This window comes from Schistocerca serialis, chromosome 3, assembly GCF_023864345.2.
Source record: "Schistocerca serialis cubense isolate TAMUIC-IGC-003099 chromosome 3, iqSchSeri2.2, whole genome shotgun sequence".
NCBI classification, from domain to species: domain Eukaryota; kingdom Metazoa; phylum Arthropoda; class Insecta; order Orthoptera; family Acrididae; genus Schistocerca; species Schistocerca serialis.
In genome coordinates, this window is record NC_064640.1 from 440,102,472 (window position 1) to 440,390,829 (window position 288,358).

General features: G+C 41.5%; 1 protein-coding gene across 1 annotated transcript; it reads left to right on the forward strand.

Moving 5' to 3' along the window:
* The first annotated feature begins 56,173 nt into the window (after positions 1–56,173).
* Positions 56,174–219,114, forward strand: LOC126470332 (inactive hydroxysteroid dehydrogenase-like protein 1). Its single transcript, XM_050098118.1, has 6 exons — positions 56,174–56,290; positions 185,593–185,715; positions 188,072–188,182; positions 200,740–200,960; positions 217,071–217,298; positions 217,399–219,114. Exons 1-6 carry the CDS (start codon positions 56,227–56,229, stop codon positions 217,519–217,521), a joined length of 870 nt encoding a protein of 289 aa, XP_049954075.1. The 5' UTR covers positions 56,174–56,226; the 3' UTR covers positions 217,522–219,114.
* The last annotated feature ends 69,244 nt before the right edge of the window (positions 219,115–288,358 follow it).

Below are 288,358 nucleotides of genomic sequence, written 5' to 3' on the forward strand. Positions count from 1 at the left end.
TAGGGTTAATGAGTCTTACTTGATCTAAAATAACACCCCAGTACTGGCGTACTACGAAAGTGCAGCCATGAGATGGTCCACAATACCCTTCAATATCCATAGGATCTGCACTAAATGTGGCAGTCGTGACACAAGGTGAACGTTGGTGTACGTTACACGTTGGGCCTTGTCGAGGACTCTCAACGAGTTGTTGCATATGGGCAATCAAACATTCTGAAGCAGCCAATAACTCGTCGCCGTTGACCACCGCAAAGAACGAGTAAATGTGATAACCACTGTAGCGTCTCAGACGTCTGAAATTGTCCTGCCACATCTTCCAGACCTCGTCCAATGTGTAGTATTCTGGACATCGTCATGTTAGTGATACTACTCACTACCATCCTATATGTGTTGAGATGCCTGATGCACTTCATGTCCTGAGTGGTCTGAGGAGCATCACATCGTCTGCATAGGCACGATAAATGAACGATATCTCATGTAGCATTATTCCAGTGAGAGAGCGTCATGTAACATTCATCAGTGACTTGAGTGCTATCGCATAAAGCATTACTGAAAGCGGACACCCTTGTTGGATCTCGTTGTTAATGTGAATTGAGTCTGCTTCTGGATCGTTTGCTGTCGCCTTTGATGAAGCTCTGCAGACCAGTCTCGAAACTATGGAGATGAAGACCGGTGGAACCGCCATTTGGCTCATACCTGATGATAAAAAATCAAGGTTTACCCTGTCGAATGCATGATCAAAGTCCACCAATATTAGGGCTGCTCGCATTCGACACGTTTCTGGAAGGGCCATGATGTCACGTTATTCATTGAAAGATCAGTGGATGTTGCCTCACACTCCTAGACATGCCTAATCAGGGGAAATAGTTCTCGATATCACCTGTTTAAGACGAGACACTAACAGTCGTGCAAAGATTTCTTAGTCGTTATTTAGCATGGTGAGCGGCCGACATTGATTCGCACTGTAACTTCTCTTTGACTTTGGAATGGGACGAATCAAACCCCTCAAAAAATCCGGTGACACATGCATGTCAGAGTGCAGCAACTCACTGTACATCGACACCCATTGTGGCATCATCACTGTCGAGAATCTCCGATAAAATTCTAACGTTATCCCATCTGATCCCGGAGATTTACGCACCGCTTCTTCTTGAGTGGCCCCATTATTTCGTCTTCTCTGAGTGGCTCCATTAGTGCAGCCTTATCCATTGCAGTCAGTCGCATTGTCAACTGTCGCAATATGTCCTCCCTCACCCGATGGTTCGTCGGTGTGCCTGCAAAGAAGTGGTGGGAATGTTCCAAAAATTCACCCGCAATGTCGATTTGTTCAAAATGGTTCAAATGGCTCTGAGCACTATGGGACTCAACTGCTGAGGTCATTAGTCCCCTAGAACTTAGAACTAGTTAAACCTAACTAACCTAAGGACATCACACACATCCATGCCCGAGGCAGGATTCGAACCTGCGACCGTAGCAGCCTCGCGGTTCCAGACTGCAGCGCCAGAACCGCGCGGCCACTTCGGCCGGCTGTCGTTTTGTGTCATCAGTTGACGACACTCTGAATCATGGAAAACTGTGAGTAATGACTGGCAGTAAAGTTTGTGTTCTCGTGACACATGATGGATCAAGGTGCATTCCCCAGCGATGTTGTCTAGACACCTTGCCCAAATCATGATGGCTCCCAGTCAATGTCGCGTGATCGTCAGGATGCGTCAGGATCCTTGACATGATGAACTTCTGTGTGATGTTCTGGAGAAAGATGCCGAAGTGACAACTCATGAAGCATCCTGTAATAATAATCAGGAGTGTGTCTTATCTGTCTCATCTTATCCTGGCCGTCTTGTATAAGAGCTCTTCGTACCATCCATTTAGCATGTACTAACCACCTGTGAAGCACTGAGGGGCAAGCTGGAATGCGATGTTGACATGTCGCCCTTTCATCCTCGACCTGCTGACGACATTTGGGGTCTGCCTACATTGACGAATTTAGCCTCCAAGCGTCGCAGCTGCTCCACAGCTGCTCCACACATTCTTATCTTATTGGCCAACAGAAACATAAATCCAATCAAGTCGGTTTGCCGAGCGACTAGTAAAAAAAGTATATCCCTCGGGATTTCCAAGGATTCTGTCCCATGTGTCAGAGAAGTGAATTTCCCAGTGTATCGCTTGTAGTTCACTACAGGTATTGTAATGTGGAGTTTGATCCTTTGGGGTTCATGCACAAATGAAGACTACCCATCAGTAAATAATCGAATCCGCCTGTCGTTGATCGACTTCAGAGTTGTGTGGGAGACGTCGCCATGTACTTCCTGGAATGCAGTAGTACAGATTTCGTGCACCATCAGTATAAGCACATCTGAAGCATACAGCATGTTCAGGAATGGTTGTTGTTTCACAGGCGATCTAATAGTGTTTATTAACTGTCTGTATTTTGCATGTCCGGGTTTGAGTATCCAACACCTTCGCACAATGCTGAACTGGCAAAAATGTACAAAATCGTTGGTCTCATCACATGTCCTCAGAAGGCTGCCTGTCCCACATCTTCCTGTGGCATTAATTTCCCACAGTTGTGGAAGAGGGATGCAAGTCTCCACCAATGAAGGGAGTCACCTCGGTGATGTCTTCATCCTGCTCAGCCCAATCGGTACCAGTGAAGGTCTCTACTACGTCAGAGGCTGTACTGGTATGTAGTGGCCATGAACTTTCTGTAGCACCATCCTTTCCTGCTGAAAGGTCGATGGACACGTGAGGGGACAGATCGTCGAAAAGAGATGACATCATTTTGTTATCCGAATGCACTTTTTCAGCGACATCCAGTAGCTGTTGGTCCGTATCTGACAGGTCCATATTCCCAGAGTTATCAGGCGTCTTAGTATAATGCTGGGTCGAAACTCCAGAGTCGAGGTAGCGCTTCTTGCAACACTTTGGGGAGCGTTGTTTATGCGCCCTTATTTCATCCTCCAGTGCTGTTGAATCCTGTAGATCCTGTTGCATCACTGTTGCAACAGTGTCCGTGGACTCCTCCCCCCCCCCCCCATATAACCACCCTTTCAATTGATATGTCTTTTGTTGTGTGGTCGTCCTCGTGATCCACCACCTGCGATGTATGACTCTGGAATGGAGTAAGAACCATGTCAGCAGCATTGTGGCCTGATGGCCCCTCCGTTATCTGCAGTATTGGTTTGGATATGCGCTCCAAACTCGGCGTCACCTCCTCACAGAATGCTGATGTGTATGTCAGAGATAGTGATGTGGACGTGGCCTGCGTCAATAAGTCTCTGCTGGGAAGTTGCACAAGTCTCCTCATCATCCATTCAGATCGAAGGTGTCCTTTACCAGCACATCCAGGGCAGATCAAATGTTGGCCATCATAGATGACAATGACCTTACAACTTCATTCCGGTGAATCAAGGAAGACGAGTGATTGTAAAAAATGGACGAAAAAGAATTTCGTGTGCTGAATAAACATTACTTTATGAAAGGTAAAACGCCTCCAGAGACTAAAGAGAAGCTCGATAAACATTATGGTGAATCTGCACCTTTCATTAGAACAGTTTCAAAATTTTCAGATTGACCGTATGGGCACAAGCGATGCTGAACGTTCTGGACGCCATGTGGAGGTTACAACTCCAGAAATCATTGATAAAATCCTTGATATGGTGATGGATGACAGAAGAGTAAAGGTGCGTGAAATTGCTAGTGCTGTGGGCATCTCGAATGAATCACTACATAATATTTTGCATAAACATTTGGACATGAGAAAGCAAGACGGGTTTCGCGATTGCACACACTTGACCCAAAACGGAATCATGTGAAGTGTTGCAAGGATGGTTTGCAGCTGCTCAGGAAGAATCCAAAGGACTTTAAGCATCGTTTCGTCACTGTGGATGAAAGATCGGTACATTACTATACTCCTGAGGCCAAAGAAGAATCTAAACATTGGGATAGCAAGGGAGACTCTGCACCAAAAAAGGCGAAGACCATTCCTTCGGCCGCAAAAGTTATGGCAACTGTCTTTCGGAATTCGCAAGGGTTAATCCTCATCGACTATCTGGAAGAGGGTAAAACTATACAGGTACATATTATTCATCGTTATTCGGCGGCTTGAAAACCTAGCTGCAAGAAAATCGCCGGCGATTGAACCGCTAAAAAGTCCTTTTCCATCACGACAGTGCACCAGCTCACACTTCAGCAGATGTGGTCGCAAAATTAATTGAAATAGGATTCCAACTCGTTTCACATCCTCACTATTCTCCAGACTTGGCTCCCTCGGACTACTATTTGTTCACCAATTTGAAGAAATGGCTGGCAGGATAAAGATTTTATTTAAACATGGAGGTGATTGCAGCAACTAATAGCTATTTTGCAGTCTTGGACAATTCCTGTTATTCGGAAGGGATCAACACATTAGAACAGCGTTGGACGCAGTTTATAAGTCTAAAAGGAGACTATGTCGAAAAATAAAAAATTTTTACCCAAAACACCTAACTACATTTTATTTTTGCACAGACTTTTCAAACGCCCCTCGTAGCAGCACAGTAAGTGTCCAGAGGACAGCTTGGGTGATACTCGGCGGTCAACTGCTGCTTGATGTACGATTTTGCACGACGGAGTTCATCCCATTCCACCTCTGTAAACTGCACTTTAACAATTTTAGCTGCATTCTCGATCTCTTACACAATACACCACTCTCTGTCTGTGGGTGCTGCTATATCCATATGTAAACGTTTCGAAGCACTAGCGGTTAAATTATACACTGAGGAGAAGAGTAGTGGTGGACAGGGCTTAACTAGTATCTTCTCACCCACTACATCCTCACTTCGTTCATGCAGTATCATTGGAATATTCTGCGACGGTGGAGGCTAGTACTGACGTGCGTCATGCTGATTAGGACTCTGAGTGCACTTGAGCAAGTCAGGGGGTGGCTGGGTGTCTTCAACCAACAATAACAGCTGATTGTTCTGCTCCATCAATGTGACCAGCCGCGCAACAGGCTCCCACGATGCTGTCACTACTGTGCCTCCTGATGGTCTGTGACACGTGACTATTGAAGACCCTCACAGGCTGGAGGACGTCGAATCCGCTGATGAACAAAGAAGAAAAACCGTTACAAGCGATGGTAGACACAAAGACCCTCACATGGCAGTAAACATAGACATTAAGCAAGGGGCACTTATTCTTCTGCTGCTTCTTCCTATTCTGCCACTGCTGCTGCTGCTGTGGCTGGGGGGTGGTGGACGATCTTGACTGGCTCTTCATGCTGAGTGACTGACTGACTAACTGCAACTAAGGCTGCAGAACTGTTGGGCCTGCCCTATACATCCATTGTGTTTGGATGCTGCGTTCCTATTGGCTACTGCCGATTTCCAGTGACTCTGGTGGTCTAATGGTCAACTAGAGCAGTTGTTTGATCCTCTGGATGAGAGGCAGATGTCTCTTGTGATGTAGATAACTGACTGTTAATTTCAAAAACGGCTGGCAGTTATAAAAACAGCATTGATCTGCCTGACTTACAGAAGGCATCTTGATAACACTCTGCTACACAGCCATAATCTGATGGACAGTATTCCTCCTCTTCTTCAGGCACTCACCCAATATATCTCCTTTCCATTCGACATGTAGGAAGTTATGGGTACACTCCATGACTGTATACTTACAGGCACCATGGCTGTTAAACTCCTCTCGCTCAAACACCAACAACTCTTAGATAGAACACATTCCATACAGACGCGAGAATGGGTAGGTCGAGGGGGAACTGGATGGGAATGAGCACTTGAAGCTCTTCAATGGTATATGTTATGTATACGAATATGCTTCCACTGAAGTGAATTAGCATCAACTGCCCACTCTTCTGTTTCGGAACAGTGTGTAAGTTTTCACATATGCATGAGCATGTATTGGTTACAACATGCCTCTCTGCATTGTCACAATCAGCTGAACTGAAATCTTCTCCTTCTTTCTCCTACACTCTTTCATTCTCATTGTCTTCCATTCCCCACATGGTGAACTGTGGCTACACTCCCCATTCGACTTTGTACATGTAATGCAGCTGTCTCTATCCTTCACATTCATCTCATTGATTGAACACATCATGATGCTTCCATAGCGACCTCTCAGCACACACAGAATGTATCACACCAATTTAGGTCACGTGTGTGGAGAAGAAATAATTCCCACCCAAATTTGTATTATCGACCAGTTGGGAGGGGGTTGGGGTGGGACGTCAGCACAGCCCTGGGACAAAGAAATTTCCACCAAAATTCGAAATTCCCACCAAAATTTGAAATTTCAGCCAACAGTGTCAGGGGGGGGGGGAGGGTCTCTGGCGCCCACGTGCAGGCTGAGAAAAACATATGACGTCATCTGGGGGTGGGGGTGGGCGTGGTGGTGGTGGGGAGATTAATTAATCAGTTTGATTAATTTGCATGTCAATTTGATATTAAAAGTGTCCTCACGCCGCCACTACCCTACTACTAGTGTTCTCAGACTTCTCTTTCAGATGTATCATATTAAAACAACTCACAATTCTCCAAGTTATTCTTTCAATTTCACTTTGCCCGTATTATCATTATACAGTCTGGCTGAGGACTGGAAATTTGTTATCTGCATGCATAGGTTCTGTCTTGTGTGCTCAGTTCCAGTGAGCAGAGGAGAATGCCAATGATGCAGTATGACGCTGACATTTGGAACTAGAAAAAATTGTTTAGTCTGTCGGTATGAACTGAAAGATACTTACTGGTTTCCAGACAAATTACAACATTAGGTCTCTCTGTACATACTGCTGGGATGGTTCCTTTGAAAGGGCACGGCCGACTTCCTTCCCCATCCTTCTCTAATCCGATGAGACTGATGACCTCGCAGTTTGGTCTCTTCCCCCAAATCAACCAACCAACATACAGATGTGTATGGATTGTACCATTGTGTATCTAATTTGTGCAATCTGCCTTCTTGTACTCTATATGATCGTGCAACATAACATTCTTCCCACAATAGAGCTGTTTTAGATTCTGTGTTCTGCTATAATATCCTGATTCCTTATTTTACGCTATGCATTCTGTTCTATCTCATATCGGTGCATTCCTTACATGTGCTCTTTTAACTCTGCCACATAATCGTTAAATTATACCTCAGTGAGCCAGATATTTTTGTAGCATCACACTGTTTGCTCTCTGTTTACATAGCGGTGCAATATCTCGGTTGATTTTCGATGTGTCCTCTCTAATGCTGCATTTGTTGGAGGGTGGTAGCTGGTAGTCTGTATGTTCTCAATACGCAGCAGTTTACATACTGTTTTCATGGTATCACTTATGAAATTACTTCCCATGTCACTCAACAATACTGACAGTATTCTGCACCTCAGTGTGATTTTCTCAACTATGCCCTTGCTATTACGTTGCCATCTTCCTGTTCAATGGGTTCAGCAACCGTGAAATTGTCACCATGTACTGAAATGTAAGGATACACATGTTTGCTTAGTCGGTTCAATGGACCTGCCATACAAATATCACACCTTTCAAAAACCTGTTCCGGCATTGTCCTGATGTCGAAAAGTATTTCTCCTACTGAATTTAGTGTTTTGACAACCTCCTCATTTATAAATATATTCTTCTATATATTTCATCATAGCATTCTATGAGCAAGGTGTATGAGACAGGTGAAATACCCGCAGACTTCAAGAAGAATATAATAATTCCAATTCCAAAGAAAGCAGGCGCTGACAGGTGTGAAAATTACCGAACTATCAGTTTAATAACTCATGGTTGCCAAATACAAATGCGAATTCTTTACAGACGAATGGAAAAACTGGTAGAAGTCGACCTCACGGAAGATCAGTTTTGATTCTGTAGAAATGTAGGAACACGCCAGGCAATACTACAACGTATCTTAGAAGATAGGTCAAGGAAAGGCAAACTTACGTTTAGAGTATTTGTAGACTTAGAGGAAGCTTTTGAAAATGTTGACTGGAATACTCTCTTTCAAATTCTGAAGATTGCAGGGATAAAATACAGGGTCGAAAGGCTATTTACAATTTGTACAGAAACCAGAGGGCGTTTAAAAGAATTGAGGGGCGCGAAAGGGAAGCAGTGTTTGAGAAGGGAGTGAGACAGGGTTGTAGCCTACCCCCGATGTTATTCAATCTGCACATTGAGCAGGCAGTATGGGAAATAAAAGAAAAATTTAGAGAAGGACTTAAAATCTAGGGAGAAGAAATGAAAACCTTGAGGTTTGCCGATGACATTGTAATGCTGTCAGAGACAGCGAAGGACCTGGAAGACCAGTTGAATGGAATGGACAGTGTCTCGAAAGGAGGATATAAGATGGACATCAACAAAAGTAAAACAAGGATAATGGAATGTTAAATTGGGTGATGCTGAGGGAATTAGATTAGTATATGAAACACTGAAAGTAGTAGATGAGTTTTGCTATTTGGGCAGCAAAACAAGTGATGATGGTCTAGGTAGAGAAGATATAAGATGTAGACTAGCAATGAAAGGAAAGCGTTTCCCAAGAAGAGAAATCTGTTAACATTGAGTATAGATTAAGAGTGAGGAAGTCTTTTCTGAGAGTATCTGTATTTAGTGTAGCCATGTATGGAAGTGAAACATGGGCGATAAGCAGTTCAGATAGGAAGAAACTAGAAGCTTTTGAAATGTGGTGCTACAGAAGAATGCTGAAGATTAGATTGGTGGATCACATAACTAATGAGGAGGTACTGAACAGAATTGGGAAAAGAGGAATTTGTGGCAGAACTTGCCTAGAAGAAGTGATCGGTTTGTAGGACGCGGTCTGAGGTATCAAGAATCACCAATTTAGTACTGGAGGGGAGTGTGAGTACTGGGGCAAGGAGCATACGAGCCCATTCTGCATTGTTTCCAGATGTATCCAAGATGGCTGTGATGACATCATCCAAGATGGCGGATTTTGGGGCGAGGTTAAAATTTTGGTGGGAAGATAGGTCAATTGGGCTTCCTCCACTAACCTGACCCCCTGCCCTCCCCCAGAAAATGGCACGATGTTCATATTCCATCAGGATAATGCAGCTTCTACTAACCCAAGAAAATGGCGGGAAAGGAAGGGCAGTTGGGCTGCCACCACTAACCCAAGTCACCTGACTGCCATCTCTTCCTAGGGATTGGTGGGGAGGGGACTCGACCTGTGCTTGACATAAGTTCTTATTACTGTGTATATACTGTTCTATTTAAACAATTAGAGGCACTACCACCATCCAGTGTGATCACCAAGGGGTCCAGACTCCATCTGACCTAGTACACAGAACCACCACCAGAGCATGCTGTCATCCCTCCTGTAGCGTAATACGAGATAGTGGGGGAAAATGACGTGAAACAGTGTGGTCGCCTCGGGGTCCAGACTCCAACTGACCTAGTACACAGTACCACCACCAGAGGGCACTCTCATCCATGACATAATCCAAGATGGCCACCATGATATCAGCTGATTACACAAGTACTGTTATGCAAGATGGCGTGAAACAGTGCGTTCGCCATGAGGTCCAAGTGGTCTAGTAGACAGTACCACTACCAGAGAGCAATGGCGTCCATTACATGACATAAGCCAAGATAGCGGTCTGGGGTGGGGGAAAATGGCTGGAAAAGGACTCTACCTGTGCAGGACGTAAGTCTTTATTTTGCAGGTAGTGTCTCTGCCACCAGATCTAGAGTCCAACTGACCTAGTATACAGTACTTCCACCAGAGGGTGCCATTGTCCGTCTTGTGACGTAATACAAGAAGGTGATCTGGATGGGGAAAATGGTGTGAAAGTGACTCAGCCTACGCTGGGATGCTGGAGAGAGTAAGGAAGGAGTATACTTTATTTATTTTGGAACAATTTATTTAGGGATAGATTTGAGATAGTATATTTATCACACTGATATAAAACACTCACCCTGATGTGCTGGGGCTCACACTACACAGCCTACAGACCTGTAATCTACTCCTAAATAACGCTCTGCAGACATGAGAATAACTCCTAATTTACCAAACTAATTTCAGTACAGACATGCAAACTCCTCCTAAATAATGCAGTACACTGATGTGCATACACGAAATCAACTCGTAAAGTGTCCAAATAATGCATATCAGAGCCTACAGACATGCTAGCAAATTATTGCAACAGTTAGGCAATCAATGTGCACAAGCACCACCCGCCGCCCTCTGTCCTCTAGACCACACAGGAGGCTACCGGCAGCCCCCATGAAGTGACACAGCCATCAGCTGTCAAACCATGCACAGGTGCCATGAAGCTTGAGGTGATAACTTACTGTTCATATTTGGCATCTGAGAAATTCCTCTCGAAAATACATGATCACATAAGCACTGCTGCTGACGTGGCCAGATGGGAGCGTGAAGATCTATCTGCAGAGCGCTTTGACACCAGATGAAAGCCAGTGTGAGCCATTGCTTTCACGTCGCTGATGCCTGCAGCAAGCAGGTGAAAGCTGCTTCTATTTTTGGGTATATAGTTAGAGTTCTTCGAATATTATACTGACATCACAGAACTGCTACACGCCCTCATGCCGTTCCCATATGTGAGTCACCTCTGGGCAGCACATGACTTTTAACATTCCTGATGCGATACCTGGGGATACTGATGTCACCGTGTAGCACAGCGTGCATTGTTCCTAGTGTGACATGCGAGACACGTCTAACTGTGCTTAACTGCCCAGCGTGATTGATGCAGCGCCGCGAAATGCGTGTGCGTTGCTACAAACCATTGATAGCGTATCTAGCAATGTTCTCAATGTTATACTCAAACCACACCACTAAAACAAGAACCAAGTCGAACTCTCAGAAATTGTATAGTACCTGAAAAATACTTAATGTCCACTTTCTTGATGTCTCAGCTTGTCTGCATGGAAATTCTTGTCCTAACAGAACCTGTTTACGAAAATAGCGCATAAGAACGTCGAATGTATGCTTCCTCATGGTCCTAACATGGCAGCCCGTCCATCAAGTGTTACCCTTCCTGCTCTCAACATACTCAAACGATCTCACCGCTATGTAGAGACTTCTATATCACAGCAAGAAGGATGTCTTGTGAATGAATCGAGCATTATAATTGGCTCTTATCGAACTTACCCTCCGAATTACTGATGCCGCTGGTGTAGAAGCACTGTCCACCTTTTCTTTCTTTCCGCAGATGGGACTTTCAGATCCAAAAAACTATTTTACACAGATCGCCATATCGCATCGACAACTAATCCCCGCGAAGTGCCAATACATAGCGTCAAATATGGAAAGACTCTTACTCAATTACACTGCTCTCCCACTGAGGACAGGAGCCTGAATAATACAGTGTGAAACCGATCTCCAACCCAGTAATATATCATCGCCTACTGTCTCGATGTAGTAAACATGCAATTCTTACCCTGCGCCATATAAAATCATCCCTTTTACATCACTCGTACATATACCACGAATACAGACAACGCCGTATATACCTCTCACAGCACTAGATATTTCCCTGCGGGGTAGGTGGTCATCCACGCCCAACAGGTGACCAGAGCGCCCTCAGCAGACTGAAGTAACCCTCAGAACAGTTCTACAAATTCGGGCTCGCTTCCCCTTGGCACAAACGTGTTACTGTTTCTGGTCCAGACTTGATTGCTTGCTTGCTTTTCTACACTCATCTCTGGACTCTGGTATTACAAGAACAGATGTATTTTCACATTGTTTGCGACAATATTATACCATTTTCACGGCACTTCTCGATATCAAGCACATGGCAGCATCCTACTGATCGCTCATGCAACATAATTTCCAAGATATAGACTGGAAATTATTTCTCTACAAACCCCAAACTTTAGTGAGGTGGAGTGTGCTCTAGACCACATAGTAACTAGAAATTTATCTCGTGTGAGGACCTTATGTGAAAAGAACTCAGCAAGAGAAAAACTGATATTTCCACTCGCTTATACTGATGTCAGCCACGTAACAGATTCCAAATCATCTCTATAATTTACAAAGTCAAATAACGTGTTTCTCATGTCTAGAGAACCAGCAAACGTGTCTTTGACCCACTAGATACACACACCACAATCCATGTTCCCTCAGCTAAATAAAGGAGCGAAATGTGCAGAAGCAATGAATGAACAGTTTACATGGGCGGGAATAATGGCCCAGTGCAAACATACGCCCAAATTGATTCATCTCAAATTTCCAGGCGATCATGAAAGCTATCGAACACATACTGAGTATTAATTCGTTATTCTGCCGTCTAGAAGACGACTAACTTAACTCATCTACATTCCTACGATCAAACAGACCTCTCCATTCAGACAGATCCTACTGTTAATGGGAAACGTGAATCAGGCCCACCACAGACGACGAATAGGCAGAATCATCCTAGGAAGCCCATCGCATATATGTTTTATCACTGTACTTACAATTAAATGTTAGAATTGCAGTCTCAATCGAATGAAATTCGACAATGGGCGTAGTATTGGAAATACACCCTGCTGACGACTGTGGCTCTGGAAATAGAAATATCAGTACCATTCTTATGACTTGATATACTCTTCCCATGCTATCACAGTATCCCATGTCAAATCCATACCTTCCTTACGACTGGACATGGTCATTTCCTTTGCACATGTCGGAACACAAACACATACTTTATAAGCCTGATACTCAAGGTGAACCTATAATGCATCCCCTACTACTACTAATAAGTATAATACTTGACCAATAAATGATTCCACACGATACAAAATAATACTAACAAGGGGATGGTCAGACTTGTCATGCCGAAACATGTATTGCTTTTTTTAGCACTGTTATTTAACTGTGCAAAAGGTCCGTGTGCAGAATTGTAGTTGCTGACATGAACTGGAAGTCACCTAAAAAAAAAATCACGAACATGGCTGTGTTTTCTGCTTGGCGCTTGCAGTGACGGCTGGCCACCCCTGGAAATGGCGAGTCGCGAGCGTTGTGCGCATGGTCGGGAAGTGCGGCCGTCTTATCGCGGCGTTCACTAAAGAGGAATACCGCTACACGGTTTTGGTGGAAAGGGGAAACGAATATTCGTTTCTGTGGCATGCACGTCCTTTTAATTTCTGGTACGTATTTCGAAACATACCGTCCGGAAACTGGTTAGAGATGTGAAAGATGTTCTGTACATGTTCATCTATACTCCGCAAGCCACTTTACGGTGAACATTCAATCTCCCCTCACAGGTGATGGCGAACCCTGTAAATGTTTTGCTGCTTGCGATGGAGATATACCATAGACGCCAAATGAAGCAATCAACAGAAAACACGCGGAAGACTATGTGTTGTGCGACATGGTTGTTAAACTTCTAGACGAGCATGTAAATGGCGCAGACATGTGGCTAGAAACAACTGAAACACTCGATATTGCAGACTGTGAATCTACAGAAGGCAAAGACACCGACGAAAGGTGCACTCATGAAGACTCTTCGAGTGATAGTGCCACGTACCATCATCAATTATCTCCGAAAGTAACACCAGCAACTACGGTTACCTTATCAGACAAAGAAAAAGCGGTGACGTATTGGTTGAACAGAAGTGGTAAGAAACGCCTACGTGTCAGTACTGTTCAAAATAAGTATCGCTTTGTCAGTTCTGAACGTGAATTGTATAGATGGAAAAAGGAAGTCGCTGGACGACGTAAGAGTTGACTGGAAATTGCTACGGAGATAAATGCGCGACTTTTTGAGCTATTTACCGATGCCAGACAACAGTCATTTAGTGTCAGCGATAGAACTTTGCGTGATTGGGCGTTAGAGATTGCCAACGCGATAGGCGCCAAAGAATTTACAGCTTCTCAAAGTTGGATTAGTCGCTTCAAAAGATCACATAAAATTGTGGCAAGAAAAGTAACAAAATTTGTATCGAGAAACAGGTCGGAAAATGAAGTGACACAAATCGAAATGATAGAAGCTTTTCTTACGAATGCAAAAAATAAGATCGCTAGTTTTAGTGAATCGTACGTGTACAATGCAGATCAGTCAGGTTTTCAAAAAGAAATGCGTGCGAAAAGAACACTGTCATTCAAAGGGGAAAAACATATTGAGGTGATTGCGCAGTCCACGACTGCACTCACCCATTCATACACTATAATGCCCATAATTAGTCTGGATGGTTCATTGCTGCCTAAACTATATGTGTGTCTTCAAGAACCAACTGGACGTTTTGGACCACGTGTCAAAAGAACAGTGTTCTGCGCAAACAATCTTGTGGTAGACGCATCGAAGTCTTGAAAAATGGGAAATTAAAACGTTACACTTCTCATGCGTCATGCTTTTCTTCCGTTCTGCGGGAACAAATCTCTTCTCCTTCTAGATTCGTGGTCAGATCATAAAAGGTCTGAATCATTAAAAGCTGTATTTCGAGCCCACCCTGACAAAGAAGTAGAGATATTTCAGATTCCACTCGGCACGACGAACGTAATTCAACCTTTAGACAGAGAATTTTTCCGTCAGTGGAAGGCCTTTTACAGAAAACTAACAGAGAAAATTATTGTGTGCCCATCACTGCAATTTCCTGTCTATCACTGTGACAATATTCTCAAGCGGCAATCAGTAGTACATTATCAATTTTCCTCCCCACGGTTTCAGAATTTGATTAAATATGCGTGGCACTCCTCGAAATATACTGATACTAGGTCTGGTTCATTCCTAACACCAGCCCAGTTTTGTCTACGGACATCTAACAACGTCTGTGATCTGTGATTCGCAGGGCTGCCATATGTCGTCTTCTCTTGTATGTTCTTGGTGCACAAAAAACCTATGTTTTGAACATTGTATCCATATTTCGCATTTTTGCGGTGATTACAAGAAATAAAATTTGGACGTGTTCTAAACCGTATATTTATTTGTGTCTATTTCACAGCTATTTGGAAAGAATGTTGTAGATAACATATCAGCCATATTTTCCAACGAATGTTTAATTATCATACGATCGCTTTCACTGGGGGAATCAGCTCTCTCACTGCTGTGGCAAGAGAGCGGCGCGTAGCTAACGCCACCTTGTCCATAGATGGCGTTGGTATAACGTAGCGAGAGGTCAGGGTTGTACAAGAGGCAGTTATAAGCGCGGAAACCATGCGACAATAATGTCTTACTCCATAAAATTGTTTACAGACTTCCACGTCATGTCAGCAGCTAAAATTCTGCATACAGACTTCTTGCAATGTTAAATCACAGTGGTAAAAAAAGCAACACAGGTTTCGACATGACAAGTCTGGCCATTCCCTTGTAAGAGAAAATCAGCGATAGGTGGACATGTCGCATAAGTTTTTCTTGCGAGTGTTACCACTGTGTCTTAGAAAGAGAGGCGTAATCGGCCAGATGTTAAAAAAACCGAACGCAACAACTACTGTATGTTACTCTCACAAGCGGTCATGGTTCTACAGGTGTGCACAAGTATCCATGTTGAAAGCTATACTGGCTTTATAAATCGAGGTATGGCATTACCTACAAATCACGAATTTTTCCGGACAAATACCAAGAAGGTGATCGTAGGAGTGTATATCATCAGACCAGCAGTCAGGTTGCACATAACCCACGATGCAACCTCGTCATAAAATCGCTTAATTTTGAAAGTGTTTCGGCTAAGGAACGTGGTATGAAACTGCGATCTGCAACTTCCTCATGCCGCTAGATATTTCTCCAGTATGTGTAACGTATTGTGTCTCGATAACATGTCAGACGTTCTGCGCTATATCCACTGAGTTATAGGCGATGACCGGTTGAGAAGGATCACAAACAGTAGTAGATGGAGTGCTGATTGAGTTTGTAAGAAATGTACACAAGCTTTTCAGATCTCTAGTGTTACGCTACCTGCTAGAAATGATGTCTATGATTTGGAATCATGTTTCTCCATTCAACCACATACCTGTGTTGGATCCTATGGAGAAGTCCTCTAATTATTACAGTCACTAGTGAATCATATTTCTGGCACTCTCATATCTCGAAACGAGACACCTTTCTCGAACTTGTCTGCTACGTAAAATTCCAACATGGTTTTAGTCAGTCCCTACACATCATGCAACTGCCTCCATTTCTGCAGCTTTGCGCATGTGATCATTCCAATTTAAGTCCGAACTGACCAGAAGTTGGAGAAAGCCATATTCAGTACCTTCTGCAACCTCTGTAGAAACAGAACGAAATAAGCTAGTGCAACAGGTCAGTGATTTGACCATTCGGTGAAAATGCGCGCATGTGGAGCGTCTCCAAACTAGATACAGATACTACAATCCAAAGCAGATCGACGTCTATTCACATCTATCTCCCTAGCATGCTATCACTAATCTGTACCATCCAACAAGGAAAATTACGAACTATGAAAGCTCCACTAACTTCATCCGATATAGAGCTCACCTATGCGCCATTGCTGGCACGATGACGCATAGCTGAGACTTGGGTCCGCGCAGAGAGAGTTTTTGCGATGCTTCCCAGAATAGCATTCCTAACAGGACACCGCGTCATGTCGCATCGCATCGGGTTGCGACGGGTTGTATCGGGTCGGGCTGCGCTGGGTCGGGTGTTGTCAGGTGTGTTCTGACTGACAATTCGCAGTTTTTCACAGAAACAACTTTTATAGTTGTAAGTTCACAAGGCTGATGACTGAACATACAAATGAAAGGTAACAATAACGATGCCAGTAAAAGTCTCCTAACTGAGGCAAACAAAAGTTCACTTCTAATTTTCTGCAAAGCTTCGTGGTAACACACTCACACACTAGTAACAGTCCAATTCCGAGACGAAGACGGAATCTTCAATTGTCGCAGTACACGAGATCGACATCTGGCGTGAACTGAACTTCGGAGCTGGTTCTAGCCCCTATATAGCTGTCTCCAGCCAATCAGGTTTTGGCATAGTGATACTTACTGCAGACTGTAGCTCAAGCCCCCCCCCCCCCCCCCCCCCCTGCAGGAAGTAGTGCTCGGAATATCTGTTTCCATTATCTTGTATGTAAATAGCTGGTGTTTACCATGGTGTATTTGGTACACTTTGGAAAAAGACAACCTTGTCCTCTGTGGTGTAATATGGGTTGCCGGCCCTCAGGGGCTACCTTGGCTCTGGTATAACACCCCTCCCCCCTTGGAAAAGCTGATGCAGCACGGGCAACCGTGGGGGAGAGAGTACCAATATAGCCTAGCGACGTAGGCTGATCTGCAGCTAAGTCCTCCTGAAGGAGGCAGTGGAAACCAGCCGCCAGAGAGTAGGGCGCCGCCTTCTGGACGAGGCGGCTGGAATTCCGCAGCAGTGATGGTTGCGAGTGGACATCAGGCTGGGCAAGTGGCATGGGGATGTCCACGTCATTCATCCAAGGTGGCGCCGAAGAGGGGCTGGGAATTGGGTTCAGGGTAAGGTCCTGGAGCTGTAATGGGTCTGGAGTATGCAGCGGCGTAGAACTGGCAGCTGGCGTCAAGTGGCTATCTCCATGAAGATCATCCACCAACTGAGGATAGGGCATCAACATAGGACCTAAGGAAGGGGCTGGCGATGGGAGAGAGAGAGGAGCTGGCGTTTGGGGCTGCAGCTGCTCGAGGAAACGAGAATGCAGTTGGTTGTGTTGACACAAAACCACCCTGTCATCCAGGTGTCTGTTGAACAGCTGTCGACCATGGTGCCGGATGACAACCCCCAGAAGCCAGCTGGGCCAGGGCCTGAACCTGTGAGCTTATACCTTGGAGCCAGATGAATATTGGGAAACACCTGGCAGTGCGCAAGGTCCAACCTGCGGCAGGAGGAGATGGAGTAGGGTCCAAGGCTGGCGACCATGGAGGAGTTTAGCTGGACTCTTGTCACCCACCGGCATAGCCCTGTAGGTACTGAGAAATAACGTAAGAGCTTTTTCTGGGGAACAGTCCTCTGTGTACTACTTCATCTGAGTTTTAAAAGTGCAAACAAGGAGCTCCGCCCCTCAATTGGATTGCGGATGGAAAAGAGGGGTAAAGACCTGGTGGATACCATTATTGTGACAGAATTTGGCGAACTCTTGACTGCGAAATTTCGGGCCATTGTCTGATACCTAATTGATGGGAAGGCCTTCAATGGAAAGTATTTTTGACACGGCCATGATGGTATTCTCTGTGGTGATAGAGAAGCATTGGATAATGAAAGGGAAGTGGGAGTAGTCATCCGTGACAAGTAACCAGTAAGCGCCGAGCAATGGTCCCTCAAAATCAACATGGATGTGTTCCCATGGGAGGGAAGCGGTCGGCCAGGATTGGAAGGACCAGAGCAGTGCAGAAAGGGCCTGGGTACACTGCTGACTACCCCAAACCATGCGCTCCACGTCCACTGTCATGCCTACCCAGAAGACATGGCGGTGTGTGTAGGTTTTCGTCCAGGCAATACCCCAGTAACCTTGATGTGAGACGTGGAGAACCAGGGACCACAAGGAAGTTGGTATGATGACTCATGGAGTGGCGTCATTTACCGCATGGAGGAGCACCCCATTGACAGCCACCAGTTGATGATGGATGGAGAAGAAGAATCGGAGGTCAGCCTTGGTGCAAGGTGGAGGAAGCGTTGGCTAGCCAAAGAGAACATAGCGGCGCACCAGTTGGAGGACCAGATCGGCGGTCGTCGCTGTGGCCACCCTCTCAGCTGTGACTGGGAATGCAGTATCCTGTATGTCATCACTGACCTGAAAAATTAGGAGGTCCGACGAATCGAATGCAGAATCCTGGCCGGAGGGGAGCCAAGACAAGGCATCGGCGTTGGCATGCTGGGAAATGGGCCGGAAATGGATGGTGTACCTAAAACGTGAAAGGAAAAGGGCCCATCGCTGCAGGCGGTGGGAAGTCTTCGTAGGTAACTGGGCTGATGGAGAAAATAAGGCTCTGAGCGGCTTATGGTCAGTGATTAAGTGAAAAGACCTACCATAAAGGTATGGGAGGAATTTGGTACAGGCAAATGCGATGGCTAGGACCTCCTTCTCAATTTGAGAATATTTGCATTGGGCCTCTGTAAGAGATTTAGATGTGTATGCCACTGGGCGTTGTGATCCAACGGGTAGACAGTGCGAAAGGATAACTCCAACACCATAGTCTGAGGCGTCCGTAGCCAAGAGGAGAGGAAGAAAGGGGTTATATGGCATGAGACAATTCCGCAGAGTGCAACCTCTGCTTTATGGGTTGGAAAGCCAAATCACAACCCGTTCTTTTGGCATAGGTGATGGGGGGGCGCTACAATGTGGGCGGCAGAGGGAATGAACTTTTGATAGTAAGCAATTTTACCCAGGAAAGACCGCAATTGGTGGACGTCGCGCGGACAAGGAAGGACCATTATAGCGACGATGTGGGGGGAGGTAGGCGATATGCCATCGCGGAATATGGTGTGACCCAGGTAGGAGATAGTAGGTTGAAAAAAGGAGCATTTAGCAAGGTTGCATTTTAGGCCTACAGTCCGCAGGTGCAGGAACAATTGTCGCAGGTGACTGAGATGTTCATCTGCGGTTAGGTCAATGACGATGATGTCGTAGAGGTAATTTAGACAACCTGGCACATCCCGCAAGAGCTGTTCCAAGTAATGCTGTAAGATGGCCGGTGCACTAGCGATGCCATACATGAGCAGGTTCAACTGGAACATCCCAAACTGTGTGTTGACATCAGCCAAGTGAGTAGAATGCTCATATAAAGGTATTTGGAGGTAGGCCCCGGCAAGATCGATCTTCGAAAAAAATTGTCCCCCTGCGAGCTTGGAGAACAGGTCATTGAGACACAAGAAGGGATAGTCTTCAACCTGGGTCAAGCATAGCCTCGAAGTAGCCACAAATGCTTGAGGACGACCAAGGGTGTCTCCCACAATCTCTAAAAGACCGGAGTGATGGCTCCCTCCATGGTGAGACAGTCCATTTCTTGTTGAAGAGACTGGTGGAGGGCGTGGGGAACCTGCCAGGCTCGGAAGTACTTCAGGCGGGCAGACGGTTTCAACTCGAGCGACGTATGAAAATCATGAGCACAGCCAACGCCCGGCGAGAAGAGGTCCTGGAATACTGTGCACAAGGCATCAACTGCTGGGAATGGAACCTGGCAAGACACCAAATGAAAATTGTCATCAATGGCGAAGCCAAAGGCCCAAAAGGCATCCAACCCAAAGAGATCTACCGTGGCTGCATTGTTGATCACATGGAAGGTAACTTCCTGGCGAACCGATTTGTACATGACGGAAGCCGTGAACTGACCCAAGAGGGCGATTGCTTGCTCATTATAAGTAAGGAGGCGCTGAGGTGTGGGCGTCAGGTGGGGGGGGGGGGGGGTGCCCCAATCTTCGCATAAGGGGAATAGTTCATCAATAGACCACTGCTCCGGCATCCACCTGCATCTGCAGCGGCCAATCATTGACCTGAACGTCGATCATGAGCTTGGAAGATCCCGAAGACTGCACCTGGTTGACAACCATGGGTATAGGGCCCCGACGGTCAATTGCCGGATGAGGAGGGGGCTGCCAATATCGGCAGACCAAACTGACATGTCCATTATGGGTACACACTGCACAATACACCCACCTGTCAGGGCAGTCTTGCATGGTTCTTAAAGCATCCTGGGCAGGACAGCAGCTGGAGGGGCTGGTGGCGAGGACGTGGGGTCCTCTGTGTACTGACGATCTGCGCCGGACCCATGGAGCCGTCCGCCGGCGCAAATTCCTGGACAGGGCGGCTGCCCTGTCGACGCTGTGCAGAACAGGATGGCGGCGCCGGTTATCGGAATGGACGGCGGCAACGTCTTCGACCTCTGTCAGCGATGCGATGGGCTCCGAGGCGTCGTGGCCACGGAGGGCCGCCACTTCTGCCCAGGATTCCAAACGCTTGTCGGCCGCCATAGAGACTTCGTACTTGAATGCTAGATCAATGATGTGGTCCAGAGCAGGATCGTCGAGTCTGAGGGCGTCGCGCCGGAAAGCCGCATCAGGGGCGGCCTTGATGAGGTGGTTGCGGACCATCTCATCCACGTAGGATTCTTTGGAGACTCGTGTGTTGAAGTGTCATTTCCGGCTGAGACCTTGCAGTTCTGCTGCCCACTGGCGATAGGGTTGGCAGTAGTAAGCCGCGAGAACCTCACAAATCTGGGAGAAAGTCAAAGAATCTGGAGGTCGAAGTTGGAGTTTTGTCAAGAGAACATACACTTTGGACTGGTTGCAGGACAAAAAGTAGGAACGACGAGCAGCCTCCTGGACAACCTGGTGGATTTGTAAATGCTGCTGGAGCCGCTTCTCGTATGTTTCCCAGCCTTCAGTATCCTCCTTGAAAGCGGGAAACGGCGGGGGCGGCGGAACCTGGCGGTTTTGCAAGAGTTCCATAAATAAACGTTCCTGTGTATCCTGAGAGACCTTGCAAAACTGTTGAAAACCTTGTAGTAAGTCATGCACACTTTGGACTAGCTGCTGAAGGATAACTTTCGCCATGAGGAAGAACACACGCAGGCACCAACTCGTCGCTCTTGTGTTGTGACTGACAATTCGCTATTTTTCACAAACACAGCTTTTATTGATGTAAGTTCACGAGGTTGATGACTGAACATACAAACGAAAGATAGCAATAACGATGCCAGTAAAAGTCTCCTAACTGAGGCAAACGAAAGTTCACTTCTAATTTTCTACAAAGATTTGTGGTAACACACTCACACATTAATAACAGTCCAATTCCGAGACGAAGACATAATCTTCAATTGTCGCAGCACACGCGGTCGGCATCCGGCGTGAACTGAACTTCAGGGCTGGTTCTAGCCCCTATAAAGCTGTCTCCAGCCAATCAGGTTTTGGCGTAGTGATACTTACTGCAGACTGTAGCTCAAGCCCCCCCCTGCAGGAAGTAGTGCCCGGAATATCTGTTTCCATTATCTTGTATGTAAATAGCTGGTGTTTACCATGGTGCTTTTGGTACGCTTTGGACAAAGACAACCTTGTCCTCTGTGGTGTAATATGGGGCTACCTTTTCTCTGGTATAACAGGGTGTGGTCAGGTCACGTTGGGTCGGGTTGGGTCGGGTCGGGTCGGGTCGGGCTGGCTCGGGTCGGGTCGGGTCCGGTCCGGTCCAGTCCGGTCCAGTCCGATCAGGTCCGGTCAGGTCATCTGTCATAGTCATGGAATGGCTGATGACTCTACATTCCATTTCGACTGATTCATCATACTGCAGTCATGTATGCAATCATTGTTTTGGTGGTATCCACGCCAGAAGGTGTTGTCCAGCCACCAAAACTCTTTCTCCAGCTCAAACAAGCGATGTCAGTCAATTATTATGTGGTAACCAACAGCGTGCCAGTGGATAGATGGGGTGGAAAAAAGACCATCGATGTGCTCTAATAAGAATCATAGTTGATAGTGCGAACAATGTTAGCAATTTTAGAGTAATTTCAACACAAACCAATGATGTGACAGCATGTTTCCCAATTTCAGTATCACAGCTAAATCACCCCTTCTCCACTTTGCGAGTATCATTGCGAACCTGGATAGCGTCTGTGCAGTACATCCATTCATTGTTAATTCTCGAACACATACACCATCAAAGTATATCAGACAGTGCTCTACATATTTCTAATACCTCGAGCATAGTGCTTAATTTACGATCTCTCTCTCTCTCTCTGTGTGTGTATGGGAGACACAGAGCATTCTCGCTGTCGTAGGGTAAAATTAGAGAGTGAAAGCCCCTCCTCACACTGCCACTGACCAAACTGCACTGCAGCACCATTACCGATTTAGTCTGCGACTGACCAGAAGTAGGCCGCTACACTCCATGTCTCGTGAATGAATGGAACATGCCGGGTCCTCACCCATCGAAGTGCACAAGATTTCTTGAGATCCGCCCATGTCGAGGAGGTTAGCACTCCTTATCGATGTATAGTAGCAGAACTCAAAGTGGCTTGATGTAATACCAGATGGTTAAGAAGAAGAAGAAACGGATGATTTTTATGCCCAATGGAGCTTCAGACAGATGGAGTTCGACGTATTTTTATGTAAATCAACCAAGCTATCAACTCTAAAGTATTGTTCCAGAGTCTAGAATCAGTACCTGGAAGGTACTGGTAAGAGAGAACATAAACATATGCACTCCTAAGGCTACAACGTTCTACACTTAAAACGAACTATAATGTTAGATTACTTGCGTTTCCGATCAGTCATATGGAATCTGGCGCTGTTAACATTCCAATGTAAGAAATATATTTCAAGTCGATGACATACATCCTTCTTCCAGGTTTCTGTTCTCGAACTGTAAAACGAAAAAACTACTTCCTTAAAACATTGGCTCTGTGTGATACGAGTACAATATAGCTTTCCGGAGATGTATAGCACCCACTGTTCACATCTGATCACAGTTCGGAAATTATACTATGTCTGTATCAGCCCTATATAAAATGATCGTTAGTAACGGCGGATACCTCTTACATGGAAACAGATGAACGCGAAGCAGCAGCGTCCGACATGTGAAAATTACAAATCATTCCGCCACTAACTCTGTAAACAGCGCATGTATCAGGCAAATGTATACTCAGGGATTGCAACGCCTCACAAGCATCTATCGCTAACTTAGTTATGAAGCTGAAGTCTCGATTTTACATGCAAGATGCGATGGGGTGATGGAGTACATTGCATAAATCAAAGTTCATTTAGAGGAATGTGTCACGTTTCATCACACATGAGATGGAAGTCCTCTGATGACCGACAGGTTTACCGTTAACGATCGGAAGTAGACGGTGCTTTAAATCACATACAGAACACATGGCTGTATACAAGTCGAATGCATGCTATGTAATGTGATTGATGCATCCTGACAGAACAATAGAAAAATTGACCTGCAGCAACTTCCCCCTCTCTAGGATTCACCATCAGCCCACCACTAAGTCATACCTCATTACAACTCCATCTCAATCGATCACCCCGTCCACTCTCTGTTATCCTTTAACACTGTTGCAAGTAAGTTTAGAGGTGGATGGCTCTCTGTCTTCCTGAAAAGCATCAAATACAGTAGTCAACTTCCATGTATCACTGTTACCTCAACATACATACAGTATAATGCTACCTAGACAGAAAAAAATTGACTGCTTCCTGATTCCATTTGCTTCCATGTTGGTGTTTTCTCGGATTCCTCGTGCTGCTGCATACTTGTTCCATGTACAAATTGTTCTGCATGAACCAGAAGATATGCAAGTACTTCCACAGTTTCCCCACGTTTCAGTGTATATTGAGCCATTTATATCTATTCCCCATAATTTTTCGCAGTTCTATCGATTTTATGTCAGTTATATCCATGTGGTCGTGACATAACCCCTCATTCGGTGTTCTAAAATTGCTTGTAAATGTAGCACAGCTGCCAACACCTAGCCCAAATGCACTGATCGCAGGGTGTAGTATAGCACTGTACTCGATTGTATCCAGTCACCCCCACATTTGGAGAGTGTTTCCTCAGTTTTCTGTATGTCTATGTGTATACATGTGTCACGGAAGGCTCCCAGGACCCAGTCTCCCTGCTGGTGGACCAAACTTCGAACATAGAGCACGTGTTCGTACGTAGTGTGTGATTGAACCACCTGCGACTCATATCCCAGATGCAACGTGTGGTGGATCCGCCTCCGAATATCGCTCTGGATTTATATAGTACACAGCAGATCCACACTCGAATGCTAACTCATACGTGGTAAACTGTGGATGTGCATCCCAACACCACATCATACATTATGCATGGCGGATCCATCTTCAAACCCTATCCCGTGTGTGGCATATTGTGGATCCACATCCTAACATTGCTCTGGATATAAAGTGCGGCAGATCTCCACTCAAATACTAACTCTGGTCTACTGCGGGTCCTGGGAGCCGCCATCTTGGATGACGTCATGCGCTGTTGCCAAGTCTACACACCGACATCTTGGATGACGTCATCGCCGCCATCTTGGATACACCTGGAAACAATGCAGAGTGAGCTCGTACTCTCCTTGCCCCAATACTCACACTCCCCTCGAGTACTAAATTGGTGATCTCTTGATATCTCACAATGTGTCCTACAAACCGATCACTTCTTCTAGTCAAGTTCTGCCACAAATTCCTCTTTCCCCAATTCTGTTCAGTACCTCCACATTAGTTATGTGATCCACCAATCTAATCTTCAGCATTCTTCTGCAGCACCACATTTCAAAAGTTTCTATTTTCTTCCTATCTAAACTGCTTACCACCCATGTTTCACTTCCATACATAGCTACACTAAATACAAATACTTTCAGAAAACACTTCCTGACTCTTAATCTATACTCAATGTTAACAGATTTCTCTTCTTGGGAAACGCTTTCCTTGTCATTGCTAGTCTACATTTTATATCTTCTCCACCTAGACCATATCACTTGTTTTGCTGCCCAAATAGCAAAACTCATCTACTACTTTCAGTGTCTCATATCCTAATCTAATTCCCTCAGCATCACCCAATTTAACATTCCATTATCCTTGTTTTACTTTTGTTGATGTCCATCTTATATCCTCCTTTCGAGACACTGTCCATTCCATTCAACTGGTCTTCCAGATCCTTTGCTGTCTCTGACAGAATTACAGTGTCATCGACAAACCTCAAGGTTTTCGTTTCTTCTCCGTATATTTTAAGTCCTACTCTAAATTTTTCTTTTATTTTCCTTACTGCTTGCTCAATATGCAGATTGAATAACATCGTAGGTAAACTACAACCCTTTCTCGCTCCCTTCTAAACCACTGCTTCCCTTTCGTGCCCCTCAATTCTTATAAACGCCATCTGGTTTCTGTACAAATTGTAAATAGCCTTTCGACCCTGTATATTATCCCTGCAATCTTCAGAATTTGAAAGAGAGTATTCCAGTCAACATTGTCAAAAGCTTCCTCTAAGTCTACAAATACTCTAAACCTAAGTTTGCCTTTCCTTGACCTATCTTCTAAGATAGGTTGTAGTATTGCCTGGCATGTTCCTACATTTCTACAGAATCAAAACTGATCTTCCCTGAGGTCGACTTCTACCAGTTTTTCCATTCGTCTGTAAAGAATTCACATTTGTATTTGGCAACCGTGAGTTATTAAACTGATAGTTCGCTAATTTTCACACCTGTCAGCACCTGCTTTCTTTGGAATTGGAATTATTATATTCTTCTTGATGTCTGGGGGTATTTCGCCTCTCATGCATCTTGCTCATAGAATGTTATGATGAAATATATAGAAGAATATATTTACAAATGATGAGGTTGTCACAACACTAAATTCAGTAGGAGACATGTATAGATACTTTTAGATATCACGACAATGCCAGAACAGGTTTTTGAAAGGAGTGACATTTGTATGGCAGGTCCATTGAACCAACCAAGCAAACATATGTACCCTTATATATCAGTACGTGCTGACAATTTCACGGTAGCTGAACCCATTGAACAGCAAGATGGCAACACAATAGCAAGGGCATATTTGAGAAAATTACACTGAGGTGCAGAATACTGTCAGTATTGTTGAGTGTCACGGGAAGTAATTTCATAAGTGATACCACGAAAACAGTATGTAAACTGCTGCGTATTGAGAACATACAGACTACCAGCTACCACCCTCCAACAAATGGAGCATTAGAGAGGACACATCGAAAATTAACCGAGATATTGCGTTGCTATGTAAACAAAGCGCAAACAGACTGTGACAGTTGGGTTCCATTTGCAATGTTTGTCTATACTACTGCACCACACAGTGCGACATGATATACACCATATAAACTGTCCTTTGGAAGAGCATGTACATTTCAGGGATGCTACAAAAATATCTGGCTCACTGAGGTATAATTTAACGATTATGTGGCAGAGTTAAAAGAGCACATGTAAGAAATGCACCGATATGAGATAGAACAGAATGCATAGCTTAAAATAAGGAATCAGGATATTATAGCAGAACACAGAATCTAAAACAGCTCCATTGTGGGAAGAATGTTATGTTGCACGATCATAGAGTACAAGAAGGCAGATTGCACAAATTAGATACACAATGGTACAATCCATACACAGCTGTATGTTGGTTGGTTGATTTGGGGGAAGAGACCAAACTGCGAGGTCATCAGTCTCATCGGATTAGGGAAGGATGGGGAAGGAAGTCGGCTGTGGCCTTTCAAAGGAACCATCCCAGCAGTATGTACAGAGAGACCTAATGTTGTAATTTGTCTGGAAAGAAATAAGTATCTTGCAGTTCATGCCGACAGACTAAACAATTTTTTCTAGTTCCAAATGTCAGCGTCATACTGCATCATTGGTGTTCTCCTCTGCTCACTGGAACTGAGCACACAAGACAGAACCTGTGCATGCAGATAACAAAATTCAAGTCCTCAGCCAGACTGTATAATGATAATACGGGCAAAGTGAAATTGAAAGAATAACTTGGAGAATTATGAGTTTTTTTAATATGATACATCTGAAAGAGAAGTTTGAGAACACTAGTAGTAGGGTAGTGGCGGCGTGAGGTCACTTTTCATATCAAATTGATATGCAAATTAATCAAACTGATCAATTAATTCCCCCCTCCCCAACGACCACAACCACCCCCACAATGACGTCATATGTTTTTCTGTCTGCACATGGGTGCCAGACACCCTTCCCGCCCCCCTGACGCTGTTGGATGGAATTTAGAATTTTGGCGGCAATTTCGAATTTTGGTGGAAATTTCTTTGTCCCAGGGCTGTGCTGACATCCCACCCCAACCCCCTCCCACAGAAACTGACGGGAATACAAATTTAGGTGGGAATTATTTCTTCTCCACACACGTGACTAAAATTGGTGTGATACATTCAGTCTGTGCTGATATGTCGCTGTGGAAGCACCATGATGTGTTCAATCAATGACATGAATGTGAAGGATAGAGGAGCTTTCAGTAGCTGTATTACATGTACAGATGTACATGTACAGTTCAGATGATTCTGACGATGCAGAGATGTATGTCCTAACCAATACATGCTTACGCACATGCAAAAACTTACACATGAAGCGTTCACTGTTCCAATATGGAAGAGGTGGGCAATTGATGCTAATTCGCTTCATTGGAAGCATATTCATATACATGATATCTACCATTGAAGAGGCACAACTGCTCATCCCTATCCAGTTCCCTCCCCCCCCCCTCCAACCCACCCTCACAGCTGTATGGAATGTGTTCTATCGAAAAGCTGTTGTTGTAAGTATAAAGTCAAGGACTGTACCCATAGCTTCCTACATGTAGAATGGAAAGGAGTTATACTGGATGAGTGCCTGAAGAAGAAGAGGACTACTGTCCATCAGATAATGGCTATTTAGCAGAATGTTATCAAGATGCCTTCTATAAGTCAGGCAGATCAACGCTGTTTTTATAACTGCCAGCCATTTTTGAAATCAACAGTCAGTTATCCACCTGACAAAAGACATCTGACTCTCATCCAGAGGACCAAACAACTGCTCTAGTTCATCTTTAGACCACCAGACTCACTGGAAATAGGCAGTAGCCAACAGGAACGCAGCATCCAATCACAATGGGTGTATAGGGCAGGCCCAACAGTTCTGCAGCCTTAGTTGCAGTCAGTCAGTCAGTCACTCAGCATGAAGAGCCAGTCAAGATCGTCCACCACCCCCCAGCCACAGCTGCAGCAGCAGCAGCAGAAAAGGAAGAAGTAGCAGAAGAATAAGTGCCCCTTGCTTAATGTCTATGTTTACTGCCATGTGAGGGTCTGTGTGTTTCTATCATCGCTGGTAACGGTTTTTCTTCTTTGTTCATCAGCGGATTCGACGTCCTCCAGCCTGTGAGGTTCTTCAACAGTCATGTGTCACAGACCATCAGGAGGCACAGTAGTGACAGCATCCTGGGGGCCTGTTGCGCGGCTGGTCACCTTGATGGAGCAGCACAATCAGCTTTATTGTTGGTAGAAGACACCCAGCTACCCCCTGAATTGCTCAAGTGCACTCAGAGTCCTAATCAGCCTGACGCACGTCAGTACTAGCCTCCGCCGTCGCAGAATATTCCAATGATACTGCATGAACGAAGTGAGGATGTAGTGGGTGAGAAGATACTAGTTAAGCCCTGTGCACCACTACTCTTCTCCTCAGTGTATAATTTAACCGCTAGTGCTTCGAAACGTTTACACATGGATATAGCAGCACCCACAGACAGAGAGTGGTGTATTGTGATAGAGATTGAGAATGCAGCTAAAATTGTTAAAGTGCAGTTTACGGAGGTGGAATGGGATGAACTCTGTCGTGCAAAAGCGTACATCAAGCAGCAGTTGACCGCCGAGTATCACCCAAGCTGTCCTCTGGACACTTACTGTGCTGCTACGAGGGGCGTTTGAAAAGTCTGTGCAAAAATAAAATGTAGTTAGGCGTTTGGGGGTAAACATTTTTTATTTTTCGACATAGTCTCCTTTTAGACTTATAAACTGCGTCCAACGCTGTTCTAATGTGTTGATCCCTTCCGGATAACAGGAATTGTCCAAGTCTGCAAAATAGCTATTAGTTGCTGCAATCACCTCCTCGTTTGAATAAAATCTATGTCCCGTCAGCCATTTCTTCAAATTGTGAATAAATAGTAGTCCGAGGGAGCCAAGTCTGGAGAATAGGGGGGATGCGAAACGAGTTGGAATCCTATTTCCATTAGTTTTGCGATCACAACTTCGAGGTGTGTACTGGTGCATTCTCGTGATGGAAAAGGACTTTTTAGCGGTTCAATCGCCGGCGTTTTTCTTGCAGCTCGGTTTTCAAATGGTACAATATCGATGAATAATATGCACCTGTAATAGATTTACTCTTTTCCAGATAGTCGATGAGAATTCTCCCTTGTGTATCCCGAAAGAGAGTCGCCATAACCTTTCTGGCCGAAGCAATGGTCTTCGCCTGTTCGGATGCATCCATGTTTCATCCACAGTGACGAAACGACGCTTAAAACCTGCGGATTCTTCCTGAACAGCTGCAAACCATCCTTGCAACACTTCACATGATTCCGTTTTTGGTCAAGCGTGAGCAGTTTCGAAACCCATCTTGCGGATAGTTTTGTCATGTCCAAATGTTTATGCAAAATATTATGTACCCATTCATTCGAGATGTTCACATCACTATCAATCTCACGCACCTTAACTCCTCTGTCATCCATCACCATATCATGGATTTCATCAATGGTTTCTGGAGTTGTAACTTCCACAGGGCGTCCAGAAAGCTCAGCATCACTTGTGCCCATATAGCCACTCCAAAAATTTTGAAAACTGTTCTAATCGAAGGTGCAGAGTTATCGTGAAGTTTATCAAACTTCTCTTTAGTCTCCTGAGGCTTTTTGCCTTTCATAAAGTAACGTTTAATCATCACACGAAATTCTTTTTCCGTCCATTTTTGACAATCACTCGACTTCCATGATACACACGAATGACAAACAAGGAAATAGACCAATATGGCTGCAACTTGGTGTGCGTTCTTTGCAAATATGCTACTACCTTGTATCTAGTACTTGAACTCACAGGCAAAGTTTTCACAGGTCAATTACTAAATAATGTTCATTTTAACATTCAGCTGTCTATATTTTAAATGTTAAGTAGCCTACTCATATTTACGGCTACCAGATGGCACTCTTGGTGTCATGTTCACCTGCCCACACTTGTTAACGTGGGCGCCTCAGTCCGTTGCTACCTGTGGCTTTACAGATATGAACAACCATAGTGGCTCAGCTTCATGCATTATTTAAAAAAAAATATTTTGTGACTAAAGCGCTTCTGGCCTGTTATTTATTTTATGCGTGACATGTAAGTACTGTTTCTGGCTTGTATTGTTAGTCAGTACTTACACTTTTATATACAAAATTTTCTTTTCCCATAAATTTGTAATTATATTATAGGCCACTTTAAACATTTAAATTTTGATGAAGGCACTCTTAGAAGTGCTGAAACCTGGTTAACAAGTCTATAAATTGTGACCGAGGGCTCATTTGTTTCAGCTTCAGTTTGATAGGATGAGTGTGCATAGACAAAACATTTGCTTGTACATGGACGCGAAAATTCAAACTCTCGAACATAACGTTGGAGGCGTACGTAAGGAACTAGAGAAGTGTTGTCAAACCCTTCTGAGACTGAACAATACACTGAATGATCGGGTTAATGCAGTCGAGAAGAAATTAAACGGCTTAACTAAAGGGAGAATAGCTGTTATTGAGAACGGGACATTGTACGAACGGGTTAACGCAATTGGAAAGAAAATAGGCGACTTAACTGAAGGGAAAATAGCTGTTACCGAGAAGGGGGAGCAGTCTAAGAAGAAGAAGAGCGGATTTATAAAACCTCACGCTGCACAGAAATCCGATTAGTGAAAACTGAGATGTCGACTAAGCTTAAAGTCATCGAGGCACGGAAGGCCGTTCACGAGAAGTTACGGTTGCTGATGTTAGGGCATTTGAAGCGGGAGCAGACTGCGCGAAACCTTTAAACCAATCTCTCGATGAACTCTCAGCGAAATTCCGCAACGACGACGATGACGCTATTACCGATTTCATTAACCGTCACAGCGACGCTACGATAGACATAACATTCGGTGTCACTGGTGAGAAACCATACATGTTGGGCACAAAGCTTAAACTTTAAATGAAAAAAATAGAGATCGGCGATAAACTGTTTCAAAGAACACCCGGTCTTCTGAACGTTAGTTTCCCAAGCCCCACGAAAACTGTAAATTATTGGCCTAAAGATCTGGAAATGTATCATGAAATAACGCTTTTGACAGATTTGCATAAGAATGCAAAAAGTCGAAGCAATGTGAAATACAAATCCATTATAAAACGTATATTGGATTGTGAAAAAAATAGCAGTGGTGATGCTATTGACATTCTGCATAAAACAGTGAACAATCGACTTCCGCAGTATGTACTGTATATTACGACGACCGCAATGAGCTAATAGACCGGCTACGACTGATCATGGCATCAGCTGCCGCTGGTAATACAGTTCATTCGAATGAAGTTGTTTCAGTAATTTCTGAGCTTAGATAGAGAGACATCATCGAATAAGTATGGAAACTGTAGTTCGAGAACTACACAAACCAGCACGCAAAACATACCCTCGAAGATATGTTATGGTTAAAGATTTGGACGACCTGTGGCAGGCTGATCTTGTTGACATGAGGGAATATTCACGTGCGAATAACGGATTCAAATATATTTTAATGGTCGTTGATACTAACTCTAAATATGACTGGGCATCACCCGAAAGCGAAAGCAGGGAAGGAAGTCGCGCATGTGTTTGATGGATTGCTGCAAACGGGGACGAATCGAAGCCCAGACAGCCTTCAAACAGATCACGACGGCGAGTTTTACAATATATATTTCAAGACTGTGATGGAGTGGTATGGAATACATCACTGCTCGACGTTCACCCACCTGAAGGCGATTATTGTGGAGCGTCTGTATAGAACAGTGAAAACACAGAAGTGGATGCAATTCAGTCTTCGTGACTCACACAGATGGGTCGATATCCTCCCACAAATTCACCAAACATCTCACAATAAAAATGAGACCAATCGATGTTCGTGATAATAGACTTCTAGATACAGTATACAATCGTATTAAATTGTTAGACCCCCGCAAACAGCTATTTGATGTATGTATGTAGTTTGTAGGTATTTCAAAACACAAGACAACATTTGTTTGTTTATTTACACGTCAAGTTCCGTAGGACCAAATTGAGGATTAAATCTCCAAGGTCATGGAATGTGTCAGCACATAAAATTACAACCTAAAAGTAATAACAGATAACAATAAAATGTTTATGAATCCGAAAACAGTCAAGCCATAAGTTCAGGTAACGGAATAAACAGTAAATCAAGAATCAGCTTGATCTTTCAAGGAACTCCGTGACAGAATAGAATAGAATTAGGAAACTCTTCAGTTTCGATTTGACACCTCTTGGATTACTGATAAGATTTGAGAATTCTAGTGGTAGCTTATTGAAAATGGGTGCAGCAGTATACTGAACATCTTTCTGTACAAGAGTTATGGAAGAAAGTCCAATCCAAATGCAGGCTTGATTTCTGCCGAGTATTAACTGAGTGAAAACGGCTTATTCTTGGGAATAAGCTAATATTGTTTACAAGAAATGACAGTAAGGAATACATATATTGAGAGGCCAATGTCAAAATATCCATACCTATGAACAGGGATCGACAAGAGATTCGTGGACTTACACAACTTATTGCTCAAACCGCCCGTTTCTGAACCAAAAATATCCTTTTAGAATGGGAAGAGTTACCCCAAAATATAATACCATACGACATAAGCGAATGAAATTAAGCAAAGTAGACTAATTTTTGTGTCGAACGATCACTAACTTCAGATACCATTCAAATAGTAAAAATTGCAGCATTAAGTCTTTGAACAAGATCCTGAACGTGGGATTTCCACGACAGTTTACTATCTGAACACCTAGAAATTTGAACTGTTCAGTTTCACTAATCATATGCCCATTCTGTGAAATTAAATCATCAGGTTTTGTTGAATTGTGTGTTAGAAACTGTAAAAACTGAATCTTACTGTGATTTAGCGTTAGTTTGTTTTCTACAACCCAAGAACTTACGTCATAAATGGCACTATTTGAAACCAAGCCAATGTTGCACACAACATCCTTTACTACCAAGCTAATGTCATCAACAAACAGAAATATTTTAGAGTTACCGTAACACTAGAGGGCATATCATTTATATAAATAAGGAACAGGAGTGAGTGGCCCAAACACTGATCCCTGGGGCACCCCCCCCCCCCACACTTGACCGTACCTGACTCAGACCCCACATCACAGCCATTCTTAACAGTGTGAATAATGACCTTTTGCTGTCTGTTGCTAAAATAAGAGGTGAACCAATTGTGCACTACACCTCGTATTCTGTAATGGTCCAACTTCTGGAGCAATATTTTGCAATCAACACAATCAAACGTCTTAGTTAAATCAAAAATATGACTATCGTTCGCAACCTTTTGTTTAACCCATCCAGTACCTCCCAGAGAAATGAGAATATAGCATTTTCAGTGGTTAAACGACTTCTAAAGCTGAACTGCACCTTTTGTAGCAAATTATGTGATATAAAATGATCAATTATCATTACGTATACAGCCTTTAACTTTAGCAAACACTGATGAAATAGAAGTAGGTCTAAAACTGTCTACATTTTCGATTTCCCCCTTTTTATAAAGTGGCTTTGCTACTGAGTACTTTAATCATTCAGGAAACTGACCATTCCTAAAGGAAAAATTGCAAATATGGCTAAATACAGAGCTAACATGTGCAGCACAGCACTTTAATATTCTGCTAGGCACTCCATCATATCCATGGGAGTCCTTGGTCTTGAGTGATTTAATTATTGACTCAGTCTCCTCCTTGTCTGTATCACAGAGGAGTATTTCAGACATCAATCTCAGAAAGGCATTTGCTATGAGTGTTATATGATTCCCTGTAGAAGCTAAATTTTTATTTAATTCACCAGCAAGGCTTAAAAAATTATTGTTAAATACTGTACATATATCTGATTTATCAGTAACGTAAATATTTTTAATACGAACTGACTTTGTATTGTCGACCTTGTACTGCTGACCAGACACTTCCTTCACAACTGACCATATAGCTTTAATTTTGTCCTGTGAATTAGCTATTCTATTAGAGCATGAGGAATATGTTAAGGAAAGCACTATATTTGTCATTTTTTATTGGCACTATATACATCCTGCCACTCTTGTTCCTTGACGAGGTTTAAAAAGCTCTCTATTGCTGTTGGATTAACTTTTCTACATAGTTTGTAATTATATGTGGCATTTGTTTGAGCAAAAAAGCCCTGTAGTGTTAAAATTTGTGCATCATGGTCTGAACGGTCATTCACCCTTTTATTGACAGATAGCCCATCTAGTAATGAAAATGAATAGAAATATTGTCTATGGCTGTGCTACTATTCCCCTGCACTCTATTTGGAAAAAAACAAAGTGTGCATCAGATCATATGAATTAGGAGTTCTACCAACACCCTTTTTCTTGCACCATCATATTCAAAATTTATATTGAAGTCACCACATATAACTAATTTCTGGTTCTTCCTACAAAGTGAATCAAGAACCCTCTCTAGCTTGAGCAGAAATGCTATGAAGTCAGAGTTAGGGGACCTATAAACAACTACAATTACAAGTTTAGTTACACTAGATGCAACTGCCCCTGCACAAGATTCAAATATCTGTTCAGTGCAGTGCTGTGATACATCTATGGGCTCAAATGGAATACAAATTTTTACGTACATGGCCATTCACCCACCTCACAAGGAACGCCTTGAAAAACAACCAGCTAATATGTATCCTTGTAAAGGAAGCCTCTGAATTATCAAATTATTTAAGTGATGCTCTGCCATACCAATAAATTCAGAGTCAACATCTATAAGCAGTTCACTAACTTTAACCCTAATACGTCTGATATTTTGATAAAATATGCTAATTCCTTCCCTACTTGGAAACATGACATCCTCTGTAAATGAGCCCATAATTAGAGGGACTTCCTTTCAGCAGGTATACCTATCAGCTGACTTCAGTTTAAAAAAGGTGCACTTCTGACACCAACAACTACAGGAATTTTTCCATGAGTGATCCCACCACCACCTACTACACTGTTACCTATAAGCTTTGCCAGCATCGCCTTCCCATACCTATTGAGGTGCAGGCCATGCCTGATAAAACCCGATTTACTGATAGACCCAACTGGCACCACTGAAATGTGCCACCAGTTTGAGTAGCTGTCTTTACCAGGTCACCACCTACATCGTATTCCCAATCCCTATCTGTTGTAACGGCGACCGGAACGATCGCGGGGATTTCAAGTGACGGGAAGCGAGGCGGTGCACGAACCACAACACAACGGGAGAGGATCGACATGACCAACGAAGGACAGAACAAACAACAACAAGATCGATACAACGGAGTCACAAGGAAACCTAACAACCACGTCCACTCGTACACAGAACAAGAAAGTCAATAAGCTGTCTAACGCGAGGCGATGTGTCCAGAGACGTATGCAAGATTAGACTCACTGGCTGAGTGAGAGGCAGGCGCTTAAATACTCTATCGGCGGCGCCGCTATTGGCAGCTGGAACCACGTGTTCCACTGTGGTGCCCTCACACTAGCTGCGCGCCACCACAGCTTACGGCGCGATGGTGCAGAGACCTCTAGGGATCTTCGACGTCCATGACGTCTGGCGGGGTTCAAATTCTGCGGCGTCCGGTACCAGACCCCTCCCCCCTGAAACTTGCGCGTAGGGGCGGAAACGCCCCGGACGGTGCCAAGGTGGGCGGCTGTGGGAAGAGGAGCCGGGCCACGGCCGCCTGTATTAAGAGGCCGGAGGACTGATATGTGGCAACGTTACGTTAAGGCCTACCGCATGGCTGTTGCTATAAGGTAGCGAACGGAAGCGGTTGTTTACGTACTTTCGCGGTGTCTGTTTTATCCGACATTACGGTGTAATTATGCTATACTGGACTCTGCAAAAATTATAGCAAGTAGTCGTGACTACAGTCGAAGATATAACACAACGTAAATATACAATTCTGTGAAGTTTGTAGTGTTTTTACATGTATATGTGCAAGTGTGCTACGTGAACGACTTTCGTCTACAGAATTGCAACAAAAGTTCTACTATATTCTAGATACAATTCGAAAATCAAGTTTTGAATTCATAAGTTTAGTATCAGAATCTTCTCCTAAGTGATTTTGTGTTAATATTATGAATATTTCTACACATTTGATTCTATTTGCAGACTTGTGTTTCGTGATGTCCAAGCAGTGGAAAAAACCAGTCCACTCAAATTCTCATTTACTATTTTTACATAATAGTATTTTGATTTAAGATGTTAGCAATTAATGCATCATTCTATTTGCAGATGCCAGAAAAATGTTGTGTTCCTGGTTGCAACAGCAACTACAAATCCAGCAAGGAAGAGGGTTACATCTCAGTGTTTAGATTCCCTACTGAAGAGGAAAACAGAAAACGATGGACAAGAAATATCCCCAGAAAGGACTGGACTCCATCAAATAGAAGTGTTGTTTGCATTAAACATTTTGAAGAATGTGATGTATCAAGAGTGGAGATTTACAAGGGCTCTGATGGAAACTGTCACGAATTTCCTCGTCAAAGGCCATTGCTTTTACCAGAAGCTGTGCCAAAAATATTCCCTGGGTTACCATCGTATTTAAGTAAGGTTCAGCCTCCAAAAAGGTGTGATCCAGAAATAAGAAGGAAGTGTGCACGCCATGAAGAGGAGAAGAATGAAGCCATGCTAAATGAGGACATTATTGCAAATTTTCAGTGTTTGTGTGCTGAGTACCAGGATAGAATAAACAGTGTAGGAAAGTGGAGTGTTAGTGTTAAAGATATTCTTTTATACTATAGATTTTTCTGAAATTCCTCAGGTCAAAGTGAGTATGGAAATTAATGACAAACTCATTTCAAGTGTGTGTGTGTGTGTGTGTGTGTGTGTGTGTGTGTGTGTGTGTGTGTGTGTGTGTATGTGTGTGTGTGTGTGTGTGTGAATGGTTTCATTCTGTCACATGAGCAGCTCATTTGGATTTTACCTTCCTCACTTAGGACCAGATGGTCACAAATAGAAAATATTTTGAGTAGAGATATCAACTGTGATAGCTACACACCCGCTTTTAGTTCTCTTTTAAATGAATTAAAGAATATTGTAAAGAAACTTACTCTGCATCCAGAAGCTAATCCAAATTGCTGTGCCACACTCTTGTTTCTGTTGGAACAGACAGATTTGTTGGCAATGACAAGCGGACATATTCGGTTGATATGATGATGCATGCATTTATCATCTACAACCAATCTCCAACATGCTATACAGCACTCTGGTCAAGTGGATTACTTACTGTACCACATGTTCAAATGGCTCTGAGCACTATGGGACTTAACATCTGTGGTCATCAGTCCCCTAGAACTTAGAACTACTTAAACCTAACTAACCTAAGGACATCACACACATCCATGCCCGAGGCAGGATTCGAACCTGCGACCGTAGCAGTCGCGCCGTTCCGGACTGAGCGCCTAGAACCGTACCACATGTGAAACACTTTCAGCAGCTTTCATCTTCACTGAAGATTTGTCCAGCCAATAAATCACAAAATGCCTATTTTCTTAAAATTGTTGTGGATAAATTAGATGAGAGGGAAAAATTTGTAATTCTGCAAGTGGATGAAATTTATATTAAGCCATGTATTCAGTTTAAAGGGGGGAAGCTCCATGGATATGCAGAAAATAATGCGCCATATGAGGCAAGAACAGTGCTTGTCTTTCTCACATCATCTTTATATGGCAGTTTCAAAGAGGTTGTTCATTTGATTCCTGTCAAACAGTTGTCAGGCTCAGATCGCCATAAATTAACACTTAATGTGTTGCAGTTTCTTTCCTCGTGTGGTCTGACTGTTGTTGTAATTATATCTGATAACAACAGAATTAATAGGAATATGTTTTCACTATTGGTAAAAAATTCCAGCAGTCCATATTCCTTTCTGTCATGTGGTTCCCCTGTATTTGTAATGTTTGACACTGTTCATTTGTTAAAAAGTATTAGGAACAACTGGTTGAACCAGAGGGACAGTGACAGAACATTTAAATATCCCCATTTTGACTCAACATCCAATGATCTGCTAATGGCAAAATTTTCAGATATTGAGAACCTATACAAAAAGGAACTCAACCAGCTTTTGAAATTAGCTCCTCAGTTGACTCACAAATCAGTTTATCCCAGTAGCTTAGAAAGACAAAATGTCAATCTTGTCTGCAATGTTTTTAATGAGACGACACTTGCAGGCTTAAAAGCTAAATATGGTGAAAATTCAGGAACTGTACACTTTCTTGAAATCAGTCTATGTTGGTGGAATGTTATTAATGTTAAGAACTGTACAAAGGGAATTCACAAACAAAATGAATTGTGTCTATCTTTCACTAGTGCTTCTGATGACAGGCTTGAATTTCTTGACAAATTTTTGGCTTGGTTAGAGAGATGGAGGTCTTTGGACACTACCAGTTGTCTGAGCACAGACACACATCAGGCATTGTATCAGAGTACTTCTGTTATTTCAGAAGTTGTTGAATATTCTTTCAGTGGTGTAGGTGTGCAGTATCTTCTGACGGGAAAACTACAAACTGATAATTTGGAATCACAGTTTAGTAGGTATCGTCAATTATCGGGTGGAAACTACAATGTTTCTGTAACCCAGGTATTTGAATCTGAAAAGAAGTTGCATATAACGAGTGTTTTGGGAATAAAGTCTGCGAAATGTGTTCCAGTAAAATTTTCTCCAGAAATAATGAATGACGTAAGCATCTCAGATGTAATATCTATGGATGTTGACGTGAGTCCGTTTGTAAGTGTTTTGAACAACGTAGGCAATGAAAATCTTAATGTACACCAATCTGTGCTTCTGTATGTTTGTGGTTATGCAGCACACAAAACAACACAATTGCCCAATTGTACAACATGTACTAATTTTGTTTTAGGCACACACACCACAGATAAACATTTTTATGACCTTGTCCGAAGTGGATTGACTGTGCCATCAGATATTGTTGTGGAACTTGGCACTTTTGTATATACGTTTATGCAGCTTTTAATATCTGAAGAGTATGAAACAAAATTCCTCACTTGTCAAAATCAAAAGCAGTTGTTACTCAATCTGGTTGGCCAAGGAATTGAATCACATGTTTCTCTGCAAATATTTGTAACAGATTCATGCCTCTGTGGAAGGCCACTTACTGATATCTACAAAAAACTGGTTTCCTTTATGTGTAATATATTGTTAAATAATTGTACCAAACTCCAAAATGACCATTTAATATGTTCCAAGAAGGAGGGAGTTAATAGAAAATTAAAAACATTACATAACTTTTGACACAAAATTATGAAACTTCTTTCTTACCCATAACTTCAGTCCTTAAATGCTCTGATTAGTACTGGCAAGGAGGAGGTGGCCACTATGAAATAAGCTTTAATGCAGTGATAAATTTCAGTCATGCTTCTTATGCAAATCCTACAGCAAGGTCCCCAGTTCATTCTGACTCAGAAAGATGTGTGAAAGTATTTAAATAGATTGTGTATGACCTGTGATTTAAAAAAAATCTAACATAGTAATGAACAATACACAAAAAACGTTCGTTAAAAATTATTATTACTATTATGCCACCCTCATATATAAAGGTGTGAAAATATGTTGCAGCTGTCAGAAACTTTTATATTAGTTTGTCATTTATATAGGAAGGAACATGATAATACATTTCAAATAACAGACTGAAATAATTGCAAGTCTGCAAATAATATTAGTAGGCACCTCACAAAATTGTTTGCTGAACTTGTATCTCCAAACCTCGGGTAAGCAACGTCATAATATACTGGTATGAAGCACATGTGAGTTATTGAAAAGTTCATCGTTGCAAGGAAACGAGAATAAAATGCGTGATTCCGACATAAAGTCGGCGTAATACTGCGAGAAATTAGCTTTTCTAGGTTACTGTGTTATTTATAGGGACCAAATCTACAAAAAAGAAAGTGATTGCGTATTTATATCTGACAAGTCGTCTGCATTCGACGAAATCTAAATTTCAGTCTCGGCCTAGCTGGTCAAGCTAGTCGGCCTACTGACGTCACAGGCTACGACGTTGTCAGCTTGACGACTCCGGCCTCTAATCCAGGCGGCCGTGGCCGGGCTCATCAACCGCTATTGGCGGGGAGGAAGGAACGCCAGTGGGATCCACGACAGCCGATCCAGAGTCCAGGGCGGGGGAGGGAGCCGCCAAACCACTCGGGGGCCGAGAGGGCCGGCGGCAGGCCCGTGGGGAGACGGCAACCGGGGGCAGGGATGGTGACTCGAGGACCACAAGGCATGCATTAATGTCCAAAATAAAAAGGATCAGGCTTGTTTTGCATGGAAAATCCTGGCCAATCGAATTATAAGGAACATTCAGAACGTTCATCTCGATATGGCATAGGTATTGACATTCGTGTGTTATAATTTTGAAATTTTGACAGTATCGAGTTCCCCATCAAGATCCAGGTCATACCTAAATTTGAGATGCAGAATACTGGAATATCAGTTCTTGTTCATGACCTGGAGAAAGGAAGTCAGATGAGCAGAACAAGCATATAGTCGTCGGCCCCCTCCATTTCTCAAAATTTGCTGGTGAGCATAAGATGCTCTTTTTCTCCAATAAGAAAAATAGGGAGAAAGCTAATTACCACTATGTTTGGATCGAAGACATGTTCCAACTCCTTTCCTCCCAATAGTCAACAGATTGTCGTGTAAAGCGTATTTACTTAAGATGTCTGAAATACTGTATTTTTCCTCAGAGATGTTATTAGCAAATCATGTTGTAGGTTGCACTTCCAAGGACCTGATACGTGTTATTATGCCTTCCGAGGAAAACAAATTCGTAAAGTTTAAAAATACTCACCATCAGGAACGATGCCTGTTTGTAGTGTACACCAACTTTGAATGGCTCGTCACTCATGTTACCTTCTGTGAAGGTAATCCCACAACCGCACATACTGTCTTTACAGAATAACACGTACCATATGCAGCAGTGTACCATATTCTATTGTCCTATGGTTCAAGTCTTGACCACTACAAATCTTAGGTCGGGAATAACCATGCAGTTTGACTCCTCACAGAGCTTGAGAAACTTTCATGGGAGGTTGATAAGCTTTACAGTGGAAAGTTTCCCATGACCAAATCTAAGAACAATGAAGATCTGTACAACAATGGGGCTGTCATATTTGTTCGCTGCCTTTAGATAGAAAAGTGGAAACTAGTCATAGGTACCACTATCATCTGACGGGGAAGTTCCATGGCATACAATCTGAAGTACCAGTTCCCAAGCCACATACCCATTTCCTTTCATAATTTAAGCGGGTATGACGCTCACTTTGTTGTTGAGCACTTGGCTGATTTTGTTTTGGAGAAAGATCAGATCAGTGTTCTACCTGAGAGCACTGAGAAATATATTTCATTCTCGAAACGAGTGACGCCAAGGATTACACTCCGATCCCTTGAGTCGCTACGTTTTATGCAGGCACCACTGGAGAAACTCGTTGAAACTCTACCTCAGGGGGGTATGCACGTCAGTAGAACTGCATTTTGAGATGAGGAAGAGTTTCAGCTTGTGACTAGGAAGGGAGTTTTCCATACACATATCTGCATAGTTTGGCAAAACTCAATGAAACCAGGCAACCCAACGTAACCGCATTCTCCAGCAGCCTTACAGGCGATTCCATAACGGATGCGGAGCAGGAGCGTGCCATGAATGTCTGGTAGGAATTCAATGTCTCTGCTTTAGGGGAGTACACATGGCTTTACAAAGACACAGACGTGTACTTGCTTGCGAACATTTTCGAGAAATTTCGGAGACTATACATGATCACATATGGTGCAATGTTCAAGAGAACGGAGTGCAGCATTGAATTATTGACCAATGCTGGCATACTTCTTTCCTTTGAGCAAGGAATCCATGGGGGACGTTGCCAATGTGTCCATAAGCACACCAAGGCAAGTAACCCGTGGATGGGAGACAGGTTCAACACTTCCCTTGATTTGAGTTACATCATTTACCTGGTTATGACAAACTTATACAGGCACACCATGCAACAATCACTGCTGTTGGTGAGTTTCGATGGGTACCCAAAGATAAATGCTAGGGATTAGGTGGAAAAATCAAGGGGGGTATCGTGGCTAATTCTGATGTAGGATATGTGGTGGAGGCAGAACCCACATACCCTATTAGCTTGTATGATGCACAGGTCGATTTGCCGCTGTGTCCAGAGCAACTAGTTCCACTAGGTGGCCCCACTCCAAAACTTATAACAACGCTGGGGAATAAGTGGAGAAACAGTATTCATTATCATAACCTCCAGTAGTGTCTAAGCTTGGGGATGGAGATTGTTAGAATCACCCAGGCTATCTCCTTCAAGCAATTTCCCAGGTTGAATGAGTATATTGATCTGAATACAGAGAGCTTCCATGACATGTGACTTTGAGAGAGATTTTTATGAATTAGTTTATTATATTTTCGGCAAAACAATAGAGAATCTGAGGGAACGACGTGAAATTTTGATTATAACCGAATGGGATCGGCGTTATTGCACAAGAAAACGCATCGCCAGTCCAAGTTTTAAACAGGTCACCATATTCAACAGGAACTTTGTTGCTGTGAAGATGGTGAAGACAGCAGTAGAGTTTATGAAACCTATTTATGTGGGAATGTGAATACTAGACCTATACAAACTATATATTACTGCTTTCATTATGAGCTTGCAAAAACACATTTCACACATCCTAAATTACTTTATATGGATACAGATAGCTTCATCCGTTGAGTGAAGAACCGTGATCCATATCAAGTAACGAGGTACCCCAATAATGAATTCGCCACATCGTCATACATGGCCGATAATCCTTATGGTACTGTTCCACAGAGCAAGAGGGTTATCGCTCTTATGAAAGACGAGGTGAAGACACTGCCGATTGTGGAGTTTGTAGGTCTTCGCCACATCCCCATACATGGCCGATAATCCTTATGGTGCTGTTCCACAGAGCAAGAGGGTTATCGCTCTTATGAAAGACGAGGTGAAGACACTGCCGATTGTGGAGTTTGTAGGTCTGTGATAAAAATGTATACGTATCACATATTGGAAGGTCACACCTAGAAGTGGTCTAAGGATGTGTGTCAGATGACATCAAGAGCCCTCTCCATAGAAGACCATTTTCAGTGCGTGTGCAGCAGTGTTCACGGTGCTACACTGCAGTTGCCGCTTATGATATAGCAAACCAGTATTTGATCCAGAGGACACAAGGCATACTCTGTGCTGCAGTCTAAACTCTGCCTGTCGCCTCAAGATGATAAAATGGTCATTTGTGATGACAGGATTGAAACTCTCTTGTACACACATATTTCACTTACAGCAGGAGAATTGGTTGGGTATTTAGTGAGACAGAGAGTGAGAGAAAAAGCAGAAAGAAGAAATATATATATACTCATGCACACTATGTGTTTGAAAAACAGTAAAAAACTTAAAAATGTAAGCAAATACATAAACAAACAAAAATATATGTATATTTATGTATTCCTACACACCTTGTGAGTACTGTGTAAATATAGATAGCTATGCTCCATATGCATCATGAGTTTTTAAGTTTCACCTACCGCTAGCTGTGAAGTGTGATTAGTGTTTAAGTGCATATGTATATAAATCCACCCATATCATTGTAAATTATTTGGGTGGAATTTCTTTAGTATCAGTATTAAGAGAAAAAAGTACTTTTGCATTAGTTACAGTCCTTTGTAACTGTGACGAGATCCAAAATATTTCAAACAGTACCGCATTGAATGTGTGATGTGAGTGAAAACATTTCAATCAATGATACTCTGAATCTGTGATGTGTACCAAAATAACTCTGTCTGTAAAACATTTCAGGCAGCTGTGATCTGAATCAAAAATCTGTCTGGAAAATATTTCAGACATTGCTATCTTTAATCTGTGATGTGAATCAAAATATTTCAATCAGTGATACTTTGAATCTATAATGTGTACCAGAAGATCTATGTCTGTTAAATATACATACAACTGTGGTGTGAACCAATAGACCTCTGTAAAATATTTCACATAAGATATATATTTCTGAATAAAAATGTATTCTTTATCATACATCTTTTGTTGCTATTCCACAAATACCTACCCTCACAAATGTATATAAAAGCTGTGCAAGACTCAAACAATATTAGTTGGAAGCATGAAGGAGGTGATGTTCAAGATGGAGAAAAACAAAATACATGAAATTGTGACATGGGACTTTGCCTATCACGCAACACGAATTGTGTTAAGGGATCTGCTAGCACATAATTGTGTCGGTTTCCAAAGATATACAGTAAACATGCCTAAAATTATATCGCCAGTACTTGAGGAAAATCACAGGCGTACTATCTGGGTTGAGCTACATGGATCAGGGTGAAATCAGTAAAAAAAAAAAAAAAAAAAAAAAAAAAAAAAAAAAAAAAAAAAAAGGAACGCAAATTGTGAGGAAAAAATTCATTTATTTCTCATCCAACGTCTAAGTAATTTTACCTTTTCATAAGCAGACACAGCAGAACCATTTTCACACAACTTAACTTCTTCTTCAGTCGATGGAGAGCAGGACACGCATAGAATTCCAGGTCTTGAATAGCAGAAAACTCGAAGATTCTACATATCCATGTGCTCTTGTTCTTCCCCTTCATGTAGATGGTGGTATCTGTGTGGTCGAGTAATTGTGATTGAATAATCGAAATGACGTCTCCATATATTTACAGGGTATGCCAGGGTCATCCCAGTGTATTCTGTGTTAGAATTGTGTTAATGACTTTGCTCTCTTCCGTGTATTAGCACATTTCACATCCTAGAAAGACCTCGATGATACCATGTTTGCTGAAAATGTCTCTATTATTCTGGCATCTTCGGCGCACGCTACGAATGCAACATCTTTAAATATGAACTGTTTACACTCATCATCATAGAAACCCTGAGCGTCCGCAATGATGTTCACACTTTGAGATACCATTGCAGAGTGCTATGGGTATGTAGAACTAGAGCTTACAGTACAGTGTGTTCCAGGAAATTTGCAGAAGATTCAAATTCAGTTCATATATATGTATGTCCAGGTTTAATTATCTCATTGTGTTTTGAGCAGTCTATTACTATGATTGGCGCCAGCTCCTTGAATTTCCATGGACTGAGTACCCAACCTTCTTCTTCATGGTATGAAGCATGGTATCCCACATACATTTCATATGCTAGACTATATACATTTTCATTCCACTGCAGAATTAAATTAGCATACAGTAGAATTCAGAGTACAGGTAGATTCTGGCATTAGTTGACTTGCAATTATCAAATCTGGTGGAATAATTTGTAAAATTCCCAATTCTGTTGGTCTGAAACGCAAGTATGATGAACGTGGGCATCTCCAGCTAAGCAGACGTTTTAACAGACCACGTTTGTCTACCTGCAGTCGGTAGCACTGGGGTCTCGAAAACCTCCCATGAATGGAAAGATAACAGTAGAAATACACTGGCATTCAGAACTTTTAAAAGCTTCAAACGCAGGTCATCCGAAATTGTGATGTGTGGCATTTCCCATATTATTTTATTGAAGGTGATCTCGTTCTCCTCTTGAGCTCCTTGAATGTATGAGTTGTTATCCATTGCATTCCGTACCAGAACAAGTTCCTGTTTAGCATTCAGACCAATTCTTCGTGTGCTCTTAAAGTATCCCTTAAGCAGTTTTAAAGATATACACACTCAAATGTCTTGTACTCTTTCAATGTTCTATCCACTGGCTCGTCAATGAACCACCCAGCATTTTCTTAATCATTCAAATCCGAGAAAAAAGGAGAGGCACACGTTTGAAGAATTGATGTTATGCCTACATTACACGTCCGGTCAGCCTCGATCACATTTAGTTCATATCGTATCTCATGAAACAGGAACGCTAAAGTTTTATATGTAAGGTTCGATGTCACTGTAGACGTACCATCCCATTTTATAAATGATCCATCAAGATATATGAATCTTATTCATGGGTAGTTTAAAGCCTCTTGCTGTTAGATGACAATCCTAGTGTCGTCATTGTTGTTAATTGTGACTGATGCATAAGGTTTATGCGCGATGTATTCCTAGCGTATAATACACTCGTCATATTCCGTGGCTTCAGACACGCCGATTTAAGAAACTCGTAGTTTGCACATGTTATCACCTTGCTGTTGTGTTGTGAAGCGCCACACTGTGTGTTGTGCACTTTGGTTTTATACTTTGCGCCCATCTGGTCCTCATTGACAATACGGGGTCACTACAATCCCTTACTGGTTGAAGCTCGCCACCGACGCTTCCGGTCTACCAAGTTAAAGGTCGTCGATTCTGCTCCAACAAGTCCCACTACTTGTAGGTCACCACAGCTTCTGGATCTCTGCACATTCAAGATTCTGCTTTAGATGCAGCTGATTCTGCTTTAGATGTAGCTGGTTCTGATTGTGATGTAGCTGTATAATGATTTCCTCACCACGAAACTCGACAAGCTGATTATCCCAGACCACAATACGCAGCTCCAGATAGTCCAAAGCATCAACTGTTACTGGGAGATAAATTGTGTTGGTAGGGGCCTCAACGAACTTATACCCCATTCACAATGATGGGAATAATCAGTAAACTGTTTGAATCAAGCTGTTTTTGAGATAAGAGCTTGTTGCAACGTTACACTCGACACAGATTTACAGAAAAGGAATATATCCACAGACTGGTCGAATCTGTAAAATTGATTGGGATCCTTCTTCTAACCTGCCCTTTTGTGAAATCCAGTAGCTGTTGTATTGATCCTTTCTGGTTTAAGTCGATCGTCGCACTCGTTCTCTTTATTTCAGAATTAAGTGTATTGCTGTTTCCGCGTAGCGGAATCCTTTTTCCAGAGCGTTTTAAAACTTCATTTAAACCATCAATATCGTTGCACCACGTTCAATTTTTGAAATTTGTTTTCCACCACTAATTTTCGGATGAAGTTTATTGTTAGCCTCTGGGCTATTCGGAATACTGCTGTAAGTCATCAGTCCGGTCAGCGCAATACTCCACTCCAAGGCTGTGCAAGATGCACAAAATATTAGTTTAAAGCATGAGGGAGGTCTTGTTTAAGATGGAGGAAACAAAATATATGTAATGATTGCACGGGATTTCGACTGTCGTGCTGCACATATAGGTTTCTGGGAACAGGCGGCGCGTGATTGTGTCTGCTTCCAAAGACATATAGCAAACATGGCTGAAATTATATCTACTGTGCTTGAACAAAGCCACAGATATAGGATCTGGGCAAAGCTACATACTGTCTTAGTAGGAGCTCGGTAGAAAGAAAGGAAAACACAGAATGTGAGGTAAAAAAATCATTTATTTTCATTAATTCAACTTCAAAGTAATTTTACATTTTCAAAAGCAGAAACAACACTATTTTCACGCTTCTTCTTCTTCTTGACCTTATGAACAGCAGGACATCCATAGAATTCCAGGTCTTGAATAGAGGCAAACTTGAAGATTCGCTGCATCCATGTAATCTTCTCCTCGCCTCTGATGTCGATGATGCTCTCAGGATGATCTAATATTCGAATTGACGTCATCATTTTTTTATAAGATGTACCAGGATCGGCCCAATGGAGCCCATGAAAGAAACATATTAGCCACTTTGCACTCCTCCGTGTTTTAGCACAGTTCACATCCTTGAAAGGCCTCGGTGACGCAATTATTGCTGAGAATGTCTCTATTATACCAGCATCTTCTGTATATGCTATGAGTGCAACATCTTTAAATATGAATTGTCTACACTCATCATCATAAAAACCTTGAATGTCGGCAACGACGTTCACACTGCAAGTTGTCATCGTGAAATGCCCTGGGCATGGCACAGCACTTGGTCATTCATACAGCACACTACACAACACCAACCAGTAAGTGGCCAGTCGTTAATCACAGGATCATGCAGAACTAGAGCATACGCTGCAGTGGGTTCTGGGAAATCTGATGAAGATTCAGATTCGATTCGCACACCTGTTGGTTTTGAATCAATTATCTCATTCTGCTCAGAACAGTCTGTTACGATGATTGGTGCCAGCTCCTTGAATTTCCGTGGACTGAGTACGCATCCTTCCTCTTCCACACCTTCATAGTAAGAACCACAGAATCTTGCATACATGTCAAATGATAGACTGTATACATTCTGATCCCACTGTAGCAGTAAGTTGTCATACGGATAGAAAACGGAATTCAATTAGACTTTGGCATTAGTTAAGCTACAGTTGTCAAATATGGTGGAATCATTTGCTAAATTCCCCCTTCTATTGGTCTGGAATGCAAGTATGATGAATCTTGGTGTTACCAGCTGCACTGAGGTTTTAATAGTCCATGTCTGTCTACTCTCTGTCAGTATGACTGGGTACTCAAAAACCTCCCATGAGTGGAAAGTTAATGACAAATATGCACCGGTATTCAGAACTTTTAAAATCTTCTAACGCTCCTTGTCTGCCACTGTAATGTGCGTCATTTTCCGTATAATTATCTTGGTGATGATCTGATTCTCCTGTTGAGCTCCTTGAATGTATGAGTTGCTATACATTGCACTCTGTACCAGAATAAGCTCTTGTTTTGCATTCATAATAATTCGCTGCATGTACTCAAAGTACCCCATAAGAATTTTAGAGGTATGCATGTAGTAAATAGGCGACACTCTTCCGCTGTTCTGACAACACACCCATCTATGAAACATCCTGCATTTTCTAATCCTTATGTTTTAAGGGTTGATGCTTTGCCAGCATTACATGTACGATCAGTCTCTACTCCATTAAGTTCATAAAGTATTTCCTGGAACACGAATGCCAAAGCATTATGTGTAAGCCTTGATCCCACTGTATGACTACCATCCTTCTCCTTAAAGGATCCATCCAAATACAGTATAACCCCGATTTTACGTGACCTCGATTTTTTTTCTTTATTGTGATTTCATTCTCGTGCCACAGATGGGCAGGGGAGGGCTGTCAGCAGCACAGTCCGCCGCTCTTCAGCCGAGTGATATGACAACTAAAACAAGAATAAAATGCTACATATATAAGGCGATAAAAAAGGGGAACATAAAACAGAGTAAGGGGAGATAATGGAGGTAAAAATACACTGAGAGGGAGACGTTCATGGGGGGACAGTTAAAAAAGTCACCATAAGGTTAAAAAACACAGTTGGCGATCTTAAATCACAAAGAAGACGCTGAATGCACATGCACAGGTTAAAAGTCGGCCACAGTATTAAAAACACTCCAGAATAACACACTTAAAACCCACTTGGAGCACACCCGGTGAAGTAAAAAACTGCCAGGTGGGACCTGCCGAGGGAGAGGTTGGAGAGGATGGAAAAGGATGGGAGAGCAAGGGGCAGTAGGGGAGGCGGCGGGATGAAGAGAGTAGGAGCGTCAGCAGGTACACGAAGAGGCAGGAGACTGGTGGGGCAGGAGATGAAGAGGGAAGACAAGGCAGGAGGGAGTGCAGAGACACTGAAAGGGAGCACAAGAGGGGGGGGGGGGAGTAGGAGGGAAAGCCGCTCTGGAGAAGGGAGGGGTAGGAGAGGGAGCCCTGAGGAGGAGGCAGGTAGATGGGGTTAGAGTTGGTAGGAAGGGTAGATTTCAGGGCGAAGCTCATCATCTGGGATGAGTAGATGGTAGAAGTTGCGTTGGGAAAGAAGGCGGAGGATGTGGAGATGGAGAGAGGTTGGAACACAGTGGTAAAGGTGCGGCAATGGGTTGGGGGTGGAGAGGTAGGCAGACACCAGTGGATGAGGAGGATCAAGGCGGCGGACAATACATAATATGTAGATGTGTTCAAGGGAAAGGAGAACGTGGGGGAAGGGGATCAGGTCGTAGAGGATGCACGCTGGGGACAGAAGGCGGATGCAGAAGGCGAGGCAGAGTGCATGGCGTTCGAGGATTTGGAGGGCTTTATAGAACCAGGGAGGGGTGGAAATCCAAGCTACACTGGCATAACGAAACCACTTTGCGATTGATGTGTATAGTTTTATCACGCCGTTTTCCCCCTCCCCAAAGATAGAGAAGACTTGTGTCTTCAATGCCAAAGGCAACTTTGGGTTGGCTGGGGAGCTGCGACAGTTCAGAGCACAGCACTGTGCCACATTTAATGGTGGTATAATGTGGAACGTTGACTAACTTGAGGAGCTACGTTTCCATGACAGGAAGGCACGCTCTTAGAAACCCAACAGGGGCATGATGTCCTCCTGCCGGATTCTCAATCCCTGTGAACGAGATTCGCTCCCCAAATGCGTCTGTAATCACAGAGTATTCTAACTGTGGTATGGTGCCACTGATTCGATGTCCTTCACCAAAATATTTTTTGTGAAAGGGATGTCTCCAGGTACATACCTATATGTATTATGTGAAAAGTTTAGATAGTTCTAAAGATTTTGTGATGTTTAAAGGTACCCTCTCCCAACTACTATGTCCGCCGAACTGTTTCCCTTCAGTCTCTCTCTACAGAACCTCCCTGACTTGTGCCCAGTAGAAATTTCAGTTAACACTTTCCGGCAGATTTGACCATCTTATCTGTCACTGTAGGAGGAGTGATTAATGGAGATTCATATTTTAGCGAGGGTACCATGCATTTTCGTGGAAATCCTTGCTACGTGAGAGAGAAGCGCCCGGTGCGTCTGACAAACAGGTTTCAGGTGCTGTCTCTGGCTGAGCCAGATGCAGCAGCCTGCCCTGTTTCAGAGGATGATTCTCAGCCTTCAAGGTTCGGGCAATCGCAGAGGGTGGGCTTGTTGGTAGTTGGGAGCTCCAATGTTTGCCGCGTAATGGGGCCCCTTAGGGATATGGCGGCTAAGGTGGGGAAGAAATCCAGTGTGCACTCCGTGTGCATTCCGGGTGGAGTCATTCCTGATGTGGAAACGGTCCTTCCGGATTGCATGAAGAGCACAGGGTGCAGCCAGCTGCAGGTGGTGGCACATGTCGGCACTAATGACGTGTGTCGCTTTGGATCTGAGGAAATTCTCTCTGGATTCCAGCGGCTATCTGATTTGGTGAAGGTTGCCGGTCTTGCTTACGAGATGAAGGCAGAGCTCACCATCTGCAGCATCGTTGACTAAACCGACTACGGACCTTTGGTGCAGAGCCGGGAGGAGGGTCTGAATCAGAGGCTCAGACGGTTTTGCGACCGTGTTGGCTGCAGATTCCTTGACTTGCGCCATAGGGTGGTGGGGTTTCGGGTTCCGCTGAATAGGTCAGGAGTTCACTACACTCAGCTGGCGGCTACACGGGTAGCGGAGGCTGTGTGGTGTCGACTGGGCGGTTTTTTAGGTTAGAAGGTCTCGGGAAAGTACGGGGTGGGCTGCAATCTCAAGGGGTGCATGGCAAATACAGGACGTGCTTGGATCAAGGAACAGTCGGAATTGTAGTTGTAAATTGTTGTAGTTGTGCTGGGAAAGCCCCTGAGCTTCAAGCGCTAATAGAAAGCACAGAAGCTGAAATCGTTATAGGTACAGAAAGCTGGCTAAAGCCTGAAATAAGTTCTGCAGAAATTTTTACGAAGTCTCAGACGGTGTTCAGGAAAGATAGATTAGGCAGAATTGGTGGTGGAGTGTTTGTGTCTGTCAGTAGTGGTTTATCTTGTAGTGAAGTCGAAGTAGATACTCCGTGCGAATTGGTATGGGTGGAGGTTATACTTAACAGCCGAACTAAGTTAATAATTGGCTCCTTCTACCGACCCCCAGACTCCGATGATATAGTTGCTGAACAGTTCAGAGAAAATTTGAGTCTCGTAACAAATAAATACCCCTCTCATACGGTTATAGTTGGTGGGGACTTCAACCTTCCCTCGATATGTTGGCAAAAATACTTGTTCAAAACCGGTGGTAGGCAGAAACATCTGCCGAGATTGTCTTAAACGCTTTCTCCGAAAATTATTTCGAGCAGTTAGTCCACGAACCCACGCGAATTGTAAATGGTTGCGAAAAAAATGGCTCTGAGCACCATGGGACTTAACTTATGAGGTCATCAGTCCCCTAGACCTTAGAACTACTTAAACCTAACTAACCTAAGGACATCACACACATCCATGCCCGAGGCAGAGTTCGAACCTGCGACCGTAGCGGTTACGCGGTTCCAGACTGAAGCGCCTAGAACCGCACGGTCACACCGGCCGGCATTTTGCGAAAACACACTTGACCTCTTAGCCACAAACAATCCAGAGCTAATAGGGAGCATCATGATTGATAGAGGGATTAGTGATCACAATGTCGCTGTAGCTAGGCTCAATACCGTTTCTTCAAATCCACCAGAAACAAACGCAAAATAATTTTATTTAAAAAAGCGGATAAAGTGTCACTAGAAGCCTTCCTAAGAGACAATCTCCATTCCTTCCGAACTGACTATGCAAATGTAGACGAGATGTGGCTCAAATTCAGAGATATAGTAGCAACAGCAATTGAGAGATTCATACCTCATAAATTGGTAAGAGATGGAACTGATCCCCCATGGTACACAAAACAGGTCCGAACCCTGTTGCAGAGGCAACGGAAAAAGCATGCGAAGTTCAGAAGAACGCGAAATCCCGAAGATTGGCTAAAATTTACAGGCGCGCGAAATTTGTCACGGACTTCAATGCGAGATGCCTTTAATAGGTTCCACAACGAAACATTGTCTCGAAATTTGGTAGAAAATCCGAAGAAATTCTGGTCGTATGTAAAGTACACAAGCGGCAAGACGCAGTCAATACCTTCGCTGCGCAGTGCCGATGGTACTGTTACCGACGACTGTGCCGCTAAAGCGGAGTTATTGAACGCAGTTTTCCGAAATTCCTTCACCAGGGAAGACGAATGGAATATTCCAGAATTTGAAACACGAACAGCTGCTAGCATGAGTTTCTTAGAAGTGGATACCTTAGGGGTTGCGAAGCAACTCAAATCGCTTGATACGGGCAAGTCTTCAGGTCCAGATTGTATACCGATTAGGTTCCTTTCAGATTATGCTGATACAATAGCTCCCTAATTAGCAATCATATACAACCGCTCGCTCACCGATAGATCTGTACCTGCAGATTGGAAAATTGCGCAGATCACACCAGTGTTTAAGAAGGGTAGTAGGAGTAATCCATCGAACTATAGACCTGTATCATTGACGTCGGTTTGCAGTAGGGTTTTGGTGCATATACTGTATTCAAACATTATGAATCACCTCGAAGGGAACGATCTATTGATACGTAATCAGCATGGTTTCAGAAAACATCGTTCTTGTGCAACGCAGCTAGCTCTTTATTCGCACGAAATAATGGCCGCTATCGACAGGGGATCTGAAGTTGATTCCGTATTTCTAGATTTCCGGAAAGCTTTTGACACCGTTCCTCACAAGCGACTTCTAATCAAGCTGCGGGCCTATGGGGTATCGTCTCAGTTGTGCGACTGGATTCGTGATTTCCTGTCAGGAAGGTCGCAGTTCGTAGTAATAGACGGCAAATCATCGAGTAGAACTGAATTGATATCAGGTGTTCCCCAGGGAAGCGTCCTGGGACCTCTGCTGTTCCTGATCTATATAAATGACCTGGGTGACAATCTGAGCAGTTCTCTTAGGTTGTTCGCAGATGATGCTGTAATTTACCGTCTAGTAAGGTCATCCGAAGACCAATATCAGTTGCAAAGCGATTTAGAAAAGATTGCTGTATGGTGTGGCAGGTGGCAGTTGACGCTAAATAACGAAAAGTGTCAGGTGATCCACATGAGTTCCAAAAGAAATCCGTTGGAATTCGATTACTCGATAAATAGTACAATTCTCATGGCTGTCAATTCAACTAAGCACCTGGGTGTAAAAATTACGAACAACTTCAGTTGGAAAGACCACATAGACAATAATTGTGGGGAAGGCGAGCCAAAGGTTGCGTTTCATTGGCAGGACACTTAGAATATGCAACAAGTCCACTAAAGAGACAGCTTACACTACACTCGTTCGTCCTCTGTTAGAATATTGCTGCGCGGTGTGGGATCCTTACCTGGTGGGATTGACGGAGGACATCGAAAGGGTGCAAAAAAGGGCAGCTCGTTTTGTATTATCACGTAATAGGGGAGAGAGTGTGGCAGATATGATACGAGAGTTGGGATGGAAGTCATTAAAGCAAAGACGTTTTTCGTCGCGGCGAGACCTATTTACGAAATTTCTTCCTCTTCCGAATGCGAAAATATTTTGTTGAGCCCAACCTACATAGGTAGGAATGATCATCAAGATAAAATAAGAGAATTCAGTGCTCGAACAGAAAGGTTTAGGTGTTCGTTTTTCCCGCGCGCTATTCGGGAGTGGAATGGTAGGGACATAGTATGATTGTGGTTCGATGAACCCTCTGCCAGGCCCTTAAATGTGAATTGCAGAGTAATCATGTAGATGTAGATGTGGAAAGTTTGTCAATGTCACCCACGCTTATCTCTTCTTTGCCGTCGGTACACGCCACCAGTTGTGCTTTAAAATGGTTCAAATGGCTCTGAGCACTATGGGACTTAACTGCTGAGGTCATCAGTCCCCTAGAACTTAGAACTACTTAAACCTAACTAACCTAAGGATATCACAGACATCCATGCCCGAGGCAGGATTCGAACCTGCGACCGTAGTGGTCGCGTGGTTCCAGACTGTAGCGCCTTGAACCGCTCGGCCACTCTGGCCGGCTTGAGCTTTAGAAAACAGTTTCTTCAAGATGTGTACGTGTGTTGAGCCGAGTGCTGAAAGTACCCTCTCACCCCTCTCGCCATCCATCTGGCCTTGCGCCTACCCTCCCGCAAAACGTGGGTTACATCACCTACTACAGAGAAGCGCCATTAAAGTATGTCGACGTCACATATGCTTATCTCTCCTTCCCCGCCAGACAAGCCACGTGCTTTTCTCCCGCCAGTCGGAAGTTTGTTTACAAATAGTGCGTGCGTTCCTGTCGCGCCAGAACCACATTCTAGCTGTGAATATTTTCGTATTTTATGAACTGATTATAAACTCAGTGCATTCTGTATCTTTCTTTATGTGAATTTTATGAATAGGACGAGGACATTGATAGCTGTTTTGTCACTTTGGACACACATTTTAATTATCTCTTCTAGAGTTTTGCCTGTGTGTTTCTCCATGTCTACAAGTTTGTTTTACAAACTTATTTTATACCACATGTCAGTCCCCAGATAATCTGCAAACAGTAAACTCTAAGAACAGTTGACAGAACAGATATTTTTCTTTAACTTTACTGTTTTAGAGGAAAAAGTTAAGTTGTAACCGATCCTCATTTTCTATTGACAATCAAACGAGTGCCGTTTGGTCCTGTCCTTCAGTTTTTCTAGTTGTAACTGTCGTTATAGAGAATAGTTTGTTAATAATTTCTGTAACAGGCTTGTAAAACATTGTGGTTTAGTGATACTACTGGGAAAAATATTAAGTCTGTGTGATGACTGGGACGTTCTTAACCATTCAGACCACAACTTGGTCACATTTCATCCTTTTTAATGTTCATTTCCCTCTCTTTTAACTAATTAATTTACATGACAAATTAAGTGATGTGCATACGGACTATTACACCATGAGGTAATTTAAAATATTTTTTTAAGTGAATGGGTAATTCTTTTCTTTAGGTTTCCTGAGATTTTCAGCACAATTTGGCCTTATTGGTCATTTCCAATGATGTATGCAAATTGAGACAGTGATGGTTTATCAGATGCTCTGGCTACTTTATACCACAATTTTTCCAGGTGAGACAACTGAGTAACTTTGATCTGTGTGTAATATTTCACTGTCTTTGCCATTTACTCCTCAGTATTTCAATATGCCATAATTTGAAGGACTGTTACTCTACGAGGTGGTATAAGGTATTTTAAACTGAGTAGAGAGAATGTTGATATTAGAAATGCATGAGTTTTGATGTGTAGCCTTTGCTATCTCCTGATTTCATCCGTATTCCCAGTATTTTGTCGGTATAAGAAAAGGTTTTGTACCTTTTATTCTAACATGAGTTAATGTGGTTAAAGATTTTTATGTGCTTTATGGTACTCCATCTCTTGGAGTTTGTAGGTGAATCCACCATTTTACTGAAATGTGTTAATGTTTCGTAACCTGCGGAATTTGTGCAGCTACTACGTGCAAAAATAGTCAGACGGCGTAGCAAGATTTTACTTCGGTTATTACTCTTTTTCGAATGTACGTAATCTGGCATGATTATCTTCGTTTATTTTAAGACTTGATTATATGGGCAGTGATGATCTCAATTATTACAGGAGTTATTGTATTTGTGCGCAAAATTTGAACAGCTAATATTTTACTATTTTCTTATCACACGAAATTTGATAAACTTGACTACATGTAAGTCCCCTCCCACTTACATTAAATGAAATATTGTAACAGATTCTTCCCACAGTATTAAGGCACACCGTCTTTCTGGGGAGTGACTGACGTCCTTTTGTAAACATCGTGAGTCAGCACTCCTCTGGAAGGGGGAAGGAATGCACAGGGTGGCAGCCAATCAAGGAATATTACAGGGAATTGGTTTAAAAAAATATTCCTAAGGCTCAGTCAAATCTTAACAAGTTTACCCCCAGAGCAACTTACAGTGTGAATATGTGACACAAGTTGCCTGTCTTTCAGAACCGAGGCAGTTCTGTGCAGTTAAAGCTGCTGACAAGAGACGCCCTGAGACCTCTGCTGAACTGCTAGCGGATTCACGTCATTGGTTTTAGCCAATAGGCCGGCCGGTGTGGCCGTGAGGTTTTAGGCGCTTCAGTCTGGAACCGCGTGACCGCTACGGTCGCAGGTTCGAATCTTGCCTCGTGCATGGATGTGTGTGATGTCCTTGGGTTAGTTAGGTTTAAGTAGTTCTAAGTTCTAGGGGACTGATGACCACAGATGTTAAGTCCCATAGTGCTCAGAGCCATTTTTTAGCCAATAACGCGCGTGGGATACGGGTCACGTGTGTGGACGCTGGAGTGTTCCGCAGTGTAGAACACAGTTCCCTCCCTCGAAGTGGCCGTGCGGTTAAAGGCGCTGCAGTCTGGAACCGCAAGACCGCTACGGTCGCAGGTTCGAATCCTGCCTCGGGCATGGATGTTTGTGATGTCCTTAGGTTAGTTAGGTTTAACTAGTTCTAAGTTCTAGGGGACTAATGACCTCAGCAGTTGAGTCCCATAGTGCTCAGAGCCATTTGAACCATTTGAACCATCCCTCCCTCTCTTGTGATCCAGACCTCGAGCAGACCAGACGTCTTTCTTGGGAGGCAGAGCCTCTGGCTCTGTGTTCCATGACCGGTCACCAACGTAAGTTAACATGAATCGCCTCCCATCCGTTGTCCACTTATTTAGCTGTTCGACTTCCAAGACTGGCCTAAACCTGGTAACTTCCGACCCAAGGCGCGCCCCTTGTACACCGTACATTGAGATGTATTCTCTTTATTTTTCTTATTTCCTGTTTGTCATTTAACGGCGGCCCTGGATGCCCACTTACAAGTCCTGACCGCTCGACCTCTCGTACATTTCGTCGCGAGCCGGATCCAACTACCTTCTTCCCCCTTCCCTGCCCATGTACACACTATATGTTACCGTGTGTCCACGTCCTGCTCTCGCACAATCGCTGACATTTCCGCACAGGAAGAGACTTACTTGTTTTTGTCACGACCTTTGCCTAGGCGTGTAAATACTATTTGCAGTGTCTGTGTTTAGCCATTTACTATGCAATGTCCGTCAGATATGCGTGTATCACAACAACTGTATGAGTACAGGACATGGACACACGGTGGAGGCTTAGGTCAGTCCTGAAAGAGTGCTCAGACAGCCAAAGTCATTAGGGCGAACACCCGCGTAAAGCGAGAAATCCGAGGATCGGGTTCCAGGCAGGCATAAATTTTCATTTGAGGTCAATAAATTGTACAGGTGGAATCTCATCGTATTCGCAATTACGAATACATTTCTTGCAAACTGGCAACGTTTATTTCGCTTGGAGCCTCCACACATGGATACATCCATCGTGATGGTGTACACAAAACTGGGACTCCCTTGAAAAGACGAAGTGGTGCCACTCCTGTGTCTATCGTTGTTATTGGCTGCACCATTGTCGGCGCGCCTCTCTTTCTGCTGCTACGTCAAGGGAAGCCGCAACGATAGAAATATTAAACTTCCTGGCAGATTAAAACTGTGTGCCCGACCGAGACTCGAACTCGGGACTTTTGCCTTTCGCGGACAAGTGCTCTACCATCTGAGCTACCGAACCACGAGTCACGCCCGCTCCTCACAGCTTTACTTCTGCCAGTATCTCGTCTCCTACCTTTCAAACTTTACTGGCAGAAGTAAAGCTGTGAGGAAACGGCGTAAGTCGTGCTTCGGTGGCTCAGATGGTAGAGCACTTGCCCGCGAAAGGCAAGGTCCCGAGTTCATTCTGGAAACATCCCCCTGGCTGTGCGCGTGAGTCGTGCTTCGGTAGCTCAGATGGTAGAGCACTTGCCCGCGAAAGGCAAAGGTCCAGAGTTCGAGTCTCGGTCGGACACACAGTTTTAATCTGCCAGGAAGTTTCATATCAGCGCACACTCCGCTGCAAAGTGAAAATCTCATTCTGGAAACATCTCCCAGGCTGTGGGTAAGCCATGTCTCCGCAGTATCTTTTCTTTCAGGAGTGCTAGTTCTGCAAGGTTCGCAGGAGAGCTTCTGTAAAGTTTGGAAGGTAGGAGACGAGATACTGGCAGAAGTAAAGTTGTGAGGACCGGGCGTGAGTCGTGCTTCGGTAGCTCAGATGGTAGAGCACTTGCTCGCGAAAGGCAAAGGTCCCGAGTTCGAGTCTCGGTCGGGCACACAGTTTTAATCTGCCAGGAAGTTTCATATCAGCGCACACTCCGCCGCAGAGCGAAAATCTCATTGTGGAAATAATAATATTGTCCTCATGCTGACGTTCCGTAGTGCTCCAGGCGTCATTGCGCTGCTCAAAAATGGTTCAAATGGCTCTGAGCACTATGGAACTTAACATCTGAGGTCATCAGTCCCCTAGAACTTAGAACTACTTAAACCTAACTAACCTACGTACATCACACACATCCATGCCCGAGGCAGGATTCGAACCTGCGACCGTAGCGGTCGCGCGGTTCCAGACTGAAGCGCCTAGAACCGCTCGGCCACACCGGCCGGCGTTGCGCTGCTCGTGTGGATTCTTGTCTTACTGAAAACATGATTGTTTCCTAACTCTTCTCCTTCTTCTTCTTCTTCTTCTTCTTCTTCTTGAATTCCCTTACGCTTTCGAGCTTGGGGATAGCCTCGCTCTGTTTCTTCTATTCCACACTATTCTTGCATAATGTCTTCATTTGCACGATTCTTTTTCCACGCCTTTGTCCCAGTATCTCGAACCTGCCCTCCCATGTGACGCAGGGCCTTCGTCGTCCGGTCCCTCCTCTACACGTATTACAAAAAGTTGTTTAGCTTTTCTTTTCTCTCTCATTCTCTTGACGAGCCCGTACCATTTCAACTGACGATTCTCAACTACCATACTCATTGCTTTCTTCTGCCCAGTGTCTTATCGAATTCTTTCATTTCTAACTCTCTCTCTCTTCTAATCTTTCCTACAACTGTCCTCACGAACTTCATTTTCTGGCAGTAATCTTGCTTAGGTGTTTTTCTTGTAGTAGGAAACTCTCCACACCATACGCTGTAATTAGTCGCTCAATTGCGTTCTAAATTTGCATTTTAGTTTTCATACTTATATGATTCTTCACCATTATTATGTTGTTCACCTGATAGTACTCTGAGATTGCTTTCTTAGTTCTGGATGTTGATAACAATGCACCAAAGTGTAAAAGAGGTTGTTCCTACTCATTACCTTGCAAATGGCAACACAATAATTGGTGAATACTATTCTTCCATCACTACTTAGTGTGATGTCAAGATATTCAAAAGTTTACTTGCACATCTGGATGAACAGATATTGTTGACAACATACTTTATACTTCGAAATAAATTCGCAGTATGCAAAGAACTTGGCTTCAGCTGTATTAGATGTAGATGCCCTACTTATTGGTGATATACGAAAATCTGTGCCGGACCAGGACCCGAACCGGGATTTGCCACTTTTCGCGAGTGGGAATTCTGGGTTCGGGTCCCGGCCCAGCAAAAATTTCCATATGTTACCAACACGTAGAACATCTATATCTAATACAGCTGAACCCATGTTATTTATTTCGAAATAATTTTCAAAAGTGCCTTCTTTTACAAGAGGCTTTCCTTTATACAGAACACTGAGTTCTTCTTCCTGTCTGTTCTGTTTTGAAACCCACAATACTTTGCTTTTATCTGCATTCAGTATTATCCCCTCCCGCTTCAGTTCTTCATACCATTCCACTAGAGCCTGGTGTCAGCCACAAATACTACATCATCTGCATAGAGCAGGGGTGGCCAAGAATTCGGCTCAACTGGCAATTTCCCCCACCACGACGCTACGCTCTCTGACCGCGGTGGGGGGAGAGGGAGAAACTGCGAACCCGGCGCAGTTGAAAAGCAGTGCAGTCGCACTGCGTATGAGTTGTATCTACATTTCACATTTCGCAACAACATAGATCACAAGCAAAACAAATTTTCAGTATTATTTAATTATATTTGGTAGGCTGGTACAAACTGTGGGCATATGGATAGAAGCAGACAATTTCACAGATTTTTGGATTCAGGTTGCAATGTAACCGTGACTTATTTAGTTTCACAATCGAAAAAACGCCTTTCACACACATATGTTGATCGAAATATTGTAAACTTTTGCAACCTCATTATGTAAACGTGGAAACTCCACCTGAGGAAAGCAAAGTAGACGTCCTACACTGTTTTAACGTTAAAAGCATTTGGCTTCAAAACAGGAATTACTTTGCGAGTCAGTCAGTTACGTCGGCACATGCACGGGGGCACTTTCAACTGAAGAGGCAACAGGTCTCGAAAACAACTTGAAAACAGCTGTAAGATTGGCAGCGTCCAAAACGTTTAGGAAACTATCCATGTAATTCTAGTAAGGCCACAATGCATCCTTCAAACCTAACGTTTTCTTTAACGCCAGTCAGCTTAGGGCACTGGACTGTCTTGGTCAGAGCGTGTCCCTTCTACAACGCGGTTTTCTTTTTAATTGCATCCCCATCACACAGAAAGAAGTTAACTTGTAGTTTCTTACAGTGGTCAGCGTGCAGTCAAGCCAATTAAAATCCGAAGTCTGCAATCCACTCCGAATGTTCTAATTTTCGTTACTGCAGTCTTTTTCCCTCAATAATTCAGCAATAGCCGGTTTTAAGTCGAAAATCGTTCCAGGCATGCTCCTTGACTTAACCAACGTACTTCATAGTAATTTATAAAGTCTCCAGACTCTTCGTTCAGTTCGAATGAAAACTCTTACAACTGAGTATGGAATACGCGTGCGATTTCAGAAATTTTGCTATTCATACCATCAATTTCTTCATGCTCTCCATGCTTGGAAATTTAGCACAAAGTGCTTCTTGATGTACGGAACAATGAATACCGTCTGCTTTTGGTTGTAATTTTTTGCTACGCGTGGAGGTTGGCACGCCGTGACTTGCCCCGGCATAGAGCTATGTTCTATAGGTTCGCCTCTTGTTTTTGTTACTTCATCTAGGAAGACGTTAAAGAGTTTTGCACTGGGCAATGAGGTCGCCACATTCTTGCGCCTTACATTTTCTAACTCAAGATACGTAAAATGACTGTACGATCCTGAACAGGTGAGCGAACAATGTTGGCTCCTCATGTGCCAATCCAATGGGACACAACGTTGAATCTGGAGCTCCTTAATCTACGGATTCCTGATTCGCTTGACGGTCGTGGCATCCGGACCAACGCAAGCAAATTTCTGGAGTTGGCAGTAAACAAATGAAAACAGAAACAAAATGCACACCGGTTGTTCAGTCAACCGATTTCAGTTGAAGGTTTGTGTGAGTACAATGTACGCCACAGAAGAGAGGGTAGAGATGGTACTCATGACTAATTGACCGTTGTGCATTTTCCTTCTGTTTACATTTGTTTACTATCACCTTCAGTAAGTGGACGAACTAATGTTACCCGGGTGCCGGCACTGTGTGCTAGTATGGAAAACTTGAAGTCAGTTTTGCGCTACGTTTTTTATCATGTCATGTTGATTTGAATGGTACGCTGTGATATATTTTTGAACAGTTCTTAAGGAGAGAAACTGGATTACGGTATAAAAACTGTAGGGTACTATTTGAAAAAAGACGCACTGCTGTTTATGTATTCGTAATGAACAAAGTTACAAGACCGGCAATTATGTTAATGTACCCCTGGTAACTAAACAATATTTGCTCAACACTCTTCTTTAGTTTGTTTCTGGATGGAAAGTTATTTGGTGTGAGTGGGATACGAGGTATGTTTTTTAAGTAAATACCTCTTTGAAATAAAAATAAAACAAGTAAGCTTTTCTTAGCAATTTTATTATTACGCGAAAGCCTGTTCGTTAACAAGTTTGCTTGGTGGCCATCCTCCGCAGCAAGTACAGAAATACTTGTTTTGTAAATAACCGCCTTTTCCTGCTGCCACAGCAGCAGGAAAAGGCGGTTTTATGCACAAAACATGTATTACTGTTCTTTAATCGACTTTTCCACATATTCCACCAATATCAAGGCACTTACCATATCACACAATCAGCTTTAAATACCATTCTCGTAGAAATCTTCCGCCTGAGCATAACTTTCGAGAATTTAAAAGTTCTGTAACAATTGCATAAATCATTCTCCTTGGCACTTGAGGTAACTCTTCACATAACGTCTAAATCGTAAAGCGTCTGTTCTCTCTCACTTTTTCATCTACTTTCTGCGCAAAATCGTCAGTAGTGAATGGAAGTCTCCCACATCGTTCCTCATCACTCACATTCATAAAGCCACCTTTAAGAGCTCTCACCCATTTCCATACAATACAATCGTTCATGCTGTCAAGAAGTATGCCTTATGCAGTTGTTACAGAACGTTTAAATTATCAAAAGTTATGCTTAGGAAGCAGATTCCTACGAGGATGGTATTCAAAGCTCATTGTACGATACAATTAGTGCCTTAATATTGGCGGGAATTATGTAGAAAAGTAGATTAAAGTACAGCCTTTCATGTAAAAATACAATTGCTAGGAAAAGTCTTCTTGTTTGATTTTTATTTCCAAACAGTGCTTACTTAAAAACGCTCCTCATAAATGGGACATAATGTATGCAGAAGATATGAACGCTTTTAATTAAATGTTGTTTATTATCAAAGGTACCATTGTTTGGAGTATCAAGCGAAATTGCTGACTGGATTGTGGACTTCTTGGTAGGGAAGACACAACAAGCTATCTTGCATGGAAATTCATCCACAGATGACAGTGTGTGCCCCAGGGAAGGGCGTTGGGACCCTTGATGTTCATTTTACATGTTAATAAACTTGCGGACAATATTAACAATATAAAATTGTGCACTTCACAAAACGGAAAAACGTAGTATGCTATGACTATGATACTAACGAGTTACAGTTGGAATCGGTCAATTCCTACAAATAACTGGGTGTAACAATTTGTGGGAGTGTGAAATGGAACGATCACATAGGCCCAACGGTTAGACATCGGTCCACTTGTAAAAAACTAGAGAAGTGAAATCAGTCTACAAAAGAGACTGCATACAAAACACTCGTGCGACCCATCCTAGAATATCGATCAAATGTATGGGATCCGTACCGAACAGAACTAAAGGGGGATAGTGAACAGATATAAAAAAAAAGGTCAGCACGAATGGTTCAAATGTGTGTGAAATCTTATGGGACTTAACTGCTAAGGTCATCAGTCCCTGAGCTTACATACTACTTAACCTAAATTATCCTAAGGACAAACACACACACCCATGCCTGAGGGAGGACTCGAGCGTCCGCCGGGAGCAGCCGCACAGTCCATGACTGCAGCGCCTAGACCGCTCGGCTAATCCCGCGTGGCGAATGGTCAAAGGTTTTTTAGTACCGTGGGAGAGTGACACGAAGACGCTGGAAGAACTGAACTGGCGCTCGCTTGAAGATATACGCAAACTATCCCGTGAAAATCTACTTAGAAGGCTTGTAGAACCAATTTTAGGTGATGAATTTTGGAGTATATTACAACCCCCAATGTACTGCTCTCATAGGTGTCACGAAGACAAGATTAAACTGATTACAGCGCACTAAGGTACTTAAGCAATTATTCTTCTAGCGCTCCATACGTGAATGGAGCGGGAAAAGGCCCTAATAAGATGCACAATGGGACGTACCCTTTGGCATGCACTTTACTGTGGTTTTCAGAGTATGAATGTGGATGTAGAGGGTTCATGACCCCTATGGCGCTCCCCGCTCCCTCTTTTAGATCCCCACCCAGATAACATTTGTACTTACCTACATGATAAATGAAATTGAGTGCAACTGAGAAAGAATGGCTGCAGATGTTTGCAGTACAAATTACATTGTTAACAACGCCGAAGTTTTAAATTTCGCGTTTGAGGAATCGTTCACGCAGGACAATCGTACTAATATACCGTCGTCTGACCAGCGGACAGACCCCCGTGTGGACGACATAGTAATGAGCATCCCTGGCGTGGAGAAACAACTGAAAGAGTTGAAAACAAATTAGTCGCCAGGTCCGTATGGAATCCCAGTTCGGTTTTACAAAGAGTACTCTACGGCACTTGTAAGGTGTCAGGCAAATCCAACACCTTCCATGAAAACCCTGACATGATAAGCAAATCCAGTAGTATGTCACATAGCTCCAAATAAATCGTGACATTAAATTAACCAAAGTAATACGAGTAACGAGTCAGCAAATGGAATACCACAGACTAACACAAGAAAGCCTAAATGCATGTCATACCTTCCCACCGTGAGACAGACCCAGTTCCGAGGGGAGAAACGAGAACAGAAGCCGAGAGCAGAACCGTGTTATGCTAGAAGGCCCTACGATAAGGGACGGACACCCACGTCGCCAGCTAACCACCAGGACCCCCCCCCCCCCAGCCCATGTTAAAAGCTAGAGCCCTCCAGAAGAACAGTATAGATCTTACGATAACCCTAAAAGGGCCACACCAGCCGCAAATTTTAGCGTGAGACTTTTTCGCGTCTCTGTTACGGTGCAAACGTTAAAAACATTGCCCCACCACGAAAAGTAACCACCAGGACCACCCCCCAGCCCATGTTAAAAGCTAGAGCCCTCCAGAAGAACAGTATAGATCTTACGATAACACAAAAAGGGCCACACCAGTCGCAAGTTTTAGCGTGAGACTTTTTCGCGTCTCTGTTACGTTGCAAACGTTAAAAACATTGCCCCACCACGAAAAGTAACCGCCAGGACTACCCCCCAGCCCATATTAAAAGATAGAGCCCTCCAGAAGAACAGTATAGATCTTACGATAACACTAAAAGGGCCACACCAGCCGCACGTTTTGGCGTGAGATTTTGTCGCGTCTCTGTTACGTTGCAAACTTTAAAAACATTGCCCCACCACGTAAAGTATAACGTTTCTCATTGGATAGACAGAATTTTTGTAGGCGGGGCTTACGGTTAACATTGAGACCCTGATTGGTCAGATGAAAACACAGCCAGATAGTTTTTTTTTTAAACCAACTTCGGTAAATTGTAGTAAGGAGAAGTTAAGACAGAGTGGCTTCCGAGACGGCGATATGCGTGGAGCTGTGCCGACCGCCGCTCCCTGACGCTGACTAACCACCGACAAGGTAATGAACGCACGCGATGCCGCATAAGCGCGCATAAAGCTTCACTCAGAACTGCAGAAGTCTCATCTGTTACATCCCCTTTTTACGTAATACTAGTGTCGATCGTCAATTAAATCTCATGGTGTTCACATTTGCCACTTGAAGTAAAAATCTGAAAAGCGATGATTTTTCTGTTATATAATTATTAAGAAGCCACATCAGCCACTGTAATTTACGACAAGACAGATAGGTAATTATAGATAATTGAGGGTCACTTTAGACCATTTTGATAGTTTTCTCTTTTGTGAAACTTAATTTAAACCTAGATTATAGATGTGATATAGCATAGGTCATCCTTCGATCCATTGTAGAACTTGGAAACCCACTCAGGGAATATTCGTTCACATTTTTGTTGAACGCAGTTGCTTTTTATCATCCAGTATTAAAATATTTCCTTTTATCAATTGTGCAATTTATAAACAATGTTTTGTGAGTAGAATAAAATTTCCAATGGTAAACTTAACTGCTTTTTCGACGTTATTTTACCAGCTAACTAAAAATAGGAAAGCCTTGAACCCCTTCCACTAAATTTGGTTAGTATTAAGATTCTTTTACAGGGAGTGCAGTGGAGCTGGCGCTGAAATCATTAAGTATTTGGTTATATCATCGCTAGTCTCACTGAACTCTTGTGAACTCTACATGTCATGTGTGGTCTGGCGTCTCCTTACTAGCAACAGGTCCCTGGTTCAAACTAATCAATTCCCTAAAAAACACGCTCAGAGCGTCGTTGCGCGAAAGTGGTAGGGAGACACGACATAGAACAACAGACACCACGCAGAATGTTAGACACTGGCCCCTTACCTAGCTTGCGTTTATTGCGAATCTCGCGCCCAGTGCAAAGTCCCAAGTGACTGGATAAAAGCACAGGTGACTCCTGTGTATAAGAAAGGCAAAAGAACGGACCGGGAAAATTACACACCAATATCCCTGACATCGGTTTGCTGCAGAATCTATGAACATATTCTCAGTTCGAATGTAATAAACTTCCTTGAGACCGAGAGGCTTATGTCCACGAAACAGCACCGTTAGATGGCATCGCTCGTGCAAAACTCAGCTTGCCCTTTTCTCACATGATATACTGTCGACCATTGATGAAGGGCGACAAGCAAATTCCATATTTCTAAATTTCTGAAAAGCATTTGACACGGTGCCCTATTGCACACTGTTAGCGAAGGTACGAGCATATGGAATAGGTTCCCAGATATATGAGTGGCTCGAATATTTCTTAAGTAATAGAATGCAGTATGTTGACCTCGACGGGCAGTGTTAATCAGAGACAAGTTTATCGCGAGGAGTGACCCAGGGAAGTGTGATAGGACTGCTATTATTTTTTGTTACATGAATGATCTGTTGGACACGATGGGCAGCAATGTGCGGTTGTTTATTGATGACGCTGTGGTGTACGGGAAGGTGTCAAAATTGAGTGGCTGTAGGAGGATGCAAAAAAGCGACTCAAAAGCTTTCTTACGAAATCTAAACCTCTCTTTGGAAACGTGCCGCTACACAACGCAAACTGGTCTCTTTTTCTCTCCATTAAAACCCTCATTTGTGGGATATCTACCAATTTCTCCATCCCCATATATTCTTTGCACTCCAGTTAGTGCACAGAATTCGCTACTTAACCCTCAGAAACCGAAGAACACGCCTTACTCTCAAACTTTACTCCTACTATTGCTTAGGAGTAAATTTTGGTCTTATTTCCTCCTTAATTTACTTAAGTAGTAGCGTACTCTCTGAATGTGCTCTCTGCCAATCATGGAGTAAATAAATTTACTTTAGGAGCAAATGAATAATTTACTCCTGTAGAAATTTGCTCCTTTAGCTCTGTACCCTCAACTGGACGTTACCAATTTTCTTCTCTCTTAGTAACTTACTACTTTAGTTTCACGTGCGCTTTGTTGGTTCTCATCACCCTCAGACAAAATTTCTAGTTAATGTGATGAATGGCAGCTAGTTCTGGATGTAGAAAAAAAGAAGTGTGTGAATTCCTAAGGGACTAAACTGCTGAGGTCATCGGTCCCTATACTTACACACTACTTCAACTAACTTAAACTAACTTATTCTAAGAACAGCACACACACCCATGCCCGAGGTAGGACTCGAACCTCCGGCGGGAGGGGCTGCGTAATCCGTGACATGACGCCACAAACCGCGTGGCCACTCCGCGTGGCTCTAGATGTAGAAAAAATGTAGGTTAATGCGGATGAGGAGGGAAAACAAAGCCGTAATATTCAGATACAGCATTAGTAGTGTCGTGCCTGACACAGTCACGTCATTCAAATATCTCGACGTAGCGTTGCAAATCGATATGAAATGGAACGAGCACGTGAGGACTGTGGTAGGGAAGATGAATGGTCAACTTCCATTTATTGGGAGAATTTTGGAGTTTTGTGGTTCACCACTAAAGTAGACCGCATATAGGACTCTAGTGAGACATATTCTTCAGTACTGTTCCGGTGTTTGGGATCCGCTCCTGTTAGGATAAATGGATGACATCGAAGCAATTCAGAGGCGGGCTGCTAGATTTGTTACCAGTATGCTCGAACAACACGCACGTGTTATGGAGATGCTTCGGGAACTCAAATCGAATTCCCTGGAGGTAAGGCGAAGTCGTTTTCGAGTAATAGTGTTGAGAAAATTTTGAGATCCGGTATTTGAAGCTGACTGCAGAATGGTTCTATTGCTGCCAACATACACTGAAGATCCAGAGAGACTGGTACACCTGGCTAATATCGTGTAGGGCCCCCGCGAGCACCCAGCAGTGCCGCATCACGACGTGGCATGGACTCGACTAATGTCTGAAGCAGTGATGGAGGGAACTGACACCATGAATGCTGCAGGGCTGTCCATAAATCCGTAAGAGTACGAGGAGGTGGAGATCTCTTCTGAACAGCACGTCACAAGACTTCCCAGGTATGTTGAATAATGTTCATGTCCGGGGAGTATGGTGGGCAGTGGAAGAGTTTAAACTCAGAAGAGTGTTCCTGGAGCTACTCTGTAGCAATTCTGGACGTGTGGGGAGTCGCTTTGTCCTGCTCCAATTACCCAACTCCGTCGGAATGCACAATGGACACGAATGGATACAGGTGATCAGACAGCACGCTTACGTTGTGTCACCTGTCAGAGTCATATATAGACGTATTAGGGGTCCCATATCACTCCATCTGCAAACGCCCTGTACCGTTGCAGAGTCTCCACCAGCTTGGAAAGTCCCTTGCTGACATGCAGGGTCGTAAATTCCTGAGGTTGTCTCCATACCCGTACACGTCCATACGCTAGATATAATTCGAAACGAGACTCTTCCGGCCAGGCAACATGTTTCCAGTCATCAATAGTCCAATGTCTGTGTCGACGGGCCCAGGCGAGGCGTAAAGCTTTGTGTCGTTACGGCAAGAAAAGAAGAATGGTTCAAATGGCTCTGATCACTAAGGGACTTAACATCTGAGGTCATCAGTCCCCTAGAACTTAGAACTACTTAAACCTAACTAACCTAAGGACATCACACGCATCCATGCCCGAGGCAGGATTCGAACCTCCGACCTTAGCGGTCGTGCGGTTCCAGACTGAAGCGCCTAGAACCGCTCGGCCACACCGTTCGGCAAGGAAGAACGAATTGATTGTTGGTGTTAATAACGATCAACCTCCTTTACCTCCTCTGCATTACTGCAGATGACGTGTCACTGAGCACATTTGTTCTGTGCAAGCAGTACACGTGAGGCGCCTAGTTGTTTCCACTGCACTGTGTCGAATACGAAGGTTCTGTTATAGTTCACTAACCTGCTGCCTTCAAGTTAACGTCCCCAGCGCAGAAAACAGCACGTAGGTCGTAGGTTCTGTATCTTGAGGCTGAAACTGATTTTAGCGAGGTTCTGTTCTGAAATAATGTATCACTTCTTTGGGATGCCACTCGCGTATTTTAATATAGCCACACGAGAAGACTACATGACCTTAATACAACACCTTCTGATACAGCAAAGTACATGATCAAACACAATGTTTACGAAAATGTATCTTTACACTATTTGTGGCACGTGTCTGTGCCTCATGACTACCGGGATGAATCTTTTAATACTGAATACTGGCAAACACATCCTGCCACAGACAACATGACTGTACATCTCGACTGCCTAATCTAGAGTGACGAACAGGAACTTAAATAAAAATTGGAAACTCATCCTACGACAGACAACATGTCTGTTCTTCTCGACTGCCTAATCCAGAGTGACGAACAGCCCGAAACACTTCGCGGGCCGTACCAAGAAAGGCGTGACACGAACGATTCCGAAGTGCTTCGTCTGTAATTTCGTCAGTCTTTTGTTTTTGATTTAAATTGTTTTTAATAATTCTAAAATGACTGACTGATAGTCAGCTGTTGAGAGATACTTATATTAAAAAGTGAAGTCATTCCATTGAGTAGTTTAACTGATAATACACTCCTGGAAATGGAAAAAAGAACACATTGACACCGGTGTGTCAGACCCACCATACTTGCTCCGGACACTGCGAGAGGGCTGTACAAGCAATGATCACACGCACGGCACAGCGGACACACCAGGAACCGCGGTGTTGGCCGTCGAATGGCGCTAGCTGCGCAGCATTTGTGCACCGCCACCGTCAGTGTCAGCCAGTTTGCCGTGGCATACGGAGCTCCATCGCAGTCTTTAACACTGGTAGCATGTCGCGACAGCGTGGACGTGAACCGGATGTGCAGTTGACGGACTTTGAGCGAGGGCGTATTGTGGGCATGCGGGAGGCCAGGTGGACGTACCGCCGAATTGCTCAACACGTGGGGCGTGAGGTCTCCACAGTACATCGATGTTGTCGCCAGTGGTCGGCGGAAGGTGCACGTGCCCGTCGACCTGGGACCGGACCGCAGCGACGCACGGATGCACGCCAAGACCGTAGGATCCTACGCAGTGCCGTAGGGGACCGCACCGCCACTTCCCAGCAAATTAGGGACACTGTTGCTCCTGGGGTATCGGCGAGGACCATTCGCAACCGTCTCCATGAAGCTGGGCTACGGTCCCGCACACCGTTAGGCCGTCTTCCGCTCACGCCCCAACATCGTGCAGCCCGCCTCCAGTGGTGTCGCGACAGGCGTGAATGGAGGGACGAATGGAGACGTGTCGTCTTCAGCGATGAGAGTCGCTTCTGCCTTGGTGCCAATGATGGTCGTATGCGTGTTTGGCGCCGTGCAGGTGAGCGCCACAATCAGGACTGCATACGACCGAGGCACACAGGGCCAACACCCGGCATCATGGTGTGGGGAGCGATCTCCTACACTGGCCGTACACCACTGGTGATCGTCGAGGGGACACTGAATAGTGCACGGTACATCCAAACCGTCATCGAACCCATCGTTCTACCATTCCTAGACCGGCAAGGGAACTTGCTGTTGCAACAGGACAGTACACGTCCGCATGTATCCCGTGCCACCCACCGTGCTCTAGAAGGTGTAAGTCAACTACCCTGGCCAGCAAGATCTCCGGATCTGTCCCCCATTGAGCATGTTTGGGACTGGATGAAGCGTCGTCTCACGCGGTCTGCACGTCCAGCACGAACGCTGGTCCAACTGAGGCGCCAGGTGGAAATGGCATGGCAAGCCGTTCCACAGGACTACATCCAGCATCTCTACGATCGTCTCCATGGGAGAATAGCAGCCTGCATTGCTGCGAAAGGTGGATATACACTGTACTAGTGCCGACATTGTGCATGCTCTGTTGCCTGTGTCTATGTGCCTGTGGTTCTGTCAGTGTGATCATGTGATGTATCTGACCCCAGGAATGTGTCAATAAAGTTTCCCCTTCCTGGGACAATGAATTCACGGTGTTCTTATTTCAATTTCCAGGAGTGTAATAACTATACTTTAACGTTTTGACGCCCTTGTTCCGATCACAGCAGCCAATCACAGAGCAGTAGCATTATGCAGGCGGTCTTTCTCACGGGAATGGTACCGAATATAACATCTGTCACAGGTACCTCACACCACATTTCGTCATCTATATACTTCTTGCATCTCCACTGCTCTGGGATCAGCTTCTTGGAGCCTAATATGATGGCTGACTAAGCCAGAAATATTACATCGTGCACTCATCAAGGGTACACGAGTGGGCCTTCGGCTCTGAAACCACATATCGGTAATGTTTCGCTGAATGGTTCGCACTCTGACACTTGTTGATGGCCCAGCAGTGAAATCTGCAGCATTTTTGCGGAATTGTTGCACTTCTGTCACGTTGAACGATCCTCTTCAGTCGTCGTTGGTCCCATTCTTGCAGGATCCTTTTCCGGCCGCAGCGATGTCGGAGATTTTATGTTTTACCGGATTCCTGATATTTACAGTACACTCGTGAAATGGTCGTACGGGAAAATTCCCACTACATCGACACCTCGTAGATGCTGTGTCCCATCACTCGTGCGTCGACTGTAACACCATGTTCAAACTCACTTAAATCTTGATAACCTGCCATTGTAGCAGCAGTAACCGATGTGACAACTGCGCCAGACACTTGTTGTCTTATATAGGCGTTGCCAACCGCAGCGCCGTGCTCTTCCTGTTTACATGTCTCTGTATTTGAATAAGCATGCCTATGAACTGTAGATTAAAACTGAAGAAACTGCAAAAAGGTGGAAATTTAAGGAGATGAGGCCTGGATAAACTGAAAGAACCAGAGGTTGTACAGAGTTTCAGGGAGAGCATAAGGGAACAATTGACAGGAATGGGGGAAAGAAATACAGTAGAAGAAGAATGGCCGGCCGCGGTGGTCTAGCGGTTAAGGCGCTCAGTCCGGAACCGCGCGACTACTACGGTCCCAGGTTCGAATCCTGCCTCAGGCATGGATGTTTGTGATGTCCTTAGGTTAGTTAGGTTTAAGTAGTTCTAAGTTCTAGGGGACTGATGACCACAGATGTTAAGTCCCATAGTGCTCAGAGCCATTTGAACCATTTTTAGAAGAAGAATGGGTAGCTTTGGGGGATGAAATAGTGAAGGCAGCAGAGGATCAAATAGGTAAAAAGACGAGGGCTAGTAGAAACCCTTGGGTAACAGAAGAAATTTTGAATTTAATTGATGAAAGGAGAAAATATAAAAATGCAGTAAATGAAGCAGGCAAAAAGGAATACAAACGTCTCAAAAATGATATCGACAGGAAGTGCAAAATGGCTAAGCACGGATGGCTAGAGGACGAATGTAAGTATGTAGAAGCTTATCTCACTAGGGGTAAGATAGATACTGCCTACAGGAAAATTAAAGAGATCTTTGGAGAAAGGAGAACCACTTGCACGAATATCAAGAGCTCAGATGGAAACCCAGTTCTAAGCAAAGAAGGGAAAGCAGAAAGGTGGAAGGAGTATATAGAGGGTCTATACAAGGGCGATGTACTTGAGGACAATATTATGGAAATGGAAGAGGAGGTAGATGAAGTCAATGGGAGATACGATACTGCGTGAAGAGTTTGACAGAGCACTGAAAGACCTGAGTCGAAACAAGGCCCCTGGAGTAGACAACATTCCATCAGAACTACTGACAGCCTTGGGAGAGCCAGTCCTGACAAAACTCTACCATCTGGTGAGCAATATGTATGAGAAAGGCGAAATACCCTCAGACTTCAAGAAGAATATAATAATTCCAATCCCAAAGAAAGCAGGTGTTGACAGATGTGAAAATTACCGAACTATCAGTTTAATAAGTCACAGCTGCAAAATACTAACGCGAATTCTTTACAGACGAATGGAAAAACTGGTAGAAGCCGACCTCGGTGAAGATCAGTTTGGATTCCGCAGAAATGTTGGAACACGTGAAGCAATACTGACCCTACGACTTATCTTAGAAAATAGATTAAGGAAAGGCAAACCTACATTTCTAGCATTTGTGGACTTAGAGAAAGCTTTTGACAATGTTGACTGGAATACTCTCTTCCAAATTCTAAAGGTGGCAGGGGCAAAATACAGGGAGCGAAAAGCTATTTACAATTTGTACAGAAACCAGATGGCAGTTATAAGAGTTGAGGGGTATGAAAGGGAAGCAGTGGTTGGGAAGGGAGTGAGATAGGTTTGTAGCCTATCCCCAATGTTATTCAATCTGTATACTGAGCAACAAAAAAAGAAACAAAAGAAAAGTTCGGAGTAGGTATTAAAATCCATGGAGAAGAAATAAAAACTTTGAGGTTCGCCGATGACATTGTAATTCTGTCAGATACAGCAAAGGACATGGAAGAGCAGCTGAACGGAATGGACAGTGTCTTGAAAGGAGGGTATAAGATGAACATCAACAAAAGCAAAACGAGGATAATGAAATGTTGTTGAATTAAGTCGGGTGATGCTGAGGGAGTTAGATTAGGAAATGAGACACTTAAAGTAGTAAAGGAGTTTTGCTATTTGGGGAGCAAAATGACTGATGATGATCGAAGTAGAGAGGATATAAAATGTAGACTGGCAATGGCAAGGAAAGCGTTTCTGAAGAAGAGAAATTTGTTAACATTGAGTATTGATTTAAGTGTCAGGAAGTCGTTTCTGAAAGTATTTGTATGGAGTGTAGCCATGTATGGAAGTGAAACTTGGACGATAAATAGTTTAGACAAGAAGAGAATAGAAGCTTTCGAAATGTGGTGCTACAGAAGAATGCTGAAGATTACATGGGTAGATCACATAACTAATGAGGAGGTATTGAACAGAATTGGGGAGGAGTTTGTGGCACAACTTGACTAGAAGAAGGGATCGGTTGGTAGGACATGTTCTGAGGCATCAAGGGATCACCAATTCAGTACTGGAGGGCAGCGTGGAGGATAAAAATCGTAGAGGGAGACCAAGAGATGAATACACTAAGCAGATTCAGAAGGATGTAGGCTGCAGTAGGTACTGGTAGATGAAGAAGCTTGCACAGGATAGAGTAGCATGGAGAGCTGCATCAAACCAGTCTCAGGACTGAAGACCACAACAACAACAACATGCCTATACCAGTTTCTTTGGCGCTTCAGTGTATATTTCGCGTAAGATAAAAAATGAGAAATTAGGACTCATACGGAGGCATATAGTCAGTCGTTTTTCCATTGCTCTATTTGTGAGTGGAACAGGAAAGGAAATGACTCGGAGTTGTACAGGGTGCCCTCCGCCGCGCACCGCACGGTGGCTGCGGAGTATGTACGTAGATGTAGATGCAGATCTCTACGCAAAGGCCGAGAACTTTTCAGGTAGCCTAGGTATCTAACATGCAGCAACGTGATGTGAGAGCCGATGGCGCCCCCCCCCCCCCCCTGGGCCCCCACTTTTAGACGGCTGGCCAGGAAAGCGGTCGCGGCGGGCGCGCGCCTCAGTCGCCATGGAGACGCTGCTGTGGCTGCTGGCTGGCCTGGGCTGCGTGCTGCTGGCCTGGGTGGTGGCCGCGCTGTCCTGCACCGCTCTGCCCGCCCTCTGGCTGTGGCTGCGCCCCGACTCCGTGGACCTCGTCCGCAAGTTCGGCCAGTGGGCTGGTGAGTCACTGGTGCACTGCATCCATTTATACCGGTGCATTTCCACACTCAAAGAGCACTAAGTGGCAGGTGTGGATCTAACAGGGGATCCCAAAACCAAAAGATCTGCTCTAACCGTGATGTAAAAAAATATTACCATTATATCGAACACTTTAAGTATTATATTGTTAGTATTATTAAACTCACAGTCACCTGTGGCACGTTATGTATGGAGGCTACGGCAAATTACGTTTAGTTGGAGAGGAGAGAAGCGGTGAAAAACTAATACCGAACCCTGGATCCGCGCCTGTAGCTAGGGCAACGGAGATAGTTCCTAGAACAGCCCACGGGGAGAAACCTCGAACCTTAAGGTGGGGTTCTGTCATATATCTGCTGAGACACGAACTCATGTAATAATAGTAATCCGAGGTATATTATTTTAAAACAACAATCGAGAACGCACAGTTTTAAAATAAATATTACCAGTGTCGAGATAAGAGTGGTTGCTTTGTTACAGATGCCCTCCGATATGCAAATTACGAGTTTCTATGCTCTGATGAAGAACATTATACTTTATGTGCTTGGCATCAGACTGCCGTAAGAAAGTATTTCTTAACATGGCTTTATTATTGAAGTTGAACATGGTAATATTTTGTAAAGATTTTTTATATACATTATTATACCAGGACGCTGCTATTTTTTGAACTTTATTCACGAGTTGTAGTGTTAGACGATAAGCTTATTTCCGCTGCATGCCATTTCCAAGCAATTTCCATATCTTATCGTTGACGCTGTAGATGTCAAATTTTCTGCCGATTGTATTTGTGGTGCCGATTAAGTTGCTTTAGTTTATTTTTTTTTTCTCAAGTGTAGATGTCTTTGAGTAATTTTGTTGAAATTTTCCTATTCTATCAATTTGACAGCTTTACTTATGTCAAGTTGAGAAAAAAGTAAATATAGGCAAAAACAGCTCAATCTGCGCTACAAATAGAATACACAGAAATATTTGACAGCTACAACGTCAACAATGAGATATGGAAATCGCTTGAAAATGACAATGCAGCCGAAGTAAGCTTATCGCCTAACTGTACAACTCTTAAATAAAATTTCAAAAAATAGCAGCATCTTCGTTTAATAATATATATAAAATGTCGATATCCCTTGCGCTGCAGGCCCTGAGGCATATTTATTTGAAAAAAAAAAATGGCTCTCAGCACTATGGGACTTAACATCTGAAGTCATCAGTCCCCTAGAACTTAGAACTACTTAAACCTAACCAACCTAAGGACATCGCACAGGATTCGAACCTGCCACCGTAGCGGTCACGTGGTTCCATACTGAAGCGCCTAGAACCGCTCGGCCACACCGGCCGGCATTTATTTGAAGGTTGTGCTGTTTGGAGCGCACTTTGCAATAGAATACCTTACGAATTTCAGTCAATAAATTGTTCCACAAATATTCTATCTGTAATTATCAAATAAAAAATAACTTTCTTTAGTATGTGTCGTAGATGGTCATGCCAGAACGGTCCTCTGAAAGCGCAACTTCGTGATTATGAACTTGTTGTGGATTTAAATAACAATATGCGACTTTTAGTCTACGACGAGTACTTCTGTTTGCCTCAGAAAGACGGCCGGAGGTTTCAAATGGGCGCTTGATTTGCCCAAAAAAGAAAAACAAGGACGTATATAAGAAACTAAATTAATAAATACATATATTTTTTAAGTCTGGCTTATTTTTTACTTGCTACAAATCTTATCTACATCTATATATACACGACGAGTTACCTAAAAATTGTACGCCTTTAATTTCGTGAGCCGTTCAGAATATGAAACGAGGTTCTCTGCATCTGACAGACAGTACACAAAGGGGCACATAATTTTGTTGCACGTTTAATCTAATTATCTCTTGTATCGACCGAGGTATTGACGCGAATTTGTTTTTTAATGTGTACTATTTTATTTTCACGTCTCTGTTAGAAATTCTTAACATTATCACTAGTTTCGGTCACACTGGAACATCTTCAGATGTATGTACGTTCCTAAGTAACCCATCGTGTCTGCATCGGAAACAGACATAAGAATACTGTCTGATGTGTAGTTCCAATACAGATACGAAGGGGTGTTTACTTATTTACATAGATCTGATGATGAGCGAGTGTGATCTACTTATACCGTAAAAAATATGCAGTTTTGACGGGAAAATAGCCGGTACGTAATTTTTTTAAAATATTAACACAGTTGCTGAATTCTCTCGCGACGAGTATGGCAGGCATAGCGCAAATTTATTTATTTTAATGGAAATATATACTTTCTAACGGCACTCTATAGCTCTTTATACATCCAAGGTACTAAAGTAGCTTACTGGTCGAGCCGATTCACCGATGGGGCATGCCAGCTCCAGTAGGGTCGTGTCTAGTAAAGCGCGGTGATGGTTAAACCAGTCTTCGCGTTTAGAAGCACTTACTGCTGTATGCATTCGACCGTAAATTTATATCAGTTTAGATTAGCTTTATATGAGGTCGCAACCACCACTCATTCCACCCATCTATGTGAAACATCAAAACTGCCTCGGGATAATGTTTTTGTTATGATCTGAGAAAACAAGGCGATTTTTATTGTGAGAACGACTATAATGAATTCACTAAATGTAACAGAGACCGTATTGTATTTTTGTGGTAAAGATCTATGCACGAAATCGCACTCACAAACTACGAGGTCGTACTGAAGTGTAACGCCTCCGATAGTTTTACGTAAAAAACTGTTGAAGCTTTTTAAATGAAACAAACGTTATTAACATTCTACATCTTCATTTTCATATCTACGTATTTATTCCTCAACAGAGTCACCCTAGCGACGAACACATTTCTTTCAACGAGAGACCAGTTTTTTGATACCGTCGCTGTAGAATGTTTGACTTTGTTGACGGAGGCACAGCCTCACCTCTGGTTGCACCGCTTCAGCACTACCTAAGTGAAGTCCTCGAAGGTGTTCTTTAAGTCTGGGAAACATGAAAATTGGACAGGGCCGACTCGGGACTCCATGGAGGATGATCGAAGACAGTGAACCCAAGGCGTCGGATTGTTGCAGATATGGCAACGCTCGCGTGTGCTCTGACTTTGTCGTTCTGAAGCTGGAGTACTTCATGGGTGGGAGAACTCTCCGAATTCGAAACTCGATTACAGCACGCTGCTTCCCACGCAACGTTCCACACCCCCATGTCCCACGATACAGTTCGGAGCCATCTAGCAGCAGAGAGCTGAAAATATGTTGACATGAAGAATCAAGATGTAAAACGTTGATAACGTTTGTTCTGTTTAAAAAGCGTTAGGAGTTTTCATACAAAAAAATTGAAGGCATTACCTTTCAGCACGCCCTAATATTTGCTGCCAAATTGTATCTATTGATGCCATGATATCATAAATGAAAATTATGCCACGGTTTTAAATTTTGGTTGTATGCGTAATGCAGCTTATGTGATTGAGGATGGACAGGAAAGGACAACAGTAGATTACTGCAGCGGAAAGAATGCAAACCCAATTTGCATTGAATGTCGCTTCGTAAAGCCAAGAATTCGTCAGAGACAAGCCGTTACTCAGTGGGAGTGTCATAGAAGTTCTGATTAAATAATAATCGAGTAACTTGTCGTACAGATCGATGATTTTGCTGTTTCTGCTTTACCCTAGGGAAGGCTTTTTTCTGCACTTTCCTTAACGGCTAGTATAGAGAAATGCCATCACTTGATCAAGCAATGGTTGTTTCTGAATTCAGCTATCCTATTATACGACCTACACGTTGAACCACTTGCTGAGTTGCAAAGAGAAGTTGGAATCTTTTCCTTTTTCACATAGCCTACCGTACTCAGAATTAATTTTTATTCTGCAACGCAATGTACGCTGATTTCAAACCTCCTGACAAATAAAAACTGCGTTCCGGATCCTGATTTGAACCTAGGACCTTTGACTTTCACCAGCAAGTGTTGTCGTGCTTGTATAGCTCAGTCGGTAGAGCAAGAGTCCGCTAAATGCAAAGGTTCCAGTTTGGATTCCCGGTCTGCCATACTATTTCAATCTCTCAGGAAGTTTCAACCCACATCATAGTTGGAAAAAAGAACCTTACCCAAATTAGAGGTTCTCCAGGCCACTGTGAACCTACTTAAACTATAAATAGATTGGTTCAAATGGCTCTGAGCACTATGGGACTTAACATCTGAGGTCATCCGTCCCCTAGAACTTAGAACTACTTAAGCCTAACTAACTTAAGGACACCACACACATCCAAGCCCGAGGCAGGATTCGAACCTGCGAACGTAGAGGTCGCGCGGTTCCAGACTGAAGCGCCTAGAACCGCTCGGCCACAACGGCCGGCCTATAAATAGATTGCCTGTTTAGAGAACGAACTGACGAAGACAGTCATATAAATAAATAGACACAGAATAAGTATGTAAGAAAACCAGTTGTGCCAACTTAAATGCTGGAGAAACGGAAACGAATTCTCGGACATTTCGTTCAGTCCATTCAGGGTAGTATTACTGAAAGTTAGTACAGTTGGACAACGCTTTTAGATGGGATTAATCTGATTTCCTTTAACCACGAAACCGATTATACCGCGTCAAACAAATTAGTTTTCTCGAACAAGCAGCAAAAAAGAAAAAAAAAACTGTAGCACCGCTTTTAAATATATACTCAGCAAATCAACAGTGCGTACAAGAAATTACTTATATAATAACAGTGTGCTGGTGGCACTTAAGTATAGAACATGGGAACAGTGTGTGCAGAGATTTGTAGGAGGCTGAAAAACGATCCAAGCTAACTATGCGAAAAACTATGACATTTTATAATTAAACTTTTCGCAATAATCAGCACCTTCGTTCAGACGTTTCCATCCACGACTGTTAAATGTTCCTGTAAATGCCAAGTTTCTTCACTCCAGTGACCTCCTGCGCTGCCCTCCTTTGTATGCAAGTGCATTCCCAGCGATGATGTCCCCCTCCTCCAAAAAGAATTTGTGGTCTCCGATAAACGAACTCACATCCCACCGCGCTACGTAGACATACACGTTATTTCAGTACAAGTTTCATGAACGCTAGGGTATGTAGTGATTATTGACTCGTAGCAAGTTTACCCGAGGTCATTTGTCGATGTTCTCGCTGCAAGTGAAAATCCCAGATGATTCTGAGTTCTATAAGCTTCGAGTAACATTGTGTCTTCAATTTGTGATGTTTTTCTCGTGTTATCAGACATTGTTAAAAACTACTAAAATGTGAATGTGGAAAGAAAAGAAAGAGTCGTGTGGCATCGTTAGCTGGGAGACCCTGAGGGGTGTTCAACCGCCTAATGGGTAACGATTTCCTTCCTCCATACAGTGGCCCTTTTCACACGGTATGTGAGACTGGTGTGTAAAATACATCAATTCAGTATAGGCGACTGCAATAGGTGTGTGGATCGTCTGATGTTTTGTTCGGTTGTATGATAATAGAAGGAAGCCTGCTTTTATCGGGTAGCACCAAGAGCTCCGCCGGGCTTAATGGCGCCATCCGACGGACGGATCATTATTCATCGACAGTGTCACACGCTCTCACTTCATGGGACACTGCAGAGCACTTTTGAATTTAATCCAGAACACTGGTGCAAAATCCGGTGATCAAAAAGTTGATGACGACACCACACCACCTCCATCCCCTTGAAGGCCAAACACTATTGCCGAAAATTACTTCCGCTACCAGGATTCGAACTGGCTGTATCCGAATCGAGTACTACCGTACAGGCGTTAGTTATGGACCTCTATTACGTAGGCGGGTTACATTCTAAGTAGTAGCCCAGACCACGCGATACTCTTCTTACGTGATCTGAGGTAGTAGAAACCTACGAGAGATAGATGTAAAGTTTTTTACCTCAAAAAAATAAAGTTTCCTAAATTTTTTGCCTGGTTACGGATACATTTATGAAACCTCGTACACACCGAAATCCCGCTGCCACAGTTCCGTAGTACGTCGCTAGAGGACCCAAGCAACCCACTGATACGAGGGACAGTCATAGTTTTGATTATCATTTGCTGAATTTTCCAACGGTGCTTGGCAGAACAGGATAATAAATAAGAAGGCCTTTCTTAATGTTCTGCAAAATTTCATTCACTTTGTCACGAACCGACGTTCGGCTTCTTAGGCCATCCTCAAGTGACAACTGTATTGCAAACACAGATAAAAACGATGTGCGACTTATACAGATATTGTTTATACAGAAGGAACGAAAATGGCGTACAGTGTTTACATAGGAAAACATTACATTATTTTGTCACACAGTAACAATTAAATTAACTAAAAAGAGTAGAAAACAAATTTTTTAAAACACTTTACGTCATTTTTTATCCTCTGTCCAAATAATATCTGTGTAAGTCGCACATAATGTTTATCTGTGTTTGCAACATTCCGTTGTCACCTGAAGATGGCCTTAGAAGCCTAAAGCCGGTTCGTGACCAAAAATATATAATTTTTCAGAATATTAGTAAGTGTTTTCTTATTTTATATTATTTGGTATCTGTTAACCATAGCTAAGTGCGACACTTTTATCCAATACCACCTTCAGCTAAGTAATGGCCCCACGCACTGCTCTGAAGACCTTTTTCTACCTAAGAAGTCCGCGCTAACTAATCCGCAACAGTCGCCGAGAAAAACAGGAAATTGCCGAAGCAGAATTCGACGCCCGCGCGCAGGAATGCTTTGTAGGCCTTCCCTGCCGGAAAAGTAACCTCGTTGATCACGAAGGATCACTGACTCCAGACTTTCAGAACAATAACCACTTTAAAAGACAAACTTCAGCCCAGATTGGCCAATACTTGCCACCTTAATCCCACGAGGGTCGACGGGCGACTCCTCGATTTCACTAGCTCGCAAAACGCTTCACGATGTTATTACCGCTTAGGCATTCCAGCCAGTCAGAAGTATGTAGGAATTCTAGTTGGCCATTTCCTTCTGCTGCTTCCAGCGCTTCTGTAAGGTGCTGCTCTCTGACAGGGCTTCAACAACTTTTTCTGCAAACACCGACCTTCATGGGGAAAATTACTACCCCTTAAAGTCAACCTAATCGACTCCAACCACCACCCTTTAGGAGGATTAGAGAAAGCCAAGCCCGTCAACTGCAGAACTGCAGGCCGAACTAAAACGTCCTTCCCCCCCCCCCCCCCCCCCCCCCCCCCGCAAGCGGAAACTAACCGATCTCAGTGCAATAGCGAACAAGCCTAGTACGCACGTATGGCCAGGAAATGAGATGTTAACGGTATTCCTTTACCCAAGCAGGTAGCCAGTTGCTGGCGTGGCATCCATACGAGTATCTGCTTGACACACGCTATTCTGAAGCAAACTGAACAGCATATACAACAGCTAAGGAAGCAGCAGTTGTCTTTTGTTTACATGGCGCCAGTGAACCCGAAATATTTAACGCAATGAATGACTGTCATCTACATCTACATCTACATTTATACTCCGCAAGCCACCCAACGATGTGTGGCGGAGGGCACTTTACGTGCCTCTGTCATTACCTCCCTTTCTTGTTCCAGTCGCGTATGGTTCGCGGGAAGAACGACTGCCGGAAAGCCTCCGTGCGCTCTCGAATCTCTCTGATTTTACATTCGTGATCTCCTCGGGAGGTATAAGTAGGGGGAAGCAATATATTCGATACCTCATCCAGAAACGCACCCTCTTGAAACCTGGACAAGCTACACCGCGATGCAGAGCGCCTCTCTTGCAGAGTCTGCCACTTGAGTTTACTATACATCTCCGTAACGCTATCACGCTTACCAAATAACCCTGTGACGAAACGCGCCGCTCTTCTTTGGATCTTCTCTATCTCCTCCGTCAACCCGATCTGGTACAGATCCCACACTGATGAGCAATACTCAAGTATGGGTCAAACGAGTGTTTTGTAAGCCACCTCCTTTGTTGATGGACATTTTCTAAGGACTCTCCCAATGAATATCAACCTGGCACCCGCCTAACCAACAATTAATTTTATAAGATCATTCCACTTCAAATCGTTCTGTACGCATACTCCCAGATATTTTACAGAAGTAACTGCTACCAGTGTTTGTTCCGCTATCATATAATCATACAATAAATGATTCTTCATTCTATGTATTCGCAATACATTACATTTGTCTATGTTAAGGGTCAGTTGCCACTCCCTGCACCAAATGCCTATCCGCTGCAGATCTTCCTGCATTTCGCTGCAATATTCTAATACTGCAACTTCTCTGTATACTACAGCATCATCCGCGAAAAGCAGCATGGAACTTCCGACACTATCTACTAGGTCATTTATATACATTGTGAAAAGCAATGGTTCCATAACACTCCCCTGTGGCACGCCAGAGGTCACTTTAACGTCTGTAGACGTCTCTCCATTGAGAACAACACGCTGTGTTCTGTTTGCTAAAAACTCTTCAATCCAGCCACACAGCTGGTCTGATATTCCGTAGGCTCTTACTGTCGCAGTATGGTCCTACACACGTAGAAGACAGAGACCGTCTCAACACACTTCCCTCAAAATAAAGCCAGGAGAAGAGAAGTATGGCAAGCGAATATATGTATTGTGATGGTGCAGTTAAAATTCTCAACTTCTTGAACAGGTACCTACATGACGACCGCGAGTAAACATATTATTCTTACTGCTCGTTTTTGTGCAATCAAACTTCCTTGCTAAATGATAAGTTACTCCAGAAATTTTTGCGTAAGTCATTGCTGAGTGTAAATATGTAAAACATGTCCGGAGGTTGATTCATTTGTTTCCAAGACTAGAAATTGTACAAAGCGCGAAGGTAGCTGAACTTAATTGTTTGAGAAACTCGGTAAGAAGCTTCTTTCAGTTCAAGTGTTCATCAACATGTACACACCAAAATTTGGACCATTCTGCCATATTTACTGACTCTTGTTCATATGGCTACATCAGTTGTTGGTATGATTCTATTTGTTGCATAGAACTGAATACAGTGTGTTTTCTCAAAATATGAGCAGAATCCATTTTCAGACAGCAACTTAACAATTCTTTGGATGGAATTTATTATAACACTAGTATCGTCAGCAAAAGTGCCAATTCTCCGTGTTGAATGTTGAGTAGAAGGTCATTCACTTATATTAGGATCAGTAGTGGGCTCAACTCTTTGTGATTCCTTCCCAGTAATTAAAATTTTCTACCTTTCCAACATTGAATTATTGACCACAACTTTTTGCATTCTGTTTGTTAAGTATGAGCCAAACTAGTTGTTTGTAAAGCCATCAATTCCATAAAACTTTAGTTTTTCTAACAAGAAGAGGGTATCATGGTCTGTGTAATCAAACGCCTTGGAAAGACCACAGAAAATACCAACTGGCTATATTTTAATATTTGAGGCTTGTGATATTTCGTGGATGGATGTGTAAATAGCATTCTCAGTTGAGTAACCCTTCTGGAATCCAAACTGTGATATGCTAAATAATTTTTTCTACTTAAACATGAGACTACTCTTGAGTACATTAGTACAAAATCTCCCAACAATTGAAAATATTAGTTATCATGATTTGCACTGATGTTTAGGGGAGCAGTAGCCAAATTTTTATTCGTATCTGCTATGATATTTTGATTGTTCCTCCTGACAGCTGCCGATACTGGAAATGAGACGGCACCGCCAGCCCTGTTTGAGTCGGAAGAGGCTGGGCCCGCCAATCAAGGCCTGGAAACGAATACGTATTCACTCAGGGCACAGGGCACTTGTTCGGGTTACTTTATGTTTAGCCAGCCATGGATTAGGGAAGCGCTGATGCTTGACAGTGTTGGCGAGATGTTTCAGTCAACTGCTAGCCCTCATTTCAGGAGTGGGCTGATAGCTGAAAACATCAGAATTACTACCAGATTTAAAGTCGCGGGATCAGTCTTGCTTGATAAGATACTACAAGTCATACTACAGTCGTTCAGGGGAGAATTTCGGTGAATGTAAAGCTGGTGGTCGGCAACTAGGACTACGACACTGGCGCAGAAGTATAGCGACAAAAAGTTTCACAGCATAATAAAGATGTACGTATTTATACGATGGGTAGTCACGAAGTTTTAATTACCACCTTGAAAAAAATCAAACTCCCTCTAGGAAACTTGGCAATGGTGTAATCCTCTCTACACATTCAACATTCAATGCGAAACATTTCTCCCAACGTTGGATGACTTGGCAGAGACCTTGGTTGAACAAGCCTACATTTTGGCTGTTTAGGAAACTTACCTATTCGAAAATCACCTCGCTGTCATTCTCGAAATGCCTGCCACGCAATATCTACATCTAAATCTGCAACATACTCCGCAAGCCACCAAACGGTGTGCGACGGAGGGTTCTCCTGGTGCCACTAAGTGATCCACATTTCCTGTTCCACTCACGAATGGCGCTTGGAAGGAATGATTGTTGGTAAGTCTCTGTATAGCTCCAATTTCTCGAATTTTGTCATCGTGGCCATTCGGTGCGATATGTGTGGTAAGAACTAATGTGTTGTCCCACTCTTTCCGGAAAGTGCTCACTCGAAAGTTCAATAGTAAACCTCTCTGTCATGCACAACAAAATGGTTCAAATGGCTCTGAGCACTATGGGACTTAACTGCTAAGGTCATCAGTCCCCTAGAACTTAGAACTACTTAAACCTAACTAACCTAAGGACATCACACACATCCATGCCCGAAGCAGGATTCGAACCTGCGACCGTAGCGGTTACGCGGTTCCAGACTGTAGCGCCTTTAACCGCTTGGCCACCCCGGCCGGCCATGTACAACACCTCTCTTGTAACGTCTGCCACTGATGTTTTGAGCATCTCTGTATCGCTCTCGCGCCGACTAAACGATTCAGTGACGAAACGTGCCGCTCGCCGTTGGATCTTCTTTACCTCTTCCATCAGTCCTACCTGGTAAGTGTCCCAGACTGATGAACAGTACTGAAGAATCTGTCGAGCAAGCGCCTTGTAAGCCATTTCTTTCGTGGATGAGATTCACTTCCTTAAAATTCTTCCTATGAATCTCACTCTAGGGTCTGCTTTTCCTACTATTTGTTTTATGTGATCGTTCCATTTAAGGTCGCTCTGGATAGTTACTCCTAGGTATTTTACAGTATACACTGTTTCCATCAATTTGTCATCAATAGTGTAGTTGTACAGTAGTGGAGTTCTTTTGATATGTATTGCAATATGTTAGATTTACTTATACTCAGAAACAACTGTCAGAACCTGCACAATTTATCAAACCTCTGCAGGTCATTTTGCAAATCGGTACTGTCTTCTGGCGTTGCTACTTTCTTGTGGATAACCACATCATCTGCGAACAGTCTTAAAGAGCTTCCAACGCTTGCTACTAGATCATTTATGAACATTGCAAACAGCAACCGTCCTATCAAGTTCCATGGTGTACTCCGGAAATTACCTTTACGCGCGTAGATTTTGTTTCGTTAAGAGCGACGTGTTAAGTTCTGTCTGCAATAAAATCTTGAATCCAATCGCAAATATAGTCCGATACTCTGTAAGCCCGTATTTTGTTCACTAAACGACAGTGTGGGACAGTATCAAATGCCTTATTGAAGTCGATGAACACGCCATGTACAGGGGATAGGCAAAAAATGTGAAAACCTGTACTTACATGGGAATGGTTTATTAATAAGAGGCTAGACCCCCATTTTACCGTAATACAGCTACGATTCTTTTTGAAATACTGGGATATAATGATTGTGTAGTCTCCAGTGGCACGTTATGCCACTCTTCGATCAGAACCTCTTCCGACTCCTGTAGTGACGAGGGAGGCGGAAATCTGCTCCGGAGTCTGCGCTGCAATACCGCCCACAAGGGCTCGATAATGTTCAAGTCCGGGGACTGTGCTGGCCAGGGAAGATACTGAAGTTCAGTTACATGCTCCTCATACCACAATTGTACTGTCCTGGCTGTGTGAATGGCTGCATTATCGCCCTGAAATATGGCATCATTGTTGGGGAACAACATTTGAATGATGGATGCACCTGATCATCTAAAATGTTCACATAATCGTTGGCTGTAACATGACCACACCATCACAATTCCACCCCCATGATTAACTGTTGGAATCAAGCAATCAGAAATGATGGCTTCTTCTGGCGTTCTCCAGACGTAAACTGGGCCGATGTTCGGAATAACAAAAACGTTGACTCGTCGGACCATAGGACGTGCTCTACTGATCAGCCATCCGGGTTTTATGCTCCAGACACCATGTTTACACTTCTTTGCGTTGGTTGTCGTCACTAATGGTTTCGGTATAGTAGCTCGTCCATTAATATTCGCTTTATGGAGTTCTCGGCGGACAGTTTTGATAGATATGGGGTCTCGAGGATAGCTATTGAGCTCTGCAGTCACATTAGCCGGCGTAGTTTCGTGTTGTTTTGACACAATTCGTGTTAGCGTACGACGATCTCAGTCATTTGGTTTTGATTTGCGCCACGTTTACAAGATGATGTCTTTCCCTGTTTTGTGCAGGCTGTCTCGACTGTTGAAACAGTTGCTCTTGAGACATTCTATAAGTTGGCTGTCATGGTTGCTGATGCTCCAGCTAATCGGGCCCCCCACAACCTGTCCCGTTTGGAACTCTGTTAGGTCTTTCATTGCACGTCGACCTCGGCCTCAGAATGCAAATACGAAGTGTGCACTACAAGTAAACAACCTGCGCTGTTGCCTAGTCCGTATTGAATACGCACAGTCCAGCGCGACACGTGCCTCACCTGCGCTGTTGACCGTCAAACACAACCATCCCATTACTACCGCTGTTCACATTATTTTGCCTATCCTCTGTATCTGAGTGCCGTTGTCCTCGGCGCTATGGATCTCATGGAGGAACAGAGCGCGCCGAGTTTCGCAATATCTGTTCTTGCGGAATCCATGTTGATTTTAATAGAGAAGATTTTCGTCCCCCCAAAACGTCATAATTCTTGAGCAAAAAACTGACGTCAGCGATATAGTCTTATAATTATGTACATTTGTCCTACGACACTTCTTGAGAACGGGAATGTGGAATGTCCTGTGCTTTTCTCAGGTGTGCCAGTTTGGTCGCTGGCCGCCTACTGATTTTATGTAAGACCAAAACCTCTTAGAGTTTTTACCCAGATCGGTCGACAAAATTTTACTGACAAAATCATCGAACGCTTCTCTCACTGCTATTCTTACGTCATAGTTTCTTCATCCGAGGAAAGAGGAAGAAGTCACTCGATGGCATGTCAGAATAATATTTCGAAGAAGCAAAATACGATAGTCCAAAGAAGCAGTGTCCAGTGCAGATTTCGCTGTGGCGTTGTCGTGGAGCAGAAATATCCTCTTGGATAGCTTCTTGCGACGCTTCGTCTTGACAGCCTCACTCAAAGGGGGACGTTCATGAAATTGACCGAAAAGGTCGGTTTTCAATTTATTTTTTATTTACTAGTAGAGCTCATGGACAATAAATTTCCAAAGTTTCAACGATGAAAGCGCATCCGAAGTACCTGAAAAATAATTAAATGTGTGACGCGACCTTCCCGCCACGCGCATTTTTTGAAGCGACCCTTCATTGTCTACAGGCTCAGAGGGATAACAACCACTACATCACTTCCAAATCGTCAAGCCCAATTACAGGTTCATGGCCGATCCCGAACTTCTAAAAATGAATGTTCATGGCAAAACCCAGAATCCAAATGAGTCTCTAAATTCACTCGTACGGAAATGGTGCCGTAAGGCCAGATTTTCGTCTCCTACAGTTGTCAGAACTGCAACGTATGATGCAGTGCTTGTTTTTAATGATGGGACCGTTGGGAGGATGAAGGTATGGGAGAGAATGGGATTTTAGGTACGAAATTTCACTCAAGACATTTCGACAAAAATAGATTTACAGCGCCTTTCTGCAGTCACATGTCAGTTGAAGACTTGGTCAAGGAAGGGAGGCAGAAAACAAGAAACCAGAATAGAAGACTTGACGGGAAAGAGGACCCTGAGTACAAATCTGGGGCCGTCTGAAGAACTGACATAAGAAAAAACATTAGGTTGAACTTTAAATTGCATTTCCCGATAATTATGTTTTTTGAAGTTTATATACCTTTTTCTCAGCATCTACACTACTGACCGTTAAAATTGCTACACGACGAAAACGTCGCGGAATATGGTGTAACGAGTACAGCTGTGCATCGATGCTGGTGGAGTAAACTTCCAACATTTGCTGGTAGTACTTTGTATGTGTGTATGTAGTCTCCCTATTGTGTATTATCACCTCCGAAAATTGCAGATGTGTCCTATGACTCATTAAAGTAACTGGGGTTTATATGGACCGCACTGAGTAGCACTGGATTTGAGGAAACGACAGAATAATTTAGAAGAGAAAAATGGTTCGAATGGCTCTGAGCACTATGGGACTTAACATCTGAGGCCATCAGTTCCCTAGAACTTAGAACTACTTAAACCTAACTAACCTAAGGACATCACACACAACCATGCCTGAGGCAGGATTCGAACCTGCGACCGTAGCGCTCGCGCGGTTCCAGACTGAAGCGCCTAGAACCGCTCGGCCACAACGGCCGGCCTTAGAAGAGAATGTGAATATTATTTTATTTCGTTTACGGAGTTAGCTACTGTTTCCGAGTTTCCCTCCTTTCATAAGTAATGCAGGGAGGAGACATTCCACCAGGCTAGAAAGAACGATATTAAAAAATCGTTTTTTTTCGATCAAAATGCTAAAGAATTTTTCTTCAGTGATGTTCGAGAAGTTTCGTTGCTGTGTATACACTACTGCGAAAGATTAATGCTGTTATGGTTAGAAATTAATGTGGACTAATTATTATTACTGCGAAAGATTAATGCGGTTATCGTTAGAAATTAATGTGGACTAATTATTATTTTCAACTACAAATGGTGAGTTCCCGTACATATAGAATATACTGTGCTGCCAGGATAATTTTCACTATTTCCATCGTCCAATTTACACTACTGGCCATTAAAATTGCTACACCATGAAGATGACGTGCTACAGACGCGAAATTTAACCGACAGGAAGAAGATGCTGTGATATGCAAATGATTAACTTTTCAGAGCATTCATACAAGGTTGGCGCCGGTGGCGACACCTACAACGTGCTGACATGAGGACAGTTTCCAACCGATTTCTCATACACAAACAGCAGTTGACCGGCGTTGCCTGGTGAAACGTTGTTGTGATGCCTCGTGTAAGGAGGAGAAATGCGTACCATCACATTTCCGACTCTGATAAAGGTCGAATTGTAGCCTATCGCGATTGCGGTTTATCGTATCGCGACATTTCTGCTCGCGTAGGTCGAGATCAAATGACTGTTAGCAGAATATGGAATCGGTGGGTTCAGGAGGGTAATACGCAACGCCGTGCTGGATCCCAACGGCCTCGTACCACTAGCAGTCGAGATGACAGGCATCTTATCAGCATGGCTGTAACGGATCGTGCAGCCACGTCTCGATGCCTGAGTCAACAGATGGCGACGTTTGCAAGACAACAACCATCTTCACGAACAGTTTGACGACATTTACAGCAGCATGGACTATCAGCTCGGAGACCGTGGCTGCGGTTACCCTTGACGCTCCATCACAGACTGGAGCACCTGCGATGGTGTACTCAACGACGAACCTGGGTGCACGAATGGCAAAACGTCATTTTTTCAGATGAATCCAGGTTCTGTTTACAGCATCATGATGGTCACATCCGTGTTTGGCGACATCGCGGTGAACGCACACTGGAAGCGTGTATTTGTCATCGTCATACTGGCGTATCACTTGGCGTGATGGTTTGAACAGTGGACGTTAGATTTCAGATATGTTACGACCCGTGGCTCTACCCTTCGATCCCTGCGAAATCCTACATTTCAGCAGGATAATGCACGACCGCATGTTGCAGGTCTTGTACGGGCCTTGCAGGATACAGAAAATGTTCGACTGCTGCCCTGGCCAGCACATTCTCCAAATCTCTCACCAATTGAAAACGTCTGGTCAATGGTGGTCGAGCAACTGGCTCGTCACAATACGCCAGTCACTACTCTTGATGAACTGTGGTATCGTGTTGAAGCTGCATGGGCAGCTGTACCTGTACACGCCATCCAAGCTCTGTTTGACTCAATGCCCAGGCGTATTAAGGCCATTATTACGGCCAGAGGTGGTTGTTCTGGGTACTGATTTCTCAGGATCTATGCACCCAAATTGCGTGAAATGGTTCAAATGGCTCTGAGCACTTTGGGACTTAACATCTCAGGTCATCAGTCCCCTAGAACTTAGAACTACTTAAACATAACTAACCTAAGGACATCACACACATCCATGCCCGAGGCAGGATTCGAACCTGCGACCGTAGCGGTCACGCGGTTCCAGACTGAAGCGCCTAGAACCGCTCGGCCACCAACGGCCGGCCAATTGCGTGAAAATGCAATGACATGTCAGTTCTAGTATAATATATTTGTCCAATGAATACCCGCTTATCATCTGAATTTATTCTTGGTGTAGCAATTTTAATGGCCAGTAGTGTATGAAGATTAGAATTATGAAATTTTGTACACTTAGTTCTATAAATCTAACGAATGTTGTCTCAAAATAAATTTTGAAATTCTGAGCTTAAGCTGAGACATGGGGCAAAGCGCTTGAGATTTTGGATAAATTTTATATTATTCTTAACTGAATTATAATTTGAAAAATATTAAAATTCTTCTATTCGATATATTCAAAAACACTCATGAGGGAAGCTTACGATATGCAGACAGATTAAACAGTGAAAATTTTGTAAAAATCTCTTGAATAGTTTCTGAGAAAAAGGTACATATGTTAGTTTTTGAAACTAAAATTTTTAAATTCCGTAAAAAAAGTTAAATATACGAGTTGCATTCAAGTTCTAAGGCCTCCGATTTTTTTCTAATTAACTACTCACCCGAAATCGATGAAACTGGCGTTACTTCTCGACGTAATCGCCCTGCAGACGTACACATTTTTCACAACGCTGACGCCATGATTCCATGGCAGCGGCGAAGTCTTCTTTAGGAGTCTGTTTTGACCACTGGAAAATCGCTGAGGCAATAGCAGCACGGCTGGTGAATGTGCGGCCACGGAGAGTGTCTTTCATTGTTGGAAAATGCCAAAAGTCACTAGGAGCCAGGTCAGGTGAGTAGGGAGCATGAGGAATCACTTCAAAGTTGTTATCACGAAGAAACTGTTGCGTAACGTTAGCTCGATTTGCGGGTGCGTTGTCTTGGTGAAACAGCACATGCGCAGCCCTTCCTGGACGTTTTTGTTGCAGTGAAGGAAGGAATTTGTTCTTCAAAACATTTTCATAGGATGCACCTGTTACCGTAGTGCCCTTTGGAACGCAATGGGTAATGATTACGCCCTCGCTGTCCCAGAACATGGACACCATCATTCTTTCAGCACTGGCGGTTACCCGAAATTTTTTTGGTTGCGGTGAATCTGTGTGCTTCCATTGAGCTGAATGGCGCTTTGTTTCTGGATTGAAAAATGGCATCCACGTCTCATGATTGTCACAACCGACGAAAAGAATGTCCCATTCATGCTGTCGTTGCGCGTCAACATTGCTTGGCAACATGCCACACGGGCAGCCATGTGGTCGTCCGTCAGCATTCGTGGTATCCACCTGGATGACACTTTTCGCATTTTCAGGCTGTCATGCAGGATTGTGTGCACAGAACCCACAGAAATGCCAACTCTGGAGGCGATCTGTTCAACAGTCATTTGGCGATCCCCCAAAACAATTCTCTCCACTTTCTCGATAATGTCGTCAGACCGGCTTGTGCGAGCCCGAGGTTGTTTAGGTTTGTTGTCACACGATGTTCTGCCTTCATTAAACTGTCGCACCCACGAACGCACTTTCGACACATCCATAACTCCATCACCACATGTCTCCTTCAACTGTCGATGAATTTCAATTGGTTTCACACCACGCAAATTCAGAAAACGGATGATTGCACGCTGTTCAAGTAAGGAAAACGTCGCCATTTTAAGTATTTAAAACAGTTCTCATTCTCGCCGCTGGCGGTAAAATTCCATCTGTCGTACGGTGCTGCCATCTCTGGGACGTATTGACAATGAACGCGGCCTCATTTTAAAACAATGCGCATGTTTCTATCTCTTTCCAGTCCGGAGAAAAAAAATCGGAGGCCTTAGAACTTGAATGCACCTCGTATATAACCCAAGCAACTTCATGGCAAATGTGTTAGTGTCATGTAAAGCATGGTACAAAATTTCATTGCCGTATCTTCGAAATTGTGGATTTGGTGCATCTTTTAAATGTGAATGTTTTTCGCGAACGTCGCCCCTTAACCGCGTCAGTAGTTTTCGGTAGTATTTTCTGTGATGGTTTGCCCCTTACGAGCATAATCCGTTAGTACAACACCATCGCAGTCCCGAAAATGTTACTCAGCATCGCTTTGCCCTACGACGGTTCGGCCTTCGCCTTGTTCGGCGGTGATGAATTCATCTGTTGCCACTGCTCGCTTTTGTACTTCGTCTCGAGGTCACATTGATACACCCAGCACTCACCCGTGGCGATTAGATGGCTAAAGAGGTCATGTGGACCGGCCTGTCGTAGTTGAAACATTTGCGGTTCTGCCTCGATTCTCTGGCTTTTTCAGTCGGTGTGAGCAATCGCAGAACCCAGTAGGCGGCAATCTTTTCGCGTTCAAAATGTGATGCGAGATGCTGAAAACTGGTCCTTGACTAATCATCACTGTTTCTGTCATCCATTGTGACATGGCGGTCTTCGAACACCTAGGCCTCCCCTTCTCTCGCGATTCCCGGTTCTTCAAAGAGAGACGGGCTACCACTTCGTTCCTCGTCACTCATACTTGTTTGCCCACAGTGGAAGCATCTATTCCACCTCTCCACTGCGTCATTTAATGGTGCACTGTTGCCGTACGCTTTCATCTACTCGGTGTGGATTGTTGCGAGATTATTCCGGTTCGAATGTAGAAAACGAACTATCACATGTCACTCGACTTTATCAGTGGGCTGCGCCATTTTGTTCAGACTCCTGTAGCAGTGTAGGACGGTATTGTGATATGGGGAATTCAATGTGTACCAGGACTGCAGGCAAACGTAAAACTAATTTCGTAACTTTATTATTTTGGGGTGTTACTTAAAACTCTATGACTAGCCGTCGTAGACTTATCACTTAAGTGAAAGCTTACACGTCCTAGTTGCAATGAAGCCCAAGGGCGTTGCCGCAGTGATAACACCGGTTCCCGTCATATCACGCAAGTCTTGGCTAGCACTTGGATTAGTGACTGTCCCGGTCTATCGAGCGCTGTTGGCAAGCCGGGGGCACTCAGCCCTTGTGAGGCCAACTAAGATGCTACTTGATACAGCAGTGGCGGTTCCTGTCACAAAAACTGACAACGACCGGGAGAGCGGTGTGCTGACCACATGCTCCCCCATATCCGCATCCAGTGACTCCTATTGCCTGAGGATGACTCGGCGGTTGGTCGATACCGTTGGGCCTCCCTAGGCCTGTTCGGACGGAGTTTAGTTTTAGTTGTCGTGTAGTGAAAGTGAAAGATATTTTGGTTTTCAGCCATAGGATGGAAATGGGGTACGCACTATCGATAGCCAACAAGGTCATTGATAGACTTAAAATATCGATATATCGACAGCACTGTCGGCTTTAGCCAAGCACTATCTACTTTAGCCAAAATTAACTACTGTATATTGTTGGCCTTACTTGAGCTCAGTTGCTGTTTTGTTGATCAAAAAAAAGTTCAAATGTGTGTGAAATCTTATGGGACTTAATTGCTAAGGTCATCAGTCCCTAAGCTTACACACTACTTAACCTAAATTATCCGAAGGACACACACACACACCCATGCCCGGGGGAGGACTCGAACCTCGTCCGGGACCAGCCGCACAGTCCAAGACTGCAGCGCCTGAGACCGCTCGGCTAACCCGCGCAGCTTTTGTTGATCGGTTCTTACTTGGAGCTGAATTTAATGTAAGTACTGCCGTTTATTGTTTTTATGCTATGTGCTGTAAGAGGAAAACCGATTTTGATACGCCCACTAGCTTTACGGTAAGTTGAAAATATACACGCACTACAATAATAGCCTAATTACTTACATATGGCGGTTTAATGTTTTCACTGGAGTCGTTATACGGAGGCAGGCAAAACTTTGAGGTTGCAATATTTCGGTATTTCACAAGGCAGCGGAATGGTAAAGAACATGAAATTAAAATCAGTGTATAAAAATATTGTGTGTGGCCCAAAACTCGCAATTGTCGACCAAAAATCACCAAAAAGGCGATGGTTGCATTTGTTTAAGAAATTTGCTAAAATTCTATCACTGGTAGCCCAAATGGCAAAGTATCGCCTAATGTGGTCACCCGTACGGTGCTCAGTTATCGAAACCAGTTCCGATACGGGACGATGAGGAGGAGTTTGTGGAGAGAGGAAGGGGGATGTGATGACGGCACATTCTCTAGTTCGTTCGCTTCTAAAAGATTTTTTCAGCGGGCTGCTTTAATTCGTCCGAGACGCCTGCACCTGTCCCCCCCCCTCCCCACCCTCGGCATCAACCTTTCGTCCAAAATCTCGAGCTCTTGTAATACTATAATAACTGAAACCAAGAATTCCGTACAAAATTAAATCTTAAATATGAATAAAATCACGCACTACCAAATGACCAATCATGCATATGTAGAGGAAAAACAAGAATATTATGTGTATAAAATTAAAGTAAATAAAATTGTTTTCAGAATAAATGAAAAATATGACGTCCCTTTGTTTAAGGAACCAGTGTACATGTACACTCATGAGCAACTGATTTAGAGACAGCTGCTACATTGGAGAGAAAACACTATTGTCACAACGATGAATTGAATAGTTCGATGTGCCTAGTGGATGGGATGTCAGGTCTTGTACGTGCTGTCGGCGTGATAGTCGAGCCCTAGATGGGCACGTAGTGCAGTATCATCGTATTTGACTGCGGCCAGATCGTAGTTTTTCGAGGCACGGGACTTTTCATCACCATGATTCGTGCAGCTACTGGGCTTTCGACATGACACTGTGACAAGGGTGTACCGTGAATACCTCGATGCGGGGCAAATCACCACCTCCAGAGTCAACTGCTGTGAGCAGCAACGTGTTGATAAAAGACATAGTCGTCGGCTATAACGGAATGTAACAGCTCAAAAATGGTTCAAATGGCTCTGAGCACTATGGGACTTAACATCTGTGGTCATCAGTCCCCTAGAACTGAGAACTACTTAAACCTAACTAACCTAAGGACATCACACACATCCATGCCTGAGGCAGGATTCGAACCTGCGACCGTAGCAGTCGCGCGGTTCCGGACTGAGCGCCTTAACCGCGAGACCACCGCGGCCGGCAATGTAACAGCTGATAGACGGGCTACAGTGTAGCAGGTACTTGCCAACTGGTGAACAATCATATTCTCCCCAAGCATCTCCTCGATATATGGTGTGGTACCTACGCTCTATTCATGCGCGTCTGCTCAGCGCACGTCACGGGTTACAAAGATCACTTTGCATCGAGGAACTCCGCTACGGTCGCACGTTCGAATCCTGCCTCGGGCATGGATGTGTGTGATATCCTTAGGTTAGTTAGGTTTAAGTAGTTCTAAGTTCTAGGGGACTGATGACCTCAGCAGTTAAGTCCCATAGTGCTCAGAGCCCAACTCCGCTACTGGACACTCGACACGTAGGTAAAGGTCACCTTCACTGGTCAATCGTGGCAGACGTTGGCTTACGCCGATGGCTGGGTTCATACTGTCGAAAACCACATGCGACGATGCATCCCCTTTATCAATAGGGCACTGTTCGAGCCAGTCGGGAGAATACCAATTCTTGTGATTCTCGTGTGGAAGGTGTTCACGAAGGATATACTGGACCCCTTGACACACCTACGATCGTCTCTCACCGGCAAACGATACAGGAACCTAATGTCGGATCATATGCATCTGTTTGCTCGTCTCCAGGACCCTGGAAGTAACCTAATATTTCAACAAGACAATGCACTACTCCATCCCTCTCAGACAGTGTCACGGTGGCTGAGGAGCACTTCATGGACATGGGATGCTTGTGTGAACCATTAGGTACCTTGACCTCAACTTACTGAGAATACTGGCACACCACAGATCTAGAATCACGCCGATGGGCAGAGGTTGCCCAGGAGCAAGAGGCTCATTGCCTTTCTGAGGCCCGGCCATCCTGATTTAGGTTTTCCGTGTTTTCCCTAAATCGTTTCAGGCAAATGCCGGGATGGTTCCTTTGAAAGGGCACGGCAGATTTCCTTCCCAATCCTTCCCTAACCCGAGCTTGCGCTCCATCTCTAATGACCTCGTTGTCGACGGGACGTTAAAACACTAACCACCACCACCGCCTTTCTGAGGCGCTCCCTCCTGGACAGCATTGATGGCGGTGTTCTATAAATCTGAACTTGTTCATTTTAAGTTTCTCCGTATCCTTATTAATTTTAAGCTTACAATTTTTTAAAGCTGCAAGATTGCTATACTTCGTTAAAAATGAAGAAATCATATACTGAATATGTTCAATTTAATATTTTGAAAACATGACCTGTCTTAGTAACTAGGTGACAGATCATTTTTGTAAATGACAGCAACCAAAATGAAACAAAATAAACACCACTGAACGATATGTTTACTGTTGGGATTCAACACCAACCAATCTTCCTGAGTATGTACGTCAGCTGAGCGGTTCTGGATCAGGTGACTCAAAAACTCTCTCGGCGTCTCCTAGAATCCACATCGCGACGTCTTGCTGCTCTTGTCAGGATGAAGGGGGTGACAATCTTTAGTGTCTCTAATTCAGTTGCTCATGAGTGTTCTTCAAGTTATAAGATCCACCATGAGAGTCGGCTGATTGCTAGTCACAGTAAGTTACGCTCATGTGATTCATTTCTTGAGGAGATGTGACCTTAATCTGAAAAGGTTCGCCGGCCGGAGTGGCCGAGCGGTTCTAGGCGCTACAGTCTGGAACCGCGCGACCACTACGGTCGCAGGTTCGAATCCTGCCTCGGGCATGGGTGTGTGATGTCCTTAGGTTAGTTAGGTTTAAGTAGTTCTAGGTTCTAGGGGACTGATGACCTCAGCAGTTAAGTCCCGTGGTGCTCAGAGCCATTTGAACCATTTGAAAAGGCTCAAAATTTCGTTAAAGTTCATTTTGTAATTTTCTGATATGATTTACAGGGGATAGGCAAAATAATGTGAACAGTAGTAATGAGATGTTTGTGTTTGACGGTCAACAGCGCAGGTAAGGCACGTGTCGCGCTGGACTGTGCGTATTCAGTAAGGTCTAGACACCAGTGTAGGTTGTTTACGAGTAGTGCACACTTCGCATTCGCAGTCAGACGACGAGGTCGAAGTGCAATGTAAGACTTAACAGAGTTCCATAAATGGCAGATTGTGGAGGCCCGATTGGCTAGAGCATCAGTAACCAAGACAGCCAACTTATCGAATGTTACAAGAGCAACTGTTTGAACAGTCGAGACAGCCTGCACAAAACAAGGAAAGACATCATCTTGTAAACGTGGCGCAAATCAAAACTAAATGACAGAGATCGTCGTATGCTAACACGAATTGTGTCAAAACAACACGAAACTACTGAGACTAAAGTGACTGCAGAGCTCAATAGCCATGTTCGAGACCCCATATCTATCGAAACTGTCCGCCGAGAACTCCATAAAGCGAATATTTTTTCTCTTCGCAGGTATTAGCCTGCTTCGTCACTTTAGCATCAACCTCGGACACTAAAGCCTTTAAAGTTTCCACCTTCTGTTGATCCTCTTTTTCCACTAATTGAATTTGTTCCGTCACCTTGTTCTCGATGATCGGAGCAACTGCTTCTCCTACACTTTTCTCGATTCTGCTAATTTCGGAATTAAAACGAGTATTTATGCTCGCAATTTCCGCCTGAACGTCTATCATTTCCTGTTTAAAATTACCGATTTCGGTATTAATCACAACAATATCTTCTTTGATTTTATCAAGTTTTGTGTTAACAACTCCAACATTGTTGTTAACAACATTAATAGCTTTGTTCTGATTGTCTAGCTTTCGTTCAATTTTTTCAGACTGAGCTTCTTGCTTGGCAGCCTGAGCTTTAATTTCTGCCGATTGATTCTTGATTTCGTTAATCAAAACATTCAATAAATCAGTTAAATTCCCGGAAACTACCGGTTTTACTTCCGTAGCGGCTTCCTTTTTAATTGTCCCCCCGTATTCGTAATCAAGGGGTTCAGATTTCATTTTCACTTCCGATTCCGAAACATTTTCTAAAGTTTGGAATTCCATTTCTGCTCTTTGTTGCGTTTCGGCGGTCGAATCTTTCATGCTAGCCGCCTGCCCCTGACCAATGGGTACCGCGGTGCGCGTTTCCCACAGTTCGACCGATTGTTCCTTATCGAAGTCTACCAAATTTTGGTAATTGTTGCCTTCACTCATTTTAATAATTTTCAATATAAATGCCAAATCTCAAATCTAATTAGGATTCCTCACACTAATATTCTCGCTGACGTATCGACCATTTCGTAACCAGTACTTTGTTACGAGATTTGCACAATGCAAAATTCGTGTCCAGAACAACCTCAGATTTGAAGATTGTCCTGTCACCAGGTCGCCACGTGTAACCTCCTCCTCACTTATCGACCTTAATGACAGTGAAAAATTAAACCGCGTGTACCTAATGGAAATTTGGGAAAAGCAATCGTCACCGAAGTTAATCTGTCGGTAAAGAGGGAGGAAAGGGTTACATCTAAATGAAAGGAAAAATGCTAATGAAACAGGTGGAAATTAATTTTGAAAAGGGGTAAAGTTAATAAAGAAAGTAAATGTGCGGCGGTTACATTAACAATTAACTAGCGGTAATTAGATATTTGAGATTTGGGGGAAATTACGGTCGCCAGTCCTAAGGACAATTACTATAGTAACTGAAAAAGAAAGGTTATTACACATATAATTAGCACTAGAAGCGTGGAAACTGAAGGTTGATACGTGCAGTGTGAAAACTGAAAGTTTGTCAGAAGTAATAAATTTCGCTACACTCTGACTTAATTTAGCAAAAGAATTAATAAAATAGAAAAATCGAAAGTTAATTTAGTGACTGAAGTTAATAGTGAGCTTTCTTTCTGAAGCACATCGAAACTCAGTAAAATACGGTTAGTCTTGGACTACCTCAACAATGATTTAAAAAGCTACTTGAATCTACGCAATTTAGAAATAAGGGATTTAACTTTGAACTTGAATTAAATGATTCTGAACAATTAACAGTAGTAAAATTTAGTACGTACAAAGCTGAGCTGCAGTCACAGGTAAGCTAAAATACGGTAACAAAACTCGCACTCTTAATTTGTGCTCGTGTAATCTGAATATTGTAGCCAGCTATGAATACCTTAACTGAACTTTGAAATTAAAGCAGTGAAATCGAATGATGCTGGCGTTTGAATTTCAACGACACTCGGGTTCATTCCGGAAAAGGAAGGGACCCTGCTTGGTAATGCAATTGGGACAATGAGTAACAAACGTTCATGCTAAGTTGCTGTAATTTTGTGATGCAACAATTTTAAAAGTTTGAAAAGCTGAGGTCTGCCATACAGTTCTAAAACTTTACGTGCTTCCAGTCTTCCTTGTTGGCTGATTGAAGGTTTGAAGCCGTCGATCGAGGAGGTGGCGACAGTCATTCATTGTCGGCCGTCGCTGTTGCTGAAGCTGGATGTTGGCGCGCCTTCCTCTCGACACGGTCACCAGACGAAACGGGCTCTTGATGTGCGCCAGCTAATGCTTCCCGTCCGCGACACCATGTCAGAAACTATCATCGCAAGTCGAGCGCAATTACATTCTGCCAAACCCCGAAAGCGCGGCAACTCGCGGGAGCTTCACACAACACACCTGCTCCACTGCACCACCCCAGCCAGACTCCTTCTGCTCAGCACGCGCTCCACGCGGCAGAGTTAACACTACCAAAGATCCTAAACACTTTCGTTCTCCACACGACCTATCGATGTATTCGTTCGATAGTATAGTTTTCCCTAGGCCAGACCCAGCGTATAAATACAAATAATATTCACAAAACAAACCAATTGCACATCGACATAAATGCATATATATACAAATAGTAAAACAATTACAATATACAAAGACACAGAAATGTTATATCTTCAGGTAACAAAATAAGGAAAAAAATTTGCAGTGCAATAGATGGAAATAGGAGGATATGCATTTCCGGCGTTACAGGCTGATCAGTGGAAACACGTCCTTTGGTCCGACGAGTCACCTTTTTTGCTATTCCAAACATCGGCTCGGTTAACGTCTGGAGAACGCCACAAGAAGCCTGCAATCCTGATTACGTGATTTCAGCGGTTAAGTATGAAGGTGGAAATGTGATGGTGAGGGCAGTCATATCATGGTATTCTTTCGGTCCCATCATTACTCTCAAAGGCCGTGTTACAGCCAGCGATTATGTGAACATTTTATGTGATCAGGTGCACCCCATGATTCAAATGTTGTTCCTCAACAAAGTCGCCATTTTTCAGGACGATAATACAGCCATCCACACAGCCAGGACAGTAAAATCGTGGCATGAGCAGCATACAACTGGCCAGCACAGTCCCCAGACTTGAACGTTATCGAACCCTTCTGGGTGGTATTGGAGCCCAGACTCCGTAGCAGATTTCTGCCTGCCTCATCACTACAGGAGTTAGAAGAGATTCTGATCGAAGAGTGGCATAACATTCCACTGGAGACTATACAATCATTACATGCCAGTATTCCAAGAAGAATCGCAGCTGTATTACGGTAAAATTGGGGTCCAACCCCTTATTAATAAATCATTCCCTAGTAATTACAGATGTTCATATTATTTTGTCTGTCCCCTGTAACAGGTTAAAATGCATAAAATACTCTAAATATGCTACAGAATGGTATTACCATGTATATTACAGTCCGTAAAATCGCACCCCTGGAGAACTTTGAATTACCTTCCACAGTAAAATATATTCAGCTCATCAGGTGCTTCAGCGGATTATAAATGGTGGATCATCCACTCCTTCCAATATCTATCTAGTCAACACAAAGCTCGTGGTACCGTTTTGACAAATATCGGTACATCGAACAAATAGATAACAACTTAATGATTTGGATGATTTTTTGGTCTAGATAAGAGCAGGGATCACTAGCGTCCCTATATTGGTAACTGTATGAATCCATTAAATGACCACAGGTATGAATAACATGTACGTTACTACCGATGATGCCTACGCAGACCAAGAACAAGTACAGTATACTCTGGAAATACCCCGTTCGAAAACCATATTTTCTGGCCTTGCCGTTAGTGAAACTGGGTACAATCGGCGTTGAGAAGTGGACATGAGATCTTTAGACAAATTGAGTTCCTGAATCTGTTTTCATTGTCAAATTTAACGTATTCCTGCGTTGACCATCTATAGTGAGCTTAGACAAAACGCATCTGGAGTTGGAGAGGTTAACGGCTGAATCGTGAACGTTATCCGGATAGACCAGAAACATTTGGTGTATGTAGTGTGTGGAATGATGTCTGCATCAAACTGTGGCACTGGCAGACACGGCTTGGTAGTTATCATACAGAGAAATAAGGTCACAACCAGGAGGCTATATTGGCCTCTGTATGGCGTAGTCCTCTCACCAACATATAATAAAGACAAACAGGAGTCTGTTATGCAGATACTGCACGCTCTTACGTTTTCCCTTTATCTCCTGCAACGACACATGGAGGTGTAATTTCATGATTTTGAAGTACGATCACAAATTTGTGGACGTATCTTACACGAAATGAATAATAACATTACCTTTATAACACATATCCCGTTTTCGCATGAATCGCGGTTTCATGACAATCGAATCATTAATCGCCGCCTCAAGCACTGTTCAAATGGTTCAAATGGCTCTGAGCACTATGGGACTCAACATCTTAGGTCATAAGTCCCCTAGAACTTAGAACTACTTTTACGTAACTAACCTAAGGACATCACACACACCCATGCCCGAGGCAGGATTCGAACCTGCGACCGTAGCAGTCCCGCGGTTCCGGACTGCAGCGCCAGAACCGCACGGCCACCTCGGCCGGCAAGCACGGTTGGAGTGCAAATAATCTCCACCAGGAGTGGAGAGTGTATGTTCGACAATGCGAGCCATTCATACTTGCGAAACGTCAGAAAAATGAATAAAAGTCGTCCGAAGATCCCGAGACGAAACCGACAGGCAATACATCAGTACCCACTGGTCTATCGAACACCTTTTCGGGGATAATAGGGTGTGAAATTATTGTGTCTAACCGAAGATTGTTTGTTTGTTCCTCATCTCTTTGACGTCATCTGCATGCAGAACACTATCTGCGTTTTCCATAAGGAATCATAAACTTTGCAGGTGAACGTATCGCTGATGTACAGGGGTTGGACAAAAATATGGAAACTAAACGAAGTACCAGCGCCCCGTGGAATGCGTACCATTTTATACACCGAATTTTCGGCTGAGTTAGCCCCACTTGTAACCATATTCTGCCGCATTTCCCTCGAACAAAAGAATAATAAAGAAGCCTAATAGATGGAAGAAAGCACAGGTCACACTCGTATACAAGAAGGATAGCAGAAATGATCCACAAAACTATCGTCCAAAATCCATGACATCCATTTGTTGTAGAATCTTAGAAGATCTTGAGCTCATACATAATGAGGTACCTCTAACAGAATAGGCTCCTACATTCCCATCAGCATGCTTTCCAAAAACATTGATCATGTGAAACCCAACTCTCACTTTTCTGACTTGACATCCTGGAAGCCACGGATCCAGATAATCAGATAAATGCACTGTTTATCGATTGCCGAAAAGCATGTGACTGACTACCGCACCTACACTTATTATTGAAGGTGTGATCGTATGGAGTACCAAGCGAAATGTGGGACTGGAGTAAGAATTTCTTGGCAGGGAGAAAGCAGGATGTTGTCTTTGAAGATGAGTCAGTAACAACCGTAGAAGTAGGGAAGCTTGTAGGGAATTTGCTGTTAACGTTGCATATTAACGACCTTGCAGACAATATTGGTAATAACTGAAGACTTTTCGCAGATGATGCAGTTATCTATAGTGAAGTGCTGTTCTGTCCGAAAAAATCTGCACAAATATTCAGTCAGACCTTGATAAAACTTGAAAGTGGTGCAAAAATTAGCAACTTGCTTTAAATGATGAGGAAACGTAGTATCCTGTGATTACAGTCTCAACGAGTCACAACTTTAAGCAGCCAACTCGTACAAATACCTGGGTGTCACACTTTGAAGGGATATGAAACAGAACGATGATATTAGCTCAGTCATAGGTAAAGCAGGTGGCTGACATCGGTTCATTGGTAGAATACTAAGTAAATCTGTTTCCAAAGGAGATTGCTTAGAAATCACTCGTACGACCCGTCCTTGAATATTGCTCGAGTTTGTGAGATCCGTACCAAATTGGACTATTGGAGGATATTGAACGAATGCGGAGAAGGGCAGCACGAATGGTCACAGGTTGGTCTGTCTCAGAGGGGGAGGGGAGGGGGGAGGCACCTCATAGAGATGCAGAAGAAGCTGAAGTGGCGGACACTTGAAGATAGACGCAAATTATCCCGATATAGCCTAATTACAAAGTTACAAGAACCAGCATTAAATGATGAGTCTAAGAATATACTAAAACCCACTACGATATCTCCTGTAGTGATCACGAGGACAAGATTAGATTGATTACTGCGTGCACAGAGGCATTTAAACAGCCATCCTTCCCACGCTAATTACGTGAATGGGTCGGAAGCAGCTACAGTAACAGATACAATGTGAAGTACCCACTGCCACGCACTTAAACAGTGGTTTGCAGAATATGGATGCAGATGTCATCATCAGCCTTCCACAGCCTCAATTACATTATACGATATTGGAGTGCCTGCGTTTTTAAGAAGAGCGATACAATGTTTCTTAGGACATACACGCATTTCCGAAGGAACAGACACTGCGGCAGCTACAGCCGTAATGAAATGAAACTTATTCGCAGTTGCGAATACGAACAACCATCAGATAATAAGGAAATGAAAATTTGTGCCGGACTGGGACTCGAACCCGGATTTCCCGCATTATGCGAGCGGTCGTCTTAACCGCTTTGGCTATCCGCGCACGACTCACTGCCAGGCCCATACTTCCATATGACCTCATTATTGTGTCAAAACCTGTACTTGCACACACATTAGGTGGTTACCGTAGAGGGGAGGACATTTTAATTGAAGTCGCCGCCTGGTATCGGCGGATAAGTACGTTACTGCGGTGCTTGTGTCCTTCGGACATGCATGCTGTAGTCGCTGCAGTGCCTATTCCTTCGAACATGCATGAATGTCGGAAGGAACATTGCAGATTCTTCTTAACAACACAGGCACCGCAATATCGTACTTATCCGCCGATACCGGGCAGGCAGTACAATTAAAATTTGCTCCCCTGTACGGGAATTACATTATGTGTGATTAAGAACAGATTGTGACGCAGGAATGACGACATATGGAAGTTTGGGTCCGTGAGCTGTGCACGAATAGCCGATGCGTCGAAGGCGGCCGCTCGCCTAAAGCGGGAAATCCGGTTTGAGTCCCGATCCGGCACAAATTTTCAGTGTCGTCATTCCCTTATACAGCTGATGGTTGCTCGCATTCGCACTTGATAATTAATTTGATGTATATCAATTTCGTCACGTTCTTTCCTACTTACAGCACGTGCCAGGTTGCTGCTCAAGTTTCCGGACAAACAAGCACAACAACGGAGGGTGACAAACCAATGAATAGAGTGACAGATCATGTGAAAATATTTAAACAAAAGCGCTGGAGCCAACTGTTTGCCATCGCCCGTGATTCTGTGCTTTAGACGTAGATATTGAACTATATGGTTATCCTATAAGTGAATATAAATTGGACGATGTAAATAGAGAAAACTATCCTGGCAGCACGGTATGTTCTATATATACGGGAACTCACCATTTGTAGTTGAAAATAATAATTAGTCCACATTAATTTCTAGCCATAACAGCATTAATCTTTCGTAGTAGTGTATACACAGCAACGAAACTTCTCGAACAGCACTGAAGAAAAATCCTTTAGCATTCTGACTGAAAAAAACGATTTTTTAATATCGTTATTTCTAGCCTGGTGGAATGTCGCCTCCCTGCATTTACTTAAGAATGGAGGGAAACTTAGAAACAGTAGCTAACTCCGTAAACGAAGTAAAATAATATTCAAATTCTCTTCTAAGGCTGGCCGTTGTGGCCGAACGGTTCTAGGCGCTTCAGTCTGAAACCGCAGCGAGCGCTACGGTCGCAGGTTCGAATCCTACCTCGGGCATGAATGTGAGTGATGTCCTTATGTTAGTTAGGTTTAAGTAGTTCTAAGTTCTAGGGAACTGGTGACCTCAGCTGTTAAGTCCCATGGTGCTCAGAGCCATTTGAACCATTTTTCTCTTCTAAATTGTACTTTCGTTTCCTCAAATCCAGTGCTACTCAGTGCGGTCCATAGAAACCTCAACTACATTAATGAGTCATAGGACACATCTGCAATTTTCGGAGGTGATAATACACAATAGGGAGATTACATACACATATACAAAGTACTCCCAGCAAATGCTGGAAGTTTACTCCACCAGCATCGATGCACAGCTGTACTCGTTACACCATATTCCGCGACGTTTTGTGACGTGTATGCTCGCCAATGTTTCTTATTTCGTGTATAATGGCCTCATGGAGTTCTGCAGTTGTTCGTGGTCCATTCTTGTACGCTCGGCTTTTAAGATACCTCACAAGAAAAAGATCCGGGTTTGGGAGGGGGGCGGGGGGTGACGGGGGTGGTGGTGGGGGTGGGGGCGGGGGGGGGGGAGAGGCACAAATTGTGTGAGATTATTCGGTCATCATAGAAACTGGTTACAAGTTGTATGGAAGCGTTAGACGTGTCAGCGTTGCTCCATCTTGTTGGAAATAACTTCCGTAAACGCAACGCCATCCAGCTGCTCCACAAATGTATCGAAGATGCTCGCATAAACTGTAGTGCCTAAGATCATACCAAAGAAAATGAGGCCAACAATACCAGAAGCTGACTCTGCACACCAAACCTTTTCATCATGCAGTGGTGTTTCAATAATATGGTAGTTTATACCCACCGACCGGCAACGGCCTTGCCGCCGTGGATACACCGCTTCCCGTGAGATCACCGAAGTTAAGCGCTGTCGGGCGTGGGTGGCACTTGGATGGGTGACCATCCAGCCGCCATGCGCTGTTGCCATTTTTCGGGGTGCACTCAGCCTCGTGATGCCAAATGAGGAGCTATTAGTCCGAATAGTAGTGGTTCCGGTCAAAGAAAACCATCATAACGAGCGGGAGAGCGGTGTGCTGACCACGTGCCCTTCCTATCCGCATCCTCAACTGAGGATGACACGACGGTCGGATGGTCCCGATGGGCCACTTGTGGCCTGAAGACGGAGTGCTATACATAACCCACCGAGTACCTGTTGTTTTGTGTGTTGATGTAACCTGAAAGATGGAATCATGTCTCAGCTGTAAACCAAGTTATGGAGAGAATGACTGGACTTTGAATCAGGAGCCCCTGAAACCGTCGACAGTAACTCATTCTTTCCTCATGATATGTTCCTGCAATGTTTGCGTAATGTGGCACTCTGTATGGTCGTAATGTCGATTTTTTCGAAACCCTCTGACATGTGCCATATGAAATGCCTGTCTCCTGGCTCAATCTATGCAACGAATTCCTTGGAGTGTTCTCCAAGCATCATCGAACATTATCAATGACGTCTGCAATCAGTGATGGTCTGTGTTTACGATTGTCACTGTTTAGTACACCAGTTGTATCCAACTTCCTTACAATCGGTAGAATTGTTGCTTTTGTTGGAACATAGCGCACATTGAATTCTATCCGGAATGTCCGTTGTGTTGTAACCGTTGAGTCTGTCTTCCAATATATTTTCACTATAAAAACCCGCTCTCGAAGTGAGTACAGCATGTATATGCCTGTGAAAGACTGCTAACGAATCACTAATTTGCTCGTTATTGTCACGTGGCCAGAACTGCTCGCTCACAGACTTCAGAAACCGCAACCGTGGAGGCTACGAACGAACTAACACGAGCCGAGCAAGCTGGACATTATACCGGACAAAGAACCTCATGCGCAGAAACAACGATCGACTTACTAATAACTGGCGGTTCCTCTGATTCTCCCAGAGGTACTGAGATAATGAAAACAGCCACCCCTTTCTGTGAGCTTTCAGAGGGAAATTATGACCCACTGAAGTAGTTCGGGTCTATATGGATAGCCCTGTATTTTAAACGCCATAGTATGTGTCTTTGTCAAGTAACAGGGGAATGAAACTGGCAGTCAGATCTGACTTGTGGACCCCAATGCGCCACACGCACTGCAGTGCTACCAGCTACGGCAAAGGAATCCGTTATCACAGAAGCCGGCACTGCGTGAGACACCGCAGTGCACTGGGAGAGAGAGTGCAAAGTGAAACTGCACCAGCACTTTGGCGGTTCGCCGCTGGAGACTTCTTACACGAGTGACGGGACGCAGTGCAGCGATAGACCCGTGCTATTTCTTCTTGTATTCCCTCCGCAATAACTGAGCTCTAACGTACTTTTTATTTCCAGGTTATGTTATATAACCATAAAACCTTCAATAGCCCGTGCAGCTATGCACATCCGAACTGTCCTGCCTACTGTTGCTTCGGTATCTGTTCCGGTGTGTGATTGGAACTGAAACTCAAAGGGGTTATAACAGACTATAACAGACTGAATGGCGATAACTTCATTATTTAGACCTGCCATCTAATCTAAGTCTGTTAAACATCAACTCAAATATGTTTTGAAGGATTCAAGGAATTTTACTTTCGTTATCATCATTTCTCCTCTTTTATTTTCTCTTGGAGTGCGTTCCAAATAGAAGTTGGAAACCCTTTCTTGATGAACATTCATTCGTCGTTAGTTTGATCTTAGTTTCTGATTCCAAACAGCAGTATTGCCACCAGCGGAATTTATCTTAAATTATACAAGTATGTCAGGTATCTGTGACTCTTATTTGTTTTCGCGTTTACAATGTTCTCCACTGCCTATTGAAGCCAAAAATGGGGACCCATAATCCGTATCTTTTTAATTTAAACAACTCCACCTGACGGAGATACAGCTCTTCGCAACCTGCAGTGAGGAGATCCATAAAACTGACTGGTTACAGTTATTTGTGTATTTAAATTGATATTCGAAAGTCGCGGTTAGGCCTTTAAATGTTCGAATTTAAAGACCAGCGACCTTTAAACCACCATATAGGCTCGACTAGGTTCTCGAACACTTCTCACAAACAAGCCCTTACTGCTGTGCAGTGCCCTACGAACAGATGCGTCAATAAGGGAAAAAGTTTTACTTCAAGGCTAATAAATATGTTCAAATGGCTCTGAGCACTATGGGACTTAACATCTGTGGTCATCAGTCCCCTAGAACTTAGAACTACTTAAACCTAACTAACCTAAGGACATCACACACATCCATGCCCGAGGCAGGATTCGAACCTGCGACCGTAGCAGTCGCGCGGTTCCAGACTGAGCGCCTAGAACCGCTAGACCACCGCGGCCGGCTCTAATAAATATGTATTGTAAGTGCATGTAGTAAGCGGTACTGACAATCTGTTTTTGTACCTGTTCATTGCCAGAAAATTTCGTCACGCGAAACCTTTGTCCCAAGGTTTGTAAACTGAAACGACGAAGCATCAGGTACATAGATCTGACAGTCTCGGCCATACTTGTACCACCCCAATGTTGATGAAAATTCGAATACGAAAGCACTTCGCGTCGTTCAAAAAAATTTGGTCATGTTTGATTCATTCTTGGATTAACACAGAGTTCTACGATCGTTGAAATTCGTCGACTGTAGCCTTTTTGAAAGGCTATAGCCGATGAATTTCACAGTTTTTTAAAAATATACCCCTCCTCCATTTATAAGGGTATAATATCAACGATACCTAAAATGCTGTTAAGGGAACATATTATGAAAAGTAAATATAAATTGTATTTAGTTCTCTATAGCCTATACTTTAAACTAGAAAATAAAAGTCAGTGGAAATATTCTTGGCCCGTACCGCTATTGCCATAATTATTGGCCGGCCGAAGTGGCCGTGCGGTTAAAGGCGCTGCAGTCTGGAACCGCAAGACCGCTACGGTCGCAGGTTCGAATCCTGCGTCGGGCATGGATGTTTGTGATGTCCTTAGGTTAGTTAGGTTTAACTAGTTCTAAGTTCTAGGGGACTAATGACCTCAGCAGTTGAGTCCCATAGTGCTCAGAGCCATTTATGTTCACTCCATTTCAAATTTTTCACAGTTTGCGTAAGCGTTAGTTTCAGCCCAGTCACGGTTGTTTGTCAGATATACTTAAATATTGAGACTGAGTTCCACTTATTCGCTTAACGTAGGGTATTAAGTATTACGTGTTGTATGGATGTCTGTAGCAAACGCCGCGAGTTGTGGCCTCGCGGTTTGAGGCGCCATGTCACGGATTGCGCGACCCCTCTCGCCGGAACTTCGAGTCCTCCCTCGGGTATTGGTGTGTGTGTGTTGTTCTTAGGATAAGTTAGTTTAAGTAGTGTGTGAGTCTAGGGACCGATGACCTCAGCAGTTTGGTCCCTTAGGAATTCACACTCATTTGAACATTTTGCAGTAAACGCTTATGTATTGCAGTCTCGTGTTTTTGATGTTTTGAACGATTATGACGTTGTAAGAAATGGGTAGAGAGTGTGACCTGATGTAGATACATAACTTATTCTTCTGTAGCCCTCATTACGAGAGACAGTGCGAACAGGTTTGAGATTTCACAGAGGAGAATTATGCTCAGCCGGGTGACCAAGAACTACACACCACAACCTCTACTCCACTTGCTTGCCAAATGTAGGAGATGAAAAGTTCTCTCAGCATCTGGAATCGAAGCTGATACCTTCGGGGTTTACCAGACTACGAGTAACGTGCATAGGCGACCACGTCCACCGATGCGAGTTTTCAGTGAATTAAATACATATTTTTGTTAAGTGTTGCTGTTGTGGTCTTCAGTCCCGAGACTGGTTCGATGCAGCTCTCCATGCTACTCTATCCTGTGCAAGCTTCTTCATCTCCCAGTACCTACTGCAACCTACATCCTTCTGAATCTACTTAGTGTATTCATCTCTTGGTCTCCCTCTACAATTTTTACCCTCCACGCTGCCCTTCAGTACTAAATTGGTGATCCCTTGATGCCTCAGAACACGTCCCACCGATCCCTTCTTCTAGTCAAGTTGTGCCACAAACTTCTCTTCTCCCCAATCCTATTCAATACTTCCTCATTAGTTATGTGATCTACCCACCTAATCTTCAGCATTCTTCTGTAGCACCACATTTCGAAATCTTCTATTCTATTTTTGTCCAAACTATTTAGCGTCCATGTTTCACTTCCATATATGGCTACACTCCATACAAATACTTTCAGAAACGACTTCCTGACACTTAAATCTATACTCGATGTTAACGAATTTCTCTTCTTCAGAAATGCTTTCCTTGCCATTGCAAGTCTACATTTTATATCCTCTCTACTTCGACCATCATCAGTTATTTTGCTCCCCAAATAGCAAAACTCCTTTACTACTTTAAGTGTCTCATTTACTAATCTAATTCCCTCAGCATCATCCGACTTAATTCGACTACATTCTATTATCATCGTTTTGCTTTTGTTGATGTTCATCTTGTATCCTCCTTTCAAGACATTATCCATTCCGTTCAACTGCTCTTCCAAGTCCTTTGCTGTCTCTGACAGAATTACAATGTCATCGGCGAACCTCAAAGTTTTTATTTCTTCTCCATGGATTTTATTACCTACTCCGAATTTTCCAGAGCGTTTAAAATCAGTAAAAAATAAAAGAATAAAAATAAACAAGTGTATCCTAAAACAAGTTTGAAACTATAGCACTTACACCAGCAACGATTTCCTGCCATTCTTATGCTAGCCTGCTTTTACGACAACTGGTAACTTTTTTAAACACGTTAATCTTGAGATTGCTATAAAAATACAGGAAAATACGTTTCCATACATTAATAAAATCGTGAAACATGCTCCGCCTAACGATGCATAGTAGACTGGAGATCAACTAGTGCTTACATTAACTGCTACCCCGCGCGGGACTTCGAAATAATAAGCGTAACTATTTAATTTCTGACATTAGCAACCGGATTTCTCTCCTGTTCCCAGGTTACTTATCTACTCAAATGGATACCGAAATGAGCGAAAGAAAGAAATTAAATAAACATTACTTTGTTTTTCCCTTATTTGTGGCTCGAGGCCAACTATTATATAATCCCTAACAACACTGATGGTATCTCATTTCCTACTATAAAGTTGTACACGCTAGAGAGTGATAAAAATTTGCCTGGAGAAGTTGCCATTGTAAAACCCCTCCTCAAGAGACCGCGTATCATCAAAAAGTAATGCGTCCCTCTGGGTCTGCTAAAATTTCAAAAGTATCTTCCCAAAGGGCTCAGTGATGGCACCTCATGTGCGATTTCTCTGAAACTCTCACCTAATCGTAGCTGAGTGAAGAAATTCTGGCAGGCATCTCTTATTTAATGAGCCGACCTTTAACAATTGCGAACCATATTTTAACGGATCTTAGCTGAATGATTAAAATGGAGCTGTCTCAGACGTCTCCAGTAACCGCCCCCGTTTCTCTCCTTCTCCTCTTATCTTACAACACCCCTTCTTTTGACGACTTTCCCTTTTCTTTCTCTGTTCACGATCTAGTGGTAATTCTTTTGGTGCCACGGCTACTTTCAGTACCCCGTTGTTAATTGAAGCAATTACTGAACCATAAGAAATATAGTTGGTTATGTTAATAGGACTGCCTTTGCCATAGATGCCATTATTTGAAGTATAATGATTGTTATTGGTAGAGTAACTTTAAAACACGTGCTGACAGGTGTGAATGTTACCGAACTATCAGTCATGATCGCAAAATACTAACAAAAATTTTGCACAGAAAGGAGGAAAAGCTGGTAGAAGCCGAACTCGGGTAAGATCAGTTTAGATTCCGGAGAGATGTTGGAACACACGAGGGAATTTTGACCCTACGAATTATTTTAGAAGACAGGCTAAGGAAAGGCAAACCTACTTTATAGCATTTGTAGACCTAGAGAAAGCTTTTGACAGTATTGACTTGGGCTTTCTCTTTGAAGATATGAAGGTAATATAGGTAAAATACAGGGAATAAAAGGTTGTTTACAACTTATACACAAACCAGACGGCAGTTATAAGAGTCGAGGGGCATGAAAGGGAACTAGTGGTTGGGAAAGGAGTGAGGCAAGATTGTAGCCTATTGCCGATGTTATTCATTCTGTTGATTGAGCAAGCAGTAAAGGAAACCAAAGAAAAATTTGGAGTAGGAATTAAAAGTCAGGGAGAATAAATAAGAACTTTGAGGCTTGCCGATGACATTGTAATTCTATCAGAGACAGAAAAGGACTTGGAAGAGCATTTGAACAGAATTGACAGCACCTTCAAAGGAGGATCAAAAAAGCAAAACAAGAATAGTGGAATTTAGTAAAATGAAATCAAATTACGCTGAGGAAATTAGGTAATGAAACGAAACACTAGAAGAGACTAAAGAGAAGGCGAGAGATCGGGCATAACGTGCCAACACTGCGAACGGTGTTATAGTTAATTCGGCGCTAATAATCCATACACATGTTTCACTACATAAAATGCAGCTATTGAACAGGGCGAGAATGCTGTTTTGAACGAAGTAAGCAACATGGCACAGGAAAAGAACTGTAGGTATCAGTTATTACGCAAACGTGAAACGCGTGGAGGAAGTGCACTCATTACTAACGTAGAACTCAAATCATTCTTAGCTGAATTCCAGAACTTCGCACACGTGTCCGCTGACGCTTTTCGCTGGCTTCGCGTTGCAATTGAGGTGGAAATTTAGAAAAATGACACTACTTACGGACGAGCAACACAACCTGAAGAAAGACTAATAATTACACTCTGGCTCTTAGCAACTGAAACAGCTGCTGTTGCATCTCAAGTTGTTTCACGCATGCAAAGCGCTCAACAACTTTACTGTAGCTCGTACAAGAACGAAAATGTCAGTATTGTACGATTAATGTGATGAAATATAAAACATACATACGACCTGCCTGCAGGCTACGTGATAAAATATGCTACGGGGTTTGTTGGTGGGAGACAAAGTGATTGAGGGGGAAAAAGCTTTTATTTATTCGATTAGTGCATTAAAAGCTCCTCAAGTACAGATAAGTTACAAGTGATTACAGATACTTTTAACGTAAGTCCTGAAAATGAAAAGGTCTTTCGTTTATTTTAATTTTAAATTAATCAGCGTAACAGCTATATATTCACATTTGTTATCTTTCAAAGAAATTTAGTATCTTCTTCCTTTTTAATAAGAAAATACAAGACGCTGTGCCTCTTCACTTCATCCCTGTCTGATGAAAGCGCGTAAGGAATTTATGGTTTTTCTCTCGTCCCCAGTAGGGTTTCTGAGTGCTTAGGCAGTTTTCTACAAAGCTTATTTATTTTTATCATTATCAACGGTGTATTTTGGTGTCAGGTAGTCAGGGGCCGTCTTCTTCTCCTTCTTCCTTCAGTTTCCGATTCCAGCATAAATACTGATCGAAATACACGGAGGAACATCTTGCAGAGACAGTGATGAATACTTGAGAGCTACTATGTTAAAATTTCTAAACTATTGTTAGGTTGGAGAATAAGCTCTGTATTGAGGAAATCTCGACCGATAATAGTATTTCTTTGTCTCCGGCACTTTGGTCCTGTAGGTACCTATGATATCTGCAATCTTTATTAGTAACATTACATTCTCTTCTAACAACCCCATCGTTCACGCAACTCAAGGGGCAGTTTGATAATGTCACACTATCCCCCCCCCCTTCAACATCTCCCCTCCCCCGCCCCCCTAACATACATTACTTGCCTCTCCTTGAGCTCTTGAGAAGACCCTTAAATACAAATCTAAATCGAAAAATCGTGGAAACGAGGATTTTTTTTCATTTAAGTAAATACTTGATAGACAATCCTTTGCAACAGAAGTAAATTTCTGAGTATTATTGCAGTGCTAAATATTACAAGAAGAAGCAGTTTCCATTTAAGGTAGTTCCTGAGATCTTTAAAAGCTTCCAGCAGAAGCAGAAAAAATTAGATTTATTTGTTGTTAAAGCTTCAATAAAATGTGCTATCTATTGAACATAGTGGAAAGAACGAAAATACAAAATCTTTATTCTTTTTAATTTAATAAATTAACGTTTTTCTATGCTTTACAAATAATTTTATTTTCCATGGGAGAAAGTGGAACAGAAATACAAAAAATATCATCTAGTGTTTTATTTACGTGTTAAACGTAAAATAGTGTTCAGCTGCGTTAATTCTACGTTACTTGTGAAGAAAACTCGCCAGTAAGTAGTTAAATTTCAGAAAATTTTCCATTAAAGTAGTTGAAAATTGATAAACATGGTCAAAATTGTTAGGTATGAAACTGAAAAGTAAAACACATATTCGAGTATGATACGAAACAGAAATATTCTGTTAAAAATGTCACGTGAGGACGACACGTGGGAACACAAATTGTAACACGTTTTGTGTTGAAATAGTGAAATATTTCTTGTTAAGGTAGGCCTTGGTTGTAATTTCAGCCCAATTAGGTGGGAACGTAATCGAAAAGTCTACATTCTAAATACATTTATACTTACTAGGAAGATAATTGGAATTGAATCAGTGGTGGCTCATAGCGACATATTAGAAAATATCTCGCAAACGGCTCGTTGTCCGCTCCATGCATACTGGAACGTTTTTGCTTCTGTTATCATATGCTTTCGCCCGTGCCAGGTTTCGCTCTCCGCCCCCTCTCAGCTTCACGTGCCAAGAGCAAGCTTGTGTCGTTTGGGCCTTAAGCCGGCCCTGCGCAACTCACATTTTGTAACAAAAGTAGTTCGTCCGCAAAAGTGCACACGAATGCTCTTTGTGTCGCGAGTGCCGAAGCGGAGAGACATTCTCCAAAAGACCAACAACCAACGCAACGCAACCCAGTACCTACGAATTAAACCGACCCACTCTCAGAATCTGTTCGTTCGCGCTCGGCTACCATTTACAAAAGAGAGAATGCTCGCTGGGCGTAAACCAAGTTAAGCGTTACCAAAACAACACTTCAGCCTACGTGTTCTGAGTAGTGGTATTAGGAAAGAGAAATCGAAGACGGATACGTAGCAGATGTACTTAGACCAAATTTGGGGCGAGCGAGGTGGCGCACTGGTTAGCATACTGGACTCGCATTCGGGAGGACGACGGTTCAAATCCGCGTCCGGCCATCCTGCTTTAGGTTTTCCGTGATTTCTCGAAATCGCTTCAGGCAAATGCCGTGGCAGTTCCTTTGAAAGGGCACTGCCGACTTTCCTCCCCTTCCTTTCCCTAATCCGATGGGACCGATGACCTCGCTGTTTGGTCCCCTCCCCCGAGTCAACCAACCAACCACATTTGGGGGCGGTTTACTCATACCAAAGCGATCAAAAACGTCGCGCAGACTTACGATGACTCGTCTATGAGTTAGTATTAAAAGAAATTGTTATGGGGTGTGAATATTCAGCTTCGCCAGGCGTATTGAATGTTCATAGAACTTCAGGGAATGCAGCTGGGGTAACGTTATGGAAAACCACCGATATTTCTACAGATCACTAACCCCATCATATTCAAGGCACAAATGAAAAGAGAGATCGGTATGAGTGGAAATTTAAACTCTCGTTGAACGGGACGCGCCAACCAGAAAACCACAATTCCGTGTACGCAGAAAGACAAAACACACCTTAAAACACACAGCGCCACCACCCAACCAACCAAAGATGTCCAAACTTTATCGATAGTGAAATATTAACAAGCAGCGGGTGAGGAAGTGGTGCCAACTCTGTACCTTTGTTATGGTATTACTGTTGAAACTCAACCCGTTAATTAACTGTTCGAGATCTTCTACAGTATGTGTTCCAGCCAATATTGTATGTGTGTGACGGGCTCCGGAAAATATCAGTCACTTGACTCAAAAGACAGTAATGTCTATCATGATAGATAGACTAGGACCTATTAAGTGACGTTTGCGTTCGGTTGGCCTCAGTGATTTGAATGTTTACCTACGGGAGCACCTTAAGGACTTAGTTTATGGGGAGGACATTTTGCGTGCAGAAATGTTTCATCATTGTCATGGAAATCTGTGAAACGTTTAGGCGCTATATTGGGGTCCCGGGAAGGGTGTGGCACTCCATTACCCGACGAGTTTGTGCGCGTGTGGAAGTCAGAGAAGAACTTTGAGTTTCCACGAGTTGATGATATTTTGATTAATCCCTGCGAGCTGACAGCTCCGAGCCAATAATGTGCCTTTCTACAATAAATTGTTCACGTGCCCATTTGCAGACTGCAGTGCGTAAGTACTTCACCTATACGCCAATGTGGCTGTCAACCTTGGCACAGTATGACCTTTCCGCAAACTGTGGTTAATATAGCTAGCTACATTTTTGTTAAATATAGACTTCTTGAAATTACGGTAATTTTCAGCTACCAGGCTATTACTGTTATGTAGAGGTAATATCGCGACATTCATGACACTGTAAAAAGCCTTGCAATTGTTTTTCCCTGGGAAGCACTTTTCCGCTCAATGTGCAGTGTTGAGGTAAAGCTTCTTCTTTAACAAAAGTTACTATATAGAGGAAGCATCATGAGGAATAGTAAATATTTCTTTCCCATAGTGAATACATGATTATAGTTTGTTGCAATTGCTCTTAATGATTTCTGGACGGAAACACTGTTGGTTTTCGTGAAGAGTACCATAAGCTTAAAACCGTAGGCTACTGCGTTACGGACCGTTTAATCTTGCTTCCAAAGAACTTTGTGAGATGCAGATGGAATGCAGCAAGAAGCAAGTCATATTGTTGAATCTGCTGATTGTAGTCCTGCAACTTAAAGGGCACCTGGATGTGAAAGCCACAAAGAAAGGTGAACGTTGCGTCAGAATGGTTAGTATGCATTTAATCAACAGCTGTAACATTGTCAAAAAGAAGGGAGGAGCTCATAGACGTTTCAGCCGTAGGTGCCACGTCACCAAAATTAAAAAAAATTTGAAAGGTGAATATCGACCTTGAAGCCAGGCTTAGCCGTGCAAGAAGGGATGCAAATCGAAGTGTCTAGAGGATGAAAAAATACACGAGATGAACTGGCAAGAACTATCAGGCATTAGGCATTGCCAGTGTAAGACAAATGTGCAGGTTTTAGTCCCCGCCCAAAAGACACTTTTAATGAGTCGAGAAGTTTCACGACAGCGCATACTGAATTGTAGAACGAATGATTCATTGTGGTTTGGCGATTCTCCGCAATATTTTTCGTCCCTGGAGTCAGGAGAATATGTACAGCAGAATATGTTGGAGAGCTTCTACGGAGACTGGAAAGCAGGAGAGGATTACTGCTAAAACCGAAGTTGTCAGTGCGCAGAGAAACATAATTCAGTTAGAGAATCGCCTGCGAAACGAAAGATCCGTCTCCGACGTTTGGTTCAGCACATAGCTATAATCAGCCGCGAAATTTGATTATGAATGTTGATATCATCAGAGAATGACGCGATGCAGCCACAACTGCTGAAATGCACGCTGGAGCCGGTGTTGTAATTTAGAAACAAATAATATGTTTGTTTGCATGGCCATCGTCTGCAGCAGCTGTTGTAATAGATTATTATTAGTTTTTCCATCTTAAAACTACTGCAATCAATTAAAGAATATTATTCACCAGACGCATATCGCTTTTATTTGTAAGCAACTTCTGTGGTCATGAATCCTGAAAAGACACTAGTTTCTGCATTTCATCTAAGAAATAGGGAAGTTAAAAGAAAACTGAACATCATTTGGAAAGGAGAACAGGTATTCCACTGCGACACTCCCAAATACCTTGGAGTTGTGGTGTCACCGTCAGACACCACACTTGCTAGGTGGTAGCTTAAATCGGCCGCGGTCCATTTAGTACATGTCGGACCCGCGTGTCGCCACCTGTGTGATCGCAGACCGAGCGCCACCACAAGGCAGGTCTCGAGATACGGACTAGCACTCGCCCCAGTTGTACGACGACTTTGCTAGCGACTACACTGACGAAGCCTTCTCTCATTTGCTGAGAGACAGAATATCCTTCAGCTAAGTCCATGGCTACGACCTAGCAAGGCGCCATTAACCGTATCTGAAGATAGTCTTATTTGTACACTCCTGGAAATTGAAATAAGAACACCGTGAATTCATTGTCCCAGGAAGGGGAAACTTTATTGACACATTCCTGGGGTCAGATACATCACATGATCACACTGACAGAACCACAGGCACATAGACACAGGCAACAGAGCATGCACAATGTCGGCACTAGTACAGTGTATATCCACCTTTCGCAGCAATGCAGGCTGCTATTCTCTCATGGAGACGATCGTAGAGATGCTGGATGTAGTCCTGTGGAACGGCTTGCCATGCCATTTCCACCTGGCGCCTCAGTTGGACCAGCGTTTGTGCTGGACGTGCAGACCGCGTGAGACGACGCTTCATCCAGTCCCAAACATGCTCAATGGGGGACAGATCCGGAGATCTTGCTGGCCATGGTAGTTGACTTACACCTTCTAGAGCACGTTGGGTGGCACGGGATACATGCGGACGTGCATTGTCCTGTTGGAACAGCAAGTTCCCTTGCCGGTCTAGGAATGGTAGAACGATGGGTTCGATGACGGTTTGTATGTACCGTGCACTATTCAGTGTCCCCTCGACGATCACCAGTGGTGTACGGCCAGTGTAGGAGATCGCTCCCCACACCATGATGCCGGGTGTTGGCCCTGTGTGCCTCGGTAGTATGCAGTCCTGATTGTGGCGCTCACCTGCACGGCGCCAAACACGCATACGACCATCATTGGCACCAAGGCAGAAGCGACTCTCATCGCTGAAGACGACACGTCTCCATTCGTCCCTCCATTCACGCCTGTCGCGACACCACTTGAGGCGGGCTGCACGATGTTGGGGCGTGAGCGGAAGACGGCCTAACGGTGTGCGGGACCATAGCCCAGCTTCATGGAGACGGTTGCGAATGGTCCTCGCCGATACCCCAGGAGCAACAGTGTCTCTAATTTGCTGGGAAGTGGCGGTGCGGTCCCCTACGGCACTGCGTAGGATCCTACGGTCTTGGCGTGCATCCGTGCGTCGCTGCGGTCCGGTCCCAGGTCGACGGGCACGTGCACCTTCCGCCGACCACTGGCGACAACATCGATGTACTGTGGAGACCTCACGCCTCACGTGTTGAGCAATTCGGCGGTACGTCCACCCGGCCTCCCGCATGCCCACTATACGCCCTCGCTCAAAGTCCGTCAACTGCACATACGGTTCACGTCCACGCTGTCGCGGCATGTTACCAGTGTTAAAGACTGCGATGGAGCTCCGTATGCCACGGCAAACTGGCTGACACTGACGGCGGCGGTGCACAAATGCTGCGCAGCTAGCGCCATTCGACGGCCAACACCGCGGTTCCTGGTGTGTCCGCTGTGCCGTGCGTGTGATCATTGCTTGTACAGCCCTCTCGCAGTGTCCGGAGCAAGTATGGTGGGTCTGACACACCGGTGTCAATGTGTTCTTTTTTCCATTTCCAGGAGTGTATTATCAAGAGCGATGTACCACAAGGATCGAATAAAGTTAAGTATTCGAGGAGCTGCATACTTTTCTTATTAGAATTCACTACTTATCCTGTTCCAGAATTCACGCCCGTCTGCGTTAGATAGCGTGCATTTCGGCCTCCTCTATCTACAAGGTGTTGGCACATTTGCCAACACATCAGGAGTAAAGATGAAACGTTTCCTTACATCGACATTTATTGCCGAGAAATAAAGTTCAAAGTATCAGAACCAAACAGCATAATCTGTAAACTTTCAGGAACCAGCTGGGGCACCCAAAAAAAGTGCTTCCAACATCATATGTCGTGGTACTATGTTTCTGCTCAGCAGAATATTCTGCCCCAGTCTGGCAAAATTATGTAATGCAAAACATCTTGATACAGCTTTGAACGACACTGGACGCATTGTGACAGGTTATCTACGACCAACTCCTGTCGGTAAACTGCGCCAAATTGCAGGTACAACACCAGCAGGGAAGCAGTGTCAGAAGTGGGGAAGGAGAAATGGAGAAGAAGCAACAGGGTACTGAACCTAGATATCCCTTGTTCGGATACTAGCCTCAACGACCAAAACTCATATCAAGAAAGATCTTCATGCAAATAACTACAGCAATCTAGAATGAAATTTTCACTCTACAGCGGAGTGTGCGCTGATATGAAACTTCCTGGCAGATTAAAACTGTGTGCTTGCACTTGCCCGCGAAAGGCAAAGGTCCCGAGTTCGAGTCTCGGTCCGGCACACAGTTTTAATCTGCCAGGAAGTTTCAACTGCAGCAATGCTTTCATGTCCCGGAACTTACCGTGCAGAACTTGGGCGAGATTCTTTGACTGAATGAATGCCTAAGAGGAACCAGGCGCAGGCTCACACTAGCATTACACTGAGGTGAGAAAAGTCATGGAATACCCCCTATTACAGTGTAGCGCCTTCTTTTGCCAGGCTTAGTGCAGCACAGTATGGACGCAGTAAGTAACGGGAATTCCCCTGCAGAAACAGTGAGCCATTCTGCCTCTATAGCTGTCCATAATTGAGAAGCTATGGCCTGTGCAGAATTGGGACTGACTTCTGGATTATGTCCCATAAATGTTCGACGGGACTGATGTCGGGCGATCTAGGTGGCCAATCATTCACTCGCATTGTCCAGAATGTTCTTCAAACCAATCGTGAACAACTATGGCCCAATGACATGGCGCATTGTCATCCATAAAAATTCCATCGTTGTTTTGGATCATAAAGTCTATGAATGGCTGCAAATTGTCTCCGAGTAGCCGAAATTAACGTTTTCTATTCAATGATCGCTTCAGTTGAACCAGAGCACCCAATCCATTCCATGTAAACACAGCCCACACCATTATGGAGACACCACCAGATTGCGCAGTGCCTTGTCGACAACGTGGGACCATGGCTTCGGGGGGGTCTGCGCCACACTCGAATCCCACCAATTGAAATTGGATCTCATCTGGCTAGCCCACTGTTTTCCAGACGCCTAGGGTCCAACCGATATGGTCACGAGCCCAGCAATGGCGCTCGCCTCGGTTGTCTGCTGCCATAGCCCCTTAACGCCAAATTTCGCCGCACTGTCCTAATGGATACGTTCGTCGTGTGTTCCGTATCGATTTCTGCCGTTATTTCACACAGAGTTGCTTGTCTGTTAGCACAGACAACTATACGCTAACACCGCTGCCCTCGGTCGTTAAGTGGAGGCCATTGGCCACTTCGTTGCCCGTGGTGAGAGGTAATAGGCACACTCTTAATACTGAGGGCCGCAGAATATTGGGTTCCTTAACATTTTCCGAAATGGGATGTCCCATGTATCTATCTCCAACTACCATTCCGCGTTCAAAGTCTGTTATCTTAATTCCTGTCGTGCGGGCACAATCACGTCGATAACATTTTCCCATGAATCACCCGAGTATAAATGAAGGCTCCACCAATGCACAGCCCTTTTATACCTTGTGTTTGCGATACTACCGTCATCTGTATCTGTGCATATCGCTATTCCATGACTCTTGGCACCTCAGTGTATGTGACATGGAAGATGCTGAATAGACTGGAACTGGGATGTCGCGATGCAAAGTCAACCTCAGGAAGTGGGGCTTCAACGGCAGTGTAGTAGTAGTAGTAGTAGTAGTAGTAGTAGTATTATTCATCCGCTGGTCTATTCTGCAAAGATATTGAGCGTGTCTTGGTGTTACAGTTTAAGAACAACATAAATAAAGTATTCACATATAGAGACATTTATAGAGTTATTAATTTCTCCATGTGCTCTGCAACTGTTTGTTTAATTAATGAAAAGGCTGCTTCAGTTACTCTGTAGAATTTTATTGTATCCATTACCGGTTTCGACTTTTTTGTTAAGCCATTCTCAGGTGAATCTGAAACTGCCATACATTTGATAGATGTAGACATGTAATATGATAGTAGATGAAAAAATAAGGCTTGCAAATTTTTGTGTGCAGACAGACTATAAAGCTTACAGTGGCGAAGTAGTACCCAAAGGCTATCAGTACAAGACTGGCATATTTAAAATATTGCTCGTCTAATGAGGTCGTGATAATACTGTCGTCTCAGGACTGTATAATTCATCACATCATAATTCATCTCTTTGTTTATAGAGTTTTTATTTTGACATTCGAATCTGCATGTTGTACAAATAAGAGAATAAAAACAGCTTCTTAATGAAGTTGCAACATAGCTGCAGTGACTGGGAATCCAAATCAAGTGCAGATCTATATTTTTTGTGGACAATTGCCGCCCCGTTATTGATAACTTCTGTAAAGTTACTCCCGTATATAAACTTTAATGACAAAGTTGTGATGCAGTATAGATAGGCATGACATGCAGGAATTGTAAAACACGAGGGAAAGAACATATCAGATGTTGGAAGTACGAAACAAACCATTCCACACTTGCAGAACATTTAAAACACCATAACCACCATCCTACAAACATGGAACAAGAAATGAAAATAATGAGAGTAAGCAACCATAACAAACATCTTATGCAAATGCAAGAAAACTTCCACATTGAGAAAGCCATCGTTGAAAACAGACATGTGATAGATGAACAAACACACATCAGCACAGGCTCCCTGCTACACTTAATAAAAGAAACGATAAGATAAAAATCGTCCCTCTCACACAAGCAGAAAAATCTCTCTCCCCCCCACCCCCCCCCCCCCGCTTCACCGTAAAAAAAATTTAACCACACCAAAACACACACACACACACACACACACACACACACAAATGCATGCACAAACAGATCACAAATACTTCAAGAATTACACTCGAAAGGTGGCAATAACATTCGATCTTTGGCAATACCATCCGACAGGCAGCAACACAAACCAAAACATTGCATCAAAACAAGTGTTCAGTCCTTAGAGCTGTGAAATATGGGAAAAAAACGCAAGTGGCATTTATAAGAAAAGGAACGGCACTAAAAATGGAACAGAAGCGTAATAGGTAGAAAATCGTCAACGCAACCTGTAAGTACAGTTCAAAAAAATGGTTCAAATGGCTCTGAGCACTATGGGACTTAACATCTATGGTCATCAGTCCCCTAGAACTTAGAACTACTTAAACCTAACTAACCTAAGGACAGCACACAGCACCCAGCCATCACGAGGCAGAGAAAATCCCTGACCCCGCCGGGAATCGAACCCGGGAATCCGGGCGTGGGAAGCGAGAACGCTACCGCACGACCACGAGATGCGGGCGTGTAAGTACAGTTCAAAATATTACTAAATAACAGCAAAAACCGGCCACCAGAACTGTTTATAACCTATAGGCACATTGCCCAAAATGTAAACTAAATAGTAAAAATATGTACGTATTCCAGGCCACTGAAGATGGCTTACAGAGAATAAATTGTGTTTCATTCAGTTGTAGTCAGACGGTCCAAAAAGTAAAAATTACCAATATACCGTAGTCTTTAATTGTTTGCAGTGAGCACACGTCAAAAAACCGATAACAATTGATAAAAACAAATAATTTTTGTTGTTTTTGTGGTTTTCAATTCCAAACTGGTTTGATGCTGCTCTCCACGCTATTCTACGCTGTGCAAGCCTCTCCACCTGTGCGTAACTGCTGCATCCTTCATACATTTGGACCTGCTTGTTGGGGTCAAGTCTTGGTTTTCCTCTACATTTTTTTGCTCCCCCCCCCCCCTCCACACGCACACACACACACACACACACACACACACACACACACACACACACACCAGTACCAAACTGACAACTCCTTGATGCCTCAGGATGAGTTATATCAAGTTTTGGACACGTTATGCCATTAATTTCTTTTCTGCCCTACTTGATTCAGTCCTTCCTCATCAGTTGTCATAATCTACCCATCAAATCCTCAACATCTGTAACACCACATTTCAGGAGCTTCTAGTCTCTTCTCGTATAAGCTACACTGTGGTGAGTCATGGCATTAATACCTACATCAGAGATTCATTCGTGTAGTCAACTTTTCTGCGAAGCAGTCGCACAAATTCAAATGGATTAAGTTATTCGAAACTGACCACACTACTGTCACCTTAAATGTCGTTACTGAAACACACTCGATACTGTGAGAGCCATGGGAAGCTGGACGCGCGAAAGTTCACGTCGCGGCGTCCAGTACGTACATTCCCGCGACCGCTGACTCCGCGTGAGGCTTCCGGCAGGGAATAAAAGCTGTCCGTGTGGAATCTAAGAGGTCTGTCGCGCTGTCGCCACCACCGGAACGTGCGTGCCGGGATTAAGTCGGTAGGCCGCTCTGCATTGCTCGCTGCGTGTTATGTATCGTGGTAAGATTGAAGTCATATGTTACTAACCGGACTAAGGCCATTAGTATCGGTCACCTGCTCGCCCAGACACCACTCATTCCAAACGAAATCCCTTACAGAATTTTGTTAGGTGTTGGATTCCCAGTGTTTCTTTACCCATCGTTTTTCCTGTGAAGGGAAGAAAACCTACAGTCCGTCATGGATTGTCGCAGTAATTGGTATTATTCACGGAAGTTTGTGTGGCATCCGAGCGAAGAACTAGTGTTACGCTGATGCAGCAACGTTCTTTCGTCGGAGCACTTTTCTTAGGCGATGCGAGACCCAATTCTGAAGGAAAGACTGCTGCAAATACTGGCTTTGCTTGGCATGCTTGCGAAAGGCAGATTTTTAATAACTGAGGTTACCAGGTAATCAACCATGACGGAGGGACAAAAAGGTATTCATTTACAGTCTGCTAAAGAGCAGTTATGCTCAGAAATCCGACAAATAAAAGTAGGTGCAGAAAATGATTCTTTGATCTTTACAGTACACGTTTTGTGAGGAGCATCAGATGAGGGGGATCACGTGTTCTTAGTGAAATGGACAATGCAGCAGCCTCATATGCTGAAGTGACTCTGACAAAGTCTGAAATTTTTTATTCCCACACTGCTATTATGGTCGCTGGAGAAAAATTTAGTCACTTGATGTTCAACAACTCAACTTTATTTACGCTTTTCGAATAAACTCACTATCAGAATATCTGCAGAAAGGGTACAAAAGTCGTGAGTAACACTGCTGCTTAAAGTAGTTAACAAATAATAAACTTATAAAAGTCTAAAAGAACATGAATTAAAATGACATTACCAAAGGAGTTAAGGATCTTAATACACGCGGTATGGCGTCATGTACAAGTAATCAGTTTCAGAGTACAACTGAGGAAACAAATTTGACGTTACGTGCATGACAACAAAAATGTCCACGAGATGCACAGATGGTAGTGCAAGGTAGCGAGCAGTGAAGGCGTTCGACAAATCAAATACAGATATAAAAATCTTTAAAAAGCAAGGTGTATTAAAAGGGAAAGTAACACAAGAAAGACCATAAAATATGTCATTACAAGTGAGTCAAAACAAAAGAATTACAATCAATATAAGACTAAAATCTGAGGTAAATGATAGGGCTAGGTGAGAAAACATAGGAAATTGGGTGGCACAGTAGTCGTATACCATATTACATGAAAACTGAAAATCAATATGCTTTACATTTTACAAAAGATAGAAATAATACTGTTAGTCTAGTAAAATGGAGTACATATCGCTGAAATTAAGAATAAGAAAAAACGTGAGGCTAAAGGTGCACATTCATTACGTATACAAAGTGGCTGTGGCAATACAATCCGAGATGATACACTCGATTGTGTCACGAGTGATAAAACGTGCAGTTTTACAGCTACGTATGACGAATTTAAACAGTCACTTGTGTAAAGGTACAAAAGGAAAAACACAGGGAGCAATTCCATAGCACGCGTAGTTTGGGAGGAGGTTTCAAATGGTTCAAATGGCTCTGAGCACTATGCGACTTAACTGCAGAGGTCATCAGTCTCCTAGAACTTAGAACTACTTAAACCTAACTAACCTAAGGACATCACACACATCTGTGCCCGAGGCAGGATTCGAACCTGCGACCGTAGCGGTCGCGCGGTTCCAGATTGAAGCGCCTAGAACCGCTCAGCCACATCGCCCGGCTGTGCGGAGGTTTCATCGAGCATTTTGCGGATCGCATTAGGAAAATTAATGCTTACACGCAAGAGCTCAGTGAGAACGATTCGCACAGTGAGGCAAAATATCTTCAGCATTCTTCTGTAGCACCACATTTCAAATGTTTCAATTCTCTTCTCGTCTGAGCTGAACTGTTGTGAGTCATGGTATTAATAACTGCGTCAGAAATTTGCTTGTGGAGTTATGTCCTGTATCAACTATGGCCATACTACTGTCACCTCTAATCTCTTTACTGAAACACATTCCACACCAGTAATATCGTAGTTAGTGTGAAGACCAACAGAAACTGCGATGTGATGTTGCGGAACACTGCGTGACTTTCAGCCTCAGTCCTGAAACAGATCAGCGGGAAAATTTTAATACTATAAGCGCATTTGCCAGTGTCTGTAATGGCCGTAGAATATGTCTAAAGTGAGTGTAAGTAGCATTTAGTGTAATAATTTGATATGAACCTTCTTAGGGGGCGTATTATTGCTCTAATAAATATGTAATCTGGAAATTTCACGTATTGTAATGCTGATTTTTTTTTTATCTGAAATGCAGTGTATTAAAAGCAACACACAAGTAGAACTCAGTATGTCGTTCATACTGGAGAGGCACCGTCAGAAGCGACGCATTCGGGAGAACATCCTGATTTAGGTATTACATGATTTCCCTGGATCGCTTCGTGCAAATGATGAGATGGCTCCATTGAAATGACACGGCCGATTTTCTACCCATCCTTCCCTAATCCGAGCTTCTGCTCCGTCTCTAATGACCTCGTTGTCGATGGGACGTTAAACACTAATCTCCTCCTCCTGTCAGCAGCGAAGCGTGCGTCTGATATACCTCAAAACAGAGTGTAAATGCCACTGCTGTTGTCGATAAATACAGGTGAGTCATAAATAAGTAAAAATATTCCGAAGACCGCGCGCTGCTATGCGCAAGTCAAGAAGTGTTCTTTTTCTTTCTCTCGTCGACTTATTATTTACAAAATCAAGAAAAAATTAAACACTTAACGAGGCGCTGGTACAGGAAGAGCGACATGAGGCGTAAATTCCCTAATGATGCCCCCTCACACTACTGTTTTGATGGGAGACACATTAGGAGAAAATTCAGTATTCTAAAAAACGGCACAAGGACCAGTGTGACACCTGCTCTGAAGGTTCCGTATAATAGGTTATCGCTCCGCCCAATTCTCGAAAACTCAGGGAAATATAGAAATTAATTTGGGAGAGAGAATTTATGTCATAAATTTGTTGGTGTGACCATTTTCGCAGCAATTATGTAAATATTCGTTGAATAACTAAACACCTTTTTCTTGCTACAGTAGTAATATTTAATTTCTATAAGCATTCCGCTTGTTATATTAAATACATATCCAGTGAATTTTTCTGGAATAATCGTGCTTTGCTTATACATTTGAAACAGTTTGCGCCATAAATTTTACATAAATTGAATGATATTTTTAGCTTGTCGTGAAAATATGTTCAAATGTTCGTGAATTCCTAAGGGACCAAACTGCTGAGGTCATCGGTCCCTAGACACCTTAAACCAACTTATGCTAAGAACAACACAAACACCCATGCCCGAAGGAGGACTCGCACCTCCGGCGGGAGAGGCTGCGCAATCTGTGACATGGCGCCTAAAACCGTGCAGCTGCTCCGCGCGGCGTGTGAAAACATCTGCGTTTCCTTTCATGTAATCACAGGTTAGGAAATTTTCGCCTCCCTTGTCTTGTGGCCAGCCGCGGTGGTCTAGCGGTTCTAGGCGCTCAGTCCGGAACCGCACGACTGCTACGGTCGCAGGTTCGAATCCTGCCTCGGGCATGGATGTGTGTGATGTCCTTAGGTTAGTTAGGTTTAATTAGTTCTAAGTTTTAGGGGACTGATGACCAGAGATGTTAAGTCCCATAGTGCTCAGAGCCATTTGAACCATTTGAACCTTGTCTTGTGCGGCAAAGAGTGTAAGAAATTATCACTCCACGTCGCATCGGTGGCTGCCTGTTTAGTAGCAGAACGCATCGGTGTCTGCCTGTCTAGTAGCAGAAACAAGTCAGAAGCTAAACCGTATGTGAAACACGAACTTTCGGGGACCACCCTGTACAGCGTCTCGGTCTTAGCCCCGAGATTAATGAAAACGGCAATCGTCAAAGGCTTGTATTTCACAACGCTTAACGTGATTTAGCGACCGAGAAGATTGTATCCATACATTTTGTCATGAAAATCTGCGTGCTCACATCCCAGTTTAATAGTCTAGCAGAAATCACAATTATTGAAACTGATATAGTGAGCAGCAACTAAATACACGGTGCTATCTGGTCTGAATGAGGTTGAGAGAAGCTATAGACAGTCTGTCAGTGATTTGAGTTTATGCTCCAGAAGAAGATCAGATGGAAGCATCAAAAACATTTTGTGAACGTGTAATATTTGAAACGTCCTCAATGATATCAGTGAGATTGAGTTCTTGTTTCTAGAAGTGGCCGTCATTAACCATTAAATTAAGTTTTTAGGTCCAGTTACACTATTTTAAAATTTTGTGTCTGTTGGATTGAAACATGTGTAGCCCAAGGAGTATGCGTGTGTATACCTGATCTTGTGAAAAACAGATCTCTTATCGTATACAGTCTACGAGTATGTAGTCATGCAATGCCAGTGCGATGAGTTTAGTCTGTAATCAGTTAGCAACTCAATTCTATTAGGTGAAATTCCTTATAATGACTTACAGGAAAAATAGTAAAACGATTAATAAAAAAAGCGTTCTTAGACGCTGAAGGTCTGCAACCAGAGGGGGGGAGGGGGGGGGGGGGGGAAGTCCGTAAATGATGGAGGGACACGCGAATTGACGCCTTTTTTTCATGTAAACTTCAGGACCTTTTCAGTTACACGAATGATACATTCTGTCCAACGCTACTGATGCATCGAGGTTATAAGTAGGCTAAAGGTTTTCGAAGAGTTACGTGAGGCAGGAAGCCAGATCAGTGCTCTTATTTCTTGCCAGATCTATTGTAGGGTCTGAAATACGAATTATGGAGTTGTAGGAAATTCCAATCAGCTTCTACAATTTCTAAACGGTAATGTCAGACTGGTTGTATAATTCCTTCTCGTGTTGTCAACGATAACGTTAGCTGTTGCATATGCTTTGCAAGATATTTCAGTGTAACAACTGAATTGGTAGTGGTTTGTTTTTAACCTAGTTATATAAATTATTTCCGTTAGTCTGAATTACAGTCAATTGCCTCTCAATTTTTTTTTTACTAACTACGTTTATCCTCTTTTCACGTTTTCGTTACTACTTTGATAGCTTCTCTCTGTAACAGAAACATTTAGACGTACTCCTACTGACGCGCAGGATATCATTAACAGGGTCGTTGCGTAAATCGCCTTCTGGAAAAGCTGTCACGGTCTTTCGGTACGCTGCCGATGACCTGCTGCGCTTCATCTGCACTTGTAAGAGCAGTTAAAGAGCACACGAGTGCTCCCTTACTCTGTTGCTTACTCTCTGCTGCTGAAGGTATTTGCTGACACATTTAACACAGCTAGCAAAGTAGAGCAGTTCACTGACTCTGAAGGTATTTGCTGACACCGTTAAAATAAACACCGCCAGCAACGCAGAGCACTTCACTAACATCGGAGTTTGGAGAGGAATCCAGTGCGATCTGTGAATACTAACACCACAGTTTGGAGAGGAATTCATCGTGATCTGTGGATACTTTCATACTATCTTATTTATTGTACGTTACAGCGTGGTTTTAAAATGACATAATGTATGCCGAGAAAAACGGCAACAGAAAACGCACAGAAAATATGCCGCAAACATCGGCAACAGGTCTTAAAACACTGTTGTAGCGTACAATAAATAAGGTAATATGAAAGTATTCACAGAAAACAATATTGAAAAATCAAACAGTACAAATGTAATAATGTGATACAGTGTTTTTATAACTATGCCTTTCCTGCATGTTTTAGATTTAAAGAAAACACTGATGATGCGATATTTGTCGCAGAAACTAGTTTGGGGGAATAAATAAGTAAATAAATAACAAAAAGTGTTTTGCATCAAGGCGGACTCACAATTCCTATACTGTTTTTATTTTAAAAATAATGTGTTAACAAGTCACCTACTGACAGATGGCATCCATTTAGATGCCCCAGATTAACCTATATGCAGAAAACGTGTTTGAAGTAATTATTTAAGAAACACTAATTTGAGTGACACGTTAGTCGTTGGTACCCTTTGGCCTTTCGAGGCCTTTTCAGACAGAAGTCAACTTGAACTTGTGTGTCAAATAAAATAAAAAACATTTCTTTTCCAAAATGAAATTTAAGTAGAGCGCCGAAGGTTAAAGAAACCGCTTTGAATTATTGCAACAAATGATCTGCATCTCTGCGTGATTTGCCTGGGAGCCAGGCTATACCGAATGGCCTGTTTGTGGATCAAGTGAGGCAAGGCGGTTCCGACGATGTCGACACAGCGCGCTTTCGAAATGTGTTTGCGAATTCGTTTTGGAGCAGGGTACGTTGTGCGTCTTGTCAGCGAGGAACGTGCTTGACACTTTTCAGGCATGGGGTTGGAAGTACAGTCAACGTAAATATACCTTAAACATTTTGACATGGAAGAAGACCAGCGGATAAATCGTTGTTGCAAGAAAGTTTTGTGTTGAACAGCCCGTCGACAACGAGATCATTCGAGCCCAAGAACGGCACTCAGGCGAGGTTCTAGACGCGGTCGTTTTATTTTCTATAAAAATCACAAAAATGAGGTAGCCAACATTCATAAATAGTAGAAATAATAGGTCATCGCAATATTTTGGCGTGCAATATAGGTTTTCGATCACCTGGCTTAGTTTCTAAACGCTGTCTTATCAAAAATATACTCGAGTGTTTACAAAAGATGTAATATATATACTTCTTTCTTTTCTTGTTTTGTGAGGGCGATTCTTACTACCGTTTAAAAGCCTCTGAAGCGACGTAGATGACACTGAGACAAGTGATTTAATATAAGATGCATGTGGTCGCAAAGCTCGCGAAATATCCTAATAGTGGATGAAAAATGTTGAACATGTTACGTCACCAGATGACGTACCTGGCCGCATGTGGACGGTTGAGCGTATCGGTCTGTCGCACCTGCCTGTCCCAACACAACTTACGTATTCACGTCGGTGTGGCTCTGGGACCAAGTGCAGCACAACAGTGCGTGGAGCTCATGGTTCGAGTCTTGCGTCTGGCAGGCAGTATTTTTTTCATTGCATTAGACAATTACGATTTACATTGAGGTAAGATTTATTATTTCATTTACCGGTCTCCGCTGATTTATTGCAAAGTACAGTACAACGAAAACCTACTGTAATGCGTCACAAGCAAATGAGTATAAGCTTCAGAATTATATTGTATGACCTATGCTTTTTCTCCTGAATAATGTCTGTAAACGAAAAAAGAAGGGACAAAAGGAAAAAAAAATGGTTCAAATGCCTCAGAGCACTATGGGAGCACTATCTGAGGTCATCAGTCCCCTAGAACTTAGAACTGCTTAAACCTAACTAACCTAAGGACATCACACACATCCATTCCCGAGGCAGGATTCGAACCTGCGACCGTAGTGGTCGCGCGGTTGCAGACTGAAGCGCCTAGAACCGCTCGGCCACAGCGGCCGCCGACAAAAGGAAAGAAACACAAAATAACAACAGCTTTTACTAAGTTAGAGCGAGGAAAAGAAATCTGTAACTTCTGCCTTTACAACAGATCACATTTACAAAATGTGTTGCTAATTTTCACTGCTTGCTCGAATGCAAGTATTGCATCGCTCAATCAGCCCTCCACGTCCAAGCTCAACCCCAGCACGTGCGGCGAGGTCCGTCATCTGGCGACGCCACATGTTCGACACTTCTCATCCATTTTTGGGGTATTTCCCGACATTTGCAACCCGATGTGTCTCATATTAAGTTACTTGCCTCAGCGTCATCTACGTCGGTTCTAGGTTTTTTAAATATTAGTAACATTCATCCTGGATATATTATCGTGTTATAGTGATACTATAAATGTAAAAGGGGGGTTGAAAAATTCATTTTGCAATGATAATTTTTGACATACGTACAAATAATTTAAAACATATATAAACACGACATCTACATGCGTACCTGCAAGCCGCGGTACAATGAATGACAAAGAGTGTTCCGTACCAATATTTGCAATTTTATACCCTATTCCAGCTAGGAGCAAGGAAAAAATTGCTGTGTGGATGCCTCGGTGTGGGTCCTAATCCATTTTATCTTAATATCATGATCCTTACGCGAGATGTTCGATCTAAGGCAGCGGAATTTTCTTCCGCACATAGCCAACAGAGTTTCGCGAGAACAAAGTTGCCTGTCTTTCATCTTCACCGAGAAGCTTTGGTTTGAGCTACAGTTACTCATTAATAGTGGTCCTGGCAACACGTCTCTGAATTCGTTCGAAGGTTGCTGTCATAAGCACTCCGTATGGACGCCAAAAGCTGCCCCTGGACACTGGAATTGGCCTCACTAGTGTCATAATAGATGGGTTTTCTTTACAAATGCACTGTACTCTCCCAGAAGTCTCCCAACAAATCTAAGTATTTTCTAATACAGATTTTATCTGACCATACCTGTTCATACCACTAAATATTAAACGATGTGACGGGTACCAGAAATTTACTATTAGTCTTGAGATCAGATACTAACGCGTTATTTCTACTTCTATTGAAATTCTCTCGTATTTAGTCACATTTAAAGAGAGTCTCCATTACTCACATTAAGAGGAAGTGCTGGTTAAGCCGTTTCGTATTTATTTATAAATCCTCCAGCTAGGCTCCTCTCCTGTAGACAAAACTCTCGTCAGCGATCAGTATGATAGCGCTACTGATCCTGTCTGATAAATATTTAATGTAATTTAAGAACACTGGCGTTCCAATTACGCTTTCTGAGGTTACATCTAATGTCACCTTCATTTCTGTTGAGCATACGCCATACAGAATAATGGACTATGTTCAATCACTCAAAAATTCTTCAAACTAATCGCATATTTCAGAAGATGCTTTATATTATTTTATCTCGGATATCAGTTGACAGTGTCAAACAATGTTGAAAGCCCCTTTCGGAAATCTAGGAAGATGGAATCTCATTTTTTCACTTGTATCTTCTACTTGCATAATAGCATATGCGAGTAGAGTAACCTGTGTTTCACTAAACTTTGTGTGGTGGTGCAGGAATGTTTCAGGCGAGTGGATTTTCCTGGAAGCCTGTTGATTCTTTGAAAGAAACTTCTTCTCCCCCAGCAACGTTATAATGCTTAGCATCCGGTTTTCTAACTCTTTTTATTTGTCTTTAACGAGGTTGAGCTGCTTGAGCTGCTGTTTTTTTTTTCAATCAAATGGGGCTATTCGCCCCGTGAAAGATTTACGGTAAGTGTGTTCTAGGAAAGAGGCATATCTTGCGTTCATTGTAAAACTAATGGATACTACGTCTAGGCCTTGTGCCTCGTTCACTTTGAGTAGTTGTATCCTTACTCACCGATGAGCCAAAACACTACGACCACTGCACACGGCTAGATCGAATATCGCATGTTGAGAAGCCGAGCCGAATGGAGAATCAGTCTAAAGACGACAAGGGGCGCCAATGGGGAACTCCATTGACACAACAATCTTTGACAAGGGGGTTATTTATATGGCCCGTCGCCTGCGACCGAACATGTCGGAAGCGAAGAAACTGATCGGCTCTTCGCGTACTCCTGTCGTGACCATCTGTGGAAAGCGGTTGAAGGACGGTGGAACCACGAGTGGGTGACAAGGTGCAGGGCGTCGACACATCATCACGAAACGTGAAGATTAGAAACTGAGGTAGGATAGCTGACGATCCGTGGCAAACCTGACGACAGAGTACAATGCTGGCGCAGGTACAAGAGTTTCGGAGCACATCGTTCAGCGCACATTGCTGACTATGACGCTCCGCAGCAGGTGGTCCCTACGATTTCCCACGTTGACACAACCACATCATCCATTTCACCTGCAGTGGACACGAGGTCATTGAGATTGGACCGTGGATCAATGGAAATGAATCACCTTTGCGGATGAATCACGTTTCTTGTGACACCAGGTGCATGGTCGTGTTGGAATACACTTTTATCCAGGCGAAAAGCTAATCGAAACATGCATCGCGCCATGCACGCAGGCCGGCGGTGGCAGTATTACGCTGTGTGGGACATTCACCTGGACTTCCATGGGACCCATGGTAGTAATTGAAGCTCTGGACTGTGTGAACATTTTTACCAACCGCCAGTATCCCTTGATGCTTGATGTTTCCCCGACGGCGATGACATCTTCCAACAGGATAACAACGCCAGAATCGTGCTACAGTGGTTTGAGGAGCATGATACTGAACTTATGTCGCCACCTTGGACACCAAATTCGCCTGATTTGAACCCAGTAGAATACATATGAGCGCCATTTCGCTCGCACATGCCACTTGCAGGTAACTTTACGGGATCTGCGTTATCTCTGTGTATACATCTGGTACCACATACCTCTGGACACCTTCCATGAACTTTTCGAATCCATTTCACGCAGAATTGTTGCTTTATTGCGTTCCAAATGCGGACCAACAGGCTAATAAGCATTTGAACACAATGTCTTGAGTCATTAAGTCATTAGTGTATCTCTGAAGTGGTAAGAGACTGTTATGGTAGTATACACATGCTTGAATGCAGACTTCCTTATTTCGGTCGGTCTCTCTTCTCTTTCAACAGTATTGCTACACGAGGGACTGGATGAAAGGTATGGATCCGTTCACTGATGATACCTGTGACCAGAACTTCCTAGGATTTTCTGACATATTATTCACCGATATCTCACCGTGAAAAGCAATATGAGGTTCACGCATACGGACGCTCGAGTTGCTACTAATTTTTCGTTATCAGTTCCTCTGTATTCCCTTTTATTGCTTGAGTCTAGCAGCCTCTGGTTTCGCATCATAATCCAAGTTGTCGCCTTTAATTACTTTAAATGGATCTTGTTTATTTACAACGCGATTTAAAATGTGTTTGAGATTTAACCATAGTTCTTCTACGTTTCCCAGATGTGAAGTACACATTCTCAGTTCCTCTTTTAAGTAGAATGTTAATGGTTGTCTATCTGTTGTTCCTTCTTTTACTAGGCAATAACTTAAATAGACCAAAAGCCTGCTCCGACAGCCTCAGCCATTTATTTCTGTCTTATGTATTGGTTATCCATTCAGTGTTGACATTCATCCTGGGTGTTGTCGCGCAGACTCTTGCGGGTCTTTCTCTTCTTCGTGTTCCATCTATTTTTCTATAGAATGCTATGTTAGAAAGTCTGTCCTCCGACGTGTTTACTATATGCCCATTCCAGCATAGTCTTCTCTCTTTTAGCATTGTGATGACATTACGGTCTTCACAAAACTCCTGTAGTTGTTCATCTTTTTCTGATCGTGCATTCCCTAATATGTTCGTAGATTACAGATGCAACAAACATTTTTTTCATATTTCCCTTTTTGATTGTTAATGGTTTCCATTTATCTTTTTTCGAAGGCGTTAAAGCTTCACTTCGATATAATAACACTAGCTTTGTAGTAGGTTAATGTAAGCGAGTTCTGACCGTACAAGGCAACATTCAAGTGTCAATAAACGATCTTGATGAAGCTTGGCGGCTGTGTAGAGGAAGAAAAACAGCGCAATACACATTTTTTTGTGCGCAATTGCACTTTTAAGGGGTAAAACATACCCCGGAAGGTAATCTGACTTTTTAGGTTTTGACGTACTGCCTTCGAAGCGATGATATACCAAAAAAGTTTTTCATATAAAAGTTGATATGTAATTAATGTTCTTTAAATCTGTATAATCAACTTTTGTAATATTTTGAAATTTTACGAAACAGCTCACGACCAATTATTAATTTTGAAAAAAGGAAAACTTTTGTTATAACGTAAATAAAGAAGCTCTCAAGCTACATAAATCACTGTGTAATAAAGCAGGTTTCTGATGCGTGTGTGTGCGTGAGTTCCTAAAGGACCAAACTGCTGAGGTCATGGGTCTTAGGACTTCCACACTGCTTAAACTAATTTAAAGCAGGTTTCTGAAATCGCATTTTTGGAACATAAGCTATACACAACGTAATGTCAGATTACTCACAACATACCTAAATAAAATATCCAAACATTCTTTACTATTCTGATTATTTATTTTGCTTGTATTTGTTTTCTGTTTGAAATTGTTATTTTACATTTTACATTCATGGTTTTTTTGTTTTTTAGTTTACCGTTTTTCATACATGTCTTCTGGTAATCGAAAATAATAAGAAACTCGCTATTATGATAGAAAATAATCACAATAAAGATAATCTGTAAGGAAATGTGTAAAACATAACGTTTTCGTACACCATGCGCATAACATGCACGAAATTTCATGTAATATACACGACGGAGAAAACCATATAAAACAACATTCAGCAGCATTTAAAATTGTCAGAGGTGATTCTCTAAATGTCCTGATTTTTATCAGGCATGTTTCAGTACATTGGTAAACCTTAGTGAACAGAACTGATTATGTGATAGTGACTGCAGATTGATTGCATTGTTTCTTAAGTAAAGATTTACGCCATAATCATTTAACAGAACTAGATCTGAAAGTCTCCTCACAAAGTTCTTCCAACATCGAAACCCGTGCAAGTTCCACGGCTAAACCTTTGCCGTCGAGCCCTTTGGGATCATCATATGTCTCTTGTCCTTTTCCTAGTTTTAAAAGAAATTGTTGGTGAGCTTGGACCGAGAATTAGAAAATCTCTTTTTGAAGCCCCAAATGTCCCTGAGACAGCATCGAAATCTGGCAGACAAACGTCCGACCAGGTCAAAAGCTATTTGAAAGATGTTTTCTTTCTTAGTGAGGGAGAAATATATATATATATATATATATATATATATATATATATATATATATATATATATATAATTGTTAGATTCCTTCGGTGTTCATTGTGGAAAAACTGTTTAGAGCATCATACCTAAGGACAAGGAACTCGTTCATGTGGAGATCTCAAAGGGTTTGACACGTGCAGTCGTGAGATGTATATAGCATTCGATCTTGAAAGAATTTTGTGAGAGGATTTTCAGATCTAATTCTGTTGAATGGTTATGATGTCAGTCTCCACTTGAGAAATAATACAATCAAGCTGCAGTCATTACTACATAATCAGATGTCTTCGCCATGGCTTACCAATGTATTGAAATGTGCCTGATGTAAATTAGGATATTAGAGGATCACCTGCGACAATCTGAACTCCTGCTGAATTTTGTCTACCCCGTCGTGTGTATTACGTGAAGAAATTTCTTTCATTGTATATGCATGCTAAAAAACGGTACGTTTTAAGTAATTCTTTACAGATTATGATTTCTGTAATGGTTTTCTATCATAATAATGAGTTACTTATTATTTTCAGTTAACAAAAGACAAGTATCTAAAAAGTAAACTAAAAAACGAAACAAAACGGTGAATGTAAAAGGTAAAACAAGAATTTAAAACATAAAACAAATATGAATAAAATAAATTATTATAATAGTAATGAATGTTTACATATTTTACTAAGGTATGTTGAAAATGCTTCAACAGCACATTGTGTACAGCTTATTTTCCAGAAATAGTATTTCAGAAACGAGCTTTATTACACACTGATGTATGTCGCTTGAAAGCTTCTTTAATTTATGCTGTAACAAAAGATTTCCTTTTCAAAATTAATTAATAATGGTGGAGCATGTTGCAAAATTTAAAATTATTGCAAGTGTTGATTATACAGTTTTCAAGAACATTATTTATGTATCAACTTTTGTATGAAAAACATGTTTTATATACCATCGTTGCAAAGTTATTCCCTCTAAATGTAAAATGCCAGGTTACCCACGAAAACTGAAATTGGACACAAAAAAAGCTATTGCAATATTTTGCCCCCTCTGCACAGCTGCCAAGTTTCATCAAGATCTTTATTGACACTCGGAAATGTAGTTTTGTTAGTGCTGAGCGTTGTTTTCGCTAGCGTGGTGATATAAATAGTTATTTAGGCAACAACCAGAGTTGCAACTATTTCTATACTTTTTCTGTTGTCCTTACTGAAGAACTTCGTTGCGTACTTGAAGCGGTCAAATTTTTTGAGCTTCAATGCGCCTACAACAAAGAGTGTATCAATTAGGATTTCCTTGCTTGTTACCGTGTACTCTGTCTTGTTATTAATACGTAGTCATGTTTCCTCAGCAATTTTATCAGTTTTGCATCATTCCGGTTACTTTCTTTCTGGAAGGTAGGCAGCCATTGGAGACGGAGAGCACAATCAGGGATTGGGGGAAGGAAATCGGTTACGTTCTTTTCAAAGAAATCATCCTAACATTTGTCTTCAGCGGTTTAGGAAATTCACAGAAAGCCTGAATTTGGATGACCCACCCCCCTCTTCAGAATACGAATGCAGTGCACTAACCATTATGCAACTCGCTCCGCACTTTTGTTTTGGAATTGCCCTTTAATGCTGCGTCATTCTGGTAGGCGGGTCTCGAAACGTTTCTACCATGCAGATGGATTCCTTTGGAGTCAGTTTTAACAAATTCTTTACCGCTCTACTTTATGATGAGGTTAAATACTCGTAATATAGGTGAGGTGGCAGTCACATGTCCCAGTCCAATGAATACTACAAAATTTGCTGTTGCCGCTTGCCAACGCAGCTTCATGCTGTTCGGGTAAGTAGTCAGCTCTCCCTTGAGGATTTCGCAATGGTCACAATCACTCGACATACTTACTGGTGAAAGGTACTCTTGAGTTCAGCTCTTGGGAAGCAGAGAATAAGTGAAGAAACTAAAAGCACTAAACACAGCCAACAACTGATTGCTGCTTACCTTCACAACCTAAGCACATTGCACAACCTTTACACTGCGGCTGCTGAAATTGGCGCTGTTGGTACGTATTGATTAATCCTCGAGACTAATAACCAACCGTGCACTAATGGTGCAACAGTGTCTAGTGTTTAATCCTCGAGGATTAATACAAGCAAATTAAAAACCGTCTAGCTAATCAGAACAAATTTTTAATACATTGTGAGACGACCGTTAGCTATCTTCAGTGATTAAAGCTTTCCATTGACTAATAATTTTAGTGTCTCTATCTGCGATATTTTGACACAATTCTCCTCCATTTTTTCGGGTAATTTTCGTCTGGAATATTATGGCAAGGCTAATCTACAAATTCTGAGTTCCATTTAAGTCAGCAGATTATGAAAATTTCATAAGTCGTCGTTGTATGAAAAATGAATCTTAGTGCTTAGAATTTCATGCTTCAGGCCATAATGCTATTGAGAACGTTACATTTTTCTCTGAATATGAGCTTGTTTACCTAGCGAGGTTGCAAACTGGTTAGAAATTCCTTAATTGGCTTCAGATAAATGCTGGAGTGCTTCCTTCGAAAAGTGTGCGAGAAATTTCCTTCCCTATCCTTGTATAAATGAATTTCTCCGTCTCTAATGAACTTGCTGTTGACGAGACGGAGTAAAGCCTAACCTTCCTTTTTCAAGCACTTTTGCTTTTAGTTTGTTAGTAAAAATATTATTATCTAATATTTATTCAGTGACAGAGGGGCCCGATTGTAAGTATTTCTCATACATTCCGTCACAAGTACTGAAAAACAGTCGGAATGAAGTTCAATAACAGTTTTTCACTTCACTCCATTTGTCCACCAACCCTTTATCTTTCATTGAGTGAGTAGCTCTGTCCTTGGACTACTTCAGACTGAATACGTAAAGAAAAATGTTGTGGAACGGCTCACACCGAACTGTTTAGTAGCTTATCGATGGATCTGTGGGCGAAAATTGTCTTCAAACAGTAAATAGACAACTGTTAGAAACTGGCACTATCTTACAGAGTTAATGTTTTGCCTTCTGTCTTTTCCATTCAGCTTCAAATTACGCGTTACAAAATGAGAAATTTGGTCTTTTAAGTTAGTATAGTTATTCGCTTATAAATATAATTTAGAAAGAAATAAATAGTCTGTGGTTGAGAACTTTCGTTATAGATTTTGGAATTAAGTATGATGACAGCTCGATCATTTTTGTTCTTGAATAGCCTTCAGATTCAAAAGAATTCAAGTGGCCGAATAAATTTTGAGCACCGCAAATGTGCAGTTAATTATGATTACGCTTCTGTTAACGCAATGTGTCTTGTGCTTTTTTTTTTCACGGCATCTAAAGTTTCCGGCCTATGTGTGATCTTAATACAGAGAGTTTCAAAACCAAAATACCCTGGAGTCAGAATAATTTTTTACACTGATTATGCGTGCTTGTTTAAGAAACTCGTTTTATTAGGGTAGATAGCGATGGCTTTAATGTGAAATAAGTGCCACGAAATCATGTTTGACAACATTTGGCTCGAATACAGAAAAAATTAAAATACAATTTTCGAGATGTACCCGGGTAGACGGAGGCTGTGATAATTCCATCACAAACGCCACAATTGACCTACCTCCTATCCTCGTCAGGACGATTATAGTCCTGTATCCACATTGACCTTGTCATCAACAAATTGTACTACAATCACCAATAAACTCATTGACGCTCTATAGCGTTAGATGCATAAATCTAAGGACTGCGGTCTCTGTCATGGGTGTATTTATCAGCAGTATTCCTAACTGCGTCATGAAAGACGAGCGGTAGTTAGTTGGAGCCCTCGGCCACAAATAATGCTGGGCGTTTGTCGTAATTACACTTAAACGCGATTGTCGCAACATGCCGAGCGGGGTTCAAACACCCTTCCGACGATCCTGGTATGGTACACGGTGGTTTCCCTGAATCACTTTAAGCGAAATCCTAGATGACGCCTTTAACAAAGGTGAGGCTCATTACTACCCCCCTCGGTTTTTTTTTCACTTTCTCATTGCTGCTTTGATACATAACTTAGAGAAGAACGACGATAAGCTGCAACCTTGCCTTACGTGATTTCCTAACATGGACTAGTCTTCATCATGATCTTCCGTATGATTTTTGTAGGTGTTGTAGATTACCCGCTAGTTTCTCTACTTCACCTCTTCTTCTTCTTCTTCTTGTTTCGTATAGACCAGATAAGGACCACGACACTCAACTATTGTGTTTGGAGTGGGTTTTGATGTTCGTTCAGTAGTTGCGCATCTTCTGGTTGCGTTGTTCCTTCCTCTCCTTCGTCTAGGGGCGTCCTGTTATCTTTTATTAGTGGTTTGTCCTGGAACCTCACTTGTTTAATCATTCTCCTGAGAGATGTCCGATATTTCAAGTATCTTTCCGTACCGCTCATTTCCTAAAAATCTTTTATCATTTCCATCAACCAGTATGCGCGAAGCTTACTGATCAACCTGCTGAGATGCATACCGTAGTTTTGTCCATTAAAGACTAGACGTCTCTTTCTAACCATATCTGTGATTTTTTACAACATATGTAGATCTTCTGCTTTGGTCGTCATTTATATTTGCTACCTTCCTTGACTGGTCCCAGTGTCTTACTCATAACCCTTCTCTCCTAGAGTTCAAATTTGTGAGACCCTTTCTTTAGAGCACGAGACACTTTCAAGCATATAGGACTTTAGGGTAGCTGACGTAGTGCTTCATTTTTGTGTTGCGCGAGAGACACGCTTTTGGTCAGTTAGTATGCCAGTTGCAACTTATTTACACTTGTCGATGATGCTATTCTTTCGGAAAGATTGGATGCTAGCCATTCTCCAGCTATTTAAACTTGTTAGTTTTGTTGATTCCTCTCTACTCAAGGCGCAGTGTCCGAAGAGAATCACTGATGTTCCTTATCTATTGTGTTCTTTCAACCGACCTACTTAGCCTGCCTTTGCCGTTTGTTGTCTGAGAACAGTGAGGTGATTCACTGAAGTTTCTATTATTCGATTGAAGTGTCAGGTCTTCGGCACATGCGAGGCAATCAACATCGAGCCCATAGTCTTGTGCCTTAGAGACACAATTTGGAAGTCCCTGTCCAGCTAATTCCTTTCCCCGGCCTCTTATTACGTTTTCCGGTGCACAGTTAAGGAGAGGAGGGTAGAGATCATCTCCCTCTCTTACTCCTCTCTTGATTGCAAAACTTCTTCAAAGTGTTCCTCCGAACTTGACTCGTGATCTGATGTTGTTAAAAGTCTAATGGATAAGATTATGCATGTTCTGGTCCAGTCCAAGTTACTGCAGGGTCTTCATGAGAGTAGGTCTGTCAATTGAGTTATACATCTTCCAGAAATCAACAAAGACGACGACGTACTTCTTACCAAGTATGCTGGTTTTCCTCCTTTCTTTGTTCGTTATGCCTGTGCTTTTCCGCGTCTGAAACCACTGGTCTTGGTCTAGCACCTTTTCAATTTTTGTTTCTGTTCCCATGTGTAATACTCTCGCCAAGAAATTACGATCATGAAATGTTACAAAACATCCATGGTACAAATATATTCTGGTAATGTGGGATACTACTCCTTACTTCTGTCGGGTAATACTCTACGTGACAGAACCACCCATCAGCTACGCCGCTATAAAACTAAAGGCAGTTGAGATCTGACGCTGTGTGAATAATATTTTGGCCCTAATAGTGAAACTTTAATAGATTTCCAAGTACTTTAAGTACCTCCCAAATACATTAATTTAGAGAATGTTATACGGTGTGATTTTTACTGAAATTAAAGGTGTTCAGTGTGAGTACACAGATTTACTCCCGAAAAACGCGAGGGTGAAATTCGATCAGGAAATATGAATAAATTTTAACTACAAATGAACACAAAACGTGCTGTGATGCAGTCGACAAAGTCAAGAATGGGTAAAGTCCCTACACCATGGATTGCCCTTAAAATGTAGAAACGGTATCTGAATATAATTCACTATATTGACAGAGATTATAGGACGCAAACTAGGTGCTAATGTGCCATGTACATGTGGAGCTACGACTGCAGCTGTTTGCAGCGGCGAATGCCGTATGTGGTGAGCAATTCATGTCCAGTATTCCTATCAAGCCGGAGCATAACGAAGCTTACCAATCACCACGGGTTCTGCATGCCACAACGGTGACACGATCGAAGCACCACAGCCTCCATGCCTCGATACAGGACCCGGAACTGCATCTCCAAACCAGACCCGAAAGTGCGATGCCATGCGAACCAAGGCTCTGAGTCAGTATGTTTAAATGTGTTGGTCCTAAGGGACCAAACTGCTGAGGTCATCGGTCCCTAGACTTACACACTACTTAAACTAACTTATGCTAAGAAAAGACACACACAGCCATGCCCGGGGGAGGACTCGAACCTCCGGCGGGAGGGGCCGCGCAATCCGTGTCATGGCGCCTCTAACTGCGCGGCCACCCCGCGCGGCTGGTCTCAGTCAGAAAATTCCCTCAGATTCACCTCGTGGCAACAAACCGAAAATCGACCAGACTTGTCTCGCACCAAAAACCGAATGTATGGTGAGCGTTGTGGCTACCACATGACACTTACACCTCCGTCTGATTAGATTACGAGACGCACTCCGGGAGTCTGGTTACCACTGTCTGCTGTCCCTGTCTTTCCGCTACTCATTGCCCTACTCCCTCTCAGAACTCTCCAAAATCGTACGCTCCACTTGAAGCTCCATCGGAAAAGTACAATCCACCAATGGCGGGGTGTGAGCGGTGTTTTCTGCCAATAGCATATTTTTCTAAGGCCTGGTACTCTCTCCCACCAAAACACAGGCAGATCCTTTTCCACCAGTACTTCCACTATTGCAGAATCGAATAAAAGCACTCTGGTCTACGACTCGACGTTACAGTCAGCTCGGAAATCAATACATAGATTCACGATTGAAGTCGGAACATTGGCGTGAGAGCCTACATGTTTCTCAAAAAATGTAGCAGTTCTTGGAATGCATGTGCGGTAGACTTCAAGCCGTGACATCACATTACAGCGACTGAAGCGAAATTTTTTCTTTCACAAGTCGATGTGGCGTTCTCACGAAGGTCCATGGAAAGAAACATTGCCAAAGGAACCTGCGAAATCTGAGGCGCCCTCTCTCCTCTGCAGGGATCAGTTACTAGCGCGCCATGCCAATGCACTCTGGCAAAGCAGCCATAAAAATCAAGCGCCGGCCTTTGCACAGAAATGATTCGACGTTAAACACGCGTCCCTAAAAGACACAGGCAAACCCACGGCTATTAAGACCCATCGACCAGCATTCCTCCCACAGGGTGAAGCTGTGACCCAGACTCCTCGCCCGTCGCTCCTGTATACCAGAGCTCAGTCTTCCGCAGTCTCTAAATTGCCAGCCATGAAGTGGCTATTCTGCTGTCTATGCCGACGCCTGCTTCCACGCCCAACAGCACTGTTAGCTGTCCACGAGGACATGTTTCCAACATGAGCACCACTCCTTCACCTGAAAATACTGCATGCAAAATTACATTGCAACCATCATCGTGCCTAATCATTGTCAATCCTCCATACCGTTCACAAAAAAATTATGGGAAATAAATACTATACCATTAGGTAAGAATACCATGTGATTCAAAAGTAGCTGAAAGAGTGAAAAAGCGGTATTTTGGAAGTATTGCTAAGATATTGTCATTACAGAAATATGCAGAAAGGTGTGAGATTTGATAAAACAGTGAAACTATGAATTATGATAGTGGTATTTTCACTGATAACGTTTCATTCGATTCAGTAATCTGTGTAATAGTGTACTGCAGTTCACAGTTGTGTTCAGCTACACAACTGAAAGAGCTCCTCGCCTGTTTACAGGACATTTAACCACTCAGGCTGCATTATTTTCGCTACCTATACTGTTTTATCAACGATGGGCAGAAATTCCAGCATAGCTAAAAACTAGCTGCTGATGAAAAATTGTTCTGGCATTGGCATTAGTAATTTTATTAAATAGGTCGTTCTTTCCAGTACTCTGGAAACCGCATTGTGCTTGTGGAATATTTTGCAGATTGCACAGATTTTAGTTTTTCTCTTACTTGTATAAGATAAAACATTTTATTGCAAAATAAACTATCTTACCTGTCCTTCTACGATGGAGCAAAATTGTCCGATTATAAAAACAAGCTCTTAGCAGTAATGCTCAGAGGAAGCTGTTCTTAGCTAACATGCACTTTCCAATGATTTCAAATAATTTTTGACGAAACAAATACTTGTAAAACTTTATCTATGCGGAAAATTGGCCCCAAGAGGCAACCTCCTCCTGTTTCTTAGCTAATCTATTCATTTCGCCCGCCCAGAAAGGAGTTATGAAGACATTTACATGACAGACACAACTTAGGGAACGAAAATGAACATTTTGTGGGGTTTGCAATGAAGCAGAAGTGAAGAAAAGGCAAGGGGAGCGCTCACGCTCGGGGCAGTTTGGCCCAGTGTGCCTGTCAATTAACACAATACCATTAAGCCAATGCCCCTTTTAAAAAGTCGTTACCCTACTTACATATGGTTCTTTCTACTAAAACTTCAGTCTATGTTAACGTACCTGTGCCACACTTCAACATTGGACTGAATTCCAGTTTTCAAATACGGCTTTTTGCTTTTATGTCTTTCGCGCACGCTCTAAATCTAGTCGCTAAGTTCACACTGCAGAGTGCTGCACACGTTTACTGACGCTTTTTGCAGACGCACTCATGAAGAGCAAAATATCACCCCGCTGAATATTCTACAGTATACGCTCTAAGAAAAATAAATAAATAAAGAAATAAATAAAATCGACGCTCCACGAAGGAGTTATCAGGATGGGGTGGAAATAGGTAGATGTGATGTACATCTATAGACAAACCAATGATTACAGTTTCAGAAAAATTGGATGATACATTCAAGAGAAAGAGCTGGACAGATTGAGCAAGTCAGTAAACGCGCTGGTCCATCTCTGGCTCTAATACGAGCTGTTATTCGGCTTGGCATTGATTGATAGATTTGTTGGATGTCCTCCTGAGCGGTATGGTGCCAAATTCTGTCCAATTGACGCGCTAGATCGACAAAATCTTGAGTAGGTTGGAGGGCCCTGCCCATAAAGCTCCAAACGTTTTCAGTAGGAGAGAGATCCTGCGCACATGCTGGCCAAGCTAAGGTGTGGTAAACATGAAGACAAGCAGTAGAAATTCTCGACGCGTGGCTTGGCATGAAGGGCAACTAAACGGGACGTAGAATGTCGTCGACGTACCACTGTGCTGTGTTTTTACTTGCAGTTTTGTTAAATGAGAGCTAAAACATTTTATCATGCGAGGTGACTCAGTTGTTAATGCACTGATTTTGAAAGGAACGGGGGTCGGATCCACGTCCGGCCAAACAGATTTAGGTTTTTAGGAATTTCATTAAATCGATTGAGGCTTGTGCCGGGATGGTTCCTTTGAAAAGAGTGTAACTGATATTGCCCCACATCTTTGTCCCATTCAAGTTTATCCTCCGTCTCTGAGGATCTCGTCGTCGATATGACGCTAAACTTTAACCATCCCTCCGTCTTATTTGACTGAATTAGCCTGCAAGTATTATAAAGCTTAAAAACACGCATAATAAGTGTTTCGCGTTTCAGTCAACATCACTGTAAATGAAAACGCAACTTTTGTTTTCACTAGTGACGGTACCTTGAAATAAAGGGGGATGTATTTGTCTAATTTACGCAATATATGCTGAAGCGTCACTAAAGCAGAGTTACTAAACACGGTTTTCCGAAATTCCGTTACAAAAGAAGACGAAGAAAATATTCCAGAATACTAATCAAGAGTAACTAGCAACATGAAAAACTTAAAAGTAGATTCCTTGGTGTAGCAAAGCAGCCTAATAAAACACATAAGATAGGCAAGGTTTCTGGTCCAGATTGTGTACCAGTCAGGTTTCTTTCAAAGTTGCACAACTCAAACCGATACCCAAGAAAGGAACTAGGAGTAATTGGCTGAATTACAGACCCATATCACTAACGTCGATTTGCAGTAGGGTTTCGGAACATGTACTGTGCTGGAACATTATGAATCACCTCGAAGAAAACGATTTATTAAGAAATATCCAATACGGATTCAGAAAATATCGTTCTTGTGAAACGCAACTAGCTCTTTATTCTCACGAAGTAATGAGTGTTATCGACAGGGGACGTCAAATTGATTCCATAGTTTTAGATTGAGAGAAGGCTTTTGACACCGTTCCTCACAAGCGACTTAATTAAATTGCGTGCCTATGGAGTATCGTCTCAGTTGTTTACCTAGATTCGTGATTTCCAGTCAGAAAGGCCAGAGATCCTAATAACTGACGGAAAGCAATCGAGTAATAAACTATGTGATCAAAAGTATCCGGACACCTGGCTCAAAATGTCTTATAAGTTCGTGGCGCCCTCCATCGGTGATGCTGGAATTCAGTATGGTGTTGGCCCACTCTTAGCCTTGATGACAGCTTCCACTCTCACAGGCACACGTTCAATCAGGTGCTGGAAGGTTTCTTGGGGAATGGCAGCCCATTCTTCACGGAGTTCTGCACTGAGGAGAGGTATCGATGTCGGTGAGTGAGGCCTGGCACGAAGTCGGCATTCCGAAACATCCCAAAGGTGGTCTGTAGGACTCAGGTCAGGCCTCTGAGCGGGCCAGGCCATTACAGGGATGTTATTGTCGTGTAACCACTCCGCCGCAGGCCGTGCATTTTGTACAGGTGCTCGATCGTGTTGAAAGATGTATCGCCATCCCCGAATTGCTCTTCAACAGTGGGAAGGAAGAAGATGCTTAAAACATCAATGTAGGCCTGTACTGTGATATTGCCACACAAAACAACTAGGGGTGCAAGCCCCCTCCATGAAAAACACGACCACACCATAACACCACTGCCTCTGTATTTTACTTTTGGCACTACACATTCTGGCAGATAACGTTCACCGGGCATTCGCCATACCCACACCCTACCATCGGATTGCCACATTGTGTACCGTGATTCGTCACTTCACACGACGTCTTTTCATTGTTCAACCGTCCAATGTTTACGCTCCTTACACCAACGAGGCGTGGTTTGGCATTTACCGGCGTGATGCGTGGCCTATGAGCAGCTGCTCGACCATGAAATCCAAGTTTTCTCACCTCCTGCATAATTGTCATAGTACTTGCAGTAAATTCTGATTCAGTTTGGAATTACGACCCTCTTCAACTATCGGCGGTCTCTATTAGTCAACAGACAACCGTCAGCCTGTACGCTTTTGTGCTGTACGTGTCCCTTCACATTTCCACTTCACTATCACATCGGAAAGAATGGACCTAGGGATGTTTAGAAGTGTGGAAATCTCGCGTACAGACGTATGACACAAGTGACACCCAATAACCTGACCACGTTAGAAGTCTGTGGCAGCACAATGCACCTAATATGAAAAACGGATGTTTTTGGGGGTGTCCGGATACTTTTGATCACATAGTGTATCTGGCGTTCCCCAAGGAAGTATTATAGGCTCTCTGTTGTTTCTCATCTACATAAACAGGAGACAATTCGAGCAGTCCTCTTAGACTGTTTACAGATGATGCTCTCATTTACCGTCATGTAATGCCATCAGATGATAAAAACGAATTGCAAAATGATTTAAGCAAGATATCTGAATGGTGCAAAAAGTGACAATGAAAAGCGTGAAGTTATCCACACGATCACTGAAAGGAATCCGCAAAATTTCAGTCACACTGTAAATCACACAAATCTAAAGGCTGTAAATTCGACTAAAACGTAGGCATTCCAATTACGAACAACTTAAATTGGAACCATCACATAGATAATGTTGTGGGGATGGCGATGTTTTATTGGCAGAACGTTTAGAAGATGCAACAGATCTACTGTGAGGCTGCTTGCACTACACTTGTCCATCCACTTCTGGAGTGACAACCGAGCGAGGTGGCGCAGTGGTTAGCACACTGGACTCGCATTCGGGAGGACGACGGTTCAATCCCGTCTCCGGCCATCCTGATTTAGGTTTTCCGTGATTTCCCTAAATCGCTTCAGGCAAATGCCGGGATGGTTCCTTTGAAAGGGCACGGCCGATTTCCTTCCCCATCCTTCCCTCACCCGAGCTTGCGCTCCATCTCTAATGACCTCGTTGTCGACGGGACGTTAAACACTAATCTCCTCCTCCTCCTCCTCTGGAGTGACGTCAAAATTGTTCAAAGAAGGGTAGCTCATTTTGTGCTATCACTGAATAGGGGAGAGAGTGTCACGGATATGACACACGAACTGGAATGGCAGTTAATAAAAACAAATGCGTTTTTCGCTGCGGCAGGACCTTTTCATGAAATTTCAATCACCAACTTACTCCTCAGAGTGTCAAAATATTTTGTTGGCGCCCGCCTACATAGGCAGAAATGATCGTCATCATAAAATAAGAGAAATCTGAACTCGCTCGGACAGATTTAATTGTTCGTTTTTCCCGCACGGTGTTCGAGAGTGAAACGATAGAGAAGTAGCTCAAAGATGGTTCGATGAACACTCTGATAGGTACTTAACTGTGAACTGCAGAATAATCATATTGATGCGGATGTAGAAGTTGTCGAAGTTCTCTTTGCAAAAGTGTTACCTGTTTACCTACAAATTCGTATCGACGCTCAGGGGGCCACAATGTGGAATCACAGGTTAGCGGAGGATCGCACCTTTTAAAAGATTGCATTCATAAGAAAATGTTGCATTTCAGAAAAAGTATAAATTTTAACATAAAAATGAATAAATGTAAGTAAAATACATTAGGGGTATTTTTAACAAATTTCTTTATTTTGCTAATTTCATATCATCTATAGATGCAAGCACATTTAATTTTAGAACCAATTTAATGAGACAAATTTATCCTATCACCCTGCTCTACAATTTTTTTTTTCAAAAGCAACACTGAGATTGCTTGTTGAGATTCTCATCACAGCCTGCAAAGTTAATATCTGTCAAAGCCGCATCAAGGGGCCTCTTGTTGTTCGTCAAGCAAGAACTTTGCTCACAAATATGTGTAGTCCCAAATATAGAGAACATTTTCCCAGCAAACTTCTTCATACATAGGAATTTTTCAGCAGACAAAGATTTGTGAAAGTCAACTAATGTCTTAGCATGAAATATGTCTTTGACATTGTGATCTGACTGCATGTCAATAAGTAAATGGAAAATGCCTTTATGACCACTCCCATCAGCCACTGTGCAATGTGTAAACTTCGTTAGTGCGGTTAGTATCTAACTGCGCAGTGCACATGCGTATTGACAAGGCCTCCTTAATGGAAATACTCTGTCGCGCCTGGGAAGGAAATCTCGGTTCAAGGCTGCTTTTTCTGACTGTCTTGGCGGGCCACACAAAATCTCTTAGCGGATCGCACGTGGCCCACCCCTGGATTACGTGATAAATAACGAAGTTTCAAACAACTTACCACAATTTTTAGCTATTACGTCTACTGAGCGACTTTATTTAACAAAGAAACAATGTGAGAATCCAAAGCGACAGTCAGTCAGTTAATACAACCTGAATATTTATCTGCGTAATAGGAGACTACATTGTTACTGTTGTTGAGAAATGTTACTAGAATTTATCCGAAGTCACTCCAACTTCAGATATCTTTATGGGTAAGAAACGTGATCTACCTACCTAGCAATTTAGGAGTGCTGGTATTATGTTGAATAAAATATCGAGACCTCAGAGCAGCAGTTTGTATAGAGTTGCCAGCGCTAACAGACAAGCAACACTGCGTGAAATAAGCGCAGAAATCAATGTGGGATGTACGATGGATGTATCTGTTAGGACAAGAGATGTCATAAAGGGACCCCTCCCGTTCCCCCTATTATCCTACCACTGCCAACGCTGCCTAAAGTACAACTATGCCACTGCCACCTGCAAGAGCCCCCCCCCCCCCCCCCCTACCTGTCCCCACTGCAAAGCTTCCCACTTCTTGAAGAACTGTCCCAACCTTGCATCTCCCCCCTCCTGTAATACCTGTATCGAACCCCATCCTATCTACTCCTGGAAATATAAAGCGAAACCTCCTCCCATCGCCCCTGAGCTCATCATCCCGGTCCGCCCTGTCAATGATCCCATCCACCCCAAAAACTCGCTCTGCCCTCCCCCTACTGCAAAGGACATCATCTGCCTCGTCACCATAGTCCTCCAAAACATCCATCCCTTCCAACGCCCCCATACCCTTTCCCAAATAGCCCTCACTGCCTGCTCTGTTTTCCACCTCACCACCTATGCCACCTACTCCCACAACCAGGCCCACTTCACCTTCACCCCCTTCACAACCCCCATCTAAATCTCTCCTACCATGGCGCAACAACATTACAGTATCCTTTACTATGATATCTGCTCCCTGCCCACCCACAAACTCCTCTTCCTCCACAACCTCCATCAACACCGCATGGATGCCTTCATCCTAAATGAAACCTTCCTTCAACTCCGTAACTCCATCTCCACAGCTCCTTACACCCTCCACTGCAGCGATAACCCGTACCCCCTGGCGCGTGATGGGGTTGCTATCAGCCACTTCAAGCACCTCCCTGTTCGGCCCCAACCTCTCCTCAACAATCCTGTCAAGCATCTCATCCTCAGCCACTTCTTCCCCACCCTTACTCTCACATGTGCCACCATCTACATCTGCCCTCATACCCCCATCCCATGCGATTTCCTGGCCCACATTTACATCACCTCCTCCACCTCCATGATTGCGCAGACCTCAATATCCACAGCTGTGCTCCTGCCGAACTCCAGCAGTGGCATCAGTTTATCAACACCCTCCAGGGAGACCTGGTTCCCCTCCTCCAACATACCCAACCCAAATCCAACACCACTCCTGACATGATCCTAGTCTCTCCCAACCTCCTTGGGCGCATCACCAGGGATGTCCTTGATCTAATTGGCAGTGACCATGCCCCCGTCCTCCTCACTATGTCTGATGGTCATCATCCTCGCACTGTTTCTCGCCCTGACTTTCCTCCCAAACTTGGCCACAATTACTCCCACACCAGCCAACTGGGATGCCTACTGGGACTCCATACACACCCAGGTCGAACCCCATGAGCCTACCCTCCAATCTCCCTATGGCATCTCCCGAACTGCTGCCTTCCTCTCCAGACCTTGTCTGACGCCGTTGCCACCCATATCCCTACCAGGGTCATCCACCCTCACCACCCAGACCTGTCCCCAAAGGCTGACCTTCTCCTTCGTGAATCCCGTCGCCTCTACTGATCCTTCCTCTGCGCTTGTGACTGGGACACACTCACCCGCTACCAGCAATTAAAAAGACACATCTGCAACATGCTTACTATGAAGAAACGCCGTGCCTGGCGACAGACATACACACAACTCAATGCCACGCTCCCAATTAACTCTTCCAAGTATTGGTCTGCTTTCCACCGCCTTACTGGGAACTGCCCTATACCGCAGTACCCTCCCCTCCTTGATGACCATCTCTTTCCTGACAACCTCATTAAGGCCAACCACTTTGCGTTTCACCTATCCGATGCTTTTCCATTCCAGATGATCCCCAATTTGATTATTCCCTCTTCCTGACGTCATCGAACATACAAATACCTCCACTTCTCCCCTTGCTCCTGGCTTCCAGTACTTGGACCACATACTACCATCAGGACTTAACACTCCCATCACTACACAGGACATCAGCCTCACACTCCACACTAAACGCAACACCGCTCCTGGCCACGACCACTTTACCTACCGCCATCACAAACTCTGCCCTCCCTCCCACCTTGCAGTCCTTGCCGCCCGCTACAACATAATCCTTGCCATTGGCTTCTACTCAGCTTGTGGAAAACCTCCATCTGATGCCTCTTCCTATCGTTCTATACGTCTCACCTCAGTGTTCAGCAAGCTCTTGGAATCCATCCTTACCTGGCGCATCCATCACCACCTCCACCGGCACCACCCCCTCCCCAACACTCAATGCGGCTTTCGACCTTCCTTCTCTGCTGATGACCAACTCCTACACCTCACTCATCTCCTCTCCCTCCAGCTTAACTCCCATTGCTCCGCCATTTTTGTCTCCCTAGACCTCGAAAAGGCCTACGAACATGTATGGCATCCTGGTCACCTGTTTAAACTCCAGACCTATGCCCTTCCTCTCAACTATGTCCATCTGATTGCCTCCTTCCTCTCCCGCTGCCCCTCCTGTGTTACCATCCATAACACTGATTCCCGCACTTTCTACTCGTCCACGGGTGCGCCCCAGGGCTCTGTCCTCTTCCCTCTCCTCTACCTCCTGTACACGGCAGATATGCCCCAACTTCCCCCTCTGGTCCACCTCCTGCAGTATGCCAATGACACCGCCTTTCTTGCCCTCGCTCATACCCTTCAATCGTCCCAATGCCTTATCCAGAATCACCTTTTTGCGACATGTTGTAACCAGTGGCTCCTCAAAATCGATCCTTCCAAGACCCAGGCAATTATCATAGGCCATACCACTCGCTCCTTCCACCTCCTTGATTTTTCCCTTACCATCTGTGCTCGTCCTGTCTGCCTCTCCCCCACCCTCACCTACCTTGGACTCACCATTGACTGTCACCTCACCTGGACCCCTCATCTCTGCTCTATCCAGCCGCAACGATGCAATAGCGATTCACAGGATAATTCATGATCAGCTTTCAACACCGATTTTCCAGGCAATGTTACCGTGCGCGTGGTATGCATCAAAATTAATTCCCGAAAAAGATATATTTCGAATTGTTAACCAAGTTTGTTTTCCGTCGAATATTCGGAAGGAACGATGTAGTTGGGCGAAGATTGCATTCTTTAGATGTTTTCCGTGTGGTGTGTAAATTTGCTTCCAAAGTTTATGTGAAAAGTACCATCCATCCAAGTGTTAGAAGAAAATTGAGGCCATGTAACAGAGTGAGTGAAAGAACCATTGTAATGCAGCCAGGATTAAATTTTCAGTTCTTTACTCATCCAGGTCGTTTGAGAAACTTATTTGCCTACCTTGTTATTATTCCTTATTGATTTATTTATCTTATTAATTCTCCCATTCCTAACCGTTTCGAAACAGAAAAAAATACAAATAAAAAACTGCAGAATTCATTTGGCAATCGAACACAACTACTCCGCTCCGCAGTCAGCTGCCTTGGACAGTAAGCCTGCAGAACTTTCATTGGACAGCGTGTACCTTACTAGTACACCAGCCGTAGTCAAAAAAGTTTCTTTCCTCGGTTTTGCGGAAGGTATATGTTTGCGGACCCCATATATGATGACGAAAAATGCTCAGTTGTCAATTATCTATCGATCCTATCAATTTTGTGTCGTATGCACGTCATTAACTTTAGGAGGGAGGTTTTCTCAAGAACGGGATGGGGGCGGGAGGGGTTGTTGAGCCGAAATACGCTGACGGAGAAAAAAGTCGCAACACTAAGAAGTTGTGCGACACAAACGAAAGTCGGTAAGCGTGTTTCTACATCTGAGAGAGTACGTCTGTTCAAATTTTGCACCAGCCGCATACGAATGGCGCTAGTAGCGCCACTCTGAGGATGCAAATCAGGTTTGCTTTACGTGCACGCTGTACCTAATGTGAGGGTTGGTTATCTTGGAGATTGGACGTGGTGAGTTGATGTGAGTCAAGAATGCTTTTAAGGCGACAAAGACGCCATTATCAGTACCTCACTGAATTTGAATGAGGCTGTGTAATAGGGCTATCAGAAATTGGATGTTCCTTCTGCGATATTGCATAAAGACATGCTAGGAATGTAACCACTGTACATGATTACTGGAAGCAGTGGTCACAAGAATGTACGGGCCAAAGAAGACCGGGCTTCGGACGGCCACGTGGCTCTACCGAGAGGAAAGACCATCGTGATCGCTGTATAGCTAAGGCGTATCGTACTGCATCTGCAATCTGAGCAGCAATCAGCACCGTAGTAGCACAACGAACTGTTAAAAATAGGTTGCTTCAAAGACAGCTCCGAGTCAGACGTCCTGTAGCGTGCATTTCACTGACCCCAAACGACCGCCATTTGCTACTTCAGTGGTGTCAAGCGAGAGTTCAGTAGAGGGCAGGATGGATGTCAGTTATGTTTTCTGATGAAAGCTGGTTCTGCCTCGATGCCAGTGAGGGCCGTGTGCTGGTAAGAAGACGGCCAATAGAGGGCTTGCAATCAACCTGTCTGCCTGCTACACACACTGGACCTACACCTGAAGTTATGCTTTGAGTTGCTATTTCGTATGACAGCAGGAACATTCTCATGGTTATCCCACGCACCCTGACTGCAAATTTGTGCGTTAATGTGATGATTCAACCTGTTGTGCTGTCATGCATGAACAGCATCCTAGGGGGTGTTTTCAAACACTATAACGCTCGTTTATATACTGCTGTTGTAACCCAGCATGCTCTGCTCGATCACCAGATGTGTCTCAGATCGAGCACGTATAGCATATCATCGGACGAAATCTCCAGCATTATCAACAAACAGCATTAACTGTCCCTTTATTGACCGACCAAGTGCAACGGGCATGGAACTCCATCCCACGAACTGATATCTGGCACTTGTAAAACACGATGCATGCACGCATTTAACATTCTGGTGGCTAACTGGTTATTAATGTTTCAGCATTTCACATTTGCAATGGCTTGTCTCGCGCTTACATTAACCTGTGATCTTGCAGTGTCAATCACTGAAGTATGTTACCTAGAAAAACGAATTCCTGAAATTTCATTGCTCTACATTAATTATTTTTTAGTATTGCGATTTTTTTCTGTCATCTATCTTAGAGTCTTTCATTTTAGGTTTAGCACAAGCGACGTACCAAATATGGATCGAATCGGTTGGCCTTCCCCTTGTGACATTAATTTAGAAATTGCGCTAAATGGTGCAGTGATTAAGGATGAGCGGAATGCAACTCAGCGTCCAGCCACACTGATTAAGGGTTCCGTCATTTTCCTAGATCATTTCAGACGACTGCTCGTATGGTTCCGCGTCCATATCACGGGTGACGCATTATCCTGTCCCTGTCCAACTCAGCTAGTGCTGCGCTTCTAATAACTCTGATGTTGACGGGTATAACATAATTCCTTTGCTGTTCTGCTTCTCCTAGTCTCCGTGTACTGAGAATATTGCAAATCGTGTGTTATACACATTTTAAGCAAAAATACCGACAGGGAATGATGTAGTTGCCTGGAAAACTTCACCGGCTCCGGGAACTTCCAGCAAACATCCCTGGAAGCGCATTTTGATACTCAGAGAGTCTACCAACAGCGAAGTATTAGTAGGTAATAGGTAGTAGTACGTAGCTACTTACGTTTTACATAGATTAATTAAACTATTTTTTTTGAAATAACGTGGAACGAGTTAGTTTACAGGGTATGTATATATTTAGTGTAGTTTTAAGTCCTAATCAAGCAACTACACTGCAAAACTACGCACATCAAAAAATGTTTTGCATCACCTCGGTTCCGAGAGCTCCGAAACCTGTACAGAAAATTGAAATAGAGGTCAACATAAACATCATTTCCGCCCTTTTTATTGCTCATGAAAACCACACATTGCATGTTGTACCACCATACGGCGAGACCTTCAGAGGTGGTGGTCCCAATTTGCTATACATACCGATACCTCTAAAACCCAGTAGTACATACTTTTGCGTTGCTGCATGCCTGTATTCGTCGTGACATACTATCCACAAGTTCATCAAGGCACTGTTGCTCCAGATTGTCCCACTCCTCAACGGCGATTCGGCGTGGATGCCTCAGAGTGGCTGGTGGGTCACGTCGTCCATAAACAGTCCTTTTCAATCTGTCCCGGGCATGTTATATAGGATTCATGTCTGGAGAACATGCTGGCCTCTCTAGTCGAGCTATGTTGTTGTCGTGAAGGAAGCCATTCACAAGATGTGCACGATGGGGGTGCGAATTGCCGTCCATGAAGACGAATGCCTCGCCAGTATGCTGCCGATATGGTTGCACTATCGGTCGGAGGATGACATTCACGTATCGTACAGTCGTTACGGCGCCTTCCCTGACCACCAGCGGCGTACGTCGGTCCCATATAATGCCACTCCAAAACATCAGGGAACAAGGCGTTCAGCCTGATCAAGATGCCTCCAAACACGTCTCCAACGGTTTTCCGGTTGAAGGCATATGCGACACTCATCGGCGAAGAGAACGTGATGCCAATCCTGAGCGGTCCATCCGGCATGTTGTTGGGCCCATCTGTACCGCGCTGCACGATGTCGTGGTTGCAAAGATCGACCTCGCCGTGGACGTCGGGAATGAAGTTGCACATCATGCAGTCTATTGCGCACAGTTTGAGTCGCAACACGACGTCTTGTGGCGCGAAGAAAAGAATTATTCAACATGGTGGCATTCCTGTCAGGGTTCCTCCGAGCCATAATCCGTAGGTAGCGGTCATCCACTGCAGTATTAGCCTTCGGGCGGCCTGAGCGAGGCACGTCATCGACAGTTCCTGTCTCTCTGTATCTCCTCCATGTCCGAACAACGTCGCTTTGGTTCTCTCCGAGACGCCTGGACACTTCCCTTGTTGAGAGCCCTTCCTGACGCAAAGAAACAATGCGGACGCGATCGAACCGCGGTATTGACCATCTAGGCATGGTTGAACTACAGACAACATGAGCCGTGTACCTCTTTCCTGGTGGAATGACTGGAACTGATCGGGTGTCGGACCCCCTCCGTCTAATAGGCGCTGTCATGCATGGTTGTATACATCTTTTGGCGTATGTAGTAACATCTCTGAACAATCAAAGGGACTGTGTCTGTGATACAATATGCATAGTCAACGTCTATCTTCAGGAGTTCTGGGAACCGGGGTGATGCAAAACTTTTTTTTGATGTGTGTAGTTGAGTAACAGAACATTTCTTTATACAGGGTAACAGATCGTTTCAGTTCATTATTTTTACCTACAGGCGTCATGAATTCTCTTAGATAAGAGAGATGTCGAATGCGCTCACAGCAACAATATGCAGACGTTCGAATGACAGGTTGAAGGCAAACTTAGAGAAATTTTTATTCTGCTCAAGGTGACAGACTCGCAGTAGCTCAGAAAACTTTTGTCGATTAACATGTCAGTACACCAACTCTTTGAATACTGGTCTGAGAAGACTAGACTAAAATAGCAATGGTTACAGGGTAACTTGTAAGCTTTGCGTGTCTCACATTGTTTGGTGCATAAGATTAGCAGCACATTCACGTCACTGTATAAGCTAGGCACCGGGATTCACTGCTAGTGGCTGCAGTTACGTTGGGAGATAGGATTCAACATTATTACAATTAAAACCATGAAATTAATTATTTATGTTAATTACAATTATGTACAGTGTACTCACCAACATCTGAGTAGGTGCTGGAAATGTTTTCCTCTTTCTTGGAGGCGTAGTTCAACATCTTTACATTTATTTGCAAACACTTTTATCAATGTTTCACGTGTAGTCGAATACAGACAATCAATTGTTGCTGTCTTCGGTTCATCTGTTGTCTCTGGGTTATTTTGATACACAAATGTTTTAGCCGCACCCTAAAGGAAATAGTGGGGCGGAGACACATCTGGTGAGAGAGGGGGCCAGATTCCTTTCGTAATTACTGTGTCTCCAAATATTACATCTAAAAGTCGTAGGGACTGGTGTGTCGTGTGAGCAGTAACGTTGTCTTCTTGGGAAAATGAATGACTGATCTCATCTTCATTCAGCAGGGCAATAAATGAATAAATTACCTAGGAACAATAGACATCGGAAGTGACGATAGTATCGAAAAAGATCGGTCCTATAATTCGCGCTCGTGTTATGGCAACCCAAACTCTGATTTTCTCCGTGTGCACTGACGTTTCTCTTAAGGCATCAGGATTTTCTGACGACCAAATTCATGAATTTTGAAAATTAATGTAGCCAGATATGTGAAACCAAGCCTCATCAGTGAAAAGGGTTCGATCTAAAACACCAACTCCATGTCGGTTAACAAATCACTGAAACCATTCACAATACGCTATTCGTTAGCATGGTCCACACAATGTAATTGTTGCATAATAGTAATTTTATACGGATACGTCCCCAGTTCTTTGATTACGGCCTTGTGTGCTATCGTACGAGACACTCTAGCCTCTTCCGATAGTCTCTTGACTGATTTTATTTGACTCCGCAATATGACGTCCGAAATGTCGTCAAGCTTCCGATCTGTTAAAATTGTGGGTCTACCAGTTCAAAAAATGCTTCAAATGGCTCTAGGCACTATGGGACTTAACATCTAAGGTCATCAGTCCTCTAGACTTAGAACTACTTAAACCTAACTAACGTAAGGACATCACACACATCCATGCCCGATGCAGGATTCGAACCTGCGACCATAGCAGCCGCGTGGTTCCGGACTGAAGCGCCTAGAACCGCTCGGCCACGACAGCCGACGCCTACCAGTTTTTGGTTCACTATGAACTGAACCTGTTGTCTGGAATCTGCGAATTAAATCACTTACAGTGTCAGGATGTGGACACCTGGAAGCAGGAAAACGCAGTCTAAATTGCCGCCTAACATGCTCGGTTAAGTTTCCTCCTGCACGGGAAACCTCTTCCACTAAACACGTTCTGTCTGCAGTAGTAAGCATTCTCACTACGCTCAGCTTACACAAGAACTAGACAATAAGACAACTAACAGCTGCAACGCACACGCACACAACTACCCCCACCTTACCAGTGCAGGTCCACGGATCACGTGCAGGCAAGACTTGAATGTTCTAGCAACCTTACGCGTCCCGCAAGAGGAGACACACGAGGCTCGCCGCTGCGGAGACTATGCGGACGCACGGAACGTACTTTAAGAACCTGGTTGTCAGTGAGACGTTCAAAGCCATACCACCTTTCCCACCCCTTCCATTTCCAGCCGTGAAAGGAAATGCTAGAAGCCCCATTGAACTTGGATGAAGAAAAAAATTTCGTTGTGAGTAACGTCACTTTCTACACTCCTGGAAATTGAAATAAGAACACCGTGAATTCATTGTCCCAGGAAGGGGAAACTTTATTGACACATTCCTGGGGTCAGATACATCACATGATCACACTGACAGAACCACAGGCACATAGACACAGGCAAGAGAGCATGCACAATGTCGGCACTAGTACAGTGTATATCCACCTTTCGCAGCAATGCAGGCTGCTATTCTCCCATGGAGACGATCGTAGAGACGCTGGATGTAGTCCTGTGGAACGGCTTGCCATGCCATTTCCACCTGGCGCCTCAGTTGGACCAGCGTTCGTGCTGGACGTGCAGACCGCGTGAGACGACGCTTCATCCAGTCCCAAACATGCTCAATGGGGGACAGATCCGGAGATCTTGCTGGCCAGGGTAGTTGACTTACACCTTCTAGAGCACGTTGGGTGGCACGGGATACATGCGGACGTGCATTGTCCTGTTGGAACAGCAAGTTCCCTTGCCGGTCTAGGAATGGTAGAACGATGGGTTCGATGACGGTTTGGATGTACCGTGCACTATTCAGTGTCCCCTCGACGATCACCAGTAGTGTACGGCCAGTGTAGGAGATCGCTCCCCACACCATGATGCCGGGTGTTGGCCCTGTGTGCCTCGGTCGTATGCAGTCCTGATTGTGGCGCTCACCTGCACGGCGCCAAACACGCATACGACCATCATTGGCACCAAGGCAGAAGCGACTCTCATCGCTGAAGACGACACGTCTCCATTCGTCCCTCCATTCACGCCTGTCGCGACACCACTGGAGGCGGGCTGCACGATGTTGGGGCGTGAGCGGAAGACGGCCTAACGGTGTGCGGGACCGTAGCCCAGCTTCATGGAGACGGTTGCGAATGGTCCTCGCCGATACCCCAGGAGCAACAGTGTCCCTAATTTGCTGGGAAGTGGCGGTGCGGTCCCCTACGGCACTGCGTAGGATCCTACGGTCTTGGCGTGCATCCGTGCGTCGCTGCGGTCCGGTCCCAGGTCGACGGGCACGTGCACCTTCCGCCGACCACTGGCGACAACATCGATGTACTGTGGAGACCTCACGCCCCACGTGTTGAGCAATTCGGCGGTACGTCCACCCGGCCTCCCGCATGCCCGCTATACGCCCTCGCTCAAAGTCCGTCAACTGCACATACGGTTCACGTCCACGCTGTCGCGGCATGCTACCAGTGTTAAAGACTGCGATGGAGCTCCGTATGCCACGGCAAACTGGCTGACACTGACGGCGGCGGTGCACAAATGCTGCGCAGCTAGCGCCATTCGACGGCCAACACCGCGGTTCCTGGTGTGTCCGCTGTGCCGTGCGTGTGATCATTGCTTGTACAGCCCTCTCGCAGTGTCCGGAGCAAGTATGGTGGGTCTGACACACCGGTGTCAATGTGTTCTTTTTTCCATTTCCATGAGTGTATTTAATGAATCGTGCGTTAGCATCATGATACGAGTAGTTAGTATTTAGCATCTTCGTTCCGAATTACGAGGGACAGTCAATAAGTAACGTAACACATTTTTTTCTTGTCCATTTCGATTGAAAAAATTCGGAGTTCGTTGTGGGACCACGTGGAATACTGCCGCTTCAGTCCTTATAGTTCATGAAGTTCCAATAGGTGGCGGCGCTATGCGTAGCCTTCAAAATGGCATCTGTAACGGAGGTGCGTTCCAAGCAGAACGCTGCCATTCAATTTCTTTTGGCGGTAAACCAGAGGATCGCAGATACTCATAGGCGTCTGCAGGATATCTATGGAGATCTGGTAGTGAACAAAATCAGTCACAAATGTCATAAGCGACAACATGTACTGCGATTCCAGAATACCCGATACTTGTTAAATATAGGCCTACGCGAGATTCATAACTTACCAACGCGTATGACCGAATTGCTATTTTTTGGGTTGAAAAACTTTTTCTGCCTAAATGGAGCACCACAAAACGACAAAATGTTATTGTGAGTTGCATCAAGGACGTATGTAAATGGAATAATTTTGGTGCTGACTGCGGATAGCACTCTAATCGTAAGTATGACTTCATTCAGCTTTTTCTAGAGGTCACGAATATGTGCTTCCTATCGTGGATAACTGCAGATATAACAAAGAATACACAAAATTTGATATTTATGAAATTGTGCTCTACAAGTGAAACGCTTTTTGTGTGGTAGATAGAAAGATTCTTCCAAACTGTGCCAAATATATCAGTGAATTCCTGTCGCACAATGGTACAAAGTCTCCAACCTCTACCTACGTACACTACCTGACAACATAAGTGGAACACCCAGAAGACATGGTCGGACGTCAGTGTACCTTCGTACACATACATACCGTCGGCGAGTATGTAAGTGATTTGGAGTTTAAATTCTGTGCCGGCCGGAGTGGCCGAGCGGTTCTAGGCGCTTCAGTCTGGAACCGCGCGACTGCTACGGTAGCAGGTTCGAATCCTGCCGCCGGCATGGATGTGTGTGATGTAGTTAGGTTTAAGTAGTTCTAAGTTCTAGGGGACTGATGACCTCCGATGTTAAGTCTAGTGCTCAGAGCCATTTGAACCATTTATTTTTTTAAATTCTGTGACAGAAAGGCCACTAAAGTACATTTGTGTTGTTCGTGTTTCATGTTGTTACCAGGCCTGTGCCAGATGTTCAGTGATTACTGTGACAGACACGGAAATACCGCGTATCGTGTGAGGCAGCGTTATCAGCACCAGGCAGAGTTTGAAAGAGGCTTCATTGTGGGTCTCCATTTGACCAGTTGATGGAATCGTGCAATATCCAGATTTGTGGGACATTCGGATGTTGCATTGGCGCTATGGTGGATGGCATGAGAATGCAAGGGCAGGCATACTCGTCGTCAAGGTTCCGGTTGAGCACGTCTGACCACCACAAGGGAGGTGCGCCGTATTGTGCATCTAGCACATCGTAACCCCTCACATCTGCGTCTGTCATCTGAGAACAAGTACTGGATTCCCTACAACATTCTATGTCATTCCGCTTCATTGTTCGCGGACTAGTTGCAACTGGATTAGGTAATTACCATCCCATGCGCAGGCTACCATTAGCACCAGAACACAAACGGATGCGTTTGGAGAGGTGCCGTGACCGGGACGCATGATCTGCCGATGAAAGGCGTCGCATTGTGTTTAGCGATGAATCGTGGTTCTGTACTACGTCGGATGACCGCCGTCGGAGAATATGACGGCGACCTGGAGAGAGGTCCCGTTATACCAATATTTTGAAGAAGCAGAGCAGCCCATTGATTATGACTTGTAGTGATTGAGGAAAATCTGACGGTACAACGATATGTCACTGACATCCTGCATCCTCACGTGTTATCTCTAATGTGTCAGTATTGTGGCCTCGCGGTTTGAGGCACCACGTCACGGACTGCGCAGCCCCTCCCGCCGGAAGTTCGAGTCCTCCCTCTCGCAGTGGGGTGTGTGTGTTGTTCTTAGAATAAGTTAGTTTAAGTAGTGTGTAAGTCTAGAGACCGATGACCTCAGCAGTTTGGTCCCTTAGTAATTCACACACATTTGAACATTTTGAACAGTATTGTGGCGCCAGTTTTTCAACAGGACAATGCTTATCCACACTTGTCACGTTTATCTATGAACGTTCTGCATGATATTGAGGTGACACCGTAGACAGCGAGGTCGCCTGATTAGCCCCCGACAGAACATGTGTGCGACGAGCTCAGACATCAACTACTTCCCAGTGCCAGAATCTAGGATATTAAGAACCAGTTACAACAAATGTGGGCTGGCTTGCGGATACAACGGCTTTGTGACACCCTTCCAAAATGAATTAGTGCATGCATTCAGGTCAGAGGGGGTACAAAATCTTACAGTGAAGAGGGTTTTTACAGCCAATTTCTTTGTAAATTCGACCCGATTTTTTAATGACTGAAATAAACTCACATACCCTCTGAACCCGTGACGTATCATCTCGTTCCCTCATCCCCTTCCTGGTGCTTCTCTCGTTTTATCTGTTCGTGTATATGAGTCAGTTTTACAATGAAATAATAGTCTTAAGACTGTCATGTAAGATAACAGAATGAAGTTACTGGGAAGTCTCGAGATATTAATCGGTATACTGAAATAGAAATGAGTGTTAAATGGACAGAAAAACTGAGCGTCACCAAATAAATGTATTTGGGAAGTTGCTTTCAGCACCAAATCATTTCTGCCACCGTAAAAACTGCTCTGCTTCTGATATAACACTATCACGTAAACTTTTTAACGTTGTTCATTAGCTACTGTGGTAGAAAAGATGATGGGCAGATTAGAATTTAACGTTTGGTTGACAGTGCGGTCATTAGAGACGCAGCACAATGTCGGATTATGTAAGGATGGAGAAGGAAATCGGCCGTGGCCTTTTCAAAGGAACCATCCCGACATCTGTCTGGAGCGATTTAGGGAAATCACGGAGAACCTAATTCAGGATGGCCAGACGGGGATTGGAACCACTGTTCTCTGCCATGCGTGTCCAACGTGCTATCAAGTAACTACTGCACCACTTCGCTTGGTCTGATGTGATCGGAGATGATAATGCTGTAGAAATTTGTCCACATTTTTAAGACACTGTCAAAATGTTTCTGGTTTCATGTTCCACGAATCTGTAGTTAACTTCTGCCACACGTGTCAGACTCTGAGACGGTTGTTATTTTTCTGTTGAGACGGACATGTCATTTATTTGTAAATATAGTATTTTTGGGAACAGACAGTAGACATTATTTCACTGGACATACGTGGCAAGTGGAAATAATAGTGTGGGTTCGATCTGAACGTACGCTACACCATATACACTAAAGAACTAAAGAAACTGGTACACATGTCTCGTGTAGGGTCCCCGTGAACAAGCAGAAGTGCCGGAACACGACGTGGCATGGGCTCGACTAATGTGTGAAGTAGTGCTGGAGGGAACTGACACCATGAATCCTGCAGGACTGTCGATAAATCCGTAAGAGTACGAGCGGGTGGAGAGCTCTTCTGAACAGTACGTTGCAAGGCATCACAGATATGCTCAATAATGTTCATGTCTGGGGAGTTTGGTAGCCAGCGGAAGTGTTTAAACTCAGAAGAGTGTTCCTGTAGCCACTCTGTAGCAATTCTGGACTTGTGGGGTGTCACATTGTCCTGCTGGAATTGCCCAAGTCCGTTGGAATGCACAATGGACATGAATGGATGCAAGTGATCAGACAGGATGCTTACGTACGTGTCACCTGTCAGAGCCGAATGTAGAGGTATCAGGGATCCCATATCACTCCAACTTCACACGTCCTACACCATTACAGTGCCTCCACAAGCTTGAACTGTCCACTGCTGACATGCTGAGTCCATGGATTCATGAGGTTGTCTCCATACACGTACTCGTCCATCCGATATACAGTTTGAAACGAGACCCGTCCGACCAAGCAATGTGTTTCCAGTCGTCAACAGTCCAATGTCGGCGTTGACGAGCCCAGGCGGGGCGTAAAGCTTTGTGTCGTTCGTGCAATCATCAAGGATACACGAATGGGAAAGCCCATATCGATAAAGTTTCGAAGAATGATTCTCACGCTGAATCTTTTTGATGGCCCAGCATTGGTATCTGCAGCGATTTGCGGAAGGACTGCACTTCTGTCGCGTTGAACGATTCTCTTCAGTCGTCGTTGGTCCTGTTCTTGCAGGATCTTTTTCCGGCCGCAGCGATTTCGAAGATTTGATGTTTCTCCGAATTCCTGATATTCACGGCATACACGTGAAATGATCGTACGGGAAAATTCCCACTTCCGCTACCTCGAAGGTGCTGCGTCCCATCGCTCTGTTCCACTCTGTTCCACAACTTCAAAACTGTTAAGTTACAGAAAGAAAACGTGATACAGTCTTATTTTCGTTCGTAAATACATAAAAAACAGAAAATAAATTACGTTTTGCTGTTTGCAGATGACAGGTTGTATATTGTGTAGCAGAACAGCTACCAAAACAAATGGACAATAACATCATGTAAGGTATGTTACTTATGATTACACCCACTTTTCGCCAATTAAGTTATAAATGCAACTTTTACATAATGTTGTAAACGACGCAAATGTTAATATGTTAACAACAAATTTACAGTGAAAAATAAAAATAGAACCCACTAACGATAGCAGAGAAGTGCTGAAACATGTATGGGTGAAACAAAAGAAAAAAGGTGTCTTGCATAAGGCGGAACTTCTCATCCCATGTCCACTATCATCGTCCCCCCCCCTCCCCCCACTCTTTCTCTTCTCTTTTCTTGTTCGTGAATGGTGCTTGGAAGGCTCGCTATGAATTCTACATCTCTGACTTTCGCGATGACAGCAGTAAGGTTGGTCAAAATAGCAAGAAGGAAAGCCGAGGTGAGTAGGATCACGGCGCCCAAAAGGACTCTCCCCTGCTGGCGGTAACCGCGTGTCGCCGTGCGGTCTGTGTGTCGCGACAGCCGGAAATCTAAAGCTGCAGGGGGCAGGAGAAAGTGAGGCCGGCTCCCGGTGCAGCGTGGAAAGTCTGGACTTTCCCTTTCCGCACCTACTCGCTTCCGCACGCACGAGCGCCACGCAATCTTTTAACGGTTCATCGCTCTCCCGCTCACCTCTAAACCCGTATTACGAGGATGACCTGGGAGAAATACCTGACGTTGTTCTCTATACAGGGTGTTCCAGAAAGAGTGGTCAGTATTCAGGGATACGACAGGAACGACCATTCGAAGCAATGAAGTCTCGTAAACATGGGCTCTAAAACACATACTTTTTCATCTTCGATGTTATGATACAGATCTCTTCTACTGCAGGTTCTTTGCTTCCATGTTTTGAGAGACGGTCGGCCAAAACAATATAAAATATCGATAAATATGTACTCTAAAGTGCATACCTTAGGAGCTATGAGCAGTTGTTCATCTTCGCCAATGTTAGGCATGCATCTGCTACTGAATACGCGTTCACAGCTCATGAGGTATGCATTTTAGAGCCCACGCTTACTAAACAATTGTTTCTTGTTGTGGTATATACTACCGCCTCCCAAAATATGGAAAGCAAAGAGCTTGTAGTAAAAGAGATTCATTTCACAGTATAGAACATGAAGCTCTCATAGCTCGTAAGTTACGCATTTTAGAACCCATGTTTTTTGCTTCGAATCATCGTATCCCTGAATATTGCCCATTCCTCCTAGTATACGGCTCAATGTTCGTCTCGGGAGGGAGCGTTTGCAGTGGGCGTGCCTTGGATATTGAGCTGAAGAGCAGACACGGAAGACACCTGGTTTAACTTGCAAAATAACTATAGATATGATTTTATTTGACAAGAAGACAAAAACGAGGAAAGTTTATCTTCGTACGAGACAGTGTCTGTGCGTCTCTTCAAGATGACACACAGCCTTTTCACGTGAAACTGCGATTGTACACGTCTACAAAGATGACATCCTTGATACAGATTGTGTCTGAATGACAGCAGCTGCTCACATGGGTTGGGAGAACTTTATTTCTTTAAAACAAGACCGATTCCTAGTCTTTACTGATCATTTTCTGGACATTTATTGTAAAAGCTTCATGCAGATGGTGCACATGTGAATTACATTAAGTCAATTGAGCGCGAACTGCAACCAAAGCGTGCAATATTCTCATGAAACGTCTACACGGAGTGAAATAATCTGAAGATGAGCAGGAAATCATCAAACCTGGACATGATTTAAAGAAATTAAGCTCTTCCTTGTTGCTAGCATTGCACAATAATCTGTGTTCCAGTACAGTCCATTATGGACAAAATATTGGTACTCTTGGAGCTTGTGTTCATTATACCCATACAGTAGAGAATGATTTTATTCTAAAAGATGATGATGCTTGACCAGACAGGAGGCATCTGGAGGAGGACGAATATCTTCAACAGTTAACACTTCGGCATGTGGAACGACTTTCTGAATCCCTCTGTCTGTACGACATTATGCATGGAGGCGTGTTGGTAGCTACGTTATAATCCTCAAACCACTCTAGGAGTACCGTGCATGGCGGGGGATGCGTTGTACCATTGCTAGTCTTTCCCACTCCTGTTCTATTTACAAATGGAACGAGCGAAAAATGTTGACAGCCGCTATAAGAGGCCCATCCATCTTTGTTTTACCCTTCCGGTCCTTACGCGAGATGAACGTTGAGGCAGTAGAATTGTTTATCTATCTGTCGTAAATACTGAAATACTGGTCTCTGAACTTACTCAATAGTGTGTCGTAAAGAGATCGTTTCCCCCCTCCCCCCCCCCCCCCCAAGAATACCCATCTAAGATTACTTAGCAATTCCGTAACACTCTCGTACTGACCGAAACAAATGCTGACAAATCTAGAAACATGCCTATGAGTTGCTTAGATATCTTCTTCTTATCCGACCTGTTGGGGATTCCAAAATCTGGTGCAGTATTGGTACTTAAAAATGGGTCACACCTGCGTTGTGTAAGCGATCTCGTTACACTTCCCCATCCCCCCCCCCCCTCTTCCCACATCATAAAACAGAACGGTAAAATGTGCTAACTTCGGCTACCTGAGGTAATTTCGGCCAATAAAGGGTGTCAAATCTGTTTTTTTTTTAATGCTTCCATCTATTGAATCATGGTTTAACTATTTGGAAAGCTGTAATGTGTAGTGGAGAAGTCTCTGACATGCTCATTGTTTCACTTCACTGCAAGCGAGAACTGCCGTACACTGATTGTTGAGTTCCAGTTAGCGCGGAATAACGCAGTTCTGAAGTGTGAAAACAAACTCCTCTGATTATGTAAACCATTACCTTGTGTCTCTTAGTTTATACACACAAAAAGTATACTTACACTACAATTAGTGTTTGGTTGAGTTAATTTTAAGGTCGCCAATGAGAATTTTCAGGGTAACTTCGGCCATTCCGAAAGTATAAGACTCGGAAAGGGAAAATGTCGTTACGTCAAGTCTCCGAAATACACGCTATATCTCGAACAACCCTCCGGGACAAAATGAAAGAAATTCATACAGAAAAAATCGGGCGTCCTTTCTGTGGAGGCCTGTTAATTTTCACATTACTACTCTTATTCAAATGACTGTTTGGACATATTTTGAAATATCGTACTCAAGTGTAAGTACATTCATATTCTTATGCTGAAATGTTGGGAGTTAGTGAACTGAAAGTCTTAGAATAAAAAGAACTATTTTTAAATTATAGACTATCATGTTCTTCCAGCTTACTTCCTAATACAGTGAATAATAGAATTACTTGCGTATTTAATTTCCCAGTACAACGTTTAGTCCAACATAATTACAGGACGTTACTGTGATCTTATAGCGTTCGTTTTAAGTGGCCGATGCTAACGGAGCCACATAAAACTTCGTGTTTTCGTAATATTTCGTTGTTGGCCGAAGTTATCAAATTTCCTGGGAAGCTTCGGCCACAACTAAAAATTTTATATAGCAAACAAAATGCATAAAGTTATCTTTCCACAAAATTGTGTGTAATATAGCATGGAGAAAGCCCTCTAATTTTCATCTTCACATTACAATTCATAAAAAAAACTCAAAAATGGCCGAAGTTGACCCATTTTATGGTAAGTGGTCGTTCCGTTACATGTCATTTCACAATGTTACGCCAATATATTAAATTGATGTGAATGGGCCAAGCAGAATACCTTTGAGGGTCGATCCATACAACCCCACGAAGTGACAATGCGATGACCGAGCCGCAATACTTCCGGCGAAGTTAAAATTATTCTTGTTGGTATGTGGGCTGGCTGTATTCACACTCAGACGGTGCGTGACCGTGCCGCTGCAGCAGAATATGGAATCGGGTGGGTTCAGGTGGGTTATACGGAACGCCGTGCTGGATCCCAACGACCTCGTATCACTAGCAGTCGAGATGACAAGCATCTTTTCCGCATGGCTGTAACGGATCGTACAGCCACGTCTCGATCCCTGAGTCAACAGGTGGGGACGTTTGCAAGACAACAACCATCTGCACGAACAGTTCGACGACGTTTGTAGCAGCATGCACTATCAGCTCGGAGACCATGGCTGCGGTCACCCTTGACGCTGCATCACAGACAGGAGCGCCTGCGATGGTGTACTCAACGACGAACCTGGGTGCACGAATGGCAAAACGTCATTTTTTCGGCTGAATCCAGGTTCTGTTTACAGCATCATGATGGTCACATCCGTGTTTGGCGACATAGCGGTGAACGCACATTGGAAGCGTGTATTTGTTATCGCCATACTGGCGTATCACCCGGCGTGATGGTATGGGGTGCCATTGGTTACACGTCTCGGTCACCTCTCGTTCGCATTGACGGCACTATGAACAGTGGGCGTTACATTTCAGATGTGTTACGACCCGTGGCTCTACCCTTCATTCGATCCCTGCGAAACCCTACATATCAGCAGGATAATGCACGACCGCATGTTGCAGGTCCTGTACGGGCCTTTCTGGATACAGAAAATGTTCGACTGCTGCCCTGGCCAGCACATTCTCCAGATCTCTCACCAACTGAAAACGTCTGGTCAATGGTGACCGAGCAAGTGGCTCGTCACAATGCGCCAGTCACTACTCTTGATGAACTGTGGTATTGTGTTGAAGCTGCATGGGTAGCTGTACCTACCTGTACACGCCATCCAAGCTCTGTTTGACTCAATGCCCAGGCGTATCAAGGCCGTTATTACGGCCAGAGGTGGTTGTTCTGGGTACTGATTTGTCAGGATCTATGCACCTAAGTTGCGTGAAAATGTAATCACATGTCAGTTCTAGTATAATATATTTGTCCATTTGTCCAATGAATACCCGTTTATCATCTGCATTTCTTCTTGGCGTAGCAATTTTAATGGCCAGTAGTGTAATATACACTGACGTGACAAAAGTCATAGGAAAACTCCTGATATCGTGTAGGACCTCCTTTTGCCCGAGGTAGTGCAGTAACTCGTCATGACATGGACTCAACAAGTCGTTGGCAGAAATATTGAGCAATTCTGCTTTTATAGCCCTCAATAACTGCGAAAGTGGTTCCGATGAATGATTTTGTGCACGGACTAAACTCTCGATTATGTTCCATAAATGTTCGATGAGATTCATATCGGGCGATCCGAGTGGCCAGATCATTCGCTCAAATTGTCGACCAGTTGCGAACAATTGTATCCAGATGACATGGCACATTGTCATCCATAAAAATTCCAGCGTTGTTTGGGAACATAGAGTCCATGAATAGTCTCCAAATAGACGAACATAAGCATTTACAGTCAATGATCGGTTCAGTTGGACCAGAGGACCCAGTCTATGCCATGTAAACATAGTCCACACCGCTATGCAGCCACTATCAGCTTGCAGAGTGCCTCGTTGACAACCTGGGACCACGGCTTCATAGAGTCTGCGCCACACTAGAAACCTACCATCAGCTCTTACCAACTGAAATCGGGACTCAACTGACCAGGCTACGGTTTTAGAGTCGTCTAGGGTCCAACCGATGTGTCAGAACTCAGAGAGGAGCTGCAGGGCATCTTGTGTTGTTAGCAAGGGTACTCGCGTGGTCGTCTACTACCGTAGCCCATAATGCCAAATTTCACGCACACTGTCCTAGTGGATACGTTCGTCGTTCGTCCGAAATTGATTTGTGCGTTTGTTTTACGCAGTGTTGCTTGTCTGTTAGCACTGAAAATTTTACCCAAACGGCGATGCTTTCGGTCGTTAAGTGTACTCCTTAGGCCACTGCGTTGTCCGTGATGAGAGGTAATGCCTGGACTTTGATATTCACGGCACACTCTTGACACTGTGGATCTCGAAAAATTGAATTTCTTAACGATTTCCAAAGTGGAATGTTCCATGCATCTAGCTCCAAGCACCATTCCGCTTTAAAGTCTGTTAATTCCCATGGTGCGGCCATCAACACGTCGGAACCATTTTCAAATGAATCACTTTAGTACAAATGACAGCTCCACGAGCGCATTGCCGTTTTATACCTTGTGCACGCGATACTATCACCATCTGTATATGTGCATGTCGCTATCCTATGACTTGTCGCTTCAGTATACATAATCGGTGATCGGAACAAGACTCCTGACGACGAGCAATGCCGTTGGTGATGGATACCTTACGGAATAAGGGACAGGGAAAGGGGGGCGGCGGCAGGGGGGTAGAGGATGGGTCTCCACCCCACCCCCTCGACACACACAAACCCTGGAGTCTGGAGCACAGATGTTTTATTCATTACAGAATTCTCATGCAATACTATAAGTGAGTGCATAACCATCGATTCTCTGGGATGTAATAAGTTTTTTGTGACCCTATACAATTTTGTTCTTGTGGTATGACACGTCTCGAAACTCAGAAACTCATGTACATGTAAAGTGGTAATTTTAGAATCTTGTGCCCCTCACCCTCTCTGGTAAATTTCTGCGGACGCCAATGTCTTATGGTACTCCACAGGCGGCCCTGGTTACTGGCTCCTCATGTCTGGAATGTTAGCCTGATGATAATTATTGTAACGAAACCGATTACCTGCAGTAGAAAGAAAATAAATTGCGATTAAGGTCCTTACATTGTTAATATCAAGTACCATGATACCAAAGATTCTTAAACGCTACGAAATGAATGTTTGTTTATTACATTATTAACAGCAATGTATTATGGTCCACGTTTATAAACCCTTTTAAATGTTGTTCATCTGTTGCGCAGTGTGCATTCGCTTATTTCTTGGTATTTCATTACCACGGTTAAGACACAGCGTAACAATTGAAGTATCAGTGAATGTTTTTCTTACACTAAATGCATCTGTCATTGCGTTTCTTCCTTGCTAAAGTAAATGTTGTAGTGTTTGATCCCCGCCCATAAAATCCTCTTGCTGGGTAACGTAGGTGCTTGTCTTTGTACCGTATTTTATGACAGAATTATGCAGTGAACACGTGAGTAAAATTATGTAGTCTACGGGTTTTGGAAAATCCTGAATCTTCCGACTGCGAAATCTAAACTTTTGACTCACAAAACCAAAACTGTTTTCTGGTGTCCTGCTGACAAGACTCTAAGGACAGTGACAGCGACGGTTGCGATCATTTAAATTATCTCCATGGACAAAGCCTCAAGCGTTGGGGAACCACCCGACGTTTGCCTTAAGAGATTTAGGGGAACCACGGAAAACTCATAGCTAGACGATTTGAAACGGCGTCCTCCATTGCGCTAGCACTGAGCCACCTCGCTCTGTGTGCGCCTAACTGTTACGCAAGTGAAAGTTTGCTTCGTCATAGGAGATCTCCAGGTGGCCGTCGGGAAGAAAGTGAGCCAAGAGTTATGCAGCAAGAGGCAATTCCAATAGATCGATACTGTACACAGCTTTCACATCTTGCCTGCTTTCTGCCTCCATCCGCAAGTTGATGTGAACCCTAAGAACTATATTTTCAACACTTATGGTTGAATTTCGCATTCAAATCCACAAGGGTGTCTAAATCACAGTCTAACTTACAATTTATTTAATTTAATGTGAGGAAGAAAACCAAAAGTAGCGACGTCCTCAGCTGTTGAATAGATAACTTTGTTGAAATAAGAAACGCCCTTTGAATATAGAGATGATACTCTTGTGATGGACTAGGGTTATGAAAAGCGCCAGACACTACCGTTGGCGGTTGGACCTGAGGACTTTATTTATTGTTCAGTATCAGCAACGCTAGCAGGAGAGAGATTAGAGCGAAAAACTACCGGAATTAAAAACCACAGAGGAATCGGTAGCAATTTCACAAATAAGAAACTACGTTTCATTATCTGTAGTACGTTTCATTATCCGTAGATAGCTGTTCACATTTCTGGTTCTCATCTACTATTGATTTTTGAGGTGGCACGTACAATGAATACAGTATGCTTTTTGTCTTGAACTATTGTACGAATTTATCACAACAGCTACTGATCAGTTAGCGTGCAACACTGATGATTGTCACTCCTTAGAAATCTCGATGCTGCTGACATACTCTACACGTGACTGCTGTATTTGATATTGGCATAATTTAAAATAGTAGTCTTATAATAAATACTAATTATCATCATCTTCAAATTAATTTCTTTGGTGCAGATGTCTGGTGTTCTGAAGAATCTTCCATTTTGATAGTGGGACGCGCCACAAAATTCCAACTGCAAATACTTCCTTTTACAAATCACCACCAGTACTTTTTTTTAATACTGTTGTCTCTAGGAAGTAGGCCCGAAACATTCTGATGATTATAAAAGTGTCTGACATCTGAGCAATCCCCCACACAGAAGCAAGTGCTGGCGCTGTACATGTATTTGTGGTTTTATCGATGTTGCACAATGAAATGTAATATATGCTGTACAAAGTTATGGACTTTCAGCAATAATTACAGCTTTTGTAAACACCGTAATATTGAAGCTAAAGCGTAATTATAACTTCCAACAACACACATCAGTATTGAATATTTTATTGTACTAATACTTTTGATAATACCCAGTACTGCAACTAAAATAGAAACAACATCACTTTCAACTAGGACTAGACAACGAATTGAAAGACCGTATATGTAAAACCCTAAACAGTAGACTCTACCTTGGACTTTACTTTTACAGTATTAGTGCATAATTCTGTGGAATAGTTATCAGTCACCTATATTTCTTTCTAACTTGGAAATTTAGCTCAAATAACTTTAAAACTGAAGTAAGTTATAGATACAATGTAGCGTTTATTTAAACGCATTGCAGATCCCTGTTATTCATGTTCTTGAAGTCATATCCACAGCTACTGTTTCCTCCAGTTTATGGAACCCTGCTGAAACCTGTTGTGGGTGGTGAAGGGAGTGAGGGAATAGTGACGTAGTTTTCTTGGTAATCGAGTATCCCTGTCATATTACTGTCATTCAACACTGAGCTGTCATGTCATTGACGTAATTGTCACGATGCGTTGCTGTTCGGACTGAAAGATACATTTTTTCACATGTCTGCCAAGTTATTTGCCTTCTTTTCTTCTATAGGAGCCATTCGCCCATAGTCTTCCTTCCATTCCTTTTCTGTTTGCTGTGCAGGCAGCCTATGACAAATGTGAAGCCCTGTGCTGACGGTTTCTGCCTTCTCCAAGAGAATATCGAATTTCATAATATAATCTTCAGTGCTGAGGACCCTGCTTCTCCATTTTGCTTTTCTGCACGTAATTTAAAACTATTGTCAAGCAGGACAGGTCACACAATCGTGCTTTTATATGGATGTTTGCCTTTTCTTATTGCTAGAAATCAGCCGGCCGGAGTGGCCGTGCGGTTCTAGGCACTACATTCTGGAGCCGAGCGGCCGCTACGGTCGCAGGTTCGAATCCTGCCTCGGGCATGGATGTGTGTGATGTCCTTAGGATAGTTAGGTTTAATTAGTTCTAAGTTATAGGCGACTGATGACCTCAGAAGTTAAGTCGCATAGTGCTCAGAGCCATTTTGCTAGAAATTAACCTACGCCGACGGAAAAAAATCGCAACATCAAAAAATATTTCAGAGTAATGAAATTTCGGGAACACATTTGTCTAAGTAACATACGAGTATGTAAGTGATTAACATTACAAGATGGCAGGTTAATGTAAGCGCGTGGTAAGCATCGCAAATGTGAAATGTTAGTAAATTAATAACTGATGTAATCGCCAGAATGTTGAATGCAAGCATTCAAACATACATGCATTGCGTTGTGCCTGATGTCATTTCGTGGGATGGAGTTCCATGGCTGTTGCACTTGATCGGCCAATGCAGGGACAGTTAATGCTGGTTGTGGATGCCGCTGGAGCCGTCCTCCGATGATGTCCTATATGTGCTCCATTGGCTGGTTGATTTGGGGGGAGGGGGCCATACCGCGAGGTCATCAGTCTCATCGGATTGGGACAGGATGGGGAAGGAAGTCGGCCGTGCCCTTTCATAGGAACCACGCATTTGCCTTAAGCAATTTAGGAAAATCAAGGAAAAACCTAAATCAGGATGGCCGGACTCGTCTGAACCGTCCTCCGCCCGAATGCGAGTCCAGTGTGCTAACCACTGCGTGTGATCAATTGGAGACAGATCCAGTGATCGAGCGGGCCAAGGCAACATGTCGACACTCTGTACAGCATGTTGGGTTGCAACGGCGGTATGTGGGCGAGCGTTGTCGTGTTGGAAAATGCCCTGAAGTGCTATCCATGAATGCCAGCACAATGTCGAATCACCAGACTGGCGTACAAATTTGCAGTCAGGTTGCGTGGGATAACCAGAAGAGTGCTCCTGCTGTCATAAGAAATCGCATCCCGGGGCATAACTCCAGGTGAAGGTCCAGTGTGTGCAGCACACAGACTGGTTTGTCGCAGGCGCCTTAACTAACCTCCTTCCAAATCACTGGCACCGAGACACAGCCAGCTTTCATCAGGAAACATAACAGACCTCCACCCTGCCCTCCAACGAGCTTTGGCTTGACACCACTGAAATTACAAATCGCGTTGGTTTGGGTTCGGTGGAATGCACGCCACAGGGCTTCTGCTCGGAGCTGTCCTTGAAGTAACCGATTTGTAACAGTTCGTTGTGTGAAGTAACCGATTTGAAACAGTTTGTTGTGTCACTGTGGTGCCAACTGCCGCTCAAATTGCTGCTGCAGATGTAGTGCGGTGCGTCAGAGCCATACCCTGAACACAGTGGTCTTCCCTAGCGGGAGTCCCACGTGGCCGTCCGAAGCCCGACCTTCTTGCGACCGTGCGTTCTCGTGACCACCATTGCCACCAATCATATACAGTAGCTACATTCCTGAAAAGACTTTCTGCAATATTGCAGAAGTAACATCAAGTTTCTCGTATCCCTATTACACGTTCTCGTTCAAATGCAGTGGCGTGCTGATAATGGTACTTTGTCGCCTTGAAGGTATTTTTGAGTAACTTCAACTCACCACGTCCTGTCTCATAGGTAACTAATGCTCACGAACGTTTGAGCGTGTATTTAAAGCAAATCAAACTTGCATCCTCATAATGGCGCTACTAGCGCCACTCACTTGCTACTGGCGCGAAATTTAAATACACATCATCTTTCAGATGTAGGAAAACTTCTAACAACTATGTTTATGTCGCACTACTCCTTCCTAGTGTTGCAATTTTTTTCCCGTCTGAGTATATCCATACTTATACTCTGCAGACTAGTGTATAATGTATGATAGAGTAACTTTGTATTGTAAAACCTGCAAAGGTTTCGTTCTGGGTAACCGACAGACGAAGTTGCCAGTAATGGTATCTCCATTCCGTGTTAGTCTGACCAGATAGGGATTACACATATTTGGTCAGTATTCCAGTACAGACCATACAAAAGAATTTTCCACTTGACAAGTTGTGATCTACACTGTCCACAGGTCTATAAAATATTCTGTATCTTGGAAGATTTTTTCACTATGGATTTACGGAACAAAAACGTGTGTCTACTTTCAACACTTTTCCTGTGATCTCAAATACACTAGTCTCACTGATCTTGCTATCAGAGATGCCTCTGTACTGAACAACAGAAGATCACGACTGACAGTGAGTATAAGAAGTTAGGCTTCAAAATGCTAGCAAATTAAACTAAATCTTGTGTGTCACATTCACTGGCTTGTTAAATTTTTCTCCAAGTGACTGACTTTACAGAATGAGACTAACATATCTGTGTGAAACTGAATAGATGACTGTGATGGTAGGGTGTAAAGTGACATGCTGTGTTAGCAGTGTTAGTAATGGCGTTACAAACAAGTAAAAAGTGAAATCTAATATTGACATATCACGCCTTATAACAGGTGTAGCGTGAAACCACGTAAGAGGTATGCATCCATTTTTATGTAATTTGAAGGTTGTGTCAGTGCTATTACGGACACTATAAAAATGTATAAAAGCACACATTATCTAATGGCTACTTTCTTTAATTACGCATTTCAATTTATAATTGTCATCATCATCGGATTAATCTGAAAAAAACCCGTAATGACTACAACTACAATTAATGCGTAACTGTAGTTACTGACCAGTAAAAGCAAACAGGAAATGCAGTGAAACAAGGTTCAAATGGCTTTGAGCACTGTGGGACTTAACATCTGAGGTCATCAGTCCCCTAGACTTAGAACTAAGTAAACCTGACTAACCTAAGGACATCACACACATCCATGTCCGAGGCAGGATTCGAACTTGCGACCGTAGCGGTCGCGCGGTTCCAGACTGAAGCGCCTAGAACCGCGCAGCCACAGCGGCCGGCTAATACAGTAAAACTTGGTCAAAGTCAAACGTGTATAATTCGGAAATCTGCTCAAACCGTGCAAATATTTCAGACTCGAAGCGTTCAGTACACTTTTATATGCTTTTTGTGGTATAAAGTGTAAGTGCCTAACGCGTGAACGGAATGCTAATTTTAAGATTTAATTGATAATTAATTTTATAATGCGGAAAAGAGCTTATACAGTACATTGTATTACAGTATACATCAGTTATTCATGACTCTACAAGGACCCTACTATTAACACAAAGACCGTGCAGCCCTGATAATGCTGCGGCGCAAAAGCAGGGAAAGAGGTTTGGCGCGGTGCAGCAGTGCGGGTGGCAACATCAAGCTGCGCCGCTCTGTGCAACAACGAAAGAGTTACGCGCAGTGTCGGTACATCAGAGGATGTGGTTCGTTGGTGAGCACTCTGTTCGTCGGCGTTTCTCGTTTTCCGTAATTACTGACGAGCGCTGGCGCACACTGGGGCATTTTTGCGCACCTTCGAACATAATGTGCAGTTTGCGCAGTGAAAGAGATGGGTGTTGTTCTGTTAAACAGTGGTTTTACCCGGCAAGGTCAAGTATTCCAAAGAAATGCATTACCTGCATTATTTCCTGCTAGTTTCAGTTGACTAGTAACACTTTAAGTGATAACTTAATGTCGAACAAAAAGTATGTACCGCTAACAGCTAACGAAAAGGTTAAGGTAATCGAGGCGAGTGAGAAAGAAAGACTCTCTGAGTGCGAAATAATGTTGCGTTTCAAATGCGGTAAAACACATATTTTGATACTTTAAGAGAAAAAAGGATAAGATACGGCATGAGTGAATGAAAGGGAACTGGCAAATGAAAAGAAAGGCGAAGAAGACAGGAAACGAAAAAATTGACATATGTAGGAACGGTTCGCAAGTGCGCGGGAAAAATATCACTTTTGTCACGACGCATGTTGCAGAATGAGGCTCTAGAAATCACTAAAGAGTTTGAAAATACGGAGTTTAAGGCAACCACAGGATGGCTGGGTAGTTTCAAAGGCTTCAAAGCTGGGCACAACATAGCGCGCGCGCGCGTGTGTGTGTGTGCGTGTGGGGGGGGGGGGGGGGGGGGAGGGGGGAGGAGGAGAAATAAGGATGTGCAGGAAAGAGTAGCAACACAATGGAAGACAATACTATACAACTTAATTGCCAATTATGACCCGAAAGACTTATTCAGTGTCGTCGAAACTGGAGTGTTTTATCATGCATAGCCTTCAAAATCTCTAGTGGTTCGAGGTGAAAAGTGCACCGCGGAAAAATATCCAAGGAAAGATTCATTGCCCTGCTGTATGAAAACATGTTAAGTGAAGTGGAGAAGCCACTGCTGATTGGAAAAGCAGAAAAACCGCGTTGTTTCAGGAAGAATGGCTGGGCACTTTCAGTGCCAAAATGGAAAAAAGAGGAAAGCGCTAAGTTCTCCTTTTCCTAGACAATGCAACCTGCTACCGGAGAGTCAAGTTATCAAAAGTGAAATTGGCTTGGTTTCCGCCACATTCAACCAGCGTTACACAACCGATGGACCATGGGGTTATTTACACATTATAGGTGATTATTGATGCAGTCTCTTATTCTTAGTGCCAGCCGAAGCGGCCGTGCGGTTCTAGGCGCTGCAGCCTGGAACCGCGAGACCGCTACGGTCGCAGGTTCGAATCCTGCCTCGGGCATGGATGTGTGTGATGTCCTTAGGTTAGTTAGGTTTAACTAGTTCTAAGTTCTAGGGGACTAATGACCTCAGAAGTTGAGTCCCATAGTGCTCAGAGCCATTTGAACCATTTTCTTATTCTTAATGTTCAAGAAGCCGAAGGTGCATTTGCTTTTGCACTGTCAGGTACTGTCCTGGATGCAAAAACTGAATTCGGTTGGCAGTAAGGGAAATAAAGCTCGAAACTCTTACCAAGTGCTTCAACAAAGCAGTGTTTGGACGACAAGAAAAAGACACCTCTCTGGCCATCGAAGATCAAGGAAATGCAGCAGCAATTGCTGAATTAATCAAAATGCAAAACATTTCATGTAGTGCAGATAACTAGATTCGAAGTGACGACTTTCTGTCAACTCATTCCACTTTTGCTTCAGCAACATATTTAATAGAAATCCGCGACATAGAAGATGAAGACTGCTTGAATACTGCTCAGCAGTGTGGGATCCGTACCAGATAGAGTTGATAGAAGAGATAGAGAAGATCCAATGGAGAGCAGTGCGCTTCGTTACAGGATCATTTAGTAATCGCGAAAGTGTTACGGAGATGATAGATAAACTCCAGTGGAAGACTCTGCAGGAGAGACGCTCAGTAGCTCGGTATGGGCTTTTGTTGAAGTTTTGAGAACATACCTTCACCGAGGAGTCAAGCAGTACATTGTTCCCTCCTACGTATATCTCTTGAAGAGACCATGAGGATAAAATCAGAGAGAGTAGAGCCCACACAGAGGCATACTGACAATCCTTCTTTCCACGAACAATACGAGACTGGAATAGAAGGGAGAACAGATAGAGGTACTCAAGGTACTCTCCGCCACACACCGTCAGGTGGCTTGCGGAGTATGGATGTAGATGTCGATATAGAAGAGGTGCAAACCGATGTCTCTAGAAAAAGTAATAGACCTGAAGAAGGTATTGCATTCATAGACGATGTTATCCAATTTCCAGCATACATAAATGCTCCCAAACAGTTGGAACTATTGCAAAGTGCGAAAAATTGCATAGAAAAAACTATTTCGAACAAGAAATTCAAAGAGGTTTCCCTCGTTCATTTGTGGCGAAAAAAAAAAAATGAAACATAAGGCAAATAAACACAGAAATAATATGTATGTACATACAGCAATAAACGAATTTAAAGTTAGGGTAAAAACACAGAAATGCCATACTATTTATCAGTTTGTGTAATAGTCTAGTGTTTTGTTGTACAGTACCAGTATACACTAATTGAACATCTACAGTGTGGGAGTGAAGGTATATAAATACATGTATAATTACAAATTTATATTTTTGTGCATGATACCTGAAAATTATTTTGTAGCTAGTGAGTTTTGTGTAATTCAGAAACTTGTCCAATTTGGAAAAATATTTTACTCTCATGCGATTCTGTTCTGAGTTAGTTGTACTGTATATTCATGTGTAGTGTGAAAACATACCAAGGTTTGGGTGAACATGTCGTATGTGGGTATGGAGTCATTACTGCTGTAATGATTCAGTTTTGCATTGTCTTTTGGATAAGGTAGATGACTCCATACCTAGATATGATGTGTTCACCCAAGCCTAGGAATGTTTTCAAATTGCACTTTGATATATTTCCTGTTTGTTTTTAGTAGTCAGTAGCTACTATTATGCACTATGTATTAGATGTGGTCTTTATTGGTTTCTTCAGATTAATCTGTTTATGATGTATAAATCAAAATGCCTAATTAAATAATGTAGTCACTACACAACCTCTGACTTCCATGTGTTTTTATAGCATCCATAAAAGCACTAATTCAACATTCAGGTCACCCCTCCCTTTATTAGTGCAAGAGGAGGTTCCCAAGCTAAAGATCTCCATCCTACAGATGGATTACCATCAGCTGTGTCTGATATTTCATCTGACATTGTAGGTTCGTCTTTGATTCAGCCTATGATATTAATGTATGATCTAGAAATCAGGAGCTGTAAATTGCCACCTCACCACCCTTATCTGGCTTTGAACATGTGGCTTTGAACATGTTGTTCCTGAGTTCTGTGTTAGCTTGATATGATTTATTGGCCAAAGCCATTCAGGCAGTTTATTGAAAAATGGAAAATAATCTGAAATCAGAACAAAAATAACGGGCAGAATTCTTTAAATGACAAGATATTTGCCAAATTACCCCCCCCCCCCCCCCCCCTGGATAATTTATTTTCACAACTGGCCAGTTTTGATATAGCAGCATTGAAACTGTACACTTGAAAATATCACAATGGCTCAATGTAAAAACTGGCTCGTTGTGAAAAGAATACCTTCAGTTGTATGTGGCAAAAATGCTATCATGCAAAGAATTCATTATGATTGTAGCAGCAAGCATGTTAAAGCCAATGGGTAGGATGTGTACATGAAATATATATTCCTTTAAAATATTAAAATATGCAAGAAACATTTTTTCATAAATGTGGTAATTCATTCCTTTCCAAATAAATTTTCCCTTCTGCACATGAAAAACCTCAGAAATGAGTCACATTATCTACTTTTACACATTTTATGAAATCTGAAATTCCTACTATGCTAATGTAACTGTTTCACACTTCTGCATCAACTTTGTAAACCTATTTCATATTAGCTTTCTATGATTTTTCCTGCATCCATAGCGAATGTTGCTAATGCATACCTGTGAAGTGGCCTTTGATGGGGGAAGAAATTTTCAATCTTAGTCTTTGGCTGGTGAACGGAGGAGAGGCGATGACCTAAAGTTACTGATGTAAATCAAATTCCAAAACTCTCCTCAGTGTCACATGAAATGTTTATGATGACCCATCTTTTGGAGGAGGAAGTTAAGTCTGGGGAATGCACTGGTGCTATTTGAGAAGAAGTCTACGTGCTGAATCCTGATTAACCCTCCCTTTTTTCATCATACAACACAAACCTGGCACAAAACTATACATACACCCATTACAGTCACCTACACTCAAAAGATACACGTAAGACACAACTTCCACACACCACGTGGGAAGGGGCCACTGTGCACAAAGAAATTAGCTGCTGAATAACAACTCTGGTTGTCACAGCCAACAATGCCAAATAACTATTTCTTTCTTTCTTTCCTGCCTGGATTTCATTTACAATTTTTACTGCTGTTATTCTATAGCTTCATTGGGTTTGCTAAGTACTTTTTTAATGTTATGTCTGAACTGTTAGCTTTAAAAGTGCCTCTGGGATGAAACGAGTTCAATTGAAATATGTACCTTGTAATTAAAGGATTAGTAGCAAGGCACAATATCTGTATGCTGAGACTGTAATGCCACAGAAAATGAAATTTTTGATCATTATCATACTATTAAGTACTGCCTTGAGTTAGGGAGATGAGGTATTTATATTACAACTTCACTGAAAGAACAGATACATTGATAGTGCTCATACTTATGGATCTAGGAATAGCTAATTTAGCAATAAAGGGAAATGTTGGAAGATGAAAACTGTAGGGGGAGATCAGTAAGCAGGTTCAAACAGGTGTAGGTTGCAGTAGTTGTGCAAAGATGAGAAACTCGCAAAGGGTATTCTAGTGTGTAGAGCTGCATAAAAGCAGTCTTCCACAAAAATATATCATTGTTTCTCAATTGTATGTTGCTCACTATTATTTATTTGTTTTTAAATGTGTTCATGACTATTGTTTATTTGTTCTTTAATCTGTTCACATGTGATTTATTTATACCTGTAGCTGCCTGTGTTTCATAGAATATAGAGACTATTGTTATTTTGTGTCAATGTTCACTTTTTATTTACAATATCATATTTATCATCTTTACAGTGGTTACTGGTTCAACAGATGGTATTGGTAAAGCATATGCCCTTGAGCTAGCAAGACGTGGACTCAACATAGTCCTTATTAGCAGGAACCAGCAGAAGTTGGATGGTGTTGCAAAAGAGATTGGTACTGTGATTATATATGATATATATTAAGAATATAATCTATATTTAACATATTTTCTTAAAATGCTGGTTTCTCATTTCAGTGTGTGATCACATACAATTTTTAACCAAGAGAGTGACAAATTCTCTAAGTTCACATATTAGGGCACTGTACACATAAGAAAGTAGGTGACTGGGCAATATGCAATGGCAACAGGCAGTGTATTGTGGAACACACCAGCCATTAGTATCATTTCGCAATATTTGTATGCAGGTTGCAATATGAGGTGCACCCTAAATAGCTAACAATTAGTTTTATATCAGTATTTGCATGGTGATAGCTGTTTGGTCATTGCAATGTTCATTATGGCTAATATAGTACATACAGTAATTAAAACTTCCGGGCTAAGAGGCCGTGGTCCAATAGTACAAATACTTCTCCCTGACGTTTCGTTGCCAGCTGCGGGCAACATCATCTGAGGTGAGTCTACGATGTCAGGGAGAAGTATTTCTACTATTGCACCACGGCCTCTTAGCCCGGAAGTTTTAATTACTGAAGACGCCGGCTGTGAAAGCCTACATGCTATGATAATACATACACTTCAAATGTTAAATCAATGAGGTTAGTGTTAGTGTTATATGTACACACCTTTTTTCCTATTACAACACAACTCTACTAGAAGTACACTAGTGTGAATAACACAATACACTTATATTTGTATACATTGATACTCTTCCTTTGCTTAGCACTGTCATTACTTTGACATAAATTATGATATTATTTCAACATATTGGTGTATTTATTTTTGAATTTAGAATTTTCTTGCCAGTTGCATACATTTGTTAGTTTAGAAATAATATAGTCCTGCCTAATAACATTGTTGATTGCAGCTGTAAGAAATATTTTGGAATCTTTAACACAATAGTGTGACATACAAATCAACAAAACTTACTGGGTATGCAATGTGCAGCTACTCGTTGTATACAGGGTGTCCAAGGATGAATGGTCAGAATTCAAGTATATGACAGCAACAATCATTCAACGCAGAAAAATCCAATAAACATGGGCTGTAAAATGCATACTTTAAGAGCTAGGAGCACTTCTTTGTCTTCGATACTGTGATAAAAATCTCCTCTACTGCAAGTTCTTTGCTTTACATATTTTGAGACGCAGTAGTGTGGACCAAAACATGAAAAAAATGTCCAGTCAACATGGGCTCTGGAGTGCATACTTTAAGAGCTATGAGCACATGTTTGTCTTCATTACTGTGAAACACATATAGTCTACTGAAAAAGTTCTTATAGCTCTTAAGATATGCATTTTAGAGTCCATGTTATTCTTGTTTTACTACCTCCTCTCAAAATATAGAAAGCAAAGGGCTTGCAGTAGAAGAGATTTGTTTTACTGTATCGAAGATGAAGTGCTCTTAACTCTTAAAGTATGTTTTTTAGAGCCCATGTTTACTAGGCTCTGCTGCTTTGAATGATCACTGCTGTTATATCCCTGAATCAGGACCATTTTTCCTTGGATACCTTGTATAATCTTCTCAGTTTGTTTTGTATATCAACAGTGAGAATTAAAGAGAGAGGTAGGTAAAGCTTTACACTCTTTGTTCCTTCTTTCTCTGACAGTTTTTCTGTAATTTTCTCCACACTTACATCCATTCTTATCCAATCAATACACTTTCCTTTTCTTACCTGATCTGATCTTAATTGTTCTTTGTGACTTATCCTCTTCAACAATGTTTTAGAAATCTCTGGTGGTTCATAACCTGCATTATGTTTTCAGAGCTCTTACTATACTTTGTTTTCATATGTAACTTGCATCTATGTGTTACTTGTATATCTGAGAATCTTTCGTTTGCAGTTGCTATTAACTTTGGTGGTGCTGTATGCATACTGACAGTCAGTCTATATGTGTCATCTATCTGTAGCCTCCTTCTTGCCAGAGTCCAAAGATTTTCGTTCTTTTGTTTGCTTTACTTACATGTTTTTATTTGCCAGTTCTTTTTCTCCAAACAATTGCACACTTGCCTTTATTTACATCTAGTATTATCAATGTGATTTATAAAATGAATATTAATAGTTGTGTGCTTTTAAGAATTATTATTAAAAATAATGTTTATTACTGTTTACGGTATTTATCTCTAACAGCTTATCTTATAGTGTAATATATCAGAGATTATTATACACATTTCATCAGTCAGTCTATCCATCCTGGTATTACCTTTCATGAAAAGCAAATTTTTCACTTCAGGTAACTGATCTGCATTGCAGACAATCAGTAAACAAGCAGTCATATTTATTATTTGCATACATTTTACAGTATTGTGTGTGGTTTATGATGTCAGCTAATAATTCATATTTTTGCTTTACAGAATCGAAGTTCAGTGTACGAACAAAAACAATATCAGTAGACTTTAGTAAAGGAAAAGCAGTATTTGATATCATTGAATATGAACTCAAAGACATCCCTATTGGAATTTTGGGTAAGAGCCTAAAAACTAGAAGTTTACTCCTGCAGAATGTGCTATTACTGTGCTTGCAGTTAATGAAGGGGCTATATTTTTCTGTTAAGAATACATGTCCCCCTGATTATATTAGAGGTTAGATTAGATTAGATTAGTACTTGTTCCATAGATCATGAATACGGCACTTCGTTATCATGTGGAACGTTTCAGGTTAATAAAAGGTGTCTATACAAGATATTACATTACACAAAATATTACATGACACTTAATTTTTTTCTGTGGGTGTTGGGGAAATTACCCACTTACTATACCCAAAAATTCATCTAATGAGTAGAAGGAGTTGCCATTAAAAAATTCTTTTAAATGCTATATGGCTATCTGTTAGACTTTTGATGCTATTAGTTAAGTGACCAAAGACTTGTGCGGCAGAATAATTTACCCCCTTCTGAGCCAAAGTTAGAGTAGTAATGTACACTGCTATTACTTTTGAATTCGTTCGGATTGTTTCATAAGTGAATATATATATATATACATATTGTGAGGCTACAGTGAAGATCTCGAGCTCTTTAAATAAGTGTCTGCAGGATGATCTTGGATGAGCTCCAGTAATTATTCTGATTGCACGCTCTTGTGCAATGAACACTCTTTTACCCAATGATGAGTTATCCTAGAATATGATGCCAAATGAAAGCAGAGAATGAAAATAGGTGTGGTAAGCTAATTTACTGAGATGTATATCGCCAAAATTTGCAATGACCCTAATAGTATAAGTAGCTGAACTCAAATGTTTCAGCAGATCTTCAGTGTGTTTTTTCCAGTTCAACCCCTCATCAATGCATGCACCTTGAAATTTTGAATATTCTGCCTTAGCTACCGATTTCTGATCGAAGTCTATATTTATTAATGGTGTCATTCCATTTACTGTGTGGAACTGTATATACTGTGTTTTGTCAAAGTTTAATGAGAGCCCATTTGCTGAGAACCACTTAATGATTTTCTGAAAAACATCGGTTACAATTTCACCAGTTAATTCTTGTCTGTTGGGTGTGATAGCTATACTTGTATCATCGTCAAAAAGTACCAGCTTTGCATCTATGTGAGTATAGAATGGCAAGTCATTAATATATATTAAGAATAGCAGAAGACCCAAGACCAAACCTTGTGGCACCCCATTCTTGATTGTTCCCCAGTTTGAGAAATCACCAGTTTTTTGTATATTATGTGAACTGCTTATTTCAACTATCTGCACTCTTCCAGTTAGGTATGATTTAAACCATTTGAGTGCTGTCCCATTAATACCACAGTACTTGAGCTTATCTAGAAGTATTCCATGATTTACACAATCAAAAGCCTTTGAGAGATCACAAAAAATCCCAACAGGTGACTTCCAGTTACTCAGAGCATTTAATATTTCATCAGTGAAAGTATATATAGCATTTTCCGTTGAAAAACCTTTCTCGAAACCAAACTGATATTTTGTTAAAACGTTATTTTTACAAAGGTGTGAAGCTACTCTACAATACATTACTATTTCAAGAATTTTGGATAAGTCAGTCAGAAGAGAGATTGGGCGGTAGTTGTTGAAATCGGACGTATCCCCTTTCTTATGCAGTGGTTCAACAATGGCATACTTCAGTCTATCTGGGAAAATACCCTACTTCAGAGAGCTATTACATATGTGGCTAAGAATCCCACTTATCTCTTGGGAACAAGCTTTTATTATCGTGCTGGAAATGCCATCAATTCCATGTGAGCTTTTGTTCTTGAGAGAGTTTATTATCTTCATAATTTCAGAAGGAGAGGTGGGTGGAATTTCAATTGTATCAAATTGTGTGGATAAGGCCTCTTCCATTAACTGCCTTGCTTCTTCTAATGAACATTTAGATCCTATTTTCTCTAAAACTTTTAAAAAATGATTATTCAAAATGTTTTCCACTTCCGGCATGTTGTTTGTCAAGTTTCCATTCACTTTGATGGTAATGCCGTCATCCTGTACTCTTGGTTGCCATGTCTCCCTTGTAATAATATTCCAAATTGTTTTGATTTTGTTATCAGAGGTATTAATCTCAGACATGATGCACATGCTTCTGTACTTTTTAATAACCTTTCTTAATGTAGCACAGTAGTTTTTATAATATTTGGCTGTTTCTGGGTCATTACTATTTCTTGTTGTTACAAAAGATTTTTATTCCTTTAGTAAGCCAAGGTTTTTTTGCATGGTTTCTTATAATTAGCTTTAACTACTTTCTTGGGGAAACAGTTTTCAAATTCTCTTACAAGTGCATTATGAAATAAGTTATATTTTAAATTAGCATCGGATTCCTTGTACAGCTCATCCCAGTCTAACTGCTGAAGATTTTCCCTGAAATTTCTAATTGTTGAGTCATTAATTAAACACACAACTTTGGAGGGTAGTTTTGAATAACTGAATGGAGCTATGTCATATACTGTAACTAGCTGAGTACCATGATCAGAAAGGCCATTCTCAATAGGACAAGAATTTTTGTTTCTAAACTTATCTTGGTCTATAAAATCGTTATCTATCAATGTGCTGCTCTCCTTTACTACCTGAGTAGGAGAATTAATGACAGATGTCAAATTGAAAGAACCGAGCAAGACTTCCAGGTCATTCTTCCTATTACCCTCCTTCAGTGAATCAACACTGAAGCCCCTCAAATAATAATTTGCTTTCCCCTATCTGACAGATATCACAACAAGGCATCCAAGTTTTCCAGGAATAAATGAAAGTTTCCTGAAGGGGACATATATACTGTTACAATATAAAAGAGCCCTCCTTCAGTTTAAGTTGACGGGTACATGCTTCTATGTGTTGCTTAAGACAAAACTTTTTTGTATCTAAGCTTTTTACACAGTGATAACTTTTGATATATACTGAGATCATTTTAATGGAGCAGAAAGATAGAACTGTCAATGGGCATATTGAACAAATTACCTCAGAATTTGTCTGAAGTGTTTTACAAAACCATAAGAAACATAGCTCAAGCTATTTAGATGCCTATTTCAAGGTAAACAAATGCCACATTAGCTCATCGCACGTGAACTAGTTCACAGTTGGGATTGTTAAAAGTAATGAATCATCAACTTTTACATTTGAATAATACTAAGTGTTATGAAGGGGGAGAATCAAAGGATACATACAGATAGATACATAAAGACACTAGTGAAGGGAAGCAGCTATCATAAACAGCTTTCTCGAATCACATAACTAGCACAATGTGTGTACTCTAGTTTATCTGTGCCATTATAGTTTACATTATAGTATTCAGTAGTAAATAAACATTATCTTTTATGGGCACTGTTTGACAGTAAGTGAAAAAAGCCTAAAGTAATTTCCAAGTATGCTAACATAGGGGGAAGATGAAATGAATAACTATACTCTGGTCAGTACTTTTTACCTAGTATGCCTGAAGTTTCAGAGAAAATTATGCATAAGAAACTAATTTAATTTGTAGAAAGAATAATATTCTGTTGAGGTCACAACATGAATGTAGAAGGTTAAATTAACACAGACTGCACTATTTGAATGTATAAACTGTGCAGTAGACCTAAATATGATTGACAATAAACAGTTAACAATAGGGATATATTTACATTTGTGTACTGCTTTCGACATGATTAACAACAAAATCTTCCTTCCTAAGTAATAACATTATCATAGAAGAGGATGTTCTAACAAGTGAATCAGTTTACTACTCAGTAATCAAGAAGAATTGATGTTAGTGAAGTACACTGAACAAGGATGCCACTGAAATACAATCATCTGCAGGCACAATCAAATACAGCATGCTCCATGGCATAGTTATGGGACCCCTTCTCTTTCTTCTGTGCATCAACAGAATGTGCAAAAAAATGAATACAGATAAGACTCTTATATGCTGATGATACAGCAATTCTGCCAAATATTGGGAATAGTGATGAACTACGGCAATCATAAAACAAATTGGCAAGTGACCAAATCATGACCAATTGAACACAAATAACAGCAGGACATCAGTTGGAATTTTCTGTCACCCTAAAACAAGAACGCACATAAATGTGCTATTTCCATTAAAGAAAAATCAGCAAAAAGCAGCACAGAAATGTTTTAGCTGTATGGCTGCAAGATTACATAAAAAGGAAATATATTGGGCATGTTAACTGTAAGATAAATAGACGGTTTAAATCTAAGTAGCTCTGAAACCTAGTATTGTGGCTGATATTTTTATGAGTGCTTATTATGCTTATGTTATGGCCCATCTATACTGTCCAGCATCAGTCAGTAAATTCAGAATCGAAAGACTGTTAGAATAATGAATGAAAGTAAAAGAATATTCATATGAACACTTCCTTCACACTATTTAATATACTTCCATTAATGCACACTTTCAAAAGAGAAATTCTGATATTCTTTAAAATAAATCTAAAAAAGAAAGATAAAAGTCACAAAAAAACCTATGCTCAAAAACATCATACCAGAGTCAGCCAAAACCCTTAACAGTACAAATGCTAATAATAAACTCTGGTAGAAGAGAATGCTTCATATGGGATGGAAACATTTTAACAAAGTACCACAGACCATAAAAGCAGTCTGGGAAATAAATATCTTTAAATATACTAGATGTTTAATAATTGTATTATTTAAGTAATTAATTTTGTAAATCCAATCCGTAACACTATCACACTTACCAAATAACCCTGTGACAAAATGCGCCGCTCTTCTTTGGATCTTCTCTATCTCCTCTGTCAACCTGACCTGGTACGGATCCCACTCTGATGAGCAAACAATAAAGGATCCTTCTTTCTATGTATCACATGAAACACATATTGCTTGTTAGTCAGTTAGTTGCACATTTATAGATCACATTCAACATAAACATTAAGCTGTAGAATGTATCTGTTGAGCAAAATAAAGTAGAGACAAAAAATGGCTACATGCTGGTCATTTACAGATTTGTGATAGACTAATTATTTCTATTCAAGAATTTATTTATGGTATAGAAAAAGTTGTTAAGGAGAAACAAAATTAATCTACATATGGAAACACTTCTGTCATCTGTTGGACATTTTATTTCCTTGAGCAGATTATCAAAGTGTTTCATGGTTCAGTATTGCATTCTTTTTTGTGCCAAACTTTAATTCACTAAAGGGAAGTTCAAATAATTTTACCCTCTGATATTGTGTTGGTGAATATCTCTGTTGCTCTCAAACTGAAATGGATTGCTGAGACACATTTCATTAGTGAAGAAATGAGGGGGGGATGCAGCTTGATGGAGCTGACAGGCAGAACATGAGCAGATGAGATCTGTGATGTTCGAGTCATTATTTGGTGAGAAGACATGTTGTCAAGCCAAATTTTAAATCTGGAACCTGCTCCAGTATCTATTGTGAAGGAAGTGCAGTACTCATGGCTGAAAAGATGAAGACATTATGATGCGACAGTAGTCCCCATACAAGCCACACAGCAGAACCCATTGGTTTAGGTGTAGTTGATGCTGCCATGGGCAGAGGGGATAAAATTAGGACCTGAAAGGTGTGTCCAGCACACTGTGATGGCAAGCATGTTAGGGAAAGGTTGAAATGGCTGAACCCAGATCTGAATCAAGTTGGAAACATGCCAGTAGATCTTGGTTGGAGGCTGGGTCGAATCTCATGGGGATCTGGGACAGTGTGTCCACATTTACATGTAACATCACTGTTCAAGAGTGGATTGAATAATGAAAACTAGAAAAATAAAGAAACCAGTGCTGGAAGCAATGGGCGATCCTGTATGGTAAAGCAATGTTTAGGGCCAAAAATCATGAGTTATGGGTGATGATCAGTGACAAGATGAAATTCCTGTCCTTAAAGTAATATTTTAAATTTCTGAACTGGGTAAATAATAATGAGGACCTCCCACTCTCTTTGAGAACTGAGAGACAGATAAGGTCTTAGAAGCATATGCTGTAGGACATTGCAATCAGGGTATTTATGGGATAGGACTGTGGTGATATCATGGGGATGTGTCAGTTGCTACTATAAGAGGCAAATCAGGGGTGTGTGTTGCAAAACATGATGTCTACTTAAGACAATCTTTTAAAACCCAGAAAGCTTGTCTACAGCTCAGCAAACATTTGAAATGTGCAACTCAGCACTGCATCTAGCACAATGGGCAGAAGAGTTCTGCTATGGTTGCAATGAGTCAGCCATAATAGTTGCTCTTACACATAAACACTTTTAAATCTTTGACATTAACGGTGGGCTGCAGTTTATCGATTGCTGCTACAAAATTCTTCATTGTTTCCAGTCCATTTGCTGAGAGTTTAAATCATGAATTTGTTAAGAAGTGTTGCACAAAATAACACTTGCACATGATGCATTTAAGCCCTCTTGATGCCAGTCTCTAGGACAAACATTTTGAAGGTGATCCTCTGGAGTTGCATCTATGATTAATAGATCATCAAGATATGCAGCACAATTCTGAATGCCCTGGATTAGCTGATCCATAAAACGTTGAAATATGGAATGAAATGAAGACTTCTGAAAGGTAACTGATTGTAATGGTAAAGGCCATATGCAATGTTTAGCACTAGGTAAGTTTGTGATGCTGCATCAAAGGGTATTTGAAAATATGCCCCTGCATGGTCAGTTTCACAGAATAAAGTGGCATGAATTAATTCTGCAAAGAGCTCATCCAGGATCTGTAGAGGATAAGTTTCCACTTCATCTTGGGCATTGATTGTTACTTTGGAATCACCACAAAGTCTCAGGGTGCCACTGGATTTGCATACTTTTCCCAGAGGAGTAAGTAGCTCATTGAGCATGGGGAAAAGACATTAACACCTCTTCATGTGTGAGCCTATCCAGCTCTCTTTTGAGGCCATTCTTAAGAGCCAAGGCTTTGAAAAAAAAAAAAAAAAAAAAAAAAAAAAGTTTGTCATCGCTTTTAGAGTGGTGTGAACTTTGCTAGTCCATATGAGAAAATTTGAGAATAATCATCACAGAGTCTTCAGTATAGCAATAGCCACTTTGGATTACATGGTGTGCACTGTTTCATGAACAGTAAATCCAAAATTGTGGAAAGAGTCTGTTTCAAAAACATTAGTTTTTTTGGTGTTAGCTATCACCAGAAAATTTACTGGATCCAGTGACTAGCTTATAAATAAGGAATCCTGGAAACTTTCCAAGCAAACACACATGACAATGTCGAAAGAGTGAAAAATTTCTCTCACCTGCCTACAATGGTGGCGACAAAAAACTTAAGTAAGTAGATATGTTTAACAATCACACAGAAGCGCCAATATCCAAGAGTAAACTCACAGTGCTTTTGTCAATGAATGTATCTGTGTTCTGGGCTACATTATGATAAATCAGTACTTCTGTACATAGGTCACACACTTGTTTCACTTCGCATTCGGGAGGATGACGGTTCAATCCCATCTCCGGCCATCCTGATTTAGGTTTTCCATGATTTCCCTAAATCGCTTCAGGCAAATGCCGGGATGGTTCCTTTGAAAGGGCACGGCCGATTTCCTTCCCCATCCTTCCCTCACCTGAGCTTGCGCTCCACCTCTAATGACCTCGTTGTCGATGGGACGTTAAACACTAATCTCCTCCTCCTCCTCCTCGTTTCACTTTCGTAGGTTGGGACATACAGGAGAAGTATCAATAATGTTTTAAAAAATCAAAAAGAAAACCTTTCAAGTATTATTATTTTATGGAAGAAACTTGTGACTTTTGATACATTGGGGCATTAAAAAACTCAGTAGCGACAGATGGAAATTTGTGCCATACTGCGTTCTAACCTGAATTCCCGCTTTATGTGAGCGTTGATCTTAACTGCTTCGGCTATCCAAGCATGTCTCTAGTCTGACTCGAATCTCCATATGCTGCACACTGCAGATTAGTATCCCCTGTTCATCATTCCTCTTTGCTCACAGCCCTACTGTATTCCTGCAAGGGGCTGGACATTATTCTGCATCTGCACAGAAAGGCTGATATGCTGTCAGGAGCATATATTGTACAGGTGTGGTGTCTGTTCCTTTGGACATGCCTGTCCGAAAGAACAGGCATTGTACCTTTATAAAATATTAAATGGTTCATTTATTTTATTTTACATGTGAAAATAAAAGTAGCTCACTTGTGTGACTGTTCTATTAGAGTGATGTCTGTATTGACATGTACCCAGAAACATGTATCATACATAAACATTGGATATTCTACTGTCATTCAGACTTCACAGATTTTTGTAAAGCTTATCATAAAGATGCTCACATTCATATGTGGTACCTATTTGTAGTAATGGATATAAAATTAAACTGAACATGTCTACACTTCAGTTATTCCAAGACTGGCAGCAGTGAGAAGTGACATGATGTCTAACACATTCTTCCAACATCTGCCTACTAAACATAACTAGGGCAGCTAGACTCACTAGAAGTCTTACAGAATGTTTATTTAATGTGTATAGGTCCCAAGACAATATGTTTGTTTTCTTGGCTGGTTAACATCATTAAAAATATTTAAACCATACAAGGTGTTCAGAAATTCCTGCTACAAACTTCTGGGACTCTTAGAGGAGAGTGAGTACATAATATTTTGGATAAGAACTCATTACCAGAAACATATCACTTCTGTTCTATTACCGTTTCAGTTCAGATGTTTAAGTCATCCACTTCTGCTTGAGGAATTGAATTAGACCTGATGCAGTACAATTATTAGGTAACAGTTTCAAGGGAGATATAACAAAACATCCATTTATCACTTAAGTACATTTGTTTTTATTAACATGTAAACATTACATGTTTATGTTATTCCAAAATAAAAGAACCCAGCATACTGTATATACAGTACAGCAGTGATACATTACAACAGCAGCTTCATGTGGCTACCACCAACATTGTTTCAGACTTTGTACCTGTGAATCATATTCTGGTACACCTCCCCATCCCACCTAGTGTCTCTTCAATTTCTAGTGCAGCAGCCAGAACTTATGCCAGCAGATCTTCCCCTGTTTCAAGAGCAGTCTTGTAAATTAAACTTTGCATCTGACCGTACATCAGGTGACCATCTGATGTATACACATCGTCCTGTCTACCCTATTGTATAACAGAGCAAGCAACACTGAGACTTTTCTCCTTCCCTCAGCAGAAGGGGACATATTACACATCGAATTGAAACTGCCAAAGATCTGAAATGGGTTGTTTCATGACATGGGTTTTTGTTCAAAATATTATGTACTCAGTCCCCTCTACAAGTCCTTGAAGTTGTAACGAGAATTTCCAAACACCCTGTATGTTCTTTTTGTGTGAGAAAAGAATGCAAATGCTACCTTCCTTAAATAAAATTTGTTTCATCGGTAATGTATGTGGTAGACTTTGATTTATTGGTAGAATACTTGGGAAATGGAGTCAGTCTGCAAAGGAGATTGCTTAAAAATCACTCAAGCAACCCATTCTACAATGATACCCAAGATTGTGGGATCCATACCAATAGTGGATATTGAACATATACAGAGAAGGGCAGCACGAACAGTCACAGGTTCGTTTGACCTATGGGAGAGTGTCACAGAGATGCAAAAGGAACTGAACTAGCAGGCTGTTGCCCAAGATAGATGTAAACTATCCCAAGAAATCCTACTTACAGAATTTCAGGAACTGATTTTAAATGATGACTCTAGGAATATATTAAAACCCGCTAAGTATTACTCTCACAGAGATTGTGAGGACAAGATTAGATTAATTACAGCATGCACAGATTGTTTAATCAGTCTTCCCATGCTCTGTATTTGAATGTAACAGAAAGAAACCCCAATAACTGGTAAAAATGGATGTACCCTCTGCCATCCACTTCGCATAGGTTTGCAGTGTACAGACATAGATGTAGATGTAGTTTTTTATGAGGTCATTTGGGCCACTGAGCAGGTTGGAGTGCTGCCAGAGGTGGCATAAATCCCACATAATCAATGCCAGAGAGTTGACTGCCACAATGCCTTCTTCCATCACAAACTCTGGTCAGCATGGACAGTTTCATGGGCTTGAGCTAATAATGTAACTTCCATCAGAGGGGGATCTGATTTCCTGATGTGGTTCATCACTTCCAAGTTGGGCATAAGCCAACACTATAACATCCCTAATTAGAGAGTCTGTGAAGTTATGCACACATGAACATTTAAAATTTCATTTCTCCATAATACCTTTAAGTCAGAAGCCCAATCTGCTTATGACTGATTGCAGATCTTTCTTAGTGAAAAAATACTAATGTGGTTGCAATAATATGTGTCTTCATTGAAAATGTTTGTATAGCAAAGAAAACAATATAGTCAACTCAAATTCTGCTGTAATAATTAACGACTGGTTCAGGTTACTTATCTTGACAAGAACATGGCCTTTTGTCTTTCTGAATTGAAAATTTGACCTGCTGAAAAATATAATTGAAGTTGTTCTCTGTAAGTGTCTCACTCTTCACACTGTTTGTTGGCTGTTGGAAAGACCATACACTTAGGTGGTGAGGGTAACATTCCTGCTACATTTCTTAATGTTTGCACTGACCGTAACATAGCTGTCATTAGCTTCTGATAACCATGCATCGCTTGTGGTTTGTATTAGGAGTTGCTGTAATTTTCCCTGATTGAAAAACTGCACTCTCACGTAATTATGAAATTGTTTACTGTCCAGTTTGTATGCTTCACAGGTCCCAAGTCATCAACATAGGTGATCTACTCATAAAGACCATACAGTTATCCACAATAAGAGTTATATAAGGGTGAACATTAATAAAACTGATAAACTGCAAGGACAGATTATTGACTGGAAATGGGAGAAACATGTGTCCAGAAATGGACATTGTGCATGCAATGACGACAAATCATTCTGGAACACAGTACAGATCTGCATCACATCCACATCACAACAGATGTTCGAAGTCGTCTCCATGGGGTGCCTCACTCTTTCACACATTCCAGCCTCTCTCTGAATAGCATCACATGCATTGTGAACATTCTGTTGAAGGGTCTGCACATAAGGAACTGGTTCAACATACACAACACCTTCCAGATGCCCACAGATGTAAAAATTCAGGGGGTTTAAGCCTGGTGATGTAGTAGGCCATGCTACAGGGCCTCCACATCCTATCCATTATCGAGAGAAGATGTTGTTGAGGTGCTGGCAAACTGTAATGCAGAATTGGGGTGGTGCTCCATCATGAAGAAACCATATAAGCTGATGTGTTGCCAAAGGCACATTCTCAAGCAGCCCAGACATAGTATTCTACAGGAGGTCCAAGGACATTCCTCCATTGAGGTATTGTGAAATAATAACTGGTGCAAGTGTGTGGTCACCAAGAATCCCTACCCACACAATGATGCTGAATCAGTGCTGATGAGGTGCCTCAATCATTTCTCAATGATTTTCTGTAGCCCACGGATGACAATTATGCAAATTGATTTTGCCAGTTCTGGTAAAGTTTGCTTCATTGGTAAAGAGGACTGATGACAGGAATCCCATAATTGTGATAGTCTGGTTCTTAAACCATTGACAAAATCCTTCGTGTAGAGGGAAATCCACTGCTGATAATCTTTTCACTCACTACTGCAAGTCATAGAGATAGTAGCAATTGTCATGTGGGATACACATAACCATACTTTGGCTTACACCATGTTGGCGGGCTACTTACCTGGAGCTTCTACTGGGGTTCGTCTCAATGTCCTGTAGAACCTGATCCTCCAAATATGGTGTACACATAGTCTGCCACCACCCTGCATATTCGTCTGTCTGAAAGGACACATAAACACACAAATTCCAAAAAAAGACTTTAAATGTTGTGTAATATTGTGGTGTCTGTGAGGGTACTTGCTTTGATGTAGCCTTGCTGTCTCTCAACCATTTTCATCTGCTTCGCTGTACAAAAACACCATCTCGGCTTGTTTCTGACATGGATACTGGACCATTCTGCTCCTTACAGTAGCTGTGTCAATTATATAGCCTGCAACGCACAAGAAACATATGGCATGTGGTCAGAGGAACTTTCATTCTTCAGTGCCATCTACTGTGACGATGATGCTTTTCCAGACACATGTTCATAGGTTTTTTTTCCCTCCATTACCAGTCAGGAATCCATCCCTACAGTTTGTTGCTTTTGTTAATGTTCACCTTGTATACTACATGATACTAGGAACAGTTTAAGCTATCGTAAGTCCATAGTACCAAGCAAAGTCCAGTCCAAGTCATATAGAAGTTCTGTATACTTCAACTAGAGTCTATGGGAATCTCACCATAGCCAATATGATAACACTCATGGTGCACACTCCAGTGCTTACTTCATAAATGCTTACATTGGCCCTGGGATGGCTTATGTGGTAATGTTGGCTTATGTGTAATGTTGGTTGGTACCACTAAAACCTGTTAAAATATAACTTGACTCACATCCCTGAAGGCTGTGTTTCATTAAGAGATTTATGGAGCATGATGTATGTAGGAATGAATGAATGAATGAATTCTTGATTTATGGTTGTTTTACTGTGTGAAAGTCTATATAAGAGATGCTCATTTCTGTTTTACAAAACAAAAATAATTTCAACTGAACTGTGTTTTTCATTCCAGTAAACAATGTAGGTCGCATGTACACATATCCAATGTATCTAACAGAAGTGCCTGAACAAGAATTATGGGACATTGTCAATATCAATATTGGTGCTACAACGTTGATGACTAGATTGGTGCTTCCACAAATGCAGCAGAGGAGAAGGGGAGCCATCATTAATGTTTCATCAGGATCAGAGCTTCAACCACTCCCTCTCATGACTGTATATGCTGCCTCAAAGGTGATGTGTATGAATATCTACACTGACTTCAATAGTAAGATATTTCAGAGATCTGTTAATTTTATTCTGTATCTTTACCTGGATCCAAAATGAACTATAAAGCAACAGCAGTTATGTATAGTTTAGGATTTCTGTCATACCATGCTTGATAAATTGTCTTAGTTCTAAATTCTAAATCAACTGCTTACAGAATTCATATGATTCCTGCATAAGCAGGAAGTTTTCTTTTTAAAAATATTAAGTCCATGCTATGTAAGTATCTTCTTTTAATTTTCATGATGGTGTACTGTGAAGTCTGTGAATAAGGTTCAATCTAGAAAGGGAAGTATGAGAGTGTCTCTCTTTATGTTAATGTTCATACATTGAAAGTTTTCACATCCTGTCAAAGATTTCTTCAACATCTGTTACATAGTTTTCAATTTTATGAGTTACAACCTATATCTGAATGTTCTTTCCATTTCTGTCTAATACAATGTATGTACTGATTTTAAAGCTATTTGGCATTTGATCCTTTGTTGCATTTCTTATAGTCCAAGTCTACCCCATCTGTGGTTGTTTAACACATCTTCCAACTTCACTAACCTTTCTTTGAAATCAAAAAGTTCTGCAAATTAAAAAAGTAGTAGAAGCAGTTGAATTTCTAAGATTGGTGTTATTGCTCATTTGGCCTAAATTTGTGTTGCATTGTGAGGGCACAAAAAAGTAGGTCCGCATGCTTCATCGCTTGAAGCCATTGCTAGTGTTTCCTTAGTCTTGCATTCCACCTTTCCTGAAATACCAGTCTCCAAAAACCTAGCACATCCAGGCTATTGACAAACAGAGCCAAGGTTTTGTAAATGACACCATGGCTGCCATTTTACTAAGAAATTATTTGTTTGTAGAAACCCAGTATTGCAGCCGGCCGGTGTGGCCGAGCGGTTCTAGGCATTTCAGTCCGGAACCGCGCTGCTGCTACGGTCTCAGGTGAGAATCCTGCCTTGGGCATGGATGTGTGTGATGTCATTAGGTTAGTTAGGTTTAGGTAGTTCTAAGTCTAGGGGCTGATGACCTCAGACGTTAAGTCCCATAGTGTTTAGAGCCATTTGAAACATTTGAACCAGTATTGCAATCTCAGCTGTGTGGCCATTAAAGGAGAGAGTATACATGGTCTGACACTCACATCATGCAATGCACATATGTGCAATGAAATGCTGGAAACAATAATATATTACTAATACTGTGTTTTACCATTACTTATATTGTGCTTTGCCACTTGCCAAAACCTAAAAATCATCTGACATATTGAGTGTCTCTCCTAAGAGCCATTAGGAACATCTTCTCTGATGTTTCAACAGATATCTGCAGTTCTGTATTTGCAATGAGTAGTTGGAGTCACCCCAAGCAAATACTGCTCATCATGTATTTTATGCATTGCCCACTGTCATTGGAAAGCTTTGGTTTGTTTCCTGCTGCAAGGAAACTGATTTTTTAAAGTGGTCCCAAATTATTGTAGTGTGATATTTGTTTTATCGACATCCATTAACAGAGACAGTAAGACACTAAATCAGCACCTCAGCAGTGGTGTCACTGTCCTGGTCTGTGCTGAATACTAGCACTATGCAGCAGTGCTGCTCAGTCACTGCTGGAGTACTGGTTATTCTTCATGTTTTACTGTCCCTGTTAATACCTACCAATATAACAAATATCACACTGGACTAATTTTAGACTGCTCTGTCAAAGAGGCACATAAAATTCTATTTTAAATGGAATACAAATCAATACTTGTTATTGACACTGGGCATCACATGGAAGATGTGATGAGTAATATTTGTTTGGGCTGACACCAGCTACCAAAGGCAAAAATTAAATTCCAGATATCTGCTGAAACATCAGAGGAATGCACTTGATGACTCTTAAGAGGGACACCCTGTTTTTGCATGTCATTGCAATCCATAAACAGGGTCTTAAACTGTAAGAATGCATCACATTGAACAAGAATGAAGCTTATATATCATGAAAATGGTGTAAATTGTACATAATTCACTCTTGTTAGCATGTTTTCCATGAATCACAACAAATAGCAGTAAAGCACATTCACAGGACATATTTTTTTGTGTCATCAGAGATGAACTTTGCACAAACATTTAATATCACAATATCATTTCTAAATTAGTTTACAGAAATTTGGTGTTCTATATTGTAATATGTTCATATGATTTAAGGAATGGAATAAAAAATTTATTTACCAGGGAGAAGAGTAATAGAATGTAGAATGTAAATTATCATCTCTGAAAGTTAGAGTGGCTTGGGAGCTCATAACTTCTAGCACACATGCCTGTAAGAATTGTATATGCTGCTTTACCAGTTCATACATTGTATCAGATGCACAGTCACACAGATCACACCCCAAAACACTGCTCATAAACAGACTGAATGAATAAAACAATACAAAGTATAAGTAAAACCAAACAAATTAATGTATACATATATGCTGAGGTATTTCCTACTTCTTACAGAATATCAGTTGTACAATAATTTAATATTGTGAAGTATATTATAATGCTGTAAGGTAATAATACTGATGTATTTGTGCAACTCTTTGGTTTTCAAAATGTTTGGCAAGAACAGGCAATTGAAACTAATTGGTTAAACAAATTATCCAATATTAATGGTGATTTACTAAAATATGTTACATATATTAATTTACAGGCATTCTCACTGTAAAATGCATATGGGAGTGCACATGAGTTTTGTTTTAAGGGATATTCCTATGTTCAAACTGCATAAATAACAAGTATTCAGTGTTTAACATGAGACCGATATATGATAAAAAGTAAATCAGATAATGTGTTAGGGAGAGAGGGATGGGGGAGGATGTAATCACTTGAGTGCAACCTTATGTTTGTTATCTTTTATTGTTAGCACATACTAGTGACTGAAAATTGTACAAAAATCTTGTATTTCTTAACTCAGTATGGTTGTTTGGTAGTCATCTCCATGATTTTTAAGGTAATTGTATACAATCGTTTCATCAGGTAGGTTCATAGACCTACTTTTAAGCATTGTATGAAGAATTTTTATGGCTGACTCTATTTTATTAACTTTATATTTGTTATTGCTTAAATGTTTTCTAAAGTGGTGGTACCCGTCTCTGGGTGACTTTTGTGTGAACAGGGTGGGCATTCAGTGATAGATTTACAGAGTACCTCATGCACACAGACAGCAGTACCTCCACCTTTAGTAAAAATTTAAGTGATAACAAGCTCAGAGTTAGTAATATAGATTCAGCCCTATAAATTATTGATACATTGCCTAACAGCAGAATTATGAATACATTTACATCTCAAAATCAGTCAGGTGATTTACTGAACAATAAGACAGAGTTAAGAAATAGGAGATTTTAGGAAACTTCCAGTAAGTATGATGCACTAATAGCACAAAAACTAAAGGCATGAGTTTGCACTCAAGGGATTACCCATCTTCTCTCCCTCTCTTTCTAACCCATTAGCTGAATTGTCTTTATATCATGTATCTATACCATGTAAAATATTGTGCTGTTGTTATTTATATAGTGTGAGCATATTTGTATTCCTTACAATAAAACTCATGTGCACTCTCATATTTATTTTATTCTTAAAATGCCTGTATGTTACTATGATTAATGTATTTTAATAAATCACCATGAATGTATAAGCAGAGCTGTTGGGTGTGGTATTTCACAGACCAGTGTGCTTGTTTGGTTCATGTGTGACACTGTACATGGGGTAAAGTAGTATATATAAATATTACTGGCTGTGTGCTAGTAGTTATGAGCATTGAAACTACTTCAAGTTTTTCAAAACTGATAACTTACATTGTATTACAGCTCAACTTGGCAAATAATTTTTCTATTACATTCCCTAAATCATGTGTTTGTATTATAACATAGAAATTTTTGTCAACCAATCTAGAACTGATATTAAGTTATTCTGATATCAAATGTTTACTCTGCAATGTATGATCTCTGATGACAGCAGAAAATATCACATGTGAATGTGTTTTCTTGATAACTCCCTGAGTGTACATGAGTAGTGATTCGAAATGATTCAGGCAAAACATGATAACAACAGTAAAAGTAGGTATAATTTATGCCTTCTCACATAAAGCCTCACTCTCGTTCCATGTAAGTGCTTTCTGGCAATTAAAGACCCAGTTTGTGGATGTGATAATGACATACATACACTAGGTGACAAAAAGCATGGGATACTAATATGTGCATATAGTTACACAAGGTATAAAAAAGCAGGGCATTGGTGGTGCTGTCATTTGTACTCAGGTGATTTATGTAAAAAAGTGTTCAACATGATTATGGCCATATGATGGGAATTAACAGACTTTGAACATGGTACAATAGTTGGACCTAGATGTATGAGATGTTCTATTTCAGAAATCATGAGGGTCTCAGTATTCTGAGATTCACAGTGTCAAGAGTGTGCCGAGAGTACCAAATTTTAGGCATTACCTCTCACCACGGACAACACAGTGGCCAACAGCTTTCACTTAATGACCGGGAACAGCAGCATTTGCATAGACTTGTCAGTGTTAACAGACATGCAAAACTGCATGAAATACCTGCAGAAATCAATGTGGGACATATGAAAAATGTATCTGTTAGGAAATGTAGTGAAATTTGGTGTTAATGGGCTATGGCAGCAGATGGTTGACGCAAGTGCCTTTGTTAACAGCATGGCATCATCTGCAATGCCTCTCCTGTTCTCGTGCCCATATCAGTTGGACCCTAGACAACTAGAAAACCATGGTTTGGTCAAATGAGCCCAATTTCAGTCGGTAAGAGCTGATGATAGGGTTTGAATGTGGCACACATTTCACAAAGCCCTGCACCCTGATTGTCAACAAGGCACTGTGCGAGTGGGTGGTGGCTTCATAATGGTGGGGACTGTATTTACATGGAATGTACTGGGTCCTTCGCTCCAACTTCTGGACATGCATACCTCATGGAAATACAATACTCTGAAAGCTTGTTGAATAACTTCCACATCAGTGCTGGGAACATTCTTTGTAGATTCAACTGGGAAATACTCATATTTGAACAACACTCTCTGTGCACCTACATGCTGCTAGCTCAGTCACTGAAACACAACAGTCAGCTGAACGCCGAGTGAATGCAGCCCGACATTAGGCATACAGGCAAATATGGGAACTAGCAAAATGTCATTGGTAGGTAACAAGGAAGTCCAAATCTCAGTCCAGGAAGAAAACCACATAGCACAGGGCAATAGATACACTGGAGAGCTTGCTGTAAACACTGGCTGATTGACAAGTGAGGCTGTAGCAGTTCGTGGCAGACCTTAAATCTGCCACAGATGTTTTTCCTTGTGACCTGGCATCAGCAGATATATCCTTCCAGGACACTCCTAGTGACCTTGCTAGACATATGCATGATTCTGTTGAGTGATTCAGATCACAAGACCTCCTTTGCCAAAATGATGACTCGTTGTTTCCTCAGGACATATCTTACCAACAAAGCCATTCTTTTAGTGAAGTTGTTCCATAAATTACCCTATTCCCCAGTTTTATTTAATACCTTCCTATTAGTTATTTGAACTACAAATCTAATCTGCAGCATTCTTCAGTGGCAAAAAATTCAAAAATTGCTATTCTCTTCTTGTCTGACCTGTTTGTTGTGCATATTTCGCTTCCATACAAGGGTACATTTCAGATAAATATCTCCAGCAATGAATTCCTAACACTTAAATATATATGTTATGTTATCAAATTCCTTCTTTTCAGAAATTTTTTCCTTGCTGTTGTCAATCTGCATGTTATGTCCTCTCTAGCTCAGCCATCATTGGTTACTTTGCTGCTCAAAGAGCTAAACTTGTTTACTACTTTTGTGTCACATTTCTTAATCTACCTCCCTCAAAATCATCTGATTTAATTCAACTAAATTCCATAACCCTTGTTTTAATTTTTCTGATATTCATTTTATAACATACTACAACTATCCTTCACTTTCTGTCTGTTAAACACAGTCTGAACTACATCAGACCATGAACCCTGATTCTGCATCTGTCTAATTCACACAGTAGTAGAGTGTGATTCATATAATTAAATTTCTTGGTGGGGTCACAAATGACTGCTGTACCTTTCAGGACTAGTTTAAAGATAAAATATCTTTTTCTTCAAATGCCTTGATGAGGCATATTGCACACATGATTTTCTGGAAGCTAAACTGATTAACTGTTATGATATTCAATTTTTGTACAAAATTCTGAGTTAGACTCTCAGTAATTATTTCAAATACTTTTGAGAAAGATTTGAAAAAGAGACATGAGTAATAGACTTTTAGAACTTCCTTTGAAACTCTTTGGAGTTATGACTCTACCTCAGTGTAAAGTATCTGGGAAGTGTCCATCTTCAAATGACTGAATCATTCTTGTGAACAGATTCTGATATTATGTTAGTAACACACTTTATCTGCTTTGGTGGACATCCTACCCAGATAGATTTTCATTTTTTATATGTTTTCTGTAATGTTTTAAAATTTGGTATGAATTTTATTTTTATCCTGATTTCAGTGGAAGTAATGTGCATTACCTGTTTGCTACAAACATTAACATTTGATTTTGGTTCATTTATAAGGAATTCCTTGAAATATTCCTATATGTTTGAAGAAAAATTTAGAATTAATTTGTCTCTTGGTTTATATCTGGAGATTTTCAGATTGCTGTCTGTAATATCAAATAGATGTTTTACAGCTGACTCCATTGGTAATGAGTTACTTTTATCATTCAGGATTAATGTGTTTTTAGCATCTCTTTTGCTGGCTGGAAGGCACTTAGATCTATTGAAATCATAGCAATTTCACATCATACATTCCACACATGCCACCCATCTCTTAATGACCAGGGGGGGGGGGGACACTGATATCCACTTTCACTACAACATGAACCAGCTTCATGGTACACATTTGAAAATATTGCTTTTCTCTTAAAGCACTCAATTTCCTGAAACATGCATTCTTTAGACACGTGTTAATGGTAGACCATACACCAAGAAAGAGGTGACAGCTGTGCTTGCTGGATGACAGTTGCTTCTCAAATCTCACCCCAAAAACACAGTGAAAATATGAGTCCTTTAAGGTGAGGCACAATAATTCCAATAAATATTCATAGAGTCCAGTGAGACATGAAAATCACTTCCAATCTTGCCTCAGAAAATATAATGAAACATCAGTTTTAACCTTAAATTACTAACCACTCATAAAATTTATGATTGCAGTTGCTATCAATTTGCAGTTCCTGCCAATCTGGTATTCTCAGTAGAGGGTGTCAAAAAGGACATTTTGTATTTTTTTCTTTGTGGCATACCTCTGGAGATCTTATAGTTGTAATTAAGTGGTGCAGAAACTATAAATTATAACTTCCTTTCAATAAAATATGGAGCAGTAAAATTTATGAAGATTTAGTGACACTGTATCTTTTCCCCCATTTAGTGTTTTAAGGTTAACATAAGCCTTATGCGTACTTGACTAGCTTTACATTTTCCACAACAGTACAAATCATAAACCACAATTTCACTTGGTGCCTAAGACAAATTAAAAAATGAGTGATATTGAAGAAGACAAGCACCACAATATTCTTAAATCAGCTTGGATACTGTATATCTTGAAGCATGCAGAAATAATTACTACTCACATTACAATTGTAACAACAGTGTTAATCTTTTAGACTAAGTTGCATAAGTACAAACATACACACACACACACACACACACACACACACACACACACACACACACACACACACACACACACACACACACACACACACAAAGGCAGACTCTGCTATTTGCCATAACACATGTTTGGAAAGAACTGCTACCACCCAGGACGCACCCGAATTTCACTGCAACACCATAAACATTACCCTGGAGACTGTTACCACAGTGCAGCTAAACACAGTTTTGTCACCCTGGAAGGAATATCCATTTCCGCTCACTGTTTGTCTGTTACTCCACACTCCTCAAATTACATTTCAGAGAGATCACCTGACCCACAATATATTTGACAAAGCTGCAATTAGCTGCAATAGTGTCAATCATCAACAAATCTTTTATCTCAGAAATAATCCACTTAGGTTTAAAAATATTTTGTGGCTGCAGCTGTGGGGGGAATATTTTACTGGAAAATTATAGATAAATTCCAAGGAAATTGTCAAACTTTTCAGACCTTTTAACACTACTTAACTGACATATTGACATCTCTGCAACTGTTAGAGAATAAGTTTATTGTTAATCCATTAAAGTATTTTACAAAGTCTGATGCTTTTATCTTTCTGAATTCTCTTATAAGCCACTATGGTTTAAAATACCTGAATAAGAGAAGAACTTTCTTGCTTTATCAAATACGCATTTGTCATAACATTGTCTATTCATGATCCTGTTTACTCGTTTTCTGTGGTGGAATCAATGTAGATTAGCTCAAATCCATATTAATGAATGAGATCAATAATTTCTGCTGACTCATGTGATTCATTTGTTACATTATGTTAAAATCAGTAGCTATCATAATGGAAGTCTTTCTCTCTCTTATAGTTTCCACAAGATGTACGTTCATTTGTATTATTTTAACTATACTGATAACTGTAATATAGATATATTGATGCAGGAGGAAAAGTAATGGAACAAAAAAAGAAATTCACAAAAATTTTACCAATAGATGGAATTGCAAGCATCTTAACATAAATAAGATCAGCTACAAATGACAGATGAATCATAATACAATGCCTGTCATTTTACTTGCACATTACATTACATCATCTGTACTGTTCAATGTGCATGACTGCACAAGTCTGGCAGTCAACAGTTGTGGCACTGGTAAGCCCATCCACCAGAGCAAGATAGTACCACATCTGGTGGGAAAAATCAGTTTTTAATTGTCCTGAGGCCAAAAGCTTCATAAAAAGCAAAATGATATCAGTTTTTAATTTCCCTGTGGACAAAAACCATATAAAAAGTGAAATGACACCCATTTATAATTTTCCTGGGCCCAAAAACTGCATAAAAAGCAAAATGGCATTGGTTTCTAATTGTTGTGAGACTGGCACAAGACATGTTCAATATGCTCTCCACCGTTTTCTGCCACAAGTTGAAATCAAGAAACAGCATGCTCCACAACAGACTGAAGTGTCTCAGGGGTCATGTTCAGAATGCATCACACACTGTGTGACTCCAGTTCAGCTATGTTTATAATTGGAGCACATCATCTTTCTTATCTTTCAGATAACCTCAGAGCCAGAAGTCACACAGATTAAGATTAGGTTACCTGGACAGCCAGGCTGTAGAGAAATGATGGCTGATAATTCTAGCATTTCTGAAATACCTCTGCAGCAGCTGCTTCACAGGCTGTACAATGTGTAGAGGAGCATCATATTTCTTAAAACTGATCCTACCCACACATCCATGCTGTTGAAAGGTTGTAATGATGCTGGTACACAAAAAGACTCTCATAGCATTTACCAGTGATGGTACCAGGTAATAGGAAGCACAGGACTCACTTCCCCAAAAACATATAGCCCAGCAATAAATGATGCCATCAACCTGCACCACAGAGTCGCTTTTTCAGAATGAAATGTTACCAGTTGATGTGTGTGTGTGTGGATTTTCTGTTGCCCTTATTCTGCAATTCTGCATATTGACATGTTGGAGATGGAAATTGGCTTTGTCTGTCCACAGAATGTTCCACAGCCATTCATTGTTGACTTCAAAGCAAGCAAGAAATTCCAGAGCAAATATTTGTCTTGCTGGAAGGTCAGCAAGAAGCAACTCGTGAACATGGGTGACTGTGTATGGATAACTATGTAGAATGTTTTGTGGGATTTTATGCACTGTGCTCACAGGCATGTACAATGTCCAGGCAATTCCCCATGCACTGCATGTTTGCCTACCACTGCTTGACTGCTCCTACAATGCTGCAGCCACATCTTCAACAGACATCAGATCAGCTGCTTGCCTCCCTCTGTCACATTGCAATCCAAAAGAACCTGTATTTTCGAATTTTGTTATCATTTTCTCCAGATCCTTATCAGATCTTAGATAAATGACTTTTTCATACATTTGAGCATCTGGAACTTCCGTACAGCTACTGATACACAGTCACTGTTCTTGCAAAAAGAACTTTACCAGCAACACGTGCTACTTCTTGGAGATGCAAACTAAGGAACAGACATGTGCCACATGCGTGTTGGTGTGCATACTCCAACACAGTGCCATCTATTGGTCAAATTTTTATTAATTTTTGTTTGTTCAGTGACATTACTCCCTCCCCCCATGTCAATAATATGCTGATCAAATTTGACATCATTCTGAGCTGTGGTTCTCTTTCTAAAGTGTTTTCAAACTGGAACTTAAGTTATGAAAGCCCTGTATATCTCCTGTGCCTTAAGATCCTTCTCAGGACACTGTTACCAATAATCTTCTGCAGCTGACTATGCTGTTGATGCTCAGCTTCTGTTAAGGAGCAGTTTCCTGCTCCATTATGTACACTCTCACAGCAGTTAAAATTGCTTATATTTTATTTAGAATTATTAAAATTTTCTAATGACAAACACTAATCATATTCCTTGAACTATTAATTCATTTATGAATTTGCTAATCCACCTACTAGTGCATGTGAGTGTGAGTATGTCGAGTGTAGTGTCACTGCCAACTGTATCAGCACAGGCAGGCCATTAGAGGGCACCTGTAGGAAGCAAGCACAAGGCATGGTCTCTACCATGCTGTCTACTGGGAGCTCACTCCTATATACGGGCGGAGCGGTGCTGACTCACTCTCACTGTGTTCATTTAGTTTGTACCACTCACATCAGTTGCTCTATGTATTGCTTATGTTACACCTTCTGTATGATGCTTTTGTCTTGTTAAGTGTGGAGTCATGAGAGGCTTACTTCCATTATTGCTCAGAAGATTATGAATAAAGCTAGATTTGTGTAGCTTGGATCAGTTGCGTGTCATTACATCATTAAATACATGACTGGCAATACATGACGTGTGTAGTCTTTATGTGTTATTTTATCAGGTTTAGTCATGGATGCCGTGACGCGGGCCCTGACTGAACGGCCTACTTCGTCAGTGACCACTTTGTCAGTTTCCATTAACAGGCAGGGCACTGTTCTACTGGTCTATTGATCCACTTTTCCTCCATATGATAATTCAGCTGAGGATTAGGAAGCTTATAAAAAAGGACTCAGACAGCATTTTTTGGCATTCGGTGTGACAGATTCGAATTTGTGCAAAGCCTTATTCCTCTCATGAATTTCACCTAAGGTGTATTAATTACTGTGTCAGCTTGCCCCCTTACAAGAACAAGCAGCTCTTACTTTTGATCATATGTGCAGTTTATTGTCCTACTACCATTACAAATGAGCGCATGTCATAGTAGCATGAGTTGAATTCTGCTGATGCCACAAGAAACCAAACCAGTCATACAGGCTGTGGGCATCCAAACTTCATGGCTTTAGCCATAAGTGTCAATTCATTACTGATGCCCTTAATGACTCTTATGCAGACTCTATGATGTGCTATGTAATTATCTGTTTACCTGTGGGCAAGGAAGTGTACCAGAAGGCTTTCCTCTGTGAAAACTCCCTGTTGGCAGAAGTTTTGCAAATAGCATAATTTTTTGAAGTTTCTCAGGCAGTGAGTGATTAAATTGAAGCATGGGGCAAAGTGGCAGTAGTGTCACAAGATGCACCCAGTAGATCAACAGATAATTTGCACAAGGAAGCGACAGTAGCAGTGGTAAATATGTGGGCCCAGTGCCAAGCAGATCAAGGCTGGGCCAAGCAGCTGTGACCACCACAGCATCAGCATCAGCATTCCCTGTTTCCATCTTGTTCTTTCTGTTCTCTCAAGCCCTAAGTGCTGGGCTATGTGTAATGCTTGTCAGAAGAAAGGTCACATCACCTCTATGTGTCATTCGCTGAAGGTTGCTCAGGATAAGGACATGGATGTAAACTGTGTGACTCCATGCTTGGTGACTTTTCTCAAGTTGCTCACAGAGTTAAGTGTTTTTTGCCAAGCTCTACAGCTACAGGTCGACATAGGTGCTGTGGTGGTGTTATTGAATTCTCAAACCTATGTGAGTTTAAGCTCACTGCTGTTGACACCAGTCATGCAGAAACTGGTCAGTTATAAAAAACAGATCATTGTGCTGCTGGGACAATTTACGACATCTGTGTCTTACTAGTCAGTGGTTTGTTCCATGACTTTTTGGTGTTTACTGATGCCAGAGTTGAGAACTTGTTCAGGATGGATGCATTTAAGGCATCTGGATTTTCTATCACTGATGCAGTTCACCTTGCTTCTGATCAGGTACCATATTCTCAATTGGAAACACTGTATGAGGAGTTTTCAACAGGTATAGAGTGTGCTACGAATTTTTCTGCTCATATTTCTTTGAAATCCACAGCTTGGTATCGTTTTTGTCATGCATGCCCTAGTCCTGTCACCCTGAAATGAAAGCAGTATTGGACAGTCTTCAATCTCTGGGGATAAATCAACCTGTTATGGTTAGTGAATGGTCGTCTGTGCAGGTTGTAGTTTGGAAGCCATCAGGAAACTTTGCCTCTGTTGCGACTTCAGTACTACTGTCAATGCACAGTCCATTGTAGGTACATATCATCTCCTATGACAGAAGGAAATTTTGACAAAAATATTGGGTGGCCAGTACTTCTCTAAAATTGAGTTGTCTGAAGTGTAGCAGAAAATTCCTGTGGACGAAGAGTCTCAGCGATTCTGGTTTTGAATACTCCTTTTGGTCTCTCTCACTATTTGCACCTTTATTTTAGTGTGGCTAATGTCCCTGTTATTTTACAATGGTTTTTAGAGGAACTGACTATGCACTAATTATCTGGATGATATTGTTGCACGGGTTCCTCCATGACCGATCACTTGAAAAGTTTGCGCACTTTGTTATCTGTCTTTCAGTCCACTTGCTTATGGTGTGACCTCACGAAATCTCAGTTTTTTTCAACGTTCTATTATTTACTTGGGGTTTGAGGTCTTGCAGGGCGGAGTTTGCGCTCTGCCAGACCACATCTTCACTGTTTTGTTTGTGCCTCACCTCTCATCCACGAAAGAGGTTCAGGCCTTCGCCGGGAAGATAGCTCACTACCATAAATTTCTGCTGGGGCAGCCACATTAGCTCACCTTTTGCATGCCTTGTTATGCAAGAATGTACCTTTTTGCTGGAACCCAGATTGCAATCATACTTTTCAAATGTTGAAATCCAAACTACTCTTGGCCCCATGTTTAGCTACATTCTCTCTGTAGCAGCACATAGTCTTGGCAACTGACATCTCACAATATGTTCCTGGTGTAGTCCTAGTGCACCAGACTATTAAGGGCTCTGAACTTTTGCGTCTAAATCTCTCACTCCATCCCAGCAGCATTACTCTCAGGTGGAAAGGGAGGCTCTTGCCACAGTCTATGCTCTCCAGAAATTTCATGTTTTTTTGTATAGCTTCAAGTTTCACCTTATTACTGACCGCAAACCTTCAGTTTTCTTGTTTACCCGTCACACATCCTTATCTGACAAGGCAGAACACCACCTACAGTGCTGGGGGCTGTTCTTGTCTCATTACAATTACAAAATCAATTTATCAACTTACATATAAATGTGCCAATGTGGACACCTTGTCCCACCTTCCTGTGGGTCCTGACCCTGACCTTGATCATGAAGAACTGCTTTGCTTCTAGCTTGATACTGAAACACAGGCCACAAAATAGGGTTTCCCAATTATGAGCTCGTGCATAGCAACTGCCATTGCTGCCCACTCGGTTCTCCACAAGTGGTTTGGGTTGTTCAGCAGGGCTTGCCAAATAAACTGCTGGGTTGGGCTTTGTTCTTTGTCTTTGACAGTGTTCTGTTGTTGTCCATGGGAGACTTTCATCCCAGAGTAGTCATTCCCACCGTGTTACTGCATGAGGTCCCATGCCTTCTCCACCAAGGCCACTGGGGAGTTTCATGCACTAAACTGTTAGCTAGGAGACATGTATTTTGTCCAGGAATTGATAGCAAAATTGTCCATTTTGTTGCCACTTATGAGCAGTATGCCTGACAACAGGGAGCTCCCAGAGCATTTCTGCCCCATGGCCCACTCCACACCAACCATGGGAATGCATTCAGATAGACTTTGTGGGTCCTTTCTTGAATTACTATTGGCTTTTGGTTGTGTATGCATTTTCCCAGTTTCCTTACATTCTCCAGTGTATGTTGATGTTGGCTGAGGTCACAATTTGTATGTTTTTCAGGTTTTTTTCTATTGAGGAGTTGCCTTGTGCCATAGTTTCCAATAATGGGACCCAGTTCATTCTCACACCTTTCAATTTTTGTTCCTGACATGGCATTAATCATGTTGTGATTCTGCCTTTCCATCCTCAGTCAAATGGCGAGGCAGAATGACTAGTGTGTATATTCAAGTCCCAAATGAAACAGATTTTTTTGCCAGATGATGCCCTTCTCTGTTTTCCCAGCACCTATGACTTCACTTCTATGGGGGAGCAGAGCTTGGCTGAGTTACTTCATGGCTGGCAGCCACACATGCTCCTCTAACTTCTGCAGCTGCACTGCACCTGCCACAGCCAGGTCCATCTGACCAATTCCTGACACAATTGCCGGTGAGGGTGCGAGGGTTCGTTCACTGACCCAGAGGATACCAGCTGCTGTTGTCTGCTACCAGCGGTGCCACCATTGTGATGTCCCTACAGCCATGGGCTGGTGTTGAGCCACTTTGAACAGTATCACTTATGTTGCACCTTCTGTGTGATTCTTTTGTCTTATTACATGTGGAGTCACAAGAGGCTTATTTCTGTTATTGTTCAGAAGTTTATGAATAAAGCCATATTTATGTCACTTGGATCAGTTTCGTCTATTACTTTGTTACTACAGAATTTATTTCACCTAGCAAGATTAAGGCCTTCAGGCACTCCCTTAACTCTAACTAGACATCCTAACATCACAATACCTAGTATATGAGCAGTATATTATAGTAATAATAATAATAATGATAATGGATATGATAATCATTACAGTGTGCATAGTATTAGTCCCTAATAATAATAATTATTATAGAATAATAATAATAAGAAGAAGAAGAATAAGAAAAAGAATAATAGTAACAATAATAATCAAAATAATAATGAATATATATGTTATTTCAGAAATGCCATACTAATTGACAGTTGTTGAATAATTTTGTATTCATGTTTTATGAGTAATGACACCTAACAGAAAGGTATGGCATTGGTATGATAGGGTAAAGTTAGCAGATGAATAAAAATAGTAATAGATAGGGATACATGGATAGTGTTGATCATGTGGCAAATGACCCACAGGCAGTGATGTTCACAGAGAGTGCACCAATATTGACAGATTCAGTTGGTATTTGTGATAGTATCTTGTTTATAACTAAACAAAATACCTCCAAGTTTTTAACTTCTATGAGAGCACTAAATGTATATAATAATGCACCAAACTGTACCTTAGCAGGAGCTGACGAGCAGTTGCATGTTCAGCTGCTGACAATTGTTGAAGACAACATCCCCTGATGGATCATAATGTGCAAGAGTTTAAAATAAGGACATGCTATCTGAAGGTGATATAATCATCAAAACATGGTACTAGCTGTCAAATTTGTTTGCAGTCTTGACTGCAAATAAAATTATTTTGAATATTAATATCTCCATCTTCAGTGACTTTTATAATAAGGCAGAGTACACACACTACTAAAGGAACTTAATAAAAAGAAGAGATATGTTTACAAGATACTATTTGGAAACAATGCAAGCAATCTTAAGTATATATACCAAGCCATATCAGAGTTCTGTATATCACAAATAGGGTCCACCAGAATAACACCACACCAAACATAACACTTGGAGCACGCACTCCACTGTTTGCATCAACACACAAACAGACAAAGGGGTTGAGACTGGCTCTGTGCTGGTCTAAATCCTGCAGTCTGAGTAATTGTGCCGTAGTGGTTGATAGTAATGTTGTATTAGCTACTTGGTTTCCATGGTTAATGTTAGGTGGTGCCATTACAGTTACAGAATAACTTCTCTTTTGCAGGTGTTTGTGAAAAGCTTTTCAGATGCTCTACGCTATGAATACAGCCAGTATGGAATAACAGTACAGCACCTCTCACCATTGTTTGTAAACACAAAGATGAATGCATTCAGTCATCGGCTTCAGTCAACAAACCTATTTGTTCCTGATGCTACAACATATGCACGAAATGCTGTAAACACTCTTGGCAGGCTAAACAGCACAACTGGTTACTGGGCACATGGAATACAGGTAAAGTGCAGATAGTCTTTTTACATTTTAATTTGCAAAGTGAGTATTATTTGTTAGCTAAGGATGATTATAGAATTTTAAAAATTAAATCTTTTTTCAGTATTTCTTTCATGGGATACCTCCAGTATGGGTTAGAACTTATCTTGGAGGCATCATGAACAAGGTGTTCCGAAAAGATTACTTGGAAGCTGTGTCAAAGGTGCCTCAAGAAATAAAACAATAAATAGCAATCCTTGCCAGTGTCCAAAGCAAAATATTGTCCTGCATACTTCTTGTATGTGTAATATTAGCTTCATCTGTGGTGGACAGTAAGTCACTCAATGAAACAACACATATTTATAAGAAAATTAGTGATGCAGCTTTTTGTTTTGTGTGATATGATCTGACATGGAAATATTCTTCTTCAGATGATCATTATTGATAACTGATTCCAAAAGGAATACATGAAACTCCTGTGTCTTATATGTTTCACATTCTTTTGAACTTCTGTGTTGTTGACGTTATTCAGTTGGGTTATCCAAAGTGTGTTGCTAATTGTGTTTCATGTTTGTGAGTCTGTTGTCTAGATAATTATAATGGTATTCATATCTTTGAACTCAGATGCATTTCCTGTTTAATGTTATTTGTGAATGTGCACTAGGAAATTAGTTCTGTGTTTTTAAGACTGCCAATAATGTACATAATATCTATATAATCACTAAGAAAATCAAATATGGGACTTTCCGGCATTAATAATGTCTGACAAAAATGTGTATGCTCTGACTGACAAATGAACCTCTCTGTCATTCATAGATACACTCAAAAGTAAATTATAAATTTGAACTTCCAGAATCAAACTGTGTTCAGTAGATTAAAGAGAAATCAATATTGAACAAAATGATGAGGAAAGGCAGCCGTAGCAGCATAAGCAAGTAAATCAGAACCTGGTTGAAGAGAGACTAGGTACCAAAAAAAACCAGAGAACAAGCTAGGTATTCAATAGTCAGATGTACATGATATTTCGCTCAAAAGAATCAGCTAATAGACTTGATCAAAACAGCTGTAGAAGAAAGCTGATGTGGCTGGATAAGAAATGAAAGACAATTAAAGTTAAGCATATAAAAGTGTTTGTTACATACAAATAAAAATCAAGAGACTTAAAAAAACAATACTAACATTAATTATGATATAAAGTCACTGAAAAAAAAGAAACAGGGTGGTAATGAGTTGGTAAACTGTTGTATGGTGCCTCTTGTGGTATGTTGTTTTCAGAAACTCAGTATTCACTCTTCTCTGTTAATTAGTCTATACTTTTTTTCTGTCTTCCTCTTCTGTTTAAGTCCATTCAAAGCAGCCTTTATTTTTGAATGAATGTATCAATTGCATAATGATTTTCTTTTTATGAATGGGTGGCTGTAGTTTACAATGAGATAAATGGCACTTATTATTAAAACACTCTCATATGTTTGGTGAGAAGAAGTTATGCTGAGGACACACACAAATTTAAAACAGGAGGGAGGAAGGGGAAAGACATATGGAAGGCCGGGCATAACCAGAGGGAGGCCGGATGCAGCAAAAGTTTTAGGAAGGAAGTAGAAATAACAGAGAAATGATTGAAAGAGTATAAGACACAGAAGATGGCAAAGTAGTAATAAGCCTAGCTGAAAGAGTGCAGAAACAATTTGAACAGAAAAGCAAAGTGAAAGCATGAAACTGAAAAGGAATTAAACAAATATTACTTTAAGTATTGTGTCTATGTTTAAGGTGGTACTTTCTATCCACAATGTAATGAAATGTTTGTATATTTGATAGTAAAAGAAGTTATTTTCTCTACAAATTATTTACTTTTCAATGGAGCTGTATTATAGCTGGGACCTGATTTATGAAAGTCATGGTGTGACAATAAAGTATGTATAAAATCCACAGAAAATTATTCAGTTGATAGAAGCATCCTGATAGGAATAACACCTCTATGGGAGAGCAAAATACACTTCAGATAGAAACTGACCTTTGACCTGCCTAAATGCATGGGAAACCATATTGTATCATTAAGCCTCCATCCTCCCCCATCCCCTCTCAATCCCCCCTTCCATCCTGCCACTCCCCTCCCCCTCCCCTCCCCTCCATCCTCTTCACTCCCCCCCCTCCCACCTACCTCCTCCCTTGTCCTCAGCAATGACACTTTCTTCGAAATAGGGCAATCAGACACCTTCTAAATCAACACACCCATATTTTGCTCTGTCAACCACATTCCAGTAATTTACTGCTATAACAAATGAAACAGCCAATCAAAGAGCTTCGCAAACTATGGATGGGGAAGGGACATGATATTATACTCATCCACTGATAATGGTAGCTGTGAAATTGTCTGCATTGCAGCATCAAACAGACACAATAGGCATAGACTCCAAAAGTAAACTCTGAAATATATAGCCCATAATATATGAGTATTATAGAAGCTTTTCATTACATGTTCATAACAAATCTATAACCAGAGTTTTATAATTACTTTATCATAACATCTCTACAACATTCAGGTAACAGTTTCAGTTTATGTCTTTTCTATATCTACATCATATAGATTACAATTTCAGTACAGTATATTATCAGCTTTTTTCCATTTATGGCAAGTGGGTTGCAATTTTATTTTCATTTACAAATCCTAAATCAATTTTAAATTGTCTCCTGTTGCACACACATCTACTGACTAGCACTGTCTTCTTGGAAACAACCTCATGTCACAGTGCACACTATTATTGAGTAAGAAGTGTTTATCATCTTCTGCTGATAATGCCAATTTACACAGCTTTTTAGTGAAAACTGTTTGTGGCTTGGATTGGATTATATACTGAACAGCTGGATTATTAACATCACTTAATACACAGTGTCAGTAATCATCAGTGGTTTATTTGTTAGCTGATGAGCATTTCACACCTTTCACTCTACGCATTGCATATTGTGTTGTAGTTTTGAGAGTATACATTTTTGCTCTCAGTCCTATGAGTTCTGTAATAATGTCCCCTGACAATTCATCTTTCTTTTTATTGATGCGTGGGATCCCAATAATGTTAGTATTTTGGTAAACCAAAATGTCAGACCCCTATGCACATCACATTTAATAACTCAATAAATATTTAAGACAGTTACATTATATATTTCATGTCACATCCCTATTAATAGTGGATGGGGCTTTCGTGACAGTGAATTGTTAGCTGGCTCCTTTACAACAGCAAAAGAGGTGAGAGGGAATAGGAAGTCTTCTTCAGTTACATGAGACAGGTGAGCAGAATGGAGAAGACTTTTATAATTCTAGGAAGGAGTCTGAATTTCAAACAGGTAATGGCTAAAGAGTTCAACAATTTATCGCACACCTGTATCATACCAGGAGACGTGTCTTACAGAAGCTTTACTTGTATGGCTAGCTGTCCTAACTCCTTCAGGAGACAGTTGTGTCATAGCAAACTGTTCTGATTACTGTAACAATATTGACTGCTAGCCCCAGAGACAAGAGCTGTTCCATGTCTCATTGTGCCTGTTAGGGTCTGACATTTTAGAGGGCAAAAATAAAATATCATGATGTTTGTGAATGAGGGGTTACAAAAATGTGAATTTTTATATGTAATCTCCTAATTTAAACAGTTAGTGATAAACATTTAGCTTGGTAAATGTGCACTTGATTATAATGTATATTGAAATTTCCGACAAAAAGGCATAAATTCATGAAAACTGCACAAAAATTTGCTCAAATGGTGGTTTAAGGAATTCAAACAATTTTATTTATATTCTGTCTGTATTATCAAACACTGAAAACACAGGGATAGTAAATTCCAACAATATATTCCACAAGCAGTTGTATCACCTTCAAGTTGTCTTTAAGGTCATGTTTTGAAATCCATATGCAACTAATCCTATTTGCAGTTGTTAACCACTGAGAGTGTCTCACAGGATCAGTTTCTAATAATGCCAGATCAGATGGAAGTGCACTTGTCATTATCATGTTCTGATATATTTAATAACATAATTTGAGAGACCAAAGTAATCCTGTGCTGTAGAATTACTGAGCTTAGCTATTGATTCATTGAACATCTTCTCAGTTACACAAGTCCAGTGAAAGTTGTCTGTCAGTTTACTGTTCATTTCTGTCAGCAGTGCCTCTGCCTTACTCACATTCTCCCTTATGCTGTTATCTGATTGAGGACTGACAAAATGTGCATTTAGAAAATCAAGTGGAATTCCACATCTACATATATACTCCGCTAGCCACCAAGCGGTGTGGTGGAGGGCACAATTAGCTCCAAAGTCATATTCCCACCCCCCCCCCCCCCTCTGTTCCACTCATGGATCACGCGATGGAAAAATGACTGCCTGAACACCTCAGTACAAGCTCTAATTTACCTTATCTTTGAATGGTGATCATTGCACCATTTGAAAGTTTGTGCTAATAATATATGCTCGACATCCTCAGTGAAGATCGGATTTCGGAATTTAGTGAGCAGCCCCTTCCATTTAACGTGCCATCTATCTGCAAGTGTGTCCCACTTCAAACTTTCTATGAGATTTGGAATGCTCTCATGATGGCTAAATGTACCAGTCACGAATCTCGCCACACTTCTTTGGACCTTCTCAATCTCTTGAATCAGACACAACTGGTAAGGGTCCCATACAGATGAACAATACTCAAAGACTGGACAAACTAACATATTGTAAGCTATTTCCTTTGTTGAAGGACTGCATTGCTTTAGGATTCTTCCAATAAACTGTAATCTAGAGTTTTCCTTACACGTTACTTGTGTAATCTGATCATTTCATTTGAGATCATTTCGAATAGTCACACCCAGACACTTGACAGATGTTACCACTTCCAAAGCCCTGGCATTTGTTTTGTACTGTAGGTGCCCCGGTGGTCCCAGTCGCCTACGGTGGACTGGAAGCCGAGCGGTGACCTCTCCAGTTGTCAGGATGCTAGGAAATGACTGTGGACGTGTCAGAAACGCCAAAGAAACATTATTAATTCATGACACCTTTATCCCTGCCGAGTACAATGTGGCCCGTGTAACACAGGCTGTCTGAGCTTGGTGATATCAACGACCTTCCCTGAGTCCTCGCTGACTCATAGCGATGACACCAGCTCCAGGCAGCACCAGTCTTGCTAGCGCAGCACCGCGTGCTGTGACCTAGTGGTGGAATGCCCTTACTTTGGCCACGTGTGGCTGGCGGCACCCGGCTGGCCGGCCGGCTCAGTGGCGGACAGCAGGCCACTGTGCATAGGAGGCTCTGGGTTGGAGTCCCAGCACTGTCGGCATGAGAAGTGTTCTCGTAGTGCAGAGTGTACTTTATCCCACCCCGTCTTCTTCCCTGCTCCTCCTGGTGGCTCGTCCGCGGTGGACAGGCGGAACGGGCTGCAGTCCCCCAGCATCGTCGGCTCACCCAGTTGTGACGGCGGATGCACAGGGCCTAGACCCTGCATGATCTCGACGACAGCTCACTGATGTGGTCAGCATTGGCGGCGAGCGAGTCTGCCGTGATGTCTGCTAATTCTGGGTTGATGATTGACAGCGGCAGCAGAGAGGACCAGAGCAGGTACTGTCTCCTCACGTCTGCTGCTGGATGGGCCGCCCTTACTGCAACATCTCCTTAATAAAGATTAACATGTCGATCACCAAGCTGAGCGCTACGCAACGACCCAGTACACATCTAACTGCAAGTCTAACTGCGAGTGCCTTGTTGCTATCAAAGCTGGCATATTTAAAGGAAGCACGAGCGACATCCTGACGTCATGCTCGTTTGTAATGAATGCAATCGTTCCACTTTTACTGATGATTTATCTGTCGTACCTGCCCATTAGGTGTCCTTGTGACAGAGTTACGTGTTGTTACGGCAGACTTATGCAAAGTTATGAAATGCAGTACAGCTGAACCTATACCTCTGTCTTACACTCTACGAAAGTCTCCGTCTAACACAAACCCGCGTGCTAAGCAATGCTCTCTCGCCTGTTGTGTGTAACCAGGCCACTGCCCCTGTGCGACGACACATTCCGATACATGTGCAATCCTCTTACCTCTTGGCTAAACTACTGCCTCTGGCTCCCAGCATAGGCAACGAAATTTTGACAATATTCCACGTTTCCAACTCTTTACTATTCCGCGACACTACACATCCCCCTCCTTTAAGAAAATTCGTCCCAAATTTTACAATTCTGGACTTACTGGTTGTGCACGCCAGACTTCCTTATACTCTACAGGTATCTTACAACTACTCCTTCAACACTGTCAAACTTTTCTTATCCGCTAATAATCTATTTACACTTAATACTGATTCCAATCTTATCATTGGTTATATATTTATATTACGTTCCACTATTCCCGACTTCTGGACTTACTGGTTGGGCACGCCAGACTTCCTTATACTCTACAGGTATCTTACAACTACTCCTTCAACACTGTCAAACTTTTCTTATCCGCTAATAATCTATTTACACTTAATACTGATTCCAATCTTATCATTGGTTATATATTTGTATTACGTTCCACTATTCCCGATCCATCCCATAGGTATTTGATGTACGGTTGTTATTTCAGAATGAGACATCTTTTTCCATATACAAAAGTAAGTTGCACAAATAAACACTAGAACAAAGATTATGCTAGTCATTGACACACCAAATATAATTGTGTTTTGCTTACGTTTCTCCTGATATTGCTGCACGTGCTGTAGTAGTTGATTAACTGAGATCTGCTCTTTTTCTAAGATAATCAGGCTATCTAAAGATTGTAGCAATGTGGGATCCAAGGACTCGTTAATAAACGTTAGGTTCTGGCGAGGCAATGTGTGTGGTGGTTCCTCTGGATAATACAAGATAGGCTGTGTCACGTTAATCATTGTTGTACCCGTGAAAGTAGCTGGTAGGTGAAAATGCTTCCCCACTATTTCACATCCAATGCCATTAATCAATAACCCACTGCCCTGCAATTCAAGCTTTGATATATCTGTCAATCTACCATTTCTGTAACAAGTGGCAACTACGGTCTCTAGTTTGAACACAGAGTAAATCCAATGTTCCCCAACTTTCTGAAATTTCAGTCCCGGAAGTAACACCTTCTTTTCGCGTTCTAAGGTTCCCATATTCCCCAAGAACAACTGCATCTCACACGAATGATTGTGCATTGCCACCTCCTTTGCTGGACAAATAAAAACACTTCCCCTGAAACAGACTGTCAAATCTTCCGTAGACATTACCACATGAGCACTCCTCCATCTTGACACTAACAACACTTCTCGAATTTACACTTGCACCCACTTCCCTAGTGCACCCCATCTAATTGGATACAGGTGTACTGTATAACACTGGTACCGCGAATTGATACCCATCACTGGTATTTGCACTTCTACCTGATCCATAATTACTCTCACTTTAGACATGCGATAGGATAACGGTAAATTCCGCTTCGCCGGAGGCACGACATGATGCACTCCTTCCGAGAATTCTTTCTGCGCTTTCAGCAATGCCTTCAGCATCTGATCTGGACCTAACAAAGTGGCACTCAATTGCCCATGCACTGCGTGATGCATAGCTTCATATAACGCTTCCAATTCGACACACGCATCATCCACCCGGTCTGCTAATGCCAACGAGTTAAAATTTCATAGAGTGGCTATAGGTCCGCCATGTTTGAAGCAAATTGAAGTTCTGGCCGCCATGTTTTCTTTAGTCAAGGCATTCGTCTGCTGTGTCCCGCCCCCTTGTAACTGCGTTTGACTTACTTGAAATAGCCCATACTAGCTTTATTTTTTCTAAAACAAGCAATAGACAGCAGTGATTTCAGTGAACACTGACAGCAAAAAGGGATGTTTTTGTCGAAATATGGCTAAACTTTTCGATGTAGATAACACTACAAGACAACTCAAATAAGTCTGTCCATCCAGTATAACGTTACTTGTTGCCCATAAATTAATGCAATTAGAGCAGGTACCACCAGAATATTACGGTCATACTTCTAAACATGCTTTGGTTGACTATTAGAAACAGTAACGGGCGCAGAAATGCGATATTTTTGTCGCTATTTCAAAGTAAACAGTCAAAGCCTCAAAAACCAGTACACTGTGAACGATAATTTATTTGAAATATGTGTTACAAGTAGTTAACACAAGCATAGTAATTCAATAACAAAGTCGAAGCGTTCTTGGGTGGGGTAATTTCACAAATTTTCGTAAGTAGCTGTATGCCTTGGCAGAATAAAAGTGTAGGGTCAGGGCAAATTTCCTTATTTGCTGAGAATAATGGCATACTTTAGCACTGCACTGAAGTTCCAATAGCTTCTTCAACAAACCAACTACATGTTCACTGTTTAACATATCAGAAACTGAACTACATAGCCTTCTTCTCAAACCAGCAACTAAAGTCTGTAACTGCACTATTCTTCTTTTGTGTCGTACACTAAGTTGCTTCATTTGCTTTACCCGCTTCTTTAGTCGCACATTCTCTGCTTGTACTCTGTTATATTGTGTTTTCAACTTCTTAGGGCTTGGTAGACAGTAATTGTGGTCAGCAGAAACAGATGTGGGTCCGACAGGCACTGAAAGAATGTAGTTACATCATAAGTTTATAACAGAGTTACACCATAAGATTATAATAGAAAGTATGTAATTCAAAGTAATAAGAACACGGAGTAAAATTAAATTATTGACTTACTTTGTGCTAATCATGTCACTGTAATAGCACTATCTTGCAAATTGTCGAAAGATCGCTTTCTGGGTTGTGGTCGTAATACTTTATCTTGCTTTTGTAAATGTGGTGGAAAGTTAAAGATAGTAGATACTGGTTTTGACAAAAGGCGCCTCTGGACATTTGTGTGGTACATATATTTCTCTTCAAAATGAGCTGAACAGAGGTAACTGGCTGTAGTAGGAAACCAGTTTTCTCGCTTCATATTTATAACCCATCTTTTTGTAATTTCCTTATCTTTTAAAGGAAATCTGTAATCAACGATAAATAAATTACTTCCTGCATTTGTCTTAAGCATAATTACAGTTCCAATGCAAATGACTCTTTAATGAACATTAAAAAACGTGTGTAGTATTTCGGTATTAATATACTTATAATATGAAATATTTGTTGTTTTATCGGTGCGATTTGTGCAGTTGAACGCTGAACACACTGCAGGCATGTTGACTTTATATTTTGTAACAAAAAAGTCAACTAAAAAGTTAAATATTGCATTAATATCACAACAGCTGACACACTTCCAACACAAACAACAGTAACGCTTTCCTAATGTTTTGACTAAGGAGAACATGGCGGCCGAGGTAGCGTTGGTTGCCGCTAGGAGCGCTGTAACTAGTATCTCAGCCACTCTATGAAATTTTAACTCGTTGGCTAGTGCCCTCAATAAAACTGTTACTTGTATTTTCCCGTCTATTCGGCTCAATCTCGCCTGTATAGCCTCTATATCCCCATTCAACAGTTTCCTGGTATTTGCTGCATACTGTTCCAGGTCTGACGTCAACTCCCGCACTGTTCTAGTGACATTCAATATCCCCTGCTCCATGTTACCTATACGTGTCGTGTGCCAATCCACTTTCTCCTCTGCCAACTCCTGCACCTCCCCCACTGTACTATTTAAGCTCCTTATATCTTCCTCGTCCGCGGTTCCAAACACTGTTTCCACAATTTTCCCCCTGCATCCAACCACCCTCGTCTCCTGCGAACGAGCGTTTGTGGGACCACTTCCGTTACTTGTTGCAGCTACCTGCTCAGCCTTCCGTATGAGAGCTTCAATTCCTGATACTCGTTCCGTATGTCTTGAAACAACCCCTCCTTCTCCGTGGCCGCCTGTAGCGCCATAAACCTATCCTGTAGTGTCCGTACATCATTCCTCACTCCCCATATATTATACATGAACACAATTGTCCACCTGCGGCTTGACAATACCACATCTAATTGTCTTGCAAACAAAATTCCCTTACCTAGTGGTTGCACCTGCACCGCCTCTCCTCTGCAACAGTGTAGCAGTACCAGACTGACGAAAAGTTTCCCGGGCCACATCCTGGCACAGCACCCGAAGGAAAAGGAAGCCGTGTCAATCGCTCCCTTCCTTACCACGTCTAAAACACACAAATGACAAGTAAAAACTACACATACCCTATTACCTAATAACAATAAATACGACATGTTCTTCCCCGAGGACACTTAATCTACTTATACTTAGACCTAAGCGCGTAAGGAACGTTCCTCTGCTGTTCTTTTAGCTTCGGTATCCTCACATCCTTTGTTACTGCTGGAGGAATCTGCGATAACGCATCCACTGCGCCCTTAAACGGCTTAATCCTACTCACATGAACTACTGACGACTTAGTTGGTACCTGCAACTTTATGTTCACTGGAGACACTATTTCATTTACCTGATATGGTCCAGAATATTTCGTCAAAAACTTCTTCGTTTTACCCTTCGGAACATAAGGATTAGCCAACAATACCCATTGACCAATTCTGTATTGCGGCAGTTAACCTGTTCTTTGCCCAATACTCTCTTGTTTCTCCAAAGCTTTAGTACTAGTACGCCGTACCCTTTGCCAAATCTCTCTCAATTTCTTGGCGAAATTCTGCACTGACTCATCCTGTGAACCTACCTGAGGTTTGAGCACATCAAATGGTGATGGCATTTTCCGACCATAAATTACCTCGTACGGAGAGAGCCCCATTCCTGTATGAACTTTCGCGTTTTATGCGCTTGTCAACAGATTTAAATACACGTCCCAATCCGTGTGTTCTGAATTTACGTAATGACTAATGATCTTAACTAACGTCCTATGAACCCATTCTGTTCGTCCATTCGACTGAGGATGAAATGCGCTTGTCCGCAATTTCTTAACTTTCAATAAACGGCATAACTGCTTCATCAGCTCCGACATAAAGTTACTACCCTGATCTGTAATTATAGTATCACGCACACCATACTTCAGCAACCAGTTATTTACTAAGGCTTGCACAACAGTGCTTGCCTTCTGATCTGGAATAGCTACCATTACCAGGTATCGGGAAAAATGATCTAATATTGTTAATACGTATCGATTACCCGCTTGGGTCTTATTAAATGCTCCGATTACGTCTAATCCGATGAAGGCGAACGGACGATCCGCTTCAGGTAGTCTCTGTAACTAAATTTTCTGATGACTTAAATCTGCTCTCTGCGCACATGGTATACAATTTTGCACATACTGCTCTATATCATTGCGACGTGTCTTCCACCAAAACCTTTCAGCTACGCGTCTATCAGTCGTTCTTTTACCACAATGACCCGACAATACATGGTCGTGCGCTTGTTTCAACACTTCTTCAAATGGTTCAAATGGCTCTGAGCACTATGGGACTCAACTGCTGAGGTCATTAGTCCCCTAGAACTTAGAACTAGTTAAACCTAACTAACCTAAGGACATCACAAACATCCATGCCCGAGGCAGGATTCGAACCTGCGACCGTAGCGGACTTGCGGTTCCAGACTGCAGCGCCTTTAACCGCGCGGCCACTTCGGCCGGCAACACTTCTTCCCTCAGCGACTCCGGTACTACGACGCGTAGTCCGCACTTCGTCTTCCTGCAACGCAACCCATCCTGCATTTGAAACTGAGGTTGCGTTCAGAACAATTGACACTTTCTGTCAGTGGCTTGCGCCTTTATCCACTCCTTCTCACTTAAAAAATGGTTCAAATGGCTCTGAGCACTATGGGACTTAACTTCTGAGGTTATCAGTCCCCTAGAACTTAGAACTACTTAAGCCTAACCAACCTAAGGACATCACACATATCCATGCCCGAGGCAGGATTCGAACCTGCGTCAGCAGTGGTCGCGCGGTTCCAGACTGTAGCGCCTAGAACCGCTCGGCCACCCCGACCGGCTCCTTCTCACTTATGCCCACAACTTGTACAGCTGCTATTTTTCTACTAAGCGCATTTGCATTCGTATGTTTTATCCCTGGTTTGTGAATTACCTCGTAGTCAAATTCACTTAGTTTCAGGGCCCATCTCGTTAAACGACTCGAAGGATCTTTCAACCCCAACAACCACTTAAATGTTGCGTGATCTGTAATCATCTTGAACTTACGCCCATATAAATAACAGCGAAAATACGAGACACCGTAAATCACTGCTAACATTTCTTTCTCTGTAGTTGAATAATTCTTCTCTGCCTTATTCAGTTGCCTGGAAGCATAAGCCACTGGATGTTCCTGTCCATTAACCCTCTGAGAAAGAATACAACCTACAGCAATATTACTAGCATCACAAGATAGTATGAACTCTTGTTCGAAATCAGGAAGTATCAACACTGGGTCTGATGTTAGTATCTGTTTGAGCTTCTCGAATGCCTCCTGACACTGTGCTGTCCATTCAAACTTAACACCTTTCTTTAACGGTCTCGTTAATGGATGCGCAATTTCCGCGAACCCCTTTACATATCGTCTGTGGTAATTACATAAACCGACATATTGCTGAACTTGTTTAGTGGTCTGTGGTACTGGAAAACCACGCACAGCCGACGTTAGACGAGGATCCGTTCTTACCCCATCCTGACTGATAATATGCCCAAGATAAGTCACTTGCGTCTGAGCAAACTGACATTTCTCGAAATTAAGCGTAAGATTTGCCGCTCTTAGCCTACTAAATACTTCGTTCAGTCGTTCCACATGCTCTTCTATATTACGCGAAAAAGTAACAATATCATCGAGGTATACCATAGCAATCTTCGATTTCAGTCCCCGAAGCACACCATCTAACAGACACTGGAAAGCAGCAGGAGCGTTTTTCAACCCAAATGGTATTCTGCGATACTGAAAGTGACCAAGGCTTATTGTAAAGGCCGTCTTCAGTCTATCCTCTGGACTTACTTCTATCTGATGGTACCCACTCTTTAGATATAGTGTCGAAAAATATTTACACCGACCTAGATTGTCCAATGTTTCCGTGATGTTTGGTATTGGATACGCATCTGTTACAGTTCGTGCGTTCAAAAAACGATAGTCAAAACAAAACCTATACTTTTTAGTACCGTCCAATGACTTCTTAGGAACTACCACTATGTTGGCAGACCACGGGCTTTCACTGTTCTCTATAACAGCGTCCCTTAGCTGTTGATTAATAAATTCTTCCACTAGCGGTTGTAGGTGTTTCGCTATCCTGTATGGTTTTCTATAGACGGCGGACTATCGCCTGTCGGTATACGGTGCTGTGTAATAGGAGTTGCTGGTAATGGACCTTCTCAATTAAACAAATCTAAATACTCTAATAACAAAGCTTCCATAGCTTTCCGATCACCATTCTCCAAGTGACGACTCTTATCACTTAGTACAGATGCCTTGACGGTTTGCTTGACGTTATAATCACCTTGGGATTCACCTATATCCTCATCGTCGAGTATTTCCAAACTTGCTACCACTAAACCCTTTGGGAGATCCACTTCAACTGCCCCAAAATTATCTACACTGGCCGGAATCATCAGTTCCCCATTTATATCCGTTACGCGCGCAACGCTCCTCCTAATAAAACAATGCATTTCATCCAATGCTTCATTGCTCTGCAGTGGCTCCACCACACATAGTCTCTGCTGTGGTACATCGGTACCTACTGACAACCAAACTAATTTCCCTGTACCCGAAGGCACTTTGACATGCGTAATCATCATTAATGCCCTTTTACACGGTTCAATTGGTGACATCTTAGCAACGGATGCACCTCGCGACGTAGAAACATTTACAGTTGTTGTATCCACTGAAAACAAGTTTCCACTAAGTTCAACTGTACGCTGTGAAAGACTAATTTTGGCATGGTGTTTATCGAAGAGGTCCAGTCCGAGAATCACAGAATACCCTTGTCCCACAGTTGGCAACACTTCCATTTGCTCTCCGAACTCTACAGTTCCAATCTTAAAAACGAGCTGTGTTGTACCCAATGATTGCAACTCATTATTCCCTACTCAACGTAATCTATACCTAGGAGTACCTAGTCTTCCCCTACCCACGAGATCTAGACTAGCAACAGATACATGTGCCCCAGTATCAATCAAAAACTTACATCTGTTATTCCTTACAACACCCATCAAGCAACAATCCGTCTCTGTACTAGTTTTCACCGTACTTCTGCTTACCGGGAATGTCTTCCGACGGATGTAACACTCCCGTTCCCGTTTAACGCTTTTTCCTGTTTATTCCCGTTACCATTCTGCTTACTACGACACTCATTCGCCTTGTGACCGAAGCGTTTACAAGCATAGCACTGCGGTTGTCTGCATTGAGCCTTCACGTGACCTTTCCTCCCACAACGGTAACAATTCCTCTCCGACGCAAAGATGCGTTTATCATTGCGACCTCTTGTTGCAATGTCTATCTCCTGCAGATGCGTTGCAATACGCAGTGCTGCAGTTAAATCCCCAGGATTCTCCATCCTAACCCTACGAGAAAATTCTGCAGGAATTCCCCTGAGGAATACATCGAGGGCTCTGTTTTAGTAATACACGATCCGCATCAGGATTACCCGATCATTCATAGGTCTGCAAATTAATTTTCCGTTTCCTATCTCAAAAAGACTTCACTGTCTCATTCTTCTGCGCCAAATTAGCTAACTTCTCCCTAAAAAATTTTACACTATTCTGCTTACGATATCTTTGTCGTAACCCATCTGCCAATTCTTCAAACGTGCTCGCCTTACTAAGCGTCCCATGGTACATCACAAACGTCTTGGCTTCCCCTGCAAGTCGCAAATTTGCCACACGTAACGTAGTTACGTCCGACCAGTTGTTCATTGCAGCTGTTGCCAAAACATCGTTAATGAACGCTGTGACATCCTCTGTTGTTTTACCCGAGAAAGGCGTGATCAGGCTAGCTACTGAAGAATATATTGCAAGGTTGGACATTGCTACTGACTTGCACTCACTTGAACCCATTTGCGACTCTTCCACCGAACGCAAGGTCTCCATTTGCGTCATTAATTCTACATGACTTAACTTATGCTGTGCATTCTCTTCTAACAATTTTGAGACTTGCTCCGTCAGAGCAGCTATACTCACTTCAGTACTAACGGATCTTGTTTCTGGCATGATTTGTGCAAATTACCAAGAACTTACTCTATACTGAATTTACTCCTCAGGACAATAACTACATTAGCTACTCAACTCCTTTGTCACAGTTGAGCACTACACACAAGAAGACAAACAAGACTCACAATGCACAACTAAACAAAATTAATCCTTCCGCCTTGTTATTGCCCAGCAACACTCTCTATAATTGTGCGCTACGTGACCAAACCGTCTACAAATTGAACATTCTACTGGTACAAACTTCGTGCATGGCTCCCCATGCCCCGTTAAATTACACATAGTACATCTGACTGGTACCAAGTACGTTTCCCAACTGTTTCCCTTAAACTCAGATATATCTGCTGTTTCTGCAGGTCTCACAAAGTGCACTCCCAACAAAGAACATGCATCTATAGTTATCAACAAAAATCGCCTCGTGCACTTACCACAAGGCTGCGTAGAGTCGACAGGTCTGAATGCAACACTGTGGTGTCAGTCCTGCAGTGGCGGTGTCGACGACTCCAGGTACCACATCTGCAGGCCAGTGCTGTAGTGGGTGGTTCGAACACTTCTGATACCAAATCCATAGGCGGTGGGCGCAAGGACTTCTGACACCAAATCTGTAGGCGCCCCGGTGGTCCCGGTCGCCTACTGTGGACAGGAAGCCGAGCGGTGATCTCTCCAGTTGTCAGGATGCTAGGAAATGACTGTGGACGCGTCAGAAACGCCAAAGAAACATTATTAATTCATGACACCTTTATTCCTGCCGAGTACAATGTGGCCCGCATAACACAGGCTGGCTGAGCTTGGTGATATCAACGACCTTCCCCGGGTCCTCGCTGACTCGGAGCGATGACACCAGCTCCGGGCCGCACCAGTCTTGCTAGTGCAGCGCCGCGTGCTGTGACGTAGTGGTGGAATGCCCTACAGTACTCATACATTAATGGGGATTTTCGCCTTATTGAGAGATAACTGCCAGTCATTACACCACGCATTTATTTTCTGCAAATCCTCATTGGTTTATTCACAACTTTCGTGTGATATTACTTTCCTGTAGACTACAGCATCACCGGAAAACAGTCTAATGCCACTGTCAATACCATCAACAAGATCGTTTATGTAAATCGTAAAAAGCAGCGGACCTATTACGCTGCCCTGGGGCACACCTGAAATTACACTTGTTTCTGTTGAAGTCACCCCATTCAGGACGACATACTGCTCCCTGTCCGTTAGAAAACTTTCTATTCAACCATGTCATCAGATAGACCGTAAGCGCGCACTTTTTGGAGCAGTCGACAGTGCGGTACTGAGTCGAACGCCTTTCGAAAGTCGCGAAATAGGCATCAACCTGGGAGTCGGTATCTAGTGCCCGTTGTACATCATGCACAAAGAGGACCAGGTCTGTCTCGCATGACCGCTGTTTCCTAAAACCGTGCTGGTTTCTGCAGATGAGCTTCTCAGAGTCTAGAAAGGTCATTATGTCTGAACACAAAATGTGTTCCATGATTCTACAACAAATCAATGTCAGTGAAATTGGCCGGTAATTATGTGCATCCGATTTTCTACCCTTTTTATAGATTGCTATGACCTGGGCTTTCTTCCAGTCCTGTGGAACGTTCCGCTGTTCCAATGATCTCTGATGGATGATGGATAAGAATGGTGCTATATTTGTAGCATAGTCATCATATAATCTTCGGGGATACCATCTGGGCCACATACCTTCCTGGCATCTAAGGATCTTAATTGTTTTACAATCCCAGATACACTAACCACTGTATCAGCCATCCTTGCATTTGTTCGATAACTGATAGGGGGAATGGTGCTGCAGTCCTCTACTGTAAACAAGTTTTTGAAAGCTAGGCTTAGAATTTCGGCCTTCTATTTATCATCATCAGTTACATTACCCATACTGTCAGCAAGAGAAGGTATTGAATTATTTGTAGCGTTCATAGATTTTACGTACGACCAAAATTTTTTGGGCTTATTTTTAGAATCTGCAGATAAAATATTGCTTTCAAATTCGTTAAAAGAATCTCCCATTGTACTTCTGACAGCTGCCATCATTTCGCGTAATTTCTGTTTGTCAGTGGGCCAGTGACTACGTTTAAAACGACTGTGCAAAATTCTCTGCTTTCTCAGAAACTTCCTAATATGTTTGTTGTACCAGGTTGGATCCCTTTCCTCCCCTATATTTTTGCTAGGCACATACTTCTCTAGCACACGGTGGACAATACCTTTAAATTCCGACCAAAGATGCTCAATATCTTTGTGTCCCGCGGTGAATGCTTGGAACTGACTATGAAGATATTCATTAATGACACTTTTATTTGCTTTCCCAAACAAGAAAACTCTATTTTTTTTGTGCAACTTCCACTGACATAGAAGCCACAACGACGTTATGATCGCTAATACCCTCTTCTAGATTAACTTGCTCAAGAAGATCAGGTCTGTTTGTCGCCAAGATATCTAATATGTTTCCATCTCGAGTTGGTTTTCCAACCAATTGCTCAAGGTTGTATGTTGAGAGAGCTCCTAGAATAACTTTTTCTTTGCTTCTGCCCCCTGTGATAAACGTGTAATTTTCCCAGTCAATGGATGCCAGATTAAAGTCTCCACCTACAACTAATGGATAATTTCGATATTTATTTCCTATGTTCTCAAGACTTTCCCTGAAACGTTCTGCGACGTTTGTTGTGGATGCTGGTGGTCTATAGAAGCATCCTAATACAATAGTCAATCCTTGTCTGATTGACAGCTTTATCCAGACTATTTCATAGCTTTTTATGTCTTGTTTCAACCAGCTTTCTGTACCTAACACAATATTGGCATTGCTATAGTTTATTTGGGAGAGTAACTAGGGGATCTTGCTACATACACTTGGACAATTTACTAACATGAGATTAAGCATATTTAAATCCTTTTGAATGACCTGTTTAGGTGAACTAATAATTTTTACAGTTGGCACACCCACATCAGTGACCTGAACTGCTAATTTTTTAGGCCAACGGTTTGTTTCTCGTGCGGAGGAACCTAAATCCAAAAACCCCCATGTGTATGCCACAAGTACTGCTATCCATGTAGCTGCTTCCTGTGTGTAGTGCACCCCTGAGTTATTGAGGGGCGTTCTACAACATTCCACCCCATAGCGTAAGTCGAGGAAGCTACAACAATTTTCATCACAGAGTCGACGTAGCCTCTGGTTTAGATTCTCCACTGCAAACCAGATGACTCCAGTCCACCCTGGGTACGATGCTGCAGATCGTCAGCTTGGCTACCACTCCTCGAGAGATGGAGGCCGCCTTCACCAGTTTAGCCAGCCGTTGAAAGGACCCAAGGATTTCATTGGAACCCCGACTACAGGCATTGTTGGTGTCGACATGTGCAACAATCTGTAGCTGGCTGCAACCCGCACGCTCGATAGCCACCGGAAGAGCCTCTTCCACATCCAGGACAACGGCACCGGCAAGCACACCGAGTGGGCGTTGGACTTCTTCGCCGCCCTAGCCACTATGTTCCTGAGGGGCTCCATGACCCGTCTAACATTGGAACTCCCAATAACTAACAAACCCCTACCCCCACGCACCTGTCTGGACCTTGCTGAAGGAGTGGCCGCTATCCTAGCAGAAAGTGCATTCTGATCTGGCTCAGCCTCCCCCCCCCCCCAGCATCAGATAGCACACTGACTCTATTAGCAAAGTGCATGGGAGTTGGTAGGAACCTGTGTCCCCCACGCAGCCTTCGCCTTGAGGCTCGAGACCTCGACACAGTCCACCACCCACACTGAGGTGAGAGTGGGCCGGCCGGCTCTGTGGCACCTGAGGTCGGCTCAGTGACAGAGAGCTGTGATATCCCCCCCCCCCCCCCCCCCCTGCACATTTAGTAGAGCAGAGGCTGCCCCAGGCACCCCATCCCCACCACACCTCAAGGTGGCACTCTGGAGTTTGTTGACTGTGGCCAACAAAGCTTTCAGCTGCGTTTGGACTATGGTGTCTGGTATACTTTCTCATCACAGTTTCTGTTTTAATAATTTCCCATGCAGCTTTGCATTTATTCACTGAGTTCAGTATATATCATCTGCTTTGCACCTAGCTGCCTTGATTTCAGACCTGTAAATGTTTTTCACTTTCATATACATTTTCTTGTCAACATTATTGTGCTTGGACCTATCATGATAGAGTAGCATTATGATTCTTATTCTACTTAGATGTGGACTGTACCAACTTTTTAGATTTTGTGGTTTGGTGTAACAATTTTGCTTTGATATTTTCTTGCAGCATTTAGGACAACATGCTTCAAACATTTCAGTTAACAGTTCTAGAAAATTGTTGGTAGATTCATTTGCAACTGCAGTGGTTATTATTTTATCCCATTTTATTAAATTCAGTTTACTTATCAGCTTGCTTAGTGTTGATTTGTTAATTGGTCTTTTTTTACAGTTTGTGGAAGTTACAGTTGCTTTACTGCTAAGAGTTTGTCTGAGCCATAGTCCCTCATGATCTGAAGTGCCTAGCTTCATTGTGTTGAATTCTGTTTTGTTTAGATGAAAATTACAAATTATGTTATCTAGACATGCTTCCTGTCTTGTGGGTTTGGCATTTCTGCAACTGAAGTTAAGGGATCTTAATGTATTTAGCAAGTGATCAACCTTTCTATTCTTAAACCTAATGTCTGTATTGATATAACCAAATATTAGTATTCTGTAATCTTTGTCTTTGAGTAGCAAGAGTATCAGTTTCTCCAGAAGTTCCACCAACAGGTCTTCATTGTGTTTTGGGGGACGGTGTACTGAAGCTATTATATTTTTACTGTTTTGGCAACATTATGGCTGCAATTTCAAATTTTGCTTCTATGCACAGTCCACTTACATCTATAACTTCATAGATTAGGTTCACACTATTTTTAGCATATATAGATACATCACCATGTTCAATACTTGTTCTACAGTAGCTGATTGCCAATTCATATCCAAATGGTACGCTTAATTTTAGTTCCTCATTGCTAAGCCAGCGTTTATTTACTGAAATCGCAGTGCAGTTTAAGTTTTCCAGCCAATACTCAAGTTCATTAAGTTTGTTCTTAAGAGACTGCACATTAATATGTAAGAACATTACACTTGTACTTACCTTACTGTGATTTTCCTGAAGCCCTTCAGCAAAAAATCATTGAAATGGGATGGAACTGCTGCTTTCCCCTTCCTCAGTAAACAACCATCCGATGAGTTTTCCAATGTTGACTGCTCCTTCAGATGGCATGGTAGTAAAGTTCTTGTCTTGTTAAGGGGGTTAGTTGCTCTTATTACTTCTGCCAGTGTTGATGTTGCATTTTCCATTATTGGTGTTGATTATTTTCTTGTTGCCTGTGTTTCTGATAATATAATTCTCGGGTTGCTTCTGCCACTGGTGACTATGGATCTGCTGCTGTTGCAAATGGTGGTTGTGGTTCTGCTGTTGACTGGGATGATGATGACATTGCTTGCCCCAGTACCGCTGTTAATGCAGCATCTGCTTCTATTTTTGTTGATTTAGTGTGGTCTATCTCATTGTTGGAACGTGACGGTCCAGTTCTTCTATCTTCCTGGTTTTTTGATTCTATATGTTACGACTTCTGCCCCAATTGTTAGCAGCAGACACAGTGGCTGAGCCAAAGACTGAGATGGCGTGGAGTTTTACAATTATTTATTGAACTTTCTCTACAATTTCTCCCTCGTCGTCACTGCCCAGCCCTGCGGATTCCTCCTCCTGGCTGCTGCTGTGTAGATTCTCCGACAATGCGCGCAACGCGCGCCGCTGATCGCACTCGGGAGCCTCAGGCCACCAGTGCTCCGCTGAAGCCAGGATGCTCTGTGGTTGAGATGAACTCGTCGCCGCTCGGCGCCCCAGTAGAGGCACGCCCACGGAGCCGCGTTGCTGTGAGGTCAGCTGCCGATGCCTGCTGCACCGGCGGCTGGGAAGCCGTCAGTTGCGATGTCCGCGAGGTCCCATCATGGACGGACCATGCACCGTGAAGTCCGGGCGTCAGTCCCCGGCGGCGCCTGTGACCAAGACTGCACTGCGGCCAGTCCTGCTGGAAGTTCTCGCTGTAGTTAGTCAGCCATGGTGCCGACCGAACTCGGGCCGACCTCCAGAGGTGAAGTTGACATCTGGCGGCGAATGGATGATTCCTGCGAGCTGGAACAGACTTCTGGAATCGTCACCTACGAAGATTGAACATTCGGACACGGACCACGTCCGTCCCCAGATCCGAACTGCTTCCTAATGTCTTCTGTCTGTTGCTGCCTGCGCTCCACTATTTATATCCCGCAGGGGGACTTTTTTACCCACGATGTTAGCTTTTTGTTATTACTCCCGCAGTATATTGCAGCGTAACTTAGCGTGCTGGCCTCACTTCCCCTTGCTCAGCACTCTCCAGGCTTCGCTCGGCACTCGGTCTGTGTGCATCCTTGTGTCAGCCTGTTGGTAGACTGCTGCTGTCAGCAAGGTTATCTGTGCATGCTTACTTCGCAACGCCTCAGTCACCGGTGTGCCTTTGTTGTGCCATTCTCCACTGCGTGAAGCAATGATTACTACATGTGGCTGCAGCATATAGAAGATTTTTCTACTTCTGGCATGATGGTTACTGCTCTGTTGTTTCCCATAACTCCTTTTCGGTTGTTATTGCATAGTTTAATTTTCTGCATAATTTCTTTCTTTCTCTTTTGTTTATATGCAATCCTTGACATGTGAAATCTTGTCTTCTTAGGAATCTGTTTACATCAAGTACAGTGACATGATTATATTGTTCACGTGGTTTTACAGTGTACTTGTTCAGCTGATATATGACATAATTTATCTGTACCCTGTCTTGCTGGTATGGAATTGGACACAGAATCACCCTTGTGTGTAACGTATTCCTGATTAACTCCTCTAAAGCATTTCTGAAATTACAGGTCATCTTCCAGTTTCTGCTGTCATTTGATCCAGCACAGACTATTAGAGTGCCTTCTTTCCCTAGGTGTTTAATTTTGCTGTGAATGTCTCTAGTAACTTCGTTAAATAACGCACCTGGTTTAACAAAGGGCGTTACAGAGAGCATTTCTTGTGATAATTAATTTAACAGGCTTGCAAAGTTTCTGCCGTTTTCGTCAGTCAACATAAGAACTTTTGTTTCTGGCCTAGTTGTATTAAATTGGTTCCTGTTTCCTTTCGCTACTAATTCCATTTCTGTTGGTGCAATATTTACTTTTACCGGCTCGTGTGATGTAACAGAATTATCGGAACATTCAGCAGTGTCGTTTTTTGTTTTTCCTTTTGTAAATTTGCTCTATATTTTCGGTCATCTGAAGGAATCGACGCACTGTTTGTCGCACTCATACAGTTTAACTGTTCTTTTAGAGCGTTTAAACTATCAGGAAGATGTGCAATTAAAGCATCCACTCGTGAAATTTCGTCTTTCATACGTTGTTGGCAAATTTCGTCTTGAGTATTACCTTGTACCATTTTATTGTGTATTTGTTTAGTTTCGAGCCGTTGATTTCATTCTGTGCCTTGCGCCGACCGATTTACATACCGTGCATCCTCCCTTTGACAGGCATCTTCATATCCTTAGAACAGCAGGAGATATGCATTTCATGTCAGCGTGTGGCGATAACGGATCAGAGGGTATCACAGAATGTAACTGTACTTTCCAAAACAGCACCTCCTCGAACCGCGACTCGGCTAGATCCGACGGTTTTCAATTACAATTCTTTGATCCGTCTCCCCTAAATTTACTGTGCGCGGAATTTTAAATTTACTGGAACCATGGATACTTTACTTTTCTTCAATTCGACTGAAAAATAATTGCATTCACACGTGCAAGTAATTATCCAAAATCTACAACATACGAATGATCACGTATTAGCCAAAATGAAACAGATTACCACTTATAAAATATTCTCCTAAATAAACTGAACATCTCGTGACGTGCCGGCCGATGTGGCCGAGCGGTTCTAGGCGCTACAGTCTGGATCCGCGCGACCGCTACGGTCGCAAAAAAAAAATGGTTCAAATGGCTCTGAGCACTATGTGACTTAACTTCTGAGGTCATCAGTCCCTTAGAACTTAGAACTACTTAAACCTAACTAACCTAAGGACATCACACACATCCATGCCCGAGGCAGGATTCGAACCTGCGACCGTAGCGGTCGCGCGGTTCCAGACTGTAGCGCCTAGATCCGCTGGGCCACATCGGTCGGCGCTACGGTCGCAGGTTCGAATCCTGCCTCGGGCACGGATGTGTGTGATGTCCTTAGGTTAAGTCCCATACTGCTCAGAGCCATTTGAACCATTTTTTTTAACTCGTGACGTGTTTCTCCCAGCTAATGCAATTGAGGGTAAAGCATAGCGCGCAAAACTCATTGGGAGAGCACAATAAATAGTGTGAGTAAAATGTAGAACAAGAAAAAATGCAAATTTAGGTAAACACTTACAGTCTACATAAACAAAGAAACATTGGCAATTAAAATTAATGAAAATATACAAGAACGGTTTAACTCTTCTCTCATTGGTATTAGTAACTATTATTTGCAGGAATGACTGTGTCGGAAATTGATGGTTGGCAAAGTTATTGTGTTTATGAAGAGAAGTAATTAAATGAATGAAACCTAGTTTTAACTGCTGTTCTGAATGTTATTGAATATAAAACGGAACAGTATTACAGTATCACAATTTACGATTACGTAAAATGAATGACCAAGAAAAGTGACTGTTGTTTTTATATAAAGAGTTTTTACATCACTGATTAGAACTATGTAGTTTGCGGTGTCTCGTAACCAATGTTCCTTCAAAACAGTTTCCACATAACTGTTGCGGCAGGCGAGTTATCGCATATCTGCCTCGTTAGCCCTTGAGCCTTGAGCGTGTAATCCAATAATTGGTGTCATCTTGCTGATCTACTTGATCGTGAGCGACAGTTGTGAATGTAACAGGTATGCTTGGTGTTTGCTGAGTTAATTCCAATTAACATATCTGTACGCAACGACGAGGATAAAAACACTGCAAGAGGCGACTATTGGGAGGGCGTAAGTAGAGGTGGTGCTGAGTCAGGAGGCACTCTCCAGTTCACACCTTACCAATTTTCCTCAGAAGGATGGTAGTGACCTGTGGTCGCCGGTAGGCTCAGTGGAGGAAGGTTCACCGTTAGTTATTTATTTCCATAAAAAATACAGGTAGCGTCTCGACTCGTGTTTGGCATCGTCTGTCAGTACCCGCTGAGGAATCGCGTCGGAAGCGGCCTTCAGCCCGCTCAAGGCAGCAGACATCACAAACTTCGTTCCAGCCGGCTGCTGCACTGGCGGTTCGTTGCCTGCGGTGGCCCCGGCAATGGCTGCACCACGACGCCGGCGCTGGTATTGAACTTTACACACGCCGACGTGGGGGGTGCTCTGTCCCCTCCCAGTCACCACCCGTCTTCGTCATCCGTCGTGTCACGATGATGGTTGCTGTGTAGCCTTGAAGTTCGACGATATTGGCCTGCCGTTCAGGTAGGACTTATTCAGTCCGTTGGAATGTCAGGAACGCTGGTGTCCTGATCTTGGTGCGATGAACAGACTTCCAGGTCCTCCCGTCTGCGATGGAGGCAGACTGTGGTGTTGAACTCTGAGACGGGCGATTGTGGCGAGGTAGTCATCTCTCCCTGTAGCAGCTGTTGTTGTCCATAGTGTGCGGGAGACCTACAACAGACTTATACCAGACGCGACTTCTCAGCAATCAAGGCAAAGGGTGTGAAAGTCAGTACGTCGTAGATCTGTCTGACCGACTGCCTTACGAGCTAAACATCACTACACTTATCAAGATCTTCTATTGACAGAACTACGTGCATTTCACGTTGTTTAGATACAGGTACTACTTCATTAAGCGAAAATTTAGTCCCTCTGTTAATAAGAATCCATCTAACTGGATATGCATGAATTGTATAACACTCAAATTGTGACCCAAAGCTGTTTATGGGGATTTGTATAGTAATAAATATACGTAATTTATCAGAATAAACGTTAACTGTGGAAACCTGACAGCGAAATGTCTTTTACAGAAGTAACATGCTGCAGACCTATGGGAAATTTCTTTTTCGCTTTCAATAGCTCTTGCAAAAATTTTTCTTGTGTTAGCACTCCAGCGCTTAATTGTTTTTGTGTAGCATGGTGAATAGATTCTTTCCAGTCCTATTCTAGCATCACTTATGCGGTTTACTTAGTCCCTCATTGGCCTATCTATGCCGGCTTTGCTGTCCAATGTTTTCAGATGATTTTGTATTATACCTAAATCCTTATTTACTGTAATCATTGTACCATTAGCATACAGATGCAATTCCATTGTTATTTAGTGCATTGTGCACTGTTATGTTTAACAATCATTGCTCCATATCCATAATTTGCGTCGTATGCCAATCCACTATTGTTTCTGTACGTCTAGCTACTTCTTGCACTTGGCCTTTTGTACTATTCAAACTTGAAATATCATCACTATCTATTGTGCCAAACACGATTTTTAGTAGTTTCCCACCAGCATTCAGCCATCTCCTCTTCCTCCTGTTACGACGTCTGCACCACTTGTTAGCAGCAGACACAGTGGCTGCGCCAAAGACTGAGACGGTGTGGAGTTTTACAATTATTTATTGAACTTTCTTTACAATTTCCCCCTCGTCGTCGCTGCCCAGCCCTGCGGATCCCTCCACCTCGCTGCTGCTGTGTAGATTCTTCGACAATACGCGCAACGCGTGCCGCTAATCGCACTTGGTAGCCTCAGGCCACCAGTGCTCCGCTGAAGCCAGGATGCTCTGTGGTTGAGATGAACTCACCGCTGCTCGGCGCGCCAGTACGGGCACGCCCACGGAGCTGCGTCTCTGTGAGGTCAGCTGCCGACGCCTGCTGCACAGGCGGCTGGCAAGCCATCAGTCGCGATGTCTGCGAGGTCCTGTCATGGATGGACCACGCGCCGTGGGGCCAGGTTGCCGTGAAGTCCGGGCGTCAGTCCCCGGCGGCGCCTGTGACCAAGACTGCACTGCGGCCGGTCCTGCTGGAAGTTCTCGCTGTAGCCAGTCAGCCATGGTGCCGACCGAACTCGGGCCGATCTCCAGAGGTGAAGTTGACATCTGGCGGTGAACGGATTACCCCTGCGAGCTGGAACAGACTTCTGGAATCGTCACCTTCGAAGATTGAACGTTCGGACACGGACCACGTCCGTCCTCAGATCCGAACTGCTTCCTAATGGCTTCTGCCTGTTGCTGCCTGCGCTCCACTATTTATATCCGGCAGGAGGACGTTTTCCACCTATGGTGGTAGATTTTTGTTTTTACTCCCGCAGTATATTGCAGCGTAACTTAGCATGCTGGCCTCACTTCCCCATACTCAACACTCTCCAGGCTTCGCTCGGCACTTGGTCTGTGTTTGTCCTTGAATCAGCCTGTTGGTAGACTGCTGCTGTCAGCAAGGCTATCTGTGCATGCTTATTTGGGGTACATGCGAAAAGTCACTTGACAGCTCACAGTTTTCTATGTCTACCACAAAACCACTACCTTGTATCTTTTGGGTAAAGGGGGAGAAGGACTTGTTACACATGAAGGTCAGGTCAATTGTTGAGTTGAAAGAGTAGATGATACCTTCTGCAAACCGTTGTAGGAAGGATTGAGTGAGTGTTTTCAGGTTCCTGGGACAGTAGTTCTGGGGTTGAACATTCATGAAAAGATCTCTCTCACAGCTGTATACACGACTGCCGAAAAATATGATATGCGAAGGAAAACAAGTTTTTTTGTTTGCATCTTCAGTCCTGACTAATTAAAAAGTACTCCCACAGGTGGTACTGAACATAGGTATGGAGGGGCGCCCAAAATACTGGATAGGTATACACACGGTAAACTTCAAAGTGATTTCTGGAGTCTGCTAACAGAATGATGACAATTAGAGCCAATTCATTGTCCATCATGACTGCATCTACATCACTCAATTGGTAGTAGAAATACAAATTTTGCATATTGACAGGTAGGTTCATAGTCGCAGGATTAGTTAGTTTCCTTTCCATAGCTATTAGCAATGCCAAAAAATCTTTAGGATGCAGCAAAACACTGCTCAAATGACTAGCTGAGCTAGTTTCAATGGCCTGCCTCAGATTAGAAGCATCTAGTCGTGCATTTGACAAACTATCGGTAATCCTAAACAACAAAGTATTTAATTCTGCATGGTCCCTTTGGACTCTTGTAATATCATTGTACAGATCCCTAAAATGAGCTATGAACTGCTTAAGAACCTTACCAATGAACACGGTATTATTAGTAATTGTCTGCTGCATATCGCGTAGTATCACTAAATGTTCGGAGAGTTCTTTAGCATTGGAATGTACTTCTTCCTCTAGCTGCTCTAACTTGTTAATCACGTCAACCAAGTCCCCGTTAGTTAATGTTCCGAAGACAGTTCTGAGTATATTGCCACCAAACTGAAACCAAGCCCGCTTACGTCCAACAAGATTATTGTGGGGTAAAAGATGTAAAAAGCAATCAGTTTCCCTTCTATACGCGGTAAAGGCTACCTTGACTTGGTTTTTAGCCATAACCCAACTATGATACCATGACAGTGGTGGATCCCATATCGTATGGTTGACTGGAATTGCCTCAATGAGGTTCATGAGTTCACTTATGTTCTGAAACTGCTCTTCTACCTCACTTAGGTTATACTTCAAAATAATCTTAAAATTATCACTAGCTACTACCATACTAGTTTGTGGTTCGAAAAGAACACCAGATTGATGCGGAAGGAGTCTAAAAGACAAACAAAACCTAAAATAAAAGCAAGTGATCAAAGCAAAAACAATCGTTATCCTTAAATTTAACATAATGAAGGCAAGAAGTTAGTCTTCTGCAATAAGAACAATGTTAACACTGACTCAGTTGGTTGTTACCAGAATAACACACTTCCACTTCCGCACATACACAATTAGACACTGCACACTGCTGTAAACGACGTATACGCACTTAGCATATGCTTAGCGTTGTCTCGGCCGTAGCAGATACCTTGACGAGGGGGAGCTCAGGGCCGCACCGGGGCGTGTTCGGCGGCGACCTGGCTCCTCAGCATCGAACTGTGGATCTCGGCGTCTGCGGCACACGGCTGTTTACCGTCGGGAGTGCTCTGCGGATGTCTCAGCTGCTTCTGGGGTCTGCCTAGGGGTCGTTCTTCCGGTTCATCAGCTGGTCCTGGCGCTGGATTGCTCAAATATGGCTTTATACTGTTCACGTACACTATGATAGAGCGAAACGGCAATTGGACTTTTAATGTGACCGGGGAGATAATTTCAAGGACCTTATATGGCCTTTTCCAATGCAATTTAAATTTCTTAACGTGACCCTTCTTCAACACGGGGTTACTCAAATAGACTAAGTCTTCAATGCAATACTTAGGTACGACTGCTCCGCGATCGTGTTGCGCGGCCTGCTGCAAAAAGCACTGATGGTTCCGAGCCTTTACATGCTTCCATACTTCCTGCATTTTGCTGGCTAGGTCCCTGACGTGTTCATTGCTGCTGCCTCTTGCTGATGCTGCGAAGTCGAACGGCGAGGTCATTCGCCTGCCATAGACGATTTCGTAAGGGCTGAGCTGCGTGCTGGTATGCACCTTCGTGTTGTAAGCACTCAGTACGAATGGAATGTAGGTGTCCCACGAATCATGTTTGCTGCCTACATAATGACTTACCATTTTCATGAGAGTTCGATGAACCCGTTCCACTCGGCTATTCCCCTCTGGATGAGCTGGCGTGTCCTTAGTTTGTCAATCTTCAGTAACTTGCAGACTTGCTTTAGTAAATCGGAAGTAAAATTGGAACCTTGATCAGTTATTATGGATGAGGGTGAACCATATTTCAATATCCACTCCTTAACAAATACTCGCGCCACAGTCTCAGCACTTAGGTCCAGAATTGGTGTCATTAATAGATATCTCGAGAAATGATCCAAAATAGTCAAAATATAGCGATTCCCATCCTTTGTTTTCAGTAGGGGTCCTACGATGTCGAGCCCTACTCGTTCAAAACGAGTGCTCGTTTCTGGAAGTTCTTGCAGAGGTGTTTTGGTTTTGCCCACATCATTCCATTTATTGCATGAGACACAACGTGAAACGTAGCTGTATGCATCAGTTTTACGATTTGGCCACCAATACAGTTGTGCTATCCGTAGGTTAGTTGCTCTTTTGCCACTATGTCCTGCCAATGGGCTGTCATGACATTGTTCCCGTAGTGCTTCAGGTACGACAACGCGGTGCCCTTTTTCAGTCATCTTGTACAATATCCCATCAACAACTTCAAATTTAGGATCATGATTCCATGACTGACACTGCGTGTCAGCATCTTGTGCATTTATTAATTCCTCTTCCCAGCCGACGGTGAAACATGTTCTGACTTTCCTACTCAATCCGTCCGCATTGCTGTGCAGTTTCCCGGGGCAGTGGACTACCTTGAATTGATACTCACTTAACCATAAAGCCCATCTAGCTAATCGACTGCTGGGGTCTTTTAGGTTGAGTAGCCACTTCAGTGCTGCATGATCCATCACTACCGTGAATTCTCGGCCCACTAAAAAGCATCGGTTGTAGTTTATACCATAGACAAGTGCACATAACTCTTTTTCTGTTGTCGAATAATTGCACTCTTCCTTGTTCAAAAGACGAGAAGCAAATGAAATTGGATGTTCTTCTCCGTCAATTTCCTGCGAAAGTACCGCTCCGACAGCGAAATTACTAGCATCAGTTGCTAGGATGAAGAGTTTCGAGAAATCTGGATAAGCCAATACGGGAGCTGTTGTCAAAGCTGTTTTCAGTGCTTCCACTGCTTGTGAACATTCGGAACTCCACTTGAAAACTGCTCCTTTTTTCAGTAATTGAGTCGTTGGCCATGCTGTCAGCACACCCCTTAATAAATCGTCTGTAGTAGTTCGCTGTGCCTAAGAAAGACTGTAGCTCTTTCACATTCATAGATTCAGGATAGTTCTTCACAGCTTCCACCAATTTAAAATTAGGTTTTACTCCTTCTGCGGTTATCCTGTGTCCCAAATACTCCACTTCAGAAACAGCAAAATGACACTTTGACATAGACAAGGAAAGATTTGCTCTGCGTAGTCTCTCAAAAACAGCTGTCAATCCTTCAGCGTGTTGTTGCATGTCCTGACTGAAGATAATAACATCGTCGAGGTAAACCAGGCATTGTGTGGGGGTTAGTCCTCTGAGGACTGTATCCATCAGACGCTGAAATGTTGCTGGCGCATTCCGTAGACCGAAAGGAAGACGGTTATACTTGTACACACCTGTAGGCGTAATAAACGATGTTTTAGCCCGATCGTCTGGATGTACAGTAAGTTGATTGTAGCCGCTGGTTAGGTCACAAGCAGAAAAGATTTTGCACGAACCAAGATAACCCAACGAGGGTACAGGATCCGGTAATGGATGAATATCCGGTAACATCACAGCATTCAGCTTCCGGTAATCAACACAGAATCGGTACTTCTGTTCTCCTGTAGGCGGTTTCCTTTTTACGATCACGATGGGAGAGGCCCAGGCTGGATCAGACGGCTCTCTATGTTCAATAAACCCGGCTTCCAGTTGTTCTTTAATCATCTCGTCGACTAAGGCTTGTTGGCTATAAGGAATTCTGTATGGTCGTTGAGCGATGGCTGCTGCTCCTCCGGTATGTATTCTATGTTGAACTAATGGAGTTGCTGGACGATTATCCCGCTCACGGAAGAGATCCGATTCAAACGGTTCAAATGGCTCTGAGCACTTTGGGACTTAACATCTATGGTCATCAGTCGAAGACATCCGAGTAGCTAAGTAGCACTGGTAAAATTATTTCCCGATCCTCCGGCGATAAATGGTTTAATTTAGTAACCAGCTCTTGTTCGATTGATCCACGTGCTTCGACAGTTGCCTCTCCTGTATTGACATTCGGTGGATCATAAGTTGCTACTTGTACATCTTTCTCCTTGGTAGGGATTTCTATCACGTCGTGTGGATCTAGGTTCAATACTGTTCCCACAGTAGTTCCGCGTGGTAAATCCGCTTCCGCATTACTCAATCTAGCAATGTTCACTGGAACTCGCAGTTTCCAATGTGGTTCGTCCTCAATAACACTGACAGTTCTTGCTACATAACAATGCTTCTGGTCTAGCAAATCACCGTTTACTGATGGCTTTGTTAACAACAAACTACTTCCTCGGCACTTCGGTATCTTCACGTCGATATACAGTGTTTTTCCTGTTCCTGGGGGTGCGCTCACTTTCAGTCAAATGTACGTCGACTCGGAACGGTATACTTGTGCCGCTACTCGGTTTGCGCATTATCTCAGCGTCACTAACATTCTTCTGAGTCTGACTCTTAGAGTTCCCATTGCAGTCATAATCATTATGACCGAATCGGATTTCTCTCTTTGCTACATCGATCTGAGCGTGGTTAGCTGACAGGAAATCCAACCCTAGTATACCTTCGTAGCGTTTCTCTCTACTTCTTAGCACTTGCATTCCGGCCTCATATTCATCTTGGCCTATCACGAAGTTAATCACAACTTCTCCGTAACTGTGCACCAGGTTGCCATTTAACCCTTTAATGGTACAATTCGGCTGCCTCCAGCTTCTCTCTTTAACTACATGGCACCACATTAGAGAAATTTGAGCCCCTGTATCAACTAGAAAACGGACATTCTGTCCACAGTAAATTGCATTAACAAGCAGGCCTTCAGAACTGTCATTCATGGAGCTCGCAGTAACTATTGCTTCTTGGGAGCAGAAGTAGTGGTGGCCCTCCCGTCCCCTCTGTAGTTTAACGTACACCTTGCATTCCTTCCTCTACAGTTCCGCACTATGTGGCCTTCCCTTCCACAAACGAAACACCGAATCTTCTTCCCACGAGTATTGGCCGCCTGTTTCCCGTTCCCATGATAACTGGTTCCTGAATAAGCTTCGAACACACGCCGATCCGGTTTTCGGTCCATTTGAGGTCTCCGTAGCTCTTCCACAAATCGAACTGCCGTCTGTATGGCTTCTTCAAATGTCTCACAACGTGCCAATCTCACTGCACGACCGACTTCACCCTGTAACACATTCAGAAACGTATCTAATGCCCTTTGTCCTGCTTCAAACAATTTTTCCTCATTGTGCGAATCGTTCTCGTTGAGCTCATACGTATTAGCGTTAACTTTTCTAATGCGATCAGCAAAATGCTGAATAGATTCTCCGTCCAATATACGCATGTTGTGCAGTTGTTCCCTGTAAAATCTTGCTGTCTTCTTCCCTTTGTATCGTTGCACCAGTGTGTGCTTAAAAACGTCATAGGTAGCTGCTCGAGTGCACATGGTATCACACGTAACAAAATCGAGTGCATCATCTTGAATTCGCAATTTCGCCACTGTTACTTTATCTGAATCACTCCAGGATCCTAAACTTGCTGCGTTTTCCAGTTTACTAAAAACACGTGAATATCCTCATCAGACTTCCCACGAAAGACCGGAACTCTGGGGATCAAAGAAAAATTTTTAATTACTGCTGAATCTGTTGTGCTTTCATCGGCTACATTCCGAAGGCTACAATTCACTTGTCCCACATCCCTTCTACTTTCTGCATCTGTTTCCAGTCGCTGAATTTCTTCTCGTAACTGTGCTATAACAGTCTGCAAATCTTGTTGTGCCTCTGCCATACTGAATAACCCGGTCACTCTATTTATTTAAAAAAATGCCATCATTGCCGTTCGCATGCACGCCAAGCAAAGCCAGTATCTGCTGCAGTCCTAGCTTCAGTGCTGGGTCTCGTTCCGTTACATCATCTGCAGAGATGTGCTCCAACGGAGGATGGTATCTGCCTTGTGCTGCTTCCACGTACGGATACGAAACACGAAATTCGCGAACAATGCCAATCACTGCTATACCCTAATGGAAGACTGTAGGTTTTCTTCTCTCCCCAGGAACACCATTTTATAAGGTATTTGACTGGTCAGGGTGATGGCGGGTGGGTGTGAGGGTCTTAGGGCGAGCTGGTGATCAGCGTTTGAACACGGTCGAATACTTTACTTTAACTTTTATTGAAAACTCGTTACATACATACTCAGAAGCGGTCAGTGTCCTCGCAGCCTACCGACCCGAACGCGACGCGGAAGCCCGGTGTCTGACGACGCAGCAAGGTGTCTGATGACAACAGCCGCCCGGCCGACAGAAAGACCCACTTTTATTCTGCATTGCTAGCTGACTCGCGCGGGCAGCGACCTGGCAATGCGGAATCAGCGGTGACGTAAATATGTGTACCGCGCTGGAGGGTGAACGATCGCTTGCCTACTTCACTCGTTCCATTACAACACACATGGTAATTACTGCTAACTACACATCCCTCGAACGCAACTTATACTTACTACCCAGTTTACTGTCTGCTTCTGGCGCTTCTTTTCGCTTTCTACCAGAAGGAGAAGTACATATACACGGATCTACTACCCCCTGGAACGGCTTAACTCTAATAATGTGAACCACCGTTGCCTTGGTAGGCAATTGTAATTATACATTGACAGGTGATGTCATTTCCACTACCTGGTACGGTGCGTGGAACTTGTTTGTGAACTTCTTGGTTCTCCCTTTTGGAACATACGGATTAGCTAGTAGCACCCATTGGCCTACACTGTACTGTGGCAACTTCCTTGTTGTACGTTCCATCCGTTCTTGTCGTTCCAATGCTTTCGTGTTAGCTCATCTAACTCTCTGCCATACTTACTTAATGGTTTTCGCAAATTGCCTTACATGCTCGCCCTCCGCTCCCAGCCTTGGACGAAGCATGTCAAAAGGTGATGACATCTTCCGACCATACACCACTTTGTACGGCGACAATCCTGACGACGTATGTACCTTACTATTATATGCACTGGTTACGAATTACAAGTACACATCCCAGTCGGTGTGTTGACTATTTACATAGTGACTCAACATCTTAGTGATCATGTGATGCACTCTCTCCGTTCGTCCATTTACTTGCGGATTGAATGGACTAGTCCATAGTTTCTTTACCTTCATTAACTTACACAGTTGCTTCATCAGATCAGACATGAAATTAGTACCTTGATCCGAGATTAAGGACTGAGGTATCCCATACCTGAGTAACCAATTATTAACTAAAGCTTGTGCCACCGTACTTGCTTTCTGGTCTGGTAATGCGACCATGACTAAATACCTAGGAAAGTGGTCAAGCACTGTTAACACATACTTATTCCCTGCTGCATTCCTATTAAATGGGCCTAATACATCAATTCCGATTTGTTGGAAAGGTCTGTCTGCCTCTGGTAATCTTTGAAGCTGAATCTTTTGATGGCTCACATCCGCATGCTGTGCACTTGGCACACAATTCCTGACGTACTCGTCCATGTCTTGACGTCATGTCCTCCACCAAAACTTCTCTGCTATCCACCTATCCGTAGCTCTTCTCCCGTCATGTCCTGAAAGAAAATGGTCATGCACCTGTTGCAAAACTTCAGATCTTAACGCTGCTGGTACGACGACACGCGGGCTGCATTTCGTCGACCTGCAAAGTAACCCGTCCTGTACTAGGAACTGCGGTTGCTTTCTGAACAATTGGCAATCACTATCCACGGCTTGTGCCCTTTTCCACTCATCATCAGTCACCCCTGTTACTTGTAATACTGCCACATTCCTGCTCAATGCGTCAGCATTGACATGTTTCACATCTGGCTTGTGTATCACCTCATAATCGAACTCACTGAGTTTCAGCACCCATCTTACTAGCCTACTCGCTGGGTCTTTCAGGCCTAATAACCATTTCAGAGTTGAATGATCGGTCACAACCTTAAACCTTCTACCGTACAGATAACATCGAAAGTACAAAATCCCGTATATTAACGCTAACAATTCCTTCTCCGTCGTAGAGTAATTTTGTTCCATCTTGTTAAGTTGACGAGACACGAACGCAATCAGATGTTCTTTGTCATCAATTTCTTGCCCAAGTACAACCCCAAGAGCGTGATTAGATGCATCACATTGTAGTATAAACTCCTTCGAAAAGTCTGGGAACTTCAAAACTGGATCTGATGTCAGTATAAGTTTCAACTCTTGAAATGCTTTCTTGCACTCCGACATCCACTAGAAGGTAACACCTTTTCTTAGCAACTTAGTAAGTGGCATCGCTATTTCTGCAAACCCCTGTACGAATTTTCGATAATAGCTCGCAAGACCAATATACAATTGCAGTTGTTTAACCGTTTGCGGTGTAACTGGGTAACCTCTTTTGATGCTAGTCAATTGTCAGGATGAGCATTACTGCAAAGGGCATTTGATTCTAAAGCATTATGTCAGGGTGAAAAACACTAAATAAATTACTTTTTCTCTCTTAACAACATGTGGGCAGGGTGGGTTCTTCCTTGGGTATGAGGTAGAATGAAACAGCATTTCTACATAAGATAACTTTTATTGAAAGATTTGTACAATGGTTTCCTTACTGGATTGTTCTGGCTAGGAGAGCGGGAGCTGTGTCGTTTGCGACGCCTTCTTCTGCGTGAGCGGCAGCGTCTGATTACACCTGGCGGTGTGTACCTCATGTCACTGTTTCGCCCAGTTGACTGGAGACGCGCATCGTGAGGTGGCCCGTTTAATTATTGAGAATGAAGTCGTGAATCGGATGGTGATACTTTTGATGTGGCGTCCCAGTGTTTCTCTTCCCTATGCGACCGCGTGTGTCAATGTTGTGTGTCGGCCAGCGGAGCGGCGCGGCGCGGCCGTGGAAGGCCAGTGTCCCAGACTCGAACAATGGACTCCAGCTTGCCAGTCTTCGGCTGTCAGATCTTCATCACCAGCTCACAGGTGACTGCTGATGTGAGGCTGTCTCTTTCCCGTCCTCACGAGTCACCCAGGTACGTAAAAATCAGTCTTCAAATACCTTCTAACTTCTGTCTTCTGGCGGCGAGGCTGCTGCTTGATATTCCATTACAGTGGCGGACTTGGTGCTTCTGTGTACAATGTAGTCTCTTCCTGCATGACGGTCTTCAGCACCGACTGAACTGTACTGGAACTGAGCTCAAACCGAAACTGAACTGAAAACTACTGTCAGGCCCACTGCGTCTCGCATTATTTATTCACTTCAGTTCATTGGAGGTGAACGACTTCACGGTCATTGCCTCTTCTTTCATGTTGAAAAGCTTCTCAAAGAATTTTCTATAACATCGGTCATTGGCTCTTGGAATGTAGGCGAGGCCCTTTGATCACATGTGACAATTGAGAAACACATGAGCCAGTTGGGCGATGGTCTGATGGCTGAATCAACAGCTTCCGCTTATGTGGGGAGGGCGATGGCTTCTCCTGAACGCGCTGACTTGCAAGCGCCAGCCGTTGCCACTGCTACTCTGCCTGCTGTTTGCCAGTGTGTAACTCTTCTAAACTAAACTAAGTTTTTCATTTATTTTCTAATTTCTACATCACTTCACATTGATTTCACTAATTTATTTACCTATCTTAAGTACCACTCAACATTCCTCCACTCTTCAGAGAAATTCGCCCTCGAATTTACCACTCAACATTCTTCCACACTTCCCACGGCAAAAGCACTAACACAAGCAATGAAAACTCTCGACTTAAACGATAACTCACGCTGTGTGTCGTTCCAAAGACTTTGTATTAGATTTTTGAACCTTTTTCCATAATCCTTCATCATTCGACAGAAATCATTTACTGTTTCACCAACTTTTCCGTTTTTCTGCCTGATTACATCAAAAGGGGACGGCATTTTTCTCCCATAGACCACTTTATAAGGTGACATGCCAATTTCTTCATGCGTTTTGGCGTTGTATACCGACACGTTTATTGGTAAATACGTATCCAAATTATAATGTTGTTCATTAATACAATAACTAAACATCTTGCAAATTGTCAGATGAACTCTTTCTGTGTGTCCGTTGCACTGAGAGTGTAACGGAGTTGTGCGTAATTTACGTATTTTTAGTAAGTGGCATAGCTGTTTCATTAATTCAGACATAAAATTAGATCCCTGATCTGTGATAATATCTTTAGGTACGCCAAATTGAAGTATCCAGTTGTTAACTAAAGCTTGGCAACTGTATTTGCTTGCTGATCTGGGAGACTCACCATAGCCAGATAGCGTGAAAAGTGATCTATAATCGTAAGAACATACTTATTACCAGCAGGGGTTTTATGGAATGGTCCGTAAATATCTAATCCACAAATCTGAAATGCGCATGCAGCCTCGGGGAGCCTCTGTGTAAGGGTATTTTTAAACGAGAAAGTTCAGCTCGTTGTGCGCACGCAATGCAATTACAAACGTACTGCACAATATCCTGCTTTCTGGTTTGCCACCAAAATAGCTCTGCTATGCATCTTTCGGTTGTCCGCTGTCCACCGTGTCCTGCAAGGATATGATCGTGGGCCTCTGCCATTATTTCTTGTCCAAGGTGTTGGGGAACAACAATTCGTGGTCCAAGTATTTTTTGCATTCTATATACTCATCTTGTGCTTTTTTCCAGTCCTCAGTATCTCGGCCTGTTGCTTCCACAAGTGTTATTTTCCGACTTAGGCAACCTGCATTCGTGTGTTTTTTGCCTGGTTTATGGATAACGTCGAAATCCATTTTGGAAAGACATAGGGCCCAACGGGTGAGACGACTAGATGGATTCTTTAACCCAAGCACCCATTTTAAAGCTGCATAGTCTGTAATAACCATGAATTTCCTACCATACAAGTAGCATTTAAGGTAATTGATGCCATAAATAACACTTAACAATTCTTTCTCCATTGTGGAATAATTTCTTTTGGCCGTTGTTAGTTGTCTTGAAGTGTAGGCTATGGGGTGTTCCGTGCTATTAATATTCTGACTCAAAACAACTCCTACTGAATGACCACTTGCGTCACAGGATAAAATAAATTCTTTATTATAATCTGGCTAGGCTAATACTGGACTGTGTGTTAACTTATCTTTAAGGGTTTGAAATGTTGATTCACAATCTTCAGACCAATGAAATTTTGCACCCTTTTTCAATAATGGGGTTAAGGGTCGGGCAATTTCAGCAAAATTTTGAACATATTTTCGGTAATACGATGCGAGACCAATGAAACTTTGTACTTCCTTTATGCGTTGTGGTGTTGGGAAGTCCTTAACTGCCGAAATTAATTGAGGATCTGTTTTAATTCCTTTTTCACTAATGAAATGTCTTAGGTATGTAACCTCTGTCAATGCAAAACTACATTTTCCATATTTTATGTTAATTTAGCTTTTCTAAGTCTCTGAAAAACGTTACACAGATGCACAGCATGTTTATTAATGTCTTTGGAGAATACAATAATATCGTCTAGATATAGACAACTTTTCTCAGTTTTGAATCCTTGCAATACTCCATCGAGTAGTCTTTGAAAAGTTGCTGGTGCGTTTTTCAAACCGAAAGGCATTCTTCTAAATTGCCAGTGGCCTCCAGGGGTAGAAAATGCTGTTTATGCCTATCTTCAGGTGCAACTTCCAATTGATGATATCCGCTACATAAATCGATTGTTGAAAAGTAATTATTGTTGCCCAAACTGTCAATGATGCCTGTAATGTTTGGCAGAGGATAAACATCTGAGATAGTTTGTTTGTTAAGGTGTCTGTATTCACAAGAAAATCTGTATAGTTTCATACCATCGGGAGACGTCTTTGGAATAATTACAATATTTGAATTATAAGGCGAATCAGAATATTCTATAATTCCATCTTTTAGATGCTGTTCTAAAAATTCATCCACTACTGGCTGTAAGTGATGCAGAACTCTATAAGGCTTCCTATAAACTGGGGGGCTATTTTCCTGTTGGGATCCTATGCTGTGTGATGTCTATTGCTGGCAGTGGACCTTCTGCATTAAATAAATGTTGGAACTCATCTAAAACTGCTTTTATTGTGTCTCTATCATTTCCTTTCAAATGCTCAATCTTCTGGCGAAATCCGGTTTTATAGGCGTCTGGTTTCTGACCATCAGTAATATCTGACCAAATGAAATCTTCTTCTTCAAAAGTACTGACTGTAGCTACTAATATTCCCTTATGCAACTCTTTGTTCTCCAATCCGAAATTGTCAATATGTACCGGTACTTTTATTTCTCCCTCAACGTCTCGAACCCATACAACACTTCTACGTATAAAAAAATGTGATACATCTAATTCCTCATTTTCCTCTAGTGGCTCTATTAGACACATTGTATCTATAGGTACCTCGGGGTCAATGGTCATCCAGAAAAGTTTTCCTGAGCCAGTTGGTATCTTGTCCCGCGAATCAACCTTCAAGGACGTTGCACGCAGTGTAGTTGATTTCATCTTCCGGTTGGGGAAATCGTGCAGCAGTGGGCCCTTTGCATCGGTGTCACCTAGCTGAAACACTATTCCGCTAAGTTCTACAGTTTGCTGTCTGAGGTCGATTTTAGCGGGATGTTTATTCAGGAAATCCAGCCCTAGGATCGCGTCATACCCATCAGTTGCCTTTGTTACCACTTCTACATCTTCTTGAAATTGTACACCTTGGATATAGAAAATCAATGATGTACATCCTAATGACTTCACTGTACCTCCTCCTACCCCACTCAATCTGTACCTTTGAGGGTCATATTTCTTTTCTCCAATGCATTCATTACTCACTATTGATACGTTTACGCCTGTATCCACCAAGTATCCTTGCCTCTTTATCCTGTATGGCAGCAGATAACCAGCATTCCGCCTTCACATTCGCCTTGATGGCATGAAATTTTATTGGGAACTCCTGGCAGCAGCTCCGGCATTCCCTTTTGAGTTTAACTGATTTCTATTTCCAAAAACTTTCTTAGACCTGCATTCCTTGAATGTGTGACCTATTCTTTGACAATTAGTGCATTTAGGTTGTCTGCAGTTTTTTTCTATATGTCCCTGTCGATCGCACCTAAAACATCGTACTCCTGCTGAAAATACATTTCGCTTCTCCTCGTATCTGGTGGCAATGTCTATTTCTTCGAAAGCCGTCGCCATAGATACAGCTTCCGCTAAATTTTTAGGAAACTCTGCCCTGACACGACAGGACGTTTCAGGAGGTAACCCACTAAAAAATGTATCCAGAGCTCTATCTTCTGCCTCTTGTAAAATAACTTTTTTTTCTTCATCACTAGTTGTCAACTGAGAGGTGTTAATATTAACTTTTCTAATCCTATCTACAAAGCTTTCTAACGACTCGTTTTGCCTCTGAGTGATGGGGTTTAATTTTTCCCTATAAAATCTACAGCTGTTCTGTTTTTGAAAACGTTTAAGTAATCCTTTCTTCAATTCCTGAAATGTTGGAGCATTCCGTAATTCTTCATGGCATAATACTTGTGCTTTAGCCTCTCCTATCAATCTTAACTTTGTCATTTGTAAGAGCTGTTCATCTGACAACTTTACAGCTGCTACTAAATCATCAAAAAAGGCTGTGATCTCCTTGCCAGGATTACCTGAAAAAGGAGTTACCAAGGCTGCTGTTGAGGAATCTATGGTGGGAGGGATTGAACCGGTTTGTCTATCCTCACACAACTGTTTAAATAATGCATTATTATCATTTTTAAGCTGTGTAATTTGATTAACTAAGCTCTGAATAGCTTCCTCAGTAGAAACCGCTTGTGGTGCTGACACTGAAATCAAATGGCTCTGAGTACTATGGGACTTAACATCTGTGGTCATCAGTCCCCTAGAACTTAGAACTACTTAAACCCAACTAACCTAAGGACATCACACACATACATGCCCGAGGCAGGATTCGAACCTGCGACCGTGGTAGTCGCACGGTTCCGGACTGAGTGCCTGAACCGCTAGACCACCGCGGCCGGCGCTGACACTGATTTTGTACGATTTTGCGTCATCATTTTACAAACTATGAGTTACACGTTCTTACTACTCTGAATTTAAAAGATGTTTAAATATTTTCGACAGACTCTTAAAATTATGAGAGAAAATACACTTCTAAATAAAGAAAATATTACGACTGATATGCAGACCTCTATCCTTTCACACATTAAACAATACTAACTGTGGAACTTTAGTGACTGTCATTCACACCTCATATTGAGCCAAGGCGTTTTTCTCTGACACCAATTCTTCTGGTTGCAAGGCTGCTGCTTGCTATTCCATTACAGCGGCGTACTTGGTGCTTCTGTGTACGTTGTAGTCTCTTCCTGCATGATGGTCTTCAACATTGACTGAACTGTACTGGAACCGAACTCAAACCGAAACTGAACTGAAAACTACTGTTGGGCCCACTGTGTCTCGCGTACTTATTTACTTCAGTTCACTGGAGGTGAACGAATTCACCGTCATTGCCTCTTCTGTCATGTTGAAAAGCTTATTGAAGAATCTTCTTAACTTTGGTCATTGGCTCTTGGAATGTAGGCAAGGGCCTTTGATCACATGTGACAATTGAGAAACACGTGAGCCAGTAGGGTGATGCCCTGACAGCTGAATCGACAGCTTCTGCTTATGTGGGGAGGCCGATGGCTTCTCCTGAATGTGCTCACTTGCAAGCGCCGGCCGTTACCACTGCTGTTCTGCCCGCTGTTTGCCAGTGTGTAACTCTTGTAAACTAAACTAAGTTTTTCATTTATTTTATGATTTCTACTTCACTTCACATTGATTTCACTAATTTATTTACCTATCTTAAGTACCACTCAACAGTATCAAATGTGTGAACGTTTTCTGAAAAGCTTGCATCACGAAATTTGTAACTGGCTTGAAACACTCTAAGTGCAGTAGGACACTATCTAATGGTGAACCAACACGACCTTCACAGATATGAGCGCTGCACTATGCTGAGCTAGCAAGTTCTTCATGAACATTCTTCAACACAGCTAGGGTGTTTCATGCCAACCATTAATTTACAAAAAAGTGAAGTGGCTTAAGAGAGCGGAGGGAGAGGGTGAAGAGGGGATGGAGGCAGCATGGAAAAGGAGTGATGGTGTGGGGACAAGATGGAAGGGGGAGGGGAGGAGTGAGGCTTGAAGATATCGTTTTTGCTCCTGCCCTTAAGTTACCTAAAGATCAAAGGTCAGTATATATCCAAACAATGGATTGTTCTCTTACTGCCTCATACACATATAAATCAAATTACATTGTAAATTACATGATTTACTGCTTCACAAATACTATAAATGAACTGCTGGTCACAAGCACCTGCACATTCAAAGACAGGCATGTGCTTAGCTTATTTTGGGACTTAGCTCGATTAGAGTTCCTGAATGACAAATTGTGAAGTAAATTCACTTAATTTCTTTATCTAAACATTTTCACTGTGAAGAAATACTGCACAAATCTACAGAGTGCATTCCATTTCATTTTTTCCATTTACAAGATTCATATTTTTATCATTTATATGTGTTACCATATACTTTTTATCCAATCATACAATCTACTCACTTTGAGTGGGGAAGGACAAAATAAATAATTGAAGATGACAACATAATGAAATAATTCTGTATCCACTTTCTGTTAATGTGTAGACTTGGAGTGCTAATTTGATTGTTTGCTCACTTTGTCCAAAGATTAAAAGAGGTTCAGTCATTCAAATATATTGGAGTTTTTTTTATAGAAGATTGGCGTCATCTTATTTATAAATAAATAATAAGTGCTACCATTGGGCCAGTTCAATAGATGGAAGGCTTGACTAGTTGACAATATGACATATCAGTTCATATATTGACTGAAAGAACTTGTGATCAAATCTGAATTACCTATGGGTTATCAAATTTCAAATATGATTACAGAGTAAGTTGAAAACTGCTTCATCAGGAAAAGTAATTTGTACATATGCAGAACAGCTGTTGGGAAGGTGAATCAATTAATTTTTCCAGAAGAAATAGCTGAGCAGTTAGGGCTGATAGAGAGATGCTGTGCAATCAGTTCAAGAAGATATCATGGTCTAAATTCTTATACAAAAAACATTACCATACTGTTACCATGCAGCACAGTATAAACATATTTTCAAAAGTATCACATAGAAGTTTTAGAGAAAGGTGAACCTACTGGAAATATAGCAAACCAACATACATATGATACAGAATGCCAGCTTAGTATTAAATGAACTAACTCAATTTCATTTTTTCACTCTGTTAAATTAAGTTTCAGTTATACAAATATTAGATTAAAATTGTAAATTGAAGTTTATTTTCCATCAGTTCTTAAGTGTATCTCTATATAAAAGACATTGTTTTAATTTTTAATTAATGTAATTGTTTCCCTGTGGCATTTTTCCATGTAGGCTCTTAAAAAGTCATGATTTTTGTATTTTTTGTATTTTATATATAAATGATATCTGTTAAAGTTACATATGTATAATTTTATCTGTGATTGTGACATTAAGTTCTTTCCTGACAATGATCTAAGAAGCTAAAAGCTACTTTGTGGCCAAACAAATATTATTTTGTGGAACTTTAGTAAGTGTTTCCTATGTATTATTATCACATGAAAGCTTTCAAACACAACATAGTGTTCATCTTTGTAGTGAAGCAGTCATGACACCAGCATCTGAGATGAACATTTTTGGTACTAGACACAAACAACATCCAGTATAAGGAAAACCCTGTATGGTTCACAAATTGCTTGTACAAAGTATTTATAGAAGGAAAAACGTGAATACACATGCATTCTATTTGTTTTTTTTTCTGCTGAGAGGGGATTTTTTCAAATAAATTAACCTAATAAATTTTTTACTAATCTTTTATCAGCCATAATGTTCAAATTCCGTTTAATTTCGTAGTTTCTAATGTGAGGCACATCAAAACACACTAGCATCTTCGTTTACTTAATATCACCATTTTTGTTCAACACTTATACAAGTATAATCTTCAGTGAAGGGTCATTATATAAGTTGGTCTTTATAACACCAGGGAAGGAAAAAGGAACATGAATGACGAGATCCTAAAAGTATACACAAATAATACAAGTTGCAAGCAGCCACAGTCCTAATTTCATTACCAGCCAGTGCAATGGATTTCACTAAAGAAAAACCACAAAGTAGAAAACGGCCAGAAGAGAAAAACAATCAAGCAACAAGAACAGCAGAAACAAGACAATACAGAGTAGTAGATTGGCAGAGGGATAAGAAGCGCTGCAGTTGCAAGGTTTGAGGATGTGTGAGTGGGGAATGTTTTATTATTTGTCTTCTAGGGCTGAGAACTCATGGACATGCATGTCTCATACAGATCAGCTGCTATGATGCAAATTTCAAGCTGAAGTAACATGGATTTGTGAATGCGCAATATGGAGACGGTCATTTTCAATGGCAGTATATATTTTTAGCAACGAATACGGAATGAAATTAAGGCTACTGTATTACAATGCAATGAGTACAAAAAAATATGACATTCAAAATATTTACTAAACATTTGTGATCGTGTTTCATATTGCATAATGAATTTAAATATAAGTACTATTACTGTTATTAATTGATTAACCATCGGCTCACACAGGTAACACAACACTTTGTCAGACAATTACAGTGTCGCAACTTTGGGGTCACTGAGGTTGGCAGGAATCTGAAAGAGAGACCAGTAGAAAGGATGTGTTCCGAATGATGGAGAGCTACAACAATCAGTATGAGAGGTTGTTAAAAAATAACCCCATTTATTTATTTATTCATTTTGTGCGCCCACACTTGAGATAGGTGCTGGCAGTATCAGAGAGGTCTGACCTTGAATCACGTACTACCATATGTGTCGGTCTCCTGGCGGTCCATAGTTTGACAGAACCAGGGAAAGTGTATGGGTATATTTACTGTACCCAACATGGATCTCAAGTTGCACCAGCATGCGTCAAATAGATTTTGCTTTCTCCTTGGCAAAACTTCATCACAAACATTGGAAATGTTGCAGCAAGCATATAAAGAGCAAGCCATGAGTTAAACACAAGTTTTTGAGTGGCATAAACGATATTGGGAGGGTGAAAATGACCTTGCGGATGCTCCACGCCCCTAGAAGACCTTCAACTTCGATGACTAAAATCAATGTGAACACAACTGATCACATGTTGCCGGAAGACTGTCGTTTATCGTTCACAACAATTGCATTGATTATGCATATGTCCTACAGTTCAGCTGAAGATGTTGTACGAAATGTTCTAGGGTATGGGAAAGTTGCAGTATTGTGGATGCCTCGTGTGATAAGTGATGAACAGAAGGTTCGCCGAGTGATGGCTTGTTAACAATGGAAGGAAAGACTTCAGCGATAACCATGTTGTTTGGACAAATTCATCACCTGCGACGAATCGTGGTTTTATCATTATGACCTCCAGCACTAAATTGGTGGTCCCTTGATGCCTCAGAATATGTCCTACCAACCAATCCCCTCTTCTAATCAAGTTGTGCCACAAATTTCTCTTCTCCCCAATTCTTTTCAATACCTCCTCATCAGTTATGTGATCTACCCATCTAATCTTTAGCATTCTTCTATAGCACCACATTTCGAAATCTTCTATTCTCTTCTGGTCTAAACTATTTAACATCCACGTTTCACTTCCATACATGACTACACTCCATACAAATACTTGCAGAAACGACTTCCTGACACTTAAATCTATACATGATGTTAACAAAATTTTCTTATTCAGAAACGCTTTCCTTGCCATTGCCAGTCTACATTTTATATCCTCTCTACTTCAACTATCATCAGTTACTTTGCTCCCCAAATAGCAAAACTCATTTACTACTTTAAGTGTCTCATTTCCTAATCTAATACCCTCAGATCAACCGAGTTAATTCGACTACATTCCATTACCCTTTTTTTGCTTTTGTTGATGTTCATCTTATATCCTCCTTCCAAGACACTGTACATTCCATTCAGCTGCTCGTACAGGTCCTTTGCTGACAGAATTACAATGTCACTGGAGAACCTCAAAGTTTTTATTTCTCCTCCATGGATTTTAATTCCTACTCCGAATTTTCTTTTGTTTCCTGTATTTTTACCCCTGCCACCTTCAGAATTTGAAAGAGGGTATTCCAGTCAACATTGTCAAAAGCTTTCTCTAAGTCTTCAAATGCTAGAAACGAAGGTTTGCCTTTCCTTAATCTACTTTCTAATATAAGCCATAGGGTCAGTATTGCCTCACGTGTTCCAAAATTTCTATGGAATCGAAACTGATCTTCCCCAAGGCTGGCTTCTACCAGTTTTTCCATTCGTCTGTAAAGAATTCGTGTTAGTATTTTTTAGCCATAACATACTAATTTATGTACTTTACCAATTAATAATAATACTGGCGCGCCTGATTAGCCAAGCGGTCTAAGGTGCTGCAGTCATGGACTGTGCAGCTGGTCCTGGCGCAGATTCGAGTCCTCCCTCAACCATGGATGTGTGTGTTTGTCCTTAGGATAATTTAGGTTAAGTAGTGTGTAAGCTTAGGGACTGATGACTGTAGCAGTTAAGTCCCATCAGATTTCACAAACATTATAATAATAATATTAGTACATATGTGGCCCAAGGTGCCGCCACATTTCAGTATTGGCTATTGAGCAAAAGCATTTGACGACCACTGCTCTAGCAGCAGAAGGTCGTAAAAATGTAGAAATGAAGCATAAAGATGTAATATGTCAATAAAGTTTGCTTTATTCAAAGAGCTTTAAGAGCTTCCCATAAAAAATTTGGAGGCATTAGTTTTTAGAACGCGCTCTTAGTGCCCATTCAGATTTCTGGATGGGGCTACTCTGCACCTACATCAATATCTAGATGAATACTCTGCAGTTCACACTTAATCGCGTGATGGAGTGATAATGGAACCACCTTCAACTTCACTCTCAAACACAGCTCCAGAAAAGCGAATGCCTAAACCTTTCTGTGAGAGCTTTCATTTCTCTTACTTTGTTACAATGATCATTTCTCTCCGTGTAGGCTGGTGCTAACAAAATATTTTCACGATTCGGAGGATCAAAGTACTCATTGAAGCTTCGTGAATACATCTCACCACAAAGAAAAATGGCTTTTTTTAATGATTGCTACCCCAACTTACGTAACATATCCATGACACTCTCTCTCCTATTTCATAACAATACAAAACGAGCTGCCCTTCTCTGAACGTTTTTTGCATCCTCTGTCAAACCTACCTGATACTCTGTAGAATTATGTACTCCAGAAGAGAACATACAAGTGTAATCTAGACAGTCGCTAAGTGAGTAGAATTATTTTGTAGGTTCTAGCTCACTAGCTCATTATTAAAATAAATTCTCTATATTATAAGTAACTTAACTGATTTTTAAAAATTCAGTATATTTACTTATCTTAACGGATTTTAAAACGTTAACTAAATACATAATTTTACATTAAGTCAACTAAATACAAAAACTAACTGATATATAACTTAATTATTTAATTATAACACAATTGAAGCAAATTACATGTATTAGTTAACAAAAGTAAGTTATTTAAAAAAAATAACATTGTGATTGTATGTAAAACAATTAAAATATATTAATTAACAAAGTGAATTATTTAAAAAGTCACATTGTGAAAGTAATAAAACAAAATAAATCAGTTAACAAAAGTAAATTATTTTTAAAAAATCACATTGTGAATGTAAGTAAATAAAATGTATTAGTTAACAAAAGTAAATTATTTTAAAAATTTTAAATTGTGAACTCTATATGATGAAATTCATTATTTCTATTTTTAAGTTTCTTTGTATTTCAATTACATTTGTCATTTTTTAATTATTTCAAAACAAAATCACCAATTGACTTAGAAAATCAATTTGGTAAAATAACTTTAAAATTATTATTCAGTTCTAGGCAAAGTTGCTCTCCATATCTAGTATTTAAATATTCACAGTTTTTAATCTTATATAATACATTCAACTCTAGCTCATTTACTTTTTTAATTTCTTTAGAAATATTTATATTGTTGAGCTTCTTGACTAAAGTAGTTTCCATTAAATAGAAAATGTTTTTTAGTTTTGCAAAAATAAAATTGTATTTTGTATTCAACATATTTTTCAAAAATTGTAATTTTGAACATATAGATAAATGAATCATTGAAAACTATCAATTTTATTTTTTATAATTGTATAATTTTATAATTGTAATAAAAATCAATTGTAATAAAAATAATTGTAATAAAAATTATTTCTTATAAATGGATAACCTAAACGAAAAGCAGACTAAACTAAAAGAAATTTATGAAATAATTGAGCAATCTGAAAAAGATATTTATAGTCGTATTTGTTTGAGTAATGGAAATAATAATCAATTTTTTAAAACAAATTGCAATCATATTTTTTATAAAAATGTTAAGGGAAAAAGAAAATTTTCCACTCTGTAGAATTATTATTAAAACTAATGTACCAATATTAGCTGACATATTGGCTCCATTTAATTCCATATCAGGAACTGTAATCAAATCCTTTAAACTATTTCTCGATCCTACATGAATATTCTTTAATTATTTATATGTATAATTTAAATTAGAGTCTAACAATTTTTAAAAATTTTTAAAAGAATATTTAATTACAAATTAAAACTTAAAAAATGAGAAAATTTACTTTTCCACAAATGTAATAATTTATGTATATATATATATAAATGGAGCAAGTTCCACAAGAATTTTCTGTAAAGTCTAAATTTTGTAAATATTGTAATACAGAGAAATCAATTGATAATTTTCCTTTACAAAAACATACAAAAGATGGTGATAGAACTATATGTAGACCATGCATAAATAAACTATTTGTAGACCATGCATAAATAAACATCATGTGAAAAATTACAGTAAAAATAGAATTCCTTGTGTATGTGGAGAAATTGTTGCTAAATATAATTTTAAGGAACATTTATTAACATTAAATAAAGAAGAAAAGTCTATGTCTACAATGAATAACAAAAAAGTTGTAGCTGAACAAACATCTACATCTACAAAGAAATGTAAAATATGTAAGGAAATTAAAGATTTAAAATGTTTTTATATAAATCCTTCACATAAAGAGAAACAATAATAAATGTAAGAAAAGTTCCTTACAATATATTAAGAATAAGGAAGCTTTAACTTTGTGATTTATTATTTATTAAATAATAATCCTTTTCGAATAATTGAATTAATTATTGGAACTATATGACCATTACACTAAATAGTAAACTAACTGATTGTTAAACTAAATAGTAAATGAATTCTTTTTAAAAACTAATTGTTGAAAACTGGTTGTTAAACTAAATAATAAACAAATTCTCTTTTTGATTAAATATCTATTAAATTATAATCCTTATCCATCTATTAAATATTTATCATTTTATTTAAAAAAATTTACAATTCTAATGAAATTTTTTTTATAAATTATAGAGAAAATGGATACATACTTTGCTTATCAACTACAACAATTTGCTGTTGCAAGACATCATGAATTTTGTAGAATAAATAATTTATGAGGTTATTCAAATTTATATAAAAGCTGATTTAATTACATTTTATTATTAGAAGTAGTTCAATTATTGCTAGAAATTATAGTTATGAAGTAAGTGAAAGTCATGCAAATGTTGTTAAAAATAGTACGCCTGAAGTAACGGAAAATCATACAAATTTTATTAAAAATTATACACATGAAGGATGTGAAAATCATATAAATGTTGTTAAAAATTATATTACTGAAGTAAGTAAAAATTACACAAATATTGTTAAACTGTATATACCTGAAGTAAGTGAAAATCATACAAATATTTTTAGAAATTAAACTTCTGAAGTACGTGAAAATTTTTGGGGTAGAGTTATCAAATATTGATAAAAATTATATACCTGAAGTAAGTGCTAATTTTTGGAAAAAGTTAGTATATTATAATTTTGATGATTTTTTTCTAGCTAAAGAAAATAACCACTAAAAATATTTCCATTTGTTATATATATATATATATATATATATATATATATATATATATATATATATATAAAACTGAACCAAAGAGATAGAAATATAATTAAAGATTACTTAGTTGAAAGGGCACTACAAAACATATTACAAACTATAAATTTTGAAAAGTGTATAAATATACTTGATCCTGATCATTTCCAACTCCAGTAAAAACGGAAATTTTTTAAATCGTTAAACACGCTTTGAAAGTACATACTGGTTTAAAGTTAAATTTTAATGTATATTGTATAAATTTCAATTGTATTTATATTGTATAAATTATAATTTAATTATTTATATAAACTACAAACAAATCAAATCAATGAAAAAGTTCAAGAATTTGGACAACAAACACTTAACTTTACTATTTTGACAGAAAAAGATTGTAGTAAAAATTTTAAACAAGGTAAAAGAGTTATTTTAGAAAAAATAACTACTTTTCAAGCACAAGGTCATTAAATAGAATTATTAATTTGCAACTACCAATTAAAAATATATTCCACTAAGTGGATCATCTTATATTGATTTAACAGGTAAATTTAAAAATAAATACTTGTGTTAATGCAAAAAATATAGATGAAAGATGTTTTCTGTGGTCTATAAAATTAGATTTGTTTCATGTAGATAAAAATGCTGAAAGAATAACAAAATATAAAGATGTTGGTGTTGATGTTGATAAAAATATTGAAAATTATGAATTTGTTGTAGTAGTGGATCAAAATCCAATAATAGAAAATGTAATTAATGAATCTATCAATGTTTATGCACTTGATGACTTAGAATATCAAGTATATGTATTAAAAATTACAAAATGGAAAATGGAAAATCATGTAAATCTACTTTACATCAAGGCAGATGGTAATTCACACTATTGTTACATGAAAAATTTATCTAGAATTGAATCTAGTAAAATCAATAAAAATGAAGAAGTAAAATTTATTTGTGACTTATATTTACTACATTTTAATACTAAAGAAAAATTAAATAATCATAATCCAAATTGCTTAACTCAAAAACAATTAAAAGTAGAAATGCCAAGTGTAGGAAAAAGTGCATATTTTAAAAATTATCAATAGACACAATAGGTTCCATTTGTTATTTATGCTGAGTCAGAAAGTTTAATTTTAAATATAAAACTCATGAACCGAATCCAGAAAAACCAAATGCAACGAAATAACAAATGCATGAACCAAGTGGATCTTGTTACTGCATAAAGTACATATATGGTAATTATAAAAATCCTGTTGTTTATAGGAGACCAAATTGCATAACATTTCTAAATGAACATTGTGTAAATATTATCATAAAAAGGGTAATAAAGAAGTTTGTCATCATGATTATCTAACTGGTAAATACATTTTTATATTGTGCATTAATTGTAAGTTTAAAAAACAACAACCTGATTTTTCCCCTATTTATGTACATAATTTATCTTATTATAATTCTCATCTTTTGTAAAACAACTTAGTGATGATAATAAAGAAATAGAACTAACTCCAAACAATGAAAATAATTACATTAGTATTGGAAAACATAAAAATATTTTAAAATGAGATTTATTGATACATTTAGATTTATGGCTTCTTCACTTGACAAACATAAAAAAAATTGAAAGAAAAATAAATAAAAGTGTATTAAAGAGTATTTTTCTCCTGAATTATTTAAATATTTAATCAGAAAAGGAATATACCCATTTGATTATATGGATTCTTGGAAAGAAGTTGAATTAACACAATTACCAACAAGAAATATATTTACAATACATCAAAGATGAAGATTATGAACATGCAAAATTTTTGTTGAATATCATGATTTGAATCTTAAAACTGATGTAGTATTATTTTAGGCGATGTTTTTGAATATTTTAGAAAAATATGTATATAAAAATGTAATATAGATTCTTCTTGCTATTTTACAGAACTAGGTTTATCTTGGGATGCAATGTTAAAAATGACTGACCAGAAACTTGAATTATTATATGATAATGAAATGCCTTTAATGGTGGAAAAAGGAATAAGAGGAGGTATTTCACTTGTTGTAAATGATATGTAAATGCAAATAAGAAATATTTAAAAGATTTTAAAAGTATAGAAATATCAAACTACATAACATATCTAGATGCAAATAATTTATATTGTTATTTTATGAACCAATACTTACCATATGCTGAATTTCAGTAGGATGAACCCAATGATTTTAATTGTACAAAAATTAATGAAATTTCAAACAATTGGGAAACAGTTATATATCTGAAGTAGATTTAGAATATCTAATAAAAGTTGCTTGATTTATATACAGATTTACCATTAGCTTCTAAATCAAAACTTGTTCCAGGAAGAAATGAAAGAAAATTTATAACTACTTTAGATACAAGAAGTTATTATGAAATACATAATAGAGGTCTTACACAATATTAATCTTTAGGAGTGTAAATTTTAAAAATACATAAAGTTATAAAATTTAAACAAAGTAATTCTGTAAATAAATATATAGATTCAAACACATAGTTAAGAACTAAAGATACAAATAATTTTGTAAATGATTTCTATAAATTAATGAATATTTCTGTATTTGGGAACACAATAGAGAATAAAGAAACAGACAAGATATAAAATTATTTTTAAATAGGAAAGTATGTGATAAACTTGTAGCCAAACCAAACTTAAAATGTAGAACTTTATTTAATGGAAATCTTCCTTTTGTTCATATATATAAAAGTAAAATTAGATTTGATAAACCTATTTGTGTTGGATTATGTATGTTTGATTAATCTAAGGAATGACATTATGATTTTCACAATAGAGCTATTAAACAGAAATATGAAGAAAATTTTGAATTATGTTATCAAGTTACAGATAGATATATTTACAATAATAAATACTGAACACTTTTATGAAGACATAAAATCAATTTTTAATAATTTTTATACAAGTGATTATCCAACAGATACTGTATATAATATTCCACAATGGAACAAAAGAGATGTTGGTAAAATGGAAGACAAATGTAATGGAAGAGTAATTGAAGAATTTTGTGGCGTAAAATCAAAAATGTATGCCTATAAAGTTAGTGACAATATAGAAAAAAATCTAAAGAATTTAGGAAATGTGCTGTTAAAAACAAAATACGTTTAGAAGATTACAAAGGTTGTTTGTTTAACAATATAGAACAATACAGAGAAATTAATTTAATTCAAAGTGAAAAACATGAAATATATACAATTCAAGTACACAGAAAACCACTACGTCCCTATGATAATAAAAGATATGTATTGGAAAATAAAATATATACATTACCATATGATCATTATAAGTCATTAAAAATGTAATAAAATTTTTATGAATAAATATAATAAAATTGTTTCTATATAGAAATAATAAAATTTTTCTACGTAAATTGAAACTTTTTACATAGATCAAATAAAACACAAAGATTTTGGTATACATAAACTTCAAACATTGAATAAAATAAACAATGAAATATCAAATTAAAAGATGATAGAATTAAAATGAAGTATGAAAGTATTAAAGTAAAAGATGAAAGGATTGAAGGAAATAAAAAATGTGATGGAATTATTTGATACTTATTTAAATACAATCTGATTTAAAAAACTAAATAGTAAATAATACCTTTAAAAACGAATTGTTTAATTCTATTAATTGTTAAACGATATTGTAAACTAATTTTTTAAAAACTAATTAATTTATAAACTAAATATTGTAAACTAATTCTTTAAACTAGTTCTTTAAAAATTTGCTTTATCTTTATTTATCCAACTGTCGTGTTAATTATCAAAAACTGATCACTTAACATAAACTTTACTACCTTTCTTTCTTGAAAATTTTTTTCACCTCAGTATACATCTCGATATTTTTTTTTTAAATTCTTGTTCATCAAAATTTCCTTTTTATCTTTTAATATATATGTAATAGGAATTAAATAAATAACATATTCAGCTTTAATTATTTTTTCTGTTTACCAATTAGGTGTATACATGCTCTTGCAGAAAGACCTTTAAGTTTACTAATTCTCACTTTATATCACCTTTATTAAATTTATCCTCTTTCATTAAATATAATGTTACTTATTTTTAAATTTTTTTCAGTAAATTTTATTGGTCTCATTTTTATTGTAGAATGTCTTGTCTTATAGTATTCGTCAATTAGATTTTTTAACTAAATTTAACCATTTACCTTTTCTTTGTTAAGAAAATATCTTCCACATTCTTTTCTTCAAGTGTTGTGTTAAATTTTTCAACAAAAGATGATTTTAATTCTGAAAACTTAAATAATGATTTTTGTTATATTGATCATTAATTCATTAATTTTTTTAAATATCTTTGTTTTCAAATTCCTTACCTTTATCTGTTTGTAAATTATTTGGCTTTCTAATTAATAAAATTTTCAGAAATGCATCAACTATATTTGTAGCTTATTTTCTTTAATAGGAAAGCAAATGAATATTTTAGAAAAACAGCAGTCATTGTTAGTAAATATTTATAACCTTTATTTATTTTTGAAATACCTTTTAAACTACCAGAATTCATTTAAACTAGATCAGTTTGCCATGAAACATCTATACTAAAAGAAACAACATTTCTTCTTTTAAAAATCTTTTTAATTGGTATATGTAATTCACTAATTATATTTTCACGAATATTATTCAAACCTTCACGATCTACAATTTTTTTAAAAAAATTTACCCTTTTTAGATTTACAAATTGTACAAATACATTGAATTCTTGTCATCCATTTTTAGTTGTTACTCTATGTGGGTAATGTGTTTCAGTAAACTTTTCACATTTCCAACAATAATTATGATAATCCGTAATAACTTAATGTGAATTGTGGTTATTCATTTAAATAGATAAGAGATTTATTAAATTTTAAATTATTTCACCAAATACAACTATATTTACATCTACAGGAACAGTTTTTAGAGAATCTTTCAATGTTACATTTATAAAATTTGATTTGTGTATGATTATTGATTCATCATTATTATTATTTATTCGATATAGCTTATCAACTACACTTACTGTTATATCAAAAGCCTCAACTTTTAAATCTCTATTGATATTTTTACCAAAAAGCACAATCCTTTTAAGTATAAAATAAAATTCAAAATTGTACATTTTTGTTTACTACCTGTCATAAAAATAAATTCAATGTTTTGTTTATTATAAATTTTTTCTTTAAGATTATTTAACTTAAGTATGGTGTTAAATCTATTTTTGAGCAATAATCTGAAAAACCTTTTTCTATTCCTTTTTTTGTAAAGTAATTATTAAATTGTGTTAAAATGCTTCTGTATTCTGGTTTTGTAACAAATTCTTTATCTAACTATTGTTTAGTAACTGTATCTTATGCATCAAGTGCATCATTTATATTGCAAGTCTTCGATTTGAAAACCTATATAACCTCTAGTTGTTTTAAAAATAATATTAAATTCTTTTAGAAGTTGTTTAATTCCATTAGTTATTTTAGGATCTATCGATGATTGAAGATGTTTAATAATATTTTCACTTTTTTCATTTGTTTCCGATTTGAATGTAAGTATTAAGTAATTGTTCAGTTTGCTGAGTTAGATGTATGTTATATCCAAAAATGTCCATTTAATAAAGTTAAAATAACGTTATAATTCACACAAAACAATTTTAAAACAAATGAACATAAATGTACAAATATCACTTCATCAATGTCTTGTATTCTTTCTGTATTGTATCATAGTTCAGTTTTTTCTAAATAGATAACTATTTGTTTTGGTATATTACAATCAAATGAACCAAAAACAAATTTTTTATCATTATTTTTATAGTAGGAAATCCAATGAGTACCAGGATTATCAGATGCATCTAAATTTACCATTCAACATTAAATTTTTAACGGTTTATTTACCAATTCATCAATAATATATACAAAGGGAAATTGTATAATTTTTAATTGTTTAGTTAGTTTTTCTATATCAAAATTACTTAATGCATTAGGATAATAATGAATTACTTTTTGACATTGTTTTATTACATTACCAATTTTTTTCCATTTCTGATTTATGTATTTTTTGTTCTTCTAATTCCTTGTCTTTTTTCTTTTTATTTAATGCTGTTTTTGCAATTGCTGCAAGTCCTCCAGCTAATGAAACAATTGTTGTTAAATATGGTTATGCAGCTAATAATAATGGTTAAATTCCATCTTCATGTTGTGTTAATGCTTTAGCAATATTTATTTTTGGTTAAATATTCAGTTATTCCTCCCACAACAGAAATAGCTAATGTGACAAGTAAATTTCCATCAGTTTTTTGTGTTTCTTACATTTTTATAGTTCAGATGAAAATGGTACAATTTCATTTTGTTGTTCATTATTTACCTTAAATCAATTGTTTTCGGTTTAGTTTTGCCACTAGGTAACAAAGTGTAACAGTTGTAAAGTTATTCATTTATGTGGTTAAAAATTTAATAATGATTTTTTATATAGATTAAAATTCATAACAATGTCTATATATTCAAAAAGTATAAAGATTTATTATATTTCTTAAAAGTTAAATAAATTTTTTATATAATTTAAAAATTAATAAACATTTCTATAATCCCCACCCATTTTCATCAAGATTAATTTCCATACCTAATTTTCTTTTTCCATACATTATTCATCTAACAGGTGTTGCTGCAGCTTTTTCACCAAATGAAGTATCATTTGCATACATTCTTTCTTTTGTAGCTAACAGAGGTTCCTTATCAGCTATATGTCTTTTTTCTTCATCTGTATAATCTCTGTAAGAAATATCATGTTTCTTACAAGCTTCATCAATGGATTTATACATTTATCACAATTGGCTAATCTCTCTTCTAATTTTGTACCTGGAGCACAAAATTTATAACCTGGAAGATGCACTTCAAATGGTAATTTGTTAATTAAAGTATTTACTAATTGAATTTAATCATAAGCAATTTGTTTTATTAATATTTATATTTATTAGCTTTTCTTGATCTTATTTTATATTAGATTATTATCAGATTATTATGCTCCTGAATTTAATAATATATCTGCATAATTTTATAAATCATCACCATTAAAATTTCATGTATAGTAATTTCTTTTTCAGTTGATAATCTCATTAATCCATCGGTACCTTCATATTTTTTTACCAGTTCTTAATTCATCACCATTGAATACTAAGGGTAAATTACCAAGATATTTAAACATACCAACAGTTTTATAAACAAAATATATCATCTTCAATATGATTTATAGACTTTAACATTGTTTCATTAACATTTATCTTTTTAGTTTCATTGGTCTTTTTACTTTTATTTTCTTCTTCATATTTATTAATGACATCTTTAATTTCTGTTTCACTTAAGGTATAATCATATTTTCCAGGAATATCATCAGACCAATATGTTAATTTTTTAATTAGTGATGTTGTTGTTGTTGTGGTGTTCAGTCCTGAGACTGGTTTGATGCAGCTCTCCATGCTACTCTATCCTGTGCAAGCTTCTTCATCTCCCAGTACCTACTGCAACTTACATCCTTCTGTATCTGTTTAGTGTATTCATCTCTTGATGTCCCTCTACGATTTTTACCCTCCACACTGCCCTCCAATACTAAATTGGTGATCCCTTGATGCCTCAGAATATGTCCTACTAACCGATCCCTTCTTCTGGTCAAGTTGTGCCAGAAACTTCTCTTCTGCCCAATCCTATTCAATACTTCCTCATTAGTTATGTGATCTACCCATCTAATCTTCAGCATTCTTCTATAGCACCACATTTCGAAAGCTTCTATTCTCTTCTTGTCCAAACTATTTATCGTCCATGTTTCACTTCCATACATGGCTACACTCCATACAAATACTTTCAGAAACGACTTCCTGACACTTAAATCTATACTCGATGTTAACAAATTTCTCTTCTTCAGAAACGCTTTCTTTGCCATTGCCAGTCTACATTGTATATCCTCTCTACTTCGACCGTCATCAGTTATTTTGCTCTCCAAGTAGCAAAACTCCTTGACTACTTTAAGCGTCTCATTTCCTAATCACCCAACTTAATTCGACTACATTCAATTATCCTTGTTTTGCTTTTGTTGATGTTCATCTTATGTCCTCTTTTCAAGACACTATCCATTCCGTTCAACTGCTCTACCAAGTCCTTTTCTGTCTCTGAGAGAATTACAATGTCATCGGCGAACCTCAAAGTTTTTATTTCTTCTCCATGAATTTTAATACCTATTCCGAATCTGTCTCACTCCCTCCCCAACCACAGCTTCCCTTTGATGTCCCTCAACTCTTATAACTGCCATCTGGTTTCTGTACAAATTGTAAATAGCTCTTCGCTCCCTGTATTTTACCCCTGCCACCTTCAGATTTTGAAAGAGAGTATTCCAGTCAACATTATCAAAAGCTTTCTTTAAGTCTACAAATGCTAGGAACGTAGGTTTGTCTTTCCTTCATCTACCTTCTAAGATAGGTCGTAGGGTCAGTATTGCCTCACGTTTTCCAATATTTCTACGGAATCCAAACTGATCTTCCCCAAGGTCGGCTTCTACTAGTTTTTCCAATCGTCTGTGAAGAATTCGTGTTAGTATTTTGCAGCTGCGACTTATTAAACTGATAGTTCGGTAATTTTCACATCTGTCAACACCTACTTCCTTTGGGATTGGAATTATTGTATTCTTCTTGAAGTCTGAGGGTATTTCGCCTGTCTCATACATCTTGCTCACCTGATAGTAGAGTTTTGTCAGGACTGGCTCTCCCAAGGCTGTCAGTACTTCTAATGGAATGTTGTCTACTCCCGGAGCTTTTTTGCGACTCAGGTCTTTCAGTGCTCTGTCAAAATCTTCACGCAGTATCATATCTCCCATTTCATCTTCATCTACATCATCTTCCATTTCCGTAATATTGTCCTCAAGAACATCGCCCTTGTATCCTCTATATACTCCTTCCACCTTTCTGCTTTCCCTTCTTTGCTTAGAACTGGGTTTCCATCTGTGCTCTTGATATTCATACAAGTGGCTCTCTTTTCTCCAAAGGTCTCTTTAATTTTCCTGTAGGCAGTATCTATCTTACCCCTAGTGAGATAAGCCTCTACATCCTTACATTTGTCCTCTAGCCATCCCTGCGTAGCCATTTTGCACTTCCTGTTAATCTCACTTTTGAGACGTTTTCCTTTTTGCCTGCTTCATTTACTGCATTTTTATATTTCCTCCTGTCATCAATTAAATTCAATATTTCTTCTGTTAGCCAAGGATTTCTACCAGCCCTCGTCTTTTTACCTACTTGCTCCTCTGCTGCCTTCACCACTTCATCCCTCAAAGTTACCCATTCTTCTTCTACTGTACTTCTTTCCCCCATTCCTGTCCATTGTTCCCTTATGCTCTGCCTGAAACTCTGTACAACCTCTGGTTCTTTCCGTTTATCCTGGTCCCATCTCCTTAAATTCCCGCCTTTTTGCAGTTTCTTCAGTTTTAATCCACTGTTCATAACCAATAGATTGTGGTCAGAGTCCACATCTGCCCCTGGAAATGTCTTACAATTTAAAACCTGGTTCCTAAATCTCTGTCTTACCATTATATAATCTATCTGAAACCTGTCAGTATCTCCAGGCTTCTTCCATGTATACAATCTTCTTTTATGATTCTTGAACCAAGTGTTAGCTATGATTAGGTTGTGCTCTATGCAAAATTCTACCAGGCGGCTTCCTCTTTCGTTTCTTACCACCAATCCGTATTCACCTACTGCGTTTCCTTCTCTCCCTTTTCCTACTGACGAATTGCAGTCACCCATAACTATTAAATTTTCATCTCCCTTCACTATTTCAATAATTTCTTTTATTTCATCATACATTTCTTCACATTCTTCATTATCTGCAGAGCTAGTAGGCATACAAACTTGTACTACTGTGGTAGGCGTGGGCTTCGTGTCTATCTTGGCCACAATAATGCGTTCACTATGCTGTTTGTAGTAGTTTACCTGCATTCCTATTTTCCTATTCATTATTAAACCTACTCCTACATTACCCTTATTTGATTTTGTGTTTATAACCCTGTAGTCACCTGACCAGAAGGCTTGTTCCTCCTGCCTCCGAACTTCACTAATTCCCACTATATCTAACTTTAACCTATCCATTTCCCTTTTTAAATTTTCTAATCTACCTGCCCGATTAAGGGATCTGACATTCCATGCTCCGATTCGTAGAACGCCAGTTTTCTTTCTCCTGATAATGACGTCCTCTCGAGTAGTCCCCGCCCAGAGTTCCGAATGGGGGACTATTTTACCTCCGGAATGTTTTACCCAAGAGAACGCCATCATCATTTAACCATACAGTAAAGCTGCATGCCCTCGGGAAAAATTACGGCTGTAGTTTCCCCTTGCTTTTAGCCGTTCACAGTACCAGCACAGCAAGGCCGCTTTGGTTAGTGTTACAAGGCCAGATCAGTCAATCATCCAGACTGTTGCCCCTGCAACTGCTGAAAAGGCTGCTGCTCCTCTCCAAGAACTACACATTTGTCTGCCCTCTCAACAGATATCCCACCGTTGAGGTTGCACCTACGGTACGGCTATCTGTATCGCTGAGGTACGCAAGCCTCCCCACCAACGGCAAGGTCCATGGTTCATGGGGGTAGGAATTAGTGATAAATGTTCTGTTTGATGACTATATTTAATCATTTTTTTCAACTTCCCTATTTCCTTTAATTGCTCTTAAAAAATTATCACCTAAACCTTCAATAGCTTGTTTTACTTTTTCAGTGGCATCAATAACATCTTGATCATCCTTTTTATATTGCTCGTAATCTGTTCTTAGTTGATTTTTCCGAAGCTTAATTTCTTCATTTAGTTCTTCATATTTCTTTCTATTTTGTTTAGCTTGTTTAACAACAGTTTCATAAATCTTTGCAAACATTTATTAATGAAGAAAAACATTAATTAAGTTTATGTTTCTATTTATATTTGTATTTATGTTTAACGTTAAATTTAATCTTAATGTTTATTGTTGTTGTTTAATGTTAAAGTTAATGTTTATGTTGTTAAGAAATGTTTTATGTTAATTATAAACTTACCTTCATTTGGTTTTCTAGACATATGTATTGCAAAAAAAACCAAATACATCATTCCAACATTTATTTATTTATTTATGCATTTATTTTACCTGGCAAGATTAGGGCCTTCAGGCCCTCTCTTACACCTAACCAGGCATACTCAGATTGAACAAATTTTAGTTTCTACAGAACATCAAGGACATATAACATTTTATACATTATTAATGTTAAAGAAAAATAGGGATATTAACAGTAGTACAATGATAATTGCAACAATCAAAAAATAATTATAACAATCAAGAATAATATAAATAATAATAATAATAATAATAATAATACAGTAATGGACTCAAACATCCCAGAGCAAACAAACAAAGAACAACATGCATCAATTAAACAGTCAGAGGAAAACGAAATCTTAAGACAGCCACCAGAACAAGCACAAATAGAACACGAAGTGACACACATGTTAGATACAGAAGAAAAATTTCAGCTTACATATATAGAATACAAAGACAGAAATACAGACATTAGACCATTCTTACATAGACCGCCAAATAACCCACAAGGTCGAAACAACAATAAAAACTATCAACACAATCATACACAACAAAATAAATGAAAACACAACTATGGAAGAGTTACAACTACTGGTTTATATAGGAGCACTCACTACACTAAATATACACACTAGGCAGAGATCAGAACCAACCAACACACAGAAGAAACCCACAAATCCAGCATGGCAACACAGGCTACAGATCAGAATAGAAAAACTGAGGAAAGACATCGGACAGCTAACACAATTTATAAGAAATGAAATGTCAGAAAAAAACGAAAAAGGTCAGGTAAAATCTCACAACAAGAAGTGATAGAGCAATTAGATGAAAAGAAGCAGAAATTACAAGCATTGGCCAAACGACTTAGAAGATACAAAAAAAGTGAAAATAGAAGGAAACAAAACCAAACATTCAAAACAAACCAAAAGAAATTTTACCAGACAATAGATAACACACACATTAAAATAGACAATCCACCTAACATAACAGACATGGAACACTTCTGAAGCAACATATGGTCAAACCCGGTACAACATAACAGGCATGCACAGTGGATACAAGCAGAAACAGATACGTACAAGATGATACCACAAATGCCTGAAGTGATAATTTTACAACATGAAGTCACCCAAGCAATTAATTCTACTCACAATTGGAAAGCCCCTGGAAAAGATGAAATAGCAAATTTTTGGCTAAAGAAATTCAACTCAACACATTCACATCTAACTAAATTATTTAACAGTTACATTGGAGACCCATACACATTCTCTGATACACTTACACGAGGAATAACTTATCTGAAACCTAAAGCTCAAGCAGACACAGCAAACCCAGCTAAATATCGCCCCATAACATGCCTACCAACGATATGCAAAATATTAACTTCAGTCATTACACAGAAATTAATGACACATACAACACCGAACAAAATTATAAATGAAGAACAAAAAGGCTGTTGCAGAGGAACACTAGGATGTAAAGAGCAACTGATAATAGATGCAGAGGTGACATATCAAGCTAGAACTAAACAAAGGTCGCTACACTATGCATACATTGATTACCAAAAAGCTTTTGATAGTGTACCCCACTCATGGTTACTACAAATATTGGAAATATACAAAGTAGATCCTAAATTGATACAGTTCCTAAACATAGTAATGAAAAATTGGAAAACCACACTTAATATCCAAACAAATTCAAATACTATCACATCACAGCCAATACAGATTAAGCATGGAATATACCAAGGAGACTCATTAAGTCCTTTCTGGTTCTGCCTTGCTCTGAACCCACTATCCAATATGCAAAATAATACTAATTATGGATACAATATTACTGGAACATACCCACACAAACTCACACATCTGCTATACACGGATGATCTAAAACTACTGGCAGCAACAAATCAACAACTCAACCAATTACTAAAGATAACAGAAGTATTCAGCAATGATATAAATATGGCTTTTGGAACAGACAAATGTAAGAAAAATAGCATAGTCAAGGGAAAACACACTAAACAAGAAGATTACATATTGGATAACCACAGCGACTGCATAGAAGCGATGGAAAAAACAGATGCCTATAAATATCTAGGATCCAGACAAAAAATAGGAATAGATTTTACAAATATTAAAGAAGAACTAAAAGAAAAATATAGACAAAGACTAACAAAAATACTGAAAGCAGAATTGACAGCAAGAAACAAGACAAAAGCTATAAATACTTAAGCTATACCAATATTGACCTACTCATTTGGAGTAGTGAAATGGAGTAACACAGACCAGAAGCACTCAATACACTTACACGATCACAATGCCACAAATATAGAATACATCACATACATTCAGGAACTGAAAGATTCACATTAAGCAGAAAGGAAGGAGGAAGGGGATTTATCGACATAATAAACCTACATTATGGACAGGTAGACAATTATAGAAAATTCTTTCTAGAACGAGCAGAAACTAGCAAAATACACAAAGCAATCACTCATATAAATACATCAGTTACACCACTCCAGTTTCATAACCACTTCTACAACCCTTTAGATCACATAACATCACATAACATTGGAAAAAGAAAACACTACATGGCAAGCACCCGTATCATCTAACACAGCCACACATCGATCAAGACGCATCCAACACATGGCTAAGAAAAGGCAATATATACAGTGAGACGGAAGGATTCATGATTGCAATACAGGATCAAACAATAAACACCAGATATTACAGCAAGCATATTATTAAAGGTCCTAATACCACAACAGATAAATGCAGACTTTGCAAACAACAAATAGAAACAGTAGATCCCATCACAAGTGGATGTACAATACTAGCAAATACAGAATACCCCAGAAGACATGACAATGTAGCAAAAATAATACATCAGCAGCTTGCCTTATAACATAAACTTATAAAACAACACGTTCCCACATACAAGTATGCACCACAAAATGTACTGGAGAATGATGAATACAAATTATACTGGAACAGAACCATTATAACAGATAAAACAACACCACATAACAAACCTGACATCATACTCACCAATAAAAAGAAGAAATTAACACAACTAATCGAAATATCCATACCCAATACAACAAATTTACAAAAGAAAACAGGAGAAAAAATTGAAAAATACATCCAACTGGCTGAGGAAGTCAAGGACATGTGGCATCAGGATGAAGTTGACATTATACCAATTATACTATCAACTACAGGAGTCATACCACACAATATCCACCAGTACATCAGTGCAATACAGCTACATTCAAACTTATATATACAACTACAGAAATCTGTAATTATTGTCACTTGTTCAATTACCCAAAAGTACTTAATTCAATGTAACATATACTGTACAGTTTAAGGAAGTGACGCTTAATCAAGGTCCGTGTCACCCTCCATTTTTAACCAGACATAACGTCTGAGACAAGAAAGAAATAATAATAATAGTAATGACTATGTATATGAAAGTAAACATATTTGTCTTTTATGAATGTCAGTCCTATTGCTAGTTGGGAATTTTCTCGTTATATTCTTGCAGCTTGTGAGTTATTCTCATTGAGCAGAGACATAAGACGATAGAATGAGGTGAAAGAGATATAGAAGAGGTAGATAGGTTAGAGGAAGAGAAATAGAATGGTAAAATTCTAAGCTATAATGGAGAGGAGAAAGAAAGAGATGGGAGGGGCACAACAATGGTGGCTATACCGTCCCTAATATGTAAGTTTTGAGTTCCCTCTTAAATGTTGAGTGGTTCTGGATAAGATGCAGATCACAGGGGAGCACGTTCCATAGTCGTATGGCTGAGATGGAGAATGATACGGAGAAAGATTTTGTGTTATGTAAAGGTACATCTACATCTACATCTACATCCATACTCCGCAAGCCACCTGACGGTGTGTGGCGGAGGGTACCTTGAGTACCTCTATCGGTTCTCCCTTCTATTCCAGTCTCGTATTGTTCGTGGAAAGAAGGATTGTCAGTATGCCTCTGTGTGGGCTCTAATCTCTCTGATTTTATCCTCATGGTCTCTTCGCGAGATATACGTAGGAGGGAGCAATATACTGCTTGACTCTTCGGTGAAGGTATGTTCTCGAAACTTTGACAAAAGCCCGTACCGAGCTACTGAGCGTCTCTCCTGCAGAGTCTTCCACTGGAGTTTATCTGTCATCTCCGTAACGCTTTCGCGATTACTAAATGATCCTGTAACGAAGCGCGCTGCTCTCCGTTGGATCTTCTCTATATCTTCTATCAACCCTATCTGGTACGGATCCCACACTGCTGAGCAGTATTCAAGCAGTGGGCGAACAAGCGTACTGTAACCTACTTCCTTTGTTTTCGGATTGCATTTCCTTAGCATTCTTCCAATGAATCTCAGTCTGGCATCTGCTTTACCGACGATCAACATTATATGATCATTCCATTTTAAATCACTCCTAATGCGTACTTCCAGATAATTTATGGTATTAACTGCTTCCAGTTGCTGACCTGTTATATTGTAGGTCAATGATAAAGGATCCATCTTTCTGTGTATTCGCAGCACATTACACTTGTCTACATTGAGATTCAATTGCCATTCCCTGCACCATGCGTCAATTCGCTGCAGATCCTCCTGCATTTCAGTACAATTTTCCATTGTTACAACCTCTCGATACACCACAGCATCATCTGCAAAAAGCCTCAGTGAACTTCCGATGTCATCCACAAGGTCATTTATGTATATTGTGAATAGCAACGGTCCTATGACACTCCCCTGCGGCACACCTGAAATCACTCTTACTTCAGAAGACTTCTATCCATTGAGAATGACATGCTGCGACCTGTTATCTAGGAACTCCTCAATCCAATCACACAATTGGTCTGATAGTCCATATGCTCTTACTTTGTTCCTTAAACGACTGTGGGGAACTGTATCGAACGCCTTGCGGAAGTCAAGAAACATGGCATCTACCTGTGAACCCGTGTCTATGGCCCTCTGAGTCTCGTGGACGAATAGCGCGAGCTGGGTTTCACATGACCGTCTTTTTCGAAACCCATGCTGATTCCTACAGAGTAGATTTCTAGTCTCCAGAAAAGTCATTATACTCGAACACAATACGTGTTCCAAAATTCTACAACTGATCGACGTTAGAGATATAGGTCTATAGTTCTGCACATCTGCTCGACGTCCCTTCTTGAAAACGGGGATGACCTGTGCCCTTTTCCAATCCTTTGGAACGCTACGCTCTTCAAGAGACCTACGGTACACCGCTGCAAGAAGGGGGGCAAGTTCCTTCGCGTACTCTGTGTAAAATTGAACTGGTATCCCATCAGGTCCAGAGGCCTTTCCTCTTTTGAGCGATTTTAATTGTTTCTCTATCCCTCTACAGCCAAGATGCTAGACGTATCTGATCTGGTATTGCAGTTGTGGAATGATGATAGGTGTTTAATGTGAGAAGATAAGTATTGAGGGCACCAGTGGCTAAGAAATCGATGAAGTAAGCACGTCGTGTGGAGATCGTGTGCCTTATGTGGGCGTATTCAACTTAGCTGGGAGTATGAAGGACAGATATGATCATACAACCGTATATTGCACACGTATCTAACGCAGGCATTCACCACTAGCTCGAGGCGTCTCGAATTTTCACTATTTGTGCCGTGTTGAACTACATCACATTAGTAAAGATTAGGCAAGACTAGTGCTTGGACTAATTTTTGTTTAACATGGGTTGGAAATATTTTTACTAAATTTTTGAATTGCATGTAGGGAGGAGAGCGATTTCTGGCAAGCTATGACTGTTTGGTCTTCCCAGTTTAGGTGTTCATCCAAGATTATTCCAAGGTCTTTTACTGTTTTTTGGTATGGTAGTTGGGTACCATTGAGTAGTATTTGAGGGACTGTTTCGCGAAAATACCGGCTGATTAACTTTGGATGAGATATAAGTATGACCTGGGATTTCTTGAGGTTTAGTTTCAGACCTAGGTTCTGTGCCCAAAGGAGAAACAGAGCAAAGATCTGCGTTCATACTCGCTACTGCGTCAGCAATGTTCTTGGGGCTTGCACTTATGTACAGTTGGATGTTGTCAGCATATAGATGGTAGTTGCAGGAGTGAATCACTGAAGAAATATCATTAATGTTCAGTGAGAAGAGTAATGGACCAAGGACGGAGCCTTGGGGAACTCCAGAGCGCACGTTTTTCCATGATGACTTTTCCGACCCACAAATGACTTATTGACTTCTGTTTTTGAGGTAGCTGTCGAACCAGTGTATTGCACTGTTTGAGAAATTCAGCTGTTTCATTTTAATTAGTAATGTATCAAAGTCAACTGTATCAAAAGCCTTGCTAAAGTCAAGCAGTGTTAGGATGGTAGCTTCACGTCTGTCCATAGCATGTTTAATGTCATCAGTTACCCTGATTAATGCAGTTGCTGTACTATGGTACTTTCGAAAGCCTGACATATTTGTCATGGATGTTATGAGTTTTGAGGTAATCCATCAGCTGTTCATGGATGATGTATTCTAGGGCTTTAGATATTGCAGGTAGTATGCTGATCGGCCTGTAGTCACCTGGCAACTTAGGGTTGTCAGTCTTGGGTATAGGTTGAGTTAAACTTTGCTTCCACTCAGTAGGATATGTACTACTGACAAGAGACAGGTTGCAGATGTCTGTGATAACTGGAATAATGGTGTCTACGACGTTCTTAATCATGCCAATGCTCACTCCATCATTTCCTACTACCTCGGAAGAGATTCTCATAATTGCCTTGAGTACTGTGCCGGTAGTGACATGTTTTAGGAAAAACTTGTCTTTCGAGAGATTGATATCCTGGGGCTGGTAATTTGTCGCTGTGTGGCAGTTTACAGCTGTTGAGAAGAAATCGTTTAATTCTTCTGCAGACGCTTGATAAACAGCGTCAGATCTTCGCTTCCCTATACCGAAACTGCGCAGCTTTTTCCACAATGCAGCAGGTTGTGATATGCCACATACGACAGAGCGGGCATGTCTGATTTTGGCATTCCTCACGCTTTGCTTGGTACTGTTTCGGAGTTTCCTATAAGCTTCGTACGCCTCGGCAGTTGGGTTACGCTTGAAGGCCCTATGTGCAGCATCACGTTTATTCATTAACTGGCGTAATGCAATGGTGACCCACGGAGCGGGAGCTCTCTTTACCTTGACAGTGCGTTGAGGAGCATGTTTATCATACAGTGCAATAATTTTGCGACATAATTCCCGAATTTTTCCGTCTAAAATTGGTTCATTGCTTACTACAGAACTCTTTAAAGTCACCAAACGTTAAATGTCCACCAACAAACTCATGGTAAATTTGATTTAAATTTGTATCATCATGTCTAAAAATATTTAAAAAATTTAAATTGTCTCTAACTAATTGTTTGGTATTTTTGAATAAGATGGAGCTAAGTTATTTGTTACATAGTTCAATTCTTAATTTCTTTGTGTGTTTTTGGTACTTGCATTGTTTAATTCATAAACTTCGGGAGTATTGTAGTATTTGAGAGTGTAGCATCACGTTTTTTAGTACCTGAATAGTGCAAAATCGCGTAGTCTCCTTCCGCCGCAGAGCAGTGTTTCAGCAGTGCGCAAGTAGCAGCATTACTCCATCTATTAGGCAATCTTGTATTTTAATAACCGTTTAAATTTTGTGTTGAATTGTTTGTACTCTCTGTACACTAGTTCAGACGTTCTTTGCACAACAGTTTTTAGCATGGATAGGGACTGCAACTGCTGTGTTCGGATGCAGGCTGAGTTGGCATCCCTTTGCTCCCAGTTCCAGGCAGTGTCCGCTTCGGTCACACAGCTTGAGGCTGTTGCCAATGGGCATCACTGTGGGGGTCTGGATGGGGGTTTGTCGGGGACAGCCAGCTCGTCCCACACATCCCCTTATCGGACTACGACTGTGGCTGCCCAGGATACTGCCCACATTGAGGCTGATCCCTAACCTGTGGTAGAGTGGGAGGCCGTCTCGAGGTGTGGCAGGGGGCGAAAGACATTCCGGAGGGCTGAACGGAAGGCCTCTCCAGTTTGTCTGATGAACCGGTTTCAGGCTCTGTCTCAGGCTGATACTGATCTTTGGCTGGACATGGCTGCTTGTTCTGTTCCAGAGGTTGCCCCTCAGTCTGCAAGATCTGGACGGTCGCAGAGGGTGGGCTTACGGGAAGTTGGGAGCTCCAACGTCAGGCGCGTAATGGGGCACCTTAGGGCTATGGCAGCAAGAGAGGGGAAGAAAGCCAATGTGCACTCTGTGTGCATACCGGGGGAGTCATTCCAGATGTGGAAAGGGTCCTTCCAGATGCCATGAAGGGTACAGGGTGAACCAATCTGCAGGTGGTCGCTCATGTCGGCAAGTAGTATAAGGGTACGTATGGGACAGACAAGTAATTATGGTCCTCACCAACCATAAAAAATATACTCCAAAAATAATTGTTCAAGTAACCATAAACATCCAAACAGCCATTAAGTAGCTACTTAATGACCCCCACCAACCACAAAAAATATACCATAAAAATAATGGTTAAATAATGGCCCCCAGTGACCATTAACCATCATCATACTACCATTAAGGTACCAATCAACCATAAATGACATCAAAAAATATAAGTCCTAACTTAAGATACTAAAGAACCATCAATTTCAAAATAAAAACAACTGAGTAATGGTACTAAAGAACCATTACTTGTTGAACAATTTAAAGGTTCTAAACAACCACTAATGTTTAAAAAAAAATATTTACATGTAACATAAATTACTTTTTAAGGTATGAAAGAACCATTAATTATGCAGCCATTAAAAAGGTAACAAAGAACCATAAATTTTTTCCAAAAATAAAAATGAAATTTCAAGAAATTCCATATAATGGCTCAAAAGACCATTAAAATTTGAAACACTATTGAAGTCACGTATAAAAGGTACTTAAGAACCATAAATTTTTATCCAACACTTTATTCATTTAAAGGTTACCCCAACCATAACTTTTAATCAAATTCCCTTTATTCTTTAAAGGTTACCCCAAACCATAAATTTTTATCCAACACCTTATTCATTTAAAGGTTACCCCAACCATAACTATAAACTATAGGGTCAGTTTATAAGAATGAAAATTAGTAAATAAAGACAAAATGAATAACAGTCAAAATGGCAATCGTCATAATGATGCAACTGTTAAAGAACTAAGAGCTCAGGCTAAAGAGCTCAAAATCAAAGGCTACTACAAGATGAAGAAGGAGGATCTCTCCAAAGCTTTGATCAATGAGATGTCAAAGGCTATGAATAATGCTTTATTTAATTATTCAATTGAAGAACTGTCAGCAATGACTGTTCGCCAACTGAAGCAGGTTGCTAAGGAAAACGGAATTAAGGGTTACTCGATGGTTCATTCGAAGAATAGGTTGACGGCTTTGATAAAAGGCGAGAAGGAACGTTTGGCTAAAATCAGACACTACAACTTCGCTGAAGACTTGTTTGAAGGAACCACTGAAGGACAACAACGACATCAACCACAACAATATCAACCACAAAAGTTAGGCCACATTTTCTCTTTTAAACAAAAATTGTTCGATAAACTTGTCAAGCAAAAACCTACATTCGCCATTCATGAAGGAGAACGTGCATATCTTAAGACATTCAACATTTGGCAAGCTAACTACACTATCTTAATAAAAGATTTGAAAGGAACAGCTGTAGAACAAATGAAAGCTGTTAGGACAGCCGTCCATGCAACTATAAAGGCTGTAAGGAAATTGAGTAATTACAGTCCTGGCGATCAGATGAAGATAGTGGCAGAGAACGAAAATTTTCACCATACAATGTCGACTAAAAGACATCAGAAAGTCAATGCCTCTTTTATACTTAACCAAATTGAGAGAATTGTTACATCTAATGAAAATGTAGACATAAATGGAACCAGATTTGAATTTTAAGTATACAAAATACCCAGAGGTGGGAAAGGTAAAAAAGTAGTCAACCTTAATAAAGACGTTAATACTAAAAGATGCGTTAACAAAATAGATAATAAGGACAATATGTGTGGACCTAGAGCTATAGTTACGGCCTTGACATAT

Coding starts and splice junctions, on each gene's coding strand:
- LOC126470332 (XM_050098118.1), top strand. CDS start 56,227: ATGCAAATTGAGACAGTGATGGTTTATCAGATGCTCTGGCTACTTTAT. Junction 185,716..188,071: donor TGGTGTTGCAAAAGAGATTG/GTACTGTGATTA, acceptor TTTGCTTTACAG/AATCGAAGTTCAGTGTACGA. Junction 200,961..217,070: donor CTGTATATGCTGCCTCAAAG/GTGATGTGTATG, acceptor TCTCTTTTGCAG/GTGTTTGTGAAAAGCTTTTC.